The sequence below is a fragment of the Pseudonaja textilis genome, chromosome 3 (genome assembly GCF_049901715.1).
Source record: "Pseudonaja textilis isolate UNSWEBS1 chromosome 3, rPseTex1.2, whole genome shotgun sequence".
NCBI classification, from domain to species: Eukaryota; Metazoa; Chordata; class Lepidosauria; order Squamata; family Elapidae; genus Pseudonaja; species Pseudonaja textilis.
In genome coordinates this window covers 45,230,777-45,474,569 of record NC_141992.1, presented here as the reverse complement: position 1 = coordinate 45,474,569, position 243,793 = coordinate 45,230,777, and the positions used below count along the sequence as shown (strand labels likewise).

Here is a 243,793-nt window from a genome sequence, read left to right as displayed (position 1 = left end):
TATGCATATTTAAGAATGCCTTCATTCATCAGATCGAAAGTAACAATTTAGTAATAATGTTCTGAAGGACTAAAGGAATCACACACCACACTTTGCAGGGTGGAGGTACACAGGAGATCTTTGCAAGCGGAAGTTAGGCCACCCTATCCCAGATCACCCATCAGCAGAAGTCCCTTACGACCCTCCTTCCCTGCTGTCATGAATCATGGCTGGATTTGGGTTATCTAGGAAGAGCACACAACTACAGAAATATTTTATTTGCAATTTTAATTGGCTTATCAGAGACAAAGAAATGATGACAGAGTTAGAAAAGGGAATATTCATCCTCCCTCTTTTTCTCAACCACTCAGCCTGTGTCTTCTTCTGAGATGTTTTCAGCTATGCCGCATGGAAATCAACCACTTTAAAACAAGGATATTTTCATTCTTTGAAATCAATCTTACATCAACTATTATTCCCTCCCCTCCTTATCATTCCGCCCACCCTATAGCTGAAGCAATGTTGATCTAACATAAAACCTTTTCCATATGATTGGTATATAAAGGCCCCCCTCCCCACTTCTTCCCTATTTACATTTATATATATATATATATATATATATATTACAAAAAAAAATCTTCACCCCCTCTTCCTTTTGTTTTCAATCTTATTCACAAAAGTTTACAAAATAATATTGAAATTAAGTTCTTGAATTGAAATGCAGTTCATATTGGCTAATTGACATTGTTAATTGATACAAAGTTTCACACATACCCCCACCCTTCTACGTAATCATTTTTCCTGATTCTCAAGCCAGAGAAAGTTGCCTCTCTTCATATCACATTTGCTTCCTTGGGAAAGTACTGCAGGAGGCAAATTCTTCAGGTCACAAAAGATTTGTTGGATTTGGTCAAGATTCTCTGTGATGATACATATCCACACAGAGAGAAAGGTATCCCCAAAGGAAAAGGCCTTTTTGTATTTCCAGGGGAGCAGACATGTGCTCAGCACAAAGTATATTGGTATCAGGCTGCCAGAGAAGTCATAGCTGCCTGGAAGAGGCAGAGGTGTTTTGGAATTTCAAGCTTGATGCTTTCCAACTCAGGTTGTCTGCCTGTCTTTTCAGCAACTTTTCTTTCAGTAAAAATAGATTCTTTATCTTGGATTAAGAGATGCTATGTTTGGCCAAGCAAACTCATGGTTTGGCTGGAAAAGGGACAACTTTTCCTATCCATCTTCCATATTCATTGTTTTCATACTTCAGTATTTTTCCCTTTTTATCTGTATTTGGTAATTTTTAAAGAAATTCACCAGATGTATTTATCCACCCTTCTTGCAGAGAAAAAAAAAACAACCTGCAACCTTCACGAGTCCAACGATGTTGCTTGTACCTCCATGGCTAGGAGTGTCTCACCCTTTCTCCCTCGATCCCACTGTTTGATAAAAGTTGGATATACTACATGAACTGAAGATGAGGCTGTTTTCCATGGCATGCAGGTTCCCTGGCTCCTAGACTGAAACTTGAAAGAACTGAAACCATAGTTGCCTATGAGGCTTATAGACAGCACCAATATGCAGAGGAACAATATCATCAGGGCACCCTGCCTGCTTTCCAAGTATTGGTATTGAGCCTCTTTAGTCCTGGCATTGACACAGGCAACCTTGGTCTGCAAATTTGCAAATGCTATATGAAGACAGGCCCAATATTCTGTATCATGGTGCAATCTTGTGATGTTATACATGTGGGTACCTATTGGAATACGGGCTACATTTGTTAAGTCCAAGCTGGGGTTGAAACTGGACCAAGTGAGATTAGATGAAATGGTATTGAGATGAGGTTTCCATGAAACCAGGATATTATAAGTCTGGACTTCCTCAATTATCAGCTCTAACATGCCTTTACTAAAGGGAAAAGAACTGTTGACTATTAGACTGATACTTCTGGTGTCAGCACCTATGAGATTTTGAGCCATGCATGTATAGAGGCCTGCCTCTTGTATTGTGACCTTGTGAATCTCCATTGTCCCCTCAGAGTCCACTTTATACTTTCCATCTTCTGAGAATGGCAATAGCTTAAGACCTGATGGCGTGACCCAGTAGATCTCTGGTTCTGGTTCTGCTAAAGCCCTGCAATGAAGAGAGATGTCTTCTCCATCTACCACATCTAAATGAGAAGGGAAGCTTTTGTCAGAGATGAGGGGTAAGCATCTGTCAGTCATTTCTCTGAAGGGGACATCACGTATATGTTTTCTTTTTAGGTCTGGAGGTTCAGCACATAATGTGGATTGAGGCTCAATGAAGCGTATATGGTTCTCAGTACTATTGACCCAGCGGATGACACAATCACAGTGGAGGGGGTTGCTGTGGATGCTTATCTCTTGCAGACTGGGGAGGGACTCTAGTGTTTGCTTATGCAAAGCACTTAGAGCATTGTTGTTGAGCATGAGAGTTTCCATCTGGGGGAGATGATGGAAAGCACTGGGATGGATATAGGATAGTTTAGGGTTGTTGGTCACATCCAGTTTTGTTAGTTCAGGCAAGTTGATCAGGGCAAATTTGTCAATAGAAACCAGCTCTTCCATATTGTTGAGTCCCAGCTCCTTGAGGTGTAGCATGTTTGTGAAGTCACTCTGTTTAATCCTCTGAAGTGGATTTTTGTTCAGATCCAAGAACTTAAGTCCAGGAACTTGCTGTAGGGCTCTCTTGGGAACACTGATCAGGTTGTTATCATAGAAAGACAGACTCTCCAGATTTTTTAAGCCTACAAGAGCATAATCTGAAATCTCTCTCAGGTTCATTCCAGCCAGAACCAAGCTTCTCAAGTTTGATAAAGCCCTGAAGTTCATATCCAGAATGACATCTACTTTGTTGCCACCAATCATTAGGATCTCCAGACTGGGTAGTACTTGGAACCAGCGACTGTCAATTGTCCTTAAGAAGTTGGAGTTGAGATGGAGTCGAAGGAGATTTCCAAGACCTAAGAAGGCTTGGGGAGAAATCCTGCGTATTTGATTGTGATTAAGATAAAGTTCCTGAAGATTAGCCAGGCTTGAGAAGCTGTTATCAGGAAGTTCAGCCAGTTGGTTTTCTTCCAAGTGCAGACTCAGCAAGTGAGGCATATTCTTCAGGCCAAAGTCCCAAATGTCTGAGAAACTGTTCTGTGATAAATCTAGCTCTGTCAGGTTTTTCAGATAGTCCAGTTCACTCTGCTCGACCTTGACAATATTGTTGCTTTGCAAGAGAAGAATCTGTGTCCCCTCTGGCAATCTTTCAGGCACTGTGGAGATAAACAAATCATTGCAGTCAACTGTGGCGGCTTCTCTGTACACAGATCTGGGGGTATACCATGGTCTGATCTGGCAGACACATTGCAATGGGCATTTGACTTTCCATGGCACAACAAGAATTGCAGTGGTGGTTGCCACACAGATGAGAAGCAAGTTCAATTGGAAGTGTCTCATTTTCAACGGGCAAGTGCAACTTCCATTCAAAGTAAATGCTTTCATAGGGCACATCTGGCATTCAACATGAAGGCAAGTGGAAACAGCCACTCCCTTGCCACACTGACTCCTTTAAGAATCTCTGTGGTTACTGCAGGTAGTTCTATGCTAAAGGTAAGAAGCTTCCTCAGCTGAAGAGTTCATAATGGAAGGAGCCGTATTAGTTCCCCTCTCTAATCAGAAGTTTGACTTTTTCTCTTCCATAAATGATTCATTTCTTCTTTTGCTTGTAATGTTGGGTTTTTTCCCCTTACGGCTTTCACTGAAAAAGATTGGGAAAAGAGAAGTTTATTAGAAAAATGGAAATATACATGTAACAACACATCAAAACTTAGCAGCACAATCCTGGAGATAGCATGTAGTTATAAAGTACATTTAGATTTAGGGTAGAGTTACGTGGACTCCTAAACTCAAGACTCACATGGAGTTTTTGGTACATATTTTTGTGAAACCCTATTGAATTGGTTTGACCAAATTAGGAAGGTAAAATGGTGGTAATAGAAATAAGGGCACTGTTGGACCAATAAAACCATACTTGGTCATCTTCTTACAGGAGCATATCTGCTCGACCAATAAGAATATTTTCTCAGAAAAGCCATAGTATATATGCCACACTTGCCATAAATGAAAAGTACCATTTCTCTTTCTGAAACACATAAACACATTTTTTCCAAATACTAATTGCTAAAAATGGCTCTATCGTAAGTCATGAGTTAGGTATTGTACAGATAATTCTCAAGTATCATACAGATAATCCTCAACCTACAACCATTTATTTAGCCACCATTCAAAGTTACAATGACACTGAAAAAGTGTCTTATGATCAGTCCTCATACTTGAATAATTCTTGCAGCATCCCCACTGTTATGTGATCAAAATTCAGGTGCTTGTCAACAGACATGTATTTATGACAATTATATCTTCAGAGGATATTGTGATCAACATTTCTGACAAGCAATCAAAAGAGGAAATCACAGAATAACAGAATAACATTTGGAAGGGACTTTGGAGGTCTTCTAGACCAACCCCCTGCTCAGGCCAGAAATTCTATACCATTACAGACATCTGTTCTTAAAACTTCTAGTGTTGGAACACCCACAACTTTTAGAGGAAAGTTGTTCTACCGATTAATTGTTCTGTCAGAAAATTTCTCCTTAGTTGTAGGTTACTTCTCTCCTTAATTAGTTTCCATTCATTACCTCTTGTTCTGCTTTTAGGTGCTTTGGAGAATAGGCTGACTCCCTCTTCTTTGTGGCAACCCTGGTTTCATATTGGAACACTGCTACCATGTCACCCCTAGTCCTTCTTTTCATTGTTACTAGACGTACCCAATTGCAGCAATATTTTAGCCTCCAGTCTCCTAATCATCTTTGTTGGTTTTCTCTGTACTCTTTCTAGAGTCTCAACTTCTTTTTTACATTGTGGTGACCAAAACCGGGTGCAGTATTCCAAATGTGGTCTTGCCAAGGTATTATACAGTGATATTAACACTTCATGTGATCTTGATTCTACTCCTCTGTTAATGTGCCCTAGGACTGCATTGTCTTTTTTGGCAGCTGAAACACACTGCTGGCTCATAGATCCCTCTTACAGTTACTACTATTGAGCCAGATACCACTTATACTATACCTGGGAATTTGGTTTTTTCTTGCATAAATATAGAGCCTTATTTTTTTCACCATTGACAGATTCGTTTAATAACCACATGATTCACTTAACAACTGCAGTGATTCATTTAACAACCATAGCAAAAAAAATTCATAAAATCTGCCATGATTCACTGATCACATGATTAAGATCCACCTTATTTAGCAACAGAAATTCTGGTCCAAATTCTGGTCATAAATTGAGGACCACCTATATTTTACCAGCAGCTTAAGGAGAGACAGGGAAGGATAAATAATATGTCCTATACTGAAAAATATGGAGTTGCTAGTTGAAATTCAACTGTCGCCTTCAGGTTCACCTCTGTAATTACTTTGGATCTCTTGTAGATACAGTTTCTGAGAAGGGACGGAAGAAGAAATGGCTGGAAAATTACTTTCTTCCTATTTGTTAACTGGCATTAGAAGCCTTCACAAGAGACACATTCCAAACACTCCAAGGTGTTTTTAGTTTCACTTGTGAATAAGCTCTAAGACTCATGCAGGGATCTGTTCTGTCCATTATTTTTTTAACACCTTTTCCTACTGGTAACTGTGTTTGAGGAAGAGTTTTGAACCTAGCAACAATTCGGTAGGATCTTGACAGGCAATAGGAAAAGATGCAAATGACAGATGGGCCACTGGGTCAGCTCTACCATTAGTCAGGCTGACATAGCTGCATCAGATGTAGATGTTGAGTATGAATGTCAAGTGCGAAACAGCAGTGCCCTCGCCCAGTCATTTCCACTTTGTGCTGCCTGAAGACAGCAATGAAAGTAGCCTATCACTTTCTGTTAATCTAATTTAGAATTCTCAGAACTAATGGAGGAAGCTGTTGCATCATGACTAGTGAAATGTTAGTAGGTTCTTTACATAGAAATGGAAGTTGTGGAACCTCTAATTTGCCTTTTGCTTCAATCTGTCTAATCCTGCTCTGCCAATTCCAAAAAAGACTATTCTGGGAAAGATGAGCAAAAAATGCTAGAAGGATACCAAGAATATATAATACCAGCAAGACCAACCAGGGCAGTAAGACCGTCCCATTGATCTAGAGCAAGCAGGCATCTATGTTGGACAGCAGCACAAGAAGAACTTTCTGGAAGTGGGTGATCATTTTAGTAAATAGCAAGACTAATAACAAAGAGAACCTTTCATATTGTGTAAGAGAAAGGATTGCTAGACTTCCTTTGCCTTTTACCAAGAAAATCACATAGATAGAAAATATAAAATGATCAATGATATAATGCCAGATGATGGGACCTTTGGGTCAGATGGAACTCAATATACTACTGAGAAAAGGAGCTAAGGAGCTTTTGGAGTACTAAATGAGGTTTATGATGCCAATAGGCTAAAACTTCTAATAGCTGAGGTTGCCATGCAGGAAATCAAAATCCAAAGCTGCAAAGTTAGAATTACAGGGATCAGAAAACTTACGAAGCATGAATACAGAGAAGCTCAATACAATGAAAGGTGAAGTGAATCAGCCACACATTGATATCATAGGCAATCCTATGAAATGTTCATTTGCTAACAAAGCCTTCCCACCACCAAAACAATAACTTTATATATGACCATCATTTAACAGACTACTCAGAAATCAAATTGACCATATTATAAGTGCAAGGAGATGGAATAGCTCAGTTATGTTATTTTATTTATTTATTTATTTTGTCAAGCGATTATAAGATAACAGGTATAAGTATAAGCATAGTTATGAATACATGAAATGGATACATATAAGAAAAATAAAAAGAAACAATAAGACAGGGACGGTAGGCACATTGGTGCGCTTATGCACGCCCCCTACAGGCCTCTTAGGAAAGGGGTGAGGTCAATAGTAGACAGTCTAAGATTAAAGGTTTTGGGGTTTGGGGAAGAAACTGCAGAGTCAGGTAGAGTATTCCAGACATTGACCACTCTGTTGCTGTTATAACAGCAAAGATGTTGCCAGGGGCTGCTTGTGGAACAAATCACAAAATACTTGCTCTGAACTCCTGAACTTTATTGACAGAAAACCAGAAAAAGTGTGGAATGAAGTTAAAGAAATTGTTAAAGATGATTGTGAAAAATGACTGCTAGAGATCTAGAAATAGAAAAATCAAACTTTTGTATCAGAACAAATAGTGGAAACTGACAAGAGAATAAAAGTTGAAGTCAAGAAATATAAAGATCTTAGGAAGGAAATTATCAAAGAATTTTTCAGAGCTGTTAGAAGAGACATGAAGTAGTGTTACAATGAAATCTATAAACACATTGAATAGAGAATCTGACTTTGAAAAACAAGGAAAGCCTTCCAAAAGATCTCCAAACTCAGAAGGCTCCACCGTCAAATTGATATGCTAAAAGCTGCCAAAAAAGTAATTAATTTAAAGATCAAGCAAAATTGGAAAAACTATTCTGAAATATTATCCAGTAAAGATGTCAAATTCCAACATACTTTACAAGATATTTCCTATTTATAGGAAACTTTGGTATTAGAAAATGAGTTAGATTAATTGGAAAGATAAGGAACTGAAGGAATATCTTTAGCAAAACAGCAGGCAACAATAGATGAAAAACTAATAGTCCCAAAATATGCTAACAAACTGACAGTGTCCTGAGATTGGAAGAAAACTAGTCGACATATCAGTACCAAAGAAAGCAGTCTTGACAAGTATGCAAATTATTCTACAATATTCTTAACTTTATATATTGGCAAATACAACCATCCAAGACAGATTAGAGCCCTACATGGAAAGGAAGACATCAAATGTTCAAGCTGGCTTTAGGAAAAGCTAAAGAAGAATAAGAGACATTATTATAACTTTATTATTTTGTTTATTTATATCCTACCTTTGTTATTTTTACAAATAACTCAAGGTGATAGACACATCCATCACACCTTCCTCCTCTTTTCTTCACAACAACAATGTTGTGAAGAAAATTCTCAATTCTGTGGGGTGGCTGAAAGAAAGTGGCTGGCTTAAAGTCACCCAGCTATATACTTTCTTCTTGCCTTATTTTTTCAACCTATATGATAAATATATACTGAGGAAAGGTGGATGGGAAAAAGATTATGATTTTAAAATATGAGGAAGAAATATAAAAAAACATGCAGTATGCTGATTGTACTATTCTGACAGCTAAAAGTGCAAATAACCTGCAAGTTCTAGTAATAAAAATCAAGGAGCATAGTATAAATATGGGCTACAATTAAACAATAAGAAGTTCAAATTAATGAGTGCAGGTATAGAAAGCAGCCGTAGAATTGACAATAAAGGTATTAAAACAGTAGGTAACTTCTGTTTCGGATCCATTATCAACAATAAAAGAACCATCAGTCAAGAAATACACCACAGACTAGCACTTATAGAATAGCAAGGAAGTCCTTGGAAATGGTACTCAGGTAAGATGATGTGTCCATACTTACAAAGATCAGAATTATGTGAGCAATCATTTTCCCTGTGATGCTCTATGGAACAAACACTGGTTTTCAAAGAAACAGAATATGGTGTGTTTGAACTTTGGTGTTGGAGAAAACTGAGAATACTGTGGATAAACATAAAAAAATAGTTTTCACTTGAACCACATACTCAAGCTATCATATCTTTCATAAATAATGTAAAAACCTAGCTTTCTGGAGAAGTCTAAAATGCTGGGAAAGGTGAAGAAAAGGGTAAAGTGGGACGACACTTGTATGGTGCCAGTTACAGCAGTAATGAGTGCTTTGTTGGAAGGTCTGAAGGGCCAGGCTGAGAACAGATAATCTTGGAGAATGTCTTGGCACTCACTAAGCATTAACACCAACTTGATGATAAATAATCATAAACAACCAAGGGATGCTTCTCTTACAAACAATACATAAATTAAAAAGGTCTCTATACATAGAGAACCAACACATCATGGAAAGTCCTCTTTGATACCTAGTATACTATGCAAAAAATATTCAGCCCATAAACTGAAATAATTTCAATAAAAATAGTAATTTATGTTGTGATTTAATCTGTGTTGGATCACTTTTATAACTCAAGGGAATGAAGAAATCTTTTTCTTTATGTTTTTCCATTGAAAGAGGAAAATATATTGTTTTTCAGTATCTTGATAGATTTATGGCAGAGGGAAAAAAAACTTCATCCAGAGTGGGAAGGAAAATTGAAGGTCCATCACAAAGGATGTGAAAATCAATATAGCAACCCCTTCCTTAATACAATTACTCTGGGAAATATAATAAAAAGCAAAGGCTGGCTAAAAGCCAAGGCATAAATGCACAGGATCAATTTGGTGCACAGACCACAGCAAGATACTGGCATCTAATCTTTACTAAGACATCCTTTACAAAATGAATGCTTAAAAAAATAACTAACTGTGTTACCTTGGAAAACCATGTCCCTATCTATTTAATTTTTCCCAATGGCATAGCAGGTGACAAGACACAGATCAGCAACAGCAGCTGGAAAATCTAGGAGTCTGAAAGGAAGACTTGACATTGTTACTATGCCATGGTTCTCCTTTCCTTCTAAAAAACTCCTCAGGAAGAGACATGAGGCAGTTAGCAAATAATTTAGCATGCGGAAGGTCTTCCTCCTCTTTGCCAAACTATTTTTAAGCCAGGCTCACAGGCAAGGAGTCTTGGAGATGTAGTTGGGTTTGTAAAGTGAGAGAAAGGGGAAAACATTTAAAGAAAAATGTTTGATAATGCTCAATATATGTAATTTATTCTGAAATAATTATGACCATCTTCACATGAAGATTGAAGTTATTTATACTGGTTAGTACTTTATGGACTAACTGCACTACTGTATAAAACAGATACCTTTTGTTTAAAAGTTTTAAGCTGATCTGGATTTGTGGTTATCCTGTCAAGCTTTTTTTTTTTTTTAATTTCTCCATCTCTCTCTGCCCCCTGCATTATTCTAGTTGCATCACCATGATATTTCTTTCCTCGTTATCACTTCCTGTTCCTTTTCAGATGTGTTCACAGTAGGGGGTTGATATCACATTAAAAAAAGACTGCTAATGCATCACAGTCATTTTTAAAAGGCTCCTTCTCATCAAGACTTACTCTGATTGTTTCCTTTACCTACCGCTTTGATGCTTCAGGAAAAATTAGTATTTTGGGAAGGGGAATCTAGATGCTGATTATTGGTAATGCAGTATTTCAAAAGAAGCATTTTTTTATGAGATAGAGAACATTGTACGGGATGTTACCTAAGAGAACATGTAGCTGAACATGCTTGAAGGCATTGATTTTAAATTGACATGTAGCTAAACAGATATACCAATTTATTATTAATCTGCAATAGAGCAACTCCTCCAAGCATTTCCTTTAATAGTAACAGCTGCTAAAATGAAACTTGCCTTAAAATGTCATATCAAAAATATCGATAAGGGCAAAAGACCCCAGTCATTATGTCATAATTTAATTGTTCACTTTGTGAATGTTTCAGTTCTCTCTTTTTTCAAAATTGGAAAAGTGTACTGTGTTGCACATATGAAGCAAAGTCCACTCGCAACCTGGGATCCATCTTCATATATATGATTATGCTATCATATAATGTGACTTGAGTTTTCTATACATTGTATTTCTTAGAGATTAACTTTTGTTCTTCGGACAAAGCATGTCCATTTAAAAGTGACCTCAATAGAATCGACTTCTAAAGTAAATACATCTGGGATCAAAACAGAGTTTGAGTGTATGGAGATAGATTCAGTTCAAGGAGTTTGTGGAAAATGTAGATAAAATACAACAATTCTTCCAATTTAATTTAAAGTTAATTTATTTAGGATTTTGTGTGTATGTTATTTTGAATGGTTTTTGAACACATGCTTTTAGGATTTTGATAAATAGAGGACATGAAGTAAGGACCTTAAAAAGATAATTGTTTTCCTTTAGAAAAGTTAATTGAATAATTCTGTCTCAAGCTAAGTAAAGTGGAAGTTTTCCTAATACCTCATAAATAGGGTTTAATGGAGTTTCCTTGAGAAGACTGCAACTTTTCGTTTAATCATGCAGCTACAATGAGGCTTGGACAGTTATATAGAAACCCAAATGCATCCACCAAGATGCTATAAAAATTCAATCTACCTTCTTTGCAATGCTCTGGATATTCTTATAGTATAATCTTACATGGTTGACTGAGAGAACAAAATGTTTTAACTGTAGAGAAATTGTGGGCAAATAGAACTGGAGGAGCATGTTTGTGGAAAGTTAGAAATAAGGAGATTATATATATATCTGTCTTCTGTCTTCTCTATTACTTATATATATATATATATATATATATTGATAAAAAGCTTCATCTGGAAGAAAGCAGATATCCTGATGGAAAGGCTAACTGGGTCTGTTCTTGCAATATTCCTTGATCTATTAAATACATTCATTTTCATTCAGAGAGGCACTTCATTTGCACTCCCATTTATTGTGAAAAAACTCTATCAAAAGCTTTGTTCATCCTATAATTTAACTAGAAGTGCAGTTCATTTCATCATAGTGGAGAAGGCTGTAATAAATTGCAAATCTATGTCTGTTCACTTGGCTCTTCTGGTGATATGGGCAAGCAGAATGCTTTTACTTTCCCAGTTTCTTGAGGCAATTTATTATTATGTTGGAGTTGGATCATTCCTCTTCAATCAGACAACAGTCTCTGTACTATAAATACTTGGCTATTTTACCACTACCTGAATTTAACTCTGTCCAACTTCTCCTGAGAAGTCTACTGTTTATTTCACTTATGTTGGGCACAAATCTTAATCTGTCTTCTCTATTACTTTTTCCGACTAGTGGGGAGGATCAGTGAAACTTCTTAGAAGTTGCACAAGAGTGAATGGCATGACTTGGTTGAAGAGGATCAAATCACTTACATCACAAAAATAAAAAGTTAAAGACTGTCCATTATTTCTTTAGTTATTCCTCTTCTATTTTTGGGGGTCCCAAAGCCTATGTATATCAGATTATTATGCCCTCTTGGATGTACGTTTTCTTCCATAAAGGAATCTTAGGAAAAGGCTCAGTGCTTTGCATTTTCTCCATTCTGCCTTAAATTTATTGGTTAAACATCAATCAGCAGCTCCATCAGGAAAAATACAGAAACCAGCAAGGTTTTTCTCATCTGTAAACCAGCAGCTTCTACCTTGTCAATGTGAAAAAAAGAAAAATATATGCTTGACTTTTGAACGAGATTCTGTCTAAAAGCCTTACAATGTACTATACACCGTTCTGATATACCATATTTTTTTGAAGTATAAGATTATCTGGAGTATAAGACGCACCTAGCCTATTGGGAGGAAAAGAAAAAAAAATCTGCCTCTGCCTCCCAGCATCCATCTGGTATTCATTTGGCCTGTTTGCCATGGCCTGTTCACCACCATGTATTCACCGCAGCCCATTCGCTGTCACCCATTCGCTGCCGCCACCCATTCTAGAACAGCTGATTGATGCCGCACCAACCCTCCTCCCCCACACTGTAATATTCGCTGTGAAAGACGCACAGACATTTCAACCTACTCTTTTTTTGGGGGGGGGGAAAGTGCATCTTATTCTCCCAAAAATACGGTATTTGTTCCTTCAAATCTTACCTTTCCATTTTACTTCCTATTATTTTTTTGAATGTCCATTCAGTGTAAATATAATGAACCACTATGTTTAGAAGATCTGGGCTGCAAAAATCCAGATAACTAGTAGATGGCAGCCAAATTAAATTTTTCTATATTCCTCTATTACCAAATAGTGGTATTATAGATTTTTGCAGCTCACATCTAGTTGCCATATCAGGTTATTGTGAGTTTTTGTGACTCTGCTTCTGCATGTAAGACAACAGTGTACATGATTTCAAGCAAGGATAGAGCTGGCTGATTGTAGCCCATGGTTTCAAAGATCTCATCTTAATTATATTGACCTTGCAGGAACATTACTTTTGCACAAGAGAAAACCTGGTACCCTCCTCATTGTATCTCTGCTGTTTGTCATGTCAGATAATCCACAATGCTGAGGGAGCTTTACATTGGTTCACATTAGAAAACACTCTTGTGGTGCATCATTTCAGTGAGATGATGGGCAATATGAGACTGAGAAAGAAAAAGAAGAAAAGCAGGTAGAAAGTGGGAGGAGATGATAGTTGAGAAGCAGAAAAATATCCAGGTAGGGATCCAGCCCAAAAGCAAAGCTTGCCCAACTCCTATATGTCACCCTTACATGGCTGAAGGCTAGTTATAACAATGGCACTGAAACTTATATACCACTTCATAGTGCTTTACAGTACTCTGAGTGGTTTACATGTTTACATATTGCCCCCAAGAATCTGGCTTCTCATTTTACTGACCTGGGATGAATGGAAGGGTGAGTGAACCTTCAGCCAGTGAGGATTGAACTCCTAGCTGTTGGTAGAGTTAGCTTGCAATACTGCATTCTAACCACTGCGCCACCAGAGCTCCTAGTTATGCTGTGGTATCAAGGCCTTCAGAATGAACAGAATCCAAAATGCTGCTGATAGTTCCTCCAATGAAATGCCACATATATTCTTTTTTTTTCACTCCTCCTCTTGCATCTCCTACAATTCCCAAGTTGCTTCAGAAATGCTTTGCATCTATTGTATTATATCTATTATAATGTATCTGATGAAGAGAGCTTTAACTCATGAAAACTTCTGCTTTGATAACATTTATCAGCCAAAAAGGTGCTACAAGACTTATTTTGATTTTCTACCTCCATCCTTCTAGAACACATGGAACAAAATATGAGAAGTAAAAGGGAAGGAGGAAATCATTCTGACGGAAGACCTCTTCTGCTGGTGAACAAATACAGCAAATGCTGCTCTGGATTCCCCAAGAATGTCCAGGCCACAATGTTCTATATCTTGCAACAGGTCAGCTCTAAGTTGAGGGGTCTCTGAGAAAAGTATTTCAGTACCTCTGCATGTAATGTTCAGTAATTGGTTAAAAACGGTGGCAGAAGGCTTGAAAGCAGCACAGTCAGAAATACAAAGCTCATGCAGCTAGGCTTGGTAGCTTTGCCATTTTAATTACTTCACTGTGCAATGAAGTAAAGTGGGCACAGCATTGTAAGAGAATCGATGGATCTGCTAGTGTCCCAACATTTGCCCAGGGATGCTGTGTGCAATGTGCTAGAACCAGGTCTACTCATAGACACGAATAATTTGCATATTTATACAGCTGAAGACAAAACTTTTTTCCATGTTAAATTTTGCAACTGTAATTTTAGGGACATACATCAGATCTTTTTAGGAAAAGGAAATTCTGGTGATATATTTTATTGAATCTTGAGAAAAGAGGCCCCAGAGGAGTTCTTATAGGCTTAGAATAAATTTGTAAGAGAATTCATCTTCTTCTCCCCCCAAAAAGTTTGCCTGATTTAAAAAATGGGAAGACAGGTACAGTTTCCTTTACTTTAATCTATTAGCTTTTCTGTCAGCTTGAGTGTTGCCATATGTGGCAATATGTCAAACATATATCTCAAAATATTGGCAGAACCACTTCTCAAGATGACCAAAGGTTTATATTCTGAAAAAAAACAATAAACCCAGGCTAGAGAATGGTATATCTGAAAGGGGCTCTTGTTTACATATTGGGTTATGTAAGGTTTCAATAAATCTGCACAGGGTTTCATATTTCACAGAAATGTTTAATATGGATAGCTGTATTTGTTCATTGATGTGAAGGCTGTTGGATGTGCCCATCGTACACTGATGTTGGATGTGCCCATAGTACACTGATGTTATGCCTGTTTTACTGTCAGTGTCTTAACACTAACCCAGCAGTTAATATAATAAAACTATAAAGAGCCTGGCATGGCTATTTATTGTCAATTCTTTAGTTTTTCTATTTTTATGGTTTAACTTTCTTATAAGATGCCCAGAAATTAGAAATCAAATGAATGGACAAATGACTATGCAGACATAATCTGGGCAATAGGTTTCAGATATTGGCAAAGATTGATGCCAAAGGCATGATTTCAAAAGAGCTGATTCTATGATTTGTCAGAGGAACAATCAGAATTGCTCTCCTCTTCCTTTGGCTGTGACTCAACAGGACAACACCCTAACCTAATGTCCTCCAAAGGTTTTGGACAATAATCATTATGTTATCTGGAAAGTAATAATCCCTGGAAAACATTAGATTGGTGAAGGCCATTTTGGGAAAATATAATGGCATTTGTAATTCTGCATTCTTTATTTATTATACACTGTAAATTGTTTTATGAAAACCTAGACTAGTTTGTATATTGTGTGTGGTGTGTGTTTCATGGATAGTTGCATTTCAGAAATTTAGTTTAATATTTTTTGATATTGATGCTTATTGACCTTTTATTCCAATTGCTATTCTCCCTGTGTATTGAATTGTAATATTTTTATCACTAGATAATTCTTTTTATAGTTTGTTTTCTTCATTTTTGTACTATTGAATTCGTTTTAAGGTATATTAACCAGTTTGACATGCCTTTTAGAAAGAAAAAGGCAGATTAAATATTACCATGAAAAGGAAATATACAGATGGAATTTAATATTAAAATACTTTTTAATAAAATACATTTATATCAATGAAGGAGTTTCTATTCCTTTAACATCACAACATTTCACCATTATTTTCTGAATTATATTTGTAGCTTCATGGTTTTAGTATGTAATAATGCTCCATGCAACTATATTGAACAGGAATTGCAGGGAAATGCCTTAACCAACTCTCTCTGGAGGAATATAAACCTGTTCAGATGTAAAGATGAAAAATCATCAAAACTTTGGGAAGGTGGTATCTCAGAATTTACTGCCACTCAGGGTTGCAAGGCTGAGTTATACTTTTTCCTCTCTAAGGCATAGTGGGGACTTTGGACTCAATCTCTTTCCATCGACCAACACTGACTGGAGTGGATCCCAGAGAAAGGAAGAGAATCACCAAAACACTGAGCTTCCCATTGCTAATTCCATGAACCAGTCCAGAAGGATATCAAGATTGATAGTACTGAATATTGCTGAAAGGTCAAGGAGGATCAGGATAGATGCACTATCCTCATATGAATACACTAAAGGTCATTGGAAAACATGATCGATGCCATTTCAGCGTTATTACCCTTAGACTTAATCACCTCCCAAGCTAGATTACTGTAAAATGTTCTACATGGCTGCTCTCAAAGATGATTCAGATGCTGCAGCAGGGTCAAAATGCAGTGGTGCAAGCAGTTTTGGATATTTCACAATATGACCATAGACTACAACTATTTCACATGCTGCAGTGGCTTCCTTTGGGCTTCTGGATATAATTCATAGTGCTGTTTAGCATCTATGAAGCCCCACATGATTTTTGTAAGGCCACATAAAGTCTTACATGGTTGAGTGAGCCTTTTTTCAATTGTGGATTGTTAATTGTGGACTTATTGATAATAGGTGGTATGCTTTCTCTTTCTACTTCAGGCATGTGATTTAAGAGTGGTGGGCTTTTGGGGATGGTATATAATTTAGACTATCTTGTTACTGGTTTTAATCTTCTGTAAGCTGCCAAGAGTCACCATGATGAGATGGATGATTAGATATATCACTTAAACAAACAAACAAATCTTGTTTTGTGTGTTATCATATGGAGGATTAGACTGTTAGTATAATTAATAGATTTATTTGTTTTATCCTTTTTTAAATTCAAAAGTGCAACAGTTAAAGAGAGCGAGTCAACAGCACACTCCATATTTAATTGATTCTTTTTTAACTTCTTCAATCATGTTGAGCTGCACAAATCATAAACTAGGAATTGCTGGAGAAGCATGATGTAACCCTTCATGCATTATTGTCCTTAACCAGACAATATAATCCATTGTTCACCCCAATTTGTTCTGTAGTCAGATGACTGGACTTGGAAGCACTCATCTAAGTGTTTCTGTTAGGGAGAGAGAAAGAGGAAATGAAGGAGAAAAGTGGATTGAATGGTTTAGAAATGGGTGTCCAGCTAAAGAAACCATTTCTGAACAGACTCTCCAAAAGAATACCAAAACCGGAAGTACAATAAATTGGAATAATAACCAGTCCACTATTTAAAACTTTTGTTTCTTTTCTATATTCATGACCTGCCTCCTTAAGAAAGAGAGACATTGACTCTAGTTTTTAACTCATGTGCACAGTTAAGCCTTTAAAATACTAGCACTTTATACTCTCCTAAATTCCTACCAGGTACCTCTGCCTAAAAGCAAGCAAGAGAGGATGTACAGATTGTGAATAGTGGCTGCTCAATACCAATAGCATAGGCTCCTTTGGGCTCCAGCACAAATCTAGCCACACCTAGCAAAATACACAGACAGCACTCCCAGAACACCTAACACATTTTCAGATTGGATTTTGTTATTAGATATATTCTTGCTTCTCTTTTTCCTGGTCACTTAGGTTTTGCTTTTGGTACTGCTGCAATATGAATGCGGTATTCTCAGTTCCTTGGAGAGCACTGTCTGGATTTTACTTACAAGTGCATACCAAACTTCTCTGCATTGGTGTATTTCTATTTGAAAAATCAGGATTTTCCAGGATGGGATTTTTAGGCAGAATTCTTCCTCACAAATTGGGATTATCGTGGTCAGTCCAGGATAGTAAGCAGAAATGAAAATTCTATCCAAATCAATCCATATTCCTTTCTATTTAGCTCTCTCTGGGAAGAGTTTAAAAGGAAACCAGGTTTCAGTTTAAAAGGAAAAGCCCTGAGATACTGCTAACCATCCTTGAAGAACATTCAGAAACTACAGCTAATGCAAAGTGAGCAATTTCTCCCTTGCGTGCTCCGCATCTGCACATGCATGCATGATTCCCCCCTTGTGCCCCATGCATCTTTTTGCCTGCGTGCACTTTCCCCCTTGCATGCAGCACATCTTCGCATTTGCGCACGGTCCCCTCGCACATAGCACATTCCCGCGCACCCCCTCTGCCCCCTGTGCATGCAGACCAGATACCCAACAATCAGCTGTTGGGCAGTGGTGCACACATGAGCAGTGGGGTTCTTCCAGGTAACCTCTTGTGTGCTGGAGGAAATGGCTCTGGGTGCCACTTCCGGCACGTGTGCCATAGGTTCGCCAACACGAGTTAAGGAGGAAGGCCTTCTCTGCTGTTACTCCTGCCCTCTGGAATGTCGTACCTCCTCAATGTGAGGTTGGCCCCAACCCCCCTATCTTTTTGCAAGGGCCTAAAGACCTGGCTTTGCCAGTCAGCTTGGGGCCCCAATGGACTGATTGAGTAATAATAGATCCCACCCCTTCCCATCTGTCTTTGGTTTTAATGTTTGTTTTTAATTTTTTTATGTTTTAGCTTCTATGTAACTGTAAGTCTCCAAAAGTTATCCTATGGTAAGATGTGTGGCAAATAACAAATAATAAATAAATAAATAAATAAACAAATAAATAAATCTGGGCTAAATCTCCATATTATCTAGCATTCTCTTTACAATAGTATCAGGTTATTTGTTTCTAGGAAGTTTGCCAACCTTTGCATGCAATATCTTTTTACTTTGTAGTACCATTAAGTTATTTGGCTAACTGCAATGGGTGGTTCTTTTCTTCATGAATTTGTCCACTTCTAAGATGTCTCAAATGTAATTACTTATTCCATGCAAACAAAATTTCACCTCTCAGAGTCATATGGTTGCTTATCTGAAAAGATAACTTGGGGAAATAGTGAAGAAATATTGCAATTGGTCTTTTCCCAAACTGCCTTTTATTCTATAGGATTTTTCAAATGGAAAAGCCTATAAAATATGGTTTCAATAATAGAAATTACCAAAATAATAATAAAAAGATTATACAAGCAAATAGCTTCAGTGGCCTGAAAAAAATACCAGGGATTATGCATAGACAGAGCTGGGGGAGGGAGTGATGAGTGAAGAGGTGGTGGGGGGATAAGCTACAAAAGTTCAGTACTAAAATAATAGGAGAAATCTCAGTTGACATTGATACCACATTGCAGTCCACATTGCAATGTGATCTAAATAACATATTTAACCAATCCAGGGAAGTATTTTATGCATGTTGCTTGATATATTAATGAACTAACTCTATGGAGTTTCATTAACTGGGAGACCTTTTAATATGTCCCAAAAGATATGTTGGGAAAATGCAGCTTCCATACAGAGGGTTCCTAGCATAGTCTTTCAAAGGACACTGTGTAACTATTCTGTTTTCCCCCTCATAGTAGATTTTAAGGGAAGCTGACTCCAGTCTCCCAAAAGAGGAAGAAATAATGAGAAAAAGGTAAGATAGCTGCTAAAGAAAATAATGGAATCCAGAATGCCTCTAAAATTCTATAAACTATGCAAGGATATTACACATTAAACTCTTACCACTTTTTCATGCTAATAGGAATGAAAATGAGCTTTTTGAATAGAGTAAGTACTGAAAAAACAAATATGAGGTAAATTGTACAAACAAAAGCCATAGCCATTTTCTTGACCACATTTTACCTCAGGTTATTATAATGTCTAATTAATATAAACCTTTTAACCCTCCACAAATCATTTCCAGGATCACAAGGACAATAAAATAGTAAAGACTGTTATATGCATCATGTGTGGAGAAAGAGGAAGGCACATGCCTGTATAGAAAACACACTGAGATCCCTTCTTGTTTTTGCTTCTTCTTCAACCTTCACTGGGATGCTGATAATCTTTCAAGTTACAAAAATCTGTCCTACACAAATGAGAGCCCCTGAGTCGGGCAGGATTATTTCCATTGCTAACATAAAACTGGGACAGGAGACATGTTGGTCGTCATTTATTAGTTCCGCAGTCTACAATAGAGTCTGCCTCATTATTTCTTAATTAGAAGCCAATGAAGCCAGGAGATAGCATGCAAAGTCATTTACTTTTTATTGCACCACACCACAGACTGGCTTCAGGGAGAGGAATCAGGGAGCCCCATCTGAGCAGGAAGAATCAGAGGAGGCATTTATGAGCCTGTTTTAATGTCTCAACCACTGGGATGGATTGCACCATGGAGGGGAAGAAAATAAACTGAAGAGAGGTAGAGTGTTCATTTTGAAGTATTACTGAGGAACTGAGCACTCTTAACATTTATACGAGGGAGTAGGAATATCAATCGGTTTGCTCCACCTCCTCCTTATAGCTTTTCTAGCATGCTATGAAAGTGAATAAACATTCTTATTTATCTGATTTCAGAACTTCAAAGCATTTAGAGCCACAGCCCATAGTTTTGATGTAACTGGTACACCCTCTTACATTCTATCCCTGAAGAGAAGATCGCAAAATATAAATTTTAAAATATATCTCTAGTTCTTGCCTGCATATCATTGACTACAAGTCTTTAAATGTGATCAACCAATTTTGTCCTGAAGCTATTGCAGAAAAGCACATACTGAACTGGTAAAGTCAAGACTGTTTGTCTGGAGCCTCCTAAAACTCAGATTACAGATTTCTGAATACAGAGCATGATTATGGGAGATCCCTACTGAGAGAAAACCCATATCAAATACATTTTGGTGGGTGAGATCCAGGAGAAGAGCCATATCTCTTCATACCCACCTCCCAAGTGAAATCTGCACAGATCCTTCTGACCTTCTGTAAGGGTTTGAAGATCTGGCTCTGCCAGCAGGCCTGGGGCCCCAACAATCTGAAGATGGTTAGTAGATGAGAGAAGAATCCACCTCCCCTCATGGTCTTTGTGCTCCTTTATTTCTCCCCCCCACCAACTTTTAATGATAAACTTTTAGTATAACTATGCTTATTGTGATTTCTGATTTTTTTAAAAATGTTTCTGGTTTTAATATTTGTGAGCTGCCCTGAGTTGCCTCCGGACAAGATGGGTAGCAGATAATCAAATCAAATCAATAAATAAATACACATCAAAAGGTTCAGAATCCTTTTAAAATAAACATGTACAAAAACTGAAGTTGAAATATTCTGGTGCATGTGACCTGTTGTAACTTGTAACTGGCATTTCTTCAACATGTGAACATTTAGAAGCAAGAAATGTACAATCACCCCCATCCCCTAATGAAGCAAAACATGCAGTCAGATTGATGCACAATTATTCTGGACTGCATTAGTTCAGAAGACTGTGTTTGAATACTTTCTGGGAATATAGGTCAAACTACTTATCTTAAAAAATATGAATTCCTCCAAGGTAAGATCACAAGATGGGCTACTCACAGATACAAATGTTTCTATTGAAAGCAAGAAGCAAGGTTATGGCCAGTTCAGCCCTCAAACAGAAATGGAAAATGATCAACTAAAGTAATTCTTCATAACCAATCTTGAAAGCAAGTCAGCATGTCAACCATAAGACTGAAACATCAAAGTATAATTATAGTAGGATAGAGTCCTTGATTGGCCTTAGCTGGAGCTTAGTTGTCATATTCAGGTTGAGACTTTTTGGTTTCAACCTGAGAACACTAGAGCATTTTATCTCTCTTTCAACATTTGCCCTTTGGCTTTGCTTTCTGTGTGACTTTCATCCTCCTGGGTATATGCTTTCTTAATTCCATAACAGAAAAATAGCTTACACAATCATGGAGATAGATAGGCACTAGAATAAAATGGTTTTAGCAAGCCAGTTCCCATCTTCCAGCTACAGAAATTCAGTTGTCCCTTGGCTACATGTAAAATTAAATAATAAGACCATCTTTCTTCTTGACTGTTTTTTGTCAATAATGGGGGAAGTTCCATTTGAACAGAAAAGCAGCATTTCAAGAGGAGGGCTAGCTTTAGTTTTGTATTCATGGGGATCTCATTGTTGTTACTTGGAGTATGTCAAGGCTATAATATATCTGAATATAGTACACATACTATACATATATATGATCTGAAGGCAGCTTATGTAGCCTCTCTTCGAATTTGCCCCTACAATAATCACCCTGTGATATAAATATAAACCATCTAGTCAGGTTCCATGATATTTGAACCTGGTTCTGCATAAAGAGAAGCTTACAAATAGGAATTCTTCCCCGCAATTGGTTTGTAGAATGTCAAAATTTTTAGTTTTCTAGCTTTTTTTCTCAGTTGAACAAAGCCATGTTCTTTTAACAACAATAAGTTTATATACCCTGTAATGATTCCAGTTGATCATATAGTCCAAAAGAATCACACTCTAATTGTAGAGGCAGGAATTAATTGTATCATTCTAGTTAAATTTTCCCTCATGTGTAAGGAACATTTAGTTTTCTTTTTTTTCTTTTTTACTATTTCACAAATAAACATTAAACTTGCCATAGCCAGTGGCCCCAAGAAAAATCTGCCTTTATAATAAGATGCAAGGAGATGATCTGTAAAATCTTTCAAGGCTCTTCCAAGATGAAAGACTAGAGAATAAACAAGCTATTTAGGTCTGAGTATTGGCTTCTGGTGCCATTAAAATCAATGGACAGATTACAATAGGAACTGGACAAAGCTCTCTCTTGGCAACTGTGTTCAGAAAAGACACCTTCTCATTAACTCCCATGTAGTACACACATTTACTGCTGGTTGCCTGCAATCTGTTGCTGCCTCTGTTCAGAGAAGCATAGGCTCAGATTCCAGGTTTTAAGAGTTTTTTATTATGATTATCTTCAGTCCAAAAGACTCAGCCTATGGTGCTGCATGCTGGCATCTGTGAAGGAGTAAAAGCATTTGTGATGTGACTGGAAATTCAATGGCTGAACCATGTGATTCCTGCTAGAGCTGTAACAGCCTGCTGTTTTTGTTGGTAATGAGCTACTGTCAGCTGGGATACCCCAGCTTCAGGCTGGGCCTGGTTCTGCTGACAATTGCTGAGATGCAGGCCGCTAATGCTTTCGGTAGAGGGACAGGAGGGAAGTGGATTTTGGCTCACTAAAGTGGATTTTGAGTCATTATTCCCCAGCACGTAGCTTGCAGACCACAGCAGCCCTCTTGTTTCTCTTCTTTCCTTGACTTTGCTGTTCCCAGCCCCAGCTACTGTTTTGTTCTTCATTCTCCCCACATTTTCTGGTCTTTAACCTTTGATTCACCATGGCTACCCAGATATTATCTGATGTTGGTGCTTCACATCTGGTAGAAATGGCTGAATGAGCACATTTGCCTCTACAGTTACAGAATGAATGGTGAGTAAAGTCAATCGTTAGAAGAAGCCATGTTGCTTGCATCACTTTCTGCAGCTTATCACTTGATGTTTGCTAAGAATGTGCTTGGTGTTAATGCCCAAACTTTGGAATGTTCCTAAGGCCCCCTAAGGGCCAAATTTGTTGCCTTTTAGGTCCCTGTTATATAAAGGCTCCATTTCTTCATCCTGGCTTTTTCTATTGACCCCACTTTAAATACCATGCCTGATTCTGGGACCAGGAAAAAAAACTGTATTAGGTACAGGAAAGGAACAGGAAGAATGTTCAGGTCTCTGGAAGCTAAATTTTATGAAAGAATGGGGGAACAGGGTATTTTACTTGGGAAACAGATGACTGAGAGAAGATAAGATACTTGAAAAGTGTTGCCATCAGGAAAATCACACAGAAGGCCAAGACTGGTTTTTTTTTTCCTGCCTGTAGTATTTGGTGTGGAACAATTGTCTTAGGCAAGGGGTTGGCAACCTTAAATACTCAAACAGCCATTTGGACCCATTTCCCACAGAAAAGAAAACACTGGAAGCCACAAAACCTTTCCCATGCCTGACTATTTCCTGAGTGGTCACAAAACTAGCATATCTAGTTGAATTAAATGTTCTGTTTTCTTCTGAAACTTTTTTTTTCTTGGATTTACCCATGGTTGGGCTACCAGAGGTTGAAAAGCTCAAACAATTATGTGCTGGTGGGTGTCACACATTGGCAGTTGTGACATATTTTGAGTGACAAGGAGCCGCAGCAGAGGGATGAAAGAGCCATATGTGGCTCCAGAGCTGCGGGTTGCTGACCCCTGTCTTAAGCTATATGAAGGAAGACAGCATTTGAATGTTAGGAAATCTCTGCTAATGGTAAAAGCAGTTAGTAGAAGCATTTATAAAATCAGTAGTAAGCTTCCTTCACTAGGTGTATGCAAATATAGGCCGAATAGTCATTTATCAGGGATAATTTAATTTGGATTGCTGCCTGAATGTGGGTTGGTCCCAGTGCCCCTTTCTAGCTCATGGTTCTCTTTGTTTTCTATATATTATCTGAACATATAATGGATTATATTCTCTTATTGAAACCATCCAAACACATAGATGTGCACATGCAATGAATTCACTAAATTGCTTTAATGACCAAAAATTACTTAGCCAAAGGATCTATCTCTCCTTCATGAAATGGGCCTAAAAAGAGGGATAATAAATCAATTTAATCTTAATATGTGCCATTGTATCTATGTTGAATTATAAATGTAGCCCGACTAATTTCTATATCAGAAATATTAAAAATTGTGCATATATGCTTACATTTGAAGAGCATTTTCTAAATTGTGATAATTTTTGTGAGCAATTTATCCTATGTATTTTTGTATGGATTTACAGCAAAAAGCAACATTGCAAAAATGAATGGCTAACCTATCCACATATTATTAATTTGCAAAGTTCAATTTTGTTAGTTCATGTGAAATGTAAGGATCAAATTAAATGATTTGCCATCCTTACTTAGGTATATTGAGATTAGTTTGTTTATGGACAAAAGTTTTTTTTTTTGCTGAGGCATACATATTGCTGAGGCAATACGCCAGGCAGATACATTTGCCTTGTTGAATGGGGACAATGAGCAAAGGGCACCCCAATAATCTGAAAACAGATGGTAATTCTTGAAGTTCATGTTCTAATCACCTTTGTTCAAAAGTAAAGGGTAGTAATGATGTGGAATGAGTATGGAGAGGAAAAAGTTTTTGTTTTTCTACATAAAAGTAGCTTTTTTATTTGGGCCAATTACAGTAATAGCTTAGACTCTGCCAGTGAAATAGCACCAGAACAAAAGATACCTTACAAAGCTTTCTTGCGTTAATGTGTTTTGATACCATTTTTAAATTAAATGCAGCTGTGGCCCAGTAGACTCTCCACTTCCACCTCTGAACGACCAAAAGCAGATAAAACCAACTAATCCTCCACAGCAGTACCACTCCTTTGTGTGCAATGAAGCCTGCAAAATATCTTGGGCTGATGCTTCCTTAGTTCATTTTTTAGGCATGTTTTTCTGTGGCTTTTAAAATCCATAACCATTAAATTGGCTACTAAATCATAGAAGCAAGTAAAGATAAAACCAGTACATAATCAGTGGTACCCACATCATGGATCATCACTGAAATCATTAAATTGCAACCTAAAATTTACTAATCTTGGAACTTTGTTAACTCTTCTGAGAAGGATATTACTCAAACAGAATATTGCTATTATGAGTCCTTTTCTCCAGATACCATTCCCGTCTTCTGTTAATGGATCCTTCCAATAAAGAAACATCACAAAAAACCTTATACCAAATGACATTACTTATCCATTATCTCAGTTCTTGTAGTAGCTCATCAGGATTTCAGACAGTTGAAATCCTATGTATGGGAGCCAAAGACTGAATGCACCACCTTTTGCATACAAAGCATGTTCTGTACCATTGAGCTCTGGTCATGTTGCAGTTTTATGATTTATGGTACCTATGAAGATATAGCCCTCTTAATATGCAAATTAATGATGAGATGAATTGTTGTTATCTCCATTTTACAGCCAACAAAATAAGATTGTCAGACATGCCTAATTTCATTTTCTGTGCTCATAACCAAGGGGCAGTTCATTCTTTTCCATGTCTCCAACAGCAAAGAATAAAAACAAATGAAAAAATCTTCACACCATTCTACAATAATACTCAGACTGGATAATAATTTCTTGCTGTACTAATACTCTGGTAATGTTTGACAATGTCATTTTGTTTAATGTTTCTCCATCCCTGCTCCTGTGCAGTGGTTGCCATTTGGAGAAGATAGGACAATAACGTACAGAATACAAACATTTCTGAATCAGGATTTGGCTTACTAAACATTGCTAGGGACATGCATGGGACATAACAATGACAGCCATATTTCCAATGCAATGTTAACTTAGTAGACTAGGCTGTGAGCTTCCAGACCTCCAAATTTTCCTATTGACATATGGGCAGCTGCATACTATACCATTGGCAGCTACCTGGCAGCAATCCAAATGTGAGATGAGGAGGGCATGAATGCCAACACCTTATGAACCGGGAAAGATTGCACTGGCACACTAACTGAAGTCGGGCAAAAGCTCTCCTGGCTCATTTTCTACTGTGACTTCTAAAAATTCCTAATTTTCAGCACAGCAGTTTTGGGTAGATTAAATCACATTAGAGGTAAGGTTTGTTTTATCTCCACTCAGTCAGTTTCTGTATCAAAAACCACTGCATCTTGTTTGAGTTAAAAATCAATCTGATTTTCTCCATCAAAACTGTTAAAGCTTGAACCACTAAGTGAAAACTTCTACTGCATCTCCCATGTGGCCTACAGTAGACATGTACAACGGGTTACCATCAGTGGTGGGATTCAAAATTTTCCACTACCGGTTCTGTGGATGTGGCTTGGTGGGCGTGGTATTGCTTGATGGGCGTGGCTTGATGGGCGTGGCAGGGGAAGGATACTTTAAAATCTCTATTACCTCCCCACTCCTGGGGGAAGGTTACTGCAAAATCCCCATTCCCTCCCCACCCACCCCACTAACCTGCTTTCTAGCTCTGTTCTCCTGCGCAGGGCAACAAAAGAAGACCCAGCCGATCAGCTGAGACTTGGGAGGCAGAGAATAGATGGGGGCAGGGCCAGTCAGAGGTGGTATTTGCCAGTTCTCCGAACTACTCAAAATTTCCGCTACCGGTTCTCCAGAACTGGTCAGAACCTGCTGGATACCACCTCTGGTTATCATTCAGAGTCCTCCCCTAAAGGATTCGGGCAGATGTTAAATAAAATAGGTAAGAGGGTCAAGCTTTCTAGCATCCCACATTGCTTGAAGATCTCTCCAAGTCCTGAAGTTATGGACTGGAAATATACACTCAAGAAGGAATGGAATGGGACCACCCTGATTCTTAGTCTTTACAGGTATACCAGAAAGATACCATTGTTAGTGTATTCAACGTTATGGCATAGGATTGTAGTCCCCCTATCAAAGGTCACAAATGAGAGCAACTAACACTGTTCCTATCCTGAGTTTGAACTCTGACTGAAAAGAGTCCAGGTAGTGCATTTCTTTCACAGTTCTTTGTATCTCACTGCCTTCTCAAGAACTGAGATTGGTAACTGGACAATTGTTCTCTAGTTCTTAATGGCCAGCCTGTTAAGGGAACAACACAGCAATATTCCTTTTAAGGACAATGGGAGCTCTCACTTCTACAATGAAGGTAGACATACCTATCAATATCAGTAATTTTTATTTTTCCGAAAATGTGCCCCTGTTTTCACATTAAGTCAGTCAGGTAAAACACGGTATTTTATTAGTTTGAGACACACTTCACTTTTTAGGGTTTGGAGATTTTAAAAGCATTTCCACCATATAAGTTATTGTACACATTGTGGTTTTTTGCCTGAGACATGTACACTATCATTATGCTTTTAAAAATGTTTTTTATAGTGAAAATGAAATTTCAAAACCCCAAATCAGCAGACATGTTCTGATTTACCTGTATCTTTGGAAATATGAACTAAGTACTGTTATATAAAAATTAGATGAATCTTTTTAATTTACTTATAATATTTTAAAATGATTTTTAAATTCAAGATATAAACAAACACTGTAAATAACAATTTTAGTCTGCTTTTTGTGGAATATGATTGCAAACTGCTGATCCACTGCTAAATCACATCAGTCTGACTTGCAGATAAAGTTTTCCTATTATAACAAGAAAAAATGTCCTTGGCTCCATTTCTGTAAGTCTGGCTGCTAAGCTGAACCAATCAAGCTGTTGTGAAAGGCACAGAACCAATACTGGTAAAGGAGCAAGAGACAGAAAAACAACCACATTTCAAAAGGGAAACGGCCAAAATAAGCAACAGGGTGGAAGCCATGTCATGATCCTTCTGCCAACTTCTTTGTTTTAACATCATAATTTAAAATCATAATTTTTTGTCCCAGTGGGTTATAAAAGAAGCCTTTCTGTGATTTTGCCTCTGAGCACACTCCCTTATATTGTTTATTATACTTTACAGAATACACTTGATTTGATTCAAATAATTTTCTGTATAAATGCATATGTGGCTAAATTAGAAAATCATTTAGAACAAGGGCTCACAGCTGGAATGGGGTGTGTTGATGGATGGAAAAGCTTGGATCCTCCCTCAGAAGTAGAAGTGGTACTGCCAAGTCAAGTGTTCCACAAAGCACAAAGTCTCAGATGTTGTTGTCATAAAGGCTTTCTTTGTTACAATAAACAGAATTATGAGAATAGTAAGAAGTTTAAGATTCCAATAAATTTTGCTCCTGCAGAAACCAGTATTATAAACCCATTTCACTTGAAGACTGAAAATATAGAGTCTGAATCACTTCTCCTTAGAAGTAATGCTTTATACAATTTACAGGTAGTGAACTTATAACAGTTCATTTAGTGTCTGCTTGAAATTACAACGCAAAAAGTGATTTATGATCATTTTTTACACTTATGTCCATTGCAACATCCCCATAGTTACGTGATCAAAATTCAGATAGTTATTATGGTTGCCGTGTCCCGGGGTCATGTGATCACTTTTTGCAACTTTGTGACAAGCAAATCAATGGGGAAGCCAGATTCATTGAACAATAACATCACTAACTTCATAACTTAACAACTGCGGTGATTCACTTAGCAACTGAGAAGAAAGGGTGTAAAATGGGGCAAAATTCCTTAATAACCATCTCACTTAGTAACATAAATGTTGGGCTCAATTGTCATTGGAAGTCAAGAGCAAAAGCATTTTGAAAGGAAACCAGTTTTTCCTTCTTGTATAAGTACTTCTATTGAATATTGTTATTGTGTGCCAGAAATCAATTACTTCATGGCTAACCACATGATTGATGCCTTGTGGCTAGCCTCAGCTGAGATGCTTTACCAACAATCTATATGATCAGTCTTTCTTGAGCTTGATATTAAAAATAGCTGTTCCATTTATGCTGGGAATTAATTAGTCAAAGAGAACTGAAAAGTTCTCTTCCATATCTGCATAATTTTTATAGCCATTATTTGGGCCACTTTGACCATAAGAATTTTGAGACCCTAGAGAAACAAATGTGATGATAAACAATAACTTGGCATGTTCCTAGAGCTCCTAGAATTATATTAAATTTAAAGTTGGAGCACTGAAATTAGATCCTTTGGTATCTTTCTTTTCCTTAAAAGCACAATATTGTACCATGAAACTGAAGAAAAGATTGTTTTCCCTGAGCCATTTCCTTTCTAAATTGTCCTTTCTAGAACTGAAGGATAAAACGATAGTATCATATTTTATCTGCCCCCATAAGTCAGGATAATAATAAATTGGGACATATTTTCACTCTTCCTTGGTGCCTTGATACAATCCAAAACATTTCTGCTGTTTCTCTCTAAAGACACCGGGAGATTTAGTCACAGAATCTTTGGCATTATTTTTAAGATTTAGAACAAGGTTTAGAAGATCTTGTAACAGATTACACATTGGCATTTTATATCCACAGATTAGATCCACAGATTAGAAATTCCACAGATTAGATCTTTTATTTGAATGAAAGAAATTTTTCTTTGGTCTATTTTTTTAAAATACTCAGCACAAACATTCCCTGTGATGTGAAACTATCTGTCTTCACTAAAAAAGGGTAGATATCAGGTGGGATATATTATGTATTTATTTTTACTTCAAAAATTCACTACAAATCATCTGGGACAAAACATACACTACGGGTCGTCCTCAGTTTACAACAGTTCATTTAATGACTGTTCAAAGTTACAATGGCACTGAAAAAAGTGACTTACAACCATTTTTCACACCTACAACCGTTGCAGCATCCCCATGGGCTTGTGATCAAAATTCAGATGCTTAGCAACTGGTTCATATTTATGATGGTTGCCGTGTCCCAAGGTCATGTGATCACCTTTTGTGACCTTCTGACAAGCAAAGTCAATGGGGAAGCCAGATTGATTTAACAACTGGGTTACTAACTTAACAACTGCAATTATTCACTTAAAAACTATAGCAAGAAAAGTCATCTAATGGGTCAAAACTCACTAAACAAATGTCTTGCTTAGCAACATGAACTTTGGGCTCAATTGTGGTCATAAGTCGAGGACTATCTGTATTCAAAATTAAAAGAAAATCTTCATCTCAGGGATTTATATTTGCAACAAAACTGAATAGAATTAATCCATCCTTTCACTGAGATACAAAGAGACACACATACACACATTCCAGAATATCACAGATCCTTAAATATTTTCATTTTATGGGAAGGGGCAGAAGCGATAAGTTTCTTGCTGACCTATTAAAAATCAGTTCCACCTCAGATTCATTTTGGCTTTCTGCACATGTCTATTTAGGTAGTCCAAAAGAACAGCTACTATATAATGATGGTCTATAGAAAAAACAAAATAAAACACAGCCCATGTTCTTTCTTTTTTTTTAACAGATTTTATTCAATTTTTCACATAATAACAAAAATCTCTTTTTAGTGGACAACATATTTCTGGGTCATCACCTTTACATACAAATATGACAGCAATTATACATTCATATATGCATACTTAATTCTATAATTACCTTTTCCATTCCAAATTTTTAGTAAGGAGAGAAACAAACACATTAATTCTAGCCTCTTTCATTAATCTCAGTCGAAACATCTTTCTGTTTCATTTCAATTATTTCAAATATAATCCTTTAATATTTATTTTAAAAATATAAACAATATGTGTTTGCCTAATAATAATAATAATAATAATAATAATAATAGGTTGTCAATGTCTCTCCTTGCTTTTAATAGTCTATATGACTTATTAATTTAGTTGATTTTTTAGTCTGTCATATTCCTTTCCATTACACATTCTTTTTATAAATTCTAAATTAATACAAGTTTTAACACTAAAGAAAAAAAAACAAGTATAGGTTTCCCCCCTTTTACTGCTTTGAGTGTGACACCTCAGTGGTTAAAATATACCTTTAATCCCTCATCTTGATTCCCAATAAACCATTACTTTTAAGAAGTTACAATAATAATCATTACATCTTTTCATTTGGATTCTGCAGCATATCCCCCCCCTTAATTTTTAATAAGAGTTATCAATATCTATATTACCCTATTTTCTAAATATTTTTAATTGCAGAAATATTCTTATTACCACTTGTCACCCTGCAGAATCCCCTTTTTAATTCATTAACCATTATCTCTGAAAATTTTTTTCAACATTTTATTATTTCTGTATTTCTTTATTTCATTCACCTGTTTCTTACTGCTTCTCCTCCCCCTCTTTTCCCCACATCTTTTCCCATTCCAGTTTATATCCCGCTCTTTCTTAATGTCTTCCTTTTCCCTTTTCTGCTGGGTCTTTCTGCCTTTCCCAACTTCACAGGTATTCCCCCTTTTGATTGCCTTCTTAAATCTCAACTTTTTAACCTTCCTTCTTTCCTCACTTCTTTGTAGTGTTCCTTGTGTTAATTGTCTATTTAAAATGTCTTCTCCTTGAGTTGACTCCTCCTCCTCTAAAGCTTTCTTCTTGTTCTTCAATCACCATTTCCATTTTTTCTAACACAGAACAAAGTGATTGGCCTCCTTCCTGTAGTAATTCTCTCATATTTTTAAGTTCCATTTTTAATTCCCGAAGAGATATCATCATTACACACTCTTGTATTTTGTGATTGTTATTAAAGTCCACAAAAAAACCGATGTTTACTTTCCTTCTTCTTTCAATTTTCTAAAGTTCTCAATTGTTCCAGCCCAGGGTCTATACCAAAAACATCAATCAATCCCACAGTCAGTCTTTCCTTGCTTTTTTCTTTATTCTAGTTCTGCTTTCATTTTCTAAGATTCCTACTTTGTTTCAATATTTCTTTAATATTATATCCACACAAGTTCATTCAGAAACAGGATGCTTTCCCTTGTTTGAGCTCAAGTTTTTGTCAAAAGGTGGCACTCTTCATTATACAAAGTCTTCATCTTTTTCCCCTATTTTTTTATTTAGGGTTTTTTGAACCTCAATATTCCAACACAGTCCAGTCTCCAATTTGTAAACTTTATTATTATTATTTTTTGACAATCTTAAGTCCAGCTTTATTTTATGCCTGTTTATTGCCAAAATATTTTAGTCCAATTTAGTTAAATCTTTAGTTCCAGCTTCTTCCTTTCCCAGTTTGAAACCCCGCTTAGCTGTCAGAAATATTTTCTTATTTTTTTTCCTGTCCCTTTGTAATTTTGCCACTCACTTTTCTTTTCTTAAAAATTCCGGGGTACTTTTGTTTAGTTGCATCACCCAATTGTCCTGGTTCAGATGTTATCCACCTCTTTCTTCCCTCCTGCACAAATTTTAATCCAGCTGAGTCCTCCTCTTCGGGGTGGCCATTTTAAACCACTGCTGCAGTCGTCTTCGGGGGGAAAAAGACCAAGCCCAGGAGGGGAGATGCGGCTCCCCTCAACCTAGCTTGCGGCTTCCCCTTACTCCACTGCCCCTCCAAGGCAGCTTCAGCCCCTAATGATCGGGGCTCTCCAACGAAAGAGCACGGACCATAGCCGCAGGAAGATGTGATCTACGGTCTGTCAGCAAGGAGGCTCCGCCTTCTTGACACGGCCCATGTTCTTATATGCAGCAAGGTACAGGCAAGCTAGCAGCTATTATCTATAAATGTATAAGACCCCCAGAAGGAATAAAAATAGAGCAACCGTGATGAGAAACCAAGGGGAACGGGGGGCGGGGGGGATGAGTAGGGATAAAGTAGGAAAATGAGAAATTGAAAAAGAGCAAGGGAGATAGTGGTTAAATGAAAAGAATCTGGAAACCTTTTTTTATAAATGAGGTGGGGGAGAATGCAACAAGGATGAGAATTGATGAGGTTCACAGAAAGGAAGAGTCCTTCCATCAGCAAGTTTGACAGAACTAGTTGGGAGATAAATCACCCACTAGAAGAAGCCTAGGTTTTCAGTTCCTGTACTGGCTGCTTCTTTCCTTCTGTCGTCTGCCTAATAGCCCAGCTTCAAGAGATAAATGGCTGCATCTGTGTCTCAGGCTACTTCCCCTTCCCCCAACTTTTTTCATTCTTTGCTATATAGCAAAAAGGGCCTGAGAGTTTCCTGATTACAAAAATGCTGGCTGGTTGGCTGCCCCGACAAATAGCAACATTATTCAGGCTAGATTGAAGGACAGCATTCAAATAAAACATCATTGGTTTTAATGCCTTCTGAACAATTTATTGGGAACATTATTATTTTAGGAAGGGCGAATTTGATGTATAACAAAGACAGCAGATAAAAGAAGATTATAAATGCTATCAGAAGAAATGGTCAGTGGATTAGAGCTAAGAACACACAGCTGCAAACTGACTTGGTTCACACTCATCTGCCAATTGCCTTCACGGTGAATTCCATTTTACAGCTAAGAGCTGCCTAGATGTGCCAAAATAATTTTGGCTGCAGGACTGACAGGTATTATACAATATTGCAACAACCATGATAGGCTGATTCTCAGACTGTAGTATTCCCACACAGGAGAAAAATATGCAATGATGATTCTGAAGAATTTGGGACTTAACACATGTTCTATCACATGACCAATAATTGGTCTACAAAGACCTACCTTACCAGATATCATTTAAAAATAAAATACACAATTATAACCCATTTGTTGCACATCACCCAAGATTTGAAAGTTTATATGAGTATAATTCTGTCTGAAAAATATATTAAAAGCTTGGCTGCTTTCCTGATCTCCCTAACCCACTCTCCCATTTTGGCAGTTTAAATGTACAATTATAGTGTTGAATTTATCTGTCTGTCTATCTATCTATCTATCTATCTATCTATCTATCTATCTATCTATCTATCATCTATCTATCATCTCTTTGTCTATTTTATTTAAACTTATATTTGTGTATCAGTGATTGCATGACTTCTGTACATGCCATATGCTAAATAAAATAAAATAGACTGATGGAAGGAAATATTTACCATATTCTAGCATCTTTTTAAAAATTGGAAAAATCAAATATTAGATGAATGCCTGAATTTTGAAATTCTCTTCACATATTATTACTAAGTTATGTAAACATGAAAAACTATCTACTATTAATGACATAATTTAAACTTTTTTATGGACTAGGATACATACAAATCTAAAATTCATCTACAAAGTAGTTTGATTTCAAGAGGTAGGAAATATAGTATTTTTACTAATGCTTATTATTAGTCTAATGAAATAAAAGTATCACAGCCATAACAATTGTGTTCAATATATAAAAGTGGGAAGTTTTGTTTTGCATCATAAGTCTTTATTTATCCTATGGTTGTAGTATTTCTGTTTATCAGGAAATTGAGTCCAGGCTTAAGAATATAACAAATGAATTACACCAAAGTACTATTGAATTCTACATTGTGTACGTCTAAGAACACCATTAGAAAACATAAATGTAGACATTTTTTTCCTAGTATGCCCTTCCTCCATCAAAACTATCCTTACTTTTAGCACACCTTATAGTTAGAAACTCCAATTAATTTCCTTTATTTTAATTAATCAATATGTTTTTGGGGGGAATACTCAATATTTTTGTGTGATAAAAGAATGAAAAAATGATCTCAGTATCAGTCAGTCCTATATTATCACTGTAATATAAACTGCTTTTTTATCATATGCTCAATATTTGGGCCATTTTGATAGTTCATTTCTAAAGTAGGATAACCTTTCTGAGTTGTACAAATGTAGCTATTTCATTTTCAGTCAATACCACTGTGTGGTATTCCATCAAAACCTCAAGCTTTCTTTTTTTGATAACCCTAAGCTAGTTCAATGCAGAATTGGGAGGTTTTGTCCCAATGTAGTACTTCTGAATCCTGAATTTCATTTACCATTTTATTGCCCATTCACTTACTTTGGAGAATAGTTTTTTGCAGTTCACTTAAGCTTTTATTATTCTCATAATCTGGTGTTCTCTGTAAACTTGGCACTTCACTGCTTGCTACAAGTTCCAGGTATTTTATGAAGAAATTAAACATGGTTAATGCAAATTCAAATCTATGGTGTATCCAACTGTTTCATTGCTAACTTCTACTTATTTCTACCTACCATTTCTTGTTCTTTAGTTAATGATTGGCATGGAATGCTTGGAACAGAAATGACATAGTAGATCTAAAAACTGCTCCTCCCAGCCTATATAGGATGAAAAGAAGTTGATCCTCCCAACTCACTAAGTGCTCTGGTTACAAAGGTGTCTTATAAGGAATGTATGGAACAGATAACATACAGCTCTGTTAAGGAATTTTCCAGATGGAGGACTGCAAATTAGGCTTTCATTGGGGGCAACCCAAGAAGATAGGCTCAAGATCCATCTGGATCTTGACAGACTAGAACACTGGGCTGTATCTAACAAAATGAAATTCAATGTAGAGAAAAGTAAAGTCCTACACTTAGGCAAGAAAAACCAAAAGTACACATATAGACTGGGTGAAGCCAGGCTTAATTGCAGTAACTGTGAGAGGGATCTTGGAGTCTTAGTGGACAACCAGCTAAATATGAGTCAGCAGTGTGCAGCAGCAGCCAAAGAAAGCTAACACAATTATAAGTTGTATTAACAGAGGGATACAATCAAGATCAAGGGAGGTACTAATACCACTCTATAAAGCCTTAGTAAGACCACACCTGGAGTACTGCATCCAGTTTGGTTCACCACATTACAAAAAAGATGTTGAGACTCTAGAAAGACTACAGAGAAGAGCAACCAGGATGATTAGGGGACTGGAGACTAAAACATATGAAGAACGGTTACAGGAACTGGGCTTGGCTAATCTAGTAAAAAGAAGGACCAGGGGAGACATGATAGCAGTCTTCCAATATCTGAGGGGCTGCCATAGAGAGGGAGGGGTCAAGCTATTTTCTAAAGCGCCTGTAGGCCAGTCAAGGAATAATGGATGGAAACTGAACAAGGGGAGATTTAACCTGGAAATAAGGAGCAACTTTCTGACAGTGAGAACAATCAACCAATGGAACAGCTTGCCCTCGGAAATTATGGGAGCACCATCACTTGAGACCTTCAAGAAGAGATTGGACTGCCATTTGTCAGAAATGGTGTAGGGTCTCCCGCTTGGGTGGGGGGTTGGACTAGATGACCTACAAGATCCCTTCCAACTCTGATTATCTGATTATGCAACAGGTTGTGAAATATAACAACTCTTAGAGGTGGACTAGGTTCCCCACTTTGATTAGCAATAATATGTTACAAAAGAACTGTATATATTCTCTCTTAAATAGAAGAAAATCCCAACCTAAAATACTGTAGTTCACTAAATACAACAAAGCTCAACTACACTAGGAGCTAAACCTTATGATGAATTTTATATGCATTTTCCTTCTTTTGTTCAATCAAGTAAAAAGAAGCCAAAGGCTTGAATGTTCTGATAGCAAGGTTTCTACTTGCATAGCTGTAATATTAGAAGGAACTTCTGTCTCATGTAGGAAAATTTGTCATGCTTGTATTTAAAACAGCTTTTATCTAAAGGCATTTAATAAAGAAAAGTCCACTATTTCTGAGTTAATATGTTGTGCTACTTAATTGCTCGCAACTAATCTTTTTTTTCTTAATGTTTAGTCAACATCTTTTTTTGGTAATGTGAACTATCATTTGGCCCTCTTTTTCAGAGGAATATAAATTTGCTCCACATTTTATGTGAAAGCTCTTCAAATATTTGACAATCTGGAAAGCTTCCAAATAATTTCACTGGAATGAATGAATGCTGACATTGCTGTCAGTCTAAAATGGTTGGCTTTTGTTTGGTTAGTTTTGGCTGCAAAGTGCTATTTAAATGGCTACAATACATCAAGACTCACTTGATTGTGAGATGGATTGCTATATAAATATGAGAAATAAAATAAAAAGAACCATGGTGTTGCAATGGTCAGAATGCTGTATTGCACATGGACTCTGCCCACTTCTAGGAGTTGGGTCCTGACCGGCTCAAGGTTGATTCAACCTTTCATTCTTCTGTGGCCGGTGAAACGAGGACCCAGATTGTTGGGGCAATATGCTAATACTGTAGACTGCTTAGAGAGGCTGTAAAGCACTATGAAGTGGTATATAAGTCTAAATGCTATTGTTAAATAAAATAAAATGAATTTAGGCTTTCTTCTATGCTACAATGTCATAAATTCATTTGAGATATTAGAAATGCAGGGATGACTATGAGTAGGAATACACCACACCCTTGTAGGACTTTATTTTTTTTAACACATATGCAAATATACCTTTAATCCTAAACCTAGGTACTTATTTCTCTAGGGCATAATTTATTTTGTTGCCTACACCCCTGAATTTAACCTACTGCATTATTTACTGAGTCCTGAAATACGTTTCTTGTAGCTTTATGTATTGAATTAAACTACTACATGATCTGTAATGTTCACGACTGCGCCTTTTGAATGCCACAAACATAACTTCAGCAATTCTAATTTCAGTCTTCAATTTTTACAGAATCTTTTATCCTCCAGGACCCAGCACATACTGTGTTCTGCTTTTCTCTCTCTCTGATTCTTTTTCAGGCTGGGTGAGTCAAGTGATAACAAGCTTTACTTCTCTCACACCCTCTCCGATTGTTACTTCAGTGCTTGTTGATTTCTTTGTTGGAAAACTGCTTTGCCTCTTCATCACACCTTTCACAATTGTCTATTTGTCTGCTTCTCAGTCCTCCAATTTTCAGTAACTTTTCTTCACTCCCTCTTCACCCATTTTTTTCTGAACCTAGCAGTTTCTTCACAATTGATCCTTTGTCTTTTTTTCTTTCTTTGGATGAAAGCAAAATTTCTAGACACCCATGCATACATATACACAGACACCCAATAATAACTTCTCCAACAATTCATACAGGGAAGAAAAACCCCACCTTCTTTACTTCTGTTGAAGCTCTTTCTCTCAGATGGATGACAAAAAGGCTGAAGAATGTACAAAGCTTCCCACCATTTTTAGAACAATTGTGAATTGATATGACAGGAAAAAAACTTGCCTTACCAAATCATCAGGAAGAAGTGGAAAGAAAGTTGTCCATTTTCAGTTTTTTATCAGTCTTATAAAAATATTTGGGGGATGAAAAACTCCACATTCTCCAAACCTTAATGGGAGTTTCCTCCCATACTGTTCTCCCAGAGACTTGAATACTATATTTTCTGATGTTAAGGTGGCTGATGAAATTGGTCCTATTTGTGAATTTAGAATAGAATAAAATAGAACAGAACCGACTAACAGAGCTGGAAGTTTCTACATGAATCTCTCGCTCAGGCAGGAAACCCTATACCATTTCAGACAAATGGTTATCCAAATCATATTTTAAACCTCCAGTGATGGAACAGCCACAACTTCTGGAAGCCAGTTGTTCCACTGATTAATTGTTCTAACTGTCAGGAAATGTCTCCTTAGTTCTAGATTGCTTTTCTCCTTGATTAGTTTCCACCCATTGCTTCTTGTCCTGCCCTCAGGTGCTTTGGAGAATAGCTTGACTCCCTCTTCTTTGTGGCAACCTGTCAGATTTTGGAACATTGCTATCATGTCACCCCTAGTCCTTCTTTTCATTAAACTAGACATGCCCAATTCCAGCAACCATTCTTTACATGCCTCCAGTCTCCCATTCATCTTTGTTGCTCTTCTCTGTGCTCTTTCTAGAGTCTCAACATCTTTTTTACAACATGGCAACCAAAATCGGATGCAGTATTCCAAGTATCCCTTATGTGGGCGTTCACCTGCAGAATGTAGGAGGTGCAACATGAATTATCTATACTCTCACAACTCTCCATATCCAGTTGCTTCCAAGATCTTTATATATTTAACATGGAGATCTGAATAGAAGCTGGAACTGTGAATGCTTGGTGCTATCATCAAACTGCATTTAAATCTTCAAATCTCCCTGATAAAGATACAGGATCATCTTAGGAAGGAGCTCCACAGGCAGGTATGCCAAAGGCTGAACCTGTGGGCATGGCCATGTCCTCAAACTTCTTTGGTCTTAAACATCTGGAAGTCTTTAATTTGAAAAAGACTAAGACCCCAATTAGTTGTATTATTTCAGAAAGCACTGCTAAAAATGTAAGTACCAAACTATTTATATCCTAAGCTATTCACAAAATTTGGTTTATTTATACAAAAGGCCCAGCAACTCAGACAATTCTCCAGATTTCCAGGTTCTTTGGCAGAAACCAAACTTTATAAACCATTTTTTTTTTAACTGGAGATGCATATTAAAATGGGCCGGAATAACCTGATAGCCATCTCATTTGTACGCTTTTCAACAAATAATTTACAAACACCATTGGCTTCTTTTCTCACAGTGTAAATGAGAAAAATATTTAGGATTTTAATGTCAGATGAAAACAAGAATGTTTTTCTTTCAACTGAGGCTATCTTATAAGATAATCTTATCCAATATGGCACCTCCCAGTTGTCTTGGAACTGCATCATTCTAACTGGAAACATCTGGGAGTTACTGTCCCAATGGATGTAGAGGCTGCTATTCAAATCTGCAGAAGATATATCCTAAAGAAAGTGCACCAATATATTTTTGTTTTAGGTTTTATTATTTATTTAATTTATATGATACCCAGCCTCCTGTCCTGCCCTTACTTTTTAGAAGAAAATTAAGCTGAATATATATTTATATTTATATATTATTTATATTATATATATTATCTATCTCTATCTGTCTATCTATCTATCTATCTATCTATCTATCTATCTATCTATCTATCTATCTATCTATCTATCTATCCTAAATAATTTCCTAACACACCTAAACAGCACATACCACAAAATCAAATTCACCATGGAAACGGAAACAAACAAACAACTACCATTTCTAGATGTATTAATCTACAAAAAAACAGATGGCACACTAGGACACACCATATACCAGAAGAAAACACACACCAATCGCTACCGCAACACCCAATCCCAGCACCACCCAGCACAGATAAACTCTGTGACCAAAACACTAATTGCCAGAACCAAATGCCTGGTAGACAAGACACACATAAAGACTGAACTATGCACCCTGACTAAAGTACTGACAGCCAATGGCTTCCACAAAAGCAAAATCACTGGCCTGATCCACAAAAACACACTGAGACATAATGGAGACCTAGAAGATGAACAGACCTATGGAACAGCTGTCCTGCCCTACATAAGAGGTACTACAGACAAAATCAGTAAGATACTACACAGGCATCACATCAAGGCTGCCTTCAAAACAGACAGAAAAATAGCAGTCATCCTAAGAAACCCCAAAGATAAAATTATAGACTCATTTCTGGTGGAATTGGGGGAGAGAAAGAAAGACTTCTGCTGCTTTCCTTGCCTACAGCCAAAAGCAGAAGCAGCAGAGATCCTGGGAAAATCCCCCAAAAGGTCTGCAGAAAAATCCCCCACCCTGTTTTCCTATCAATCGATTGTTCTTTATTTGGGATCGCAGGATACCCTCTCTCTCCCTCTCTCTCTCTCCCCCTCCCTCCCCCGAGAATGGAGCTGAAAAGTAGGTTAGTGAATGTGGCTGCCTTGGAGGGAGTAGGGGTATGTGAAGGATCTGTGTGTGTGTGTGAAAGAGAGAGAAAGAGAGAAAAAGAGAGAGAGAGAGAGAGAGAGAGAAGTTCACCGCCAGCCCTCTGAGGTTAGATTGGAGATCTCTCTCTCTCTCTCTCTCTCTCTCTCTCTCTCTCTCTCCCCCTGCCCCAGTGGCAGTGGTGGAGCTTCAGGGCTTAGCCAGCGGGGAGCCAGCGGGGAACTCGCTCCTTTTGGCTGCGAAAGAAGCAGCCTGGGGGTCAGGCGAGGCATGTGGGGAAAAAAGTAGGACATCCCCCGAAAAGACGGCCTAGTTACTTTTTCTAAGAAACATGGTAGAAGGTAAGACCAACGGCGGGGGAGGGAAATCCACCCTGGGGTGGCTTGCTGACATTGGTGAGAAAGTCGGTCTCATATTCCAGAGCTACAGCAGTCACAGGACTGGCCCTTTGGTCATCCTGGAGCACCTCTGGAATGACCAAAGGGCCAGTCTTGTGACTACTGCAGCTCTGGAATATGGGACTGTTTTTCCCAGCAATGTCACCAAGCCACCATCAGTAAAAACTCATATTAGTGGTCCGGGGGATTTAAAATTATTAGTTTGGTGGTCCCTGAGGTCCAAAAGGTTGGCGACCCCTGCTTTATTGCATCAGGAGATAGTCTGGAATTTGGTAGCTGACAGTCGGTAACCACATCTGGTGCAGCTGTTAAAGATTAAGAGACTCATCAAAAGTGGTCTTTTTGTTTAAACTGCAGTATATTTATAAAGTATTTCATTGCATTTTTGATTTGCTTTTACAAGGAGCCTCCTTAGAAATGAAAAAGGGACAGTAGAGGCAGATATAAACATTCATTTGTCACATCAGGATAATTAAGATGGTATCAAAGATAAACCAAGTATAACTGAGTTTATATCACTTTTTTTAAAAAATACTCAAGACAAATATTTTTTTAAAAATCATGATTTTTTTAAAAAAATATTTTTTTTAAAAAAAATCATAAAACAATTTTTTTAAATTTAAAAAATAAATAAATATTCATTACTCAGAAAGTGCTTTGAAAAATCAGATATACAAGATGACATGATCTTTAATGAGTAGGTACTATATCTGGTCTTCTACACTTTAGAAAACTGCTAGATTACAGCAAGGAGTGAGAGTTTTCTATGTCTGCTATACAGTATATTTTAATGTTTGTATTAGTGTAACTGCATTTATTTTTTTTAAAAATTGTGTGCTACCCAGAGTCACTTGATGAGAAGGGCAGCCATAAAAATTAAATAAATAAAATCTGTTTGCTACTATTTGTGGTCATCTGACTTTTTACAGCCCAGATACAGTGGTGGTATTCAGCCAGTTCACACCAGTTCAGGCGAACCAGTAGCAAGGATTTGGCATGGGTCGTCAAACTGGTAGTAAGTTCTGGCTGGCTATGCCCCCGCCTTGTCGGTGCTTACTCAAGTTCCCTGTCTGCCCAATGCTCACTCACACCTGCCTATCTACCTGACACTTGCCTGCCCAGTCACTCCTTATAGTGTTTCTTTTTTTCCCCCTCCTGACAATCAGCTTTCCTAAGATCAGCTGTACTGGGATTCCCCTCACTTATTTACTGCTTCACCCAGGAGGCTTCCCTGAGACCCAGGAAGGCATTATTTTCCTTCCTGGGCCCCAGGGAGGCCCCAAAATGAAGTGTGGGGAAGTACAGTGTGCCCCTCCTATCCTCCGTTTTCTGACTTCCTGAGCCCAAGGGAAGCCTTCTAGGAGCAAAAATGCCCCCCTAGGAGGCTTCTCTGAGGCCCAGAAGGCCCAAAAAACAGGAGGGGGGGTTGTGCTGCAAAAAAACCCCCGCCACACCCACCCAGTCACATGGCCATGCCCCCTAGCCACACCCCTAGCCACACCCACAGAACCAGTAGTAAAAAATTTTTGAATCCCACCACTGCCCAGATATGATAGCCACCACACCAAGGCATATTGGGGTAGTGAGGTTGGGGATGACTGCCCCTTCTTTTTCCACATATGTGCATTTGATCTGATGAATACGTAGAGGTTTGGCAACTGCCATCTTCATTAATGCACCAATTCATTGACTTCAAGAGCAGAGTTAGAACATAATATGGCAGGCTAATTCTGCCGACTGCCAGCTATTCAATCCTGATTATCTCAAGGTTGACTTAGCCCTGGTTGGTAAAATGAGGATCCAGACTGTTGGAGGCAATATGCTGACTCTATAAATTGCTTAGAGAGTGTTGTAAAGCACTATGAAGTGCTTTAGAAGGCACCTGAAGATACCCTTCGGGTGCCTTCTTCCAGCCAGTCTGGCCTGTAGAAGTTTGGAAAAAACAATCCAATTCAGATAAATCAGGTCAGAGAATGCCAAACAACAGATCAGCTCACAATTGCTGCTATGCATGGAAGTTTTATTCTCAATTAATATTCATTTGGAAGAAGAGGATGACTAGGATTGGGATTGAGCCAAGCAAAAAGGAAGGCTAGCATTTTTCAATGGATAACACAATGCCCTAGTAATTTGCATACACTTTCACAAAAATGAGGACAATTATAGAATTGGACAGAACCTTGGAGGATTTCTAGTCCAATCACTTGTCCACGGCAGAATCCTCATAACCACCCTGGAAAAATGACTGTTTAATCTTTACTTGAAAACTTCAAGTGATGAAGCACCCATGACTTCACCAGGCAGGCTGTTCTACTATCTAATACTTCCCACAGTCAGGACATGTCTCCTGATTTCAAGTTTGGATCTCCCTTTTTAAAGCTTCCTTCCAATTGTTCTTATCTTACTCTTGGAAGCTATAGTTAAGAAATCCACACTCTCTGCCCTGTGATACCACTTCATGTATTGAAAGATTGCAATCATGACTCCCCATAGTCTCCTATTTTGTAGACTTAACAAACCAAGTTCCTCTAATTGTCCTTTGTAGGGTTTAGCCTCTAAATCCCTTACTATCTTTGTTACTCTTCTCTGCACTTCTTCTCAGAATCCTTTTTATGTTGTGTCAACTAGAACTGAACATAGTATCCAAGGGGTGGTGTGACTAATACAGCATTCAGCAGTACTATTGCTTCATATGAACTTGATATTCTATCTCTGTATTTGATGCAGTCAAAACCATATTGACTTTTTGGCAGGTTTAGCATACTTTTGGCTCATAGATAATCTGTGGTCCATTGGATAACTGGATCCTTCTCTGTTCTGAACCAAACCTTGTTCCAAGGAAACAAACACCAAATAGAGGTAAAAGCAAAACCTTTTAATGCTTCTCTGTGAATTCCATTCATTCACAGCTAAAAGGCTATGAAAACTGATTGTCTCTGATAAGAATGAGCCTTGCCAAGGTTGTGCAAGGCTGCCAAGAACATTAAATTAAGTTGCCAAGAAATATTCAAAACAAAAAGTCTCCAAACAGAAACCAGGATAGTCCAAACGTCCACAAGGCTTGAACTGCAAGAACTTCTTTGCTTCTTGCAAAGAATCCCGCTCTCTCAGGCTGGCTTTTATCTCTTAAGGGAGGGGACATTACCTTGCAGCCTTAATCCCAAATTGCCCATGCTGCTGCAGCTGCTCTTTCCTTCGAGCAGCCTTGCATGCAGGCGCACTGGGCACAGGCTCCTCGGGGTCCTCTGCATCACTGCTGCCAGCCTCCCCAATCTCCGAAGGCATCATTCCACTCTTTAATAGTCCTGGCCCCATCCTTGCATCACATGTAGGCCCCTTATCCGAGTCCTCTCTCTCTGAGGCTTCAGCAGTCCGCACCTGCTGCCGGCGAACCACAACATTCTCACAATATTTATTTTGAGCCAGATATTACCTATCTTGTATCTGGGCTTTTCTGACTAACTGTAGAGCTTTATATTTCTCACCAGTGAACAATATTTTGTTAGATACATTTCAATATTCAAGTCAATTAAGATCCTTTGGAACCCTCAGCCAGCCTTCTGAGTGGCTAACTATCTCCCTGAGCTTCATGTCATAGGTTAATTTTATAAGCATTTCTTCTAGCCCCTCATCTAAATCATATGCCTCACTTAAATCTCAGAAATTTTCTGTATATTTTTGTTGTTTCTTGTAGAAACAAAGACAAAAGCTAATAAATCATTACCTTCTTTGTAAAGTTTTCAAAACTCTTTGTTATATTACTATTTTGGCTAGAGCAATTCTTCAACCTTAAATTACACAAGTACAGGGGAAAATATAATTTAATTTACCATAGTTGTATAATAACAAACCTGGTAGTTAATAACAGAAACTGATTCAATTTTTATGTCACATCAATTAATGTGATTCAGGAAATATGGACAATAAACCAACCATAGGATTCATTGTGAAAGTTTGTTTTATGATTGGTGACCAATTTACTTAGCACATTGCCAACAGAATTAATGAAGATGACAATTTGTATAATTTTAGCATGCTGCCACCTATGGATTAACTTCAGTTCTAGGTAACTTTAAAAGAAATATATAATCTTTGCTTATTATCTAGACAACAATATGTTTGCCTAGTACCATAATTGTATTATTTTGAATTGCTTGAATATATGTGTACATTTTGTTTCTCTTAGTGCCAATTAAGATCTCCACCTTTTATATCAATTAGTCCAATGTAGGATATGACTTTACAGAAGCAAAAAGAAGCGGGGGTACCAGATCCAAAATACAAAACTCCAGATAACAACTAGATGGAAGTAGAAATCTATAGAAAAACCAGGTGATTGACCAGATTGTTAAACCCAGACATGATAGCCCAACAAAATCTCCAGGGAAGAGAAGCTATAGGGAAGTAAACTGTAACCCAAAAGGACCTTTTGCTTTAAGAATAATAGCTGGCTCTCTGTTTCTGCCTTCCTGTGTGCATTTCTAATATGATACCAGGTTTGGCTAAATTCCATGCCAATCCTTGGAGACTTCTTGGTTCTTGACAGTTTCCAACCACAAAGCTGCTCCATTGATGGAGCAGATGGCAAATAGACTGATTGGCATAAGTACATTAAAAGAACTGTCAGCAGGAATAGGTCATAAAGAAGGAAAGATATAAGTTCAGCTCAGTTAACAAATTAAGGGAATAATAAGAAGACAGAGTATGGGCTTAAAAACTTTAGACCATCTCTTTTCCACTGAGCTTGACAACTTTAAGTGCAAAAGAGACCAGCTTGCATTCCTTTCTCAAGAGATTAGGCAGCAGAAGGAGTGAGTGGGAGGTCAGTCATCCTAACCTGGGAACAGCTGTGCTGTGAATTGCTCTAAACTGGGACAGACTGAGGAAACAAGGCCCTCTTGAAACACATTGGGTTCATGGGAAAACATATTTTCCTCAACATCCTAACAGTTTTAAGAGAAACAAGTCTGTAGTGGGATAGGATGGCAGAAATGAATACTGAATGGCCTTGTTAGGAGCCTGAGCGATTATTCTGCATTTTTTCAAAATACAATTTTAGAAGGTGTGTATTCAATCATGTGATTTCTTTGCCTAGTACCATAATTTATAGAAAAGCACATGATTCCTTGCCAAATATGTTGATACTGCTCAATGTAGGACTCATACTACACTGTTAAGTTAGTGGCCAGAATGGGCAGGTGACTGTTTATGGAGGAAACAACAGATGGCACTCCCCAGTCACCTTCAAAGTAACTTCAAAGTGTCTTTCCCAAATCTAGTTCAAAGAACATTTTTTTGTTTTGTTGTCTCAAATGCTCCTGCCTTAACTGTATCTTATTTTGTAACTAGGAGCTAGGCACCAGATCCAGTTTAAATTACATGCTGTACAAGCTTGTTGTGAGATAAAAAGCAGAAGTAGAAAACATTGGTTGCCACCCTAAGTTCTTTAAGACAACAATACATTTGGTTCTTGATGTCAGAAAAAGCAATGTTCTGCTATATCATGCAAACTAATGGCAGCAAAGAAGATAACTATAAACTTTATTAGAGGCAAGCAGCATAAAATATGGATGACAGAATTATTGATGAATTGATTTTCAAATCTGAGGTGACAATGAAGTGAACATTTTTAATGTGATTAACTACTCTTATTTCTAACTGACTAATTAACTAACCAGAAGGAATATATGAATACTTTTTAAACCATATTTTCAGAACGCTTAGTAGTATGTTTGCTTGACTAAAATAAATTTTAAAAAGCCACACAGACAATTTGATTCTTATTTAGAAAATTACCTTGATCACATAATATGTGCAATGCAAGTCAAGGCTTCAAATGTATTCCTGATATTTACCATGCATTCTGTTTTCTTAGATGTTGGCCCAGAATTGGGTTTTTTGGCTTGCTAACAGTGCAAGAGAGAAGGGGACAGCCTTTTCACCAGCATGTGATGAGTGTATCTAGGGTAGAAGCAGTAAACTATGGCCCACCAGATGCTGTTTGACTCCATATTCCATCAGCCTAAACTAGTATGGCTGATGGCTAAAGATGATGAGAAATGTTATGTACAGACACCCGGAGGGTCTACCCAATCTTGCTTTGAGTGCCATCAATGAATACCAGTAAATTTGGGTTTAACAAAGTTTAGAATACGATGGGAGTCCCAAAGGTGCTTTTTCAAGAGGCAATTGGACTTTTTTTTTACCATAAAGTCCAGTTGCCTCTTGAAAAAGCACTTTTGTGACAACCATGACCTAGATGACTGAGAATCTCCATAGACAATAAGATGGAAGAATAATGAGAAAACTGTGCTATTTTATACTGACAATTTTTTTTCTAAAAAGATATCCAGTGCCAAGGTTGGAACAAATCTTTTGCTAATAAGAATTTTCAAAAGTCATTTTAGCATCTTACCATTGCTGGATTTAACATCCTTCAGAGAATCAGGTGTTGACAGTCTGCAAATTGGAAATGGGCAAAAGACCACAGCAAACTTTTGTTCTAAAGTGAAACTGTTGATTGTAGTCTTTAAAAAATAAACTGTGGATAATGGGAAAAAAACCCAAAGGAATTCTTAAGCACTATAGGAAGCAGCTGTACAATCTATCAAATTAATATTACCATTTTTCAACACTTGTATTACTTGTTTACATAGTAACGCTGTGTATAATGACTTCAGGGTGCAGGGTTGCCCATATCAGCAAACTCAAGTTTTAGGTTCTGTCTGAAATGGAATCAAAATAAAGCCACCAAGAAATAAAAGGGAAGTATTAATAAGGGGTTCATGAAGTTTACAGAATTTAGGAAGAAAACTCTCAGCTTTCTTTCCTATGCGTCAATAGTCCAAAGAGGACTATGCTTCAATAGTTCAAAGAGGAGATTAGGAGCAAAACTGTTCAGGTGTGAACTATTTGCAGCATTTCTCAAAATAAAGCAACCACATTTCAAGAGATTGCATTTAGAATGGAACAAAATATGCTGTCTGTTTTAAGTATTTTGCTTTGAATGTTAAGAATTCATCACTGTTTCAAAGCAAAATATAAACCACAAGCATACATCCAACTCCTATTAACTAAGGCCCGAAAAAATAACTTGAGCAATGTTTTTGATTTTATTCCCAAAAAGATGGTCTAGAATGCTCAGAGGTACAGCAAATGTAGCATCTGTTTGACACTTTTTAAGACAAGGATATAGTTTCCCTGGAACCTTGCAGCTGCAAAATGACAACCATACATTTCAAGAAAAAGACATGACTCCTTATGACTTAGGAAGGAGAAGTGATAATGTTTTAATGGCAGATTACCATACATTATCTCAAACCTACTCTAATCAAATGATGCAGCTGAGGTTCTGTCTCCCTGTCTGAAGACTGTGAGGATCTAGATTGGGAAGAATAGGTTCAGAACTTCAGATCCTAGCAAGATCAGATGCTTTAGATTTTGTAGACACTGGGTCCATCATTGATTCTTGAAGGTATTGCTCCACCCCCAACAGTATCAGTGCACAACACTGGGATCTTCCTAGATGTAAGGGTCCTGCATGAAGAGCAGATGACAACTATGGCTTGGAGGGTTTTTGCACAAATAGATCTTGTACACCAGTGTATGAATTCTTGGGATGTTCTACACACCATCATTCATGCCTCGATCACCTTTGGATCACTACAGCTGGTTGTTTACAAGAGACAGAAAGTTGCAGACACATATACTAAAAACATTAGGAGAATAAGAGGTAATAGTAGTGATTAGGATATCTGTTGCTCTTTCCTCTTCCCCATGTCTTACCATCCATTCAAAGGGTTTCAATTGGGGGAACCGATTGCAAAGGTTACTCTGATTTGTGGTTGGATCTGCTGATTGCTAAATCCAGTATTCTCCTTTCATTCCTATCATTACATTACAAGCATGTGGGATTTATTTGTTTGGCAAGTGCTAGCAGCTTTAACTTACCCCTCTTTTTGATGCACAGTGCAGCTGAGCTACTGAGATCCTAAATTACATATTGGAGGCCAAGCTCAATGGAGAATTTTAAATTAGACAGTGGACAAATTATACATTCTGTTCATTGTCAAGTGAGATTAAGAAACAGCTTGTATTATCTCATTCTACACTGGATTTGTGCTTTGCATTGAATTAGAGTCCAGAACCTATTTCCCATCCCAGGCTGGTACCTATGTATGACCTCCCAGGGGTTTTAACATGGTTTTAAAACTTTAGATTAATATTTTATACTGCTCCTGTGTTATAGCAGTTAGGATGTCTTTAGCCTTTAAGAGGTTGTTATAATATAGCTCAAGATGTGATCAGTTTATAACATCCTTTTCCAGCCTATTGCCTTCTGGCTCCAGAATCATTGGATTTCATCTCTCATAATCCTCAGTCTCATTTGGTTCTTCAGGTTTTTAGACTTGTGTCTTCTGTGATATAGATATAGGTTTTGCTTGTGTTCAAATGATGCCTCTTGGGTAAAGAATAGGAACATCCAAGCTGATCGCCTTGCGATGAGGTTCCATGCAGAAAAGCCAACCAAGGCGGGCGGGGGGGGGGAGGTTTCCACAAGCCTAAGTCCTATACCTGCAATAAATCTGTTTTCTTTTTATGTTGTATGGTCACCTTCAAGAAGTGAGGGGAGCCGAATGTCAACTCATAAAATATTTCTCTGGTCTTTTAGAATTGCCCACAGAAAGGGAGGAGGGAGTAGTGTAGCAGCTTGCAAAACTGAAACTGCATTCCATAGATGCTTTCTTGGTTTCCAGGCAACTGAAGTTTCTGCCATGCAAAATTCTAACTAAAGAGTATGATTGATGACTCTTGGCTATGGATGTGTCCCATTGGAGTATATGAATTATGATACAACCGGGGGGGCGGGGAAAACCACGGTCAAGGGTGACAGTGAATGATGTGTCTCAGAGTCAGCTACACCCAGGCACCCTAGCATGTCTTCTCCTAATAAATCTTCTTTGAGCTTTGAAAATCAGGCTAGAGACTCATGATTTAAATGAGGGTCAATACTGGAGCCCTGACATTATATTTGTTACCCAAAGAACAAGTTACAGGGTAGCTACAATTATTCAGTCAAAAACACGATGCCAGGTGAATCTCACAGCCAAACTCAAGTGATGACATATGTCTTCTGCTGCACCGCATAATCTGCAGTGCACAATCTCATAACTCCTGCTCAACGAGCAGGTGGCAATCGTGGCTAGGAGACCCTTTGCACAACTTCATGTCAGTTGTATCCTTTCCTGGATTGGGAGTCCCTGAGCTCAAATACCTCAAACCCTGGACATCTTACACTTGGACTATGCAATGTGCTCTAAATGGGGCTACCCTTGAAGAGTATCTGGAAGTTGTAGTTGGTGCAGAGTACAGTTGCATGAGATTTCTTGGGGCCCTTAGACTGGCCCATTTGTATCACTGCTCCATGAGGTGCACTGCTGCCATTTTGTTCCCGAGTCCAATTAAAGGTGTTTGTTATCATCTTTAAAGTCATTCATGGCATGGGTCCAGGCTATCTGAAAAATTGGCTTGCTCCAGTGGGATTAGTCCACTCCATTCATGCTGGAAGAAGGGGCATGCTATGGACCCCATCAGCCAAGGAATTTCAGTTGGCAGAATACAGAAGAGCTTTTTATGCTATGGCTCCAACTCTCTTCCCCCCGAGGTCTGATCTGTTCCCGTGCTTTTGGCCTCCTGGAAGGCCTTGAAGACATGGCTACACCAATTAGCCTGGGGTCCTAATGGGGGTATGGCATATTGGAGGTAGCTAATGGAGTAGAGAATATCCCATCAGCTTCCTGGGTGCCCTTTGCTGCCTCTCTTTTCATACTGGTTAGTAAACAGAGTTGCAGAAGTTTATAAACTTTGGATCTGTTTTGCAAGGGAGATGGAATATACAATTGGTGAAATAAACGTATCAGTATTCAACAGGGGGGTGACAATTAATGTGCATGTGTTTTTATGCATTTTTTCTTGTCTTTTTTTGGAGTTTGTATTTTAATTTTGGGAATAAAATAAAAAAGTTGAGAGAGGGAGGGAGAGAGAGGAAGAGAATTATGTTAAAGGAGGTGACAGATTGATCCTTTTTTCATAGCTGTCTTTGGAAAGCAAACAAAAACAACAATAACAAACAAACAATCACATTGTATAAATTCAGGAGGGATTTTTCCCTCACAAGGAAAATGATGGGAGAATTAATTTTCCTTCCTCCTTTGCATAATTGTCTTGATCAGGTTGCCATGAAGTAGGAAGTAATGCAGTTTGTTACAAATTGTATGCATTATTTATGTTAGCTCTTCTAACTCCAATAGCTGTCAGAATATTTTGGACCAAATTGGGTAATATCTGTCCTAGCTCTTATCTCCACCACTTAAAAAGTAAAAGCAGAAGAAAAAATGGAAATAGGGATGTCTTTTATGTTTGCAAAATGTGTCTATATCTTAATTTGGTTATGACTCTAAAGCCCTACATGGCATGGGAACAGTTACCTGAGGAACCACCTCATCCACATCTCATTGTCCCATTCCACCTGGACAGGCAGAGAAGATATTTTATGGACTCCATCAGTTAAAGAATTTCAACTGGTGACTTCTGGTTTGAGCTTCTTTGGTGTCAAACCGAAACCTCGTCTCTGCGAGGCTTTGATCCGTGCTCGCCACTGGAGTGCCCCGAGCCGGCTGGTTTCGGGGCTAAGTCACCCCGTAGAGGTGGTGAAGAGGGGGGGAGACTGCCTGCAGGGTTGAGGAGAGCCGCATCTCTCCTCAGATGGCCATTACTCCCTTTCCCGAAGGCGGTTGTAGCGGTGGTCAGAAATGGCCACCATAAAGGAGAACTCGACCGGAAAAGAATGTGCAGGAGGAAGATAAGAAGAGAAAGTTTTGGTTAACTGGGTCAAACAGAAAAGCAACAAATAAGGTACCCTGGAATTGAAACTATTAAAAAAAAACAATAACATTGTTCCCTAAGAAGATTTTTAAGCTGAGAAGGAGAGAGAAAAGGGAAAAGATTTGGGTTTTTTTTTTCTCCTTTTCCTATACTGACAGCTAAGAGACTTAAGCAAGAAATTGGAAAAAAAAATCCACTTTGACATTAATAGGCATTTAATGCTGAAAATAAAAAGTCAAAGGGATAATAAAGATTTCTGGATAATGAAAAGCTTTTGAAAACAGGAAAGGAGGAGATTGCCTGGAATTAAAAAGAACTTACAGCAAAATCTCAACAAGACTTCCAAAAGATACATTCTAACTGAAATATCGCAACAAAAACCCCAGGAAGAGAAAGTGGAAAAAGAAATAAGAAGAAATAACTTAGGACTATTTGGATTACTTGATGATTTCTGGATTTTTGGTTATTGTATTTGAATGTCTAAAATCAATCGGGTGGTTGTTTAAAACTGTTTAAAATGGCTCCACTTTTAGAAGAACTGAAAATAGAACTTAAAAAGTACAAAGAAGATGCCCAAGAAGGGAGAGGTTCTTTTGGCTTCATAATTCAGTTTTTAGAAATGGAGATTTGGAATTATAAGAAACAACAGGAAATGCCTGCAGAACAAGAAGATTGTGACAAAGAAGAAGCCATCTTTAATGAACAAGTAATCTTAGGTGGGAGAGAAAAAGGAAAGGGAGGAAAAAAAATGGAAAGTTTAAGACTGGGAAAAACAACCCCCCCCCCCAAAAAAAAATAGAGTGAAAAATAAGTATAAAATCAGAAAGAAACAGAAGAGGGAAATGCAGAAGAGAGTATTAGAAGTAGAGAGACAAGGGGGTAAAAAGGGGAGGGAGAAGATGAGAGGGAAGAAAGAAAGAAAAAGAAGTTATAAAGGACAGAAATAAAATATAGAGAAACAGGGCCTATTTAGAGATAATGGGTGAAAATTTAATGGAAAAAGGGATTCTACAAAGGTACATAAGATAGTATTGTTATATTAGAAACAGAAATAATTTTAGAAAATATGAAACAATGTGTGATTAAAATGTTTGATAAAATAGCTATTGTAATTCAGTGGCATGCCTGTCAATAAATAAATGTAACAAAATGAATATTTAATGATTTACAAAACATATGTGAAGAGAAATAAGGGAAAAATTAATTATGGAGATTATATGTGTCTTTAAGGAAGTATGATATTTAATTGAAAAGAGGTGTTAAAGATGTTCAGATTTTAATGATTATTAATGATAGAACTGAATTGGAATGGAATGAGGACTTATAATTACATATATTTATAATCTTTTTTAAAAAGAATATAGTGTGTATTATAAGAATATACCAAGCAGAGTTCGATTGGAAGTTATGTATTATGTATTGTATTGAAGGTCATAACCTTAAGGTATATATTGAAGTTTAAATAAGAGTTGAATGGATGTAATTAAAAGATATAAAGGTGTCATATTCCAATTAGTAACTACAGGAGAAAATTCGTTTAATGAGAAAAGATAATATGAAATTGAAACAGAACAGACAAAAGTATAAATATAATGATTTGAATTGAGATGAGATAATCGAAATAAAATTGAGAAAATTAAAAGAGGGGAAAAACTATATAGAAAATGTAGAATAGTATAAGATATGGAATAGAACACAAAAAGGAGCATGAAATTGAGTTTTTTGTCTATATAGAGAAGTTCAACCCGGGACCATGCTCTTTTCAGAAAAGATGTTTTACTTGTATTTTGTATGTGTAAAAACCCAAATAAAACTTTACTTTTTTTTAAAAAAGAATTTCAACTGGCAAAACCCAGGAATTTTCTTTGCCATTGGGCTTGCAATAATCTGTCAGCATCTCATGAAGAACTGCATGTTTTTTGGTTAAAGCATCAGCCTGGTCCAAAGTCACTCATTGCCAAGCAATTTTAACATCCTGATGCAAGGAGTTGAAAATGAAGACTGACTGACATCTGGCAAAACCTATCTGATAAGATCCAAAAAAAGGGGGCAGGCAACTACAAGCCAGTTACCTGCTTACAACAGTTTCAAATTGCAATTTTCAAAGAGGAACAAAACACTAGCTCTTGTTTTCACTAGAGGATTTTTGGACAACTGTAAGAGAGGGAAAACCAACTTGAATGCAGCTTGGACTGACTAAAAGAAAGCCTTCAATTCCCTGCCACATGATTGGTTAATTAAGTTCCTAGAAATAGCAGGCCTTAATATAGATAGTCCTCAGCTTATACCTGCCCATTACAGTCATAAGCTATGACAACTGTAAAATGGCTGATGTGACTACCCAATTTTATTATATTTTTTGCAGCTGTAGTTAAGCTAACACTGAAGTTGTAAAGTGACTGCCATGATTGTTAAGAGAACACCATAGTTATTAAGCAAACAAATTGTTCACAGTGGGCTAATATTGCTGAAAATTCCAGCATCATAAAATGCAGTCATAGAATCTGGGGACACTGCAAATACTGTAAATGTGGGCTGGTTCATTGCAGTCATGTGACCACAGGGAGGGATGCCCAGCTGTCAGAACTTCAGAACCCTGTAATAAGTACCCCTGGAGAGATCCGTCATAACCTCAAACAATTGCTAAGAGAGAAAGAAACACAAAACGCTGAATTTTGAACAGATCTGTTTGGCATGATGTTTCTGATGATGTTTTCTGATTTCATCAATTTTTCGCCTTTTGCAATCACTTCAAAATTAACAATCTCATTCCATTCTGCCTCTAGGAATTTAAGTGTGTGCACTACTGGAAGGCAGATATTACTAGTTCAAATAGTGTGTTCTTTGAATTTCAAATGCATGAATTAATTTCAGCAGTGGAATTGGGAATTAGGAAAAAAGACAGTCATGGAATTTGAAATCCTGCAGGGGATTTACCCCAGAGTAATTCTTACATGTTCTGGATCAAGTGTTCCATAGCTGTGATTATCAAAGTCTCTGCTACCTAGCTGTTAATCTTGAATAAATCTTCTTAATGACCACCTTCTTGTTTAACATTAAAATATCTATGTAATGAAACTGCAGTTACATTGGATGAGTCATTTGTGGTTACTGCTGACAGAAGCATATGTTTGTGCAATAATACCTTTGGCACCATGTTTGAAATAAAATATATCCTTTCTCACATATCAAGGAAGGATTGATAAATCGCACTTCTATAGTACTGCAATGTTTTAGGTAACCAAATGGCTTAATTCTGTGTGCTACTGCTCACTAGGAACTATAGCTTAATGTATTGATGATTATTTAGTAGAAGACACTACACTTATTTTTTTACTGTATTGTGTGAACCTTGCCATCATATTTTTTATATTTGGCTCTTCCAAATACATAAACTAGTATAATATTTAGAGAATAAAAATGTTTCACCAAACCAAAGGGGAAACAGTCAAAAGCAACAATAAGAAGATAAGCTTAGATGAGGCAAACAAATGATTTATATTCCTAGAATATGCAAATACTCAAAAATGCAATCAGATCCAAATTATGAAATTTCTCAGTCTATACTGTACTGTATTAATAAGATGCCAAGATACATAAACAGTAGTTATCCACAATTTCTTTCCATCATGCAATCTGAATTAAAAAGCCTTCAGATATGTAAAACAGTTTTCCCCATCTATGTTTAATTTATGCTCCACATGAAAAATATAATGTTGCTGTTTTGATATATTCCATTGCAAGCATAGAGGGATTTCTCATATAAGATTTGAATAGAACTCAAAGGAATGGGAATAAGTTGAGTTAAACCTTACGTAGCCAATTTCAAGTAAATGATTCCAGGACACAAATCATGTTTACATAAGATATTTGCAAAGGCATCCATTCAGTTAATTTAGAATTGGTCAACTAGATATGAAGTGTTAAGCAAAATTAAAATCCGGGGAATCTTCTTGACATAGGAGTAGATAGGATATATATGTTAGGCATATTAAAAGCAAAGGAGTGCCAGGGAGGGAAGGAAAGAAGGAAGCTTTCTGTACATGGTGCCTGTTGCCTGGCAACCCAGAAAAGAGAGAACACTTCCTTCCTCTTTGTTTCCTTTCCTCTCACAGTCAAAAGGGCCATTCTCTAATGTGTGGGTAGAAGAAGAAGCCAACGCTGCATCACATAGTTTATTTTCCTGGAGTATACAGACTTGTATACATATCTACAGAAAGGCAGGATGGAGTATTCATATAAGTATACAGACTTGTATACTTATATGAACACTCCATCCCATCTTTCTATAGATGTGTATAAACCAGTTATTTATTATGGTTTGGAAAGTCTAATATATCCCATATGTTTTGTTTAGCCTCTTTTCAATACCAAGGCACAAAAATTATTTTATTGCATTTAAATAAATTTTATTTTTTGTATTTTTAAATTCAGCCTCTTTGTAGCACAATTTCTAAATGTGGTCCATTTGTGTCATTTATAAAGAAACATTTCATTTGTTTTTTAAAACTGACACACACATGTGCACATATGCACATGCACACACAAAAATGTGAATACTGCATTGTGGTAACATCTTATTATTTATTTCAAAATAAGCCCAGCATGCTTTGGGATTTACTTTTAGGTAAGCATACACTGGATTTTAAAAGCTTGGGTTAATCTTTGTAGCAACAGAAGATATTAAATGGGAAGTAATCAATGTTACCCTTTTTAAGTGGTAAGCAAAGAAATAAAGGTGGAAAAAAGGACTCCTTGCTAAATTCTAAACTTTTGTAAAAAGGCATCATAAATAAAAATGAATACTTTTCATCCTGATTTTCTAGTAAAGAGAATATTACTATTTTTAAAGAAAGAGTATTTCTACAAACTTACTAATTATGGCAAAAAGAAAGACAAGGCTATAGAAACAGTGTGCCATTTCACACACTGTTGTAACATGGCAACCAAATCTCTCTCAGCTTTGTTAGCCTTCCTAATCTGTATGCTTTGCTACAGCTTCCATCCACTGGGTTAGTACCATGGCAACCCCATGATCTTTAAACACATGAGTTTCTGCTGTGATCCCAAATTAAGACATCAGCAATGGTCTCTCTGTGTGTGTGTGTGTGTGTGTGTGTGTGAGAGAGAGAGAGAGAGAGAGAGAGAGAACATTTTATTAAATTCCACTACTTTATGAATCCCCGAACTTTTTCATTTTTCATTATTGTACATATTTTAATAAATCTGTTCCAGTCAATGGAAATGCTACTACTCCATTTTGAATTCACTGTTGATTTGAACTATCATCCTGATCCTGTTTGACTGTTGTTGGAGGAAAAATACGTCATGTAAATCTCAAACCCTAGCTAAATCAATTAATCAGTTGACTAAAGGTTTAATTCACCTGGATTTGTTTAAGTGTAATTCCATGGATCAATTAAGTTCACTTAAATGTTAAGTGTTCTCTTTCCATTCATATGTGAAATAATGTCTTTGAGAAAACTCCCACAAATATTCCTCCTCCACAAAAAGACACACCCAAAGCAGAAACAGATCACAGCCTATATGAACATTGGTAGTTTTTTCACAATTCAGTATCTTCCCAGGAAAATGATATGGCTTTGAATATACATGTATGTGGACATATTGAGGATTAACTTACAAAATCATTGTAAAAGTATGAAAAAAGATGTGTTTGCATTATTAATTCAAAGACAAGTGTTTCATATGAATTCCAGTGTGCTGCAAGTGTGCTCTTAGAAGAATTTTCAAAGCTAAATCGTCCTATTTCTTTTCCTCTCGTCCCCTCCCTTTCTTTTCCTCTCCCTCTCCATCCAACCATCTCACCATTTAACGTGTATTCCATTGAATCTATTATATTATTTCCATATAGTATGTTATTATATGATGAAAAATACACAATTCTATAAAGCTGTTGCTTCCCTACATAGGAAGTTTTCATTGAATAAACACTGTTCAACTTAGAGCCTTCCAGTTGATCTCCATATTATGCCTTAGGCAAAGACAGCTACATAAGAAAGGTCGGTTGTGCTCATAGATCTTTGGTAGTGGTTCTGTGGGATGACAGAAGGCATATTTTAAATGATTTGTATTTTTTTAAAAATACTTCTTATAAAAAATGGTTTAAAATAAAAATTGTTACCAAGAATATTTTATATTTTAAGCTAAACTGGTCATCTGCAAACCAGTGGCACATACTTAAGTCAGTATAACTTGGCTTTTGACAATCATACACAGCTGCTTTTCAGTTGTTGATGAGTGCTGGTTTCCAAAGGCTGAAGTGATCATCTGAATTTTCTTGGAACTTCTCCAATTTTATTGGAACCATCCCCTAAGTGAATTTGCTAAAGGGCAAAGCCTTAATGAAGTTGCCATGGCAACTACATATTCCTAGCCAAGTCTCAGCTGCTTCTTTTATGATATTATAATATTGGACACTATATTTAAATGAACCTGTAGCTGTTATGGATGCATTAAAATTAATTTAGAGTCACAATGATTCTGACAATATTAATTGAAATATAGTCTGGCTGGTATGATTTCATTAATCAATAGACTAAACCAGTGTAACATCTCTGACCCTTCTTTCCCATCTGCATCAATGCTGGTTCTGGTTGAGTTGAACCTAAAGATGGTAAAAAAGGTACCTTTTTGATAATTATGGGCACAAATTGTATTACATGGGAGGAGTGTCTTGGAGCTCTTTCATTGCCCTTCACTTCTCACCCTGACATGCATCACATCAAGTATTTTCTTGTTTGGTGTATCAACAAAAAGAAAACTTTAGGAAAGGGGATTTGTTTGAAACTTTGTGAATGAAATGGAGATGCCTGGAAGTTCCCTGTCACTGCAACAAACTATTATCTAGAAATCAAGCTGTGTGATAGAATAGCAAAATTATTTTATACATATAATTTTTATTTGAAGATTTTAATGAACAGGTTATCTGAAGGACCGTCTCTCCCAAGTTACATCCACCTGACCCATCAGAATGGGGAAGCAGGGAAAATTGTGGGTCCCCTCTCTTAAGGTGATACATCTGGTGAGATCTAGGAGGAGGACACTGTCCGTGGTGGCTCCCTTACTTTGAAACATCCTCCCTGCAGAGTTTAGACCTTGATCAGAGGTGGGATTCAAATTTTTTAACAACCGGTTCTGTGGGCATGGATTAGGTGGTGGGCATGGCTTGATGGTCATGTGACTAGGTGGACGTGGCTTGGTGGTCATGTTATTGGCTGGATGTGGCCAACTCAATATCACTCACATAGGCATGCATCTCCTTGCCTGGCCTCTCAAGACTGTGGGGAATGCTGCAACAGTTGTAAGTGTGAAAAATGGTCAAGTCACTTTTTTCAGTGCCATTGTAACTTTGAACGGTCACTCCACACAAGCAAAGTACCAGCAAAGGAGGGGAAACAAACTCCAGAGAAGTTCCTGAGACAGGAAGTCTAGTCCTGCCAAGAATGTAATAAGGGTTAATGGAGAGGCAGTTTCTGTAAGCAACACCAGAATGTTTCCTTCCAGCCTTCCTTGCAGGATTAGGCCAGTAATTTCTTCTAACAACCAGTTCTCTGAACTGCTTAGAATGTTAACAACCTGTTCTAGCGAATAGGTGTGGACTGGTAGAATCCCACCGCTGACCTTGACCCTCTTTTGCAGAGCCCTAAGATCTTGTTTTGTCAATGAGCCTAGGGAACCCAGATGACATCCCTCAAGTGGCTTGTTTGACTGATTGCTGTCACTGGGGGTAGGGTAGGGGGTGTGAGGAGGTTATTATTTTTATAATTGTATATTGGGTTTTTATTTTTTTGTAAGCTGCCCAGAGTCACTAAAAGTGAGTGGGTGGCCATATACATTTCATAAATAAATAAATAAAAAATAAAAAAATAAAAGATTTTAGTGCAAAATAATACAAAGTAAATTCAAAAATAGAGGGAAAAGTAAAGAAAATGTTAAAAGTGCAAAGAAAAAAGAGTGATATAAAGGAAATAAATATATAAAGAAGTGACTTCCATTCTTTATCACAACAGGAATAAACAAGTTTGGTAGCTCTTTATCCCATAAGGTTATAAATAAATAAGCATTATTCTCATAACCCATTAACAAATCCAGCGAAAAGTCTACAAAAGATTACCAGAATTTCATAAAACCATGTTTTATTTTAATGTTGATCAAATAACTCAACTTTATATTCCTTCCTTTTACTTATGAAAAAGGTAATCTTTAATTCATTCAAATATTGCCGTAGGAGTTGATATCTTAAGTTCTTTTTTGTCCCATTGCAAAGGACATCTTTGAGGCTTTAATAAGATTCCTTTCTACTTTCAGAAAAAAAAAAATATTATCCAAATCAGTTCTCTTAATTTAACTTCTGTTATTTCCCCTTTAATTTTTAAAACTTCAGTCAGCTTCTTTTGTAAAGCCAAGCAAGAGTCCTTATATAAGTAATTATTTTGGCCAGTCAGTTAAATGGTTTCTGTTTAGTAATCCACACTATTTTTTAAACCAATACTTGTAATTCTACTACTTTGCATCAAGCAAGATTTATTTCTCATCTGTTATTCCTTCATTAACATCCTTTAGATATAATTTATCCATACAATATTTTTGATATTGTAGCTACTAATTTCTGACACCATTTTTCAAAGATCTACTTTAATATTATAATGTTCTATAATATTGTATATATATTTATATTTATTATAAAAGTATATAAAACTTTCAGTATTCTAAATTTGTCTAGATCCGTAGGTCATTTATAACTTCCTTGGTTCTAAATCTTATTTAGGTTTTTTTGCCATTTATTTCAAATTCTTTAAGCTCTTAAACTCATAATTAATTTTTTGTTTTCAGAAACGAAGAGAGACTCACCAGATGGCCTTTCAAATTAAAGCATCAGAGGTGAGATTAGTGAATTTACTGTCCCTCAAAATGCTTTGCTGAAGTTGCCAGCTTTGGCATGGCCTCTGAGCCAAGCTCCAAGACATGGGTGGATCGTGTCCCACTGGGTGCTGTGCCCACTGATTCAGCAGCCACTGAACCAAACACCGACATCCTTTCAGATCCCTCCTCAGTCAGTACTGATCCTTTCAGAGTCAACAAGAGTTCCAACAAGCAGGGAAAACTCCCTTGGTCTTAGAATCCTGCAACCCATCAAAATAAGCACCTAATGAACGAAGTGGCAAGTAAGCCTGGCCTCTCGTTACTGACCACAGTTCCACAAAGAAAGCTTCAATGGTGTAAAATTGGTGGAGGGAGGATTTAAACTGGGCAGGGACTGCCTTTTGTTGCTAGAAGTGACTTTGCTATCTGGCTTTGTGCCTTATTCTTGCTTTTGAACTCTATGTTTTCAACCTTGGGACATTCCTGTCTCTTCCCTTGCAACTTTTCAAGATGTGCTATTTTATTTTATTTTATTAAAGATTTCAATTTTCAATAATAAAAACTAATGCAAACTTTGAAAAAAGAAAAAAAAAGAAGCAGAGAAGAAAAAAGAAAAAGTATAAAGAAGAGTAAGTGAATAATAAAGGAAAATAAATGAAGAAGTGACTTTGTCTTTCATTTACAAGTATAAACAGTTTTAATAACTTATCACCATCTCTTAAAAAACAATCAATGATCTTTTCTTCCCCTGTCCTAGCCTTTTTCCCTTCATTTAAAAGATTTATATTGATGCCCATTGTAAGGAATTCTGGGTGGCTCACAACAACAATAAAACCTATAAATAAAACAATCATAAAATAATAAAAACAGTAAAGCCAATCTTGTGCCTTAATTGCCCCTATGGGGTGTCCCACAGCAGTTGCCCTACTTCCATGCCATCTATCTATATACAATCCTATCTCAGTGACTCAGTAAAAAGTAGGTGTTAATGACCTTCCAAAAGCCTAGAAGGGTGGGTGGGGCTTGTTGAATCGCCAGTGGGAAGATGTTCCACAAAGTAGGAGCAGCAATGGAAAAGGCACACTTCCAAGACCTGCAACTAGATGGCAAGATTTAAGGGAAGGCCTGGAGTATGTCTATTCCAGCTGGCGAATTCTGGGAATTGCCAAGTTTGAAAAACACTGAAACACTGCATATTATTTCTGCTCAGACAGAACTTGTTGTAACGGTTACGTTAGTGTTTGTGTGGAAATGAGAGATAGGATTTTTCAACAGTGATTCTGCATTTATAGAATTCCCTCCCACTGGCTTCATCAACAAAAGCTTTTAAATGGGCTTTGGATGTATTTGTTTTTAATTGCTCTTAGATATTGAACTTTCAATTGATTAATGATTTAGAATGTAGCAGATTTAATAGTTTCATTTTGAAGGGAAGCTCTTTTGATTTACTGTTAATTAAATGTTTGTATTTTTATTTGAATAGCATCCAAATATATCCTAATATGAACTGAATATTGAAGTCTTTTTCTTATAATGATATGTTTGTGAATCTGTGTTTCCCTGTAGAGATCACATAAAACTAACATTTGTATTGGTTAATTGGTTAATCAAAAACATTTGACAGGAAAGAAGATAACTCAGGATTCTTTAGGTAATCCCAAAGAATACCTAACAAAGCAAAATTTCCATTCATGTTAGATGGAAATAACTAAATATTTTCCAGTATCTGTCTATGATAGATCATTGACCATATGTGATCAGTGATATGATCACAGTCATATGTGACCACCATTTCATTCCATTTCAGTATCATATAGACTGAAACAGAAATAAAGAAATTTCCCATATTAGGAGACTTTGTGACTAGGAGATCCTAGTGCCTACTCAGTCTGCTATCCAAATATTATTAATAGGCTATTTCAAGGCATCTGTTGTTTATTCCTAGGGCTGTTTAAACCAAGCTTTGAATGAAGGATAGCTTCATATTTCACAGCCTGACATTGCTGAGGTATGTTTGTATATACCTGTATATATATTAATACACTATCAATTAATTTTGCCCTTTTAAGCAAAATAACAAATATTCTCTCCATTTTCCAATCAATGCTGACAGGAAATTGCATAATAAATTAAGACAACAGATAGAATCAATTATTCAGAGTATGGAACACTAGGGATTGAGATGGTGTAAGAATTTGGCAAATATTTTTCTCTTTTTATTTGTGAAATAACGGGAGATGATAATAGTAGCATATAGTCTATATTCAGAGGGTGTTTCAAATTTATTTTCTAGTAGCTTTGGCCTCCTGCCTGTGCTTTCATATATTTTCTAATTAGCACTCTCAACCATGCAGTAAGCTTGTCACAGAATCCACTATAACATGTTGTCCTGTCCCAAGCAAAGCACACATGACTACACAAATGGGTGGGTTTTTTTTAATATGAAACAAGGCTTGCGAACACATGTATTTGCAGTATAGAGACAAGTTCCTGCCAAAGTTCATCAAGTTTGGCTTACAAGAGTTCCAAATCAAAGCAGCACACAAGAGAATACTCAGGCAGAGTCCAAGAATCAGAGTTTGTAGCAGCTTCACCAGATTCAAAGTCATAATTACAAGGCCCATAAGTCAAGACCCATGGAGTGGGGAGTGAAAAAGCAGTTGCCATCATTGGATCAGTGGCCCTGGTGTAGAAGGGTGAGATTCCTTCTACATGAACAGTCTAACAGAACCCCTCGGCTCTACTCTCTTTGCAGCCTGCTAAACCCTTGCGTTGGGAGAGGGTCGTAATTTTGCACCTTCATCTGTGTCTACTGTTTGTTGGCCTGTTCCATCTTCTCAGCCTGTTTAGATGGCAGTTCATCTGGTACTGCTGGAGCTGGCTGTTTGTTGTTGGTCCCACTCCTCTGGCTCTGAAACTGAGGCGTCCATGACTCACATTTAGTTACAATCAATCGCCTTAAACATGCAATAGTGATTGGTGTCAAATGGCATGTTCTGTGCAGCATACTGAATGCTCACAATGGACTCCAGGTTGACAGGAAGAAAATGGGAATCAATATGTATGGGGCATGCCTTAAAATGATTATGTGTAGCTTTTTAGTACCAAAGAGTCCTTATGTAAAAAAGAAATTACATCACTTTCTCTTTTTTTTAGTACAATAGAAGACAAAAATGTTTATTTGCTTAGCTATGAGTTCAATAATGAAATAATAATAATATTTAGACATGAAAGAAACTTCAGACCATTACATATGAATGACTCTGTTTTTTCTTGCTAAGAATCCTAAAGATGTTTCTGTTCCAGAATAATAGGCAAAAGCCATTAGAAAGGTTTAGAATGGCTGACAAACATACAATGATATGATTATTAATAGAAAAAATGTGAAGAAATGATGGTTTTCTTTTCATTGGTGTGATTTTTGACATTGTCAAATACGCCTCTTTAAAAGAAAAAAAGAATCTTACTGCAGAAGATTGCATCACATTGTATTTTTGGAAGTTTTGCAAATGACTGAGCTCTAATAAAGGATACATCCAGAAATAGTTCAGTTCTACCACAAGATGCAAAAAATGCTTTTAGACATTGCCCTGGTATCATGAAGCTTCAGTTGTTCATAAGTGAGACCATAACTAGCAAAACCTTGCAAAAGGAAGACAGCCTAGCTGGGAGGGAGAACTTCAGGTTATCTCTCTCTCTTTTCCCAAGAAAGAATTTAAAGGGGGAAATTGGGAAACTGAGCCCATTCTGACTTTGTGAGGGATTTCTCTGCCAGTGCTGTAAAGACTTCTCTGTGAATTGCCTCTAACAAATAGAGCATGAGTTCATAACTGATATTCAGTGATGGGGTACATGCCACCACGATTTTCAAGAAAATAGGAATGTTTTGCTTTGATGTTGCATCAAGTGAAGCACATCTTCAAAGCATCTTTATAAAGCAATGCAGTGCACTGCCCACCATATAACAAAGAGAATCTTTCATATTGTTCAAGAGTTTCCTCCCCTGCACCCCCCCCCCCAAAAAAAAATTGATAGAGTTTTTCTGGAGGGATTTGGGGATATTGCTTTGGAATGTTTTCATGTATTTGTAAGACTGTTGTTTTTATTATATTTATTATTGTGAACTTTCAAGAGTCTTCTATGATCACAGCATGAGATTAATAAATAGAAATAAATGATACAAAGCATTTAGTCAATGTGAAAAATGGTTATCTTGTGCAGGTCTACTACATTTAGTCTCAGGGAAAAATGAGACCTCCTACCATGGTTTGTTTCTTCTAAGTATTTATTTTTATTATAAAAAGTGTACTTTGAATTGAATGTTCTTTGATTTTCCACAATTGGTTCTTACTATGGTGTATGCAGGTTTCTACCATGTTTCTCACATAATAAGGCTTGGCCTTATTTTTTTTTGACTCCCCGAAAAAACTGGGGCACCCAGCACAGCTGACAGGTGGGCCCTCCTTCCCGGCAGCAGAGCTCTCACCAAGGCAGCGAGCACCTCCCCACCGGTCCCTCCGCTCATCCCACCAGGGCCGCACCAGAGCCATGTGGACTGGGCAGAGCCGGGAAAGTGAGCTGTGGGTGTGCGCCCGCCTGCCAAGCAAAAGAGCCGGGCTGACCTGAGCTTGGCTTCCTTCCCAAGTCCCTCCAGCACGAACCTGAAGGTACCACCGGGAGAGGCTGCCTGAGGCAGAGGGAAGGCGGCAAAAGGAATGCCTCAAGCCAAGTGTCTCCACAGGGCTCCGGTTGCAGGGAGGAGTCCTGGCTGGCCGCACGTGGCTGCGCCAAATGCGACGCCAGCAAGGGAGAAGGGAAAGCAATGGTGGCGGAAGGTCTCCCGATATGAAGTGCCCCACCAACGCAGGCAGCACCATATCCGGGCATGCAACAAAAGTACTTCCTAACGGCAAGCCCCCCGCCATTCCCCCCCATTTCGCATGTTTAATATGGGCCTTAATTTGAGGGGAGGGGCTTAATTTGATTTTATGCCAATAAAACATGGTGGGGCTTCCTATTGGAGGAGGCCTTATTGTTGGAGAAACACGGTAATACACGCTAAACTAGAAATTAATCATTTATGTTATCCATGTAGTACAGATGATGAATTGTTAATCTGGGAAGTTGGATAGAATTCAAGCATTAACAAGTTGTATAAACAGAATTAACTAAATATGAATTAAGGAAACAATCTGATTATAGGAAAATGCATAATTATAAAAATTATTTCAGAAGGATATATGGGCAAAATAATAAATAAATCAGACTTTTAGCTTATTAGTTGAATGAGGGATTGCAATAAATAATTCTATGAGCAAAGGTTATCTTCCAAAACTATTTAATACAGTTCTCATCATTGCTGTTGGGTGGTTGGAGATGGTGAGAAATGTAATCTAGCATGAGGCTTCAGATAGAAGAATCCCTTTTCCCACAATCATGAAATTCCAGAAAGAACCTCTGAAGTGACTGATTTCCAGAAGCCTTTCTTCACAGATGCTGGTTATTTTAATTCTCAAGTTGGCATCCCTTCATGGATGCTGAGCTGTCAACTCTGGCTGTGAAATGACATGACAGAGAAAGCATCCTAGTGACCTGATAATAGGTAAAGGACGCTGTTTATGATAATGCCAGCAATAAAACCTAGAGATATTTGACAGCCTTCTTTTTGCACAGAGAATAGATCAAAACCATCCAACAGGACTGTCAGGCAGTATAAAACCTTCCATAACTAAAAAATAACAAATTGAAAAATGCAGATATGGCAGAGCAAGGACGCAAAGTACAGAAATTGCAGCATGTTTTGTGGTCTCTTTCTTGGCACTTGGGAAAACCAAATAGTCATGGATATAACAAGGAGCACAACCCCTTCTTTCCATAGATGAGTCATGGGGAACATATATATGAGGACAACCTTCTAAGTCTATCGGTTGATTGAAGGCAGTTGAGTCTATCTCTCAACTGAAATCAGGCAGGTTCTTCTTATTTATTCACAATTTATATTCATTCCCCCATAATTTTCAGGCAAATACAAAAGTGGTCCCCCCCACCCCAAAAGCTCACATTTATGGAAAAATAAGCTGATGCTCCAAATGACTGACTAGCAAATGGTCAAGGCTTAGTGCTCTGTTCAGCTATAGGGTTAGGCCAATACTTCCCATTCATTAACTGAGATTCCACAGACTGTCCTCCTTCCCCCAACCCAAAACAACAGCAATATAAATACAATTTCACAATCTATCGCATATCCAAATATTGCAATGTTTGAGGGAATCAATTATCAGACAATCACAAAAGCCGAAGAAACTTCTTAGATGAGAAGCGAAACCTCTTCAAAGAAAAACACGAAAGTCCAGTTGCTTCTTGAAAAAGCACCTTTGGGACAACCATGACCTGGAGGACTGAGAATCAGATGATCACAAAACAAAATTCCACATGATTCCTAAATGCAGTCATTCTTTGCAATTTCTAATGCCATTCTGCTCCCATAATTATGTGCTAAGCAATCTTTGCCTCCAGCTTTGGTTTACAATGCTGATCAACAAAATCCATATTTTATCCACTAAACCAGCATCTGCTTGCCTCAAATAACTCTGCATCTTACATCAGTTTCCCTGTTGGCTATTTTTCCACTATTCTTTTATTCCCATTTTTTCTTCAGTTCAGCCTGTACAACATTCAGAGGATGAAGTATGAACTAGAATTCTGATATGAGTGTTTATGCAAGAAAGGCTAGAAGTCAAAATACAATTGTGCAATTTGATCTTTCTACAAAGGCTCCTGGGATTGACAACACTGTACCACAATCCCCCGCTTCCCCATACATATATCTTCTCTCTGACAACCAAGAAAAACAAACTTCTGCTATATCTTGTAATCACTAAACTCTCAATTCATTTTAATAGGGAAAGGAGACATTCATTATTTATGTCCTAAACATATTGTTTTCAGGTAACACCCAACAAAGAAAAGATTTCTTTCGCCCTAGGGGAATTTTTTTCTATTTTCTCAGAAACAATCCAGAGAAATTTCTGTTCTATATCTAGCCAAAGGGTGGAGGGAAAGCTTTCAAAATTTAATATCAGATAAATTACAAACATAGAATATAGAATAACAGAGTTAGAAGGGACCTTGGAGGTCATCAAGTCCAACTCCCTGCACAAGAAGGAGAGTCTATACACGTGATGGCAAACCTATGGCATGTGTGCCACAGGTGGAATGCAGAGCCATTTGTGCTGGCACGTGAGCTGCAGGCACACTTACCTCACTGCACATGTGCATGCCTCACAGCTGATTTTCTGCCGGTTTGAGGCCTTTTTCGGCCTCCCAAAGGCTTGAGGAAGGCTTCTGCAAGCTTTGTAGGTCACTTCCGGTATTTTCAGAAAAAGAGGAGGTGACGAAATGGACCTAGTTTTTGGCCTACAAAGCCTGCAGAAGTCTTCCTCAAGCCTCTGGGAAGCTGAAAAAGGCCTCAAACCGGCTGAAAATCAGCTGTGAGGCACAATGCAGGTAAGGGGGCAGCGGGGATGGGTGGGTGGCGATTGCATGTGCATGCGTGCAAGGGGGCAGGGGGCAGGGGGGGCACACATTGCCTTCTGGGTGCTGGCACGCGAGTGTGAGCATGCACACAATTTTTGGCACCGGAGCCCAAAAAGTTTAGCAACCACTGGTCTATACTATTTCAGACAGTGGCTGTCTTCAAAAGCTCCAGTGATGTGGAACTTACAATTTCTGAAGGGAAGGTATTCAGCTGATTGATACAAAACTGGTTGAAACAAAAGTAAGTCCTCCCTAATTCCCATTAAAATGTGTTTGGCTTAAGTGTGGGTAACTTGACTAATTGTTTCCAAACAACTTAAATACTTCTGCGTTTTTCAACCCAGTGTTTTCCAGGTTTCATCTTCTGTCAGTTAAGAACTACCCAAATTGAGCAATATAACATTTGGAGAATCCCAGATCAGAGATGTTGTGCTGTAATGATTTAAAATATTATAGTGTTAGTATTATTGATGACAGTGATAATGACGACCTTTCATCATCCTTTATTAGCCTCCTATCTTTGTAAACGTTCCTGCAGCACTACTTGTTCTCATAAGATTTGGAATACTCCAGCTAGAATTTATACCCTAATAGGGAAAACCTGATCTGATATTGGGGGTGGGGGGTGGGGGAGAGTGTTAAAATTTTAACATATAGCACAAATTCAGACAGCAGGGTGGAATATGATAAGTTGCCCATTTCTGTGCATGCTGGAGATGGCAGAACTGGCCTAGGCTTCAGTCACTATTCCTTTAGTCAGCAGTCATTCTTGTCACCTGTCCTAATTTACTGATATTGACTTGAGCTTCAAGGACAATGAATGAATGCCGGTGCTTTATGTCAAAGACACATTCACATGCTGGAATGGACAATAAAATGTTTTGAGACCAACACTGCACAAAACCACACTATGTTCTTTTGGATAATACTTCTTACTAAAGTGTGCAATGAAAATGAGCAGTAATCCCAGAAAACATCACATTGATCTTAATCTAGATGACAGTATATAACAACTATACTGTGGAGTCTCCAAATTAAGCAGATACTTATTATCATGACCTTTTAAATGTATAGATTGCCTCCCAGGGATGTGTTTTCAAGCTTTCAAACTGCAGTGGAATGAATCCTGTTACATACAATATACTTCTTGCTTGGGCTAACTCAGAGGTCAAGTCTATCAGATGAAAATGAACTTCATTGACCCCCCATAATGAAATTCATTCTATATGCTATGCTGTCAAGTAAGATGCATAATAATTCATTGACCCCCCATAATGAAATTCATTCTATATGCTATGCTGTCAAGTAAGATGCATAATAATTCAACTAAAACCTTGAGCAGCCTAGAAAATACCTCTAGGCTTTGCTTAATGAATTCATCATAGACCGTTCATCCAATGCCAATTAAAGTTACTTAACTGGCTCACTATGAGAAAAGTGTTGGAAAAATCTAAGAGTATTTCTCTAAGAAGTTACACATGACAAGAGTAGGAAGGGGCTTCTCAGCCCCCAACTGATTCACTTTATATTTTGAGAGGTGTATTAAGGCATTGATGTCTTAGAAAGGCATCAATAGAAAGTCAAGATTAGAAGGGAAGAATGATTCACTTTAAATATATAATTTATATATATATATATATTTAAAGTGAATCATTCTTCCCTTCTAATCTTGACTTTCTATTGATGCCTTTCTAAGACATCAATGCCTTAATATATATTTGTTAATATATATTTGTTTTCGTAGATTTTCATGGGTACAGGTATAGGTCTAGGTGTGTTTGGGTCTTTTCCTGTGTAAGATTAAGAGTATCTTGACGACGTTTCAGTGAGGTCCCACTCGCCATCCTCAGGCTGGTGCTTTTGGCTTTGTGCCAGTGCAAGCAGTGTGTGATCGGAGCTGCCGTCTCTCTATAAATAGTGGTGGTGGGGACTGGTGTGCTGGGGCTGGTTAGCTGTGCTGCTGCCTCTCGATTGGTTGATGGAGTTGATGTTGGTATAATGGGCTGTCTGATGGCCTTGTGAGTTTTGTTGTGGAGATATCCTGGATCTTGTACTGTAATCTCCTGGGTCATTTGTTTTGTAGTGATCTTTTTTCCATTAGCCTCTTGTGTTTTAACGGCTTGGGTAATGGGTTGTGTGATGGGCTTGCGAGTTTTTTTGTTGTGCTATCCTGGGTCCTGCGTTGTAATCTCCTGGGTGGTTTGTGTTTTGATCTCTTTTCCATTATCCTCCTGTGTGGTAACGGCTTGGGTAATGGGTTGTGTGATGACCTTGTGAGACTTATTGCTGTGGTATCCTTGGTCTTGTGCTGTGATATCCTGGGTCATTTGCTGTGTTGCAGCTTCTTGAGTTCTTGTGGTGTAAATTCCTGAGTTTTCTGATGTGATATCCTGAGCGGGTGGCTGTGATGTAGCATTCTGGGTTTTAGTCTGGCTTTGAGTTTGGGGTCTGGGTCTGTGTTCTTGGCATGTGTCAGCTTGCTTAGTTTTGGGGTCAGGGGTGTGACAGCTGGCGAAGCAGCCGTGGTCTGTTTTGTGGATGGTGGTTGTCCTTCGTTTATAGGATGGGCTTGGGCCTGGGTCTGATGAGGGGGATTGGCGGTGGTGTCCCGTGTTGTTTCGGGTCTGGTGTTGGTTTTCGTGGCTGGGACTCATTTGTTGGTGAAGGCTAGCTTCCAGATGTCTGGTAGGTGGGAGATATCATCCTGTCTATTCATGTTATGGGGGTGTTTCTCTATCTCAATGGCTTCCCTGATTATTCTCTTGCTGGAGTGTTCAGTGTTGGATATTAATTTGGTTCCTTCGAAATTAATTTCATGTCCTGTGGCTTTAAGATGCTGGAAGAGGGAGGAAGTATTTTCTTCTCTTCTGACTGCATATTTGTGTTCTGCAATGTGTGCATTTATTCTCCTGTTGGTTTGTCCAATGTATGTGGCTGGGCAATTGTTGCATGGTATTTCATAAACTCCTTGGTTTTCTAGCTGGATCTTGTCTTTGGGGTTTCTTAGGATGTTGGCTATTTTTTGGTCAGCTGAAGGCTGTCCTGATATTGTGTTTGTGGAGAATTTTGCTGATTTTATCTGTGGTGCCTTTGATGTAGGGGAGGAGTGTGATACCATTGTCTTGTTCTGTGTCTTGGTTTTTTTGGGGTATCTCTTTTCGGATTAGATTGGTGATAGTGTTTCTTTGGAATCCATTGGAAATTAATACGTTAGTGAGGGTGTGTAGTTCTGTTCTCAGGTGGTCTTTGTCAGCTAGGCATTTGTTTTCTGGAGATGAGGGTCTTGCCTACGGAGTTGATCTGTGCAGGGTGGTGATGGGATTGTGCATTTAGGTAGCGGTTGGTGTGTTTTTTTTTTCAAGTAGACGGTGTGTCCTAGGGAGCCATTAGATTTTTTGTAAATTAGGACGTCCAGGAAGGGAAGTTGGTTGTTGGTTTCTGTTTCCATGTTGAATTGTAATTTGGGGTGTAGGTTGTTAAGATGTGTGAGGAAGTTGTCCAGTTTTTCTTTCCCATGTGGCCAAATTACAAAAGTGTCATCTACATATCTGAGCCAGAGTTTGTGTTTGTGTTCGGATTTGTCTAGAGGGTTGGTTTCAAAGTGTTCCATGTATAGGTTAGTGATGACAGGTGAGAGGGGTGATCCCATGGGTGCTCCTTCTATCTGTTTGTATCTTTGTCCATTGTGGATGAAGTATGTGTTGGTTAGGCAGTGGTTGGTCAGATCTAGGATGTTTGGGGGGGTTGTATTTGTTTTGGATGGCTGTCAAGGCTTCTTTGATGGGTACTTGGGTGAAGAGGGATATGACACTGAAGCTCACAAGTAGGTCGCTGGGTTGTAGGTTTTGTTTCTTTATTGTTTCTATGAAGTGGAAGGAGTTTTGTACGTGTGAGGTGATGGATTCTGTGTAGGGCTGGAGTTGTTTGGCAAGAAATTTGGCAAGATTCTGTAGAGGTGAGCCTATGGAGCTGACTATGGGTCTGACTGGTATGATGGATGATTTTTCTCTGGGGATGATTCTCTGCTGGATCTCTTCGCTGATGAGAGATGCTTTTATTTTGGATTTGGTGTTTTTTTCTAGGTAGGTGGTGCGGTCAGTATTCAGAGGTTTGTAAGCAGGGTCTTGGAGTAGGTTGGATAGTTTGGAGTGGTAGTCCGATGTGTTCATTACGACTGTGGTGTTGCCTTTGTCTGTTGGGAGAATGACTATGTTGCTGTCTTTCCTCAGGTTGGTGAGTCCTTTTTGTTCTTCTCTGGGTAGGTTGCTTCTGGGTAGGTTGCTGGAGCAGAGGACATTGGTGACTTCAAGTCTGATACATATGTGTGTGTGTGTGTGTGTGTGTGTGTGTGTGTATAGAAGCCTGATGATGGCAGATGAGATTCTGCTGAAATGTTGCTACAACTTTAAAAGCACAACTATAATGACGTGGGAAAATACCCCAACAAAGCTGAATGCCATACATACATACATACATATTTATTTATGCAGGTCTTGGCATGTTCAGGTCTTTTCCTGTGTAAGATTGAGAGCATTTTGGCAGTGTTTGGACGAGGTTGCACTCGCCATCTTCAGGCTGGTGCTTTCGACTTCGTGCTTGTGCGAGCAAAGCATGATCAGAGCTGCTGTTTCCCTATATATACTGGTGGGGAGGTTGGCTGTGTTGTCATTTCTTGATTGGTTGATGGAGTTGATGTTTGCAGATTGGCTGGCTTTTTCATAAGAACGTATGAGGCTGAGGTATTGGCTGTGTGTCTATCAGCCTCCTGTGTTATAACGACCTGGGTAATGCACTGTGTGATGATCTTCTGAGTTCTATTGTTGTGACATCCTGGGTCTTGTGCTGTAATCTACATCTAGGAATGGTAGTTGTACTAATCTACAAAAAAACAGATGGCACACTAGGACACACCATATACCAGAAGAAAACACACACCAACTGCTACCTCAATGCCCAATCCCACTTCCACCCAGCACAGATAAACTCTGTGGCCAAAACACTAATTGCCAGAACCAAATGCCTGGCAGACAAGACACACATAAAGACTGAACTATGCACCCTAACTAAAGTACTGACAGCCAATGGCTTCCACCAAATCACAGGCCTGATCCACAAAAACACACTGAGACATACTGGAGACCTAGAAGATGAACAGACCCATGGAACAGCTGTCCTGCCCTACATAAGAGGTACTACAGACAAAGTCAGTAAGATACTACACAGGCATCACATCAAGACTGCCTTCAAAACAGACAGAAAAATAGCAGCCATCCTAAGAAACCCCAAAGATAAAATTGACCTGGAATACCAAGGCATATATGAAGTCCCCTGTGCATCATGCCTTGCCACATACATTGGACAGACCAATAGAAGAATAAGTACCCACTTGGATGAACACAAAAGTGCAGTAAAAACGCTGGAACACACTTCCTCACTAGTCCAACACATGAAAGCCACAGGTCATAGCATCAACTTCAATGGCACCAAAACCCTAGCCACTATAGAAAACCCCAGCTACAGAGTTATCAGAGAAGCCATAGAGACTGAAAAAAAGACCTGAAAGCATGAATAGAAGAGATAACTCCACCAGACTGTCAATTATCTGGAAGCCTGCATTCACAAACAACAAAATCTCCATACCGCAAGCCAGGCAAACACCTGGGCACATACAGACCCTCCTGATACCTCCAGATCAAACACACCCCAACCAGGCACCCAGATGAAACCTAGCTTCCTAATAAATGATAGCTGTCCGTTTACTCGAAGCTAAGCTGCACTAAAAAGCCTTCAATACAGAAACACAATGTTGCCAGCCAATCAAGCCAAAAAAACACTACAAAACAGACAGAAGATATTAGAAATACCAATCAAGCAGAACACAGCAAACTCCAAGACCAGTAAACACAGACTAAGACTCCCAACCAATCAGGATGAAGAAAAAAACATTCTAACACAGCAGTAGGCTAGCACCAAATTTAAAACAGAAATGGCTGTGAAAGCCTGACTCACAGACGAACACAATACAGAAGCCTGATGATGGCAGATGAGATTCTGTCGAAACGTCGCTACAACTTTAAAAGCACAACTATAATGATATGGGAAAATACTTGAACAAAACTGAATACCATACATATAAATACCCGCGAAAACTTAAGAAAACAAATTTCAGACCTCTACGGGGAGGCTCTACGGAGCCAGACCAAAACTTACTAATTTGGGGGTTGCAAAACAATGAAATTGAATAGCCTGCTTGTGTATTGTTGTGCAGGAAAAAGACTCAGCATCTAAAGCAGTCAAACTGAACATACAAAGAAGGGAACAATATTTTTAAAGAGTACTTTGTAAACCATTTTCAACATGGCCCAGGAAGAAAGAAACGTGCCATCAAAAATTGCCACTCTGTCAGAGGCATGATCTAATAGATGTTCAATGGTCCATATCAATACAATACACATGCTGCTTTGGATAGTAGAAAGCATGATAATAAGTTTCTTCTCTTTGCTATGTCAAAATACTGTAGCATTAGACGAAATTACAGTTGTGCTCAACAGATACATTAAATGCAATCAAGATCTATCTAGTTGTTACACCTGCACTACAGAAAAAGCAAGCTAAAATAGAAAAAGTCTTAACTTATATGCATGAAAATATTCTTCCAAATCCATTAGTCAACTCTGAGTATTATTACAGGAAGTGGGGGATTTTAGAAGCCTCACCCATTTTATAAGACTGAGAAAAAATAAAAATAGGGAAATGCTAGTCATTTCAGCCAATATAGGTCAGCAATGATTTCACTGCGCTTATGGCCAGCTTCCCGGATTTAGTTCCCAAATGCTTTACCTTGAGTGCTTCCCACACTCCTACTTTTGTGTTCATCTGCTCATACAGGAAATGAATGAGTAAACGAGACTTAATTCTGAAGAATAAGAGGAAAAAAACCTAATGAACAAACATGCTTACTTCCCCCCACACACAAATTTTATTGTGTACCTCCGCAGAAATAGGCTGTACCAATTTGAAGGTAGCTATGGGTGTCCCTGATCCCCCCAATGCAGCAGTGATGAACAACAGAGGAAATTTATTTCTAGCCCAGCTGTGGTGTAGTTGAAACTTCTTTATACCTTATATTTCTTTTTGCAACACTTTTGAGATTCTGTGAAGCCACAGAGTTTGTCTGCAATCCATTTCCCCTTGAAAGGGTCTCCTGCTTCATTCTACTTCTGAGAGCCTGCCTGTCAGGTCCTTCAAGGGAATGGCACTTCACAACTCTGCAGTCACTGCTGCAGATGTGAGCAACCACACATAACACCAAAAAGGAAATATATGGTTGTGGGGATGCTAGTTTTGGATTTTATTTCTCTTCTGTGGTTTGGGGATGAGATATGTTTTTCAACCCTAGGATTTGCAACAGCTGAGTAATGATAGTTTTACTTTCTATGGTTCTTATTACCAGAATTTCAAGTCAGTACTGCTGGAGGTGACTGCAGGAGGCTTAAAGCTGTTTTCAGGTTTAGAGGCATACACACACATAGTCAAAGAGAGAAAGAGAGAGACAGATTTAAGGAACAAAAAAAAAATTACTACATAAGAAAAAAAGAAGAAGAAAGTGGAAAAAAGATATAGTGGCTAGAAAATAAAATGTCAGCAAATAAACAGTGAACTTAAATTATCATACAATTTAAAATTAATTTTTCACTGATTAAATAATTGAATATATAAAGCTAGACTCACATCAGCTTCAGAAATAATTGAAAATCACAACTCTCTAAATATTAATATTTATATTAGGGTCACCACTGTAGTATGTGTCATTATTCCTAAAATAAATGAACATGAATTTGTAAAAAGAAAAACAAACAATTATTTTTAAAATCACGTAAAATAATATTAAATTCTAACTCACTCTCATTTGCTGCTGATTACATCAAAATATTTATTAACTTTAAAACTGCTTTTGATTACTATATTTGTATCAAATATTTTCCCTTTAATAACCATACTCTTTACTTTGTTGTATGACATGTCATGCATAAGAAAGGCATTATTAGAATATAATGGAGTATAAATCCTTCCATCCTCGGCCATTTAATCAGAACTGAAGAAACTTATTGGAACTCCATAGACATGTCAGCTCATTTATTTTTGAATTATCTACAATAAGCAACTAAAACTTTTTCTCTCTTACAGAATTTAAGAAAAGAATTTCTAAGAATCCATTTCAAATGCATCTAATGCAACAGCTCCAAGATTGAAGATGACCTCAACCCTAAACAGGAAATGTTTTAGAGATACCAAATGCCCTATTCTTATTTATGTTCTATATTTATTTTTATCTAGCTAACTACACCCCCATAGAATAACATCTGTTGAAAATCCATTGACATAAGAATTGTATTCAAATCATTTTCTAATGATTTGTTCACTTCCGTAAAGTGTAACACTGTGATTTCTGATAAGATCAGCATGTCATGCAAACAGTGGGATCCTGGAGGATGTGACTACAGACTAGCATTATTTTAATACCACAGGCAGAAACAAATAACAAGTCATTGTATTTCTTAATTATACTGACAGTATGTACACTACCATTTTTTCATAATAGTTAGATCTTTGCATATAACCACCATCATGTAAAGGAAGCAATATGGGCACATATCTCTTCTATACATACACAGACACACACAACGTTTTAAAGTGGTTTTAAAGTTTTTAAAGGCTCAAAGTGTACAAAAAAGCAATTTATAATACTGAAACATTCGAAAAATGATCAATAAGACATCAAATAAGCTAAAATATTTAAAATTTTCATATTGGCCATATCATTTGAGGGTTTTTTTTTAAAAAAAGAACAAGAGATTAAATATATAGATAAAAAGTTGTAAGGGACAATTTTCCTTAACTTCCCTTCCCTTCAGTAAGTGCCACACAGTTCCTCTGAAGTAAGTGGGAGGCTCAAAGAGTTCCACTGGGAATTGCAAGTGTTGTCTGTCATACTTGAAGCTGACAGATAAGGTTGCAACCCTGATGAGATTTATGGCCTCAGGTTGTTTCAGTGACAGGTTAAATCACTGTTCTTGAATTGATAAGGGAAAGCTGCATACTGGAAGAAAATTAGAAGTTAACATAGCTTAGGAGAGAGTTTGATACTTATAGGACTTAATATCAGATGCTGCTCAGGGCCTCAAACAGGACAATGTCTGGTGCTCAGAATATGCTAATGAATCACAGATCTTTAGATCAGGGCTTCCAGTTGTTGATAACACTGGAATAGTGTTTCTTTCTTGCTGAAGTTAACAGTTGTGTAATGTTTATCACACTCCATGCTGTTTGCAAGTATTGAAGAAGGGAAACATTTACATTAAATTATAGTTTGAAAGAAAACTTTTATAAAATGATGTATTATTGGTACTTGACCCCAGATAGGCTAGCGAAAGTGGTGAAAATATAGTCAAAATCCAGGTTTATATTATCATGTACGGTGGTCTTGCTAATATGTGAAAACATATTGTATAAATGTACCAATGACAGTGCAAAAATATTTGAGATACAAATATTAATGAAACCTGAAGCTTTTCTTTTAGGTATGATGGACAAGTCAATTGAAAAACAATTTGGACTCCTTCACATGGTGATAGCTGAGAGAATTGTACTTACCAAACATCAGAAAGAGAAAGAGATGCCAACTGTTGAAGAATGGATTTTGAAATTGACCAAATTAGCAGAGATGGCAAAATTAACTGCTTTGATTAGGGATAATAAGAGACCGGGACCATTTGTGGACTTTCTACATGCTAAATATAATAACAGATGGTTAACAGAGAGATTTGACGATTAGTGTAATGTATGTATGTAAAAGAGGAGGAGAATTTATTGCTTTTTCTTTTCTTTTAGCACCCACCCAGGTTGGATCCTACATGTTAAATTTAATTGACCACTTTTTCCTCCTTTTTTGTATACTATTTTTTCTTTGCTGTTGTTAAGTTTGAATGTATGTTTTCATTTTGTTTCATGTTTGTTTGTTTTACTGTTTTGTATTTTATATTCTATAATAAAACATTCTTTTTTAAAAAAGAAGGGGACATCTTATCACTATCACAATATCAGTTCTGCATGATCCAATACTATTGTTTCTGTCCACTAGCTGGGTTTAATTCCAACTGTAATGTGAATAAAAAATTCATGAAAATGCTATAAATCAGCAAAAGTTGCATGTGGATTCTTATACCGCCAGCTGGAACCCGCCTGCTTTAAATTATTACTGAGAAGAGGTACTGTATGAAGGTGATTCATTCTTTCTTTCTTTCTTTCTTTCTTTCTTTCTTTCTTTCTTTCTTTCTTTCTTTCTTTCTTTCTTTCTGTCTCTCTCTCCCTCTCTCTCTCTCTTTCTTTCTTCTTTCTTTCTCTTCTTCTCTTTTCCTTCCTTCCTTCCTTCCTTCCTTCCTTCCTTCCTTCCTTCCTTCCTTCCTTCCTTTCCTGCCTATCTACCTCATGCATTCTACTTGCATTATATTTTAAGGTTTTACATTTCTCTTCTTTTAACAGTGTAAATTCACATTTTGGAATTTATATGCTGCGAAGGCTTAAAGAAAGACAATGAAGTATTAAATAAGACAAAAGACACCCTGTATCTATTTTTTAAAAAATTAAAGAAGTTACCATGAAAACGATTCTGATCTCTTTTCAACAGCCTATTTTAAATTGCTAATAGGCTTCTCTGTTGATAGCTACATAAGCAAATGTGTTCATATTCAGAAAGCTATTCATTTCAGTGCCTGGTGTTTTATCAGTTCTCTCATTATTTAAAAACTTCAAAAATTATTTGTCTGCTGTTCTTCATCATTTGCAAGAAGAAAGGCATTCCTAATCTTATTTGCAAATGGGCACAGACAAACCTGAACAAAATCAAGCCTAGATATCAAGGATAGATATGCAAACTATTCATAACAGTTTACACTTTTCCTGCTCTTGTCATCAACCTTCTTGACTTCTGCTATCAAACTTCCACAAGCTTTACCTTTCATAGTAAAGGCCAGAAAGGGCAGAGTCACATACCAGGAATCTAATTTCTGCAAAGCAGTCAAAGATCAATCATTAGAATAATTGGAAGAATGAGATATTCTAATAAAGTTTAAAAGGAAGCTGAGATCAAAGAAAAAAAATATTTTTCTGCTGGTTTCAAAATAAGACAGGAAATACTCCTCCCATCCCCCTGGAGAAAAAGGTAGGAAAGGAAAACCGGAATATAAGTAAAGAGAATCCCAGAAGGGTGAGCACTATATGTATATAGGAAAGTGCGGGGGAGAACAAATGTGTTAGATAGCAATTTAAGCCAAAAGAGCAATTGGATAATACTGTAAAGAAGAGTAGCTTAATTAATAATTAATTTAAATATAAAAAGGGAAGTCGTGAAATTGAAATAATAAGCAGAATGGGTGTTTTAATTGTTAATAAATGGACTTAAAGTGAAAGAAGCTGGCAGATTCAGCAGACCCTGGCCAGAAGAACGGGAATGAGCAGAACTGGAGAAAACCAGAGCCAAAAACCAGCCTTCCTATGACTGTCAAGAGAACAAGGAGAAACCAGTACAAAGCAAGGACAGCTTGGGTTGTTCATACTGTATGTCATTGTTAAAAGGGTTTTCCATTAAGCTGTTGATTAGTATTGGTAGTAAACCTATATGCTATTCATTGCAGGAGACAGATTCTATTTTAGTTGAGTATTCCAGGGAGGAGCTTGAAATCAAGCCCCCAAGTCCCAGGCCTAGGTTTATTTCAAATAAAGTGCTTATTAGCAAGGGAGAGTCTATTAGCCCTTGTTTTAAAAGAGGAGCAATAACACTGATTCAGGTTCTTCAGCATTGATTATCTTGTTCTGTCTTTTTCCCCGTAAGAATACTCTCTTCTTAAGTCTGGATAGCCAAACACACAAACATTATTGATTTTCATTAATATAGAAAAAAATGATCAATTTCTATTTAATTTAATAAGTCTCTTTGTACTGGGAAAGGCAGAATGACAGAATGAGCTCTAAGCTCTGCTGGCCTTCCTGTCCCAGCACAAACTATCAGTTGACATTCTTGAAACCAGATCAGACAGAATAGCTTGTTCTGTACAGTACAGCCTTCTAAGCAGAAGAGCAGAAATATAGATGTCTGATGAAAAACTTATGCTAGACCAGCAGAAAATGCTGGATTAATTGACCAGTTCCATTTATGAAATAGGAAACAAAACTCTCATGGGATTTGTTGTTGAGCAGATACTATATTGATTGCACATCCATTGCTGTCCTTTCACGAACAGTTTGTCCTCCCTTTTAAGGCTGGATCTATTCTCAGTCTTGAAAATGGAAAAGGTGCTGCCTTCAGATATTTCTCTTCTCAGGGATATATACATACATATATATATGGTCTGTGAGTACAATACAGAAGCCTGATGATGGCAGATGAGATTCTGCTGAAACGTTGCTACAACTTTAAAAGCACAACTATAATGATATGGGAAAATACCCAAACAAAGCTGAATACCATACATACATACATACATACATACATACATACATACATACATATCAGCCATCAATTGATGTAGGAACTACATGAACAGACCATCCCCCCTGTGTTTTATGATTCCAAACACAGCTGACTAATGGCAACAGAACCGCAAGTTCAGGTGTGCCAACATGATAGAAACAGTGCATTTTGGAAATGTTACTTTAGCATCAGAGAAATCAATATGCGCCAGGCCTCCCGTTTCAGCACCAGAATTGGAACTTTATCAGAAGAACTGTGGCTTCCCAATCAGTCCCAGGTACAACCATTTTTCTAATAAAAATAGATAAGAGAATTTTGCTCTATTTTTTCCAATAGATTCACCAGTTTATGTGTATATACATATACTGCACTGTGTTATCAAGATTCTTGGTTCATTCCCACAATTAAGACTCTGAATGGGATATAATATTTAAAGATGTAATTATGAATTAAAAATTAAATTACATTGAATCATATCATGAATACATTTTGAGCTAATGTGAATCAAAAGCTGGCTGAAAACCAATTTAATAGAACTTCAAAACTATAGTCTGGGTATATGAATCTCAAGAAGAAGAAATGGAGATTCATCGCTAGAGACAAAGGGAAGTCAATTTAGGCAACCTAAATGTGCTCTTTGCTTTTTGCCCTTACCAAAGGCAATTGTCTAGATTAAACAGCAGCTACTTGTGAAATAAAGGACATAAAAGAAATTTAAATAAAAATAGCACAAAAGTAAAATTCTTAACTTCAAGCTTCTTTCTTTACCTCTTTCTCTTTTCATTTGTGACTGAAGAATGACTCATTGATGGGAGCAGTCATCTGAATTGAAGCTATATTATGAAATTCACATGCCCATATTCTAATTTAAGAGCAACATAAAATGCTTTACAATGAGATTCGTGGTGCTTTCCAGAAACTGTCCCACATCACTGATTCTCAGCTGTCACCTGGGCAGAGCTGACTTCCATAGTTAATTAGGATTAAAAAAGCTACGTTACAGTATTGGGGGGGGGGGGGCATTTGTATGCTTCTCTTCTCAAACGATCAAGGATTGTAACATACCGTAGTTATTATATACACCTTATGCACGGGTGGGATTCAAATTTTTTAACAACTGGTTCTGTGACCATGGTGAGGTGGGCGTGGCTTTTTTGCAGCAACACCCCCCACTCTGTTTCCTGGGGGGGGGGGTATTTTTGCACCCAGGAAATGTCCCTGAGGCCCAAAAAGGCAAAAAAAATGGAGGCATGTAGTACACTCCCTCCATGCACCCCTTTTTGCCTCCTGGGCCTCAGGGAAGCCTCCTGGGTAAAGCAGTAAAGACAGCGAGGGGAATCCCGGCACAGCCGATTGTCGGAACAGCTGATCATCAGGAGGAAAAGAAAAAAAAACCTTAATGAGTGACTGGGCAGGGGAGAGAGAATACAATCAGCGATGTCAGGCATATGCGCAATGTGGCGCTTGTGTGATAAGGACTGACTGGGCAAGGAGGGGAGGGGCAGACTCTACAGGTCATCTTTGTTTAGCAACTGTTGGCAATTACAACAGTGAAGAAAAAGTAACTTTATGACCAATCCTTGTATTTGCAACCTTTATAGTCTATAAAACAAAAGATGGCTGAAAGAATATCATAACCATAGTTTCACTTAACCATTTCAATTAATGACCAAGTTATGAGTCCCAGTTGTAGTTGCTAAATAAGGACTACCTGTATAATTTGCAGGTTTCTTTTCATACAATTCCTCCAAGAGTTCAACATTTATTGTTGTACACTGTCCAGAATCACTTTGTGTGAGCTGTGCTGCTATATAAATTTTATAAGTGAATAAATTAATAAAATATAATTTAAATAGTACTCCTTCCTCCATTTGTATTTACAACTATCCTGTGAAATAGGGATTGTTACACCGAGCATCCATGAGCCACGGTGGCACAGTGGTCAGAGTTCAGAAGTGCAGGCTACTTCTGCTGCCTGCCGGCTGCCTGCAATTTGGCAGTTCAAATCTCACCAGGCTCAAGGTTGACTCAGCCTTTCATCCTTCTGAGGTGGGTAAAATGAGGACCTAGATTGTTGGGGGCAATATGCTGACTCTGTAAAACCACTTAGAGAGGGCTGTAAAGCACTGTAAAGAGATATATAAGTCTAAGTGCTATTGCTATTGCTATCCATGGCTACATGTGGACTTGAATCAGAATTCCCTGGTCAAAGTTCAGCACCTTAAACATTATATCATATTAGGTTTAAATGTTTTTCAAGAACTGTTCACAATTTTTCCAAAAAAAATCTTCAAGACTTCTCTTTTTGAAATGATTCTTTTTCAGTCATTCATTTCCTAAAGAAAACTGTCAGTTTAGCTTCTATTCCAAATGATTGTTATAGCTTGTTATAAATCTGTAGAGAAATGTCTGTCATCTGTTTGCAATCTTCAGAAGCTTCTCCTTTAGTTGGGCTATATAGTGCCAATGTTTCTAACATAAGTCACTTATACGATTTCAGTACTTAAAACAACTAAACTATTATCATCCTTATATTAACTAGAGTTGCTTCCTGTTTTTGGGTCTATAACCAGCAAAAATTCCAACAGCAGTCTGTTAATGACATCAATATTTGTATACAAAATTGAAAACTACAGAAGTCAACTTGTCCTATTAGCAGAGTTCCTCAGAAACATTAATACTTTATTGATGTACTGAATGTACAAATAGCCAAAATGTTTGAATAGAATAGAATAACAACCCCCTATATCATTTCAGACAAATGGCTTAAAAATTTCCAGTGTTGGAGAATTCACAACTTCTGGAGGCAAGTTGTTCCACTGATTAATTGTTCTAACTGTCAGGAAATTTCTTCTTAGTTCCATGTTTCTCTCCTTGGTTAGTTTCCATCCACTGCTTCTTGTCCTGCCCTTAGGTGCTTGGAGAATAGCTTGACTCCTTCTTCTTTGTGGCAGCCCTGAGATATTGGAACACTGCTATCATGTCTCCCCTAGTCCTTTTTTTTATTAGACTAGACATACCCAGAATAGATTTGCAGTTGTTTGTCCCTTTTCTTTACTCCTCATTGTAAAGTTCTACTTTGCCTTGTTGCTGTTGTACTCTTGCATTGAGCTTTCTCTCAATTTATTTTCATTTTTTTACTTGTAATTTTGAAGATCTTGTTGATTTGGGATCCTGATTATAGATCTGTTTGTACTGCTGCATTTTTTTTGTTACCTGAGTGACTAGAGTTATTTCCATTTGACCACAACTCAGTTCCTGGTTTACCAATTTTTTCCTTATTATCTGAAAAACGGATTAAAAGGAAAAATGCTAGAAAGCTACTTTCTAAGTATCATACAATAAACCTCTCATTTTATAAATTACATTTAGCTTTTAATTTATAGATATTTAAAATTACCTATTTCCAGATCAAACTTGAAAAATAAAACAAAAAGATAACTAAAAAAGTAACAAGCGAACAAGCTACCCATTATATCTCTTCATAACTGACAAAGCTGGTTTGAAAATGTTTATGTCCCCATGGGACACAATTATAATAGAGTCCTTAAAGTTTGCAAAATGTTCTAAAGGACTTTTATGAACTCTGTCTTTATCCCCCCATTTGCTTCTATAAATAAATGAATTAATTAGCTAAGCTAATATTTTCCTAACATCTAGAGGAGAAATAGGACAAGTGAATTTTAGAACATTAAAAAAAATCTAGGTCTGAGGTAGCTGAATTTTTTAAAGCAACCAACTTTCTTCCCTCCTCTTCCCCAATTATGTACAGTTTTAAACCCAGGACCATTACAGCTAATCTAGGGTAGGAAAAAAAGCTAGTCCTTTATGGAGCTGAATTGGTGTCACAAAGTTACAGAAACACATTGACATAATTTGCTCAAGTACTGTTATTAATACTCAATTATTATGGTTGTACAAAGCATTTGGAAAGAAGTTGTGCAATGCACAAGAGGACAACTTATTTCTCTTCAGTTTATTAATGTAATGCATATTTTGTCAGACTCATAGAGTTGCTAAAGAACCATTCATGGTTGTGTCTATTTTTAGAAAAGACATACCTGCTTTAATGATTCCAGGAGAAGTGCTTTGTTCATGTTTCAGTGGATTATAATTCTTTCATATGCTTGCTGCAGGCCTAATTGTCATAATAGTAGATATTCAGATTTTTCATCAGATAACTATGTCACTACATAGCAAAGAGCACTTGTAGATGGCTTGAAATGAACATACATATCACATTCTATCCATATCAACATTCTCCAAGCAATCCCATCATTATTCAGTAGTAGTACCATTTCAAAAATATTCAGTGTTTCAGAATAGTTTCTTAAAATGTAAAAACTACTTTGGAGGTAATACTTGTATGTAAAATGATAAAGGAGTCCCTGCAGATTTTACTCTCCTAGTCATTGCTAGGTGGGCAGCGCTCATCTCTGTTTCAAGGCCATTGACGTTTCCATGGTCATGTGGCCAGCATGTTGTCGTGGAATGCTGTTATCTTCCCACAGTGGTACCTATTTATCTACTTGCATTTGCATGCTTTCAAACTACTAGGTTGGCAGGAATTGTGCTGAGGACGGGATGATGGGATGGTGCTCAAGTCTTTTCAGCGAACAAGCCTAGCATTTTAACCTCTGAGCCACTCCACCATTCACTACTTTTGTGTACTACATTACCTTTGGGAAAGTATCAAAGATAATGTTATTATGGTTGGTTGTACCAACCATGCCAGATGTTTAGCTTGGATTAGACATTTTTATCCATCTATCAAATCTTTTCCAAGGACCTGGGATAAGCAAATGCTGTTGTTTGGTGATGTTAGAGGTATCGCCACAGGATGTAACCTGTTCCAAATAAAGCTGAATTTTGCAGTTGACTGCTAATGATCTTGTCAATGCCAGTGGTGTTCAAGTGGTGCTACATTTGTTTTGGGACTGCACTCAAGGTGCTTATCGTTATTGGTATAATCTTTGTTTTATTTTGCCACAGTCATTCTACTTCTTTTTGCATTTGCATTTTGTGATTTGTCCAGTTCTCTTCTCTTCTGTTGTCTCCAGATAGTGCCACATTCACTATTCAGACTTTTTTTTTCTTATCAACAGTTGTTAAGTCTAAGGTGTTGTGTGGCAAATACTTGTCTGTTTGAATTCTACAGTCCCGGAGCTTCTTCATTTTCTATGATTTTGTCTATCTGGTCCCAGAAGTCATTGCTTGCAAGCAAATGGTATTTCTTGTAGACATTTCAATGCACTATTGTTGCTACTTTGTCATGTCATTATTTATAATCAGTCTTGTGATCTTATTGCAGCAGCTTGCTTATTTTAATTAATTGTCTTTTGAAATATCAGAAACACTTCCATATAGCTGATGCCATTAATACTCTGTATTTGCATTAAGAACATAACACAGCAAAATGGTTGCCAGCTCAATCTTTCCAATGTGGCGCTCTCTCTCTCAATCATTTCTCATTGTCTCATGACCTCCTGAGCACTCAGTTGTTAAGGCAATAAAAATACCATGTTTATTAATCAAAATACAGTGTGTTGCATATATTGGTGAATACTACAGTAAAAGATGGAACTCCACCCTCTTGACTAATTAGCTTGCAAGAACCAAAAGAAAAATATAGTCCACTGCAAAAATATCTGCAGAGTCCACTCCTTCTATTAAGTATTGCTTTGGTCCAGGTCAGGTTTAGTCCAAAATCTTTATTACTTTGTCTTCTAATAAGATAAGAATGTTAAATACCCTAGTCTGTATTCTACATATTTTACATGCTACTTGGAAGTTATCCTAAATGTCAGACTGTAGTTTTACCTGCAATTGTATGAAAAGAATTTGCAGAGCTATAAAGTAGAAGTCTTCCTTATTTGGATGAAAGACCTTCCCCAATAAACATGACCCACCAACCACCATACCATTTAGTGGGTAGCTCAGTATGACTTATTATTAAAATTTTATTAGTTTATGGAAACATGTCATTTTCTTTGTCTAGTGGACTAATATAGTTGCTATCCCAAATGTCACTAAAAATTATAGTATTGTATCTAGCTATCCGTTTTTCTCCATAATCTCTAAAGGAACTTCTCTCAGTAATAGTCTTGACATTTGGGGTAGCAACTATATTAATAGTCAAGGTTAAAAAATGTAGAACACTGTGAAACAGAGTTCTTCTGCAACATTGCCCCCTCCAGATACTGCACGATGGTGAAGTAACTCCATCATTTCAAATCTTTATGGAATAGCGTTGTCATGTTGGGGATAATATCCCAATACATCTAGAAAATGCAGTGTACTGGGAAAAGTTGTCCCCAAGGAGAAAGAGAAATTTAACATTTAATTGACACATTATGCAGTCATGTGTTTATGGTATTTTCTAGATTAGCCTCCATTTGAGAATATTATTATTTGGAATTCTTTTAAACGTAGCTTTTTGTTTAGAATATTTTCTTTTTTTTACCTCCCACAACATAATATGTGAAGATTTCCCTTACTAAATTGGTTCCACCCACATAAACTCTGAAGGAAAGTCCCTTGTTCGCTTGAGGTTTTCTAGCACATCTCCCCCCCCACAAGAAATCCAGCTTAATGATGCTCTTTTTAAGCAATTTAGTGCTTCATAATAATTCCAAGACAATTTTTTTGATAAAGTTGATGTTTCATTCTCTTCAGACTACCTACTGTATGTTTCTATGGAAACAGACACATTTCAATGATCAAATTCCTGTCATATGGACTGGACTGTTCCTGAATGCTGAGTCACACATGGCAGTATATTAAAAGATGATAGTAAAAATGGAATAAATTCTAAGAGAGCTTAGGAAAAAGAATTTCATTCATAAAAGCAGAATTTCTACACGAAAGTTCTTTAACTTCTCAGATCAAATGCCAATTCCAGAACATCATGAACTCCTGTCCTCCCAGCATTGAAGATTTACCCCTGGAAACTATTCAATTTTCCCAGAATCGAATAGTCCAATGCCTATTTCTTCATCTGATTGTGATTCTGTCAAAGGAAACAAAAGAGAAATAAGACTAAAATTTACATCTTTTTAAAACAGTCACTATTTTGTACCTCTTTTCCAGGTACGTTTTGCAAGAGATATATATCTTTTTATTATACATCTTTCTCTTGCCATTTTTTTTTGTTGAAAATCATATTAAGAATTTTAAAATTGCAGATTTTATTGCGTCAGGACATACTGGTTTGCACACAAAATCAGGAGGTATAAAGATCACAGCTCATAAAAAATAAATTCTGGTAAACTAAAATTTGGACCAAGCAGCAGAACCTTAAACTGTGTACTGAGAGCCAATGAAATTGATATAAGAACATTATTTGTAAGAAATTCAGAAAGTAATAGCTGAAAATTGCCTTTAGTCTCTTGCATGCTTGTGTAACATACCCACATATACATACATAGAAAGAATACTTTTTACTTCTTCTGATAAGGATTTTTAATGAACGTAATTCTGATTAAGGCAATTGCAGAATTATCTTAATTTTATTGTAGAGTCAAAATAAAGACTCATATTTCATGAGTCTGAGAATCTTGAACCAAACACATTTCCAAATTACAATAAAATACCCACTTAGAATTTTAGTGAATGGTACATCAAGTTGTTCCACATTTGATTCCATGAAAATGCTGGTATTGTTGTTGAGTCAAAGTAGGGTAGTATTATTAGCAAATGCTTTGAATGCTCAAATAATGAATTGTTTTCATGGCAACTTATATAAATATGAATAAAACATATACATCCAATAAAAATCTAGAAATGTAAGATAAGTTACTAGGATACTTGGCATAGGACTGTGACATACTTGACTGTGGTGCGTTAACTACAGAACACTCCCCAGCAATTTGTCAAACTAAAGAGTTCTAGTTTCTTATGTCACCCTGATTCTTGTTTATTTACATTTATTATTGAACACTGAAATAATAGCTACCTTTTCATATATTTATATTAGAACTGTTATAGGGCAACAATAAAATTAGTTCTGATGCCACAGTAACTTACGTTGCTCATCTTTCTATACAGTATCAAAATATCGCATTGCTGGTTTTTCATTTTATAGAGGATTAGATTTTACAACCCTTAGTAAGATGTGAAAATATCTTCAGCATGATAACAATAACCTAGGATGACAAATCATGACTGCAAATACTACAATAATTTTTTAATCAATCTATTTTTAACTTAATTAGCAATGTACAATATATTAACATAAATCATGGCAACATATTTTAATTACTTTAATCATGGTACAGTAAAGGAAACCTTATCTAAATTGGGTAGAACTCAAATAAATGGACTACAGTAGTTTTTTAATAGCTGCTTTGGTTTTAGAAGATTTAGAAAGTTTTTGGAATGCTACTATTAGGGGGAGAAAGTACAGTATTAAAAATAGCTTTTTCCTATTCTAATATTTTAATACAGACTTATGCACCTTATTATGTATTTATTCAATTTAGATCCTCTTTATTCTACTAAGTACTCAAGGCCCTAACTAAAAATTAAATAGTTTCCATTGGTATCGGTGGAGTGCACACAAATACTTTAGTATCTTAAAAGGGTGATTGGACTTGATAATATGTAAATCAAAAATTCAGTAAAAATTGATACTAAAATAAAATTTCTTGGTTCACCAATACCTTAATTTAAACATATTTATTTTTCTTGCTTAAATAAATATTGAAACATAATAAAAATTCACTCTTAATGTATTGATGGAATCAGTTATTTAACAACAAGGTCATCAACAACACATATCATTTTAAGGAAGAGTTCCATTTAAAATCAAAGTAAGATACACAATTTTATTTGTGGTTAATGGACTGTACGTACCAAGTACTTTGGTAAAAATAAATAATAATGGTAATTCAAAACACATTAAAATGGTGAAGGAGGAAATGGGTCTGCAACTTGCTATATTATAATCTTGGAATTCAATAGGACTTGCATAGGAGTAGAAATATATAGCATAGTGTAGTTAATTGATTTAAGTAACCAGATATAGATATGTACATCAACCTTAGCACACTACATTTAATGTTTGAATTGAAAAGCCTCAAAAGAAAAGTGGATAAATCACCAATATCACTATTTTCGTGCTTTCTTCTGTTGATGCCTTCATATAGTTCAAATTTAGGACATCAGATTCTTTGGAACAAAAGCCAAAATAATCTGTCAGTGTAAAATATTATATGTAATTTTATTCATCTATTCATCACCTGCTTTCAGGTTCAACAGAGGACAGGATTGCCCCTACTTGTACACGACAGTATTTTAGATAATTGTGTGACTGCTATCAGATTTTCCTCCAGTTCTCCCTGGAAGCTAAACACATCCAACTTTTTTAGCTCTTTGTCAAAAGATTTAATTTACAAACCCTCCAGTAGTTTGGTAGTTCTCCTCTGAACTGGTCCCAGCTTCTACATCTCCCTTTAATGTACATCACTCAGAACTGGACAGAGTAGAATTAATTAAATTGGAAAGCCATTTAAGACTTGGAGTCTCACCCCTTGCTCAATGAATCCACCAAATTCCCAGCTCCCTTGTGATGACCCAGGGTGGGATACAAAAACAACAAAGTCACAAAAACAGATGAAGTCCCTTTAATTCCTTCAACTTGGCTTTAAAGGTCCAGTTATCATTGAATGGAAAAAAAACCCTCTCCCACAAACAATTGCAAAAAGGAAGAACTTCCATTCAAACTCAAAATACATATAAATTATAAATAGAAAAAAACAACACAATCCACACTGAGTAATTAATGAGACAAGGCAGGATAACGGACAGACTATAAATATTTTCACACTTTGAAAATATTTTATTTTCCCACTGGCCCATAAGCAGTTTGTCCTTTTAAACAGTCCTCAGAGCTGCAGCCCATGAAGGGGATCAAGGCCCTTTCCTCCCCCATAGACCATACCATTCACGTTTCTCCCTTATCTGCTCCTCCCTGCGTGCCCTACTGTGAAGAGGGGATGGGCCTGGGTATTCCTCTGAATGCCCAGCCTGCCTATGCCCTTCCCCAGTTTCCTCCACAACCTCCGGAGCCACACTCCGACTCCCTATTGACTGTTCTTCCGCTCCCTCGGAGTCAGATTCTAACAGGAGCATGACACCCCTCCCCCAAGCCAGTTAAGAGATAGATGAGTAAGACTGGCCTTAGCTAATACATTCTATTAATAACTGTCAATCTTGTTTAAAAATGTGATTCTATCACAAATATAATTCTCATTGAAAATATTTGCAATGGACACTTTATCTAGAATCCATAAGAATGTGTATTTTTATTAATGACATGTTTTACATTTCCACTACAACAGTATCTGCAACACATTATTTTTAATGAAAAATTTTCCAAATCCTATAACTCCAGACAAAATAATGAGAACTAGTAATCATTATAGGAGACGTGGGTGATGGAAGGAACTGAATTATAAGAACATTATTTGTGGGAACTGATAACATATTGTCCTCCCCCCAAAAAACAACAATATTCATTGAGAATGAACACTGAACAGTTATTTTAATTTATATGACACAAAAAAGAAAGGACTTTTAGATGAACCTTCATCACTATATAAAAACATAACTCAAACATATACAAAGTATCTTTATACTGTATATGTGTCTGTAAAAAACAAAACAACTGAAAATATAAAGATAAATTTCATGCATTGGTAGTCAGAATGAAAATCTACTATAGAATTGGCAAACAAAGAGACAATAGGAAATTGGTTGTACCAATGCCTGTAGACTCTTAATGTTAAACATGGGAGACCAAAAACAGCTGAATTAGACAGGGACAATGACTGCCCTTAACTAGTACTGACAATGCTGCTTCTTTCAGTTTATCAAATATGCTTTTAAAAAGTGCACATCAAAACTATAGCTCTTTTGAATACAGTAATAGATAAGCAAACCAACTTTGTCAAGGGCAATTTGTGTGTAATGATTTCAGCAGTAAAGTACTTTACTTCTGTGCAATTTCCTTACCTCCCTTTAGTTCCTAGTTCAGAGTAAGGCAGCATTCTAACAATTTAAATCCTTCCACCAATTCACTAACCATTCTTTGACTATTTGCTCCCGAATGTTCTATGAGTAATTAATACTGGTTTTTCATCCACATCTCTTACTGCTATTACAGGACTAAATAAAAGAGATATGATGCGGTTAATATTCAGTACATAAAATCAAATAAAGTGAAGGTTGGTTTGCTGCATCTTAAACTGCTATGATTATGATGGTTGATAATAGTATCTGGAAAATTAGTTTTCTGAAATATCTCTGTGAGTCATGGTAGCCCTATCATCCATTATTTAAATGGCAGTACATGCCTAGAGAAAGAGTTTGGCTTCTCAGTTATAATCTCTAAATCCTTTCCACTTGGAAGAAGACAGTGTAGTTTTGATTTAGCTAATATTGAGGAATTGCAACACTACCTCTAATTGAACCCAAGGAAGTCAAGTATACAGCTGATTATAGTATATCTCTTCCTTTATAGTCAGTGTTGTTTTTCTTGCAGATGGTTCCGGAGATTGTAAAATGAGTGAAACTTGATGACATTATGTAAATTAAAGCCAAATGCTTTAACTGGAAAATGATTAGTTATGCCAAGGCTTACTCAATGAATAAAGGTTCCTGCCTACATCCTTCTTGCCTTGGGTTGAGACTGATATTCATTGAAGACATGTCCATACCACAAAACTTCCACATCAGTGGCAACTGCCAACGCTAGCTGATGCTAGAAAATGGATCAACCTTCCATATAATTGACAATTCAATCCTTCATGGAGCAAAGGCTCAAGTGAGTAAGTGATTGAATGGTTTGCAATTGTCCTGCTGCAACTTGGCAGTGCTGCAGTACCCCCTGCTTCCCCCCCAAAATTTTCTGATCATGTAACCCTGTGCCTCTGTGACCTGAGAAACTAGAACTTCATTAACACATAATATTTTAAATTACCCTGCTCACTTCAATTCTATATTTGTGTTTCAGAAAATCAGACTAAATTGTTATATTTTATGAGTTTTTTTTCTTAAAAAGTTTTCACCAAGGGGGGAAATTAAATCAATAAGCTATGATATCTTACCTGCAAAATTCCAGATGGCCATTAGATAGCAGAAAATAAATCATGTTTTCTTTTAGTGGTTAACTGAGTTTTAAATAATATGAGCTTTTTGAGAATGTTGTTTCTTGGTTCTGTCAGAGCAGGTCAGAAATGATTAAATCCCAGAACTCTACATAAATGTTTGGTTAGTTGTGATGAAATAAAAAAACTGATAACCAGCTAGCTGTTAAATAATAAATTTTGACTGATCAGTGGTGGTGGGAAACAATTACACTTCAATGTCAGCAATGAAGTAAAGCAGTTGTCCTAAAACTTTCAAGCAAAGTATCAAACTAAAAGAAAATTGAATAGACACTGCTGAAGTTAAATAATATCAACACCATGTTGTACAATGATAAGAAAACAGAACAATGAGCTGGAAATAGTTCTCCCATTGTAAGTAGTCTTGAAAAATATTTTCATTATCTTTACAATTTTGTTGCAGGAAATAAATTAGGATAGCATTATTTTTCTGGGGACATTAATAAAACTGTTCTGTGGCTTCTGTAAATCCGGCTTTTATTATGAAAATTATAGTTGGATTTACTGTAAAAAAAATCTTCAATCACAGAAGATATATCTCAAAGAAATGAAATAGTTAACTACATCTTTGCTAGCAATATTCAGAGCTCTAAACTTTTTTCAGTTCCATGGAGGAAAATCCTTCCATTCTGTCACATATAATAACTTCAGCTGAGTATGGTTCAGCTCCTTTAAGATTTATTCCACTGTAAAATTTGCAACTGGTCCCTTGATATTCTTTTTGACATATCTATACTAGTAGTGAAGTAGGTACCACCCTAATTATCTGGAAGGTAGGAACAAATGACCTATTCATTTTCAATCCACTATGAATGCTATGTGATTAAATGAATACAGTAGAATTGAGTTCATTCAGTCCTTACAAATCTTAGAGGATCTTTGTGTCATCTGCATTTCTCCCCCAGCTAATAATACAATACTATGCACAATTTGAAGACTTGATATCCATATTATACTTTTCCATTTTTAACTGCAGTGAAAGAAAGGGCAATGCTAACTATTCTCTATCTCCATTTTTTTATTCATCAATCATTTTCTATACTTACTTGTCCAGTATACCAGATATCTTGTTCAATATAGTAGTTGTGGAGTGGGCAAGCCCAAGCCGGAGAAAACATGTGAGTAAATTTGAAACAATCTTTGTGTTGCCTCCTGCAGTCTCAGGAGTTTTAAATATAGATTATTGACTTACTGAATGCAAACTAGTAATTCTTGTGAAATTCTTCATTGCAGGAATACAGCCTCTGTTATTGGCTGTGTTCCTAAATCTTGAATAGCATTTTTACATACAGATTGAATTCACATAGTGACTATGTTCATATAAATACAAAATAACCTGGCTAACCTTGGTTGTGGTCAATTTGTGGTTCATATACTGTGAAAATCCCTGAAAAATAACGACCCATGGTTAAGTGCACTATAGATCAGTATATAATGCAAATATAGTCATTGTGATATACCAATTTGCTTGTTTGTACTAATTCTTAATCAAATAGGTTCCAACATACAATTAAACCATAATTGCTAGTTTATACCACATGCTAAATCATAGCCAAATAAGCCACACTGTGGCTTTATGCAATGTGTGAACCTATCATAGTTTCCTTCTCTTTCTCAAAACATACAGATGCGTACACTTTATGGACCAAATGTGGTTCTTCTCTTTTCACATGACAATCTGTAGAAAGTTTGTCCAAACTTGAAAGCTTTAGGCTGAGAGATGGTGGTCAGCCCAAGAACATTCAGTGAACTTTATGGCTGAGAGAAGAATTAGGTTAACTCAGGCTAAATTCTAAAATTCCAGGTACTGCACCAAATGGTTTCCTCATTAGATGCTCACATGGGCAATCGATTAAGTATAGGAGCAGAACTAATAAAGTCTGTCAGCCATTCATGTTAGCCACTCACCCACCATATTTGTGTTCAGGTGAAATGGCACTTGGGTCTGTTTATCTAACAACAAGAAACAAAACAAATATGTGATTTATCCAAACTTCTATTAACCAGAACAAATCTTTGGGGTATTTAAGCTGAGATGAGTTATAATGGCATAAATTCCACTGCCTCAGAAGGCTTGTTTTATAGGGAAAACTTCATAAAGTATGAACTCATAGAGGCAGCAATCATTCTCTAGTTCTTACAGAAATAGCAACTCTCCTAATTCTCTTCTCAGCTGGCATGTCTGTCTTTACTTAAATATGAACTAATTTGAATTAATTGGCAATCAATTAACCCTTTTTAAAAGTAAAATAAAATAAAAATGATGAGAAATATTTGGCTACTGCACTTGGGACTTGCAGAGTCTGAAAGCCTAATAACTTGAACTAAAGAGATAACTTTCTCATTTGGCTGAAATAGAGAAGCATATTTCAATGGACACAAGGGAGAGAAATAACATCCAATTAACATGAAACATTTGTAATCACAGTGTAACTGGCAGAGTGACTAAAATAAGCTCAACTATAGGACCATTGTGATGATGAACTATTGGTAGCTGGGGGTCTACTATGTGCTCATCCTATTCATATTCCATCTGATGCTGTATTTTAAGATTGGGCTCTCCTCTTAATGCAATACTATTATACAGCAAAGAAATAGTGACTTGTCCCTTCTTCTAAGAAAAATACTCAAATTTTGGTATCTGCTCTGGTACACTGTGGTACTCACTATTTTTTTTCCTAAGGTGGGGAAAACATGCATTTTTATAGCACTATTGTACTACTAATTGTTTACATGACCACTATTTGTTGAAGGTTTGGAAAGAGGATGGGGATTAATTTCACTTCTATTTATAAGATAGCAGAGTTATGACAGAAACAATGCCTCCCAATCTAATCTGATATTATGTCATTGGCTAGGTTCACCAAACATGGCAAGCTATGGTTTAATAGTATATTGAATAAATCACTACAGCTAAGTTCAAGGCCAGTCAAGTGAGATACACTAAGATGCAGAGCACTGTTTGAATCCTATTTGTCAAATTTATATACAATTGACACAATATCAATATTCCTGAACAGATTTATTTTAAGAGATCCATGAAAATGTATCATCATATTTATGAATATAGATAAAGCAATCAGACTTGCAAGCTGATCCTAATTATTAATCACCTGCTGTATCAAACAGTATCCAACCAAAACAGGATAGGATATAGCATGACCTCAGATGGATCAGGAGGAAGTACTGTAAATTATTCTTTTTTCCTCCTGGAAATGCTTCAAAATATCAAAAGTATTTTCAAAGAAATATAATACAAAATAATACAAAATGAAACAAGCTCAAGATAGTAGTGCAATGGTATTTCCTTCCCTGCAGAAGGAAAAATGCACTTATTGAGCAAAAAGATTGTTTTAGAAAGAGTTACTTGTAACTCTCACCACTTCTATGCTTTATATTCCCATTTTTCTTTAAGCGTTGGCTTTTGGATACTGTTCCATGTATGAATATCATTAGCCCAAAACTCTCTTTACTTCAATTAGATAAATTGTCTTCCTTTCTAAAAATATGTGTCTAGGATTACAGCTGCAGAACATCTTAAACATAAACACTAAGAAGTGAACCACACTGAATTACATTAAATTCTTTTTCTGATGAATATGCTGAATGTTTCATCTTATCCCATGTAGAAATTACATGCTGGTCAGAATTCATTAGCCTGATTCAATATCATGAGTTAAATATAAATGAAATATTAAATACAAATACAATATATGTAGATTTCTCAAAATCACTTAGGTGAGATGGGTGATATAGAAATTCCATTGCTCCACTGCTGCTACTTTGTCATGCTATTGTTTTGTATTCAGTCTGTAATCTTCTTGCAGCAGGTAACTAAGTGGTCCACCACTTCAGCTTTCTTTTATTATTATACTTGGTTATACAATTAGCCAGATGTTTAGATTGGATTAGCATTTTATCCAGCTATCAATTCCTTCCCAAGGACATGGCAGATGTTGTTGTTCAATGGTCTTAAAGGTATCATTCCATGATATAAGCTGTTGCAAATAACTTTGTCTTTTGCAATTGATTGGTGATGGTTTTGTCAATGCTGATGGTTTTCCAATGGTGCTCCAGATGTTTTAGAATTGCACCCAAGATGCCTTTTATTATTAGTACTATGTTTGCTTTCTTTTCAGAGGGGAGGGACAATCCTGTTTAATTGTTATATAAAATGTCCTGGGAGACTTTCATACTGAAAAGTGGATACACTGAATATAAAAAATTTAAAATTCAGTATATCCACTTGCTGTGGGCTTTTGTTGCTAATGTAGTTTGATTTGGTATGTTTTATTTTATTTTTCATTGGGTAGCACTCACCCCCTGCCCCCCTCCACCCCCTCTCTTTCTTTATTGTTTATTAGCAGATTGTACTTAGAAAGTACAGTATAATGTATAAGCATGACAGTGAATATTGCAGTATTGCCAAGTTTGCAGAATCTTGGGAAATCATCATATTATGGAGATGAAGATTAAGTGACAATATTTCCTCCTGCCAAATGAACGTATGAGCAGGCAAGCTTAACAAACTGTGACAAAATGGAGTACACCGACACCAGCAGTCAATTCCCTTAAATAAAACTTTTATTGGAAATGATATCTGAAAACAAGCAAGCTACAATAAGAATTAATGGCAATTCTCCCCAGCCAGGCTTTGCCCAGAGTTTTCTGGTGAAAGGAGATCTTACCAGGAAGGTTTCTAAAGGCAGAATCTTGTTACATAAAACAGATAAACCTAGGAGAAGGGGAGTAAAGGGAGGGCGAAGGAACAATTTAGTGTTCATTAATTCAAATTAAAATCAGAAGTGAGATGACCATTACAATTTTTGACTGGTTAATTGTTTCCCTCAGAAGCTGACCGTTCTGTGGATTTGGAAAATTAATTGTTCACAATCCTAGGTAGATTGGTTTTGAATCCTGCTGAGAAAATTAAACTTCTCTGAGGTAAGAGTCTGTGACTGTGATCCACACTTTATAAGCTGGTACAACATAAAATGAATTAACATTCATAACAAGAGTCTGCAAGGAAAGAATATCTTTTTTTATTACATTGGAAGGAAACTCCTGAAGCTCCATAAATGTTAACACAGGCCAGTAACCTCTTCACACACAAACAAAATCAGGCAGTGCAAAAAACAAACCACAATTCTATCTCTTCTACTAAGACTAGTAGTAGACTAGTCAGACTCTTCTATCAGACTCTTCTACTAATATTGTTAATCATTTCAGATGAATGTGTCTATCTTTTCTATCTAAGCATCATGTGAAAATTTTTCTAGACCACATATGTGGAGGTTAATATTAATGATTATCTGGTAATAACCATGGTGTATGGAAGATTATGATTTATAATGTAAAAGGTGTCAATAATAAAAAGTATGAATGGATAAATCATGTGAAAGGACAAAAATAATTTTGTGTGCATGTAAAGCTAAGAGATAGGAAAAGAATATTGAATAAATGAGGATGGCCTGACCTTAGGACATTGAATTGATGAATACATGCAAGGAAAGTGAAGAACTAGATTTAACTGGGAATAAAAAACTAAAATGAAAATCAGCATATGTATTGATATAATGTGTACATTTGAAATTAGGAACTTATGTTGCTGATAGTTGTGAAGTATATAACAATGTAAAAACCACATATGGATTTAGGAAACAAAAGGGCAATAACATGAAAATCCAACCCAGTAGAGAAAAAGAAACAGTTAATTGATATTAATTGTAGTGTGGAACAAGACAAGAAAGTACATAGAAAATGCTGATCTTTTCAGAACTAAAAGTGAATATGAGTAATGAGAGTTCACGGAGGGGAAAAAAATTCTTTCAAAGATAGGGTTTAACCTAAATCTAGTCATACATAGACATGGCAAAGATATTAATATAATTTTAAAAGGATGATCAGGGAGTAAGAGAAAGATATGTGATCTCTCTTTGGTTGTTTAAAGTATTTATGGCTATGTAAATAATAATTTCAGTGATATCAGAGGTATATTGCTTAGGGGCATAAATGTACATACACTTTTGTCAATGCCATAAGATTGGCTAAGAGCATAAAGTATATGCAGCAAACGTTCGATTGATTACTTGATCTACTTCTGAACAGATCAAGGTAGTGGAGTTTGACACAGAAAGTGGAGTGAAGAAGTTAACTTATTCATAAATAACAAAATGATGAACAAAATTTATTCAACTTAAAATGTTCACTAAAGATAGAGAAATAGGTGGAGAAATTAAGACACACAAATGTTGGTAGAGAAATAATGTGGTCTGCTGTGAGGAATGGTTGTTTGCCAAAAGAAGAGGAAATGGTTATGTTTATTGCTTCTGCCCAATTTATTATGTGGAAGTGAAAGATGGCTATGTCAGGTGAAACATAAAAGTAAATTGAATGCAGTGGGAATGGGGTAAAAATGTGTGTGTAATAAAAGAAGAGATAAGGTCAGGAATGAATGGGTGTTGAATGAATGAGGATTGAATACAAAAATGACTAGCACAGAAACTATGTTGAGGTAGTTTGGTCATAAAGAGAGAATGAATCAAACCAAATTATCATATGAAAGAAAAATGAATGCAGAGAGAAAGGTGAAGATCAAGAAAGTCATGATTGGATAGGATTAAAGATATTCTCAAAAAGAAAAGAATGAGAAGATTAAAGAACAAAGAATAGCCTAGGAATCAAGATATGTATATGGTAGAAGCAAGAATGGATTGTAAATATAGAAAGATATGGTAAATTATAGTGAACAATATCAATGCAAACTACTTTAGCTATGCTTTCTATTCCTTTTCTTATCTCAGATCTTTTCATTTCTTTGAAATAAGCTTTTAAAAAAATCTTTATTGTACTCTGCATCACTGCTTATTATAAAAAGAATATATGATGGGTAAGTATGCATATATGTCTGCATTTTCATATGTGCATTTAGTAGTATAAGAAATAAATTTATTTGGGGATATAGAAAGCTAAATAAATAAATCCACTTATTTTTAGTTAGATACTTTTATTTTAATTTTATTAGGTGGATTGCATTCCTTCCCTCATTTTTTTTAGACTGAATGAAGGTTAATATATAGTTATTTTATGATATAATGTGATTTTAAGTTGTGCATATAACTTTTAAATAGATAGTAGATAGTAGATAACTATAAATTACAGGTTAATTTCATCAAATAAATTATTAATTTTAAAAACAAGTATCTACAATACTGTTCATATTGCTAATTGAGGTAATGATAAAATACTACAACAGAACTACCTTATAAACAATTTATTACTTCATAATGATGAATACTGCTATCCCAAATAATCTAGAACAGATACACAAAATGGCTCATTTACAGAACTTCTGGACTTCTAAATATAAAAATTCGATTCCTGATTTACTGTTAAAAAATACCTGGTCAACCTCAGATACATTAATTAATTAGTTAGTTCAGTATTTTCAGACTAAATTCTGGGTCAGAAAAGTTTTCTGAATTTACCGTTGGTCCTTTCTATTGACTTCCCACCTCATATTTAAATTTGCTTCTATGGAAATAGATGGATAATGCTCAACAAAAATGGATCTGTTCCATAATTAGTCAAAGACACCACCCTCCCCCCCAAAAACCCAGAACTACAGGAAATAAATTTTCACATAGAAAGTTGCAGTCTGCATGAAAATTGCCCAGAATTACTGGATCTGCCACTGGCATGTGAAGTAGTAGTCAGGTTATAGGCTTCAGAGATCCATGGAAGAAATGGATTGTCTGGTTCCTTTTAGTTGAATTTTAAGTTCAGAATAAAATGGAGACATTAAAAGTATAGATAAGCTCTAGAAGAGCTGGGATGGGGGTACTGCAACATTTTGGCCTTTCTTAATCTCTCAGCATTTTTTTATATTCTCATGATATTATTCTAAACAGATGGGATGGTATGTACCAGGAAAATGTGCAATCTGAGGCTTTTCTTGGCTAATGGCACTGCAACTCTTCAAAGCAACCACATCTTTTTCTGGGATGATAACTACAGGTGAAACTTGAAAAATTAGAATATCATGCAAAAGTTCATTTATTTCAGTAATGCAACTTAAAAGGTGAAACTAATATATGAGATAAAATCATTACATGAAAAGCAAGATAGTTCAAGCCATAATTGTGATGATGATGGCTTACAGTTTATGAAAACCCCAAATCCACAATCTCAGAATATTAGAATATTACATGCAATCAATAAAACAAGGATTGTACATAGAACAATATCAGACCTCTGAAAAGTATAAGCATGCATATGTACTCAATACTTGGTTTGGGCCCCTTTTGCAGCAATTACTGCCTCAATGTGACGTGGCATGGAAGCTATCAGCCTGTGGCACTGCTGAGGTCTTATAGAAGACCAGGATGCTTCAATACCGGCCTTCAGCTCTTCTGCATTGTTCGGTCTCATATCTCTCATCTTTCTCTTGACAATGCCCCATAGATTCCCTATGGGGTTCAGGTCAGGCGAGTTTGCTGGCCAATCAAGCACAGTAATCCCATGGTCATTGAACCAGGTTTTGGTGCTTTTGGCAGTGTGGGCAGGTGCCAAGTCCTGCTGGAAAATGAAGTCAGCATCCCCATAAAGCTCGTCTGCAGAAGGAAGCATGAAGTGCTCCAAAATCTCCTAGTAGATGGCTGCATTGACCCTTGACTTAATGAAGCACAGTGGACCAACACCAGCAGATGACATGGCTCCCCAAATCAACACAGACTATGGAAACTTCACACTGGACTTCAAGCATCTTGCAGTGTGTGCCTCTCCATTCTTCCTCCAGACTCTGGGTCCTTGGTTTCCAAATGAGATGCAAAAGTTACTCTCATCAGAAAAGAGGACTTTGGAACACTGAACAACAGACTAGTTAGCATTGTTTGTTGTTCAGGAACGGCTTGACAAGAGGAATACGAAATTTGAAGCCCATGTCCAGGATCCGTCCATGTGTGGTGTAAGCTGTAAGTCATGGCTTGAACTATCTTGCTTTCCATGTAATGAGTCTATCTCATATATTAGGTTCACCTTTTAAGTTGCATTACTGAAATAAATGAACTTTTGCACAATATTCTATTTTTTTCTGTTTCACCTGTACATCTCTCAAGATGTAAAGAAAGATAGACATTTTCAGAGACACTTCTCTTTGTGTCTTGTTTTATATCTCCTTTCTTGTACGGACAGAGTGAGATCTCCAAATACGTTGCATCGCAGCTTGGACATCAAAATCAAAAAGAAAAAGGTACAAGGAATTATAGTTGATTTATTTCCTGCAGCATGAAGTTGTCAAGTTTGCCCTCAGGTGTCTGCAATAATTCTATTAGGAACTTAGCTGCACCTACAGGAAAATTGAAACTTGATCAAATAAGATAAAGACAACAGTTTACTCAATAAAGAGCCCGTTGTTTCCACAACCCAATGAAGAGTTGAATGAATACAATGAAGAGTTAAATCTTGGATTTCTTTCTACTGTCCTTACTTCATAAAGTATTTGTAAATGTCTTCTTCTCAGACATATATGTTATCTGTTATATACATTATGAGTTATTGGCATAACATTTTCACATGGGAAAATGTCACGTCCTAGCCTTTTTTCTTCTCTTAGAAATTTCAGAACTTTCCTCACTCCCAAATTTTTCCTGCTGAAAGTTAAATTGGAACATAAAGGTAGTCTTTGGGATTAGGCTTTTAGAGATGGTGCAAATAAAATTGCTAGAAGGCATGGGGACACCATCTGCTGTTTCTCAGACTCTCTCCATGTTCTCTACAAGACCGGAGAAGTACCCTGCTGAGTTTTGAGGAGGGAGTAAGGGGACTCCAGAATTTGTAGGCAGTGAATTTCATATTCCTGAAAATAAAGTGTAATGCTTTATCACTGAATATGTGGATTGTGAGTTTGCAACTAATACTTTCCCCAAACTATAGGGAAATTGAAAGATCCAATCTTGGTGCTTACAATGATGAGTAGGGCATGCACATTTGCAGATTGGCCCAAACTGTAAAATCCTGCCACCTGTGGTTTCTACCTTCACTGGGGGATCTACAAACTGAATGGGCAAGGCATATTTTCATACAATTGAAAGGTTTTATGATATTGCCTGTGGCATCAGAATCTATTAAGTGATAAGGATCTGCTGTCACTGTCAAGCTTGCCTTCAGATCCCTGCAATACTGCACCAGGGCAAACAAATAGGAAATCTAGGGCTTAAATTTATAAAATTCCTTTGGAGGAATTTGGTTTTCCTTGGAAATTCCTTGGTTTTCTCTGAGCTTGTGTTTGCATGCAGAGGTTTCATTATCAAATTAGGTAACTTCAGTTCTAGAAGAGAATGGAGTTTGCCTTCTGTTTTTATATAGTATCTTGCCTGTCAAGGGTGGTGGTGGTAATAAGACTGTTTTCTCTCTTAAATTCCTTTATTGCATTCATAGCAATCTTAGTGAGACAAAAAGCAGCTTTCATTTAACTAAAAAAATCAGTTCATATCTCTGGACAAAATATAGGTTTAGCACCTCAATTTCTTTCTTCTGCTCTTACATTTCAAAGACTGCTCACCCTTTCCTTATTTATTTTGGCCACCTGTGCAACATTTTAAAATATGGATCTGATCTGGATGGTAAATTCACAATTCTAAAATTTAAGCTGGCATTGTATTCAAAATGTTGGATTAGGCAACATGGCTCTTAATGTACTATCTGTTCTCCCATATGTCACAATCTGTTTCTTATTAAAAATCCATTCTACTTTTCTCTTTATAATCTAAATGCTGATATAAAACTGAACCATATTTTTTTTCAGGAATTATGGATTATATGTAGCAAGTCAATGGCAAACAAGCAACTTTTAAAATGAAGAAAGATAAATCAAACAAAAATTCATTTTTCAAAAATGGGGATACTTCTGATATGGCCTTCCTTGTTCTTCAAACAATACTATATATTGCTTGGAAGGTACAATTGCATTCCTTACAGCAGACATATTAAGTTAAAAGAAAACAGAAGTAATATCCATATCTTATTAACAACATCTAAATTTCATTGCTAAATGGTAAGAATTCAAGGATGCCTCAGGATTTAGATTTATTAGATCATTGAAAACTGTATGCTGCATTCCCCTGATATAGTTTATATATAGACATACATAGACACATACACTTATTCAGGTTGAGAACAAGAAATGAGGTTCACAGATTCATATTCTGTGTTAGATATCTAACACAGAAGATAGCACAGTAAGTGTTGTTATAGAAACAAATGTAATTCTGCTTACTTTTCCAGCTTTAGCCCAGAAAACTGTAGATGCCTTTTTATTTGTTTTGTTCAAAGATGCTTAATCAATTTTCAGATAACATTTCCACAGCACTCATGGAAAACCTATTATTGTAATTGTAAATAAGTGCTGGATAAAGCATAACTTGAGGGTATAGGGTTTAAAAGTTGATCTTTAAATTGTATTTAAAGCAACTGTTTCTAAGTTTTATTTTTTTGAGAATGCTTAATCACTACATTGCTTAGCTGAGTTAGCCCTGTCTATATTAAATAAAACATCCATATTTAGCTCTTTTTTTGTTATGTTAAAGCAGCAGAAAATATTTAAAATACTTGGCAAAAAAATCACATATATTAATTGGGGCTTCAAACATTAGATTATATTTTTGTTTTCCTCATCTTTTGTTTCGGTGCTTAAAGCTTTTTGATGGCAAGAATCAAAATTGGCTCAACATCCTGTATGTTACTTCCAAAATGTTTAATGAAATAGAGTTGAAAAATGGATACATTACATTACAGAACCGTATAGCTGCTGAAAAGAAGACAAACATGAAATTGTTAATATCAACCAAGTTCTTTCATGAAATATGGTAGAAAAAGTTAAAATGTTTATTTTTTCCTGCTTTCATTTATCCTTCATTTGTTATTACCTATATATTTATCCAATGATTTCCCATTAGGATATCCTACTCTTGTTCATGGAAGTTGAAATCTGGAGACAAATACTTTAAAGTTAGGTCACTGCTATCCAATGAGAGATATTGATAGGTAAATGGACAAATGGTTTGTTGAAATTCTAGTTTAAATGTTATTTGGTCCAATTTGGCCTTTTTTCTCAAATTCATTTGGCCTTTTTCTGTTTGTTTTTATTTGGCATGAGCCTAATCCTCTTAATTTGCTAGTTTTTCAGGATATTATGATCATAACTGAGAGAGCAGTTAATATTTATAGTTTGACTACCACCCAGTCTGTGAAGAGATACATGAAACATAGTGATAATACAGACAGAGAACAGGGTTGTAAACATAAAGTATGTGAAATTTTTAATAGTGCTATAAAAGTTCTATGTGTGAGTGTGTGTGTGAGTGAGTGACTGAGTATGTGTGTATTCTAAAAGTTTAAAAAATGATCATTTCTGCAAAATGATTCAGGCAATACCCGAATGTTACTAATTTCTTCTACTGAATTAGACAAATCACATCATAAATACAATGCATTGATATTCTTATCTGTTAGATTTGTTACAAAACCAAATAGGTTTTTGAAAGTTCAGTATTTGAAACTAGATTTAAAATAATACAATGGCTGCTATAACTATAGTACCAGTAGAACTTCTGAATTGTTCATTGCATTGGCATGATGGGAAAAACATAACATTCCCATTTCTTCCTGCTGCATTAATGCTAGTAGCTATTAAGATTCAGAATCAGTCAGAGTTAATACATTCAAATAGCAAGCCAATGATTTTATTATAACTAGTTTCTTATGCCAATGCAAGTCTTTTCTCCATCAAGTATTCCGTATTTCACTTGATCAATATTTACAGTTATCTTGAAGGAAAATAACAAAAGTACTATATGTGAGGATCCACATTTGAGGGATATGCTGTATGTATAATTGTGTTTCCAGATGCTTGTATTCAATTGTTTAAAAGACTCTTCAACATAGCTACTCTGTTTCTAAGACTAGTGATGACAAAATGGTTTTAGAGTCCTGAATGTTTTTGAAATATAATCCAAGATTAAAATTCTCCTATTTCCAGGAATCAGGAGACGTAATTAATCTAAGTCTGAAAGCCTCCGTGTCTCTCAGAAAAAAATGCTACTTTTATGGCAAGAAAAATAAATACATGTATATACCATGCAATATTTTTTTTCTTTCAGTTGTGTTTAATCTTTTGCAATATTATTATAACTCTCTTCCACCTGTTAATAAAACTAACAGCATTGTAAGATTGCCCACCCTAACTTTTGATAAACTTTAAATAAACTTTAGACAAACAATTTCAGGAATGATGGAAAGAAAAAGTGCATGTGTTTTGCATAGAAACTGCAGATAATTATACCACAGCAAATGACTTGAATTGGTTGTACTCTTCTTCATAGCATTCTTAGTGAGACAAATAATCCAATCTTGAATGAGTAATTGTTCCTAAAGAGAAGAAACATGGGGAGGTTTTCTGAAAAAAGGAAAATTGCAAAGAAGTGTAATATTTAGGGGGGAATCGGAGGAAATACTTTGGAGCTTACAGGATGCAAATATAACACTCATCCATAATGCAGCAGCATCTGTAGTAGAAATCATATACAGGTGAAACTTGAAAAATTAGAATATCGTACAAAAGTTCATTTATTTCAGTAATGCAACATAAAAGGTGAACCTAATATATGAGATAGATAGACTCATTACATGCAAAGCAAGACAGTTCAAGCTGTGATGTGTCATAATTGAGACGATTATGGCTTACTGCCCATGAAAACCCCAAATCCACAATCTCAGAAAATTAGAATATTGTGAAAAGGTTCAATATTCTAGGCTCAAAGTGTCCCACTCTAATCAGCTAATTAAGCCATAACACCTGAAAAGCCTTTAAATGGTCTCTCAGTCTGGTTCAGTAGGAATCACAATCATGGGAAAGACTGCTGACCTAACAGTTGTGCAGAAAACCATCATTGACACCCTCTATAAGGAGGGAAAGCCTCAAAAGGTAATTGCAAAAGAAACTGGATGTTCCCAAAGTGCTGTATCAAAGCACATTAATAGAAAGTTACGTGAAAGGGAAAAGTGTGGAAGAAAAAGGTGCACAAGTAGCAGGGATGACCGTAGACTGGAGAGGATTGCCAGGAAAAGGCCATTCAAAAGTGTTGGGGACTTTCACAAGGAGTGCATGGAGGCTGGAGACAGTGTATCAAGAGCCACCACACACAGACATGGGCTTCAAATGTCGTATTCCTCTTGTCAAGTCACTCCTGAACAACAAACAATGTCAGAAGCATCTTACCTGGGCTAAAAAAAAACAGAACTGGTCTGTTGCTCAGTGGTCCAAAGTCCTCTTTTCTGATGAGAGCAACTTTTGTATCTCATTTGGAAACCAAGGACCCAGAATCTGGAGGAAGAATAGAGAGGCACACACTGCAAGATGCTTGAAGTCCAGTGTGAAGTTTCCACAGTCTGTGTTGATTTGGGGAGCCATGTCATCTGCTGGTGTTGGTCCACTGTGCTTCATTAAGTCCAGGGTAAAACGTAGCCATCTACCAGAATATTTTGGAGCACTCCATGCTTCCTTCCATAGATGAGCTTTATGGGGATGCTGAGTTCATTTTCCAGCAGGACTTGGCACCTGCCCACACTGCCAAAAGCACCAAAACCTGGTTCAATGACCATGGGATTACTGTGCTTGATTGGCCAGCAAACTCGCCTGACCTGAACCCCATAGGGAATCTATGGGCTATTGCCAAGAGAAAGATGAGAGACATGAGACCGAACAATGCAGAAGAGCTGAAGGCCGCTATTGAAGCATCCTGGTCTTCCATAACACCTCAGCAGTGCCACAGGCTGATAGTTTCCATGCCACGCCTCATTGAGGCAGTAATTGCTGCAAAAGGGGACCAAACCAAGTACATATGCATGCTTATACTTTTCAGAGGTCCGATATTGTTCTATGTACAATCCTTGTTTTATTGATTGCATGTAATATTCTAATATTCTGAGATTGTGGATTTGGGGTTTTCATGAGCTGTAAGCCATCATCATCACAACTATGACAAATCACGGCTTGAACTATCTTGCTTTGCATGTAATGAGTCTATCTCATACATTAGTTTCACCTTTTAAGTTGCATTATTGAAATAAATGAACTTTTGCATGATATTCTAATTTTTCAAGTTTCATCTGTACCTTTGAGAGCATGTGGGGTATAGATATTAAGTGAAGGTATGAAGCTGGAAAAGTTTTAGGAAAGTTGATGTAAACATGATACTGTGACTTTTTATTCTCTGATTCATCCTCAAGAACTTTGGGATCCTTATTTTATTTGACTCAACAAATGTTTGCGCTCAAGAGATAAACTAGTGTGAAAATTATGTAAGGTCTACAGAATCCCTAGTTCAAAAAATAATTTCAACTGCCTTATGTTGCTAGTTGAACAATTGCTTATTCTGACTCAACCCTAATTCTTCAGCATTGTGCAAAAAAGGGCTGTTCCATTATATAATATGCAGAAAACAAATCCCTCCTAATCTTTATAACCCCTTTTTCTTATCAGAAATGGCCAAGATCATTAGATCATTATGGGAGAATATGTTTCACTGGCTGATATAGAATGCTAGGCAGTATTAGACATGATTCATACTTGAAAAGGGGATCAATCTGAGAAGTCCATTGTTTATAGATTAGACTAGGAAGTTTAACAACAAAATTCTGGAAGGCAATTTCACTCCATTTCAGGCAAGGACATTGCATAGATCTGTCCATGTCAAAAGTATGGCATTGAATTCAGTTTGAAGACAACTTTTATTTGAAGTTATATATAGTTTAAGTTATTAGCATGCTAGAACATTTTTGCTTTTCAAAAGAAACCTAAGGAAAGATGGACCATCAAAATAGAAAGGAATTTATGGAAAAGCCAGATAATGAATAATGAATTATAATGAATAATGAATAAATGGAATGTGCCAGCTTCCATAAAAATAAATCCAGAGGTTTCCAAGTTAAATGGTCTTTTGATTTTAGCAATTACGTGCCCAGATCACTTCGGCAATGTTCCCAGTAATATTTCTTTGCACAACTTCACCATCCACTTGACTTCAACTCCCTTGGGCCATTGTCTAATATACTAAATATAAGTGGTGTGTATCAAAAGGGCCAAAATAGCACAAAAGAATGGGACTCTATACTGCTTGCAAGAACAAGAGGGATACACACAATGATACATTGCTTATAAACTGTTGCTTTAAGTTATGAATGATTTGCAGGATAGAAAAATACACATGACTAAAAAAAATTCATAGCACAACTGAAATGCATTCTCTTCAACAAAACAAAATGTTGGATATATTGTGCAAGGAAGGAGGTGAGGGGAGTAATGAGAGAGGAAAAAAATAGGAATTTTAAAATGTATACTACAACACTTAGCATACCAAGCTCATGGTACTATGTTAGAGGTGGAGTTCTATGAAGGATTTTGAATTAGGTATGTCCATCCTACCCCTCATGAGTTAAAGCTACTTCAACTCACTTTTTGGATTGATGTTCATGCCAATTCATAGTACTAATATTTATTAGTAATTAAATTCTAAACACTAATAAAACATTTGCAAATATCTCTTTGAGAGGACTGATAATTGAAAATGACATTTCCAGATCTGAAAAACAGCTGTCTCAGTAAGAAACTGTCTCTAAGACTAAATTCAGCAACAAATCAAGAACAAGAGTAAAAACTTTCCCTCAGCCCCTTGTTTTTACAGAGGATGTATGCCCAACCAAAACAAATGTATTTAAAAATTACATATAGTCCTCAACTTATGACTACTATTGAGATTGGAACTTATGTCACTAAACAAGGCAGTTGTTAAGTGTCAATTTTACAACCTTTTTTCTGCAGTCATTAAATGAATCATGGGCTTGAAGGTAACATCAAACCATTTCTGAAAATGTTGCCTGGAAAATTGCATGGACATCTGTATAATCACCAAGAGCCAAGACTGACTTGAAATTACTATAAATAAGTAAATCAATAAATACAAATATAAGAATGTTTGCCACATTTTTAAAATAATAAGCCCGTTTCTATATAAAGCTGCAAATAATAGGCATTTCTATGATGGATTCATTCTTTTAATATTTCTAGAATTTTGTCACTTCAGCCCTAAAGAAACAAAATTCAACAGGAAAAGATTCTGCAGAATAAATTTTGAGAACTGTAATTTCCTGTGATGCACAGAAAAGATTTCACACTGTCTTGAGTATACCCAAAGCCCGAGGAAGAATTTAGTGTGGTGCTGTCCATGGTGCTAATCTAAATGCGGGGCGGGGGTGGGGGGGGGCAGGAGAATAGAAACAATTCTGGACCATGCTTCAGTATATTTATGTTATGGTAATTAATTGATCAGTATAATTGATTCTAGTCCATTTTAAGAATTCAGCAAATAGGGAGCAGCAGGACACATATAACATTTATTCCTAACATCTCCATTTTCATAGTGTCTACAGAATTTGAAAATTAGTGAAAATTAAGCTTCTAAGGTAGCAAAACATTCTTTTAAAATTGCTTTTTTCTTAATGTTCTATCCTTATGTACGATCATTATTGCATAAGAATATAGGAAGCTAACATGTGAAATGATATTCCCATAGTAATTTGGTACATAGACAGGGGAGAGGAGATGTGTGTGTGTGTGTGTGTGTGTGTGTGTGTATTCATACACACACACACTTTTGAATATATTATTCTAAATATATTTAGAGGGTAGGGTGATGACAGCAGCATCAACAAGCACAATATATTATTCAGTCAAAATGACTGAATAAAGTTCAACACTCTCTTTTTTAGAGCCGACCTGCTGAGTTCCAATAATCTTAGAAGAATTCATTGCTCATTCAGAGAAAGGTTGGAATCAGTAAACTTACGACACATACAGGAATGGGAACTTGGCCATTACAATTGTCTTCCTACATATTTTAACATGAGGCCTAAATATGTTTTAGCTCCTAATAATTTCTATTGTTTTGTGATAAGTTCCCAAAGCAATTCTCAATAAAAAGAACGCTAAAGCCTCCAAAGTTAAACACCTCTGTGGATGCTTACTAGAGAGAGATTGGTAAGTATTAATGTGGAACAGCTACAAAGATAAACCCTGGCATTAGTGTTAGGTTTTCCATTACAAGTGAGAACTCAATACATTATAGATGGTGATAGAAGAAAGATAATAGCAAGAGAATATTCTTCAGTAATTAAAAAAATGATCACAAATTGGTAATGCTCATCTGTGTCTATGTGTCAATTTCCTCACCTCTATTTTATGCCAAAGTACAGTATCTCTTTACTGATGTGATGAAAAAACTAAACAATATTATTGTGTGAGATCAAGTCCAATTTTTGGTACAATTAGAGTTGGTATTATATATATTATATGTTTGTGAGAGTGTGTGTTCATTTGATTTTCTTTTTTGCTTTATTTTTGGTTTTTTATATTTTATATGGATATGCACACATGTACATATATGACTATATTGTGTTTTTTTTTTCTTTTATACTTATATGTTTAAGTCAAGAATTATAGGGCAATATTGGTAGTAAAATTAAAATAGCAGTTTTAGAATATTTGCTCTTAGCAACACATATTTAATTTTTGAAATCTACCAGTATAGACAATCAATAAGAAGCTCCATATACCCTGTACCTTTTCAGTAGTAAACTCAAGCCTACCTTGACTATTTATCTTGATAGAACATACAGTAGCATATATGAATAATCAATACATTCTCATCTGCTGGAATGAATATGGATGAGAAATCCCAACATATTGCATTTTCTCCAATGACGTTTTTATACAGATTGATCATTTCTTCTTTTAACCAGCAAAGGTTATCATTTGGATGATGAAGAAAAAGACTGCTCTCATTTAGCTTTATAATTTATTCCCGTCTCTGCAGTCCACTTCCAGGTTTCTAAAAATTCAGCAGTCCCCTAGGTATTTAAGGGTAGGTAATAGGAACTAATAAAAATCATGTAATTTCACTGATACACTTTATTGTATTAAAGAGTCCTTCATTACTGAAATTCAGCATTCTATTAAATATAAATTAAGGAAACTACATTGATTGTAACCAATATTTTTTGCTAAGCAGGGAATACATTCCATTTTACTAAAAAAAACACACACACATGCAAAGATATTGACCATGCTACATTTCTGATCTATGGAATTTCATAGATCTAAGCATGTTACATCTAAAAGATACATTTAATGGGGATTTACATTTACAATAGTGCCAAAAGAAAAGCAAGTTTCCCCCTCCCCCCCCCCCAGTAAGGCTGATTACTCTGATACCTATTGATAGATTTTTTGTAATAAAAAAAAAGGTTTTACAGGAGAAAAGAAAAAAAAGCTAAGGTTAAAAAAATGGTGACCCCCTCCCCATATTAAACACTGAACTGTTTGAATAACGAATTTAGCCTATATAATTTGTATTATCTAATAATCTCCATTTGCTATCAAATGATGAGAAATCCCATTACAAGAGTTATAACAGCAAAAATATTACCTTTATTAACTCTGATATAAGCAGAATAACAGAATAACAGGGTTGGAAGGGAACTTGGAAGTCTTCTTCTCCAATCCCCTGCTTGGCAGGAAACCCTATACCATTTCAGGCAGATGATTGTCCAAATCATTTCTTAACCTCCAGTGATGGAACTTCTAGAGGCAAGTTGTTCCGCTGATTAATTGTTCTAACTGTCATGAAATTTCTCCTTGGTTCTAGATTACTTTTCTCATTGATTAGTTTTCATCCATTGCTTCTTGTCCTGCCTTCAATGCTATGGAGAATAGATTGACTTCTTCTTTATGGCAACCCCTTAGATATTAGAATACTGCTATCAAGCCCAATAACAAGGAGGAAAAAAGAACACTTGGAGGTTTCAGAGTGGATTTAAGTGGGGAGAAATGTACTGACATATTTACTTTATTTTTTTTTTAAGTTATGAAATGCAGTCAAGTTGTAAAGTTTCAACCTGCAATCCTTCTTAAAAGAATATTTGCAATCCAAGCTGAGAAACAAAATGCCCTTTCTCCATTAAATATAAACTTAATGAAAGAAAATGTTCTTGGAATAATGAAACACATCCTCACAATTTTATCTTCTGGCTAATAAGCCACATTTCTGTATTGAGTGAGTGGCAACACCCCCTATCCCAATAGAAAATATTTGCCAAGAGCACCTATGACACACTATCAAGATATCAAATAGTCCCTATATTTTATTTATTAGATCTATGTGCCCCCATCTAATCTGTATCTCAAAAATATGCTGCAAGGATCTGTAACTGCTGTCTAGAAAACCTCTTTGTGTGTTTTTGTTTTAACCTCTGTTGCATGTTGCTGATCTATTCAGATATGAGCCCCTCATGTTTTAAAGCATGCTACCAATTCCCACTGCTATAAATTTGTAACACAACACAGGTGTTGTGGTCTGTGTATTCTCGGTGTACTGTATTTGTTTCCAGAAATTCATCCTGCATTTATTATGGCAATGCTGGGCCAATAACATGACAGACAGGAGAGTATTTATGTGAACTTCAACATTCTAATGCAATCAGGAGCAAGATGTTTGCTATCAGTGATTCCTAATGTGAACTCTTTCAGATGTTGCTCATTTACAACTTCAAGCATTCCTCATTATTGGCCATGCTAGCTGTGTGCTTTAGCAACATTTGGAGTGCTGCATGTTGTAATAGCTGCTTCCTTTCCGCCTTTGCCTCAACAGAAGTTACAAATTGATATGTACTTCATAATTTTGTTTGTGTCTGCAAACTGTACTATATGGAATTTATAAAGCTGTGCCTATTTAACCTTGATGAAGAATCAGTTCTCTTCCCATTTTTTAAAAAAGTGTTTTTATCTTCCAACCAGTCTTATTTTTTTGGCATTTTCTATTTCTAGAATAGGAGAACTTTGTCATTTGTGTTGGACTGTACATAGCAAGAGCAGATTCAGTGATAAGTACCATGGCAGAAAACTATTTTTTTTATTTTTTGTTAAATAGGAGCAAAACTTCTAAGAACTTTAAGCAAAAGCAATTTGATTTTCTCCAATCTTTCAGACTGCTGTTTTGTAAGTAGGAGCAACTGTTTGAGATTCTCAAAGTAATTCTCTTCTTTTTCCACAGAGAAACTTCATGGTCTCTTCTGTTATTTAATACAGCAAATTAGTCACTTCCAAAAAACCCAAAGACTTGAGTCAAGCTTGATTCATGATGGCTACAATCCTGATAGTTTTCTTGACATATAGAAAGGCCTTTTCTTTCCTCCTGGATGATTTTTGGATTTCCCAGTGAAGCAGAATTGAATCATTTCAAGCTGAGGCTATTTTTTTGTAAGACCAACCAAATTTGGATAGATGCCATTATCTGCTACAATCATTCAAACCTTGCAAACAAATATTATACTTTTGAGTCATGTTGAATAGGAATTCTAGAGGTTGTAATCCCAGCATATCTATATAGCAGACTGGAGGTAATAGAGATATGGCTCTGAATCCTTTTATTTTTTCCCCCCAGATATGTAGTTCACAATTAAATATTTCTTTGAGCTTAATCAGGGGTTGTCAGCATTTTTACACTTTCCTTTGGGACATACTACTATATATGGTGTTTTATCATCAATCCTATGGGATTTGTAAAAGAGAAGAAAGCTAGTGGTTTGTCACTTCCTACGGGACATTATTCTATTCTAACGTTCAGTAAATATATGTAAATTCACAAGGAAAAATTCTGCTGTGACTGCATTATAACCTTACACTTGTTCCAATATTGTGATAGTTAAAATGGCTGAAAACCTGTGTTATACAGATGTGATGGAACCTGTAGCTCAGTTTCTATCTTACCAGGGCCCTATCCCAGGCTCATTTTGCTTTCTTCTCGGAAAATTTCATTTAAAAGTTCAAAAATTTAATTATCTAGTTTTTATTTTTGCTCTCTTTGTTCCAAGCAGGATTACAAGTAGGGTTCAGTACATAATTCAAAAAAGCTTATCTGCATAAAGATCAGTAGTGATTCTGCATATTGATCTGAGACATCCTCTATGCCCTTGTTTGCCTTGGCATAAGCTCTGTCTTAGGGATGTGTCTTCTTATGGCCTTGCTTGTCACTGTTGTCTGTGGCTTGTCCTGTAAAATTGGCTCAAGATCAAAGAGATATAATACCTCATGAAGTAATTCTGTCTACCTTGGCCTACTGATACAGAAAGATAAGCAACAATTTAACACCAGATGCTTTGAATAGTAAATTATGGTCTATTTACAATGGAAAACGGATGAGAGAAGAGGTGTCTGCTCAGAAGAGGAAAAAATTTAGCACTCACAGAGGGAGGGCAAATTCCCTAGCAATCCAACTGGGGTGACATACTTTGTTCCTTTCATAGTCTTGCTTAATTAGTGCATCTAACATTAAAGGGATTGGGGGTGTGTGATGGGGGGGAGAAGCAAATCTCCAGCTGCCAAAAAGCTGTAAATTACAACAAATGCCAATAAGTCATTAGGAAGCACAAGAAAAATGTGGAGTTGCCATAGCAACTGACATTTACAGCTTTCAGGCAATATTCCGGGGGCTGAGTTCTCTCATTCCTCAGGTGTGTGCAGGAGATAGAAAGAGAAGACAGCTCCCAATTATATGCCATGTGTACTCTGGGGTGGAAAAAAAGAGCAGGGAGCATTAATGGCGCAAGTTAGAATATATCAGACTGGAAAGAAAACTAATAGCCTTTATGGAGGAACAAAAATAAGCAGATGACAATTTGTTTTCCCTGGAAAGGGAAAAAACTTCTCTGTATTCAAATGATTTACAGCAGGAGTGTCCACCTTTGGCCACTTTAATACTCCCAGAATTCCCAGCCAGCCATGCATATACCTACAGGTTTGTAGATATTTAAAGTGTCTACTTTAAGGATAGGATAAGATAATAGTTCTCTCAACTTCAAAGTTGTTTCACTAACTTTTTAGAAGATGAAATGAAACCAAAAACAAAGGAAGGGTAAGCTGACCTGCATAGTTTACCTTTTCCTCTCATTCTTAAGAAAAAATTTGTCTTTGTTTAACTTTAATAACTGCTGTAGATACGAGGGCTATCCACAAAATAGATTACGTTTTTGTCTGTAGCAAGAAGGGGTGGAGCTAGCGTGGCCATCTTTTGTCTGTGCGTCTGCCGCTCAGTCTGCATCTAGTTGTGCTAGTGGGAGGTTCGTATCGTTGCCCGTTATTTCACAGCAAACGTTTGAAATGTTTGCCGCAATTGAAAATCCTGTGAGTTGTGAGGTGCGATCAGTGATAAGGTTTTTGTTGGCAAAAAACCATAAACCGATTGAAATTTTTTGGCAACTGTGTAAAGTGTACGGGGACATCATCACTGAAGGTGGAGTGAGCCAATGGTGCATTAAGTTTAAAAATGGCTGAACTACGGCACTCGAGAAGTCCTGAATGCTTTCAAGTGGGAGATTTTTCCTCATCCGCCCTACAGCCCCGATCTTGCACCAAGCAACTACCACTTGTTTCCGAGGATGAAGACCTGGCTTGGAGCACAGCGCTTTGACGACGACGCGGAACTGCGAGCGGGCATGACTGACTGGCTCAAATCTCAGGTGGCTGAATTTTATGACAATGGAATTACAAAGCTTGTTCACCACTATGATAAGTGCCTCAATTTGTTCGATGAATATGTTGAAAATTAGTATTTAAGTGTCACTTTCAAGTGTATATAATAATTTTTTTTCCTACACTTTGTTTTTTTTCTATCACAAAACGTAATCTATTTTGTGGATAGCCCTCGTAGGTTGGAGTTCCAAGTAGTTAACCAATCAATTCATTCAAACTTTATAACATCAGAAAAACGGCACTATAATACATGCTTGGCTAACCTAATAGCCATCAGATAGATTGGCTCACAACTCCTCGACTTACAACCATTTGAACGTACTATAGCACTGAAAAACCGACAACTGGCACTCACACTTACAGCCATCACAGCATCCCTATGGCACACAATCAAAATTTAGGCGCTTGGCAATCAGCAAGTATTTATGGTTGCAGTGTACCCAGGTTCGTGTGATTGGACGTTATGACCTTCCTAGCCGGCTTGAGACAAGAAAAGTGGGGGGAGCCGGATTCACTTAATAAACCATGGTTCACTTAACAATATGATTGGCTTGACAACTGTGGCTGAACAATTGGAGGCAACTCACTTGACAATTACATCGCTTAACAATAGAAATCCTGGTCCCAATTATGCATGTAAATCTAGGGCTACCTGTATCAAAATTACCAGACAGGCTAGCTAAAACCTCTAGAAATTCCAGATCCTATACATTGGGAAAACACCAAACAGAAAAGGCAAGTAAAGAACATTGCCTTATATAGTATGTTACATCAAATAATGCACTGAGGATGCTTAATTAATCACTCTTCTGATTAGCAATAGCTTTCCAGTATCTTAAGCAAAGGTCTTTCTGCTAAGATCTTCCCTTCTTGCTTTATTTCATCCAGAGTTCTGTGTTGAAAAAGTGCTTCTTTACTGTTAAAGCCAAATGAATCAAGGATGATACCTTCCCAAGAATTCAACCCTATATCTGATTTTTATGATATTTGGCTATTTTCTGATCATATTTCTGTTCTTGTCACTAAGGATGTTATAAAATTAGAAGCAGCCTCAATATACAACATTCTGGGGAGTCCTTGGAGCTCTCTTGAGTTTCCTTGCAAATGTTTCATTACCCAACTATACAACATTCTGCCACAAGGTAACGAAAAGGAACATTCTGAAATTACATCTAATATTAAAGCAAAATAGACTGAGACTAGCCAGCAGAAGTTTCTAATGCAACTCTAAAGCAAATAAATGGTTTGGACAAAACCTACTTTTTCTACTGAAAAGAAGAATGCGCTGCTGCTCTCCGCATTTTTATTTTCTGTATTGGCACAATTATTTCTATCTGATACAGCCACTCTATACAAAGTGGAAATTTTCTGCTGCAGAGCAATACAGATTTTCCCCCAAATGCATGATAACATGCCTCAAGCTTTTGAAGAGTTCTAGTCAGAATTGGCTTTATTATTACCAATAATCAGGAAAGAGACTGTTTCCACTTTTATAAGGCTCTTTAGAGAGCTCTTTCATAGCTTATATTGAGACCTGTGTAACTAGAGTCTGCTGTAATTAGAGGCTCAACTTTAAATTCACCATTACAATTTAAATTGTAAAGTTTAATATATTTTATATATTAATATATTTGCCAGAGTTTGGGCCAGCTTTTTGACTTTGGACCAGTCACTCATTCTCAGCCTAACTCACCTCACAGGACTATTTATTGAGAGGAAAATAGGAAGAAGGAATAATAGGCATGTTTACTACAAATAATCTGTAATAGAAGTCTGGAGCCATTTTTGCTTATTTTATATTGCAGGAATGGAAACACTTAATTTCAAAATGCTGAAGATTTGTGTACCTATTGCAAGAAATGGAACCTGGACTGGAAAACTAAAGATTTAGACAGATAAACTTTATTTTTGCTTAAACTGGAAAGCAAATAAGGCAAGGATCAATGGAGATATTCAGCTTCTAACTATAGCAAGTGGGGAGAATTTGGGCTATGTACTTTAGACTTGGACTTGTTAAAATGGCTCACCATGTTGTATAAGATGCATATAGTGCCATAGACCTGAATTACATTTTCTCACCTAAACCATATTGTGACACAACAAGAGCCCATACAAGGCCATTCAAAGACTGACAACAAGAAGCCACCCATGCCCCAAATTTCTCTCCCCCCTCTCTCCCCCCCCTCTCTCTCTTCCCTCTCACTCACACACACAAACACACACTCCTAGCAGCCAAAGTGAATTATGAAGTTCCTTCCTTCAACTGAAAGAGATGGAATTGCCCTTCATGGGTGATGAGTTCTGTTTATTCTCAGCATTCAGTTCCACTTTATTTTAAATTAAACTGTCTTGACTCTTACTAGTTGGAATCTGATGATGAAGGAGGAGCCAGGGGAATGAGCATGAGGCCTACCTAGATGCCCCCCTCCCCCAGCCAAGTCAACTTTAAAATTAGCACCCAGGCTGATTTCTATTCAAGCAAGCACAAACATTGGGAAACAGTACAACAAAGTTTGTAAGTTGAGGGTCAGGTTTCTTGATGAAAAAATATTTTTATTTTTGTTTAATAAATCATGTCTGTAAAAATTATTTAGTTTATGAACAAATGGCATTTCCCAGAAGAACTTTTTAAGAAGTTAAATAACACTGAACTGGAGTGAAAGGAGATCAATCTTTGTTAATTCCAGCTAATTAAAGGGTTTGAATAAATTATTTAACAAACCACATGAAAACCACATGAAAAATAAATCTTATGTAGTAGGCAAACTTTATCAGAAATTCAGTGTGTGTATTCAACTTCATTCAGAACATATTGTTTATTCATTCTTTAAGGATAATGTATGCTTGAATGTGAGTACTGAGATCAAGTTCTCAGTGACAGTAACTAGTATGCCTGGGGTGTTCCAAAGAAATATCAGTTTTTATAAATTCTTCCTTATCCCGATTTGCTCCTCATTATGAGCAATTCATAAAATTGGGTATAATTGCCCAAGTACTTGCTTACATTTCTAAGTTTCAGCTTTTGATTAAACTCATTACTGGTTTGTTCACTTGATTCTCATCCTTCAAATCCATGCTTGCTCTTTTGAGCTTTGGGCCTTGCTATGTTCAGGTCTTGCTTCTGGCCTACTTGAATTGACAGCTTGTTCTCCCTGAACCTAATCATCTCTTCATTATCATAATCACCTTTGCCCAGAAGTGAAGAATAGATATTATACTATTTCAAGATACTAGCATTATGACAGAACTGGAAGCCTTCCTTCATTATAACAGAATATATGAATATGCATGACGATAAGAAGACATTGTAGGGGACACAGGTATTTAAAATACCTTGCATCTTTGAGATTCAAGAATCCCAGTATAAACTATTTTTAAAGAGGTATATGAATAGATGTATAAAATAAATACACATATATTCATAATTATTGCTGCACATGAGAAAGCATGGAAAAGCATTGACAGATTGAAAAAAATATATATAATGTTTGGGCCCAGTCTATTTTTTAATAGACAGCTAGTACCTAGACCAGGAAAACATCTGGGAAGATATGATCCCCAGGTCCTGAAAGATAACACTGATCAGGGAACCTGGCCCATAGGCCATTTAGGACTTAATAGGTCCTAAACCTTGAATCATTTCTGGAAACAATCTGACAGCTACTGCAGTTCACATAGCCCTTGACAGATCTGTGTACCACATAGGTATAGAATATGATATAGAGATAGGTGATACACACACACACACATTTTATTAAAAATTTAAAAGAGAATTAAAAAAACCCTAGCAGAAACTAATACAGAATGAAGAAAACAAAGAAAAAAAAGAGGGAAAGGAGAAGAAAAAATCTCTGCAACTTTCATCATCTTCAGTAACCATTCCTCCACTATATAGCTAATATCAAAACTTTTCATTTTTCACATTTAAAAGTCTTGGTATAGTTGCCATAGTTGCATTGCACACCAGAACAACTAGATACAAGGACAGTTTCTTCCTGAACGCCATCACTCTGCTAAACAAATAATTCCTTCAACACTGTCCAACTATTTACAAAGTCTGCACTACTATTAACCTTCTCATCACTCCTTATCACCCATCCCCTCCCACTTGTGACTGTATGACTGTAACTTTGTCACTTGTATCCTTACAATCTATATTGACTGTTTCCTAATATGATTTGATTGCTTATGATTATTATTCAGTGTTGTACCTTATGATTCTTGAATCTTGACAAATATATCTTTTCTTTTATACATACTGAGAGCGTTTGCACCAAGACAAATTCCTTGTGTGTCCAATCACATTTGGCCAATAAAGAATTCTATTCTATTCTATTCTATTCTATTCTATTCTATTCTATTCTATTCTATTCTATTCTATTCTATATATTAAAAACAACATTGACTTTTTTCTAGTTGCCAGTCCATTAGTCCCAAAAGAAAAGTCTTTGGTTTTCATTAACTTTAATCTTTATCATCTTTTGAATTGATGTATTTTTTCCATTTTTAACCTTTTTAACACATCTCCCAAATATGATAGAATGTCTGTTCACGTTGCTGCCATGCATAGATTTTTCAATCCTCTTTGACAGCCATTCAAGCAATTGATTATCACCATGCTTTTTATTAATGACCTCCACAGTTAAATTTTGAAAAGCATATAAGAATTCTCTAAAATATCTTTACCGGTTTTAAAAATTATTTTTTATTTCATTATAGTAAGGAGGTAATGTGGTCTTTATCTTACAGTGTCCCTATTTCTTCTGCAAGAGTTTCATGTTATACCACATTTTCTTCTTTTTTTAAAAAAAATATTTTCCTACCAAATTTCAGAATTGTTAAAAATGCAAAAGAAATATTTGATTGTGATACACACATGGATATGCACATTTGAGTATGCATATATATATATAATTATCAGTGCTTTCTAGTGTTTTTAGTCCCATTTATGAGCTATTTCTATTGTGTCTGTTCTGAACACTGATGGGCACCATTTCCATTTTTGAGAAACACTTCAAAAAAGCTGTTTTACCACTCTAAACTCTTTTGTTCTCTACTTAGGCACTAAATTAAGAGTATCTTTTTTCTTAGGAAAGAGGGGAAATTATTTAGAAGAATTACTTTATTTTTCTATTTTTTTCTATATGATATTTTCTCTATATGCATGTTCTGTTCAAAATAACAAAAATGAGCTAGATATGATTGAAACCAGAAATCTCTGGCTATGGGTTTTTCATCTCAACCACTATTTCAGAATGTGCAATACATACAGTAAAAAAAATGAGACATATCGTGATGCAGCATGCAAACTTTGTACATCCAAGTGCTCTCCCTGAATAAGACTTTCAAATATTAGCAACAATTTATACCTGGAGCATAGTAAATTTGTTTACTGTATGCATAAATGTATATTTAATTATATCTAAGCCTGAAAAACTGTACATAAACTTATACCAAGGCTAATGTATATGTATTAATTCTTTTACAAAAAATTTTATGCTTAATATTTATATGTTTGTTTCAATATTGGCAAATCTGTCTTCATATATTTTCTCCTGTGGCCTAACTTCTGGGGGGCGGGGGGGGGGAGGGGAGAAAGAAAGAAATGCTGCCTTCAGTTAGCACTGAAATCAATAGAGCCTTTATACTGATTTACTAGATGAGGATCTGGATCACTGTGCTGCCAAATGGTTTGTTTCTCTCACTCCCTTTCTCTTATTTAACAGGAGGTGACATTGCCCTTTCATCCATCTCCTGTGAGAAATTACAGGCATTACCCTCTGTGTATGCTTTTTGCAGTCATGCAAGTCAATTTAAGTTTCTTCTCATCAACGGGTAGGTTACCTACAGCTGGTTGCAGCTCCAGCCTGCCATTTATTCCTATTTGTTCTCTAGAACAAATTCTCATTTGTTCCCCAGAAATCTATTTAAGTTTATATAATTAGCTCTTTTGAAAGCATTTCCTAGAAACGTTGAGAATCACTTGCATTTAAGACTGTGACACTCAAAGTCTCAAACCAAAGTGCCATAAGTTATCTGCTTACTAATCTGAAATTCTGTCTCCAAGTTATGGCTGTAGAGAATGTATACTGTGTTTTGTTGTAGGTACCTATGTGTTTTATGTCCTATAGTATATTTCTTTACCCTTCTTGTATCAATCATCATAAGTCGATGATTATCAAATAGCTGTGGGCTAACAAGATAGATTGTGGCTACAGTTCAGTTTCCCAATTCCCTTTTAGGCACCAGGAAGGTTTTGTAATGCAATATTACTGGGAGGGTTGGGAGTTTACTTTTTTAGCCCTTTTTTATTTGGAAGGTTTATGACTTGCAAGGGGGAAAAGATGCCTCTGAGCAAGTTGAGGGATTTCAGACTAATTGGGTTGTTTGGTGAAATATTAAAGCAGCTTGCCTCTCAAGGGTCTTCTATTCACATTCTCTGGCTCTCTCTCCCATTCCCTCCCCCCACATGCACACATTCTAAAATTTTCAGCTACCCATGAATATCTTGAACATTGATAGAATGAAGACTTAACTTTCCTGAAGAAAAGCGAGCAGCCTTAATATTGAGGCCAGGTTCTTCAACAGTGGAAGTATTTGAATGAAGCCCAAACGGTGAACCACACTATAGGGTTACTATACTTCTATACTCATAGAATTTGTCCATAACTGATTATCATCCAACAACTAGTGCAGTTTCAAGGTACATTTAGAAGGCATCAAGAATGCTATTCATTTGATTAGACATTTCCAAGTGTTTCTATTTAGAAGCCATTCTTCACAAATTTCCCAGTTCTGATTTCACGGTAAATGAAAACATTATTTTATTCATTGCTCATACCATGATGAGAAGTAGTAGTACTTCCGAAGATGTTACTGATGTTAAGGAAATTCTACTTGCATTTCTTGTCCTGAATGAATCATTGACTACTACACTGATGATTGTCTCCATGTTTTTCTTAAAATGTTTAAGCATATTTCTTGTAATAAAGGTTGGAGTGTTCTTTCTTTCAGTCATTCATTCTTTTCTTCTTTCCTTCCTTCCTTCCATACATTTTACTCTTCATTTTACTCTTTGTTTCTACTTCTCTTTCTTTCAGTTTTGTAATAGTTTTTACTATTGCAATTATAATCATTAATACAATTATTTTTTTTTAAAGAAGCAAAGTATGAGATAAAACTTCTGGTGATGTATTTATTTTGATTAGAAACTACCACAGAATTCATTTCTTTATGCAGTTTATATGCTGCTTCAATGCAAAAAAACAACAAAACTCTGAATAGCTTAACAGTAATGCAACAAAAGTAAAATAGAGAGAATTAGAAGAAAACTCAAATTCCTCCCCCAATCCATTTCTTTTCCCATGGGAAACAGTATTTACAAAAATAGTTGCATATTTCATAGAACAGATTCACCATAACATCAATTCCCCAAGGCTTTTCAGAATATACAGGACTTGGTAGCCTTCCAGAATGTCAACAAGGTTGGTGTTGCTCTGATCTTGGATGGGCATTATTCCAAAGAAGAGAGACAATGACATAAAAGTATATGCTCATGGTAGTTGATAACAGCAGGCCCTCAGGGCTAGGACTCAAAAGATGCCCCCCTTACTAGATCATATTGGACAGGTAGAACCACTGAGTCCAGTATAAATCTGTAGAAATTGCAATGAATCAAGGTAACCTCTCTGCTATCTTGTCTCTTACATTGTGTTTAGTTCTATATCAGTATAATTCTGCACAACTGTTCAAATACTTCCCTCTCAGTTTGTTGCTACTCTAAATCATTGTTTCTTAAAGCCTGAAGTTACAATGCTCACCCTCAATTTAAGATTATTGCAGTACTGATGTATATCATTTATATAAATAACATTCCCATTGTAACACTTGCAAAGAAAAACTTCAAAATATTGTTTCAACCTGTGCCTGAGGCTAACAAGCCCAAACAGCATTAGAAATAGAATTTTATTAAACTTTAACTTCTACAGTTTACAGTTCTAAGGAAAAACTGAAAAATTGTGTTGATTGAATGGCACGGCCACATTTTAATTTCACACGATTACCTCATAACTATTCTAATACCCTTATTTCATGTATGTGTAATACTAATCAACTATTGGAGAAAGAATTGTTTATTTGCTTGATTTTTCTTCTGAAGACTAATATTCCAGTTTAATAATATCACTTTGTATAAAATACAGATTTACGCAGTTTCACTTTATAAGTAATATTTAAAATTAATATTTCCCCTATAGTATATTTTTTCCTTGTAAAGAGTCAGTTTGTTGTAGTGATTAAGTATTAGCCTAGAAACTGGGAGACCATGAGTTCTAATCTTGATTTAGATGCAAAGCCAGCTGGGTGACTTTGGGCCAGTCACATTCTGACTTAGGAAGAGGAGAATGGCAAAACACTTCTGAAAAAGCTTTGCAAGAAAACTGCAAGGACTTGTCCAGGCAGTCTCCAAGAATCAGACATGATTGAACAGAAGAAAAAATCCTTACAGTTGTTCTAATGGCAGAAAGTAAAGAGGAACTAAAGAGCCTTTTGATGCAGATGAAGGAGAGTGTAAAAGTTGGCTTGAAGCTCAACATTAAGAAAACTAAGATCATGGCATCCAGCCCTCTCAATTCCTGGCAAATAGATGGGGAAGAAACGGAGGTAGTGACAGATTTTATTTTCCTGGGCTCAAAGATCACTGCAGATGGGGACTGCAGCCAAGAAATTTTACGCTTGCTCCTGGGGAGGAAAGCTATGGCAAATCTAGACAGCACTAAAAAGCAGAGACATCACCCTGCCAATAAAAGTGCATATAGTCAGGGCTATGGTTTTCCCAGTTGCAATGTATGGCTGTGAAAGTTGGACCATAAGGAAGGCTGAGCGGCAAAGAATGGAGGCCTTTGAACTATGATGCTGGAGAAGACTCCTGCAAGTCCCTTGGATTGCAAGGTGATCAAACCGGTCAGTTCTGGAGGAGATCAACCCTGACTGCTCTTTAGAAGGCCAGATCCTGAAGTTGAAACTCAAATACTTTGGCCACCTTATGAGAAGGAAGGACTCACTGGAGAAAAGCCTAATGCTGGGAAAGATTGAGGGCAATAGAAGAAGGGGACGACAGAGAATGAGGTGGCTGGATGAAGTCACTGAAGCAATAGGCCTCTGGAGGATGGTAGAGGATAGGAAGGCCTGGAGAAACGTGGTCCATGGGGTCACAATGGATCAGACACGACTTCGCAACTAACAACAAACAACACAGTTGTTCTATGTTTAAAAATGAAATTATTTGCATGAAAATTTTCTAGTTAATACCAATGCTATATTACAATACTAATACCCTTAATGCAAAAAAGAAAGAGACCAATATCAGTAATTTATTTGCAGCAAGAAAGAAAAAAATTGACCAAAGAATGAAGTAATATGTGATAGGATTAAAGTACGAGTTGTAGGATAAAGTCTGAGGGTCGCAGTGGGTAGAGCAATGATATACAGTTATATGCATCTATTTTAATTCCCCTCCCCTCCCAGGTATGAAAAGGTATTCTGAGAGATTTTCTTCATTTTTTAAAATTACATAAAGCATAATTGTATTTACAATTCAGTAGTCCTCAACTTTTGATCACAACCTGGATGACAACTTCCATCACGGAGTGATGTGGCCATTAAGTGAGACATCACATGATGACCCTCAATTTTACTAACTTTTTTTATCATGGTCATTAAACAAATCATCACATTGTTAAGCAAATTACACACCATTAAGGAAATCTGGTTTCTCATAGACTTTGCTTGACAGAAATTGACTGAAGGTCACAAATGGTGAACACATGAACCTGGGATGCTGCAACCATCATATATATATGTCAGTTGCTAGGAGCCTGAATTGCAAAAATGTAACCACAGGATGCTACTAATCCTAATTGTGGGGACTAGTGTTAAATAACTTTTTTTTAGCACCATCATAACTTTGAATGGTGGCTAAATGAATGGCTGTTACTTGAGGATTACCTTGTCATGCAGGTACCTGCCAGAGGCTGATAGGAAACATATTGCCGGTTTTCAACAATAGTGATTGGAAGGAGTTCTGACACTGCAAAACACAAACAGTAGTTTTTCACTTTTGATATATCAAGTAATAATATGAAGATAGCAATAGCAATAGCACTTAGATTTATATACCACTTCATAGTGCTTTACAGCCCTCTCTAAATGGTTGACAGGGTCAGCATATTGTCCCCAACCATTTGGGTCCTCATTTTACCCTCCTCAGAAGGATGAAAGGCTGAGTTAACCTTGAGCCTGGTGAGATTCGATCTGGCAACTTATAGGCAGCTTGCTGTCAGCAGAAGTAGCCTGCAGTATTGCACTCTAACCACTGTGCTACCAAGGCTCTATAAGATCCTTTATAAAGCCACTTATAAGATGCTGGCAGTTCTTTCTCAGGGACGTTCCTCCATTTTCCCCACACTTGTCTCTACAATACTGGTTCAAATAAAATAGTCCAATGTTCCCCCATTTAGTCATTCAGTCCCTATCTTTAAACAAGAAAGCATATTATTAAGTTTCTCATGAAAGCTTCAAAGAGGGGAGGGGTTTCAGAATCTTCTTTAAAAAAAATCACTGTCGCTTTGTTGGGTGGCTGATGGGCAGAGATGAACAAACAAGCAAAGGGAATGGAGAATGATATGAAGGGAATGCTTGGTGCTGCCCATCCACCTAAAAGAAAGCAAGCCACCAGAAAGAAAAGGCTGGGACAGATATACACACATACACACTCTGAATTGCTTTTTTCCAAGTTGCTGTTTGATGGACTTCCAGCATCGTTGCTTTCTTCTTCTCTATATGATAGAGGGAGGCAAAAGCAAGGCGTAATTATCATGTATCTTCCAATAGCTAAAGACATGATTTCCTCTGAGACTTACTCCTGGCCTTTATCCTGTCATGCCCCGGTGGAGACTGACTCTGAGGGAGAGGAGGAGCAGCCAACAGGGAGTGGAAGTGTGGCTCTGGAGGTTGTGGAGGAGGCTGGGGAAGGGGAGAGGCCGGCTGAGCAGTCAGAGGAGGACCCAAGCCCATTCCTTATCCATCCTAGGGCACACAGGGAGGAGAGGATAAGGGAGAGACATGGTCTCCTCGGGAGGAGAGGGCCTTGATCCTCTTCATGGGCTGCAGGTGTGAGAACTGAATAAGAGTTTGGACCTGCGTACTGGCAAACACTGGAAACAAAACATGTTTTATTTTGGTCTGAAGTTACCTTGGTGGCGTCCTTCCAACAGACTGTGCCTTGTTATCTCCTTGAAAGTAAATACTTCTCCTGTTCCGTTGTGGAAATTTTCTCATTGTAGTTTGTTTGGTTTATTATTTCACCTCTATTTGCTCATTAAGTTTGGACTGTATTGCATTCTTTTGAAGACTATTTTTAAATATGTTTTATCTCCAACTGAGTATTATTGAACAGTGGGGCCAAGTTGGAGGCATTAAAGGACATTTATTTACATTTTGGATTTTGTTACGTTTGTGTTACACTCTGGGTCATCCCATACCCATTCCCATTTCCAGAGAGCCCCAAGGCTAGTCTCAGGGGATTCAACCCACCTTCTGAGAGCCTGAATTAAGCTTGCAAGTTATGATACAGAAATATGTATGGAAGATTCGTATTATTACTAAGAAACATATCCACAAATGAATCTAAAGTATATGGAAGAATGGAGTTCTACAGGAATGGAAGGAACATACTGTTATTCAGAGTGACATTCTTTTATTGAGATGTTTTCTAAATGTAACACTCTGTAGTATTTCCATTTTCTTTATAAAAAAATACAAAAACCAAATTGATTTCCAAGGACCTCCCCGCAAACACAATTCTCTGCCCTCCTGCTGTTTTGAATCAGAAGCAAAATAATGGGTACCATTTTTCAAATAGCAGAGGAGGTGTTTTTGCTGGTGCTTCTGCATAATCAGAGAGAGTGAGTTTGAGTATGCTAAGATATCGCCTTTAAACATAAACAGGTCTTATTAATTTAACTTCCTTTTAAAGAAACACTTTCAGAGAAGAAAATTTAGCACTTTTAAAGCAGAAAAAGACAAAATCAATCAAATTAGCAGTGGGGAAGGGATACACGCATGTTAAATAAGGCAGGAGAAAAGAAAAAAAATTAGAATGCCATACAAATTTCTGGCAAACATTTCTGAAATCTGTTTGTCTTGTTTAAATAGATTAATGAATGGCACAAAATGAAACTGAATAATCTAGATACAGTTTGCAGTAAAGGTATTTGGACCAGTTTAGCTTTAGGATAGCATCAGAGGGAGAATCTGTTGATCCTGGTAAAACTGTAAGGAAACTAAATCCAGATTCAGATTGCTATTCCTTGGGAGAGCTAAGTCATAGGACCTACATCTGTCCTAAGCAAGCTGATGAGTAATAATGCATTATTTAGCTTGACTTTCACACTGCCTTTCTCAACCCTAGTGTCCTTGACACATATCAGCTACAAATCCCAGAATTACCAGTCAACATGTCTATTTTAGTCCATTACCCATGGAGGACATCAGGCCTGGGGAAAGCTGGTTCTTTGAGATGTTTCCCCAATGCTTTCAGTCATGTGTGGTTTATTTTCTTCCACCTACAAACACAGTTAATACATTTTAAATTAACAAGGCAAGCACGAATGCATACTCATGCCTTTTGAAAGAATTAAAGCTTAAATAATCCTTTGTTTTCAGAGTTCTGTTTAAACAAAAAGAATTTTCTTTAGGAGTACAGTAGTGAAAAAAGAGTTAAATCTTTCATCCATGATTGCTCTGATCCCATTAATTATGAATTCCCCTAATTTGCATTTTTGAAAAACAGATAATGTAAAGAGATTGGACAATTCATAGTTTGGCCTTGAATTAAGTTGTTGAGGCAAAATCAATTTTAAGTTGAAAAGATGTGCATTGGGCTAGCTGCCTTTACTACCAGTGCAATCCTATGCCAATAAGTTCAATAGAGCTAACTCTCAAATGAATGTCCATAGAACTGTAATCAATGGCTAAACAATAAGTAGCTCTCGTTCTCATTTAACACTAGCATCATGTTGATATCTATATGCAATAAAAAGTCTATATATGACTTTTCAGCTTCATGCTATTGCTGTCTTAACTACCAATTCAAGTAATACATTAGACTATTTCCCATTTTAAAGTGTAGCTGAAGATGCCATAAATGAATGCTTATGCAAATTTAAGCAAGGGTTTAGTTGAGCAATACTGCTATACCAGCTTTTATTATAACACTATTGATTATGTTGACATGTGTTTATTTAGATATATATCACAATTATTCTCATTGCTTCAGATTCATTTCAGACTGCAATAGTAGGGGCCTGTTATTAAATGACTGGTTGATTTAATTATTAATTCAATGTATATTGAATGCATGTTGAATGAAAAGTAATGTCCCCACCTTCATAACTTTAAATATTGATATTTTAATACATGAAATAGGAAAATAATTCTTAAAATGAATTATTTTGTTACCTACCTGTACTTACATCCATAAAATCATCACCACTTGCTACAAACTTCTGCTAATGATTGATAAGCTCCTTAAATCCTTGATGACAGAATACTGCACTGTTCAGTTAAGTCCTAACATTCCTCTCCACCTTTTCATTTCAGTCAAACAAACACAAATATACCCACAAAAATACCCACAAAATTATTCCTTCAATTTGGGGACATGGGGGAAGTCACATGGCGCCAAATCTGGAATATATGGTAGATGGAGTAAGATGGGAAATCCATCTTCCCAACTGCCTCTTGGGTGGCTAATGAGCTGTGAGACCTAGCACTGTCATATTGCAAAATCTCTTTCTTGTCCTTCCAAAGTCTACCTAAGTATTATTTTGAACCTCTGACTATTGCGGTATAGTGATGTATAAGGACAGTGGTAGTAGGTTCAAGGAAATCCATGTGAATAACATCATCTGCATCCTCCCCCTAAAAAAGCTTTAACCATGATTTTTCTGCCAAATGCTGGGTTTTGATTTTTTTTTTCCTACAGGTGAACTTTTGTGAAGGTATTTCATGGATTGGTGCTTCACTTTTCATAATGATGAACCTATGTAAAAGCAAAACTCTCATTTTCATTCCTGTAATATAACAATTCTCAATTCTTGCATTTTTCATTTTTGCCATCAATATGCAAGGAACTCAATTTTCAATATTGAAAAATACCAATAATGTCGCCTAAGCTGTGGAATACAAAGTTTGACAACAATTTATTTTTGACTGATCTGTGGATGGTTCTTAATCGGTTCATGAAGCTTTCTTATGTAAAAATCATTTACAGTCATGGTTCACACAAATCAGCTTCTCACACTTCCATCTTTATATATATATATTTATATATATATGTTTTCTGAGGTTCTCGCGGGTATTTATATGTAGATCTTTGGTTGTTCGGGTTTTCTCCCGCGTAAGATTTGAAGTATCTAGGCAACGTTTCGATGAAGTCTCATTCATCATCTTCAGGCTTCTGTCTCCAGCTCTGTGCTTCTCAGAGTAATGTGAGATTGCAGCTGCTTCTTCCTTTTAACTGCTAGTGGGGGTGTGACTTGATTGGGTGGGGGCTTGGCTGTGTTCTGATTGGGTGGGGGTGTGTTCTCATTGGTAGGGGTTTTGGCTGTGTTCTGATTGGTTGGGGGGTTGGCCGTGTTCTGATTGGCCGGAGGCGTGTTCTGTTCAGGTGGGGGCTTGGTTGTGCTCAGGTTAGTCTTAGTTGCTGGGGGATTTGAGTTGGTGAGCTGTGATCTTGCTTTTGGCTTCGAGTTCGTGGTCGTGCTGCATCTTCATAGTGGGTGTCGGTTTGCTTCATGTATGGCTCGGAGGGGTTTGAAGTGGGTAGTGATGCAGCTGCAGTGCGGCTTCTGGTCCGTGGTCATGTCTTATCTTCTGAGTGGGTGTGAGTCTGTTTTCTACATGGAAGTGTGGTGGTGGCATCTTGTGTGGCTCTCATGGGTGTGGGTCTGGTGTCATTCTTCATGTTAGGTACTCGTCTGTTCATGAGGCGGGTTTCCAAATGGCTGGAAGGCGGGAGGTGTCATCTCGTTTATTCATGCTGTGTGGCGTTTTCTATCTCTATGGCTTCTCTGATTATTCTGCTGCTGAAGTGTTCGGTTTTGGCGATAGTTCTGGTATTTTTAAAGTCAATCTCATGTCCTGTGGCTTTGAGGTGTTGGACCAGGGAAGAGGTCGGTTCTTCTTTTTGATTGAGTTCTTGTGTTCTTCAATCGTGCACTTATTCTTCTGTTAGTTTGTCCAATGTGTGGTGGGGCAGGCAGTGCAGGGATTTTGTATACTCCTTGGTTGCACTGCCTGCCTCACCACATACATTGGACAAACTAACAGAAGAATAAGTGCACGCATGAAGACACAAGAACTCAATCAAAAGAACCGACCTTCCTGTCCATCAAAGCCACAGCTGAGATTCTTAAAAATGGTGGAATAAGAACTCCGCTTCCAGCATTTGCAGACAGACGTACTAAAGAAGAATGACACCAGCCCACCCATGAGAGCCCACAAGATGCCCACCACACTTCCATGTAGAAAACAGACTCACACCCACTCAGAAGATAAACAGACCACGGACCAGAGCCGCACTGCAGCTGCATCACTACCCACTTCAAACCCTCCGAGCCATACATGAAGCAAACCGACACCCACTATGAAGATGCAGCACGACCACGAACTCGAAGCCAAACAGCAAGATCACAGCTCACCAACTCAAATCCCCCAGCAACTAAGACTAACCTGAGCACAACCAAGCCCCCACCTGAACAGAACACGCTCCGGTCAATCAGAACACGCCAACCCCCAACCAATCAGAACACAGCCAAAACCCCTACCAATGAGAACACACCCCCACCCAATCAGAACACAGCCAAGCCCCCACCCAATCAAGTCACACCCCACTAGCAGTTAAAAGGAAGAAGCAGCTGCAATCTCACATCACTCTGAGAAGCACAGAGCCGAAGACAGAAGCTTGGAGATGATGAATGAGACTTCATCAAACGTTGCCTAGATACTTTGAACCTTACGCGGGAGAAAACCCAACAACCAAAGATCGATCTATCTATCTATCTATCTATCTATCTATCTATCTATCTATCTATCTATATTTGGTACAGCAACACAGAGTATTCATGTCAACACAGTCATCACCATAAACAAAGTACATTCAATGGTGAATTTCAATTAGAAGGACTGCTTTGGCAGTAAAAAAAAATAAGCAGAGTGCATTGCTTAAAGCATACTCATGATTCCTCACTTGCAGGCTTCCATTACATAGTAAATTAACTTTTTCTCATAGCAATGTCCTACCAACTGTATGAAACAATAGATACTAATGAGGGGTGTCAAACTCATGTCATCACAGCAGCATCACGTGACATACCAGGACTTTCCCCCCTTCACTAAACCGGGCATGGGCATGGCCAGCACATGCGCATCCAGCCATGGGCTGGGAGTTTGACAGCCCTTCATTAGGGCTTCTAACATATCAGTACTGCCATCTGTTGATAACAGATAACCAGATTGGAAGAGACCTTGTAGGTCATGATGACTTGTAACACTGAAGGCATGACTTTTCATTCAGTCCTTGTACATAAAGGGATATTTTTCAAATAAAGCAATCATCTGCAACTTTAGAGAATCCACCCTGGAGTTCTTAGAAATATTGAAAGCATTTATGACTTCCATTACCTTTTATGTTCTACCCTGCTAACTCAATAGTAGCTCTGTAGTGCATTTTTCCCAGATGTCTTCATTTTTGCTTGCTAGTTTTTTATCAGTACAAGCTGATATACCAACTGCAACCTATTTTGACAGATACAGCTTTGCTGTTGTTATTTATGGCTCTGGTAACCTCTCACATGAATTATTGCAACATATTATGCATGGGGCTACCTTCAAAGATAGTTCAGAAACTTCAGCTGATTCAAATAGAGTAGTCAAGTTGTTCAGTGAGATGGGCCAGTATTGTCCTATCATACTGCTCTGCAATATTTTATCTGTGCTATGCTAGCGGTACTTTATCATCTACTTTGGCTTCCAGCCTATTATTTATGTATCTTCTAAGTTCCAGATAAAAAGTCCTCCAGAGTAACTTAAAAAGCTATATAAAACCATCGTAAATAAAATGCAATCAGTATTAATAAATCCATACCTCTAAGTGCTTTTATCAAAATGAAAAAGAAGTATTTTGTTCTTGTAACATGAGCACCACCCTTTTCAGATGTGCATGTAAGATCATAATGAACGTACAAAATAGACAGAATCCAACCTGAGTCCGTTGGTCACCAGGGCCAGCGGTTTGTTTTCCAAGCTTCAGACTCGTATTGGAACTCATCTTTAGGGGACTTCTCTCTACATAGTGTGTGGACAGGCCTTGCATCCCACTGATACTATACTACTTTTATCAGACTGACTGCTCTGACCACCCTATTTCCACAGACATCTTTAAAGAACTGGAGGGGGGATTTTAAATAACATTAGCTTCTATTCAGGGCAACTGAAATTATCTCTTGCTGATGCTCATATTTAGGACCAGAAAGAAATGTTCTTTTGAAAAAGCATGACAAGGCATGCACTCATTTCAGCCCAAGAATTGGCACTAGGCTTGTTGCTGCCTTTCATCATCTGCCACTGCCAGGATTGTAGCTTCTAGACTTCAGCTCTTGAATTCAGCTTTAGTTTTAGCATTGATTTGCCAACTGGTTTGCTTTCAGTTTGCATCCTTTCTCATACTCTCCTCTGCCCTGAGAGCAATTTATCAGCTGAGTGAAAATAGTACGAAAGATAAGGATCTTGGCCAGAAACCAGTTGGAATATTTCGTTTGTTTGTTAGAACAGGACATGGGAAGGCCTGAGGCCCATTAGACTGGATCAGGAGTGCCCCCTTTCATTAAAAAATCATTTGTCAGCAATTAAGGTTGTTAAAACTTAGTCACTGTTGAATTTTACAAAAGCATAAAGAGTTCTCTGGAGCTAGGAACTATTCCTTTCCTTGCTTTTGAATGTTTAGTACTGATTTAACTCAGGTTTGAAGAAAATTAAGAAAGAAGAATAAAACCAATGTGACATAGCCACACATTCTTAATAAAATATAATTTAAGATTTGCCTAACAATGTTCTCTATCATATATGATTTTATAATATAGCAGAAAAGGTTGATTAATTCTAATAGGACTCACTAGAGCAGGCCTGGGCCTCATTCAGTGAAGATGAATTATTTTGGGCCGCATACATAATATAGTTAATGTATATAAATAACAAACTTTATTTTTTAATATTTTTACCGGTGGAGGACACATTACTAGCAGGCCAAGGCAGCTATGAGTTGGATGCACCTAGACTAGAATTCCTATTGTACTCTATCTATTCTACTGTATTTCTATTCTAGTCTATTTATTCAAGTCAGATGATATTCGAAATATTTTAATCTCAGAAAACGTTGGAGAGAAATGTTGGCAAAAATACTAAGCAGGAGCCATTAATAATTTAATAATTCATCACAAATACATTATAAGGATATCTGCCATACTTCTTGTGTCATTTATCTATGTTTGGAAATCAGCACATCACTAACAAGAAATAATGACCACAAGTGAGTATATATTGTCCTCTGGTTTAGGTTAAGCAAGATAGTAAATTAGTAAATTGATTGATAGTAAATAGATTTTAAGAAAATAACATTTCTTCAAATATTTAGATTCTTCTCCCTAAAATGAGAGGTTTATGCATCTCTATTTCCTTCTGCATAAAGGAATGTCTTGTCTTATAACCATTGTTTAATGATCATTTGAAATTACAGTGGCGGTGGTCCTTACTCTTATAGTCATTGCAGTCATGTGATCCAAATTCAGATACTTGGCAACTAGCATGTATTTATAATGGTTGCAGTATTCCAGGGCCATGTGATCACAATTTGCAACCTTCCCAGCCAACTTTGGACAACGGGGAAAGCTAGATTCACAATGACTATACGATTCTGAAGTGATTTGTCATGGCAAAAAATGGTCATGAAATCAATCGCATCTCTCTTAAAAACCTCCTTGCTTAGCAATGAAAATTCTAGTCCCAAGTGTGGTAAATACGTTGGCCGCTACCTGTATATACATTAGAAACATAATCAATAACAAGGTTTGGGTTAAATTATTGGAAACAGGAGGAGGAGGAGGAAGAAGAGGAGGAGGAATAGGAAGAGGAAGAGGAGGAGGAGAAATACATGATTATCAGAAAGACTCTACATCTAAAGGTCTTGTTTTTAGCTCTCAAAACCTTTCTTCTCATTTTAGTGGACCCTATTGCTAATGAAATAAGTCTGTGGCCATTCTACTTTTTTTCATGAATGTACTGTACTGGAAAGGGTCACCTCATTCAAATCATTATCAAATTGATACATACCACCAAAAAGCTGTACCATCATGTTTCATGTAAACATTTTCCAGAAGATATACTGTATCTTTCTATATTAGGCATAAAACAATCCAATTCGTGTCAGGTTTGTGTCACTAATTACTGGAATAGACTGGCAATCATAGTTTTGTACTCCATCCTTATGATAATGACCTTCAATCATTTCAAGTTAAGATTTATGTATGCTTCCTTGCTGTTACTGAAGTACCAAAACCCCCAATAACCTCAGTATATAATGAATTAGTAGGGAGTCCGGCAATATTATTCACAGCAAATTGTAGTGATGCCAAACTGACCTCGTTTGTATCTGACAGAACTATGAATATCATGACATTTTCATGAATATGGCATCAGAATGTTGTCACCAAACATCCACCACCTCAGTACCCATAGAGTTAGGACAAGATATCAAGGCTCTAAAAGCTATATCTGTTGCTATGGTTCAACTTAAGAATCTCTATTGACATCATGCTTTTCCTACTTCTTGGCCCTGACACAGCATCTGAAATGTATCTCCTTTCTCCCCATTCAGTTTGCTTGATCAAAGGGAAACCAAATAAGCCTAGCCTTATGCACAGATCTGGCTTAGATATCCATTAACGAGCATTTATTCTTGGTATTGATAGCTGAAACACTCTTTTATTTATATATTTATTATTCACTCAGTTGGTTTTTATCTACTTTTCTCTATACAAAGTGGTTCATTGAAGCACTGAAGTATATCTCAAAGCAGAGCATTCACTAATTGACCTTCTTCATGTAATAAGCTTCTATTTCTATCTCAAAGCACAAAAACCCCCATAGATCAGACCAGTGGCCTAACTGGCTCAATATCTTGTTTCCTGCAGCAGCTATCCAGGTGGAAAGCCAATAAGTTAGACATCAATACAATAGCACCCTCTTGTTCAAATTCTCCAGAAACAGCTGTTCAAAGAGATATAGTGGCTCTGATACTGGAGGTGATAGATAGTTATCACGATTAGTATCCATTAATCACCTTATCCTCCCCTTTGCCTGCACTAGATCATTAAATGTGAGAATTAGAGATTTGGTACAAGACCTTGAATACACTTCAATCCCTTTGATTAGCATTGATATTCTAATTTTATGTTTAAGGACAAATCTCATGGCATATACATATTTGCTTCATATATGTACCTCTAATCTACCATAGCTGAATTTAAAGGATGCAATACATTAATTTTTTAAAAATCCCAAACGTCTGCCATGCATGAACAGAAGTGGCTTTTGCTGCAAATGAGACAGTCTTACTTGTCCACTGTCATTCCCTTCTGATAATGCAAGGGGGTAGAAAAGAACCCATTAACTTCAATGTTTGAAATGCACTGCAGTGCAATTGGAGCAATTTTCTTGGCCATTTATTGCCTTACTAAAAACCACTCATTGGAACAACCTTTCACACAACCTGCAATAAATATATTTATCACAAAATACTCTACCCCATCAACAACCTCCAGACCTGCACATATATTTCATTGACTATAAACTGATTGATGCCCTGGAACTATATCAGGCTTTTAAACAGTTCTCCCTCTCTTGCTTCTTTGGCCTAGAAGATAAAACAAAAAGAAGATTTAGGAGAAGGCAGAAACCAAAATGGCCTGCATCACAGAAAAGTAAAGAGGGCAAGATGGGAATGAAAAGGAATATTTTCTATAGATATAAAAAAAATCTATTCATTTAAGTGAGATGGCAATAATGTGTTCAGTGATGAAAATGTTTATTACTTTATTCTGAACAGATTAATTTAAATGCTTCCCTGGAAATCTTCTAAGTGTCTATTTAGAAGAAGGCTTTACTGAGTTGAATAAAATTTATTCTTAAGTAAATATAGACAGGATTTCATATTAAAACATTATCAGTATGTATGAAATTGTTTTTAAGTAGAATCAACAGTCTCTTTATTTTTAAGTAGAGTCAGTGGCTTACCACTGAACCTCTAGTACAAAAGAATGAAAAAATTCTGAACTCTGAATTTCATTTCATTTTTAAAAAGAGAACTGAATGAAACTTCCATGCAAGAATCAAATCTTGGCACCCCAATTTCAGCAATACAATTTTAATTAGATAATGTATTTGTGATATCTTTCATTATACAATTACTGGTTTACAAAGTATACAAAATCTTCACATTTCTGGTCTAAATAATACTAATGAAATATTTTGTGAATTCAAACAATTTTGTGCATCTATTATCAGAACAACCCAGTGGAAGAAAATCAGAGCTGGATTTTGATTCCCAGTAAATTAATTTTAAATGCAAGAATAGTTTATATCAGAGGTGGTATTCAGCAGGTTCTGACCAGTCCTGGAGAACCAGTAGTGGAAATTTTGAGTAGTTTGGAGAACCGGTAGCAGAAATGTTGAGTAGTTTGGAATACCACCTCTGACTGGCCCCACCCCCCATCTATTCTCCACTTCCTGAGTCCCAGCTGATCAGCTGGGTCTTCTTTAGTTGCCCTTCACAGGAGAACAGAGCTGGAAAGCAGGTTATTGGGGTGGGGAGGGGAGATTTTGCAGTAATGTTCCCCCTGGAGTGGGGAGGGAATGGGGATTTTGCAGGATTCTTCCTCTGTCACACCCACCAAGCCCAGCCCACCAAGCCAAGCCACACCTACCCAGCCATGCCCACAGAACTGGTAGTAAAATATTTGAATCCCACCACTGGTTTATATCCAAATATATGAAAACACCTTTTTTGAAAATGTAACACTTATATACAGATATATTCAGCAAACATAGCGCTGAATCTAAAATGTAGAAGGTTATGTTATAGTCATGACATTTAATGACAGAGATTAAAAAATGTCTAATCTTAAACTTTGGGATTAGAAAAAGCATTTCTACTTCAGAAACATGTCTGCCTGCTCGTTCTCCTTTTTTAGAACAAGGTGCTTCTTAGGAGCACTAAAGTATTTTGTACAAATCAAATCTTTATAGTGCAGAAGACCAGCACAAGCTATTTGGTTCTGTTCTAACTATTAATATTACCCAGCTTCTCATTACCTGTTATAGAAAGGTAATGTGTGGAGTAAGCTCACTTTCACTCTCCAGTGTTGTTAAAAACATGTGGGACAAATTCAGGGTAAGATAAATTATCCCTGCATCAGTGTCCCTGCACTTGCCTTAATGAAACTAATTATCTCTCAGTATAGTTATTGCTTGAATGGAAGATAGACAAAGAATGTCACATATTTTGCCATGAATGCCACAGAAGATTAGATGAACTGTATAAATATAATGGCTTAATAAGACTCCCAACCTCTAATTTAGTGCTTTTCCAGAAGAAATAAATTTTTAGCATTATTTTCCAATCCTTATTAGTAAATAGCATGGGGAAAGTAGAGTCAACTGTGGTGTGTCTTTTGGGTATAGCATATTTTGAAAGACTGTAAAATGGAATGGCAAAACAATCCAAGAGATACTATACTATTATGGAACTATGTTCATTGTTTGAGGCTTGCACATTAGTACAGCTTGTCCTGGCTTATTTCTTAAATCACAGTACCAAACTTGCTCTGGTAAAGCATGGTGCATATTTGTCAACTGCTTCCTGTACTTAGAAACAAAATTTGGTTTCACATAAGAAATATACTAAATTTGAGGTGTGTGTATCTTTCCTTGGAAGTAAAAAGCTAATTATTTCCTGAGGAAGAGAAAGGAAAACAATTGCATTTTGAGGGAGGGAATTTCAGCAGAATAAGAGAAAGTGGATTGACAGTCTGCTTGTAAAACAGGACATAAGAAGTTACTATCAATCAAGGCACCAGTGGCTCACAGTTCTTCGCTTAAGAGTCCAAGCGAAACATCACTGTGTTTCCAGACAAAAGGACTAGATTGCAAAAGCAATTGACTACAGCAGGCTCCAATAGGTAGGGAATTAATTAATAAGCTCTAGTGGAAAGGCCTCAGGTGTCTGCAAGCCAAAAAGTAAAAGATTGGATAGGAAAAGGCTTGAGACAGCAGAACATCTTGTATTAGTTTGGTTAAATGTTACAAAATCACAAAGTTACATTTTACTAAAAAAAAGTAACCTTCTAGTGACAGGATTATTTTTCATGAAACAATATACCCAAGGAATGTTTTATATTATATCAAAGTGTAGAACTGAATTTCAGAATCTCACGAACACTTGACATTTAGTTGTCAGTTAAATGTGTGGAAACAGGTGAGCCACATAAGGATAGCCAAAGAAGAGGACTGTGATTTATACTCAAATGGAATTTGTTAATTTTTAAATATAAAGGTAGCAATATTAATGTCTATATATTTATTTTACAGGTTGGTAAACCTATCCAATCACTGCTTATTAAATAGTAAAGCAAAAATGAAACCAAACACACAATAAGAAAATATAACTTTTAAGCTCCATGCTTATCCAAGAACACCAAATAATGCCAAGAGCAGAAAAGCACTGTATTTTTTTTATTGCTTTGTGAAACATGAGGGAGGTGACCAAATACACCTGCAAGAGAAGCTTGTCCCAGAACACCGAGACTACCGTGGGAAAAGTAGAAATAAGAAATAGAACATCTTACTACAGAGACTACGACTATGATCTGTCAACGGTGGTGTCTCCCAAGGCAGTGTTCTAGGACCAACTCTTTTCATACTCTACATAACTGTCCTCTGTGATCATATCAAGAACAACTGTGTTCTCTTTGCTGATCATGTAAAGCTATTCAACAGCACCGACAATACTGCTACCCTTCAAAAAGACCTTGACTATGTATCAGAATGGTCAAACAAATGGCAACTTCAAATCTCAACAAATAAATGCTCTGGCATTTATATTGGAAAAAAAAAAAATCAGAAAATAAAATACAGGCTGAATAGTCAAGACCTTGTTGATGATCCAAACTCTGTCAAGGATCTTGGAGTACTCATCTCTAATGATCTAACTGCTAGAGCCCACTGTAACTACATAGCCAAAAAGGCGTTAAGAGTTTTTAACCTAATCTTACATAGCTTTTTCTCTGGTAATATCACGCTACTAACTAGAGCATACAAAACATTTGCTAGACCAATACTTGAATACAGCTCATCAGTCTGGAACCCACATTACGTATCTGATATTAACACAGTTGGGAAAGTCCAGAAATATCTCACAAGAAGAGTTCTCCACTCCTCTACTCGTTGCAGAATACCTTATGCCACCAGACTCAAAATTCTAGACCTAGAAAACCTAGAACTACACTGCCTTCGGTCTAAGTATAGCATATAAAATCATACATTGCAATATCCTACCTGTCAATGAATACTTCAGCTTCAACCATAACAATACAAGAGGAAACAATAGATACAAACTCAAGGTTAATCGCACCAAACTTGATTGCAGGAAATACAACTTCAGCAACAGAGTGGTCAATATCTGGAATACTCTACCTGACTCTATGGTTTCTTCCCCAAACCCCAAAAACTTTAACCTTAGACTGTCTAGTATTGACCTCACCCCTTTCCTAAGAGGTCTGTAGGGGGCATGCATAAGCGCACCAACATGCCTACCATCCCTGTCCTATTGTTTCTTTTATTTTTTATTTTTCTTATATGTATCCATGTATTCATAAGTATGATTTACTTATACCTATTATTTTGTAAGCAATTGACAAAAATAAATAAAATAAATATAAATAAATAAATAAATAAATGGTACCCTAGTATCCCAAGGATACTATAGAGGTATATATCATCTATTAGCCATCAACTCAGACTTCCAGCAGACAGACATATCTCTTGGGTAAAGTAAAAAAATCAGGTTAAATTATTGGGTAGATGTCATTTCTTTTAGCTTCTGTATCTAGATTCCAAATTATTTCCAGAGGAAAAGAGAGGAAAATAATTGCATTTTTGGGAGAGAAAAAAGTGGTTATCACATTCTGCTCATAAAACAGGATACAAGAAGATACTATCAATCAGGGCACCAGTGGCGCACTGTTTTTTGCTTAAAGGAGTCCAAGTGAAACATAGATCTCCACTATGTTTCCAGACACAAGGACTAGATTGCAAAAGGAAGAAACCACCACCAACATCCAACTGATTGTTCCTCACTATGGTTGCCTTAGAAAATTATGTCCCCAAGTTTGCAATTCAGAAAGATTTTTCAAATCTGAAGTCTGTTCATGTTTATGGATGTCTTTCAGGCAATATATAAATAATTATAATGCTAGATATGATAGCAGAAATCAGTTGCAAGATTGCCACATATTTTTGCTGTACTGTGCTAATTTTCTCAGCTGCTTTAAATTTATTTTATACTGTTTTTAATTGTTTTAACTGTTGAAGAGTTGTTTGATGCCCAGAGTCATGTGATTGAGATGGACAGCTATAAAAATTAAATAAATATGACAATTGTTTCCTCAGCTCCTTGATTGATAGCAGATGTATTTAGCTAGGAATTTTCCTTTTTTTCCTGTTTCCATTAAGTTATATGGGCTGATGTAAAACAACTCTTGGCTGGGATAATTAATCCCACTAAACTCAAAAATATTTATTCGAAGTTAAATTCTGTTAAATAAAGTCCATGGAATTTAGGGGGCTTAGTTGGGTGACATTGCAGAGGTATCATTTTAATGTCACTCCATTTGCATCCACCTCTGCTCCAGCTACATCACAATAATGGCTTAAAAATAAGATATATGTCTTATGGTAGTACAACTTTGTGGCATATAGAGTCAGTTTTGATTAGCCTGGCTTAACCTTCATTAAGTGTTATTGGTAGTACTTAAAATATGAAAGCTAGCTACTTCTGCACAATGAGAATCCTGAGAAAATGATTGTGACAGTTGGGTCCCTTGGTTAATTGAGTTCTAATCATAGATAGCCATATTCCTTCATTTTTACTTCTTAAGTATAATAATTATAGAATATTCCCTAGTTATTCAAGGTTATTGGCTCAGAAGTATAGCTATCTAAAAAAAGAAACATACTGTAACAAATTGCTCTATACGAAATACTTTAAAAAAAACTTCATCAAAGTGTAGGAAAGGACATTTCATCCAAAAGAGAATTATCATATAAGAATAGAATAAAGAACAAAACTTGTTTTAACATAGGATCTACCATAGGACAGTTTCACTATACAGGAAACAACATACTAAAGTATTTTACTTTAGTAATGTATATTTCATAATGTAAAAATAGTTGCATACGTAACACATACACAAAAACAGTGAGCCTAGGTACAAAACATTAAAAATGGGAGGGAGGAAGGGAGGGAGGAAGGACCTATATTTGAGTTAACAAGAATATTTCAGCTGGATATAAAACATTAGTGGCAATGTTTTCACCCTCTTTTTATTTATTATTTATTTATTTTGTGAAGCAATTATTAGATAACAGGTATAAGTATAAACATGGTTATGAATACATGAAATGGATACGAATAAGAAAAAAACACAATAGGACAGGGTCGGTAGGCACATTGGTGCACTTATGCACCCCGCCCTGCAGACCTCTTACCTCCATGGGTGTGTAAACAGGGCATTACATGAAACCGTAATATTCTCAATCCTTTGATGCAGAAAAAAACAAAAACAAACCAATAAAAGCAGGAACCAGACCACCACAGAAATTGCTGGAACATTATTTTATTGCCATGTGAAGGGACAGTCTAAGCCCCTTTCGCATGCTTTCTGCTTTCACGGGGCTGAGGAATTGTTTCAACTTTTCTACCTCTTCCTCAAGGTCAGCTAAATTTCTTTACTAAAAGATATACTATATCACAGTATAGGTCAGTGATGGCTAACCTTTTCATTGTCGTGTGCCAAAAGTGTGTGTGTACCCATAATGCAATGCGCATGTGACTCCTGCCCCCGTGCGTGCATGCGCAACCCTCCCCATGCACAACACATGCCTCTGCACATGCGTGCGTCTCCCACACACGCCCTGCCCCCCTCACATGTGCGGCAGATACCCGACAATCAACTGGCTGGCAGGAGGTGTGTGTACATGAGCAGTGGATCTGTTCTGGGTGATGGCTCATGTGCCAGGAGAAATGGCTCTGTGGGCCAGTTCTGGCACCATCATAGTCCTACACTACTGGTATGTGGGCACTGTGACTAGGAAGCCCCAATCCTACCTCTGTTGTACTTTTGCTCAATATAACTGTGTATACAATTATAACTTAATACTTGTATGCAAAGCATATTCACATAATTACAGAAATAAGCATCATTTGCATTAGCAGTGCCTTTCTCACATCAAAATTCAGAGAGATTCCAAGACATTAGAGCTATTTTACATGCACACATAGATACCCTCATGCACACCATACCCATAAGTAAAAATCTTTCTTTAAAATGTATTGTTATTAAAAAATAATAATTCTTAGATTATTTTCAACATGCTCATCATACCGGAGTTTATGTGAGCATATGTAAAGAAAAAGGCAAGTGCCACATTTATTGAACTAATCTCAATAGAAGTGAATCTTTCAGACAACACAGAGCTCTTCTTGAGGCAAAAAATTAGTTATAATTACACTCACTAAGATGAATCCATCTAATAAAAGTTATCATCCCCTATTCACAGCTGAGCTACACTACAAGCTACACATCTAATAGAGTAGCGCAGCACAAAAGAGAAAGAATCATTGACACTATTCATGAAATTTTGTTCAAGCTTAGACTTATCTTCATTTTCCTGCATTCCCTAAACACCTGGAATGAAACTAAAACCTCACATATTGGACTATATTTAACATTTACATATCCACTACTACTGTCCAGTGCGGACTTTGCTTACATATGTACGCATACACATATAGTGGCTGGATCAGTTCTACTGGAGAACTGGTAGATGAAATTTTGAGTAGTTTTGAGTAGTTCGGAGAACCAGCAAATACCACCTCTGACTGGCCCCGCCCCCATCTATTCACTGCCTCTCAAGTCCCAGCTGATCGGCTGGGTCTTCTTTTGTTGCCCTGCACAGAAGACTGGACCTAGAAAGCAGGTTAGTGGGGTGAGGAGGGAATGGGATTTTGCAGTAAACTTCTCCCAGGAGTGCGGAGGGAATGGAGATTTTACAGCATCCTTCCCCTGCCACGCCCACCAAGCCACGCCCACAGTCCCGGTAGAAAAAAAAATTGAATCCCACCACTGGGCTGGATGTATTATTTTAAACTATGGCATTACCAAAATACCTAACCATGTGATCCGAAGAACTTTATGTAAATGTATATTGGTAAAAAACATTTTTTTAAAATGCTGAACTTGTGATTAGAAACAGAGCCAATAGTACAACTTCCCCTCCTTTCTATGTGATTGACTATAAGGTGAGAAGACGATGAATTAATAGCTGGTGCAATAACAACTGTGTTTCCCTCAGGCTCAATTTTGGAAAGGGTTCACATCACAAATGAGTTAATTTGGGCTCTGTTTCACATCAACCAAATTAAGTTCAGATAAGTTTGGCTTCCTTCCAGCTAAAGGTTCCATTCTCCTCCTTATAACAGCAGTGGTAAGAATTTATTACAGAGAGGTTTTGCTTTAAAACTTCCACTTGACTGTACCTAAATGCAAGTATTCATGGAAAAGATAATTTCCATGTCCATGGATGGTATTATTCTCGGGGATCCTGTCATCTCAACAGGAGTATCAACATCTGTGCAAAAGACTTCTATGGATTCTGACATCCACTGCCAATTATCTGACAGATGACTAGCAGCAATATTTTTCAGAGTCATTTTAAGGTTGACTGGGCAAACTTATCTTATAAAAGGAAGATGCCCAGACATTTTTAAAAATAACCCAATCTCCAAAAGGAGATTATGCTCAACTTGCAGTGGATTCATAAATTTCCGAATTAGAAAAAATATTTCTCACAAAACCAATTTCTAACTTTTACAATATATTTGTCAGTGGTGAATCAAGGCATTTTTGGTTCACATTTCACCTTGACTATACATGTTTGTGGGAAGTAAGGGTAAGCCCCTCATTCTCTGTCCCTTGTAATATATAATATGGAAATTGGTTTTTCCAAGAAGGCTACAGCAAGAATCAAATAATATATGTAAAGTGCTTGTACACTTGGATCCATGCTCAATAAATTATTAGAGGCCTGTAGAACAACGTTGCTTATATATATTGTCTAGGACTGGGAAATCTATCAAAATCACAACATGAATACAATAGATATCGCAGCCACTTTGTAACTCTAAGTCTTCGCATTTAATAAAGCATTTGGTTTACTTTTTTCCCTGAAGCTAAATTCCATAAAGTTCAAAAGCTTGTACAATGCTAATAGTAGGAGGCATTGATCAGTACCCCTGTCTGCATTGTGTCATTCTCCTGGAGCTGTACTACGAAATGTACTGAAAATGTAATAGCATTTTTTTTAATTTTGCTGCTTTGGATACCCAGTCCAATGTATTAGTGAGTACTGTATGTTCCTATGGTGCCTCTTGCCATAAAACCATAACACCTGCTATCAACCTTTAGCTGAGTTCCAATATAGATTTTGAAATATAAGTGGATGTACCTGCAGTTTAAAAGCCCTGCTCCTTCCTGGCGTTCTCCCTCCCTCCCTCCCTCTCCCTCCTTACACACACACACACACACACACACACACACACACACATATCTCCAACATTGGAGGTTTTAAAAAGGAGATTGGATAATCATTTGTCTGAAACTGGTATAGGCTTTCCTGTCTAAGCAGGAGTTTGGACTAGAAGAGGTCCCTTCCAACTCTGTAATTCTGTTAAGACTACAGTACAGTTCAAAATAGGTCAGTTTCCCCAAGATGAACAGAGACCTGAAGTTAAAAAGAACACCGCAATATATCATTATAAAGTAGAGCAAGGATTTGTTAAGCATTAAGGTTAGGGATGGTTTGATGACTAGAACACTTTCCAACTATCAAATAGGGATAACATTCAGAAAACAGAGGCAGTTAGAGAAAAGAAATTATTTTCTGAACCTAAGTGAATCTAGCCACTGGGTTTTTTTAGTGACAGGATTCTTGGTGATGACATTCTTGCTTTACTCTTCAGGAAAAAAAAAATTATTGAAATTCTCCTCCTTCAGGAGATGAACTAAATGGAATATATGCTACTTAATGAAGTAAAAATTCAAAGTTTCAGACTGAAGTATTATACCTATTGTTATGCATCTGCCATTTTAATGCATGCTCTTCAGTGCTCAGACATGGACTATAACATGTATAAAGGTTTGTCATCTATTCTATCAACCCATTGGTGTTAAATGGTGAATGGAGGGGAGTGTTAATGGTTTAAAAGGGAACTCCTTTTATACAGCCTTTGTCTTACTGGGGACTAAATATAATGTGAATTGAAATATAAATATCTGTAACCCCATACATGCCTACTTTTCTCTCTCTCTCCCAGTCTTGCAAGAAACAATCTTATAACAGAAAATATTAATAAATAATTTATTAAATCTGTATTCCTCTCAACTCATTCTAGCAGGCTCTGAATATCCATGTCAACTCCCATAATGACATCAGCCTTGTTTGCTGATATTCAGAGCATTCACCATGCTCTGCATTATGTTTGGAGGCATTAAAGCCCTGGACCTCTGTCCCATTGCAGTTCTAGCTACATATATACCTTGAGAACACCGTACCGAAGCTTCCCTCTAAGTAGCCATTTCCATTTAAATGCCTGTTCTTGGTCTAGGACCAAGCCCCTCCTTTTTCAAAATATGTAGATATTTTACCTGTGAATCACAGGCATTTCTTCTGCCAGAACAAGAGTAGATGACATCAAGTTTGAGCCAAGGATAGAAGGTCCTTCAGAGACCTGATGAGCATTTGACAAAACCTGAATAGTGGCTCCCCACCACACTCCAAAGAATACAATACAAAGTTCTGAAAGCCATCATGTTGACAAGTGGGTTGAATCATAAAGATTAGGTCCTCATAGGTAACATTTCACAGGAAGGGAAGGAGGAGAAGTCTAACATATACTCTCTCTTCATATTTACTTCTTTCTTGGGATGTGAGAGTTTCAATATTTTACCCGTTAAAAGTACAAATCTCCAAAGTACACACATATCCAGAGAACATGACAAAACAAGTGCAAGTTGGTTAAGCTTTTATTCCTCTCAATAATGCCCACAGATAATGCTTAGCTCACACTACTATTTATACATGCATATATAAAAATCTGTCTTACAGAAGCAATAAAAAGCTAATGTAGAATTTAGGTCAATTTCCTTCTGTTCTGAACATTATATTGGGAAGCATCTGCCGTATACATATTCTCTTTGGTTAAAAAAAAAAAAAAGATTGTGCTATCCTTTGTATCACAAGGGGGGAAAAAAAGAAATTTCCCAGAACCTTTAACAGTTGCCTTTAATACTCACATTTCTTAGCAAGGCTAATTAAAGGATGAAATAAAGAAAAATCAATCTCTGGAAAGAAAAATGGGGGCAACTGATCTGACTGTCATAGCCAGAATACAGATATATTTATGGTTACTAAGGAGGTTTGTTTCATAGACTCTGGGAGAGGTTTGCAAGATCTAACAGTGAAATGAAGGGAAAACCTACAGACTCTGACAGATTTATTATATGTGAGACCTTCTGTAAGAAAGACTCCCTCTCTTGTTATGCTGTGTACATGATTACACAGCTTTGCTATGATAGGGTGTAGAGTAGGGCTGATAGAAGCAAGAGAAATGAATGACAACAGAGCTGTTGGGGATTGGGAGAGTGAGGGGTAAGGGCACTTTGTAGAAAGACTAATGAGCTTTTTTCAACATTCTGTACTTGTTCTCACTAACTCTTCAGCTGATCAGACCCACTGCCCACCCTGCTTTCTGCTTTTTGTTGGGCACCTCCAGCTTCATGTTCATAGCTTGGCTCTCCATGAGTCTGGGATGGTGATAGGCAGCCATCACCAATGTTTGTTAGCTTCAGAGATTGCTGGTGTGGAAGCTAAATCAAAAGGCAGGTCTTTGGCTTGTTATCTGCATCGGCCCCTCATTACCACTACTTTTCTTCCACAATTTACTCCTCTGCCAACATTTTTCAGATTTTTGTTTTCTGCTTCTATTTTTTTATGTTGCCTCCCGATGCCTTGAGTTCTAGCACCTCTCTCTCTCTCCCTCTCTCCCTTTTTTAAAATGGGGATTCTCCTGGGTCGAGGATAGAAGTAACAGGCTGTTCAATGCAATCCTTTTTTTTTCTTGGATCCAAAAATCTCCTCGAATGTTTATGAGACAAGGGGTTGATTGGAAGGTACTATTGATACATTGGAAGGTACTGTGCAAGCCACAGCCAATTTGCACGTAATTCAAAGGCTGTCGCTTGATTTTCCAGGATCTGCCAAAACCCCGAAGGGGCTGCTGGCTCCCAGAGCTACTCCAGAATAAACACCAGCATCCTGCAAACCAGATCAACCGCTGAGGAAGCGATTCTGCACCCCGACCTCCCTCCTAGGCACCAGGCTCAGGAGTTTGGCCTCATTGCTTGGATGCGAGTGACACACCTGGTTTTACATAGCAGCACAACAGCCGCCGCGAATGTTAGCCTCCCACCTGCATTGATCCCAGAGGTTCACTTGGGAATTTCTGATGCCAAGCCCGAAACCGCATCCCAACTTTCCCTAATCTCTCCAATCTCGGGAACGTCGCTACCGCCAAGACCACCCCAATCAGGCAAGCCCTGACGGCTCTCCCTAGCCAGCCGCGCACCCTCCCTTCTTCCCCCTTCGGCCTGACTCGAAGCGAGACGAAGGCGGCGTCCGATTCAGCTCTCCCAGCCGCCACCTAAGGGACACATGCCCCGCACCCGGGGATACACCTCGCAAGAGCTCAACTTACCCTTGGACTCTCCTCTAGCCCGTCTCAGCCCCGCAGCTCTGAAGTGGCGACCTGCTGCCAAGCCCAGGAAGCACGCACAGCTGCCTCCGACTGAGCCCCGGAGTTGGCAGCCTGAGCCGGGAGGGCGTCGTTTCGCTAGGAGCTGACCAGGTTTCCGACGACCACCCCGGCGCTCAGGAGACCAGGGCTGAAGAGCGCCCGCCGCCGTCCAGCCCTTCTTCCCGCGCTTCCCTTTCCTGCCAGTTGGAGGCAGCGGCAGAGAGTCGCGTCCCTTTCCCCGCGCGCACAGCCGTGTTTGTGACCACACACACACACACAAACACACACAAAAACACGCGCGCGCACGCAAACGCCCAGGCGGCAGGCGTTCGCTCGCCTCTCTTTCCCTCTCCGCGGCTCCCCCTCCCCTCAAGAAGCTCTCCCTCCCAATGGAGGCCCGGCTCTGCAACGGGCCACCCACCTGAATCTGCTTCTGCTATCTCGGCCGCTTTAACTCCTGAGGCGCCGCGGAGCTTGGTGGTAAACAACGGGGCGGTGGAGGGAAGGGGTGTCGTCGCTGAGCGGTGCCTGGCCGAAAGCGATGGAGGAAGGGACGGGCAGCGCTTCTGCGCTCGTGGGGAGCCGCTTGCCTGCCTACAGAGAGGCTTACAGGCACCGTACCTCGAAGTTGCTAATCCCGGGATCTGTGATGCTTAGGCAGAAAACCATCTGGGGACGAATCATTAAGATCAGCCATGATTTGACTACCACAAGGACTTGATCTGACCTAAGTCGTTTAGTTGTATTCAGTTTGATAAAACGAAACGTAGACACTCTCTCATCCTGCCTGCCCCCATCCATTTTAATACAATTTTCTATTGCAGCCAATGCTTTTCAACAATTCTTGGGAGATAGGAACAAGTTTAGTTCCTATTGAACCAATTGGATGGAAATACTATCTGCACATCTTTCACATACATACACACACTCACATACACAATAGCAATAAGACATATTGCTTCATGGTCCTCTCTAAGCAGTTTAACAGAGTCAGCATATTGCCCTGAACAAATTGGATCCTCATTTTACCAACCTTGGAAGGATGGAAGGTTGAGTCAACCTTGAGCTGGTGAGAATTGAACTGCTGACAGCAAGCAGAATTAGCCTGCAACGCTGCATTCTACCCACTTTGCCACCACAGCTCATCCACAATGCTCTAAAACACAGGTGTGCAACCTTAAACACTCAAAGAGCCATTTGGACCCATTTCCCACAGAAAAATAACCTGGGAGCTACAAAACTTGACATCACTTACTCCCACCCAGTCACATGACCCCCTAGCCATGCATACCCAACCACAAAACCCTTATCTCCCCCCCCACCTCTCTCTCCCCCTCTCCCCCTTCTCTATCTCTCTCTGATTCTCTCTGCATCTCTCCGTCTTTCTCTTCTCCCTCCCCCCCCCTCTCTCTCTGAAAGCCAAGGCTGGGCCAAGCCAGCAAGCTCTCTTTGGGGCTCTTCACTACTTCTTTTATTTCTTCTTTTTGGAATGCTGCTAAAAGTTGCATCTGTCTATGCCTGCATGATCTCTGTGGTTACTGTCTGAGCTGCCCAGTCTTGGCAGAATTCTACTCAGATCTTACCTTTTCCTAAGCTGGCCTGAAAACACTGTCTGGATTTGTAAAAAGGATACGATGAGCAAGAAAAGCCTCAGTGTAGAAATATTGCATGCTAATTATGCAGGCAATTCAGCAATGGGTATCAGACTATGGAGGTGGGTGAGAGAAGAAACTGATGCCAAGGCATTGGTGCATTTGTTTTAGGAAATAAGAGGAATGGGAAATATTTTCATTCATGTAGACTCAAATAGAAGAATCCTCAAAAGCAAGAGAATGTATGTTATCACAACACAGAACTAGTAACACCAGAAAATCTGGGTAATTAAGTTCCTTAGTTATATAGAATGTGATATGAGAGAGTGTGACTTTACAGTTAGAAAAGTGATACATATAGGAAATGTAGCAATGCTGGTTGTTGAGTCTCATGTAGGAGGAAGAAATGTGTTTTCCGTTAGTTGAGCATCTAACCTAGTAGTATGTCATCCAGTGTAGTATGTTATTGAGAGTAGGCAAAAAGGTGGTGTAATGGCTAATGTAATGATGAGGAGTTGGAAGATTCAGATTCTAGTTCAAGGAACCAAGCTTTGGAGCCTGTTATTCTCTCTCAGTCCAATCTACAACACAGGATTGTTACTGTAACAAAAATTAGGAAAAGGGAGCACTATGTACACTATCTTGAGTTCCTGTATTTAAAAGACATACCAGCTTAAAGAAGTCTTGGTCGCATAACAGATCCTATTCTGTTTTGGCAATAAAATATAATAGGGGTTCTGGCCACATAAGCGTGGAGAGAACACAGGGTTGGAATATCTCCTTTGATATAACTTGTCCTAATCTCATTTCAGCATGTAATATTCAAATAGGCTAGATTCAAATGGCTTGTACTGGAAAACGCTAGAAAAATGCTAGTCTCAAAGGTGGTTTTCCAAAAGGTAATTGGACTTTCTTTGGTTTTCCTTGAACATGTTTCCCTTCTCATCCATGGCCAGAACTGATGAAGCTTCTACGATGAGAAGTGAAAAGTCTTAAAGAGAAAACAAAGAAAGTCCTATTGCCTTTTGAAAAACCACCTTTGAGACAACCATGACCTGGATGACTGAGAATCTCCACAGACATCTAGAAAATGTTACTTTCGAAGCAGAGCAAGAAAGGGAGCAAGGCTGCCTTAACTGTGAACTGGGGATGAGTAAGAGACCACCTTATCATTTTAGTTATGTTTGCCTATGTCTCGGTGGTTTGATCTCCCTTCCTCCAGCCTCACCATGTCTGTGAGGAAGAGCTGAAACATAATAACAGGTTGATTGGGTAGGTTTATGATTACATAAAATAAATACAGCTCAGACATTTGTAACGTGGAGGAATTTTGATGGAGGGAATGGAGAATCTCACATTTACACATTCCTAAACCTTCCTAAGCAGAATAAATCAAAATACAGTATATTCTATTTATATAGTATATATATTTACTATTTGGGGTAAGTTAGCTGTGTTATTTGTAGATTTCACAAAAATAGAATGTACTCTGGGTTAACTTATAAGAGAAAACAATAATAATAATAATAAAACTTAGCTGATAAAACAAAATCCCCAAGCAGTAAAATACAATATTACTTTATTCCTATAGATGACATTGCTGACTCAGAAGATCTTCTGCCAGATAACACCCCTGTATATCAGTTTTATATTCTTACTGATTTCATTCAAACCGTCTTACTATAATAGCAAGACTTTAGCTATTACTGGGATTGGTTTGGCTGACCCTTCAAGGCCTAGTACAAAATATGAAATTGAACAGATCCTAGTATTCTGTGTTTATAGGGAGGATTGCAGGATATGAAGTAGAAAGATATTGGGATAATTTTCAATAAGTCTGACATTATCAGATGAGGATGTACTGAAGATTTGAGTCTCCTCTCCTCTCCCTTTCCTCTCCACCAGTTTATCTAGATAGATAAAACTATCTGCCATCATCAGGAATGACACAGTAAAGACTCAAGTACCATGAGTATCTGATATTCAACACTACAGCAGAATCAATCCTTCTGACTCTTAGTTGCACACCATTGCCATTCCTATTTTTACTTCCTAATCTCTCAAAAGCAGTTTTGAAACTTACGTATGATCATCTTTATCCTGGGCTAAAAATTCTGAGAACAAGCAAAAAAACACTACCAGCCCATCAGTTTCCCCTCCAGCTGCTTACTAGGAATAGAATAGAAGGAACAGAATTTGCTTGATTGAAACATTCCAAACTATCATTGATTCCAAAGTAACAAAAATCTCACCTCTCCTTTCCATAAAAAGGAAAGACTGTTACTGTTACTACTACTCTCTTTCTGCATTTTTGTTTCTTGTATATGTTTCTGGTGGGACACAAATGCATTGGCTTAACTCATGAAAAAAAGCTAAAATAAGAAAGGATAGAAACACTTTTCTGACCTGTTGAAGGATTTTATGTGGAAATTAGAATTACAAGGAAACACCCAGACTTGCCAAACCTCTGATCCATGCAGAAATTAATGGCAGATGGCTATCTGGCTTCTGTTTTGGCACATTCAGTGAAGGAGAACTTAACTTCTCTCTAGATAATTTGTTCCACTGTCAATCTGGTTAGACTGTTAGGAAAAGTTTTCCTGACCTTCAACCAGTCTTCTTTCCTGTAACTTAAAGTTTGTTCTGTCCTGTCCTTCAAGATGACAGACAATTGGAGGTGATCTTCTGATCAGTGATATTTTTTCCATATGGTCTTGTTATATTGTTGCTTGTATTTTTTCTTCATAGCTAAATGTTCCCCAACATTTCTAGTCCTCTTTGTAGGATTTAGTTCACTGATTATTCCCTTGCCTTTCTTTCAGCCTGACCCAATTAATGTGAAATGGAATCTAACTAAAAGAGAATAAAATAAAAATATCACTTTCTATATTATAGATACTATATATTTCTGATGATGCAGCCTAACATTGTATTCATCATTTTTTTAAATCGTATCATTTGCTGACTCATTCCATTTGTAATCAACTATTTATCCAACAATGTTTTTCACAAGTGTTACTGCCAAGCTATTTCCCCGTTCAATATCCTCAATTGATTTCTATTTCCTGTCTGCATAGCTTTACATCCATTTTTGTTAAAATTCATTGTTTCTCTTACATATCAAGATGGTTTTGAACAGTGGTGGAATTCAATTTTTTTTACTACCGGTTCTGTGGGCATAGCTTATTTGGTGGGCGTGGCTTGTGGTCATGTGACTGGGTGGGTGTGGCTTAGTGGTCATGTGAATGGGTGTGTGTGGCCAACTCAATGTCACTCACGTCAAGGGGTGCCTCACCTGGCCCCTCCCCTCCCAGCCATTCCTTGTCACCCAGACTTAACTTATCTATAGTTTTGTAAAAATCTTGTTCACCTTTTTTGACTTTATTATCTACATACTATAGATGTAGTTTCATGGACCACTGAAAGGAGGAAATGGCTCACATGCTTTACTCAAGAGTGTGATGGGCAAGAGGCTTTTAAGGGGCTGCCACAAAGAAAGGGGGATAATGTATTTTCCAAAGAAGCAGAATGCAAATAAGAAGCAATGGATGGAAACTGAACACAGAGAAGAAACCTAAGACTAAGGAGAAACTTCCTGACAGTGAGAACAATTAACCAGTGGAACTGCCTGTCTCCAGAAGTTCTGGGTGCTCAATCACTGGACGTTTTTAAGAAAAGACTGGACAGCCATTTCTCTGAAATGGTATAGGGTTCACCCCAAGGTCCCTTCTAAGTATTATTCTGACACCTTTCCCAGGATTTCTACTCAGAGTTTGGCATCCTCATTTTTCTTGCCTGAGCTGGGGGTTGGACTAGAAGACCTCCAAGGTCCCTTTCAACTCTTGTTATATACATGTGTATTTTATGCTCTGGACTATTGACATTGAATGCATGTAAACCCTGAAAAATATGTGGTAGCCCTGGGCAAAAGAAAGGTAGAAAAATCACTCTAGGTGTAGGGGACAGTGTAAAATATTAACAAATGATAAATAATGGAACAATTAAAAATAATAGCAAGAAAGAAAGAAAGAAAGAAAGAAAGAAAGAAAGAAAGAAAGAAAGAAAGAAAGAAAGAAAGAAAGATAAAACTCTGTGCTGTTATTTTTAATTGTTCCATTATTTATCATTTGTTAATATTTTACACTGTCCCCTACACCTAGAGTGATTTTTCTGCCTTTCTTTTGCCCAGGGCTACCACATATTTTTTAGGGTTTGCATGCATTCAATGTCAATAGTCCAGAGCATAAAATACACATGTGTTTAACAAGAGTTGAAAGGGACCTTGGAGGTCTTCTAGTCCAACCCCCAGCTCAGGCAAGAAAAATGAGGATGCCAAACTCTGAGTAGAAATCCTGGGAAAGGTGTCAGAATAATACTTAGAAGGGACCTTGGGATGAACCCTATATCATTTCAGAGAAATGGCTGTCCAGTCTTTTCTTAAAAACTTCCAATGATTGAGCACCCAGAACTTCTGGAGACAGGCAATTCCACTGGTTAATTGTTCTCACTGTCAGGAAGTTTCTCCTTGGTTTTAGGTTGCTTCTCTCTGTTCAGTTTCCATCCATTGCTTCTTGTTTGCATTCTGCTTCTTTGGAAAATACATTATCCCCCTTTCTTTGTGGCAGCCCCTTAAAAGCCTCTTGCCTATCACACTCTTGGGTAAAGCATGTGAGCCATTTCCTCCTTTCAGTGGTCCATGAAACTACATCTATAGTATGCAGATAATAAAGTCAAAAAAAGTGAACAAGATTTTTACAAAACTATAGATAAGTTAAGTCTGGGTGACAAGGAATAGCTGGGAGGGAGGGGCCAGGTGAGGCACTCCTTGATGTGAGTGACATTGAGTTGGCCACACCCATCCAGTCACATGACCACTAAGCCACACCCACCCAGTCACATGACCACAAGCCACGCCCACCAAATAAGCCACATCCACAGAACCGGTAGTAAAAAAAATTGAATTCCACCACTGACTGGCTTGCTGTCATGAGATACTTGACAAACATTTTTCTGAATTAAAAATACCTTACAACTAAACATCCATTTATGCTGAACTAAATGGTAGCACTTAACTGACTAGCTTGAAAAGTTAATTAAGGTCAAAACTGATTGATACTACCAGGATCTGTAACATAAAAATTACTTTGCAAGTCAACATATGTTGTCTGCATCCCACCAACTACTAAGAGATACATGCAGCATACTGACTCCCTTGGGATAATAGTATACAGAGGTAAATTAAATTAATTTAAATTTAATTAATTAAATTCTAATTTAATTAGTTAAAACAAGACATATGATTTGTCTAGCAAAATTTATTTTAGCAAATCCATGGTGACTTCTGATGACTGCAATATTTTTTTTCCCACAATGCTTACAGATTGACTTTACTTTAGGAACTTTTCTAGAATTCTCCCACATAATGATGTTAGACTGGTCTGTAATTTTCAGGATCTTTGTTTTTTTTCCCCCTTTATGCAAGACAGGGTCAGCATTTACCTTTCTCCAGTCATTTCACTCTTCATTCTTTCTCCAAAACTTCTGAGAGATAAAACATTATAAAGGCTTGGCAAGACCATCAATAAGATCCTTCAATACCGTTAAAAGTACAATTCAACTATTAGGTTATTCAGTTTATATTCATCACTAACTTTCTTGAAGATATGTATATTACTTTAACAAAGTTGAAATGCTTTTTTCCAGCATCAGCTTGAAATTTTTTTAGCTGTCCTGCTAAGCTTTCCCATGAATTAGCTTTATAAAGTTAAAAAAGGCTCTTTTATTCACTTATCCATATGATGCATATTGTGATCTATGAACAATTGGACAAAGTTGTATATTGTTAACCTCAAGATTATCTGCTTTATTTAAAGGATGAAAGTTTGAAACAACCTGCAACATTTTCCCTTAAGAATTGAAGATGACCTGATGTTGGCCAGGGGTGAAATTCAAAAATTTCCCCTACTGGCTCTGTGGACATGGCTGTGGGTGTGGCTTGGTATACTTGGTATAATAGTAATAGGGGTGATTTTTTACCAATTCAAATCATCCCTATCACTTCTCCTGAAGTGGGCCGAGGTGGTTGAATTTCACCCCTGCTGTTGGCCTTTCATTAGACCATGAAGACCTGATTATGTGCCCAGGCCTGGAACTTTAGTATGTAAAGGGCCCGGTTTCTTGACTATATTAACATATATGGCAATAGTTTTACTTGTCAACAATATTTATTTATTTTGTATTATTTTAATTGTTTATGTTTTTATGATGTACAATACCAAGAGTCATTTGTTCAGATGGGCAGCTAATGAAATCAAATAAAAAAGTAAATAAAAATAAATACATCCTAGATCTTGTTTTTGACAATGACAAGAGAACAATGTGAACAACTTGGGAATGACTTTGAGGTTGCATTCTCCCCCTGATTTGGCTGGGTCTGCTGCCTTTTCTGGACAATTGAGAACTATAGAGCACATCCCACAGATTATTATTCTGCTACCCATCACTGCTGGGGCCACAATATGGTTTGGATTTTTAATGCATCAGAAATGTCCATTGACTTTTGCCACATATTAAATAGTAGATGGGAATATATGACTTGATTTTTTAGGCAATATTGCAAAAGCATATTAAAGGCCATATGGTATGCCCATGTAAATGGTTGTTTCCAATAAATGCTATTTCAAATAGAAATGGTACCAATAAAGGAGAATATATATAGCTCAGGGTTGAAATGAGGAGTCTTTGGTGGTCTCTGAGCTTGATTGTTTTCTGAAGATGTTTCCTAACTCAAACAAGGTAATATCATCGGTGCTAATAAGGAGTGGGTTTTGCTCTCAGTTGATATTCTTATCAGAGTGGCTTGCTCTGTTGGTGTTGGTGGGGGAGTTCAAGGAACAGCCAAACAGTCCAGCCAAAGAACTCTAAGACCCCACCCCCCACCACTACTGAGAGGGAAAGCCTGAGAGGAAGCCCCACTTCTAACTAGCAAGAGACTCTGAGAGCAAGCCCCACCTCTAACTAGCACTGATGATACTACTGGATCATTGGATAATGAGGTATCTGCAAGAAAGCAACCAAGCTCAGAGAGCACCAAAGCCGTCTCCAATAGAAACAGGCTTTCAAAGCAACAGGAAGCCTCTGCAGATAGCATTATTATGATACCCACCTGAAGATTCACATAAAAGTTTATACACAGTTTTGGTCCCGTGAAAGTACTTTCTTTCATCAAATGCAAGAGAATTTGCAAGAGCTCTCATAATGATCTCTTTTTTATGTTTTGGAACAAATAAACCAATATTATTGTGGCATGGTTTATTGATAATTGCAAAAAGATTTGTTAATATGGCTTTGCCTTAAAAGCCATGGCTAATCAGAGGCTGAAAATGTTCCTTAATGGTCATTTGATTGTGAGCACTAATTATTTGGAGGTGAGAACTTGATATAAAAAATGCTTTAGAATTGAAATGAGTTTGGGGAAAGTGTTATATTTTATTCTTCCCAGCTGGATTAGATACTTGATTGGGAAAGCAAGATTTTCTTTATTCTTAGATAGTTATTGGAACAGTGGGGAATCAGTATTTATATTTCTTGCAAACATTCACAGAAGAGCCATAGCATTCGTGAATGTGCTAGGGTTCTTCCACATGGAGTACTTGCTCCTGCATGAGAACAGACATTTTCCAATTCTGGAGACAGGAACATATGTTGACATCCTGCCATACTTCTAGGCTGCTGAGAAGTATCCAGTTGTCTTTTCTTGCTCCTATATAAAAAATAATGTTTCCCAATCTGCTGCCCAATCTGCAGCACTTTGTGATTAGTCTGAGTACTTCATTCAATTGTTGACTTCTGCTGCAATTGCCTAATATGGACTGTAGTGGACTTTCCATCTCTTGTCTAATCTCTGGCCAATGTCATCCATAGTCATCATATTTGGCTGCTGGCCTAAAGTAAAACTGCAATTCTCTCTCTCTCTCTCTCTCTATCTATCTATCTATCTATCTATCTATCTATCTATGAATCATCTTTCCATCCATCCATCCATCCATGCGACCTGGTGTCTGTCAAAGCCACTGGAGTACATCAATAGGATGTCACCTAAGGATGAGCTGCTGAAAGAATACCTGATCAAGCAGCAAACATGGGAGGAAGATTAAGCAGATGAATTGCCATTGCAAGACAAGATCTGCATGGAATGTTCCATCAACAGAAGTTGAGATTAGGAAAACATTAGGAAAGAACTGACTAAAGAACCATAGTCTCAGCTATTCAGCCGAATTCCAGAAAGAAAGGGAAACAAAGCTCTCATGGCAACTATAAAATGAGTCTTTATTCGTCCATATACTGCTCTGGATTTGGGTAACAACAAGCATCAAGATGATAGTAAAGTCAGCTCTGGCACACCATGCAGCCAGATAATAACATAATGAGTTTATCCACCATCCAGTGAATGCTACCGCTTAATTTCCGTTCACTATATAACCCCCAGATACTGTGCATTCATCCATTAATTACCCACCCTCCTTTACCATACCCTCACCACATTATACTCTCCATAGCCCATCAACCCCTCTGTACCCGCCCAGTGAATATCCACCCCCAAAGTCATTATTTTAATGGTCAGCATGTTCATTATTCTGCCGATAGCTTCCCACAACTTGTGATAGTTCAGCATCTGACATCAGGGCTTGTCGTCAATCTCCATCGGCAATTCCGAACCCCATGTCAATTGGCTAGCAAGTACTTCCTAACATGGTAGAATATTCAGATGCAGTGGAATGCTCGGTGTCACAGCTCCAGCATGCACCGTGGGGACATGACAGGCGGCCCCCTTTACCAGGAATCTGTCTGCAATACAGGAAGAACATTATTATTAGTGATATCTATCATAGTTAACCTAATTACAATGTGGGCCCAGGTTTGTCGGGGTATATATTATGGAAACAACACACTAAACGATCTGCACATACATCCGATGCCTTCACCCAGGATGCCTCTGACACTGGATATCCTTTACCGCGTACTAAATATTGGATATTATTCCTTCTTTTGCGGGAGTCGAGAATTCTATTTCAATCTGATTCGTATTTGGTTGGTGGTTTCTTTTTTCTACGTCAGGCACTTCATTTTGGGAGACAATGGGTTTCAATAAACTGATGTGAAACACCGGGTGTATATGACCCAACAGTGATGGTAACTTTAACTTGACCGTGACAGGGTTAATGATTCTTGTTATTGAGAATGGGCCCAAGTATTTGGGCCCCAATTTCTTACTGTTCAATTTCAACTTAGTATATTTTGGTGAAAGGTTTACTCTATACCCAGCCTAAAAAGGTTTATGATCCTGCCGCTTCTTGTCTGCATATGTTTTATAATCCATCGCTGTTTTATCCAGAGCTTTTCTAACATGTAACCAACTAGCCTGTTCCCCAATCTTGGACACTGATTGGGTCATTGGGGTGGCAAGTAAAATCTGCTAATGGACTAAATTCCAGGCCATTCACTATAGTAGCACAAGAACAGGAACAAAAGCAGATTCATAGAAGTAGGGGTCTAATACTAGTACCCGAGGTGCATTTTATTCATTCATTTATTATTTATATCCTGACTTTATTATTTTTACAAATAACTGAAGGTGGTGAACATAGCCAACACACTCCTATTTTCCCCACAACAACAATCTTTTGAGGTGAGTTAGGCTGAGAGAGAGAGTGTGTGTGTCTGGCCCAAGGTCATCCAGCTGGTTAAGATAGGACTTGAACTCATGGGTTTTGCTTTCTAGACTAAGCTGTCTCTTATGCAGAGAGATCTCAGAGACAGTACAACACATAGTAGCAGAGTAAAAGATGCAGATGAGAACAGCATACATTGAATGGCACAACCAGATTGCTATCACTTTCAGATGCATCTCCCACTAATAGAATCCAGTATTTTTCTACTTTGAAGTTCTCTAATGGGGCTTGCCAAGCTAAGTGGTGGAAGAAGTCATCTCTTTGGACTGTGTATAAAGTCTGGGGAAAAGTGACAAGAGTTTGATGCTTTCTCCTTTTAACTGAACTGACAGTAAGAATAGTGAAATGTCACATATGTTTGTTTGTTTTTTCCATTGGTTCACTGGTAGGCTGATAAATGCTCCTTCTGAGAATGTCTCTGCTGAAGTGAATAGGGATAGATGACCTTTAAGATTCAACTATATGATTTGCTGACTGCTGCTCACTCCGATGGAAATCATATGTCCTCGAAGCCTGGTCCACAGAAAGGAAAACAATTGGGATTTGCTTTGCCACAGTAAAGAAAAAGCAGAATTTACCATTTGGGGTCCAGAGTAACTGCTGTCCTGGCATAATTTCCAGCCAGTATCAGCACAGGAGACAAGCAGCTGAAGTCTGCTATGTGAAATTGCCCATAGTCTCATAGCGCTGTGCTTATCTCAGCAGCCAAAGATAGGATATATGATTTAACCAGAGGCCACATTAGAAAGAACAGATATTGGAATAAGAACGGAAAAACTTGATAACATTTTTCTTGTCAAGCTGCTGCAATAGATAATAATTTAGGGCAGGGCTGCATTGCAACAGTAAAGTTAAGATGGCTTGCTTATTCAACAGGTTCATGAAATTTGATACCTCCAGGCCTGAGTAGTTTTGCAACAGTGGCCCAAGTAATTCTCAGATCCTTCTGCCCATTAGCTAAATAGAATATATCAGCAGACACATTTATCAGAGGAAGAATATCTCAAAACTGAAATCATCTTATGTAGCAGGAAGTAGAGCTGAGTCAGGGATCCTGATGCCAAGAAGGTTTTGTAGATTCTGCTTGAGCAGGGTTTCAGAAAATGTCCATATGTTATAACTGGCTCTTTCTAGTTAGAAAAATATCTGAAGGTCATAGCAATATGCTAATGGTTATAAGTGGTAATATGCTAATATGAAGCCACCACACTAAAACAACAACAACAATATTAGTAAAATATTGACATTGGTAGAAGTAATAGAAGTTTGGATTTTTCAATAGCAGCACAAGCATTCAGGAAAAATGGAATTCATCTCACTGAAGAAAGTACATCTTTGAAGGAGTGTCTAACATGGCTAGGAGAGCTTTAAAATAGGACACAGATATAACAGTTGTAGGAACAGTTGTAGGTGGATAATGAATTGGCAAGTAATTGAATGAATGAAATGAAGCATTTTGGAAATTTCTAGTTAACAAAGAAGCAAAGGAAATACAAATATAGAGAAGAGGGAAGAGTAACACATTTAAATGTCTCTAAATGAATAAACAAAGCATTGATAATAAGAGGATTTGAATGCTGTGAGGCATAAAGGCAAATATGATATAATAGAATTATGGAAATGGGATGGGATGAATCCTACCTCTGGGATATTAGGCTGGATGGATTCACCTTTTTCAGTAGAACAGTCAATAGAAGAGAAATGAGGGTGCAGTGCTATAATATCAGGAATGAAATTTTGTACATAGGGGTCACTGCACTGATAATCACTGTTAAAGAATCTAGGTTAAGATAAAAAGGATAAGCCAACAGAAGGAAAGTAATAATAAGACCAAATGATAAATGCCTAGAAATAACAGAAGTCAGTAGAAATGTCAGAAGCCTTGTGCAAATATTAATGGCACAATGGAAGACACAGATGCTAGTCAATTTGATAATTGAGGAAGGTTAATATAAGAAAGGATTTTTTTTCAAGGAAATTCACTATCACACTACTGTTTGTCATTGCTTTGCTTTCTCTATCAACCATACTGAACAAGTCAGGACATGCTATCAAACTTCAATAATATTTGCCACACTATCCCACTTCCTTTAGATGGATGATCTGAAGCTGTATAGAAAAATGCCATCTGAAATAGGATTGCTGTTCAATGTTGTCCATATACAGTATATAGCCCAAGCCATTGCAATGAAATTTGGACTGCACAAATGTGCCACCCTTAAGGACAGGAAAAACATATTGAAAACTAAAGAAATAAAGATATCCTATGAAAATAGCTTCAAGAGTCTGGATAAGAAAGATCACTGCAAATATCATAGCTTCCTTCAAGCTGGCAACATCAAGCACATTCAGGTCAAGAAGAAAGTTAGATGTGAACGCATCATGAGAGTGAAAAAGAGCTTAAAGTCCAAACTCAATGGAGAAGATACCATCAAGCCATTAGATACACAGCTGGAAAAGTGAAATGGACTCAAGTAGAACTAGAAGACCATAAAAATAATCACAATGAATCACGCCCTTCATCCACAGACTCTACTTACCAGGGAGCATAGGTGGGTGTGAAATGAAGTTGAAGAAGAAAAACAGGCATTGGAATAATATTTAAAGGACAGAGAAGAAGATGCACTGAAACTATTATGATACAAAAATTTACTGAATACCAATAAGAGAGATAAAACTGAGCTACAAAAAAGACCAAATGAAGATTAGAAAAGAGACATGGCAAGGCAAAGTCTCACGTAGCCAGTACATAAAAATACTAGCAGGCAGACTAGCAACTAAGAAGAACACCTGCCAATGGTGAAGAGAAAGAAAGATGAAGAGATAGAGAGGCTAATTCTGGCTGCATATGACCAAGCTTCCAAACAAATGCATACAAAATGAGAATTGAGAAGACAGCACTAGAGAGCAAATGCTGCCTTTGCAAAGAAACTGAAGAAACAATGGCCCACCTAGTTAGCTGCTGAAAGAAGATTGCATAGATTTACTACAAACAATGGCATGGCAAGTTGGCAACAATGGTGCATTGGAATATCTGTAAAAAAAAACCCAAACCATTTTCCTGTGAGCAAGAACTGGTGGGACTACAAAATAGATAAACATAAGTCAAACATAGGTCATATGAGACAAATCTTGTCTCCTTTTTTGACAGGATAACTATTCTAGTGAACAAAGGTGAATACTGTGGTTATACTGTAATTTACACTGATTTCACAGCAAAGTTTTTGACAGGGCTTTACATGACATTCTTATTGACAAGCAGTTAAAGTATAGTTTGAATAGTACTACTGCTCTACAGTAAGATAGGTCCACACAGGCTAACAATACTCAAGCCCAGTTCTAATAGGTCTAACATCAAGCCAGAGAGTAAAAACCAGTGAAGTCCAACAGAGATCTGTCTTGGGGTAAATATTCTTCAACAGTTTTATTTATGACCTGGATAGTAGGACTATTAGCCTTTTAATCACATTTACATAACATTGGGAGGATTCATAAATAGCTGTCTAGGGTCACTTTATCACTGAGATGGGCAGCATATAAATTTAATAAATGAAGAAATAAGCAAACAAACAAATACCCAGAATGATAGAACAGGATCGTAATCTAACTGGACAGGTTAGAAGACTAGTCTCAAAGGAACAAGATTCTTTCAATAGGGAGAAATGTAAGGTATTACGTATATATAATAAGGAAAGATATAACGCACACATACAAAATAATGGATTCATGGCTTGGAAGCACTACATCAGAGCTAGACTTCAAGTGATCGTTGAAAACAAACAGAATATGAGAGACAGCAGTGTGAGACAGCTGCTAGAAAGGTTAATGTAGTTTTGAATTTTATTGTACCAAAAATGTATGAAATCCTATTCCCCTCTACTGTACACTGGTGAGACTGTACCTGGGGTACTGTGTACAATTTTGGGTACCACATTTCCAGAAGAATATGGACAAGTTGGAACAGGATCAAAAGAAGGTAACCAAGATGACACAGGGATTTGATGTACCCTTTGAAGATAGGCTGAAGGAATTTGAAATATTCAGAAGGCATTTCAAACTTTCTGGAGTAGCCTGAGAAGAGACATATTTAAGTACATAAAAGGGTGTCATGGGGGAAAATGGTTGGAAGGGTATAATAGGAAAGACTGCTTCAAAAATTAGAACCAGAAATAGTGAGTTTAAATTGCAGTCACCTACAATTTGTTTAAGTAAGGAAAAACTTTCTAACAGCAAGAGCTATATAACAGTGGAATAGCTCTACCTATGGAAGCAGTGAGTTCAACTTTGAAAGTTTTAAGAAGAGAATGGACAGCCACCATTCAAGGTTAGTTTAAGTCAGGGGTGTCAAACTCAAATAATCACGTGACGGCAGTTTTCCCCCCTTTGCTAAACGGCATGGGCATGGCAGGCACGTGATGCATCCGGCCCACAGGCCAGGAGTTTGACAGCCCTGGTTTAAATGATCCTCTTGCATTGCACAATAATGATGTTTGTGATACTTTCCAATTCCATAATTTTATGATAAGTTGATTTTGTTAAGCAAATATTCTTTTGGTACCGATCAGATAAAATTGTGATTTTACCTGCAGCATTGTTGCAGTTTGTTTTGATTTATGCACAGAAATTGGGTTAACTGGTGGTTCAGAAATGTAACAAACAAAATAAACAAGGAAATATAGATCCCTGCCATCAATCCCAGATCAATATATCTGAAATTACTGGCAAATTAATTCAAGTCAGTTTCATCATATGAAATATGATTGGGTAAATTAATCCTCAGAAACAGTGCTTGAAGTAAGCATTAGTAAAATAAGCATTTTATTAAAAAAAACCTTATTTGATGGAAATTCTGCTATTTCTATCCCTATATCACACTGCCAATGGATCAATTGTTTACATAGTTACATTTTAAATCTTCACTGCTTTTACTCCTATGCAAGCCCCAGTTATTTGTTTGTGTGCAACTAACTGTGTTGAATTTACAATCAATCATTGCTACATGGATATTTAGTCATTATGTTTTGTTTTACAATGCAATGCATGATTAAGATGGAATTAACATTATGGTACCATCTGGACATTTTAATGCATTTGGGGATATATGTCTATAGTTTTAAAAAGGTCTTAAAAACTAAAGATATATATCCCTATATGGATTGTCATGAGACAGAGTGGTAACATGTAGGTATTAATATTGTAAGAATAAATATATCAAAGTAAGTTGAAATATTTGTTGCCATGGTGCTAGGAAAAATATATTAGCAAATTCACTCGATAAATGTGCAGCACATTCAAATAAAGTGATGTGAATTCTGACAAGTATATTTTCAGAATTTTCTTTCACTCTGGAAGAGATGGAAAATTTGTACCTAATTTTGCTTTCTGATGGATTTGCAACAACAGCTTCAGTTTTTCACCTTTTGCTCCAAGTTGTACTATCAGCATTTACTGCATGTATGTTCCTGAGAAATGTTTTATTACCTTTTTTAAAAATTTGGCCTCATGCTTGCCTATGGTTGCCCTCATACCTATGCCCTTTTCGTCTCTCTATTCTCTCTTATACATTCTTCAGTTGGATGCTTGTTTTCTATGATTCAAGCTGATTCTGTGATACAGAGCTTCTGTTTTCCTTTCTGTTGTTCATAACTGAATTGTTTCATGCCTTGGACTTTTTTCAGGCCAGGATCAAATGTGCTCATAAGTTGCTCATCATACCGAAGCAAGCAAATACTGCAATTCTGTCCTGCTCAACAGTTGTCCAACTTGCTGATGTTAGACCAGTTGCAAGGTCTTGGGCAGCTGCCTTGCTATTCACATCTAGTACTACTTCTCAGTTTTTTCCCCAACAAAGCAAAGAGGGATGTAACTCAAATTGTATATAGAAAGAACATAGGGTGTGGGAATAAGATGATTGATCGTGATATTAAGTGTTCACATAGGGGGAAAATATATTTTGTGGTTAGATAGGGAGGCCTACTTCTTTCTTAACAAAACACTTTCTAAGAGAAGTTGAAGGCTCATATTGGGCATTGTGCTGCAGACTGCCTCACATAAAGTGACTGTTGCAGATGCTGAAAAGAAAACAAAAGATGGATTGTTATTCCTCAGTCTTTTGAAGTGGTCTCTTGAAATTGGCAAACACTTTTGTTCTTGCTTGATCACTCCCACTTTGAAACAAGGCCAATAAGAAAGGTCCTTTTTTGTGTTAGGTCTGTTTTGCAACTCCTCTGCCCCACATTTTAACTGAAATCCCAATTGCATTTTTTAAAAAAAAATGCCCAAGAGATATCATAGCATAGTCACCTCTGCGGATTGATTGATGCCTTCTCTAAAATCAGCTTCTATTGAATTTATTTAGGACGGAAGGTTATCTTCACCTTGTAGTTATGCTGAACTGTAGTAGATTGTGGCCATTCACTTCATACTGCCCTAAGCATTAAAAACAGCTTGGCTGCTTGCTGGGTTTCAGGTGGCAGACTATTTTAAGCCCAGCAAGTTTGATCATTTTTCAAGCACCCAAAGAAATGGAAGAATAAATAGGGGCACTATCAGGAAACACACCAAGAGTTCTCTGAAATGTAGATCTAAATATTTTAGAAGTTCAAGCAATAACGTTTTTCAGCTATTATAAGACAATTATCAGGCAATTATGGGTTGATTTTTAAAAAGTTGTTTTTTTAAAAAAAAGTATTTCCAATTATTATTTATCAGGAAAGCTTCCAACCTTTTCTCCAAAGATTAGGAGAAAGAATCCATACGTGTGCACTAGATTTTCTTAGTATTCAGCATCAGAACATGTAGTAACTGAATAGGAACAAATGAGTGCCCATCCTTTTAAAGACTTGGATGTATGCATGTATATCTAGCCATAGAATTAGGGTAGTTGTAGGAGATCATACTAAGAGAAAGGAAGGAACAGAGTGAGAACAGCTGATGGACGTGGCAGGAGAGGGATAAAAAGTAGTAAGAAAGAAAAACAGTATCAAGGAGAAGCCTGAGTACAGGTAATCTTCAACCTACAGCAGTTCATTTAGTGAGTGTTTGAAGTTACAGTGACACTGCAAAACTGACTTATGACCATTTTTCACACTCACAGCCGTTGCAGCATCCATATGATCACATGATCAACATTCAGACACTTAGCAAGTGGCTCATATTTAGGACTGTTGCAGTGTCCCAGGATCATGTGATCCCCTTTTGCAACCATCTGACAAGCAAAGTCGTGACAATGTGAGTTTGACACCCCTGGTCTACTGGACAAGGCACAAAGTTAGAAATCAGGAGACAGAAAGTTCTAGTCCCACCTTAAGCTGAAAGCCAGTTGGGTAATCTTGGGCCAATCACTTTTTCTCACCAGCTCACCTCTTAGATTACTGTTGTGGAAAAAAAAATAGGAGGTAGGAGTATTAGGTATGTTTGCCACCTTGAATTACTTATTAAAATAGTAAATGCAGAAAATGACACAATAAATAAAATAGTCTGTGTAATCGTTGATTTCTACTTTTCCTCCAGTCAATAAATCCAACATTTAAACATATATAGGTGATGTTAGAGTTATCAGCACCACTATATAGTTATTATATATATACCTGGTTGTCTCTATGTGCAGTTCCTTCCATCTATTGCCATGTATTTATTGGAGATATGTATGGACATGTATGAAAAATGGAGTACACGAGATTCACTTAAAACAGGTCATTTAGGCCAAAGTTTGTTCTGATAGATGTCACCTTCTGCAGCATATGAAAAAAAATCCAGAATAAAGACATAGCAACTCCCATGTGAATTAGGTGATGTGATATCACTCAGGTGGAAAAACACCAAAAAGCATGAGGAAGGTATCAAGTGGAAAAACTGTATCTAAGGACATAAAAGTCCATGAGAACTATAGAACATTAGAGCCAACACACAAAATTAGGTATTGTAGATGATGATTTTTCTGAAACTCAAACCTAGACTGGCCAGCTAGATTTTGAGTTGGATATTTGTGTGGCGGATTCTTCCCTTTTCTAATAATTGCTTGTCCAAATAATAAAAACAGTTGAATGTGTTTATTTTGCAAACTTTGTAAACTGTATGCATTTATAAAATGCAATACCAGAATCACCGAGGCACTAAATATACTACAATGCATTCCTAAATTTAAAAAAGCTCTCAGAACATGATCAAAGTAAAGCTGTTGCACTGGTAGTAAATTCAGGTTCCTGTTCCTAGTATTTATCACTTTTCAATGGACTGGCTCTCATCTACTTTTCTCATTTCTGATATGAAATGAGCTTATTTAAATCATAATTTCAAAAACCCACAACAGACCTTTTTAAAACAATTATCAGTCAGCATCAAGAATCAGTGAACTACGGATTTATATATACCACAGGGGAAGAGCCCTGCTTTTCCTATAGCAAAACGCTCCCTCTAGTGGGAATATTCTGTGACTAGTACAACAGAAGCCTTTTTCTTCCCAGTAGAAATGGATTGAGAAAAAATTCCAATCTAAATGCCACCCTTTATATTTTTCTGCTTGTTTCATATGCAGCCTCAACCACTTGTGAAGCTCTCATGATTTATTCTATAACAAAGGGCATCATACCCGGTTGGCAACTCAATATAACCATAGGGCAACATGCCAGGAAGGATTCCTCATAGGAGCAGGTTTTATATAATGTGTACGCATATTTTTTTGAATCTAAATATTTGGTAGATCTCTGATCTCCTATGAAAGCAGGTGACATAACCACAGAAGTCTCATAAGGCGATTCTGCTCCTATTACCATTAACTGCCCCATGGGAAGGATCCCAGAAACTTTGTTTGTTTGTTGGATGGCTATGGCTGCCCATCTCACATATCTCACTCTGGTTGGCTCATGACATAATAATAATGATGATAATAATAATAATGATGATAATGATAATAATATATACAAAAGCATAAAACCTAAGGGAAGCTGGCGGGGGTGGAAATCACAAAGCCACATTCAAACACAACACAACTAAGCAATGGGCTTGGTCCCACACCAACACTCCATGTCCAAGCACATAAGCATAACTTTGAGCCTTACGGAAGGCCAACAGGGCGATCTGATCTCTGGATGCTATGCCACAGCTGAAAACGTTCTCCTTCTGGGCCCTACAAGCTGATCATCCAGAGCATGCCCCTCCTGCTGGATTGGATATGATGGGTAGAAACAACTGGGAGAGATGGTCCTGTTAGTAACTCACTACAAACAACGAAGGTTTTAAAAGTGACAACTAGCACCATGAATTCCACCCAGAAGCACAATAATATTTATTGTATAATTGTTCATATTGCTCATAAGTTGTCTGCAAAGAGGCACTCTTGGTCCAGAAATTCTGTTTAACTGGGCAATAATTTCAATTCCATACCACCGTCAAAATCTATTAGATCATACACAAGGATCTGGTTTAGTTGGGTTTTTTTAGCATAAAGTTCTCTAACTCTATTCTTCTGTTAAAATGTTTTAAAAACCAACCTTGGGAGTAACATTTGTTCACAAACTTACCTAAAACAAAACTGTCTAAAGTTACAGATAGACAAGAAAATCCAGGTGGTTTACTGAGTGAACCTATGGGCTATGATACAAATCTGACATGGCTTAAATTTGGCACAGTGGATTACAAGATATACTTTTCTATCTTTATCATTTCCCACTTTTGATATTTTTCTGTCATAAATAAGCAGTAAAGAGGAATCAAGTGTACTCTTCTAGACATAAAGAAGAATTAAGTTTAATATTTGTTCCAATGGCAAAAGGAAGATTACCACCTTGCATGGAGAAAAACAAGACACACTGGCTAAACTCTTGTTTCATTTGACCTTGGGGGGAAAGATATTTGTTGGCATGAAATATGATCACCATAAAGAGATGAGATAAAATGCCCATGCTATTAAGGGATGTGCTATGGAAATGTAAAATAGTGGAACTAATCACTTTTGCTAATGCAGATATTATTGCATCCTGCATTTAAGTTTACTTTGCCACATTGTCAGTCAAATAGTCCTTTCAACCTCTTAAACATCAGTATTAAAAGGTTAGTATTTAGAAGGTTAGTTTCTCTGAATCTGATGAACTCTGTTGTTTTATATAATTCTTCATAGAGGAAAAAGAGATGGCTCCTGTTCTTGACAGTGTAGAATAAGAATGTATCCCAAAGCTGGCCCTACCATTAGATAATATTCAGGAAATGTTTAGGTAGAAGTACTGCAATGATGATGAGTAACAGCAAATCTAGGGCAGTAGGACTATAGAAGTCATGTTAGCCAAATTAGTCTAACCACAGATGTAGTGGAGGATTCTGTAATGTCACCCGTATTATAGAAATATCCAACATTTAAAGTATCTGGCTTATGTAGGTAGAATGAGAAGATGCCATCTCTCTACTGAAAGAAGATAGTGTTGTGTCAAATTTGAGCAACATCATTTTCAGCTTCGATCCTGAGCCAGAAACAAGTTCCTTTCTCCAATTTGCCTTAAAATTTTATTCAAAATAATTCCTACGTCCTGTGGTTAATATTAGCTTATCTCAGTTTTTTACTGAGTATTGTCCCACAAATTAAATCAATCAAATCTACAAATGAATCTGGACTTGTCTAACTGCAGCCATTAACTTTCTGTGTTCTTGAGCAGACTCTCAGCCTCAATCTCAATAATATATGGGCAAACAACTGATACTAACTTCTACGCACCAATTCCACCCGTGCTTTCTACAATTTTGTAAACAACAAACTAAAAGACTCAAGGTCCATCCCACCCCTGAAAGGACCTAATGATAAAGACTGCAATGATGACACTATTAAAGCCAACCTCTTTAACACATTCTTTGGCTCAGTATTTGTAAACAGCAATGGATCTTGCCTGGTATTTTCTAGTTGAACCACAGACAACTACAATGATCTAATACATATCAATTTTACAGAAGACAATGTTGAAAAAGCTCTACACAATCTAAAACCATCTCTATCTATTGGATCAGATGGAATATGTGCCTACTTCTTAAAAAAGCTACCCACTGCCATAGCTGAACCTCTAAGCATAATCTTTGAAAAATCTTTCAGGACCAGCTCCTTGCCAAAACTATGATCACAAGCCACAGTCATCCCCATCTTTAACAAGGGAGACCCCAGCCTAGTTGAAAATTACAGACCAATCTCTTTATGCTGCATCACCTGTAAAGTCATGAAATCAATTATTAACCAATCCATTATCCTCCACTTAGAGACAAATAACCTACTCTCTAATAAACAATTTGATTTTAGGAAAAAACTATCATGTAATCTGCAACTCTTACACTGCAAAAACATATGGACTACACAACTCGATCAGGGCAAAGCAATAGACTCAATCTACATAGACTTCTGTAAAGCCTTTGATTCAGTGGTACACAATAAACTACTCCTAAAACTAAAATCTTATGGTATCTCTGGACACTTACATAATTGGATAGAAGCATTCCTGTCAAACAGACAACAAATGGTCAAAATTGGGAGCGTCCTATCAAATTCTGTACCTGTCAACAGTGGTGTCCCCCAAGGCAGTGTTCTAGGACCAACTCTTTTCATACTCTACATAAATGATGTCTGTGATCATATCAAGAGCAACTGCATTCTCTTCATTGATGATGTAAAGCTATTCAACACCACAGACAATACTGCTACCCTTCAAAAAGACCTCAGAATAGTCAAACAAATGGCAACTTCAAATCTCAATAAATAAATGCTCTGTCCTACATATTGGCAAAAAAATAATAATCAGAAAATAAAATACAGGCTGAATAGTCAAGACCTTGTTGATGATTCAAACTGTGTCAAGGACCTTGGAGTACTCATCTCAAATGACCTAAGTGCTAGTGCCCACTGTAACTACAAAGCCAAAAAGGCGTTAAGAGTTGTTATCATAATCTTACGTAGCTTTTTCTCTGGCAATATTACAGTAATAAATAGAGCATACAAAACATTTGCTAGACCACTACTAGAATACAGCTCATCAGTCTGGAACCCACATTATGTATCTGATATTAACACAGTTGAGAAAGTCCAGAAATATTTCACAAGAAGAGTTCTCCACTCCTCTACTCGTTGCAGAATACCTTATGCCACCAAACTCGAAATTCTAAACCTAGAAAACCTAGAACTATGCTGCCTTCGGTCCGATCTAAGTATAGTATATAAAATCATACATTGCAATGTCCTACCTGTTAATGAATACTTCAGCTTCAACCATAACAACACAAGAGCAAACAATAGATACAAACTCAAGGTTAATCGCACCAAACTTGATTGCAGGAAATACGATTTCAGCAACAGAGTGGTCATGTCTGGAGTACTCTACCTGACTCTGTGGTTTCTTCCCCAAACCCCAAAAACTTTAACCTTAGACTGTCTACTATTGACCTCACCCCTTTCCTAAGAGGTCTGTAGGGGGCATGCATAAGAGCACCAACATGCCTACCGTCCCTGTCCTATTGTTTCATATATATATATATATATATATATATATATATATTTTCTGAGGTTTCATGGGTATTTGTATGTGGATCTTTGGTTGTTCGGGTTTTCTCCCACGAAGATTCAAGTATCTAGGCAACGTTTCGATGAAGTCTCATTCATCATCTTCAGGCTTCTGTTTTTCATCTCTGTGCTTCTCAGAGTGATGTGAGATTGCAGCTGCTTCTTCCTTTTAACTGCTAGTGGGGGTGTGACTTGATTGGGTGTGGGCTTGGCAGAACCATCGCCAAAACTGAACACTTCAACAGCAGAATAATCAGAGAAGCCATAGAGATAGAAAAATGCCCACACAGCATGAACAAACGAGATGACACCTCCCGCCTTCCAGCCATTTGGAAACCCGCCCTCATGAACAGACGAGTACCTAACACGAAGAATGACACCAGACCCACACCCATGAGAGCCACACAAGATGCCACCACCACATTTCCACGTAGAAAACAGACTCACACCCACTCAGAAGATGAGACACGACCACGGACCAGAAGCCGCACTGCAGCTGCATCACTACCCACTTCAAACCCCTCCGAGCCATACATGAAGCAAACCGACACCCACTATGAAGATGCAGCACGACCACGAACTCGAAGCCAAACAGCAAGATCACAGCTCACCAACTCAAATCCCCCAGCAACTAAGACTGACCTGAGCACAGCCAAGCCCCCACCTGAACAGAACATGCCTCCAGCCAATCAGAACACGACCAACCCCCCAACCAATCAGAACACAGCCAAACCCCCTACCAATGAGAACACACTCCCACCCAGTCAGAACACAGCCAAGCCCCCACCCAATCAAGTCCCACCCCCACTAGCAGTTAAAAGGAAGAAGCAGCTGCAATCTCACATCACTCTGAGAAGCACAGAGCTGAAAACAGAAGCCTGAAGATGATGAATGAGACTTCATCGAAACGCTGCCTAGATACTTTGAATCTTACGCGGGAGAAAACCCGAACAACCAAAGATCCATATATATATATATATATTTCTTATATGTATCCATTTATTTATAACTATGTTTTTACTTATATCTATTATCTTGTAAGCAATTGACAAATTAAAAAAAACGCGATTGCAGAAAATACGACTTCAGCAACAGAGTGGTCAATGCCTGGCATGCCCTATCCAACTCCGTTGTTACAGCCTCAACCCCTCACAACTTCAACTGCAAACTGTCTACTGTGGACCTCACTTCATTCCTAAGAGGTCCTTAAAGGAGGCGTGCATAAGCGCAACAGTGTGCCTACTGTCTGTTTTACTATCCCCATTTATCTGTATTTACTCCCATTGTCTTGTTTATATTCATACTTATACTTGTTATCTTGTACATGTTTGACAAACAAACAAATAAATAAAATAAAGTTACCAGATAATTCAATAAATTATCTATAGTGGAAACAGCATTTAAACAATATTAAACAACAAGCTATCATTTTACTGAACTCTCATAGTCACCTTAAGCCCTCCAGAACAGTTTTAACCTTTCAAAGTTTCTTGCAATAACTTTTAAATGGGTCAAAACTAAATTCCACAGGAATTTTTTTTTCACCATGTAGATGTATGATCTGACAGCCTCAATCCAACTCAGTAGTATGGCACTATCAGTAATGCCTCCCAGGACCCCAGGATTGGGAATGTAGATTCTTGCTTCAGAAGATCGTTCTGAAAGTTCCTTGGCACCATGCCGTGCAAAACTTTACAGATTAAATAAAACCAGCACTTTGAACTGTAGCCAGAGGCCAAGAAGAGCCCCAAATTTGGCATAATGGTTAAGGTGCTACATTAGAAACCAAGAGATCTTGAGTTCCAGTACAATCTTAGGCATAAAAACCAGCCAAGTAATTTTGATTCAGTCTCTCTCATCAATTATTCTCAGCCCAATTCACTACATGAGGCTGTTGTGGGGAAATAGAAGGCTATGAACACTGCCTTGAGTGTACAAAAAAGAAACATAGGAAATCATCACCAATGCCATTAACCATTACTATCAACAGACTGCCTGCATTCTGGATAACTGAAGCTCCTAAGAATTCTTTAGTGGAAGAATATACTGGAACATAGTGATAAGGATATGAGTTACTGGCACACCATCTTCAGATAAATGAAATAGTAGCAAAAGAATCATTTATTTGAAATGAAAGTTTCTTGGTTCAGATCTATCAATCTGTAGCATCCCTAAAATTCCCATTGTTGACATCATCTTTGCAGGCATTCAGACAATTCTATGATGTATGATGAGAAGCACCGAAATTCATTGTAGATATATATGTGGTATTACAAGAGTTTAAACCTGTGCTGTCACAGTTAATCTTACAGACTATATAGTCTATATAGCCTATATGCACCTTTCCATCTCGAAAAGAAATCTTTGGCCATTTTTCCAATTGAATAGGTGAATAGTGTGGCTTATTTAGGGCCCCAAACATTGCTCAATCGCTCATGTCCTCAAGCATGATCTAAACCTTTGTATGATCTAATCCTGTGAATCAGATTTTGAAGAGCCACTGATAGCTCAAGTAGCATTGACCTGTAGCCATCTACACTGCTTTCAGGTCATTTAAGGGATGAATTAGTAAATTAATTATCAATAGGTGTATAAATAGTTTGCCTGTTCTAAAACAGCTTTCTCTCTTACATCTATTTGCTAGGATAAGATAAATCTGTCATTTCATCTTTTTCTATACAATGGATGCTTTAGGTTTTATTTTGTTTTTTACTTTGCCTGTGGTATGAGATAGGCTCAGCCATAATTCTAATTCCTGGAGACAACTATCATAGCTAGGTATGCAATCTTTCATATAAATATCATAGAAAACCTGGTTTCTTAATCTATAGTGCACTGTTCTTGTATGCAAACTCTGCATCAAGAAGAGGCTATCTTGCAGTTAACATATTTTTCTTTCTTGACAGAAAAGAAACAGAGACAGAAAGTGTATCACTGAGATTTTAAAAAGTCTTTAATAACACACCTGCTACTTCTCATTTATCACACAAGAAGCTTACTTTCAATTTGCCTATCATCTAACTATTCACAATTTGTCATCACTTGTGATCCAAGAAAGCACTGCAAAAAAAAAAAAAAAGGATTTTGGTAATATGACTATTTTGTTGTCAAAAAAATCTATTCTTGTTTGATTTCCATGTTCTTGCCCCAACTCTTGGAAATAGTAATATCAATATCTCATAAGATTCAGGATCTGATAAGGCATTTTATTTAAATAATAATAATTGACTGTTTTGCCATCGTGCTGACTTATAGTTAATGGAATGGTTCTCAAAAGCTTTCAGTGAAGATATGAAGATTCATATAAAGAGGAAAGGATAGGAAATTCCATGTCTAGTTCTTGCCTCCCATCTCTAGTTCAATGTCTAGCCTGACCTTGATTGACCATTTATGGTTCTTTTTCAATCTGTCCCTGATCTTAAACTGAAAGTAAATATTGGAAGATGGATTGTATCATCAGAAGAAATATGCCTGGAAATTTTGTGATTTGAGATTTGGCTAAACCCAACCTTTTGGCCCAAGATTCCCATTAGGCACTATTAGCCTTATTGGAATGAAGGAAGTTGTACCCAAACAGTTTAAAACTATTTAGGGAAGGAAAGTCAAAGCTATTTAAAAGTTCAGTTATGTTGTTCTGCATTCCTGACCAGTTGTGTATTTGAATTTATGTCTATAAAAGAGTCCTATCCAGCAGTGGTATGCTACCGGTTCAGACCGGTTTGACCGAAATTTAAAAAAAAACAACCTATGATCAGATGAGAGGAGAAAGAGAAAAGCACAGGATTGGCCCTCCTACCCTTCCCTGCGCTTTTCTTTTCTTTATTCTCTCAGCTGATTGGCACTGCAGGCCTCAGCTGGTGTGGGGAAAGCTGCACACATATATGAGGCAAAACATGCCCACCAAAGCATGTGCACCAAACTGGTGGTAAAACAATTTGAATCCCACCACTGGTCCTACCACTTCCTTCTGTGTATTTTTTCTCTCTCATTCTTTTACTTAATTCCTATCTTTCCTTCTTTTTCCTGTTCTGATTCCTTTTGCTAGAGGCATTTTTTCCTGAAGATTTTCAATTTCTGCATGTCAGTAGTGATATAATATATAGCTCCAAGGCCAGTAGAGTTATGCCTTTGCTTCAGGCAGCAGCCCCAGAATTGGCCCAGCTCTAGGACATTCCAAAATCCTTTGGAAAGAACTAGTGTATGAGTTTTCCCTTCATCTTGACACAAGTCTTGTGTTATTTAAGTTACCAAAGCTATTGGTTCTATGTCTTTTTCTAGTTTGCCTTCACCATTAGGCATCTCTCCCACTTACCTCTTCATCTGTTGCTTCTTTAGTTTGCCTAGGATTCACAAGTTATCAAAATTTCAAAGGCAGAATCTATCTTGTGAAGATATATTATGTTCAGCTTATTTCCCTCCACCATTTAACAACAACTGCCTCTTTCCCAATCACACAAATAAGCATGAGGTGGTGATAGCCATCTTCATAGCATTTGGCAGCCTTACTATCTGTGTCACTGAGCTGCAATATCATTAAACAAGTTCTCTTGGTCCATGGTCAGATTAGATTCATCTTTAAGTGCTTCCCATGCCAGTTGTGTTGTTCCATCCAGACACCACCATTTCTGTCTCTAGCATTTCCTTAGTAATTAGGAGGAAATTAGAACAAGATAGAAGCATCCAAGTACCTGGAATAGTTTTTTCTACAAGTCTACATTTGAAATTAAAATCTATTCAGCTATAACTGTGGCCAAACAATTGCCAACTCCATTTGAAATTTCAGATCAGATTCTTTTTCTGAAGACAGTAAGACTAATTTCTTGGCCACAGCTAGCATGGGCAAATTATTGATTAATCTAAAGTGCAGTTAAGAAATGAAATATGAGCAGGAAACGTCATCCATTCAGGGAGGAAAACAATCTAAAATGGTTTTAGATACACATTAGTAAGTTTAGCTATGCTTTATCCTTGGAGAGTTCAGCTTGTACATTGTTATATCAGTAAGAATTTGATTGCAGATGCTGGAGGTTGTTTTTGGAGCAAATACAAAATGCTGGTGGTTTCTGTAAAGCTCTAAATGGTTCTGGTCTGTTATGAGAGTGACTGTTCTTACTTCATCTTTACTACATATTACTTTGAGCACAGGAGATTCACTTTAAAAAAAAAACAAATTTTATTAATTTTACAGTTAAAACAAACCAACAACACATACATAAATGAAAGGGAGAAAAAGAAGAAAGGGAGAAGAAAATAGAAAGAAAAAAATAGAAAACAATTAAAAACATTCTCATGTTCAACAGTTTGTAAGACCTCTTTTTTATCCTTATTTTATGCCATATACACACACCTAATCCTTACATATACCTGTGTATCACTACTATGGATTTATCCTATCCTCTTTTGCCTTTTAGTGTAAAGTCTATCTTTGGTCTATCCATTTGTACCAGCAGTTCCAGCTGTTGTAGTATATTGAAGTGTCTTTATTTTTTAATGCCAAAGTTAATTTGTCCATTTCTGCACAACATCTCCTCTGATGGAACATGAGGCTGCTTCCAACATTGTGCAAAAGCCAATCTGGCCACTGTCAAAATGTGTATTATTATATATTTCACTTTTTTTGATATTTGTTTATCAAAGATCCCTAACAGAAAGGACTCTGGTTTGAATTCGATCTGTTCTCTTGTCATTTCTTCCAGCCAATTTCTAATTTTCTCCCAATATTTTTGAGCTTCTGTACAGGACCCCCACATATGGAAAAAAGTTCCTTCTTTTTTTTTTTTGCATTTCCAGCAATTCAGACTCATATTGGGGTACATCTTTGCTAATCTCGAAGGAGGAAGGTGCCATCTATAAAACATTTTATAGGCATTTTCTTTGCATGCTACCGATTTTGTAATTTTATTATTTCTACCCCAGACCTTTTCCCATTCTGTTATGGTGATGCTATGTCCTATATTCCTACTCCAGGCTATCATGTTCCTTTTTACAATTTCTTCTTCTAATTCTACTTCTAATAAATAATTATAAAATTTTGTTATATTTTTTTTGCCTGATCCTAATAAAATTTTATCTAATTGCTGGAGTTTATTGTTAATTCTAAATTCTTTCTTGTCCTGTTTATATCTACTTTGAATGTGAAGATATGCCCACTGATCAATTTTTCCCCGCTCTTGAAGTTCTTGCCGCGATTTCAAATTTCCTTGTGTATCCAGTAGGTCCTTATATTTAATCATTTTAGTGATATCCAGATTATTTGGGTGAATCATCGCCTCCATTGTTGAAATCCAAATTGGTATTTTTAAATAGTGTATTTTCCGTATTTTCTTCCAATTAGTTAAATAATGAGTCTCTGATTAGGTGTCTGTGAAAATATTTCTGGCTAGTTTTCCCTATATCCCATAAAAAAGCATGCCACTCCCTCTGCAAATCATTGCATTTTAAGAATAATATTCTTATTGGTAAAATTCACCCATTCCTTCAACCATACTAAAGAGGCTGCACTATGATACAACTCCCAATTTGGAAGTGCCAGCCCTCCCCTGCTCTTCATATCCTGCATTGCCTTTAAATTTATTCTAGGTTTTTTCCCTTGCCAGATAAATTTTACAGTTATTTTATTAAGTTCTTCAAAAAAAAATTTGTGTACTTTGATTGGGATCGTCTGAAATATATATAGGAATTTTGGAAGAATATTCATTTTAATAGCAACAATCCTGCCTAATAGTGAAAGTTGCAGCTTGCCCAATGTTTCTAAATTCTTCTTTACCTGTTGCATCAATTTATCATAATTACTTTCCTTAAGTGTCTTAAAATGTGCTGTCAACCATATTCCTAAGTATTTAACTTTCTTTATCACTTGTATTCCCATAACTTCTTCTAGTTCTATTTTCTGTTTTTGTGTAAAATTTTTAAGTCATGAATTTTGTTTTCTTCTTATTAATTTTAAGTCCTGCTACTGCTCCAAATTGTTCTAATTCATTCATCAATTTTTGTCCTCTTTCTATTAGTTCCTCAATGAAAAAAACATATCATCCGCAAATGCTTGCAACTTATATTCCTCTTTCTTAACCTTTAATCCTTTTATGTCTGGGTTCTGTCTAATTCGCATTAGTAATGCTTCTAATGATAATATGAAGAGCAGGGGTGAGAGTGGGCAGCCCTGTCTGACTCCTTTTTCTATTTTTATTAGGCGGGTATATTCCCCGTTTATTATAATATTAGCCTGTTGTGTATCATAAATGGTTGTTATAATATTTTCAAATTTGGTGCCTAAATTCATATTATAATTTTGTTGGATTAAAAATTGCCAATTTAAATTACTGAAGGCTTTCTCTGCATCTAAAAACATAAGTGCAATTTGTTTTTTGGGGTGGGCTTCATAAAATTCTAAGACATCTAGTACTATTCTTAAGTTGTTCCTGATTTGTCTGGTCGGGAGAAATCCATTTTGATCTTCATATATATGCTCATTTAACATTCTTTTTAGTCTACTTGCTATAATAGAAGTGAATATTTTGTAATCAGTGTTTAACAGTGAAATCGGCCTATAATTATGTATATATTGGGGATCCGAATCCTCCTTCAGGATCAGCAAAATCAATGCCCCCCTCCATGAGTCCGGCATCCTGGCTGCCAATAAGATGTCATTAAAAACTTCCACCATAAGAGGTCCTTTTTGTTCTGCTATTGCCTTGTACAGCTCCCCTGGAATCCCATCTGGTCCCGGGGATTTATTGTTTTTCTGGTTCTCTATTGCTTATTTCAATTCAAACCAAGTAATGTCTTTGTTTAATAATTCTTCCATTTCTTCCCCAATTGCTTTATCCTTCACTTCATCTAAATAATTTCTTATTCTATCTTCGCTAACTTCTTCCTTTTTATATAACTCTTCAAAATACTTATCGGCAATTTCTTTTTTCTGTTCTATCTCCTGTTGTATATCCCCCTTTCCATCTATTAGCTGGTATATCAATCTCTTTTCTTTTCTTTTTTTTAGTCTATATGATAGCCATCTCCCTGGCTTATTAGCATGCTCAAAATAAATTTGTCTAGTTGTATTCAAATTTATAATCATTCTCTCTTGTTCAATTAAATTCAATTTATGTTTAGTTATTTTGCAATTTTGAATCCTTTGGGGTACTCTGTAATTGAGTTTCTAATTCCTTAATTTTTTTGTTTTAATTTGTTTTGCTGGGCGTATTTTTCCTTATTCCTCTTGGAGTTATAAGAGATTGTTATACCTCTTATTACTGCCTTCATTGTATCCCAAATGTTTTGTTTCGTAGTTGTTCCATTATCATTTTCCTTTAAGAAATAATTTAATTCCTCCTTGAGTTTGTTGGTGTATTCTTTTTCTCTTATTAACTCAGTATTTAACGTCCATCTTTTCTTGGGTTTTTCCCTACCCTTCCATATTATCTAAATTGGATTGTGATCTGCCCATTCATTGGGTAAAATTTCAATCCCTTTTATCTCATTTGCTATTTCCCCATTCATCCATGCCATATCAATTTGTGTCCATATTTGATGAGGATTTGAATAGAATGTAAATTGTTTTTTCTCGGGGGGTAATCTTCTCCATATATCAATCAAATTTAACTCCTTCATCATTTCCATACATATCTTGGGAAGCTCTCTTCCCCCCCCCCCCTTTGTTCTTCCCCCCATTACTGTGGTCCTTTTGATAATCAGCAATAGAATTAAAGTCTCCTATGATACAAATATTTCTTTTTTCCAATCCTACTATTTTTCCATAAAGATGCTTAAAAAACTCTTTTTGATCTCCGTTCGGGGCGTAGATTACCACTAAGAGAATTGGGATGGCATTAATCCAGATCTGCAAAACCAGAGTTCTTCTTTCAGACTCCAACCATATTAAATCTGCTTTCAAATCATCTTTAACATATACTGCAACCCCTTTCTTTTTCCTCATGTCTCCTGGTGCGGTAAATAGCTTCCCTAATTTCGGACATTCTAGGTATTTTTCATCTGTTTTCTTTATATGAGTTTCTTGTAGGCATGTTATATCAGCATTTTGTTTGATTAGTTTAGCTATTATCTTTTTCCTTTTTATCGTCGAGTTTAAACCATTTATATTAATTGATAGTAGTTTCTTTTCTTCTTCCATTTAATTAATTCTGTTTCACTCTTTGTCTTGTAATGGCTCCAGTCGCTTCTGGTGCCTGAAGATGTGTCCTACTTTCTTCTCTCTCCTGATGTAGATGAGTATTTCCTTGATTTCCCAAAGTTCCATCTCTGTTCTTATGATAGCCTTGATCTTCCTGGGAGTTTGTTTCCAGTTCCTCCTTACTGCTCTGGTCTTCCGGACCTACCAGTCACTCATAAAATTTCTGGGTCTTTTCCATGGAGTCTATTTTAATTTTCCTTTCATTCCAAAAAACTAACATCCCCTCCGGGATTAGCCATTTAAATATGATTCTTTTCTAATTTAGGTAAGCTGCTAAGAACTTGTAGTCTCATCTTTGTTCTCTTACTCTTCTTGGTATATGTTTGAGAATCAAGACTTCTTTACCTTTATACGTGATTGTTTCATCTCTTGACATCCTATATATGATATCCCGGACACTCCTTCTCACAAATCATGTATGGGCTTCTCATAAACTTCATCAAACTCCCTTAAGATGTCATATTCCCGCCATTAGTTGTTCCAGGTCTTCTTCTTTGGATTCCACTACATTTTGGAATCTCATATAGCAGCCTTGTCCATCTCTAGGTAGACCAGTGAGTCCTCCATTTCTTTACTCACATTCTTTAATTCTTCATCTACCCTTTCTAATTTCCTTTTGGTTCGTTCAGTCCTTTTCTCTACCTCTTTTATTGTTGCTTCATTTTTCTCCAAGGCCTGCTGTAATAATCCAACTTTGTCCTCTATTTTGGAGATATCCACTTTCATTTCTGCTTTCAATTTCCCCATCTCCTCTTTTAGTTCATTGATATCTGCTCTCGTCTCATTATGGTTTTTCATCATTGTTTCTTGCAGCTTCATCATCATTTCCTGTAAAGTCAGAAAAATTGATTGGATGTTGGCATTCGAGATGTTAGCTTGTTTCTCCACTGGTAATGTTTCTTCTATGGTTTTTTGTGCTATGGGTGAAGCTGTTGCCGATGTAGTTGTTAATGTTGGGGTGACCTTTCTTCTAGTTTTCAGAGCTGTAGTAGTTGTGGAAGTCATTTCTTTTAAGATTTGTTTCTGTTATTGTACTATATTAATTATATTATCCCAAATTAACATTCCGTGATAGAATCTCTGTATTAGGGTTGACCAGTATCTAATTACTTAATCTATCTCTCTGCTGGATAGCTGTGCTTTTAACTGGTTACTGGAGTATAACTATTTATATATAAAAATATTATCACTGTATTATTTTAAATCCAAATTCTAAATCACATATATAATTTTGTAAGGTCTATGCTCAGCCTCTATACATAACTTCATTTTATATATATATATATATATATATATATATAATATCCAAATCCAACTATATTTAAATATTCCAAATAAATATGTGTATTTATCCAACCTTATTTTAAATATTCTTAAACACAAACAGTATTACATTCGTCCCCAAGTGGATTAATTGTGATCACACAATAAATTATAATATTAATACATAAAATCATATACTTATTAATTAAATAATACTTAATGTTCTTACTATTTCCCCTATATATCTAATCAAAGTATAATTATCACTATTATTAATAAATCAATTAAATCAATTAATTCAATTATTTAACAATCAGTTACAACAATCAATTTTCCTTTCCCCAGTATGCATATTTATAATCATTATAAAGAGAGAATAAAAAAGGAGAGATAGTTCATCATAGTGCCAGATGGTGAGGGAAAAAGAAGAAAAAAAAATTGAGCAAATGTATACAGAAAAAAGGGAGTAAAAAAAGGGGAAAAACGAATTTTGAAGTAAGTTTTTAGCTTTCTGTCTCTAAGTTTAAAAGCTTTCACTCCAAACGCACCGGAAGTGGGGAGGTAAAAAATGCTGAGTAGTGAATGCAATCACACAGTATCTCCACACATTCAGAAGCTTCCACTTTTACTTTTTGTCTTAGCGTTCCTAAGTTCAATTTTCCTGATTTTCTTCAGATGGAACCACCTCCTCAATTAGATCAGTATGCTCCCTAAAGGGCTGTTAAGTGGTTTATATCAGTTATACTGTTACAATAGCTTCAGGGTTTCTAAGTATCGCCTGTGGCGCCACACTGTCTCTATTCCATCAGCTTCGATCTTCTTCCTGTCTCCGCTTTAATAAAGTCTATCAGAATAAAAATCAAATGAGATAGTACAAATCCTCCACAACTTCCAGCCGCTAGTCTCCCAACCTCATAAACTTCCCTTTTTACTCAATATTGTCCTCTCTCTCTCTTCTGTCTGCCAAGCCCTCTCACTTTCACTTGCCTCGCATCTGCTTTTTGGCCGCTTTCTTTTAGGGCTCTGGACAGACACTTGTAACAGCCTTATAAAAGTCTATGGCATTCCAATCCTCCTCTCCGCCGCTAATTTTCTCTGCCACACTCTTCCCCAATGATCTCACAAACTGTCACTCACTCGCTTCTTTACATCGGTGGCAGTCCGGACTTCAGAGCCGCCATTGATAGGGGGCCATTTCTTGCTCGTTGGGCTCTGGAGGGCTCCTCTTCACTGCAGGGGGGTTGCTTTCCCCGCACTGCAACCCGAGTCTCCCCCATGCTGGCATGAATCTCTTCGGGACTCATGCACCCTCAAAGGATCACGCCAACTGCAAAAAGAGATTAACTGAAACCACAAATGGGCTTCTGCACCTCTGTTCGTCCTTGCCTTGCTACTGGAAGTCTCAATTTTTTTTCCGGAGATTTGCTTTTTATTGTCATTCATTCATCTAGTAATGAGTTGAGATGGTACCTTTTATGATTTACTTCTGATGTCTAGAATGTGTTCTTTTCTGAGAAGGAAAATAGTTTTGCTATTCTTTAAGAAGGTGTTAGAGACCATTTTCATTTATTTATTTTTTTAGGATATCTTCAGAGCTTTCAATTACATGTTTTGAAGATTCCATAGCTGTGTACTCTAAATTTTTAATAAGTTAATGAAACAATTCATGTTAAGTTTGCTTTATGATATGAAATTAAAAAAACTACACTGCATTTCAGAATTTATCTTGATTCTTTCTTTCAGTTGTTTGTTCTGAGGTATGTCGAAATCTCCTAAAGAATAATCAGAAAGCTTCTGTTATTTCTAAAACTAGTATGGCTTTCTGGAATCTAAGTACTGTATTTTAATTCAAACTTTGTGAAAGGGTAGTTGTATGCTTCAATGTGAACCAGCTTCCTGTTGTCTTAAAAATAATGTACCAGTATATAAATCAGATGGAAAAAGATGGAAGAGTGGATTGTAAAGGTGATGGAGTTAGCAGAGATGGTGAAGCTGCTCTTTTAATTAAAGAGAAGAACTTATTTAGTTCTATTTCTACTTGGAAACTGCTTCTGGATTTCTGCTCAGAACTGGAAAAAAATGAAATTTTGATCCTTAGGTTTTGATGATTAGAATGATTTTGTTATTATGGGCTGACTTGAAATGTTGTGAAATATAAAGCAAAAGATTGAGGTAGGTTTTTTAAAAAATATTTTGCTACCCTGAAAAAAGTCAGAAGTCATTTTTTCTGTGTCTTTGCACTTTCTTCTTCTTTTCTGTTACCATGTTTCCCCAGAAATACAACCTACCCCGAAAATAAGCCATAGCCTGATTTTTTGGGGTGGGCCTAATATAAGCCACCCTGCAGCTTGGCCACCCTGCAACTTCAGAGGGCAAGAGTTCCATGGTGAACCTGCAATGGGATGATGGAGGGAGGGGGAGATCATCCCTTCCTCCTCCATCTGTCTACTCCTGCCTGGTACGGGGCAATTTTGGGGGCACAAAGGAGGAAGGGGTGATCTTTCCTCCCTCCTCCCTAACCCTAACCCTGCTGCAGGGCCGCTACAGAGCTTCTGCCTGCCAAAGCTCACCCAATCCACTTTCCACCACTGTATAGATATGCAGTTAGACTGAATGGGCTTGCTTTGTTCTCACATAAATCATCCCCAAGGAAAGGAGGATCAGCAGGAAACCCCCCACCCCACCCCCACTTGCTGATAACTTTCTAAAAGAGTTTTCCTCACCCTGCCTGCCCATTTCGCAGGCACTTCTGATCTTTCTCCCTCTCCCACATCTCAAGCAAAATCAAACCACGATGAATGAGGCTGTTCTGACCCAGGCTTAGCAGAACCAAGAAACAGACTCCTTGTCCTAAAAAAACCCTCTCTTTAGTTACTGTGAATTCATAGCTTTCACACACAGAAAAGTCCCGGCAATAATCCTTCTAAGGGTTAAGAACAGATCTTATCAGTCATTGGATAATTGCCAGGCTGAGAGCTTCCAGTCGTAAAGCTGTAAATTAATTCCTGGCAAGGAGTCTCCTGAGGCATGAACCAAGCATATCTTCATAATAATAAGTGAACTAATTGTCTCCTGCAGCCACCACTCCCCTTTTGCTTCTATTTATTCCCCAAGGAGGGACCATTCAGTGTCCATGCATGCCTTTCTTTCTGAGTTGGCCCCTGTTCCTTAATTGTTTCCTCTCCTGACAGCTCTGCACATATACACATCTGGAACAGGTTCTAGTTGTTCTTCTTCCCTACCTATGGCAGCTGGGAAATGTCGGACAGCCCTAGGAGAGGGCTACTTTGGCCCTATCTCTGTTTCTGATGCAGAGCATCCATCAGAGCCTTCCCCAGACTTCAGGACTGGCCAAAGTTCCTCCCCAATCTCCTCACTGTCTGAGTCTGCTACCAGCTGCACTGGCAGCTGACAGGCCACAACAAAGATAGCCAACAAGATCCAAGGAGTGCTTGCAGTTCTGCCTCCCTGCTCACCCTACTCACCTAAACCAGATCCCGCCCCCTCTGCTCATCAGCCCAGCCAGTTCTGCACACACACACACACACACACACACACACACACACACACACACGGCTTTGGCATAAATCATCCCTAAGGAAAGAAGGATCAGCAGAAAAATCCCTCCTCCCCCATTTTCCTGCAATGGCCTGGAGGGAAGAGCCCTGTGAGGCCAGCAGCAGCAGGTGCAGTAGGCCCAGCAGTCAGGCAGAGGCATTGGGGAAGGCAATCCTGATGCACTGCATGACCTTCTGCCTAATTGTAGAAGCAGTCTGAGCAAGACCAGAGCTCCAGTGTCCCAGTAGCAGAAGGGTCAGCAGAAGGGAGGGTGGAGGCTGGGTCATGCTGAGAGCTTGCTCTGTTGCTGTGTTGTGGCTACAGGCAAATAGATGTTGGGACAGAGGTTGGGGCCGGTGGTAGCAGAACTCCCACTCCCATCAGCTCCCATGTTCATCGCCACCTGTAGGTGGAAAAAAATAAGACATCCCCCCAAATAAGACCTAGTCCTTATTTTTGAGCCCAAAAGAAAATAAGACCAGGTCTTATCTTTAGGGAAACACAGTAGTTGTCCAACTTTGTTTTTTTCTGTATTTTTATTTTATTCATTATAAATTATTTCTGCTTAGATCTAGGGCCAAAGTTTAGATTTAGTTCTTAATAAAGACCTGGGAGTCTCTAGAGGTTTTGTTTTACAATGGCCCAGCAAATGAATTTTGCTTGACTTGATCAAATAAACCTACTTAACAGTAATACACTGGTTGACATGCTATGTGAACATGAAAACCAGTCAGAATTGGAACAGGAGATGGTTTTACCCAAATGGTACTAGAGTAATTTTGAATCTATTCTCTTTTGCTAATATTGTTTAGGTTTTTAGTAATTCATGGACTGTCATTTACTGAAGTGTAAAAATCTGTTTTATTGCCTTAGAAATAAGTGGGAAGCTCACATATCAAAAATCCGCAAAATTAATTTATTCTGTACCTTCTAATGTCAGTGCATTGTTATAGGTTGCAGGTGTATTTCAAAGGGAATATTCTGGTATTCTTTTACAAAAGAAGTTCAGCCAGCTGTAATAGCTGCACACTTGTAGGTTGCTGAAAATTCAAATGGGGAAGATGAGAAGGGGAGAGAGATCCCTTGGAAAACATCTGCTCATGTTATGTCCACTTGAATTAGTACTTATCAGATTTATGCTTTTCTGAGCAATAAACCGCCCGAAGTTATAAAAAGACTTCTGCAGAAGCTACCATTCTACCATGGAGTAGACTTGAAATATTGCTTGGGAAGAAAATAATCTAAAAGTGTGGAAGGTCAACTTTGAAGATTTGGGAATGGTCCCTTTCTATGCTAAAAAAACAAGTTTTCCTGAGAAACATATTTATCATGCTTATCATGCAAAGGTGAACTTTTAGCACTGTGGGAAGAGATAACAGATACTGCAAAAACTGAGGCAGGAAAAAAATATTCTTAAAATGTGAAGAGGAAAAGTTCCAAGTGGCTTTCAGAACAAACTTAAATAAGCAGGGATAGGTAAAAGCTTGGTTAACAAGAATAACATATGATGACCGAACAGAAGCTTGCAACTTCAAGAAGGAAAGAATGAGGAAAAACTTTTCAGTAAAGAATGCCAACAAATGGAGAAAAATAATCAGAAATGAAAACCACAGAATATTGTAAAAGATACTTGGTCCTACATTGATTAAAGAAACAAGAGTTTCCCCAGAAAGAAAAGGCAGAGTGGTGGACAATCACCTGCTAGACAATCTGAGAAAGCTGTGTGCAGAATGACATTGTGAAAAGTGTATGATCTTATTGGTACCCAGACATAGGATGTGACAGCTTGACTATTTAGATCAATTGACAACTAATATTTGCTGTTGATCCATGTGGAAATGAGTAGCAAGTCTAGAAGGACCTTGAAAGAATCTCTGGAATTTGGAAGGCTTTGACAGGAAGGTGAAGGAATGAGGAACACAAGTAGTTTTTTCGTAAATCCTTTCTGTGGAAGATCATGACAAGAGAAAACAGTTCCTGAAAATCAGGAACTGACTCTGCAGATGGGAAATGTTGTGATTCTACAATAACAGACTGTACTGCCTTTATAAAGGATTCCTGGGAAGATACAAGAAATACCTTACAAAAATGAGGAAATATTTGGCAAGACCCTCACAATCTCATAAGATGATTATTAAATTCAAACAATAAGAGGAGGATAGCCAGAACTGGGGTCAAGAAAATAGAACCCAAAGAGAGAAGTAAGAGGCCAAGATGAGGACTTGGACTTTTACAGAACACTACAATTAGATGCCAGGAAATGGTGCATTCCAAACCTCATTTTTTATATTTGTGCACTGAGTATGGGCAATAAACAAAGAGAATTCAGGAAAACAAATATATGATAGGCATCAGTGAAACTCAGGAGGATGCTACCCATGACTGGCACACAACATTGGAAGGTTTCAATTTATTCAAAATAAACAGATATCCGAAGAGGAGACAGTTTATTGTTAAATTGATTAGCCGCCTATGTTGCCATGGGCTACCCTCGGTGGTTTATAACAATAAAAATGGAGAAATGAAAAGAAATGTAAACATAACAGTAGTAAAGTAATGGAACAATGGACAATGAAAAAGAAAATAATATTGCATTGTATGTGAAGAAAAAAATTACTTGTCCAGAAATACAGGAATTAGAGCACAGAAACCCTATTGAAAATAGTTGTATAAAAATAAAACCAAATCAAAATGAAACCAATACCCTTATAGAAGTTTATTATAGACATTGTCAAGCCTGATATTGACATAAGTGTAGCCATTTTAGTTAGTCTTAGTAAATACATTATTTTTCTTACTTTCTCTGTGGCAGTCATGGGGAGAAGGGTTTCGGGCTTGCCACATTCCTAAGGTGGGGGAGGAGTGGATATAAAGAGGTGTTTTGACTAGGTGAGCTTTCTTCCTGTGAGAAATGAGCAGTCCTTGCTTGGGCCCCTTGAGGTGGAAATTGATGACATCAAGCAATTTTGAATTACTTCTATTGGAGAATGTGACTTTTGAGGGTGGTTTCTAACTTGTAATATTGTGGGGTAATTCTGGGTTGGGTCAGATCTGGAATTACCATGGACTTTGCCAACTTGATGTTTCCTAAATAAAAGAAATCTTTTTTGAAGATGGACTTCGTTCTTTTCTATTTAAATGGATTTCATCACTTGGAATCCTGACAGACATCTTGTCAGGTAGATGTTATAAATGATGTCTTTTTGTAGCAGAGGACCAATCTTTTAAAAGAGGCATTTCATAGTGAGAATGGTGGGACTAGAAGACAATTGAAATAAAATTTGAAGGTCAAAACACTGGCAAACTGAAATTCAAGCAAAACACTACATTGACAACTAAAAGTTAAGAAAATTTCAAAGATTTTTTTATTTACTTTGTAAAGTAAAAAAGGAAAATGAACAATCTGGAGTAATGCTAATATTAAGAAGTCAAACATAATGCCAACCTACATTTTTTATTTTACATCTTGTAGCAAGTAATTGAAAATGTTCAAATTTTATACACTTGGGTTCAATAATAGGTAACATAAATCAATAGCATCCTGGAGATGTAAAAAGAACCTTGGAGGGAAGACAATAAGAAGGAGATAAGATTATGAAATTGAGCAATATTTCTGTGACTGGAGCAGTTAAAAAAATAGCTTTCCAAGTTATAACATATGACTAAAAAAACCCTGGATATCGAGAAAGGACAAAATAAAAAAGATGAAAAACCTCTGAATTATTGATTTGGAGGTACTTACCAGGAGTTCCAATTGCAAGATTGCAAGAAGAGCTAATCCATTTGCCCTAAATCAAATTGACTATTCCCTTATAATGATCAGCAGGCAGAAAACTGACATGTTTTGGGCATGTAATGTGAGCAGATGATGGACAAGAAAAACATTATGTTTGGATGCTTAGTGAGGTTGAGGGAAGATGAACAAGGGGAAAACAATGGATAAAGTGTATGGATGGAATGAAAGATATTGCTGAAATGTCTTTGGAAGAGCCACAAGTTATTTCTAGGGACTGATCAAGTTATCGAACATTTGTCTCTTTTGTTACTAGAGTTGTACTTGATTGCTGAGGCCTATCATTTGGCGAAGATCACAACCAGTACAACAGCCACATTTTTTTTTACTATGTTCCAATTTCCCACAAAAAGAGAGGGCTACAGCAGAAGTCAAACCATGAACAACACTAATCTTTCAGTATGCATCAGAGGAATACATTTTATCACTTATTTTGAGAACAAAGATGTAGTGACTAGTATCTGATGAAATTGCAGTAGTTTGGCCACTACTACCATTTTTTTTTTCATTTCTTTTTTTTTTGTTTCTAACATTCTCTCATAAATGCCAGACCAGGTCTGTCTGTCTGTCTGTCTGTCTCTCTCTCTCTCTCTTTGTCTCTCTCTCTCTCTCTCTCTCTCTTTTTCTCTTTTTGGATTCATTGGTTGTGACAAAATTGACCAGCCAACTTGTAATTTGAGCCTGACATCCTTGGCTATTCTCCCCTGCCCTCCATCATCACATCCTGTGTTAAGCAGATTGGGCTACAAGCATATTCCAGAGTTCTTGGTCCACAGCTACAATATTTTTTTCTAGTACATCTGGAAAAATCTGTTATTGAAGCAAGATGCTTAATATTTTCTGAAACTGCTAGAAGTGGTATGTATAGGCAGCTCAAATTGATTTTTCAAACCATCTTTGAAAAGATGTTCTTATTTTACTTTCCAGAATTTCAATGAGCAGTATCTCAGAAAAAAATGAATCAGAAACATTATCTGTAATTCATAATGTTAATATATGGATACCTCCAGGTCCATGTTGGTTTATAGAAATGTCTTCTTCTTAAGTTGCATAAGCTGTCTATTAATTGATTTATTTACAAACTCTGGGGAGGTTTTATTGGTATCATTATTGAAATATTCTTTCTCATTACCCTCCATTGTCATTAACTTGACAGGAGCCATTGAGAAAGGATAAATGAATTTAACCTCCAGGGAGCCAAGATCCACGGAGTTAATCCTTTGAATAACATAGTCCCAAGTCATTGCACATTTTAAAAACAAACAGAATCAAACTTCTTTGTTGGATCTAAAACTAAACCAGGATAACAGCATAAATGCAATAAGTTCATATCAATTTCTCTCTATTCAGTATCCTGTTATTTAGTAATTGAAGCTTTTTAACAGTCTCCTTTGCTGGATATAAAAATTTTGCCTTTTGAAAAAATGGTGATAAATGTGACTAGAGAGAAACTGGATAAAAAAATAGAGGATCTATGATTTGCAGGTTCTAATTTATGTTGGACATCTCTAAAAGGCTGCAGAAGCTAGAAAAAAATGAAGCAAATTATAATTGGATTTAATAAGTATAACTAGGAATTTGTGCTAGATTCTTGATTTTGGTTGTATGTCAAGATAAGTTTCATTTTCTTTATGCCTTTCTGTAAGTGTATAACTGAGCATTCGAATTCAGATTTTATGCATGTCTCAGACTATATTTCTGAAAATATATTTTAAAATATTTTTGGAATTTATAATATTTCAGGCCAGGAAAGCCGATGTTTTTTTGTTATTTTTTCTGGCGAATTGTTTTTCCTTTTATACTTTTCTCTTTTTAATGAATATACAAATTTCTTTATAGCCATGATCTGGGTAGTTCTTTCTTTTTACAGGAATATCTGTATGTTAATATTTAAAGCTGAAAAAGGTGGTGTAACATGTTATTATTTATAATAAAGTTATATTTTGTGTATATCCTATGAGATTAATTTATCTCCCAGGCAGAAGACACTTTCCTACGTAGGAGATGGCGCTGTCAACATAATTTCTTTTTATTCTTATTACTTGGGCTTTTAATTGCTAGAAAGGTAACAAAGAGTTTGAAAATCCTATCTGTCTTGAACAACCTGCTTTGTTTATGTATGTACATTCTCGGCAAACTTCCTCAAGTATCCAGATTCCATTGAGGTCCCTTCTATAAAACAAGTGGCAACAATAGGAACTACCAAACTATACCAAAACAGAAGATGAGTCCAGAGTATAAAGACAAAAAAAGGTTCTTTAAGATAATATTTATGATCTCTGTTAGCCTCAACTTTTTCTGTCATGGTGTTTTTACTATTGTTTTTTTTTTGCATTTTTACTTAAATTGGGAGTTTTAAAGGAGAAAATGATAATGAAAATATCTATCTGTTCAATCAAACAATAAATTATGACCTAATGGAATTGCATTTTCAGTCTGCTCGACCTTAGAGGACTCATATTCAAATTATTCATCATGAATATAACCAGGGGTAGGATTCAAATTTTTTAACAACCAGTTCTGTGGGTGTGGCTTAGGTGGTGGTCATGGCTTGGTGGTCATGTGACTGGGTGGACTTGGTGGTTATGTTATTGGATGGGCGTGGTCAAGTCAATATCACTCACCTCAAGGCACGCATCTCCTTGCCTGGCCTCTCCTGACTGTGGGGATGCTGCAACAGTTGTAAGTATGGAAAATGGTCATAAGTTACTTTTATCAGTGACACTGTAACTTTGAATGGTCACTCCACACAAGCCAAGTTCCAGCAAAAGAGGGAGAATAAACTACAGAGACGTTCCCGAGACAGGAAGTCTAGTCCTGCCAAGAATGTAATAAGGGTTAACGGAGAGGCAGTTACTGTAAGCAACACCAGAATGTTTCCTTCCTGCCTTCCTTACAGGATTAGGCCAGTAATTTCTTCTAACAACCGATTCTCTGAACTGCTTAGAATGTTAACAACTGGATCTAGCGAATAGGTGCGAACTGGTAGAATCCCACCCCTGAGTATAACACCTCCATATTGTTGAATAGTTATGCACCAATTTACAGTTGTGTCATATGATACTGGCTTTCAGGCTTCATCATGATCAAAAGTTGAAGTCTGACTGGAAAAAAAATACAGCTAAGGTGTGTTAAAGAAAATAGCTTTGTAATTCATAGAATTGTGTATCTGGTATTTATATTTCAACAAAATGTAGGTGAAATATATGATTCAATTAATTTGAAATGTATGTCGGTACTGCTGCAAACATCACTGGAAGCAGCAGACTATGTGTTTTTTATACAATATCCTACCTGCTCCCAGATGAAATAGGTAGTCTCTGCATTAAACATCGGGAGGATAAAAGCCAGACTGGAAGCCACATGTAAGACATTAAAGGTAACAAATATGCTGCATGTATTCAAACTGTTCACAACATTAAATGTTGTAACATAATTCATGTGGATTTTCTGTTTTTGAGATGCTGTCTATTATCTGTATGGATAAATATATACTAATCTAGAGTTAAACTAGTTGTAATTTGAAATGAAATAGTACTGATTTAAAATATTTTTCTTCTGACCCTTGTTCTGATTTTTATGCTTTTAGCAGAGTGAAATTATCCATAACCTATTCTCTAAGAACAGTAGGGTTCAAAGTTTATCCTGCTTCAGTAAGAGCTTCTATAAGCAATTAAGGCCTTTGGTAGCACTGTGTATATTTTCTATTTCCTATTCCTACTTTCACTGTCATTACCTCCCTGGAAAGCATGACAGATTATGCGTGATATCCTTTGTATACTGATGAGATCGTTGAGGTTGCAAAGATAACATAGCTCAAGGATCCATAACTAGATTTTTAAAATGCTTCTTAGGTGTTATTAAACTTTGGCATAAAAGTAGATTCATTTAGATATATAGGTCATTAGGATCAGGTGTGATTGAGAATTAAAACAAATAATTTAAAATAAACTGCTCAAAGACTTCCCAAAATATTCCTCTGCAATAGTTAGTAAAACAAACTATTTTTCTTGATCCATAATCTTAGCATAGAAGTCCATATATACATATATATATATATATATTTCTGAGATTCTTGTGAGTATTTGTATGTGGATCTTTGGTTATTCGGGTTTTCTCCCGCATAAGATTGGAAGTATCTAGGCAACGTTTCGATGAAGTCTCATTCATAATCTTCAGGCTTTTGTCTTCGGCTCTGTGCTTCTCAGAGTGATGTGAGCTTGCAGCTGCTTCTTCCTTTTAACTGCTAGTGGGGGTGTGACTTGATTGGGTGGGGGCTTGGCTGTGTTCTGATTGGGTGGGGGCTGGCCGTGTTCTGATTGGCTGGAGGCGTGTTCTGTTCAGGTGGGGGCTTGGTTGTGCTCAGGTTAGTCTTAGTTGCTGGGGGATTTGAGCTGGTGAGCTGTGATCCTGCTGTTTGGCTTCGAGTTCGTGGTCGTGCCGCATCTTCATGGTGGGTGTCAGTTTGCTTCATGTATGGCTCGGAGGGGTTTGAAGTGGGTAGTGATGCAGCTGCAGTCCGGCTTCTGGTCCATGGTCGTGTCTCATCTTTTGTGTGGGTGTGAGTCTGTTTTCTACGTGGAAGTGTGGTGGTGGCATCTTGTGTGGCTCTCATGGGTGTGGGTGTGGGTCTGGTGTCATTCTTCGTGTTAGGTACTCGTCTGTTCATGAGGGCAGGTTTCCAAATGGCTGGTAGGCGGGAGGTGTCATCTCGTCTATTCATGATGTGTGGGCATTTTTCTATCTCTATGGCTTCTCTGATTATTCTGCTGCTGGAGTGTTCAGTTTTGGCGATAGTTCTGGTATTTTTAAAGTCAATCTCATGTCCTGTGGCTTTGAGGTGTTGGACCAGGGAAGAGGTTGGTTCTTCTTTTTTGATTGAGTTCTTATGTTCTTCAATGCGTGCACTTATTCTTCTGTTAGTTTGTCCAATGTATGTGGTGGGGCAGGCGGTGCAAGGGATTTCATATACTCCTTGGTTTTCTAACTCGATTTTGTCCTTAGGGTTTCTTAGGATAGTGGATATCTTTCTGTTTGTGCAGAATGCTGTCTTAATGTTGTGTTTTTGGAGGATCTTGCTGATTTTGTCTGTAGTGCCTTTTATATATGGGAGGAGGGCTTTGCCATTGTCTTGTTCTCTGTCTTGGATTTTGGTTGGGGTTTCTTTTTGGATTAGGTGGGTAATCTTCTTTCTTTGGAATCCATTGGCTGTCAGCACGCCAGTGAGAGTGTATAGTTCGGTCTCTAGGTGTTGTTCGTCGGCTAAGCATTTTGTCCTGGAGATGAGTGTCTCGGCTACGGAATTGATCTGTGCTGGGTGGTGGTGTGAGAGTGCATGTAGATAGCGGTTTGTATGTGTTTTCTTCTGGTAGATGGTGTGTCCTAGGGAGCCATTGGATTTTTTTTGTATACCAAGACATCTAGGAATGGAAGTTGATTGTTAGCTTCTGTTTCCATGGTGAATTGTATTTTGGGGTGTAGGCTGTTGAGGTGTGTGAGGAAGTTGTTCAGTTTTTCTTTCCCGTGTGGCCAGATTATGAAGGTGTCGTCTACGTATCTGAGCCAGAGTTTGGGTTTATGAACATATTTTTCTAGAGCTTGTGTTTCAAAGTGTTCCATGTAGAGGTTAGCGATGACAGGTAAGAGAGGTGATCCCATGGGTGCTCCTTCTATTTGTTTGTATTTTTGTCCGCTGTAGGTGAAGTATGCATTGGTTAGGCAGTGGTTGGTCAGATCTAGGATGTGCTTGGGGGGTGTGTGTGTATTTGTTTTGGATGGCTGTCAAGGCTTCTTTTATTGGCACTTGGGTGAAGAGGGATATGACATCGAAGCTCACTAGGTTGCTGGGTTGTAAGTTTTGTTTCTTTATGATCTCGATGAACTGGAATGAGTTTTTTACGTGTGAGTTGATGGATTCTGCATAGGGCTGTAGTTGATTGGCGAGAAATTTGGCTAGGTTTTGTAGAGGTGAGCCTATGGAGCTGACTATTGGTCTAAGTGGGGTTCCTTCTTTGTGTATCTTGGGGAGACCATAAAGCTTAGGGCATCTGGATCATTTCTCTCTGGGTATGATTCTTTCCTGGATTTCTTCACTGATGGGGGAGGCTTTTATTTTGGATCTGGTGTTTTTTTCTAGGTAGGTGGTGGGGTCAGTCTTTAGGGGTTTGTATGTGGGGTCTTGGAGTAGGTTGGTTAGCTTGGTTTGGTAGTCAGACGTGTTCATAACCACTGTCGCGTTGCCCTTGTCTGCTGGTAGGATTATTGTGCTGGTGTCTTCTTTCAGGTTAAGTAGTGCAGTTTGTTCTTCTTTGGATAAGTTGCTTTTGGGTGGTTTGCTAGTGCAGAGGATGTTGGTGATTTCAAATCTGATTCTTTTAGCATCATCAGGGTTGGTTTTGGTCATTTGGTATTCAGCTTTGTTCGGGTATTTTCCCATGTCATTATAGTTGTGCTTTTAAAGTTGTAGCAACGTATTGGCAGAATCTCATCTGCCATCATCAGGCTTCTGTATTGCGTTCATCTGTGAGTCAGACTTTCATAGCCGTTTCAGTTTTAAATTTGGGGCTAGCCTACTGCTGTGCCAGAATGGTTTTTTCTTCATCCTGATTGGTTGGGAGTCTTGGTCTGTGTTTATTGGTCTTGGAGTTTGCTGTGTTCTACTTGATCGGTGTTTCTAATATGTTCTGTTTGTTTTGTGGCTTTTTTTTGTGTCTTGATTGACTGGCAACATTGTTTTCCTGTATTTGAGGCTTTTAGTGAGGCTTGGCTCCGAGTAAATGGACGGCTATCTTCATCTGGGTGCCTGGTTGGGGTGTGTTTGAGCTGGAGGTATCAGGGGGGATCTGTTTGTGCCCAGGTGTTTACCTGGTTTGTTGTGTGGAGATTTGTTTGTGAGTGCAGGCTTCCAACCCCAGCCACAGAATTATCAGAGAAGCCATTGAGATTGAAAAAAGACCTGAAAGCATGAATAGAAGAGATGATTCCAGCAGACTGTCAATTATTTGGAAGCCTGCACTCACAAACAAATCTCCACACAACAAACCAGGCAAACACCTGGGCACAAGCAGATCCCCCCTGATACCTCCAGCTCAAACACACCCCAACCAGGCACCCAGATGAAACCTAGCTTCCTAATAAATGATAGCCGTCCATTTACTCGGAGCCAAGCCTTACTAAAAGCCTCAAATACAGGAACACAATGTTGCCAGCCAATCAAGACACAAAAAAAAAAAGCCACAAAACAAACAGAAGATATTAGAAACACCGATCAAGTAGAACACAGCAAACTCAAAAGATGAGATTCCGCCAAAATGTTGCTACAACTTTAAAAGCACATAGATCTAGGTGTGTTTGGGTCTTTTCCCAAGTAAGATTAAGAGTATCTTGGCAACGTTTTGACGATCCTCGGGCTGGTGCTTTCTGCTTTGTGCCAGTGTAAGCAATATATATATATATATATATATATATATATATATATATATATATATGTGTATGTTTTCACAAAACACATATGAATTTTAAAGTATGCATTGATAACACATTTTATGGTAAAATATACATTTTAGAAACTTCCTTCAATGTATGTAAGAGCAAAGATTATACTGAACATTTAAAGGTAGAAATCCAAAGATAACTCTGTTCTCTCTGCACATTGATCTGGATAATACTGATTGCTTCAATGTAGGCATGAAATGAACTCTTAAATCACAAGTGTAGACATTTACCATACATTACATCTATCTGATATTTTGAGTCCAAAAAACTCAAGATAATACACATGGTCCTTTTCCTATTTTGTTCCATTCTATATAATTAGGCTGAAGAAAAGTTGTCAGTCACCGAATGGCCCAAAATGATCCAATCAAGTTTATAGCTAGTTTTACCTCATCCTCTTATTCTGGTAAAATATCTGTTTTCTGTTGCATGAATGACAGGAAAAATTTAGACTTAAAAAAAAAATCTCAGTGAAAGAAGGTAAATGTTAAACCCTACTGCTTTATCTACCATTCATCCTGTTTCTGTTTTCAAATAAAAATTACAAGTGCTAGGAAATCTAATCACCAGTCACTCATATTTTATTTTGTTTGCTACAATGCCCCCTTTCAGCTAATACTTCCACCCTCGGTCAGTGGGGGGTTTCTTATTTAATGGCATCAAAGCATGAAAATACCAGGTGTGTACAAAGAGAATGCGAAAATATAGAACAGCAGGAAAGTCTGGTTTACACCCTGTTGTGAATTAATTAAATTGTACAGTGAATTAAGAATATATTTGACTTACTGCAGTTGAATTTACAGCTTAAAATCTGATCGCAGATGGATCAATCCATCCCACCATTTAAAGGGTGAGGGTAATCTAAAATACCCCAATTAAAAATAATTGAAGATATATTCAAGAGCCTGAGTACTATGTTATCAAAGGGTTCAGCTTAAAAAACAACCTTGTTTCTGGGAAAGATTTTGAAATACTATACCAGAATGTCTTAATTCAGCTTGGTGGTTTCCACATGTATGGAACTACATCTGTCAGTATACTGAGTAGCCCAGTAATTAGACCTTCAGTGACTTAGATTTTTGGATGCCAGAATTTTAGCTCTGGTAATAAAAAGCCTTGTTCAGTTTATTATCTGCCTTAATTTTCAATCAGTATATCTTTTTCCTCTATCTGATATTATAGATATTACAGAATCCTATTTTGAGATTTACTGAGAAGACTCCAAATTATGTACAGAGGCTGTCTGACTCAACTTTTGTTTGGGGCAACAAATGTTATAAATAATAACTCATTTCTGAGGACTAAAAACTGAGACATGAGTGTGTGTGTATGGATATGGATATGGATATGGATATGGATACGTACATGGATATGTACATATCCCTTGAATAATCATCGATTACACCAAAGAAGACAGGATTATTTACATCAAGAAGACTTATGACAAACATCCGGTTTTTGAATGTCAGAATAGTGTCCCTTAAAGCATCTGATAACCTTTGCAAGAGGGCTTGAATTTAGCTTTTGTTCCACAAAATGAGTCTTCCCCATGTAGCCTGATATAAACAAAGGCAGAACCTGTAGAAAAACAGACCTTATTGGGGAGATTGACAGTTGATCTAGGTTTAGTAGGAAAAGAAGTTTGGACCCTAGGCAATTTTTAATTTCCTGACTGGAACCAGGATGATACAAATGTATTAATACAGAAGTCTTTGCATGGGGAAAACAACAGTTTCCTCAAAGAAGCTGGTTCTCATTTATTTCCTACTTTCTATCAAACTGAGGATAAATACTCAAGAGATAACAAGACAAAGACATCAATGTAAGGGAAAAAAAAGAACAAGAACGCTTGCTTAGGAACATCCAAGTGCAAGATAAAAAAGGATCTCTCTCCATCCATTCCTCCTCTCTGCAGTCAGCATGTGCTGAAATTCAGCTGTGTATTCAAGGAGGTTATAAGTAACTATTTTAACTCTGCCGACTGTATTGATTTTATTCAAAATTCTCTGTGTGTGACTTTGGTCTTCTCTTATTTGTCTTTCACAATAAATTCCATTTTCACATCTAAAAATTTGGCTTCATTGGTTTTAGAAAGGAGTTTGGCTATATCGTTCAGGAACGGGACAAGATTTTAAAAATTCTGTAACTGTGCTTTGGTAGGAAAATCCAAAATACCTTTTTTTTCATTTACTGTCCTGGAGGGAGAAATCCTGGGGAGAAGACCAAGAACTTGTCTACTATTGACCTCACCCCTTTCCTATGAGGTCTGTAGGGGGCGTGCATAAGCGCACCAACGTGCCTACCATCCCTGTCCTATTGTTTCTTTTTATTTTTCTTATATGTATCCATAACTATGTTTATACTTATACTTGTTATCTTATAATCACTTGACAAAATAAAATAAATAAATAAATAAAATAAACTTTAAGGTTGGACAGGCTGTCAGGAAACGCCTCCAAATTGTTGGCAGCCTATCCAATTTTCTTCTGCTTGGAACCTCTGGGAAAAGTGGGTCTGCTAGGGAGGTTTTACATTTTCATCCTCCTTGTCTTCTAACAGTGATGACAAAACCTATTTTTCCCCTTTAGCTTTCCTTTTGTAGGATTTTTCCAGGGAAAAAGGCACAGAGAGGTTAAATTTGAATGTGGAAGCTTTTAGCCATCTGAAAGGCTTTCTGATTGCCACCGAATTCACATGCAAACATCTTTTTATTTAAAAAAAATGTTTTAATGAAATAAGCAGCAAAGAATTAAATAGAAATGGCTTCAAAAATTATTTCTCAGTTCCAACCAGTCATAATCTCCCGTACCATACATATATACATGCACACCACTTTTTCCTTGTGAAGAATAAACCAAATCATTTACCAGCAGCCCCAAGTAAATGATTATGGGCTTGTCACTTGTGTAGGACAGTCATAAGTCACATTCACCCCGCACTTTCCTGAATTATAGTCACCTTCATGCCCCAGGCAGAGCTGCCATACTTTACCCTTGGCATTGAGAGCTCCCAGTGTGGTTGGTTTTAAGCAAGGTTTATAGACCTCCTCCCTTGGTAATGACATGGAGAAAAATTGGCTCTGTAAAATACTGTCAGACTTGGTTTGCCCAGGCTTAGGAACTTCTATCAATCTCAGTAAGGAGATACTCTAAAGGGCCTTTTTGCCCCACTTCTTTCCTTCCATTGCACTTCAAACATACGATATTTGCTGGGTTTTGTAGAACCTTCAGAGCTATGTTATTCATCACCTATTTGCAAATACCTCCTTATTAATCTTGCACAGCATAGATATAAAAAAAATTGAGCCCACTACCATATCATGCAGACCATGATTCTCATCTTGCCAGAGATGTTATCTTTCTGGCTTAGTTTAAGTTTGTGTGAACTAATCATTAAATTCAACCTACACTTTCTAGCTCCAGTAGACTGAAGTTGATCTCCACCAGGGAGCCAAGGCTTCTCATCTCCATATTCTTATTGACTCATGCCACCTCTACATCTAGGGTCCCCATTGGTGCACTTCTTGGTGTATGATTCAGGAGCACCTCTAGGCAAATTCTCGGCAAGAGCCAAAATTGGAATCTACCAACCCAGCCAAGCTAGAGAAGGAACAAGATCTGTCTGAAGTTATATTGGGAGAAATAGAAGAGATAGAATAAGACAAGGAAGGGGACTGGAATGCAGGGCATAGTGCAGATTGTGGGGATGCAATCAAGCTGAGGATTGCAAATAAGGCTATGCAATCAAGCTGGGGACAGTTTCTAACTTTGACTCCCACACTCTTTTGTCCAGCTGATCACTTCCTCTTCATAGTTAAAGGAGGAACAGATGGCTAACCCAAACCATACCAAATGCCCTCCCCCAATTATATCTCTGCAAAGGCAGGAGAAAACTCATCTCACAATGGCTCTATTTTCCATCCAGTCCTGGGGACAAGATTCTTCCTTCCACATTCAACAGCTGTGAACATTCACCTCCCAAGGTAAAACTGTTCCAAACCAGCCAAGAAAAACAACAACGAAGGGTCCCTCCAAAGTGGGAACTGTCTTTGCATTCCCACCCTCACATTTCCTCAATTTTGAGAAGTAGAGAGGAGGGAACATATTAGGAAAGCAGTTCTTGACTAATTAGATAACTATCCTGAATTTTTGTATTTCGAACAAGGTAGATCTAAGAGATGTGGATTGCAAAAATCTTGTCATCCACTAGATGATAGAAAAGAGCTTCAGAAAACTCTATACCTTTGTTGTCATTTTAGGGGTATTTCAGATCCTTGCAGGTCAGAACAGAGAGTTTATAACCAACGAGCATCTCTTGCAGTTTCAAAACACACGTAAAAAGGCAAATATGGGGATCTTACCCATTCACAAAATGGCTGAAATCATGAGTATAATCAGTCACTGAGCACCAATTAATCAGAAAGCAATCCAGTCAAGTTGTTCTCTTCCATCCTAACTTCTTTGGATGGTCACTATCAATCCCCAGGGTGTCCTTAATCCCATTCTGTACATAGGGAATTGTGTTTTGTAGTGGAACTGAACTCATGGGTCAGTAATGGAATTAAATGCCATAGTTAACTCAAATCCATAGTTAACTCAAGCTTTCCTCAGTTTAAGTGAAAAACGTGGCATTGCTATTGCCATAATTAAACAGCTGAGAGCCAGACAGAATTACTAATAAATGCACATGGCTTAGAATTCCACTAATAGGATCCAATCTATTTGCCACCTGTTTTTTCCTTACATCCAAAGTATTTGCAAATGTTGAATGCTGCAAATCCAACCCATTCTCAGTGGAAAATAAGCTCATTGCACAAAGTTTGTCACCTCTAGCTCAGCAGGCATAAGGTTTGAGAACTGTCTGCCTTTTAGTATCAGGAACAGAATTACGCTGGATCGTTATAGGAAACAGAAGTGGAAGTAGTATACCTATTGACCTTCACAAGACTGTTCTCTGGAGAAAAGCACTTGTTAAGAAGGAAATATATTTCACATGCTCTCCTTGTATCTTTCCTAGAATCAATCTCTGGCTTTGTTGTACAAAAGGCTTTGCTGAATGAAACTTTTCATCCTTATTGTGATTCTTTTTTTCCTCCTCCGCCCCCTTCACTTCTTTATAGGATGAATGGATTGGTTGCTAAGTGTTGCTGTATGAAGTCTTCTGCGCAGTGTTGTCTGGGTCGTTTTGAAGGTTGCTTGAATAAGGTTGTGTATTCAAGGAATGCTGCTGAGATTATAATATGCAATTAAAAAGTAAGATTTTAAAAAAGCCTGCCTGATCCAGAGGGAGATAAATCTTCTTCCAGGAAATGCATCTGTTGCACAACAAGCGTATGTTGCTTGAACTTATATAATGTTCATAACTCTAGCTTGCATTATCCTTAAAGCTGCTTTCTCCAACTGTTGCCCTCCAGATAATTTGGATTCAGCTTCTGTAAATTTCAGCCAGATGAGGATTATGGGAATTAGTTGAATATTTCTGCAGGGCGTCAGTAGAAGAAGAAGAAGACATCCCTAAACTAGCTGCAGGCAGGTATCATTGAGACAATTCAGGACGGGAATTTGATAAACAATTTTAAAGGCTGTATTTCTGCATCTGCTCCTATTCTTGGAGTTGCAAGTAGCAGTGTTCCTTAATGAGTTTCTGCCTGTTGTGAGCTTTCATTGATGCTGAAAAATATTCTAAACAATCCTATTTTGCTAAATTCTAAATTAGACTGCTACAGTGCGCTTCATAACAGGACTACTACTGAAAGCAGCTGGTAGAATTTGGGATATTACTATCCAATTGTTAGAAATATATATTGTATATATGGCATTAATTTCAGACTCAGTTCCAAATACTATTCTAAGGTATAAAGCTGTATCTAAGGAAATATTCCTCTCCTTAAAATCTTGGATCAAAGCCACATTTAGTAAACAGACTATTTTTGGCTAGTTATTTATCCAATGTAATAGGAATTTTCCTAGATACTAAATCATCAGCAAAACAAGAAGTTGCTTTACAGGACTGTGCCAAGCATTCAAAGCAGGTACTTTGCAAAGAGCATTGCATGATTTTTTACAGCACATATCTTCTTTTTTTTTTCTCCTGCTTAAATTCAAATGCAACATACCCATTTTTTGGTTTATCTGCCTCTCCCCTAATCTTCTCAGTGCCTTGCTTTCCCTTAGCCACTGCCCCCGCCCCCGGCCCCAAATTCAATTACAGCACATTCAACCAATCTGCTTGCCCAACCCTCCCCCCAAACTGAAGCTTTGCTCTTGGTTTCCTTTGCCTCTGCCAGTCATTGCCAGAGACTTGGGTTGTAAGTTTGTCATAGATGGACAAAATGTTTAAGGGATTGCCCCAATTCCTTTGTTCAAAAAGATTGCTTTGTGAAAATTGCCTATTTTAAATGCTTTAAACAACCCTACAATCTTTTATTCAGCAAGATCTTTGCTCTATCATCAAAAACTATCTACAGCTCTCCAGGTTTCAGGAAGGATTATGTCCAATTCTATCTGGAAAAGCCAGGGATTGAACTTGGCATTTTCTGATGTGTTTTGATAATATAGGAGTTGCACAAAGGACATACTGTGCTAGGTTGCAATCATGCCTTAGATTTCTTTCATTGGTGAGGATTTAGAAGGCATGGAATGTCTGGAATGCCTTACTACTTGCTTGGTTCCAATGTATAGTGACATTTCCTTGTATAGTCCTTGGTGGCGGTCTATTTAGCACCTTAAGGAAAAAGTTGTTATTGTTATTGTTGTTCTTCTTCCTCTTCCTCTTCCACTTCTTCTGTGTCTAGATCAAACTTTAAACTGTCAGAATGAAGTCACCTTCTTGACTTTGTCATTGGCCAAAAATAAGTCATTATCAATACATGTTTCTGGTAGCATCTGACATACCAGCAGATGGGTCACATTCTCCACATTCACATAGTGTGCTGTTAACCACTAAGAGCCTCCATTTGAACATATTGGTTTTACATTTAGGGACTCTAACTCTCAACCTATTCAGGGTCCTCTAAGTAGTATATGGGAGGTCAGATCCTTCAACCATATCTTCCTTCAATGTGATTCTTTGCTTGGTGGTCTCCTTCCTCATCTTTTAATTCAGTTTTGTTCTTGTGTACCCTAAAGAATGTTTGTTCTTGCCATAAAGCTGTTCATAAATCTGAGTTGGTGGACTTGAGGCATATGTCCATTCAGAGGATGTTGAGGATCATTCTCTTGCTTAGTTCTCTCAGCATCTGCTGCTACTTCTCTCTTGATCTTAGGTGGGGCAATGTCAGCAAGAGGATAAATTTTCTCAATTGGTGATCATTTGAGACAACCAATCACTAAGCATATACTGCTTCATTGATGGTGATATCAACTTATTTCACATGTGCAAATGCACCCCACACTGGAGCAGCATACTCTGCTGAAAATATGCTCAAGACCAAAGGTGATGTGCACAACGTAGATGGTTGAGCTCCCCATGTGTAGATTATCAATTTCCTGATGGTATTGTTCCTTGAGTTGACTTTAGCCTTAGTGTTCTGGCAATGCTATTTAAATGAGAGCATCCTGTCAAATCTCACACCGAGATACTTCGATGTTGGACAGGGCTGTAGTCAATTCCAGTATAAAAGACGATATACTGGAATGGTATTATAAATGTATTTCCTCATTCTGCTTATATTTTAAGAATGTGCATAATGTTTTTGCTTTTTACATCTTTTCTGCACATAAAGCTAGAGAGGTATGATAAAGGATGACATATAATTTCATTTCTTCCCTAGGTATTTTTTTAGTCAGGCGTTATTCAATGATTTTCCCAATGCAGGAAGACTTTAGAGAAAAAAACATGGCTAGTAAAAGATTGAATTTCTCCTATGTGCTGTAGATATTCTTCTTTCCCCTGGCCTTGCTCATTGGATCAAATATATCCCTGGGAATCCTGGACTTACCATCAAACATCAATCTTTCTGCCCGCCATCCAGTGAATTTCATATTAGAGCAAGGAATTGAATTAAGTCTCTATTTTTTAAGTCTAGTAGTGTACTGTGTACAAGCCAATATGAATGTCAGAAATAAAACTGGAAAATTTGAAATGAACCATAAAGAGGGAAAACTCTGCTTCATAGAAATATATTTTAAGGCTTATAATCACTTATCCATATAATTCATTTTACTTGCCAAATGTATATGCCAGTATTATATACCACATTTCCCCTCCATTGTCAACTTCAACTCATCCATTGATGCATACAGGACTGGCAATTAAATTAGGATTACCAGATCTAACCTGATGAAATGCAGCTACCAAGTGGAAGCAAAGCAATAAAGTAAACTAATCCACTTGCTCCTATCTTCTGGATATCCAGCAGACATGAATAGAATAGAATAGAATTCTTTATTGGCCAAGTGTGATTGGACATACAAGGAATTTGTTTTGGTGCAATGCTTTTGGTGTACATAAAAGAAAAGATACATTTGTCAAGAGTCAAGAATCGTCAGGTACAACACTTAATAATAGTCATAGGGTACAATAAGCAATCAAATCATACTAGGAAACAGTCAATATAGATCGTAAGGATACAAGCGACAGAGTTACAGTCATAAAGTCAAAAGTGGGAGGGGATGGGTGATAAGGAGTAATGAGAAGATTAATAGTAATGCAGAGTTTGTAAATAGTTGGACAGTGTTGAGGGAATTATTTGTTTAGCAGAGTGATGGCTTTCGGAATAAAACTGTCCTTGTGTCTAGTTGTTCTGTGTGCAGTGCTCTATAGCGTCATTTTGAGGGAAGGAGTTGAAACAGTTTATGTCCTGGATGTGAGGGGTCTGACTTAACAAAATTTCAGATCTAACAAAATGTTTTGTGAAGGAGGGGCAAATTTCACAAATCCATTTTTCCATGACTACCATATAAGTTTTGCTTCCATCCCATTCTTTTTCCCTCACAGCAATACTTTTTGATGATGTACCAGAAAGGATCTATGGTAGGATTGATGATATATAGATATTACAGAGAAAAAGGAAGGAGGCAGGCAAAAACTACATGCAATAATGTTTATTCTCTTCACTTCTTAGGTTAGTTGGTGAAGCCTGGCTATTTAGGAGATACTATAACTCTAATAGATTTGATCTGGCCTAGTATTTATGACATAGATGTGCTACTATCTGGGGCTTTAATATGGAAACTGTAGGTACAAATGTGTTCAATGGGCTTCCTGCTGCATTTTAATTTCTTTCTTTTTAAAATTACTTTAATTCAAATAGATGAATGTGATGCTAACATACAAAGCAAAGCATCAGCCATAAGCATACATTTCTTTGCAAAGCTATATCTGGGATCCAGATTGGCTGCAGAAGCATTCTGAAGAGATATGAAGTCAAGCAGCTCCTGAAACCTAATACTTTGCTTTGAGTTGTGCTTACCAGTTCAGGAAAATAATACAAAAATAATTGTGCCTTCTGGTAAATGGATATTTTACCATTGGCTATGCCTTTCATTCCATCCATGATGTCTATCATTGAGATTACTCCAAATTATACCCACTGGTCCAAATAATTGGGGAATTTCAACTTTACCAGAGGTTTGTTAAAGTCTTGTATATGTGAGAGTAACAACCCAAGGTTAATTTTAAAAAATCTTAGTATGTTGCCAACTAGTTATTCATTTTGCCTTGACCATGATAAAGGTTACAAAAACATTGCTGAGTTTTGAGCTTTGTGGAGTATTATCAACTGACATCTTAGCTGTGACAACAAAAAGGCAGGTTAGTAAGGAAGGGAAAGTATGAACATTACCATATTGCTATTTAATTTTGGTACCTTGTGACTGTTTTATAACAATTATAAAAGTTGATGATAAATCTATCTGCCTGTCCTATAAAATGCTGGACCAGAGATCAATTCTGCAGAGTTAAGGTCTTCTGGTTGCCCTATGATAGTGAACATAAGCCTTCTCTCCCCTCTCCATTTGTTTATTGAAGTAATAGAGTGAAAAGAAGTTGATGGAGCAACTTGATATGAACATATAGTTAGGCAACGGCTCAGTGCCACAGCTGATTATTTTAGAAACGACACTTTGTATTGCAGACATTTTACATCACTCTCTTCCTCTCATTGAATTTATGAGCAAGCAACCTCTGTGTGTGTGTGTAGAGGAGGAATAATTTTTAATAAGTGCACCATGTGAGTATTATATTTGCTTTTTAATGCTGCTATAAGCTATGATTCATTCATAGCTTATATTCTTTCATTTAAAGGTCATGATTTTTTTAAAAAATATATATTTACTGTCAAACCCAAATTGAGTTAAAGGGCTTCAGTGAAAATCAAATCTGTTCCAAGTCTGGGGGAAAGAGAATAATTTTATTGGACTTAGTTCACTAAGGCTACAATCCAGAATATGAATTACAGACATTCCAGTTTTACTGAACTCAGCGGGATGAAAGCAGTCACTAGCTTTTTTCTGAACTGCAGTCTGATGGCAAGATCAAGCTGGACTGGGTGTCTGTGTGTATCTGTATGTACAATCTGCTGTAGATATGAATCATAGAAAGAATTCCACCATATGAAACATTCCAATGGTTGGGGGAAATGTTCCAAAACTCTGGATGGAATCCCTGAACTGTTCTTCTTTTTGGCCAATATTACCTGACCAATATTGGATTCTTGTTAAGAACACCAGTTGTAGGCATTAGGGAGTCCTTTGGGGAAGATGTTCATTCCCCCAGTTCAATGGGATATAGTCCTTCATATGTATATTTAAGGCTGAGGCCATGAAGTAGCTAAGTCTTGTCTTCAGCACTTCAAAGGAGTTTAGTAAAGAGCTTAATGGTACTGTGTAGTCTATGCTTTGCATATAGAAGATTCAAGGTTCAGTTTAAATAATGAGAGGATTCCATCTCTTCATTACCAGCTGGTTTCAAGCTGTTCACAAACACACTGCAACCATCTATTCTATGAAAAAGAAAAACTGCTCTCTTGTCTGATGTCTGGGTATCTATATTTCTCTGTGTGTACAATCTAGGCTGCTCTGACCAGCCCATTCCTTCATAGTTAACCATTATGAGACAATTAAGCATGAAGCACTGGGTCTTGGTTTTCTTATTTCCCTTTTTTATCTTCATCTCCTTTTCTTTTCCATCATCATTATTATGGTTTGACACATAGCTTACCAGTTGTTTAGACTGGATTTGACATTTTTGTCCACTTATCAAGTCTTTCCTCAGAATCTAGGATAGGAAGATGATGTTGTTTTGTGGCATTAAAGGTATTATTGCAGGATGTGAGCCTTTCCAAGTAAGCTGCTTTTTACAATTGACTGATGGTGATTTTGTTACCTTCATCGCCATTATTATTATCTGTTCCCAACAATGTAAACAATATAGACAAATGAGATGAGAAAGAGTAGGAAACGCTGGTAAGAGCTGGATTATCAGACCCTATCTAAATATGTAAGGCATGGGAATTGCAAGAAGTTAGAATAAGAGATATGGTTTTCCTCTGATTTTCAGCAACAACACCCCGCACAGAACAAAACAAAAAAGGATTGTCTTAACACTTTAAGTAAGGTTAAAATGAATTGGGTCAATAGACACACCACACACACACACACACACACACACACACACACACACACACACCACACAAACTAAAGACAGATGCATGATGGCTAAATATAAGAATAAAATTAGTTAGCATTATATATTGGTTTCCAGATGAGAGACAAGAAACTCTGAGAGTAACCTATTGTTCATAACTTGCTTGTAGAACTCCCAGAGATTAGTTGACTGGCCACTCTAAGAGATAGGAAGTTCTGGTTCAATGCAACTAGACATTGATGTATTATTTCCATTCATCACAGTGATGCCATTCTCTGCACCTTTGTTCAGTATCTGTTGTTTGATGAAGTTAGAGAACTATGTGCTACAACACCTGAGGAGATATAAGTGGATTGTAATATCATTGTTGCCTCTTACTTGTGTATATTGCCAATAGACTTGCTTGGCTCAAGAACTGATATATTTGTATAATATTGTACAATATTATTTGACTTGCAACTGCACAATTAGTATGTGGCATTTCCTAACGCAAAATTGTTAGACAAGTTTTGTCTGTTTGGTTCAATGGCTCAAGCTAGTGACAATATGAAAATTTGAAGACAATAAAGAGAATTCATGGCCACAAGAAAACCTTGCCTTCAGATTTCAATTACATGGATTTTTCTCTGTGTTGGATACCTACTGAGAAAAGTTGATGTTTTGTTTAGGAGAAACATTTTGAATTCTTAAACTGCTTGAGGATCATTTGGAACTGTATTTGCTACTGTGTATAAACCTCTACAATTTGTTTAATAATGACTAATTTCTCTCATAAAAGAAATTGACTTGAAAAGCTGCGGTAAATCTTTAGCACTGCTTGAGCAAAGAACATGAAATACTATTCTAATAGCATTGCCTTAGAAATTTCTTTTTAAAATGTAGTCTTCAGAACCATTTTACAAAATGTTTCCACCCCAGGGAGGATGGTATTGCATGGTTAAAATGTGGTAAAAATGAACACTATAGCATACCCACAATTCTAAAATTAATGTCTCTGTCCTAGTGTATCTTTCACAACTTTAGGAACAAGTCAGTAAAAAGTTCTAGTTACACTAATCAAACTACCATTATAACTAATAATCTGTTTCTTCTGTCAGATGATATCATATATGATGTAACATCATTTGATGTGTGAACTGAATGACAACTTGCTGTAACAGGATTCAAAGAACGAGAGTAGAATATAAATACATGGCAGGTACTCAAGTTACACTGATTTGAGAGTTATGAAATGATGAAATATTCCTGGACTGGAACAAAGGTTGGCAAATCTGCAAGTAAGAAATTCTGATCAGAAATGAAACAATAAAGGTGTGGAAAGGTTATTTCTTTGCTGCCAGTTTTTCAGTGGAAAAATGCAACCAAAAAAATATGCAGAACAGAAAGATCTGCATTCATTATTCATAAGCAAGAGACCTGACAGGAATATGAATTTACTTTTTACTTATTTATGTATTTATTAATTTAAATTTATATAACAGCCCATCTTATGAATGCATCTCTGGGCAGTTAATACCACATTAAAACAATCAAAAAATATTAACAATGAGTAAAAAGCAACAATGGTCACCAAAAGAAAGCCTAGACAAAATTATCAGAAAAAAAACAAAAAAATCTTTCTCAATGGGCCATTTGAATTTCTGGACCAATTTAATCATAGGGTTATGGCATTCTAGAAGGCAGGCACTGTGACAGAAAAGATATGTTTCCTATGTACCATTAGATGCCTTTCTTTAACTGGGAGGAATTGAAGCATGTCATTCCTGTTGGACCTAGTGGAATGGGTGGAAACAGCTGAGGAGAGGCAGTTCTGCAAATAACCCAGTTTCATGCCATGAAGGGCTTCATAGGTGAATGGAAGGTTTTTAAGCCATTTGTTGTCAAATGCCTTTCTCAGCCTGGTAATCTTAACTAGATATATTCCCGGTCAGCAGTACATTTGAAGGAAACTATGTCAGGGGAAGATGTTTCAGAATATAGGAAGATAACATGTACTCGATGGGGATGAAAATGTTAATATTTTTTCTGTCTAACATAACATTGTCTGTTCTGTCTTCCCAGCAATGGACAATTCTATGACTGAATTCAAAATTCTTGGAATATGAATCTTGTTCTTAACTATTAATTTGGGTTGGAGGCACAGGTGGGATTCAGCCCGTTCTCACTGATTCCCTAAATTGTTAGTTAATTGCTTATGCAGTTCAGAAAACCAGCTAAAAATAAAGTACAAGTTCTCTCTCTCTCTCTTTCTCTCTCTCTCTCTTTCTCTCTCTCTCTCTGTCTGTCTGTCACTGTCTCTCTCTCCCCCTCCCTCCCTTTAGTTAATAGCTCCAAGCAAACAGCCAAGAACCACTTAACAGTTGCAGCTGGAAAGCAGCTGATACATGCTGAATCAAGTCAATAAACAACAGAAACTGACAGGATTAGGGCAGGGAAACCCATCAATTACCCATCTAGGGATGGGATTAACCTCTTCCCTTCAGGAAGAAGGACAAAATTACAAACATTTTCATTATAAAGAGTATTAAGTAACACTTCTGTGATCAGCTGATTCTCCCTGGAGTTCCCCAAGATATATATATTATAGCTGCTACAGTGTTGGCTACTTCTTGTTTCTTCCTGGGGAAAAAGATACAGGATGGGACAATGATGCAGCTTGATCACACAGGCCATGAATTTAATGCATGTGTGGTACAGCCAGGTGTATTGCTTCGGCTGTGAAGCACCCAATTTAGAACACAGAGAACATAGAATGGAAGGGTTAATGGCTTTCAATTAGCATGAGTGGCTGCTCTTAGTTTCCCTCTCAACTGCTGTGTTTACGTTGGGGTTGGCTTTTTTTTTTTTTTAAAGGGGAATGGATATTTTAAGTTTTCTGCATTATTTTAGTGGTTCCTGGCACTGTCCTTTTGGGGTGTATTTCCCTCACTCTTTTTGAAAGCCTCTAGTAATGGAGCACCCACAACTTCTGAAGACAAGCTATTCCATTGGTGGATTGGCTGCACCCTTAAGAAATTTCTCCATAGTCCTAGGTTGCTTCTCTCTTTGGTTAGTTTCCATTCATTGTTTCTTGTTGTGCCTTTTGGTGCTTTGGAAAATAGATTGACTCTCTCATTTTTGTAGGAGCCCGTCAAATTTCCTGACAGAACAATTAATCAGTGGAACAACTTGCCTCCAGAAGTTGTAAATGCTCCAACACTGGAAGTTTTTATGAAGAAATTGGATAACCATTTGTCTGAAGTGGTGTAGCAGGAGGTTGGACTAGAAGACCTCCCAGACCCTTTCCGACCCTGTTATTCTATTCTATTCTAAATATTGGAACAGTGCTATTTTATTGTGAGTTGGACTAAGGAGAAATTTCCTAAGGGTGAGGCCAATCAAGTTGTCCATGCCCACCCAGTCACAGGACCACCCACCCATACCCACCCACCCAGTCATTAGGGCAGAGAACCAGTTAAATTATTTGAACCCCACCACTGGTTGGAGGCTAATACACTTTACTGATTCTCCAGTCTAACCTACAGCTTTGGAATTTCCATGTCAACCCTGTTTACATTTTTGAGGTCCTCCAAAGGTCAATTAGTTGCTGAAGGAAGACTTAAAGGAAGGATTGGATGTAAGACTTATGCCATCATTTGAAAATCACATTTAAACTGCTTATCTCAAAACAAATGCTTCATTTCTTAATTTTTCTTAGAGTTATATTCCACTTTACTTCTAGAGATCATGGTGACATCCCATGATAGTACATGGCTGAGTGCTAGTGACTATCCCCAAACTTGTCTAAATTTAGCCAATTTCCTAAGCCTGTTATTTATATTTCTGTAAAGTTTGCTGAATCAGCAAACCAGCTATAAAATACATTTTTAAAAATATATACATGAAAACGTTGGAAACAAATAAAAATTTAAATAGTTGTATACATCCGTGGTATGATCCGGGTTGGCACAGTGATTATAATGCAGTACTGCAGGCTACTTCCTTGCCTGCCAACTGCCTGCAGTTTGGTAGTTCGATTCTCACTGGCTCAAGGTTGACTCAGCCTTGCATTTTTCCAAGGATGGTAAAATGAGGACCCAGATTGTTGGGGCAATATGCTGACTCTGTAAACCACTTAGAGGGGGCTGTAAAGTCCTGTGAAGTAGTACATACGTCTAAGTGCGATTTCTATTTCTATATCCTGAGTCAAAATTTTTTCTTGTCAGCAAATTCCCCCAGTTCTTATCCATGATGTTTTATATGTTTCTACCAGCCTTACTACATTTTTCAAGTTGAAGCAAGACTTATTCAGAATTCTGCCTTCTGGTTTCTCTCGGGCTCATTCCTCTGGAATAGAGAGAGAATACACTCTATATTCTGAGTATGCTGGCAGGAGTATGAACACTGAAAGCAAAATACTGGATCATGAGGCTCAGACAGGGAGGGGAAATGTATATGAAAAAGCAGAGAGTCAGCAAATGAGATTGTTTTTCTATGTCCAGCATTGTTCTTTGATTGATTCATTTGTTGTATTTGTTTCATGTATTGCAATTCCAGGAAACGTTTTGAATAAGTAAAAAGGGGATGGGGGAATAAGCGATGTGTTGGTTGCCATGGCAGTATATTCCATCTTCCTTTCCCATACACACTCTAGCTGGTGTATACCTTACAGCCCTGGTTTAATTTTATACACTGGCTTTGTCTTTTCATTTCCATATGAATGGGAATTTTCAGGCATTGCTTGTTCCTAAAAAGTATAATAATGATCTTGCTGCTTTTAGCAGTTGGCCCCTGCTGCTGATGTAATTGGTGGAACTGTGGTGGGCAAGTCAGTTTTAAAGAGATACAGCTTTTCTTTCTTTTTCTGGATTCTTTCCAACTTCTGATTAGGATACGTACAATGGCTGCTAAGGAGTGCAGAACAAGGGGTCATAGCTACTTAGTATCAAGAGAGTTGCCTTTTTTCCTGACAAAGATTGGGAGAAGGAGAGATTTTGCTCATTATTATACTTTGCATGACCTACTAAAATTGTATCACCTACTAAAATTGGTGCAGGCAGGAACAATTTTGAAATTGTGCAAATGCAGAGTAAAAGGTGGCAAAGCTATAATGGCTAAAATCTGTCTGCTGCAGTTCCTATACCGTTCCAACATCCTGAAGCATCAATTCATTCCATCTTGTTTCTACACCATTAGTTTATGAATTCTGAGGTAAAAACAAGATCTGAACATTCATACATTTCCCCCAATGCTCACATTAGAAAATTCATACATATATATTTCTCCCAATGCACACTATTTTGCAGGCATTTTTCTAACAGGTGCATTTTGAATGGATGTGCCTTAGTGTACTTTTGCACATTTGACAGAAATGCAAATATATGTGCCCAGATAAATATACTCAAAAAGCATAGAGCAGCTTTAGTGTCCAGCTCAGCTTCTGATGAGTTCATAGAAAAAGCTATTTAATTTTCTTGGCATACATGGAAGTGGTTTGCCTTTCTCTATTTCTGGGTTGGTTTTTTTTCACTGTCTTGACTATAACATGGATATTCTTAGTAAATTTTCATCTAAATCCTGATCAGCCCCAACTCTATTTAAATTCCAATGAGATTTATTTGAACTATGTTGTCTCATGTAATAATGCATACATTGGATAAATGTTTAAAATGTTTATACTTTATGTGCTATTAATATACATTTTTGTATTTTTTTTTAAATTAGAGAACTGCATTATAAAACTTGGGGAAGTATGACAACTAAAGGATAATTGTATTTCTGAAATGAAGATGATTCAAGATATACTGATAATTGAATCAAAATAGTTCCTCACTTTTCTACAAATGCAAATTACAGATTTAATATAAAAATAGAAACCAAACTAGTAATCATTTTCAATTTTACTCATGGAACTACAGATATTTCTTTAGCAATGCTGTAACTACTTTTAATTTTAAAAATCCCCCTTCATATGCCAATATTGCTTCAGAAACAACTTTCCGAAGTTACATAAACTTTGCTATGGAACTATGATCTAGATATTCAGTAGCAATTTCTTCCCTTACAAAAAAGCATTTGCATAATTTCTGGGCATCTTCTTTGTCTAATAAGATTTTGTAAGTTAAATTACTTTCTACTTTACTTTATTGGTATATTCTCCTCTGTCATGATCAGGGGTGAGATTCAAAAATCCCCGCAACTGGTTCGTTGCCCGGTTGCTGGGTGGGCATGGCCATGGTGGGTGTGGCCTACTGGAACTTCTGGGAGGGCTGTTTTTCGCCTTCCCCAGGGATGGGTGGAGCCAGCCAGCCAACTACTGGTTCAGCGAACCAGATGTAAATTTAACATCTGGTTCACCTTAATCAGTCCAAACTGGCTGAATCCCACCCCTGGTCATGGTGCTGCCTTTTGGAACAGTCTTCTCCAGAGGGGTGGATGGACCCAACCCTGTTGGCCTTCCAGAAAGTTATAATGACCTGACTTCTTCCCCTCACCCAAATCCCCAACACTGGGGCCAGGCTATTAGTGGAGCTCTTATGTGGTTGTGGGTGATGTTGGCAATGAGATTTTTTTATAAGGCCATTAACTTGATTTTTATTTTAGCTGATTTGGAAAATATAACATATTATATTTTTATTTTTATTTGCCACCCAGAGTTGCATTGCTTAGATGGGAAGCCAGATCAACCTGCCTAACAAATAAATACATATTATAGTTTGCCAATAATATATAGCAAATGCTTTGGATCATCTTTGCTCAATGTGTGATAAAATCTTGTTATACATTAAAGTAAAACTGTGCTTAATTATATTTTAATTGACTAGCTTATTATACTTAGGTCTTATGGAAGCTATATCACCATATTTACAAACGGCAGTTATATGACTTTGCATCTCTAAAAAGAAAGGGTTTGCATTTGTTCTCTAAAGAAATATTTTCAATGATAGACTATTGAAAGTAGAGAACAAATCACAAAGAGTAGATTAATTCATTATTGCCTTCTGTCTTTCCTGTGAAGCATCTGGGAAATGATTCAGCTGGAAATGCCAAATCAGATGGACTCTTGGATTACCAAATTTCCTTTGAAGTGAATGCTTATGGACAATCTGAGACAGTGATCCTGGTAATTACTTGGTTAAGTACATGAATTGGTCCAGTTCATGGTGCTTCATTATGCACTGAGCTATTTCTCCAGCTCATAAAGTTAAAGATTCTGCATATGCATAGTCAGCAGTCAGCAGCAGGCCAGCCTTCCAAAGCCAGCTGCTATCTTGCCATTTAACAGGAGTCATCTCATGTTAACTCCTTAACCTCAATTACACTCTTCTTGATTGCGGTGAAATTATATGAACTATAAAAGCAGCTGCTTCACAAGCATGTAGGAAGATATTCTGAAATGTTAACATTTTGGTGTCAGTTGAATTCTCATTGCCTATTGTGAACTGTAGGTGGTATGGTGGCTCAGCAGTTAAGATGTTGGGCTTGTCATCTGGAAAGCCAGGAACCCAGGTTCAAGATCTAAATGCCACATGCTAGGGTGAGCTCCTATCTTGCCTCCAGCTCCTGCCAATCTAGCAGTTCAAAAGCATATGGGAGTAAACAAATAGGTACCTCTTTGGTGGGAAGGTAACAGCACTCTGTGATACCATGCTGGCCACATAACCATGGAAATGTCTTTGGACAACCCTGGCTCAATGGCCTTGAAACAGAGATAGGCACCGCCCACTATAGTCAGCAATGACTAGAAGAATTGTGAACTGTATACCTGATATGCCAGCCATGTATTTTTATGTTTGGTGACTATTTTCTCTGTTGAATTTAATCATTTTTTTCAATCCTTTAACAAAGTTCCTGTTGTGTCATATCCAGAACTAAATTCTTGCAAAGATGAAAGAGATTAATTCTGTAGATATTTTTTTAGGACATTCTGAATGTCTCTATCCTAGTAAATCTTTCTAAATAATCTCTGAGAAAGGATGGAAGTACAGAGCTAACTCCAGGATGACCACCATTAGCTTGGAATAGTAATAAGTGCCAAAGCTATAATTATTTGGCTCATAATACAAGAATTCATACCTTTGAAATCTTTCCACTGGAATCTTATCATACTTTTGTCTTAAAATCATACTGGCTGCCAGAGCTCCTGTTTCCTTTTTCAAAACCTTACCTGCAACAATACTAAACAAAAACACTGCATGTTTCAAAACACCTTCCATCTAGGATATTACGGAGTCACTTCCATCAATCTTGACAACCATATTAAATTCTTAGGCATTCTAAATTTTTCATTAACTATGGCACCAGAGACATTGCCACTGCCATCCCTCATTTTGGCTGCCAGATTACTACAGCAGATGGTATGATAGGGTAGGACTCCGGTTATTACAAATAGATTGGGGAGATGCCGAGATGTTGCTGCCGGCCACTCCCACTGATGTCTTGAAGAGTCCAATTTTGAAATGGGATTGCTGTGTGGGGAGAATTCAATATGCCTCATAAAGTTCCTCATGGCCTTTTGCACATCTCTAAATTACTCTGATGCAATCCGACAGTAAAAGCAATCTTACACACAGAGATGCCACCAGCAAATGTTCTGCTTTCCTGGGGGCATGTAGAAATTGCCTCTAGGCAGCTAGATAAATCCTCCTAGTCACCCTTCTTTTCTTACCGCTGCCTCTTTGGGTCCTCTTGGGTGTTTCTCTTGGATGTTTAAAGGTTGAGCTAGCTATAATTATCCAACAGCTTTTGCAGATGCAATTATTCCTGTTCCTCTCATGAACTTAACATGTTTCTAGGGTTTGAACAGGATGACTAAAGCCTGTTCCAATCTGTTGAAAACAGAGTCTCCAAACTTGGCAACTTTAAGACTTGTGGATTTCAATTCTCAAAATTCTCCAGCCAAAAGGTGTCTGGCTGGTAAGAGGTACTTTCTTTCCAGTGTTTATATTTTAAAATTTAAGGAGCTAATTATTATTTGATTTTTACCATTTCCTCTTATCAATCAGTAGTACCTGTGGCAGAATCATGGAGGTCATCTACTCTAGTTCCTGCTCAGGACTAGAAATTGCTAAACCATCACCTGTAGGTGTCCATTCAGTCTCCATTCAGTCCAATAGTCCATATGAAGATCTCCAGCAGAGGTCTCCAAACTTGGCAATTTTAAGACTTGTGGACTTCAAGTCCCAGAATTGAAGTCCACAAGTCTTAAAGTTGCCAAGTTTGGGGACCCTGGTTTAAAACTTTAAATAACAGTGCTTCTAAAGCTCCTTTTTATTGTAACTTCCACTTGTAAACAAATAGGTATCTATATATATGGTACAATCTTTGTAACATTATCTTAACATATCAGTTTTGGATATTGGATTGTTGGGATAGTTCTCAATTCAATAGATTACCATGATTGTAGGATTCCTTGATCTTGGAAAGAGACAAATAGCTACCCGAAGAACCATAAGCTGGATGCTTAACTTAACTGAACAGGGAGTGAGTAAGGGAGGAATGAATAGCAAATTTATTGAAAATTAATTATGTTTAACACATTTTGTGGAGGGATAATCCTCAAATGGCAAAAAAAATCATTCCAAAGTATGCTTATGTAGATAAAGCTGTATATGTATATATACAGACACACGCATGCATACCCACACATACCCACAAATTCACACACACACCCCATTACTTCTCACACCTACCAAATATTCAATATCAATCTCAGGTCCTCCTCAGAGACCTGGGACTTTGCGAGCGGCCCTATAGCATAGTGGTTTGAGCACCGTCTTACATACAGGAAGTCAAATCCCAGCTGGTACTTTTAATTGGGCCTTAGGCAAAGATCCCTTAATGTGTGGCACAGTGGTTAGAGTGCAGTACTGCAGGCTACTTCTGCTAACTGCCAGCTGCCTCCAATTGGCAGTTCAAATCTCACCAGGCTCAAGCTTGACTCAGCCTTCTATCCTTCCAAGGTGGGTAAAATGAGGACCCAAACTGTTGGGTGACTCTGTAAACTGCTTAGAGAATGCTGTAAAGCACTGTAAAGCAGTATATAAGTCTAAGTGCTATTGCTCTCTGCCTACCTCAAATATGAGAATAGGAGAGTAGTTGACTGTGGTTCTATTGGTTGATGAAGTTGTATCCATAACCAGTCTTTGTGATTATCTGGCTGAAGGAATTCAATTCTATGCAAACAGTGGGACAGGGTATTGCCTTGGTAAATGTTGCATGTGATGGCCACATATATGAGCTATCTTGCATTGGCTTCCAGTGTTGCTTTCCACAATCCCATTGAGTTCTTGAGGAAGGTCTTTAATAACCTATTTATTCATAGATCCATGTGTTTGGCATTGAATTGTAGGCTTTCCTGTAATCAATCCAAACTGTGTTCAGATTGATCTGCCTAACCCTTGAGTCTTTGGGTGACAGATATGTCAATGAGCAACTGGTGTTTTAAGCCTCTGGTATTATTCCCAATGCTCTTCTGAGTTGTACACATGTACTGGCCCATATGATTCTAGTTTTGCAGCTATTCCTGATAGGACTTTCGATGTTGTTGGGAGACAGGTTGGTAATTGGATGGTCCTTTTCCTTTGCAGGGATCTTTTATGATCAACAGTGTCCTTCCTTGTGTTAGCCAGTCTGGGTGCGAGCCTGCTACTAACAGCTCATTTATCTATGGTGCTAGGTATTCATGCACTATTCTTAGTTTTTTTTTTTTTTTTAGCCAGTAGGTATTAATCATGTCCAGTTTTGTCCTGCTGTTGAAGTTCTTGACCTGCTTTTGGATGTCTACTATTGTGACTGGGAGATTGCTGTAGTCTGCTCTCAGGACCAGCAGCCTCTTTGCTCTGATGTTATATGTCTTCTCTTTCTCCCATATATTCTTCCAGTGCTGTTCAGTCTCTGTTGTGTTTATTTATTTGTGTCCTGCCTTTATTATTTTTACAAATAACTCAAGGCAGCGAACATATTCAACACACCTTCTTCCTCCTATTTTCCTCACAACAGGAACCCTGCAAGGTGGATTGGGCTGAGCAAAAGTGACTGGCCCAAAGTCACCTAGCCAGTTTCATGCCTAAGGCAGGACTTTAGCTGACAGTCTCTCAGCTTCTTGTCTGGTGCCTTAACCACCAGACCAGGGGTGTCAAACTCACAGCTGGCCCCACCTGCCTGGTTTAGCAAAGGGGAAAAAAAGTCCTGATATGTCATGTGATGCCACCACGATGATGCACGTTTGTCACTCCTGCACTAGACCAAAGTAGCTTTCAAATACCTGCTGTTACTGTGTTGTTGCATTGCAGTTAGAAATATGCTTTGAGAGACCTCTGCTTATCTAGTGTCCCAGCCAGTGCTGTAAGCCTTTACTTGGTAGTCTCTTATACTTCAAAGGGCCCTTGTATTTTTTTCAGATAGTATGTTAGAAGATGCCAATAGAGCCTTCATGATAATCCCTATTACTACCATAACTCAAGCTTGAATAATTTGGGATACACTATAAACTGCTGTAATCCTGGAGATGCTTGGCTAACATTCAACTCTTTCTCTCTGTGTGTACACAAACACACACACACACACACACACACACACACACACACACACACACACACCAACACCCACTTATACAAACTTCTACATCCTGTCTGTCAGTCGTGCTCTTCTCCAGCCTGCTTATTTATTTATGAAATTTATTTGCTGCCCATCTTACCATAAGGCAGGGGTGGGATTCTACAGGTTCACACCTATTTGCTAGAACCGGTTGTTAACATTCTAAGCAGTTCGGAGAATCGGTTGTTAGAAGAAATTACTGGCCTAATCCTGTAAGGAAGGCAGGAAGGAAACATTCTGGTGTTGCTTACAGAAACCGCCTCTCCATTAACCCTTATTACATTCTTGGCAGGACTAGACTTCCTGTTTCTAGAACTTCTCTGGAGTTTTTTCCCCCTCCTTTGCTGGTACTTTGCTTGTGTGGAGTGACCATTCAAAGTTACAATGGCACTGAAAAAAGTGACTTATGACCATGTTTCACACTTACGACTGTTGCAGCATCCCCACAGTCATGAGAGGCCAGGCAAGGAGATGCGTGCCTCGATGTGAGTGATGTTAAGTTGGCCACGCCCAGCCAGTCACATGACCACCAAGCCATGCCCACCAACTAAGCCACGCTCACAGAACCGGTTGTTAAAAAAATTGAATCCCATCCCTGCCATAAGGTAACGCTGGGTGGCTTACAGACAGAAAAAATACATCTAATTAAAACCTGAATAAATTAAAGCCAAAGAATAAAATCAAGGACATGTGGGGAGGGCAAAGGCAGAATGGAGGGAGGTAGGGTCTGTTGTTACTCGATCACCCACCTCCATTGCATTGTTTCCACATTGGAGCGTCAGGCCAACTGGCAGAGTCAGATCTTTAGGTCCTTAGAAAAGCATAGGAGAATTGGTGCCAACTTCACAATAGGGCAGTAGCAACAGCACAGAAGGCCCTCCTCTTGGACCTGCCAACCAGAATAATCGGGCTGATGGGACCTGTGGCATACCTTCTCTTCCAGCATGAGTAGAACGGGCCAATCCCAGTGGGGTGAGGCATCCCTCAAGTAACCTGGATCCATGCCTGTTAACTACTGTCTGCCTGCCTTCCTAAGCAAACATATCCTTCATTAAACATCCTCCCTGGCTGGGACTGTAGCTAGTATTAGCCTCACTAATCCCATTAGCTTTTCTTTTCTGGCTCTTATCAAAGTGCTTTCAGAGCTGAGATCAGGCCTGCTGTCGCTGCTCTGTGTCACTGGAACAAAACCACAAAGTAAACACACTCTACTTCTGCTGCTATTTTATTGAATCAGAATCTCTGTTGAATCTGCTAATTAAGTTATTTCCCTGCAACTAATATTCAGCTGTTGATTCCTTCCAGGAATATTCACTGCAGCAGTCACAGAGGTTTTGTTCACTGGCACTCTGCCATAGTATCCACATGAAACATAAAGCATTACCTGTTCTTCCCCATCTAAGGAAATATGGCACAGGGATGCATAAAGTAATTCTTGGTGCCTATGTCTGATGCTCAAACACAATGGTATAATCTCTCTTCCCCTTTTCTTTCTATGAATAATCATCTTCTTCTTCTTCTTCTTCTTCTTCTTCTTCTTCTTCTTCTTCTTCTTCTTCTTCTTCTTCTTCTTCTTCTTCTTCTTCTTCTTCTTCTTCTTCTTCTTCTTCTTCTTCTTCTTCTTCTTCTTCTCCTTCTCCTTCTCCTTCTCCTTCTCCTTCTCCTTCTCCTTCTCCTTCCACCCTCCCTCCTCCCTCCTCCTCCCTCCTCCTCCTCCCCCTCCTCCTCCTCCTCTTTCTCCTCCTCCTTCCAGCCACCTATTGAGTCCTTCTGAATGACCTGGATAGGCAGATATAATTTAATAATATTAAGATATTTATGAATTGCACCCAAGATCTCCATTACAATTGGTACTACCTTTACTTTCTTTTGCGACAGTTGTTCTATTTACAGGTCTTTGTATTTTGTGGTTTTCTCCAGTTCTGTTTCTTCTCTTCTGCTGTCTCTAGGTATTGCAACATCCACTAGCCAGACTTTTTTGTCTTTCTTACTGATAATTGTTAAGTCCGTGGCAACTGTTTGTTTGAATTTCAAAGTCACAAAGCACTTTAGCTTTTTTATTTTCTACTACTTTGTCTCTTTTGAGATCCCACCAGTTCTTTCTTGGAGGCAAATGGTTTTTCTTGCAGATATTTTAATGCACAGTTGTTGCTATTTTGTCATGATTTTGAGCACTCATCCTGCAGCAGATAACTGAATGGCCCACTGTTTCTTCAACTTCTTTGCAAAAGCATTTGAGGTTTGTTGCTACCTTCTCAACTCTAGCTTTATATGCATTTATTCTTAAGGCTGGGTCTTACCCCCTCTATCTCTTTCTTCAAGTTTCCTGCTCTTAGTTATTGCCAGATCTTGTTGTTATCAGCTTTGCCTGCAAGCTTTTTTATGTATTGGTCATGTAATACTTGATTGAAATGAGGGGTCCTTGGTGCTCTCTGAACTTGGTTGTTTATTGCAGATGTTTCATTATCCAAACTAGGTAAGATCATCATTGCTAGTAATCAGAAAACAGCCAAGCTCAGAGAGCACCAAGGACCTACTACTCTTGCTGGCACAGAAACCCCAACAGCCTAGGACCAAATGCTATACAGAACAGTAACCAATGATTGAGAGGAGGAGTGTGCCAGATACTGCTGCCAATCACAGCTGGAGATGCTACGAAGACAAAAGAAGCATTGGAGACTATCCCTTTCAAGGTCACATGAGAACAATAGTTAGTAGTTTCAGTGAGAACAATAGTTTCAGTGGGAACAATAGTTAGTAGTAGTTTTGATTTAAAGCTGGAGAACATGGGTGAGGGGTTTCACTGCAACAGGCTGGGGGTGGAGAACAATGCCATCTGTTGCTGCACTAAGTGGGCCAGGAAGAAAGTGTTTATCTGCCCTAGTTGAAGGCATTTGGCTCAGAGTTGAATTACATGCCTTACAGCGCAATTCTAACGTTGTCCCTACTGAGAAATGTCTCCAATTAAAAAGTAAGTGATGTTGTTTGGGAATTGTGCTATTGAAGGGGAAAAGGACATATTATTTTTGCTCTTTTCATTCCATCCTGCCCAGGAAGCAGCAGGCCCACTTTCCCATTTCTCTCAGGAAAACATAAAAATGAGGCTGTTCCTAGAGTGGCCCAGAAAAGTTGGCATAGCAGCTGACTCCCCTTGCCAGCTTTTGGGGAGATTTAAATGGCATTTAATTATTGCCTTCAGATGTTTTACACAGCAGCAGCACAGTAAGTCAGGATTGCAGTTCTTGGCGTTTGTTAATTAAAGCAGCCCTTGACAAAGACTAATGACTAATGACTTCTTAATGAGTCAGTCATATGATATCTTATTATGTTCAGACTTTCTTTCCTTCTCTGGCCACCATATTCCTGGGAATCATAAGCTTTGAATGATTTTCTTTCTTTCTTTCTTTCTTTCTTTCTTTCTTTCTTTCTTTCTTTCTTTCTTTCTTTCTTTCTTTCTTTCTTTCTTTCTTTCTTCCTTCCTTCCTTCCTTCCTTCCTTCCTTCCTTCCTTCCTTCCTTCCTTTCCCAACCCTTTTTCTTGAAGGTACCCCTTTGAACATGTGGGTTACTTTTTATAAAGGAAATTTGGCCATTCACATGCTGGGGGCGGGTGGGGGAACACACCAGATTTTATATATATATATAAAGACAGTCATGAGACTTGCTCCTTCGATTTGAAACCAGAAGTGAAGCTAAAATGATTTAAATCAGTGATGATTTACAAAAGACCTAATGGAATGCCCTCCAGCTATTTGGTGACTCAGTCTTCCAGAATTCTCAGAAAGTACAAGCAATAGCCATGTTGTTTGGAAATCTGGGAACTTCCAGTCCCTACACATCTGGAGGATGCCCAATTGAGAGGGTTGATTTAGATTCATTCTGCCATACACAACTTGCACTATAATTAAAAAAAAAAAGGCTACAGGGCAATAAAAGTACCAAGTCAGGATGATGATGGGAATGTTCTATCTTCTCTCCTTCTTGGTTGTTTCTATATTCCTCTTTGTACCTGTCATTGGACAGATGGCTATTTTTTAATATATTAATATTTACTCCAAAATCATTCCCTTCCTCAGCAATATTTTGGTTGGCTATCATAAGAAATTGCAATCTGTGTTCTCTATGAACACATTCATATTTGAAATAACGTACAGCTAAGTAAAGTGACCAAGCCCAGGGATGCTGTAAAATTCTCAAAGCAAAGCAATTTTTTCAGAGCCATTCTGAAGCTTTTTCTCAGTTCACATTCAACAGTGGTTAACAAAGAATTTTCTCATTATCTTGTCTCTGCATTATGATTTAGAAGGTTAGGCAAAGTACAGATTGCAGCCATTGAGGGTTAATTAAACATAACATTGCCATCAAAATGTTACATTTAAGGGAAATGTGAATGGGTAGCCAAAACCATTTGAGGAATATTGAGCAAAACTAATACAGTTTTAATAAAACTAATGAAAAAATTTTGAGAGAGCAAGAAAGAGAAATTGTGCAAATAAACTTAGGCTTTCAGTGATCTAAGTGTTATTATAAATGACATCTTTTTGATCCCAGTGTCATGCTAATTGAAAATATCATGCTAGTTGAAAATTGTGGGAGTCACAGGATGATGCTTGCATTCTTTTCTTACAAATAAGTGCAGATTAAAAAACATGCAGACCATACATGTTGAAGTAAATTCTCCAGGACCAGCAGAGATGAATCCTGACTGAATCTCAAAGGGTTATGTATACATTGAGCAATAGCCTAGAATAGTCTGAATAGTATATAATATAGTCGTGCATGCCGATTGAACAGATCCTGATAAGGGCATATTTGTGTACATGAACTTTTGTTTCAAATAATCACGCAGTGACAATGTGTGTGATCAAGTGTGTGATCAGGTCAGATGAACAATAGATGCCATTAATCTGGTACAAACACAGAATAAAACAGTTCTTCCTTCCACTTTAACTGGACAGGTTGAACCAAAGAAGCCATCAAAAAGTTTCAACTCCTATCTAGATTATTGACATTGCATTAAAAGAAAAAGAGAACACAAAAGCACAGATAAATTGAAAACAAATGTGAAATAAATGTAACAATTACTTTTAATCAGGAAATAGTATAACCTCGTGTGCCTATTAAATAAAATCCATATAACTTCTAGAAACCTAGCTTAACCTACAACAGGAGTCCTCAAATAATGACAATATACTTAATTATTATTAATCTTGTGTGCTACCAACTTTAAGAAAATGGAAGAACAGTCACTAATCCTTAAATCTAAATGAGAATAGTAGAAACAGGAAATACCCCTATATTAGGCCCCTGAGAATAGAAAGTTGGGGTTTTATGGATACAGGTAGTCCTCGACTTACAACTTTGCTTAGTAACTGTTCAAAATTATAATGATGGCACTGAAAAAAGTGACTTATGATCATTTTTCACATTTATCACTGTTGCAGCATCCCCATAGTCACATGATTTATATTCAGATGACAACTGATTCATATTTGTGACAGTTGCAGTGTCCCGGGATCAAGCAATCACTTTTTGCAACCTTCCGACAAGCAAAATCAATGGGGAAACCAGATTCACTTAAAACCATGTTACTAATTTAACAACTGCAGTGATTCACTTGACAAATGTGGCAAGAAAAGTCATAAAATGGGGCAAAACTCAACAAATTTCTCACTTAGCAACATAAATTTTTGGGCTCCATTGTGGTCATAAGTTGAGGACTACTACCTGTATAAGAGATAGGGGATAAGGAACTGATTGCACTGAGCAAGAAAAGGAAGGAAGGCAAAACTTGTCATCGAATGCAAACTTAAAAGTCATAGCAAGGGCAGAAATACATGAAAATGATGAAGGTACTGTTTCAAAAGGAGACATTAAATAGAAATAGCACTTGGACTTATATACCGCTTTATGGTGCTTTACAGTCCTCTCAAAGTGTTTTGCAGAGTCAGCATATTGATTCTGAACAAGGACATCATAAACAAACCAGAATTTTTAATACTTCTCTTCCCAAGATAGTGGTAATTTATTTTTTATATATAATTTATTTTATATGTACATATACATTCATATTCCTCTTTTGTTAGTAGAAATTGGACATCAACAGAACATGGAAGGTTACAAAAACAGCCATAAGAGCAAATCAAATGAAAAAAAAAATCAGGAGATAAAAAGCTTAACCATTCCTATTTGATATTTCTTTCATAAATATTTTGCATCATGAATTTTTTACAATCAGCTTCCATATTATAATGCTTTTTTCTGCCATTGTGGATGACCTCCGATTGTGCATATATAGAACTATGTGTGCATGTCCATATATACAACCTTTGCATTGGATGAGATCATGGGCAGACATCAAAATAGCTTTCTGTGAGTGAGATGTCATCACCTCAGGATTACAGCATTATATCTCTCAATCTAATTTCAAGGCTGCACACAGCAATACAGTATGGACAATGCCAATTGTACAAACATATCACAAAGTGAGTCTTATTTCATTTTGTAGTCAGTATATTGGAAGAAATGTAATTTCATAGGTATTAAAATTCTGTCAAAACTGGAAAACATCTATTGCTGTTCACCCGTTTCAATGTAAAGGCTTAAGCACTGCTAAAATATGTAGGCTTTTTAAATTTCTGCTGGGATGAAAAGATAATATTTTGCTAGTTCCTCCCCTACTTTATCCTTTGGCAAAGGCGTATGCGGTAAAGTTGATGCCTGCTCCTGATTTTTTACAACAATGGACTAGACTAGGTAAAGGTGGTATACAGCAGGTTCTGACCATTTCTCGAGGTAGCGGAAATTTTGAGTAGTTCGGAGAACCGGCAAATACCACCTCTGACTGGAGATTTTACAGTATCCTTCCCCTGCCACGCCCACCAAGCCATGCCCACCGAACCAGTAGTAAAATTTTTTGAGTCCCACCAATGAGACTAGGGGCGTCAAACTCGATTTCATTGAGTTTGTTTGACCTTAGGGCCAGAGTGGGTGTGACCAGGGTGGGTGTGGCCAGCTTGACATTACTCATGTCAGGAGTGCATGTGGTGGCCTGTGGCTCTGCCAGAGAAAATGGACACCCGAACTCCATTTTCAGCTGCAACCCTCTGCCAGTGAAAATGGAGCTCGGGAGGGCCGTGGGCAGCCCTCCTAAGCTTCGTTTTTGCTGGCAAAGGCACCTAGGACAGTCCTTCACTGTTTCCAGGGCAGCCCCATGGGCCAGATCTAAGCTAAATCCGTCCCCCGAGCCTTGAGTTTGACACCCCTGGACTAGGTGGTTTTTAAAAAGATTGATCCAACAAATGACATGATCTAAGAAGACCCTTATGCATTAATATGTGCGATAGAAAACATGGAACCATGGAATCTAATAACAGACCAAAAATGGGACGAAGAATCCAAAATGCAGACTGGAAAAAAGTTTTAACTAGAAATTTGGTGACCCCAGCTGAAGCTCAGATAAATAATTAAATAAATAAAAGCAGCCCTGATGGGAAAGTCAGTTGTAATCTGACTTGGAGACAGCATCACACCAGATGGTAAACATGGTAAAAGCAGATTTTTGGGTTTTGAGAAAACTACTTGAAATTTGGGGAAAATCTGCTTTGGGGAAAAAGAATTTGGGCAGGAAGAGATGTTCCTGAATATTTATATGAAACATTCTATTTAAAAATACCTGTAGGCATAATCAATATACAGGTAGTCCTCCACATAAAACAGTTCATTTAGTGACAGTTCACAGTTACAACAGCACTGAAATGAATGATTTTGGGCTGCTTTTCACATGACCATTGCAGCATCCCCATAGCCATGTGATCAAAATTTAGACAACTTGGCAACTAACTCATGTTTACAAAGTTGCGATGCCCAGATCACCTTTTGTGACCGTTTCATAAGCAAAATCAATGAGGAGGATAGATTCACTTAACAACCGGCTTACTGCAGTGATTCACTTAATAGCTATGTCAAGAGGTCATAAAATGAGACAAAACTCACTTAACCAATGTCTCACTTAGCAACATAAATTTTGAGCTCAGCTGTGGTCATAAGTTGAGGACTACCTGTACTTGATAATTTTAATTTTACATTTCTTCTCAGTGATGTGGTTCTTCTTAAGTAATATATTTTGTTTTATTTCAATTATGCTCAGCTATGTCATAGGATGGTGTGTAGCATATACAGTAAAGTGTGGGTCACCCATGAGGCTTACTGGGGACTTTCTCACTTTCTTCCCCAAGCTAATCTACAGGAAAATTTGAAAATGAAAAGAGAAAACCCTATGTATACTTCCCTCAGTTTCAGAGAAAAAGTGAGATATAAATACACACATAATCGTACTATTCTGTATTCTTTCACAACAGAAGAACAGCCTTCTGGCCTCAGGCACCTTGAAGATTTTTCTACTTATTCCCTCAGAGCAAGTAAATTGCAATTAGTCAAGCTAAACATCCAACTTAAGAATTTTACTGGTAGGAATTTTTGCTGTCTGTGGCTGTTAAGACTGATAACACATTAGACTTCTTATAGGTTTTGTGTACTGACAATTTATGGTCCTGACCTAGATTAGGCTAATAGAACCACACATTTTTAGGCATTATTCAATATAATCGTCTCCTTGATACAATATGCTTCCTGATCAAATACATTCTCTTGTTGGAAGCCTGAAGACCCTTTGTTGGTGAAATAATTGCTGGCTGCAACCTTCTTGTTGTAACACAGACTGCCAAGTCTCAGGTTGTGAACCTAACAATGACAGAATTTGCAGTTCTAGGTAATTCCACCAATGACTTCTATACAGGGGTGGGATTCCAATTTTTTAACAACCGATTCTGTGGGTGTGGCTTAGTTGGTGGGTGTGGCTTTGTGGTCATGTGACTGGGTGGGTGTGGCCAACTCAACATCACTCACATTGAGGCAGGCATCTCCTCGCCTGGCCTCTTATGACTGTAGGGATGCTGCAACAGTCATAAGTGTGAAAAATGGTCATAAGTCACTTTTTTCAGTGCCATTGTAACTTTGAATGGTCACTCCACACAAGCAAAGTACCAGCAAAGGAGGGGGAAAAAACTCAAGAGAAGTTCCTGAGACAGGAAGTCTAGTCCTGCCAAGAATGTAATAAGGGTTAATGGAGAGGCAGTTTCTGTAAGCAACACCAGAATGTTTCCTTCCTGCCTTCCTTACAGGATTAGGCCAGTAATTTCTTCTAACAACTGGTTCTCTGAACTGCTTAGAATGTTAACAACTGGTTCTAGAGAATAGGTGAGAACTTGTAGAATCCCACCCCTGCTTCTTATAGCCTCCATTCCTAGCTAAGAAAAAGCAAAAGGGAGGAAAAAAAGCAAGACAGTACTAGAATTATGAACTGGCAAGCACAGCTTGCTAGAGCAATTGTGGGGAGGTTAAGTGTTGTAATATGGATGGAGGCATATAGTCATCCTTTATTGAAATGGTTGTATAAAAATATGTGTGTTCTATCTATCTATCTATCTATCTATCTATCTATCTATCTATCTATCTATCATCTATCTATCTATCTATCTATCTATCTATCTATCTATCTATCTATCATCTAACAAAATGGGGAAACGGTGGATCCAGGAAACTAAAGATGTTCATGATGATGGACCAGGATGCATCTGAAAACTTTGAAAGATCTTTGAGGACCCCCAGTGTTTTATGAAACATAGTTAAGAAACACTATTCTCACCTAATATTATGAGAATGTCCTCCCCGCCCAAGACTTTGTCAAGTTTTGTTCTCCTCTACAGTCTAAATGAGAGTTGGAAGATAAATTTTCTTTCAGTTTCCATTTATTTATTTAGTCATAAACTTAAACTAAATATGGTACAAATTATTGAGGATTAAAGAATTATGTGAATAGTTATCTAATAGGATATGCAAGCCTGAAATATTTGTGGTTGAATCTTTATTCTTGGGGAATATAGAAATTTGGTAACAGAACTGGGTGAGTTGAATCAGTGATGCTGTCTTGTTATATTTCTTTCTGATTTCCATAGCCAAGAACAGGAGTTGTGAAGAATTGGAAGCCATTTTTTTTTTAAATTCAATAGAGTGATGATTAACAGTCAGGTAACAGAAGGTGAAGAAAATTTTAACTCCCAGAAACATTTTCCCAGCCCAGAAAAGCCTTTACCTCTCTACCCCTGCTTTCAAAATCTACTTCATTGCTTTTCATTCTATAAGAACAACAGAAGACAATAACTAAATATAGTAATAATAGGTAGCCCTCACTTAGCAGTAATTGGGACTATATCCCAAAGGTGCCTTTTCAGGAGGCAACTGGACTTTCTTGTTTTTTCTTTGAAGATATTTTGCTTGTCATCCAAGAGGCTTCTTCAGCATTGGCAGGATAGTGGAGAATGAAAAGATTTATATTCCTTGCAGGTACTTGGTCATTTGCATCTTTTTAGAGGGTTGTTGAGGGACTTGGAGGTTTTTCTGTGTCCTCAGGGTCACCTGAGTAGTGCTCCTGGTTCCTATAGTCTGCAATTCCCACCCTTCCTGGGAATCTATTCCTACTTCCACACCATTCAAAGGATATTCATCCCAAATCATATAGCTAAAAGTCAGTAGAGATTCTCAGTCATCCAGGTCATGGTTGTCCCAAAGGTGCTTTTTCAGGAGGCAACTGGACTCTGCTTTTTCTTTGAAGATGTTCTGCTTCTCATCCAAGAAGCTTCTTCAACTCTAACAGGATAATGGGGAATGGAAGGATTTATATTGGAACTATAATTGGGACTATAATTTCTAATGCTAAGCAATGTGGTTGCAAAGTATGACATTACATGATCATGCCATTTAGTGACAGCAGTTCCATCAGTCCTTGGCTAATATTATTGTTTGAATTACCACAAGTAATTAAATGAGGACTTCAATTAATTGCAACTTTCAACTTCCTGCCAAATTGTCCATTGACTTTGCTTTTGGGAAGCAAGCATGGAAGGTCACAAATTATGATTACAGGATAATGGTATGCTGTAAAAATTAGAAATCAAGGCTAGTTGCCGAATGCTCAAATTGCAATCATATAACCGTGGGAGCTCTGCCACTGCTGGAACTTCAAGGACCATTCTTAAGTACCACTTGTTCAGTGTCATTGCAAGTTTGAAAGGTTTCTGAAGAAGTAGTTATTAAACTAAGACCACCTGTACAAAAATCCAAGCAGAACATGAAGTATGGGACAGCAAAACAAAAACAAAAAGGAAGAAAAAAGAAATACTTATACTTATTGAATAATTAAATATACAATGTGTCAACTAAAAAGATACTCCTTTGGTCTTTTTAGCTGCCAGAAAAAGGAAGTGGGGGAAAACAAGGCATTCTTCAAATGCCTAGATAATCACCTCGGTAGCCCAAAGTAGTCAGAGCATAAGAAGGTTATTGGAGAGCAGGATAGATGACTCTTGGATGGATGTGTCCCATTGGAGAAGTCACATCCAGAGAGTGGGGGAAAGACCAGGGTCAAGGGAGAAATGTATGATGTGATTTAGTATCAGCTGCACACAGCCACACGCCAACATGACAATTTCTAATAAACCAATTTACTTTTTCTGAGATGCGGCTAGAGACTTTTGATTTGAATAAGAGTGGATTTGTTGGAGCCCTGACACAATGGCTTTAAAACTTCAACAACATATTGAGCCTTTGCCATATATGGACATATAAAATAATTCTGGGTCAAATTTTCCACAACTTTGATAGAATATTTGTTTATACAAAGAAAATATAAGCAGGTCTTCCTTCAGGATTTCAGATAGGTGTCACTAGAATCTCCACCAGAACAGAACAGTCTTCTGTTTGTAGTAGCAGAATACAATTCAACATTTACACTTTGACCCTTACTTTTTTCAAAGTAAACTATTTACAACTCTGTTAATAATAAACAAAAACTGTGAAAATATAGAGTAGGTTGGAAACAAGAGTCACAGTCCTTCTGATATGCTGCATTATCAACATACAGGAATTAAAATTCCAATCCTCCAATCCTTACTGTACAATCTATGAGCTGCACCATATATGTTTACAAATGTTGAATTAATATCATCTTAAGGTCATAAAATGACTAGGAATCTCTTCCAGTGGTGTTAATACTTTAGGATTTTCAGACCCATTTAATGCATTAGACCCACATTTGTTATCAAGGGATATTGTAATGCAGGGTTGTCAAACTCGCAGCCTACAAGCCAGATGCGCCACAGCCATATCTGGTTTAGCAAAGGGGGAAAAAGTTGTGATATGTCATGTGACATTGCCGTGAGGATGCGAGATTGACATCCCTGTTGTAATGTCATATATTGCCATTAAGCAGTCAAAATTGCAATTTGAAAAAAAAAGTCTTCATGCATTGTTTTATCCATGAACTCCAGAAAAATGCTTATTCAACAATCTGAAAGATTGTATTATCCCATATTGTCAACTTCTTAGAGGAAGTCCACTCAATTGTATATTATATGTACATTTCCCAAATATATCTTTACAGCTTTTAATGAAATAAATGCATCTGAATTATGACTAAACCTGGACTCTAGCAATATATTAAAGGGACAAGATAATAGCATTGTATCTGAACCAATAATGAGTTTTGAAATAAACCCCTTGAATTCCAGGAAGCAATAGAAATGCTATAATTAAAAAGCAGGAAAAGGTTTCATTTTTCCTGAAATGAAAGCTGTAATTTTGATTAGGAAAATCAAGGAGTCTGATCATCTCATAAAAACTTTCCCAATATCCTGTCAAAATATTAAAATAGAAATTCCTCTACAATACATATGAACCTTAAAGTAATCTTCTTTTTAACTTTTATTCTTTCTATTTTTCAATGGAGACTTTTTCATCTACTTACACCTTTTTTTAATCTGATATAAACAGCTGGAAATATTAACTTCCAACAACAAAGAAATATTTCTAGGAATAATACTAATTTCTGTTTAAATTAATTCACCCAGAGTGGTTTATCAATGTCCACAAACACCTTAGAACCAATAAGAAAGTGATTAGTTTTATTCCAGTGAATGGAATAACTTGAAAGTTTGTCAAAATATTGTATAACAACCATACTTTGTGGTATGTTAAAAGACTCTAATATTCAACAAGACATAAAAGTATCATTGGTGTATAACCATAATTTATGTTTCATTCCAGCAGCCCTGACATCTAAAATATCCTTACATGGCCTAATAAAATAAACCAATGATTACAATATCACTAAATTTAACAAGGAGAAATCGGACATCCTTGACAAGTTCTATATTGCATCTTCCAAGGTAAGGAAATAATTTCATTGATGGAAACCTTTGCTAATGGGTTTGAATGCCACATTTTAATCCAATTTAAAAAATCAAAAGAAAAACTTGGTTTAACTAGTATATATTCCAAAAATTTAATCTGTACCATGTCTAAAGCTTCCTCAGTTCCTGACAACCATCACCAAATCCAATTTATCAGCTATAGCCTGATGCTTGGCATCTTCTCTAAAAACAAAACAAAACACACACACTGCAGGATACACTATTGAAAAAATATATATCTTACTGGCTTGAAGCCAAAGTTGCTTTCAAAATTTTGCATGCACATTCAAGAAATAAATTGTAAGGAAACTAGCACAATCCATATAATCTTTTCCTGACTTCAGAATTATGAATATAAAAGCTTCTTGAACAAAGCAGGCATCTTCAGCAACAGGCCAAAATTAGGAAAATATACTGGTCAAAACAAAATCCATCAGGGGCCGGAACACCTTATTTAACTGATTTGATTGTATTGTATTCATGACAATCTTGCAGAAATAAAAGTGCAGCTAACTGAATTTCTTGATTTTAATATATAGTGTGTATATGTAGCCAAGATACGCTCAATCTTACACAGGAAAAGACCCGAACATGCCAAGACCTGCATACCTGTACCCATGAAAATCTACGAATATATATATATATATATATGTGTGTGTGTGTGTGTGTGTGTGTGTGTGTGTGTGTGTGATGAAAGAGCTTTGCTCGGTATTTTCCACGTCATAGTAGCTGTGCTTTTAAAGTTGTAGCGACGCTTCAGCAGAATCTCATCTGCCATCATCAGGCTGAAACGTCGCTACAACTTTAAAAGCACAGCTACTATGACGTGGGAAAATACCCGAGCAAAGCCGAATGCCATACATGTAAGCACCCACGAAAACTTAAGAATATATATATATATATATATATATATATATATATATATATATGTGATCTTTGGTTGTTCGGTTTTCCCGCGTAAGATTCAAGTATCTGGCAACGTTCGATGAAGTCTCATTCATCATCTTCAGGCTTCTGTCTCCGGCTCTGTGCTTCTCAGAGTAATGTGAGATTGCAGCTGCTTCCTCCTTTTAACTGCCAGTGGGGTGGGACTTGATTGGGTGGGGGCTTGGCTGTGTTCTGATTGGGTGGGGTGTGTTCTCATTGGTAGGGGGTTTGGCTGTGGTCACATAAAATGGAGGCTCTTTGACTTCAATATATATATAAATTAGCTTGTTGTATTCCGCGTTAGTTGGCTTAAAGTTGTAGCAACATTTCGGCAGAATCTCATCTTCCATTGTCAGGCGATGGCAGATGACATTCTGCCGAAACGTTGCTACAACTTTAAAAGCACAACTACAATGACGTGGGAAAATACCCGAACAAAGCTGAATGCCATACATACACACACACACACACATATATAGATATATATATAAACACACACACACACACACACACACACAGGCATCACATCAAGACTGCCTTCAAAACAGACAGAAAAATAGCAGCCATCCTAAGAAACCCCAAAGATAAAATTGACCTGGAAAACCAAGGCATATATGAAGTCCCCTGTGCATCATGCTCTGCCACATACATTGGACAGACCAATAGAAGAATAAGTACCTGCCTAGATGAACAGAAAAATGCAGTAAAAAAGCTGGAACACACTTCCTCACTAATCCAACACATGAAAGCCACAGGTCATAGCATCGACTTCAATGGCACCAAAACCCTAGAAAATCCCAGCTACAGAATTATCAGAGAAGCCATAGAGATTGAAAAAAGACCTGAAAGCATGAATAGAAGAGATGACTCCACCAGACTGTCAATTATCTAGAAGCCTGCATTCACAAACAAAAAATCTCCACACAACAAGCCAGGCAAACACCTGGGCACAAACAAACTCCCCCTGATACCTCCAGCTCAAACACACCCCAACCAGGCACCCAGATGAAACCTAGCTTCCTAATAAATGAAAGCCATCCATTTACTCGGAGCCAAGCTGCACTAAAAGCCTCCAATACAGGAAACACAATGTTGCCAGCCAATCAAGACAAAAAAAGTCACAAAACAGACAGAAGATATTAGAAACACCAATCAAGCAGAACACAGCAAACTTCGAGACCAATAAACACAGACCAAGACTACCAATCAATCAGGATGAAGAAAAAAACATTCTAACACAGCAGTAAGCTAGCACCAAATTTAAAACAGAAATGGCTGTGAAAGCCTGACTCACAGATGAACACAATACACAAGCCTTATGATGGCAGATGAGATTCTGCCAAAACGTTGCTACAACTTTAAAAGCACAACTATAATGACGTGGGAAAATACCTGAACAAAGCTGAATACCATACATATAAATACCCATGAAAACTTAAAAAAACACATACACACACACACATATAATATTGTTTATATACAAACTATATTGCCTTGTAAATCTAGCTCTTGAATCAATAATATAAAGTAAACTATAAACTTGAAAAAAATACTGCCTTTGTGATCCAGAGTCATTATGTATACTATCCCTGAAAACCTTAATAGTGGGAATAATATTAGTTCTCCGGTATTGTTTTGTTCAAGCAACCAGTAGTCACCAGATTTTTCCTTCCTTTCTAATAATCTTTAACACATTTCAAACAACATTCCATGTCACAGTCATTTGCCAATTTGCTTATGATACAGCCCAAGATTAAGAGAAAGCTTTCAAAATTGGAGGAAACACTGAGATTGTAGATCAGACATCTGGCATCTCGCCTCCCTACTTTTGCTTGAAAGCATTTGCAAATAGATTTAGACCTCTAATATTACCCATATAAAATCTTCAACAAAAGAATCTCATTTACTCATTGATTTATTGTGACTGCAATTTCTTTTTTAATTAACTTGAGTTGTTTTGTTTTCAGATTTTAATTTCTTGTTAGCCACCCAGAAATTAAAGTAGCAAGAAGGGCGGCCGTACAAATTGTTTAAATAAATAAACAAACTCAAAAACCAATTTACTCAGGGTTTTATTTCACTCCAGTACCATATTATGAGACCTATGCCATGGTCAGGTGTAGAATAGACACTTAATAACTACATATATACACAAAGATGCTTTTCTGTATGAACAGACTACCATTTATTTTATATATCTAGTATGTAAAAAGAGTAATTCACATTCCACATGACTTTCCCAAAGAATCCCAAGGAACCTTTTCTACTTTTTTATGTTACCAAGCTAATCAGCCATTTGTTGGACTGTAGAGACCCAACAGTTGCTTCTCTGCTGTTAGCAGTGAAGAAATATTCATCAGAATCACTGATGAAGGGGACAATGAAACCACCCTCTTTAGGCCGAGAATTGGAACTCTTGTTTGGATATTTAAATCTTTAGAAAATTTTTACTTTAAAAATAGATGGTGAGATATTTTAATGGAAAGTAGGTTGCGAGCTAGGATTGCCTCATAAGATCATTTTAAAGATTCTTTCTGACTTCAGACTGAATTTGGCCTTCCTAAGCTCATAACAGTGACAGTAAAACTAAAACATAATGACTCAATATGGGCCAGACACTTTGCTATTTCAAAGACACTTGGAATGTTTTCCTATTTGATCAAACCCATGACAGAAGTGAAATCTGCACTTATATTTATCAAAAGTGCAAGAAGATTTTTAAAGTGGATTCTTTGGGGATACATCAAAATGGACCATAGAATTGGAATCTCTGACAATGGCTTCATGTTCCCACAAATGTTAAAATAATATTGATGGATTTGAAATTAAAGCTGATTCATCATAACATTGCATTTAGAGTGTATGGAACTCCCCAAAGAATATACTTAAATGGATGGCCCTCAGATTTTCCCTACTGAAAATGTAGAAAAACATATCCCCTGATTCCCATACTACTTCTTCAGACTCTCCTCTCCAGCTTGGGTGTAGCCTCCAAGGGAGGAAGATATGATTGCCTGGTAAGCTGCTTGCAGAGGTGAGGATAATTGGTTCCCAGAGCTATTTATCACCATCTGTCAGTGTTTCAACAAGTGGCTGAGACCCTGCAGAAATGTCAGGTGGGCCTATCATTGCTAAACAGGCTGCTCAAGATCCTGATTTATTGCTTTGCTTTTCAGGGCTGCTGGGATTCAAGATTTCTCTAGAGATGGAAATGCAGCATAAATGTCCAAGGAGAAAGTAGACCCTCTTTGCTGGCAAGTGGGAGAAATAATAACCTGCTGGGTTCAAGCCAGTGATATAGTTCCATTTGCAAAGAGCTTGCGGAGATCTCGGTGTCCTCCTGCCAGTGTACAGCCATCTTTTTAAACATTAAAAAATTACTATGATCAAAACTACATTGACAGTTTGCACAGGCAACACACCACTTTTATATAAAAAGAAAGACAGGAACAAAGACATCCGTAATAAGGTGAATGATGTCAATATGATTACACAGATTGTCATGCATGTTGCCCTCTTTATATGTCTCCATCCATGGATCCATGGATAGGGCTATGGAAAGGAAAAGGAAAAGAGAGAGACACAAACACATCCATACCTTTCAGACAAAACTATTTTCCCCTTGAAGTAAAGGCTATCCTATGATCTCTATTGTATGCAGAAAGAATAGTAGCAGTTGATTAGGTCCAGTACTAATGCTTGAATAAAAACAATGGAAAAATATTTTGGCTCACACAAAATCAAAATGAAATAAAACTGTTCTCTGCCTATAGGTGTGTGTAGAAAGCTTGGATATCCATCCATATTTCCAGCAAGCAATGCACTTAGGTTTCATTCTGATATAGAAAAGTTACAGGTTTTTGATTGGGTCATTTCCAGTTACAAATGAAGGTGAATATATGTGCCCCAATATAATGTTTTAAGATCCAATCTGGTCCCAGTGATCGACCCAGATTGGATCCCACATTCCCAGTTAGATCTCAGAAAAAATTTCCAATGGCAATAATCAGCTCTACAATAAAAATAATAATTTAAGCATGTTTTTATGGCCATATTTCACAAAACTCTGGATAGCACATCCATGGTTTCTTTGGGTACGCTTGAATTCTGCCACTTCTCTTAACAAATCACTAAATGTGATTCCTTTATAATAAGTCATGAATTTCACTGAAATTAAAACTTTGCCTTCTCACCTCCAGTACAACTGAGTAAATGTTTGGCTCTGAATATAAAGATATAAAGGGTTATTTAACTGCAATCACCCATTCAGTGCAGAATGCGTTAGAAGCCATGTACCTGAATAGGATACTGGACCTCTGAACCTCTGTCCCAAAGTTCTGTATTCATGGCATCACTCTTTAGAAACTGCAGTGCAGAAAGGAATGAACCCAAGAGCTCTGCCATTTGAGGACATTGTACAACTGAACCTGTATTAACCTCTACCCACTACATGGCACTGATACAAAATTTAGCATCACTGCAATATACACAACAAAATAGTGTGGATTCTGACCATCTCACAGCAACAAGTTTTTTTCTTCTTCTCACATTTCTGGATTTTCTGAGTCACACATGACAGCATATTTAAGCCAGAGGTTGTGGCATTCTATTTCAGGTGTACATCAGGCATGCCATATTCCTGGCACCAAGTTTACAATGGATTTCCTTAAGTAAAAAACTTTAATTTACCTTGGAAGGAAGGACATAAAGGAAGATTTGCTGCCAAACTGGTGCACCTATGATTGAAAATATTACTTCTATTTTTCTTATTCATGAAAAAATTACTTCACCTATCCGCACTATGCAGTTTTCTTTCTCCCCCAAACCCAAGTCCAGGGTATCAAATCTAGTTCCAAATTCCAGGTCCTGCATCCAATACATTTGGGATCCACAAAAGGTGAAAACAAACTGAGGAGAATGTGCAATAGGTTTAAAGTGCTATTGAGATATTTCAAATGAAAGAATTGGGAGTTAGTATAATAGATCTCCATATCTCTTCACTCTAAAATCATTTTGTGTAATTTAGTCTTGACAACTGGATTATCATTTTAACGTTATCCTGCTACAATGAAAATAAACATATGCTGATGCCTGCAATTTGCCAGCACACAGAACACCATCTATACACCATACATACCACTACAAATACAAATCATTGGCTTTGACCCACAAGTGCAGACTTTATAGATTCCATTTTATGAAATCAAATACAAAGACTCCTGAACAGTTTGTCATTCTGAAGTCATTCAAATAAAGCTGATTCTTTTGTTCCTGATCTGCTCTCCTAATTCTGGTAAAATATCTGCCCAGAGCACATTACTGTAAGGATGTTTTTGCTATCATTTGGAAACAGAATTTAAGGATACTGGTTGAATATGTTCATAGCTCAAGAGGGAACACAGCCCAAAAGCAATAACAAGGTTATCACACGCAGCCACCTTATCTATGTTGCAGAGCTGAAAGCAATCTGAGAGATTTAGCTACGGAGAAATAGCATCTATTATCTTCAGCTCCTCTGACATCCTGGAAATGTGAAGAAAACAAGGAGCCCCACCCTACATGATCGAACAAACTGGGCTGAATCTGGCAGAAGAAGGTAGTTCTATAACTTCCATGAAGACCTTTTAGTTTAAAACCAGTATTTTGAATTATATTCAGAAGTGAACCAATAACCAGCACTAGTCCCACAATCTAAGCATTCTATGCACCCACTCTCAAGAACCAGTTAAACTTTGTATTCTAGACTAACTGTAATTTCTGGGTACCTTTTAAAGGCAGCCCTATATAAAATGCATTGCTTCGTATATGAATTACAGTTGCCAGCTTCTCCTGCACTTTTGTTCAAGCAGGAATCACAAGTCCATGGATCTGCAAATCATGAACCTGTTCCTGAATGGATAGCGCCTGCCCATCCAAAAATAACAGTGGCCCCAAAGAAGAATCCAAACTTAAGAACAGCAACTCTATTTAGTTTAGATTTAGTATGAGCTTTCTTGTTTTAGACTCTCATAGCTTCCAGACCATGAGATGGAACATCAGCAGCATAACTAAGGGTAGCAGTGTATAGTTGCATATCAGCAACTGATACTTTACCCTGAATTGTCAGAAGATCTCCCTCAGCTATTCCAAATAAATGTTAAACAGCAAGAGGGTGAAAATCAACCCAATGGTATCCCATTAGTGAGGGGCTACTGAACTAACTTCTCCTCCCTTATAACTTCCTGAAACTATCTACAAAGACAGGAGCAAAACCATTGCAGAAAATGGCTCTGGCCTCCACAGGCACTCCAGTAAGACCATAGAAAACGGTATCAAAAGATGCTGATAGCTTTAAAAGTAGAAGTGTATGCAGTCTCAAAATAAGTCATCTTAGGTCATCTGACCAAAGATATATCAATCCATAGCCATGCTTGAACCCAGTTGGAAAAGGGTTCAGATAATCTACTTCCTCTAGAATATTACGTAGCTGACCTTCTACCAATGCCTTAATAACCTGTCTCAAAAAGGAAATGTGGAGGTTCAGATGATAACTATCCAAGAGATAGATGCAGTAAAATATGAAAGAGAATAATGCTATATAAAGTGTACATTAAAAAGGACATTTGCAGTAATGTAGTAAAGAGAAGAAAGAATAACTAGTAAAAAATGAGAAAGAGGAAAATGAAGAACAATTTTTATAGAAATAAATAATGGATTTGGAAATGGGTGAAGAGGGCTAAAAGGAATCCTTGGGAGAGTGAGTGGAATTCAAAATAAAAATGATGAAATGATTTGGGATGAAAGTGAGGGAATATTGGAACAAATATTTTACAGATTTGTGTGGAAATTCTAGCAATATATTGAAGTTTAGAATTTAAACAAATTTTATAAAAGTTAGTGTTTAGGAAAAAAATGCTGAAAAGAATGAATGTTCTCAGGATGTTGAAAAAATGATAAGTGTTTTAAGAATGCACGGTAATTGAACAACAGTCAAAACAAGGATATGAGTTAAGAAGAGGTTATATCTTTTATTTAGTGTATATCTCAAGATTTCCTGACTGGAAAAAATGTTATTGTTCCTCTAGGCAAAAGAAAATATGGCAAGAGTAAATGTGAGAACTTGGTGGAGATTAACTTGTTAAGAATTCCTGGAAAAATGCTTGGCAAAATTGCCATTGAAAGGGTGCAAGAAATGACAATGAGCAAAATTTGGGAAGTGCATTGCAGGG

The 243,793-nt window shown here is 37.2% G+C and overlaps 1 protein-coding gene across 8 annotated transcripts; it reads right to left on the bottom strand.

Annotated features, from left to right (window-relative positions):
* Window positions 1-250: 250 nt before the first annotated feature.
* On the bottom strand, window positions 251-150,321 carry LRRN2 (leucine rich repeat neuronal 2). Of its 8 annotated transcripts, none has more exons than XM_087929440.1 (5): window positions 150,007-150,321; window positions 127,513-127,579; window positions 126,750-126,831; window positions 47,520-47,645; window positions 251-3,741 (listed from the first exon to the last, which is right to left on the bottom strand). In XM_087929440.1, exon 5 carries the CDS (start codon window positions 3,492-3,494, stop codon window positions 1,344-1,346), a length of 2,151 nt encoding a protein of 716 aa, XP_087785566.1. In that variant the 5' UTR covers window positions 3,495-3,741; window positions 47,520-47,645; window positions 126,750-126,831; window positions 127,513-127,579; window positions 150,007-150,321; the 3' UTR covers window positions 251-1,343. The 8 variants fall into 8 exon arrangements, 6 of the variants coding, with proteins under 6 accessions (XP_087785566.1, XP_087785568.1, XP_087785567.1 ...); XM_087929442.1 differs by having other exon boundaries at window positions 127,517-127,579; XM_087929441.1 differs by lacking the exon at window positions 47,520-47,645.
* Window positions 150,322-243,793: the final 93,472 nt, after the last annotated feature.

Excerpts from the sequence above, each read along its gene's own strand:
- LRRN2 (XM_087929440.1), bottom strand. The coding sequence starts at position 3,494 with ATGTGCCCTATGAAAGCATTTACTTTGAATGGAAGTTGCACTTGCCCG.